The 288,358-nt window shown below is 47.4% G+C and overlaps 2 protein-coding genes across 8 annotated transcripts; one reads left to right on the top strand and one right to left on the bottom strand.

Moving 5' to 3' along the window:
• Positions 1 to 53,703: 53,703 nt before the first annotated feature.
• On the top strand, positions 53,704 to 56,627 carry LOC119952386 (G-protein coupled receptor 12-like). The gene is made up of 2 exons (XM_038776093.1): positions 53,704 to 54,588; positions 55,343 to 56,627. The coding sequence occupies exon 2, from the start codon at positions 55,346 to 55,348 to the stop codon at positions 56,342 to 56,344; it is 999 nt and encodes a 332-aa protein (XP_038632021.1). The 5' UTR covers positions 53,704 to 54,588; positions 55,343 to 55,345; the 3' UTR covers positions 56,345 to 56,627.
• Positions 56,628 to 122,338: 65,711 nt separating this feature from the next.
• On the bottom strand, positions 122,339 to 237,769 carry LOC119952059 (wiskott-Aldrich syndrome protein family member 3-like). Of its 7 annotated transcripts, none has more exons than XM_038775568.1 (11): positions 237,631 to 237,769; positions 233,264 to 233,335; positions 185,835 to 185,958; positions 185,336 to 185,494; positions 174,958 to 175,092; positions 171,357 to 171,510; positions 162,838 to 162,955; positions 140,823 to 140,998; positions 136,165 to 136,428; positions 128,717 to 129,099; positions 122,339 to 126,163 (listed from the first exon to the last, which is right to left on the bottom strand). In XM_038775568.1, exons 4-11 carry the CDS (start codon positions 185,466 to 185,468, stop codon positions 126,006 to 126,008), a joined length of 1,521 nt encoding a protein of 506 aa, XP_038631496.1. In that variant the 5' UTR covers positions 185,469 to 185,494; positions 185,835 to 185,958; positions 233,264 to 233,335; positions 237,631 to 237,769; the 3' UTR covers positions 122,339 to 126,005. The 7 variants fall into 7 exon arrangements, with proteins under 7 accessions (XP_038631496.1, XP_038631497.1, XP_038631498.1 ...); XM_038775569.1 differs by having other exon boundaries at positions 237,568 to 237,734; XM_038775570.1 differs by having other exon boundaries at positions 237,625 to 237,731.
• Between the last annotated feature and the right edge of the window lie 50,589 nt (positions 237,770 to 288,358).

The raw sequence follows: 288,358 nt of genomic DNA, 5'->3' as shown, positions 1-288,358 counted from the left end.
CCAATGTTGTTCCTTTGTTTAAGAAGGGTAGCAAGGATAATCCAGGGAACTACAGGCCAGTGAGCCTTACGTCAGTGGTAGGGAAATTACTGGAGAGAATTCTTCAAGACAGGATCTACTCCCACTTGGAAGCAAATGGACGTATTAGTGAAAGGCAGCATGGTTTTGTGAAGGGGAGATCGTGTCTCACTAACTTGATAGAGTTTTTCGAAGAGGTCACAAAGATGATTGAAATGAAAGGGAAAATGCTGGAAAATCTCAGCAAGTCTGGCAGCATCTGTAGGGAGAGAAAAGAGCTAACGTTTTGAGTCCGATTACTCTTTGTCAAAGCTGATTGATGCAGGTAGGGCAGTGGATGTTGTCTATATGGACTTCAGTAAGGCCTTTGACAAGGTCCCTCATGACTGGTACAAAAGGTGAAGTCACATGGGATCAGGGGTGAGCTGGCAAGATGGATACAGGACTGGATAGGTCATAGAAGGCAGAGAGTAGCAATGGAAGGGTGCTTTTCTAATTGGAGGGCTGTGACTAGGGTGTTCCGCAGGGATCAGTGCTGGGACCTTTGCTGTTCGTAGTATATATAAATGATTGGAGGAAAATGTAACTGGTCTGATTAGTAAGTTTGCAGACGACACAAAGGTTGGTGGAATTGCGGATAGTGATGAGGACTGTCAGAGGATACAACAGGATTTAGATCGTTTGGAGACTTGGGTGGAGAGGTGGCAGATGGAGTTTAATCCGGACAAATGTGAGGTAATGCATTTTGGAAAATCTAATGCAGGTAGGGAATATACAGTGAATGGTAGAACTCTAAAGAGTATTTACAGTCAGAGAGATCTAGGTGTACAGGTCCACAGGTTACTGAAAGGGTCAACACAGGTGGAGAAGGTGGTGAAGAAGGCATACGGTATGCTTGCCTTCATTGGCCGGGGCATTGAGTATAAGAATTGGCAAGTCATGTTGCAAATGTATAGAACCTCAGTTAGGCCACACTTGTAGCATCGTGTTCAATTCTGGGCACCACACTACCAGAAGGATGTGGAGGATTTAGAGAGGGTGCAGAAGAGATTTACCAGGATGTTTCCTGGTATGGAGGGCATTGGCTATGAGGAGCGGTTGAGTAAACTCGGTTTGTTCTCACTGGAATGACGGAGGTTGAGGGGCGACCTGATAGAGGTCTACAAAATTATGAGGGGCAGAGACAGAGTCGATCGTCAGAGGCTTTTCCCCAGGTAGAGGGGTCAATTACTAGGGGGCATAGGTTTAAGATGCGAGGGGCAAGGTTTAGAGTAGATGTACGAGGCAAGTTTTTTACACAGAGGGTAGTGGGTGCCTGGAACTCGCTGCCGGAGGAGGTGGTGGAAGCAGGGACGATAGTGACATTTAAGGGGCATCTTGATAAATACATGAATAGGATGGGAATAGAGGGATACGGACCCAGGAAGCGTAGAAGATTGTAGTTTAGTCGGGCTGCATGGGCTTGGAGGGCCGAAGGACCTGTTCCTGTGCTGTACTTTTCTTTGTTCTTTGTTCTTTGTACTGAATTCCACAGATAAAGGAGACGGTTTCCCATCTTCCCTTTTACGTTATGAGGGCATGGCAAGAGAAGGGTGACTTAATAACTTTAAGTACATTTGTTAGCTCAACAAATGCATTAACGTAACATATTCAGATTAAGAGGGGGATTCTCCAGGGGTGCTAACCAGAGGCAGGAGTCACGATGGCCAGCTGAATCACAATGGCAATAAAGAAATTCCCACTGGGCATTAAACCCGATGAGGTGCCCACTGGCCCCAATGAGGTCCTCGCCCAGAGCGGGCCACAATGTGCTCGTAGCTATATACATTCACCAGGTGGAGGGGCAGCACTCAGGCAGAGCACCTGGTCTTTCTAGGAAGTGCTTCAGATAAAGGAGTCAGTTTCTTTCAAAACTGCAGTTAGAAAGAACACTTACTCAATCACATATGACAATCAAGAGGCTTGTAAAAGGAAATGGACTGTGAAATTGACTGTCAACAATGCAGTTCAGGCTTTTAGGCTTCTAAGCATACACAGAGGCTTGTAAAGGTGAAAGGGCAATGGATATTGACTGTGATAAATGCACTTCAAAGGTTTCCACCACAGTAAAGAGAAGACTTTTATCTCCTTTTACAGATCATTGATATTGACATGCTGGAAGATTATAACACATCAGGGGGAAGATTATAAACTGAGAGTTGGCATGCTGAAGGACAGTTTGATGATTTTCAAGGCTACAGCTGGAAGACCAGCCAAATGACCTCCATTCCAGGAAAGACCCCCAACTTGAGCTCCTCCGGCGCAGCCCAGGCACCCATCCCGACCCCACATCCTCTGAAGGACCCCCCTTGGCACTCTGGAGGTAAGTGTACAAAGGGTACTCACCCTTTGCTCCACCCTCTGAGTGCAAGTTGGCAGGTAGGCACTGCCAAGGAGTGGGGCCTGAATGAAGGACTGAGGGGAACCTGAAAGGGGCGACTGAAGGTAGGCATTTGACGATTCTATAATGGGGAGGGGGGTCACTCACTTTTGGGGAGCTTTCAGCAATTGGAGGAGGCCTCTTGCCACTGAGTGAGGACCCTTGCCCCCAATTAATGGAGGGTGGGCCTTGCTAGCAATTGTGGGGATTGCAGGGTGGGGGGGGGGGGGGGGGGGGTGTGGTGCAACATTATTCTGATATCAGGGTGTCCTTTAAAAATATTGCCCCATCTCTAGGGAGCAGGACCCGTCAGCAAGTTTTGGTCCCGCCCCCCTGAAGTCCAACATAAAACCCGATCCTGTCAAAATAATTTTCCAAGTGCCCCTGAATGGCACGCCAGCATCACTCCCGTGCCAGCGGGAAACTTCCACGATTCTCCACTGGCGGGAGTACTAAGACTCAGAACAGGAAAATTGTGCCCTCACTATCTCAAGTAGAAAAAGTATGTGTTGCAGATCACCATCTGTGACGTGTTACGCAGTTAACTGATGTGTTCAGTCCAGAAGTGCACAAAGAAAGAAGCTTGAAAACTTTACTGCATACCCAATTTATTATTTTGAGGCGTTAATATGGAGGGTACTCATTTTGAAGGACATCACCAAGTTTGAAAAGAGAAGACAAAATAAATCAGGAAGGCTTTCAGCTTCGAGTTTTCTCAATAGTTCCCAATGATATTTCAGTAACCATACTCCATGCACAATTTTTTAATAGCTATTGGCATTCCAATATTGAATCAGACATATAAATGCACAAAATTATATTAGCCATTACACTCATTGTTATTTTTCACAACTTGTGTTATTCAACGCTGTAGTTAATTCTAATCTGCTGTAGCTGAAGTAAGCAACTGAATAGTTTTTTTTCACAAGATTAGCTCCTGAGAATTTTCACAGCTATAATAAATGCTGCAAAGCACATCCTTTACTACAAAATTGTGATTTATATTTTCCAAACTGAATTTAGTCATAAATTTCCTCATGTGCTACACAAATTATATAACAAGCATGTTTCAGTAATATTAGAAACAGGGTAGATTGCACTTAGCTGGATTTCAGTATATAATTAGACAGCACCTTAGAAGGCACCTTCAAAACCCACACCCACTACCATTGAGATGAACAAGGGGAGCAGATACATGGGAACATTGTCACCTGCATGCAAGTTCCCCTCCAAGTCACTCACCATCCTGACTTGGAACTGTGTCACCGTTCCTTTACCGCCAATGGGTCAAAATCCTGGAACTTCCTCCCTAACAGCACTATGGGTGTTCCTACACAACAGGGAGTGCAATGATCAAGAAGGCAGCTTACCACCGCTTTCTCAAGGGCATTTGGTGATGGGCAATGAAGGGCACCACGGTGGCGCAGTGGTTAACACTGCTGCCTATGGCGCCGCAGTCCCGAGGATCAATCCCGGCCCCGGGTCACTGCCCGTGTACCGTTTGCACATTCTTCCAATGTCTGCGTGGGTCTCACCCTCACAACCCGAAGCTGAATTGGCCACGCTAAATTGTCCTTTAATTGGAAAAAAGGAATTGGCTGCGGTAAATTTTTTAAAAAGGGATGGGCAATGAATAGCCATCGAAGTTCACACCCTTTGAATGAATAAAATGTTCTGTTTCATCCATCAGCCTATACCATCAAAGCAGACTGACTGGTCATTTATCTTGCTACTGTTTGTGAGATCTTGCTATAAGCAGATTGCCCACAAAGATTAAGGGCAGCACGGTAGCATGGTGGTTAGCATAAATGCTTCAAAGCTCCAGGGTCCCAGGTTCGATTCCTGGCTGGGTCATTGTCTGTGTGGAGTCTGCACGTCCTCGCCGTGTGTGCGTGGGTTTCCTCCGGGTGCTCCGGTTTCCTCCCACAGTCCAAAGATGTGCGGGTTAGGTGGATTGGCCATGCTAAGTTGCCTGTAGTGTCCTAAAAAGTAAGGTTAAGGGGGGGGTTGTTGGGTTTCGGGTATAGGGTGGATACGTTGGTTTGAGTAGGGTGATCATTGCTCGGCACAACATCGAGGGCCGAAGGGCCTGTTCTGTGCTGTACTGTTCTATGTTCTATGTTCTATGTAAAACAACACTGCTTACACTTTAAATCTATTAACCGTGAAACTTGACACATCCAAAGGACATGAAATGTGTCGGGATAATCAACATTATTAGGCCTCTGGTGTTTTCCTTTAGATATTTAGTGAAAACTTAATTTGGTTTAGCACAGGGCTAAATAGCTGGCTTGTAAAGCAGACCAAGACAGGCCAGCAGCGCGGTTCAATTCCCGTACCAGCCTCCCTGAATAGGCGCCGGAATATGGCAACTAGGGGCTTTTTACAGTAACTTTATTTGAAGCCTACTTGTAACAATAAGCGATTTTAATTTCATTTCATTTTCATTTCATATTTCAATCTGAATGTACAATGTCATGCTAGGGCAGTGGTTAGCACTGTTGCTTCACAGCACCAGGGACCTGGGTTTTATTCCCGACTTGGGTTACTGTCTGTGCGGTGTCAGCACGCTCTCCCCGTGTCTGTGTGGGTTTCCTCCGGGTGCTCCGGTTTCCTCCCACAGTCCAAAGGTATGCAGCTTAGGTGGATTGGCCATGCAAAATTGCCCTTAGTGTCCCGAAACATTAGGTGGGGTCACTGAGTTACGGGGATGTTGTGGAGGGTGGGGTGCTCTTTCCAACGGCTGGTGCAGACTCAATGGGCTGAATGCCTCCTTCTGCACTGTAAATTCTATGATTCTACGATTCTATGATTAACATTAAGATAGAATGCTGCAGTGAGTAGAATCCAATACTTATCAGCCTCTGGTTTTATGGTAATGAGTCTGATTTCCAATACAATTTCCCAGTTTGCTGCTTCAGGATTTTCTGTTTCACCTTTGTAAAATCATTTTCTCCAAACAAAATACCTTTGCACTTGATAAGAAAAATCTCCACTCGTCACATTTGGGTCATTAAATGTTGATAGCTCACTTTAAGACTGTCTTTCTCCCCATGTGGTAAGTCCCACAAATAGCAGTGAGATAAATGGCTAGTCAGTCAGGGTGATGGCTGATGGATGAATGCAGAATACCAGGAGAATTCTCCTGCTTTTCATCAGAACTTTCTCAGCCATCTGTTTTGCAGATAGAGCTTCCGTTTATCATTACATCTGAAAGCCAAGGGTTAGAACATTGCAGCATCTCCCTCAGCACTCATACCTTGTTCAGTGAAATTCTCTGCCCAGTTCCCTCCTTTTAATAACCTCCCATAAACCATATTCTTCAAGCATATTTTAAGTTCACCATCTTTAACCCACCATTTTACGCCCCTTTCCCATGCTGAGTGTCCATCAGATCCACTTCCTCCTTGCTGTAAAGTTGTCTCTAGTAGGCAGAGTACCAAATAAATTATACGTGCTTTTGTTATTTATAATCAATAATACCATTTAACTAAAGGTTATGTTACTTGAAAATGACATCTGAATATGTCATGCACTGATTATGGATGAACACAATTTGATCGATGGCCAAGAGGACAGAGAGAATAATGTAATGTAAGAAGTAAATTGAGGGAAACAAACACAGAATCCATATTTGAGAAGTGATTGCTTTCATTACATCCGAATGCTAGATCATTTACAGCAAGATTCTTGAGTTAGAGGAATGGAAGGGTTGTAGCAGCATAGTGGGTGTACCTACACCTCAAGGACTGCAGCGGCTCAAGAAGGCAACTCACCCCTAGCTTCTCAAGGGCAACTAGGGATGGGCAATAAATGCTGGTTTAGCCAATAATGGCCACATCCCGTAAATTAATTTTAAAAAGGATGATGGTATTGAGAATGTAGAAAGATAGCTCAACCCAGAATTTGTCAATGCCCAAGAGGATACTGCCCAGGACTTAGACTGTGGCATGTTGAAGCACTTCCCCTTCTGTCCACTGCCGATGTCCAATCTGGCGCAACATTAAGGGGCAGCACGGTAGCATAGTGGTTAGCATCAATGCTTCACAGCTCCAGGGTCCCAGGTTCGGTTCCCGGCTGGGTCACTGTCTGTGCGGAGTCTGCACGTCCTCCCCGTGTGTGCGTGGGTTTCCTCCGGGTGCTCCGGTTTCCTCCCACAGTCCAAAGATGTGCGGGTTAGGTGGATTGGCCATGCTAAATTGCCCGTAGTGTTCTAAAAAGTAAGGCTAAGGGGGAGTTGTTGGGTTACGGGTATAGGGTGGATACGTGAATTTACACTACTTTACCTTCAACTAGCTGTTTCAGCCTGCCTTTGTCAAATCACATTTCAGCTTAGTAAAATTGGCTTTCCCCGATTTAAAACGTTTACTCTTGGTCTATCTTTATTTAACTTTTCCATAACTAAGCTAAATCTAACTGAATTATGATCATTGAAACTTATTCCTCACCCAGAGTCACAAAACCAGTGCACAGAATGGACAGTGCAAACCTTTAATCCATCGCTTTGCTTGCTGCAAAAACCAATTCAAATTCAAATTGAATCCAACTCATGGTTCCCACAAACAGACAAGAGCCAAGGTGACAAGAACAGGCATTACACCTCATCTCACGCTTGATTGTAGCCAAAACACCAAACAGCAAAATATTCTCCCACTGATAGCCCTGCTACTCTCCAGCTTCATTTCCTCAACTAAGTCCAGAACTGCCCTTGTTGTTTTTGGGCTTGCTATGTACAGGAGAAAAAAACTTTTGCTGAATGCATTTTAAGAATTCTGCTCTGACTTCCGGTTGCGGCTATGTGGAGCTAAGCCGCACTTTCAGCAGCTCCCGCCAGGAACGGACTTTTGGGCTCTTTTAAGGGCCCCCAGCGGTACTTGCTCGACGGTTCCCGATGTGGGAAGGTGTCTGCAGCGGATCCCCAGTGGTCTATGGTCTTGACCAGGAGTGGGGCCAGCAGAATAGCGGTGGCAGCGCCTAAGAAAAAGCGGGGGAAGAGAATCAAGATGGCGGCTGGCGGAGGCCTCGAGGAATGGAGTCAGTGGGTGCAGGTGCAGCAGGAGACTCTCCAGCGCTGTTTTCAGGAGCTAAAAGTGGAGCTGCTGGACTCGCTGAAGGCGAATACGGACAAGCTGCTGGCGACGCAGGCAGCCCAGGGGGTGGAGATCCGGGAGCTCCGACAACAAGCCTCCGAAAGAGAGGATGAGGCCGCGGCCCTCGCGGTAAAAGTGGAGATGCATGAGGCGCTCCATAAGAAGTGGCAGGAGCGGTTCGAGGAGATGGAGAACCGGTCGAGGCGGAAAAATTTGCGGATCCTGGGCCTCACGGAGGGGCTGGAGGGGTCAGACCTGGGGTCCTATGTGGTCGTTTTGTTGAACTCGCTGTTGGGAGCTGGGTCCTTTCAGGGGCCCCTGGCACCTGGAGGGGGCCCACAGAATACTGGCCAGGAGGCCCAAGCCGAATGAGCCGCCACGGGCGGTGCTGGTGCGGTTCCACCGGTTCGCTGACTGAGAGTGCGTGCTTAGGTGGGCCAAGAATGAGCGGAGCAGCAAGTGGGAGAACACGGTAGTGCGGATCTACCAGGACTGGAGTGCGGAGGTGGCTAAGCGAAAGACCGGGTACTACCGGACGAAGGCGGTGCTCCACAGAAAGAGTGTGAAGTTTGGCATGTTACAGCCGGCGCGTCTGTGGGTCACTTACAAGGACCGGCACTTTTATTTTGAGTCCCCGGAGGAGGCGTGGGCCTTTGTGCAGGCCGAGAAGTTGGACTCTGACTGAGGGTCGGGGGTTTGTAAATAACTGTGTTAACCTTTGGTGGGAAGGGTCTCTGTTTTATGCTGATTCATGCTGTTTTAAGCTGGTTGTGTGTTGTTTCTGGGGCGGGTAGGGTGCTGTCTTTTTTGCGTGGGCGGGGTCGCGCAGAGGGAAAGCGCAGGCTTTCTGTTTCCCGTGCTGAGGGTGGATGGGGGCGAGGTCGGAGCTGAGAAGCGCGGGCTTCTTTTCTGCACGAGAGTGGGAGGGGGAGGAGGAGGGTCTGCTGATGGGTCTGGCGGAGGAGAAGTAGCCCCACGTTGGGAGGGGTCGGAGGTGTGGCGGGAGCTGCCAGGGTCAGCAGAAGTTAGCTGGCTCATGGGAGTGCTATGGAGGGAGTAATGCGGCTGGGAGGGGTCCTAGCCTGGGAGGGGGGAGGGGGGGATGGGGGGGGATTGGGAGGGTACCGGGTTGCCGCTGAAATGGCCAGGAAGGAGCTGGAGAATACAGGTGGGGCTGGGGTGGGGGTGTGCTGCCGTGGGGAATGGGCCGAGCGGGGGGCGCTGGCCTGGGGCGGGCAGGGGACGGGTTATGGCTAGTCGGCAGGGGAAGGGGGCAGGGATCCCTCTGATCCGGCTGATAACTTGGAATGTGAGGGGGCTGAATGGGCCGGTCAAATGGGCCCGGGTGTTTACGCACCTGAAGGGGCTGAAGGCGGACGTGGCTATGCTCCAGGAGACGCACCTAAAGGTGGCGGACCAGGTTAGACTGAGGAAGGGCTGGGTAGGCCAGGTGTTTCATTCGGGGCTGGATGCAAAAAATCGGGGGCTGGCGATTCTGGTGGGGAAAAGGGTGACGTTTGAGGCGCCAAAGGTGGTGGCGGATAGTGGCGGGAGGTATGTGATGGTGAGCGGCAAGCTGCAAGGGGAGCGGGTCGTGCTGGTGAATGTCTATGCCCCAAATTGGGACAATGCGGGTTTTATGCGGCGCATGTTGGGCCGCATTCCGGGTCTAGAGACGGGGGGTCCTGATACTGGGGGGGACTTTACCACAGTGCTGGATCCCCCATTGGATCGATCCATGTCCAGGACGGGCAGGAGGCCCGTGGCGGCTAAGGTATTGAGGGGGTTTATGGACCAGATGGGAGGGGTGGATCCTTGGAGGTTCGCGAGGCCGAGGGCCAGGGAGTATTCATTTTTTTCCCACGTGCATAAAGCCTATTCCTGGATCGATTTTTTTGTCCTGAGCAGGGGGCTGATTTCGAGGGTGGAGGATGCCGAGTATTCGGCCATAGTCATTTCAGACCATGCCCCGTGGATACGAAGGTGGGCGGGCGGGTTCGGGGGTGTATCAAGAGGTACTTAGAGGCCAATGATAATGGGAAGGTCCGGGTGGGGACGGTTTGGGAGGCATTGAAGGCGGTGATTAGAGGGGAGTTGATTTCCATCCGAGCCCATCAGGAGAGGGGAGAGCAAAGAGAGAGGGAGAGGTTGGTGGGGGAGATGGTGAGGGTGGACAGGAGATACGCGGAGGCTCCGGAGGAGGGACTGTTGAGGGAGCGACGTAACCTTCAGGCCAAGTTCGACTTGCTGACCACCGGAAAGGCGGAAGCTCAGTGGAGGAAGGCACAGGGAGCAGTGTACAAATATGGGGAGAAGGCGAGTAGGATGCTGGCACATCAGCTCCGTAAGCGAGACGCGGCCAGGGAGATAGGTGGAGTGACGGATAGGGGAGGCAATGTGGTGCGAATGGGGGTGGACATTAATGGGGTCTTCAGGGACTTTTATGGGGAATTGTACAAGTCCAAGCCCTCGATGGAGGATGGGGGGGGGGGGGGGGGGGGGGGGGAATGGGGCACTTTTTGGACAGGCTGAGATTTCCGAAGGTGGAGGAGGGACAGGTGGAGGGGCTGGGGGTGCCGATTGAGCTGGAGGAGCTGTCCACTGGGATAGGCAGCATGCAGTCGGGGAAGGTGCCGGGGCCGGATAGGTTCCCGGTCGAATTTTACAAAATGTATGCAAACCTGCTGGGCCCCCTGTTGGTCAGGACCTTTAATGAGGCAAGGGGGGGGGTGGGGGGGGGGGGGGGGGGGGCTTTGCCCCCCGACTATGTCACGGGTGCTGATTTCCTTGATCCTTAAGCGGGACAAGGACCCCCTGCAGTGTGGATCATATAGGCCGATCTCGTTGTTAAATGTGGATGCCAAGCTGTTGGCAAAGATCTTGGCCACAAGGATAGACTGTGTGCCGGGGGTCATTCATGAGGACCAGACAGGGTTTGTGAAGGGAAGGCAGCTGAACACCAATATACGTAGGCTTCTGAATGTTATAATGATGCCGGCGGTAGATGGGGAGGCGGAAATAGTGGTAGCATTAGACGCGGAGAAGGCCTTTGATAGGGTTGAGTTGGGATTCTTGTGGGAGGTGCTGGAAAGGTTTGGGTTTCGGGGAGGGGTTTGTCAGTTGGGTGAGGCTGCTATATGAGGCCCCGATGGCGAGTGTAGCCACGAATAGGAGGAGATCGGAGTACTTTCGGTTGCACTGGGGGATGAGGCAGGGGTGTCCCCTGTCTCTGTTGCTCTTTGCGTTGGCAATTGAGCCCCTGGCCATGGCGTTGAGGGAGTCGAGGAATTGGAGGGGTCTGGTGCGGAGTGGGGCGAGTGTCATTATACGCAGATGACTTGTTGCTATATGTGGCGGACCCAGTTGGGGGGAATGCCGGAGGTGATGAAGATCCTTAGGGAATTTGGGGGCTTTTCTGGGTATAAGCTCAACCTGGGTAAGAGTGAGCTGTTCGTCGTGCACCTGGGGGATCAGGAGGAGGGGATGGGTAGGTTCCCGCTGAAAAGGGCAGGGAGGAGCTTTCGGTACCTGGGAATCCAGGTGGCTAGGAGCTGGGGGGCCCTTCACAAACTTAACCTCACTAGGCTGGTGGAGCAAATGGAGGAGGAGTTTAAAAGATGGAACATGTTGCCGCTGTCGCTGGCGGGCAGAGTGCAGTCCGTCAAGATGATTGTGCTCCCGAGGTTTTTGTTCCTGTTCCAGTGGCTCCCCATCCTTATCCCGAAGGCCTTTTTTAGGAGAGTCAACAGGAGTATTACGGGATTTGTATGGGCGCATGGGACTCCTAGGGTGAGAAGGGTGTTTTTGGAGCGGGGCAGGGACAGGGGGGGGCTGGCGCTGCCCAACCTCTGTGGGTACTATTAGGCTGTCAACGCAGCGATGGTGAGTAAGTGGGTAATGGACGGGGCAGGGGCAGCATTGAAGAGGATGGAGATGGCATCCTGCGTGGACATGAGTCTGGAGGCGCTGGTAACGGCGCCGTTGCCGCTCCCTCCAACGAGGTATGCCACGAGCCCGGTGGTGGCGGCTACCCTCAAAATTTGGAGGCAATGAAGATGGCATAGTGGGGAGGTGGGGGGCTCGATGGAGTCCCCGATACAGGGGAACCACTGGTTTGTTCCAGGGAGCATCGATGGCGGGTTTCTGGGCTGGCACAGGGTGGGTATTAGGAGGTTGAGGGACCTGTTTGTGGATGGGAGGTTTGCGAGCCTGGGTGAGTTAGAGGGGAAGTTTGAGCTCCCCCCGGGGAACATGTTTAGGTACATGCAGGTTAGGGCGTTTGCCAGGCGGCAGGTGGAAGGGTTCCCTCTGCTGCCCCCACGTAGGGTACGAGACAGGGTGCCCTCGGGGGTGTGGGTTGGAGGGGGAAGATTTCGGACGTGAACCACGTCATGCAGGAGGTGGATGAGGCCTCGGTGGAGGAGCTGAAGGGTAAATGGGAAGAGGAGCTGGGTGAGGAGATTGAGGAGGGGACGTGGGCGGATGCCCTGGAAAGAGTGAATTCTTCCTCTTCCTGTGTGAGGCTTAGCCTCATACAGTTCAAGGTGCTGCATAGGGCCCACATGACCGGGACGAGGATGAGTAGGTTTTTTGGGGGCGAAGACAGGTGTGCTAGGTGCTCGGGGAGCCCAGTGAACCACGCCCATATGTTTTGGGCGTGCCCAGCGCTGGGGGAGTTTTGGAAGGGGGTAGCAAGGACGGTGTCGAGTGTGGTAGGATCCAGGGTCAAGCCAGCCTGGGACTCGCAATTTTTGGGGTTGCAGTGGAGCTTGGAGTGCAGGAGGCGAAAGAGGCCGGTGTTCTGGCCTTTGCGTCCCTAGTAGCCCGGCGGAGGATTTTGCTTCAATGGAAGGATGCGAGGCCCCCAAGCGTGGAGGCCTGGATCAATTATATGGCGGGGTTCATCAAATTGGAGAGGGTGAAATTTGCCCTGAGGGGATCAGTACAGGGGTTCTTTAGGCGGTGGCAGCCTTTCCTGGACTTCCTGGCTGAACGGTAGGAAAATAGGCCGGTAGCAGCAGCAACCCAGGGGGGGTGGGGGGGGGGGGGGGGGGGGGGGGAGAGGAGTGGGGGGGTTTGTTTCGGGGGAAGGGAGAAATGTGTATGTGTTTATTGAATATGCCGGGTGCTTATCTATTTCTTCTTTTTGTAGTTACGGGGGGGTTTGGTTTTGGGGGTTATTGTGTTTTTCTTTTTGTTGTTGTTAATACTGTTTTCGTGTTGTTATTTTCTGTTTTTGATATGTTTTTGAAAATCTCAATGAAAATTATTTTTTTTAAAAAGAATTCTGCTCTCTCCAAATCCTTTACATTCATTCTATCTCAGTTAATATTAGGGTAATTGAAATCCCCTACTATTACTGCCCTATTATTTTACTGTTTATTGGAAATTTGCAGACATATTTGTTCTCCTCTCTCTGTCCCATCAGTGTGATTGCCCCCTTTTTTGTTCTTTAGTTCAACCCATGTGGCCTCATTTGGTGATCCTTCTTGCATATAATCTCTTCTCACAGCTCTAATTGCTCTTTTAACCAATATTACAACTCTCTTCCCCTTTAACCCTTCCTCTATCACATCTGAAAGCATCAGAAGGGAAAGCATTGGATCCAGGCTGGTTGACCTGTCATTCCTGTCCTTTAAACTATGTATCAATAATAGCTACATTATCATACTTCCAAGTGTCTTCATGGACCTTCAGCTCACTTGCCTTTTCATTAGATTCCTTACATTGAAGGATATATCATTTAGCACTGATGAATGCCTTTATTGTCTAGTTTTAACCATTGTTTCCTTTACCTTCCACTTGCTCACTAATCTTCTGTCTTCCATTTCTGGTCTTGCTTCTCTCCCTTGTGAACCATATTCCTGTTCTCTTGCTAACACCCCCCCCCCCCCCCCCCCATCCAACCCTCCCCAATCCTCCCAACAACATTATTAACCTTCCCAACCCCCAAGATGATATTGGTCCCAGGCTTGTTGATATGCAAACCATCCAGCTTGTACAGGTCCAACCATTCCCAGAACTGGCCCCAAAGCTCCAGGAATCTAATGCCCTCCTTCCTGTACAATTTCTCCAGTGATGTATTCATCTGCATTAAGATTCTATTTCCATTCTCACTAGTGCATGGGACCAGATGTTATTATCTTTGAGGTCCTGCTTATTAGTTGATTTCTTAGCTCCCTAATCTCTGCCCACAGAACTTGGTTTCTTTTTCCAGCTATGTCATTGGACAAAATGGATTATGACCTCTGGTTGATCAGCCTCCCCCTTCAGAATGCTCAGTGACATTGTTCATCCTGGCACAAGGGGGGCAACATACTATCTTGGTATCACATCTGTAGCCACAGAAATGTCTGTTCCTTTTCCTAACTATTGAATCCCCTACTGCTGCTCCTTTTCTGACCTTCTTCCCGTGGTACCATGGGCTTGATTCTGGTTGGATTTTCCAGAAGAGCCTTTGTCCTCCCTAATATTCAGAACTGAATGGCAATTAGAAAGCAAGATGGACTCCAGGGCCTCTTGCACAGCCTGCCTAGTCCCCCACGACTTTCTGGTGATCATGCATTCCCTCCCTGTTTGCACACAGGGGTGACTATCTGCTGAAGCATGTTATCCATATGGTTCTTGGCTTCGAGGATGCATTTCAGTGGTGCCAGCAACTGTTCAAGGTCTGAAATCCAGAACTTGAACTCCACCAGCTGACACCATTTCATGCGCATGTGGTTATCCAGTTCACAAGACTCATCTGAACTCACCAGAAATAAATGTGAGACTTGACAAAAAGAACAGTGACTCACCAAGCAACTTTTTCCCTTGAGCTGACTCTAGATTATTTTACCTCTTTCCTTGATACTTGTAATTTCCTCATCTCTCAATCTATATTTATTTGTAGATGCTTTTTAGCTTTTATGTTATTTAACTGTTTAGCTAACAGCAAAACAGAAATGCTATCTCTAAAAACACTAAGCAATCAGCTTATCTGCATAAAATAAAAACAGAAAATGCTGGAAACACTCTGAAGGTCAGGCAGCTGCTGTGAAGAGAGAAGAGTTCACATTTCAGGGTGATGAATTGGAAAATGTTGGAGATGTGATAGATTTGAGGAAGTACAGAGGCAGAGAAAGTGTGATGTGAAGGAAGAACAATAGGAAAGGTTTGGAGTTGGGTGGAAGGTTGGTGGGACAGTGGGATGGGAGGAGATGAAAAAGCAGGGGTTGCTTCCTCTACACTTGTGTGAGAAGGTTCCATTGGAAGGGGTGGGAGTGATTGAAGAGTGGCCTCTGATGTCACACAGGGAATGATCCCTTTGAATGCTGAAAAGGGGAGGGGAGAGCAGGGTGTGTGGTAATAGATGGCATGGATGGTCCATTGAATGTGGCAGCTAATGCGTTGTAAGGTGAGGGCAAGGGGAATCCTGCTGTGTTTCTGGGAGGATGGAAAAGAGTGTGGACAGAGCTGCAAAAAATCAGACTGACACAGCTCGTGGTCATCTGAGCCAATGTGGAGACGTATCTTTGTTTGAGGAAAAAGGAAGCATTGTTGTGGATGTGTTTAATTTGTAGGTACCGCCCCATAAGATCATATTTGACATTGTGATCTGAAGCTGTATGTGTCTGAAAATCGTTCCTCTCTTTATGATTGACAGTGCTCTCTTCAAAGTAATTGAAAGATACGTGACATCAGAATTTTTCAGTGACTATTGCTGATGAGACAGCTAAATTTGGCATTCAGATTTTTATTGATTGGTATCAGCAATTTGTGTTCATGTATTTCATCAGTAAATTATCATTCCACTTCATACAATACTATAGTGGGTATCATTTACGAAGGAATCAGAGAAGATGGGTTTATTTCTATCAGGGAGATTGTTCAACTCCAGGATTCTGTAACGAAAGCTGAAAACCTTATTCTCTGAATGCTCGCCCGAAACCTCAGACGATCAAATGCTCGGAAAAGGTTAAGGATCAAAAATTAGCTTCCTCCTGTTTTCAGGGTCTGCCTATGTTGATAAAGCCAGCATGCAAACTTTGTGCGACCTCCTCAATTGCCTGAATGTAGTGTTCAGCTCTCTATGGCCTGTGCTGCTGGTTGGCTGAGCACTCAATCGGAAGCCCAATAGTGTGCACGGCTAACATGCTCCAGCGAGTCTCTATGAGTGGCGAGGTAGCCTGCACCTTGTGGAGGGGAGTAGAAGGACGTTACTGTTCGCTGCCAGTATGACAACTGACTGCAAGTAGAAACTGAATAAACGGAGCACCAGGGAAATAGAGGGCTCTGAGGTTTGCGGATTCTGTGATGAAGACATTAGTGAAGGGGGTTGACAGGAGGAAAGAATCTCTACGTCACCATGAATGGCCAGGATGCCCTGAAAGAACACCCTCCTAAGTCAAAGGGAGTAGGTGACCAGGGAAATCAAACCCGAGCCTGGCCCAAGAAAATGGCAAAGGGGCTTCAAGATGTTTAATGACCACACGCAAATAGTTAAAGTCATTGAATGCATCATTACATGACATTTAATACTCACGGCACAAGCAACCTCTCAGCTGCTCAATGTATCACTGACCCATCAGCAATCCATGGGCCTCAGGACTCAGCTCTAACATTTTATTTGTTTGTTTGTTTTGTTTTATTTTATTTTATTGTCATGTGTACCAAGTACAATGAAAAGTATTGATCTCCGTATAGTCCAGACAGATCATTCCTTACATGAAGCAAACATAGAACATACATAAATACTTTATCAAAAAATTCATATACTAAATATTCCTCTCAAACACCTGCTAATGATGCCAACATTACACCCACCTCTCCCTATCTCTGGCTATTCAGAACAGCAGGAACACCACCCAAACACAGGGCGGCATTCTCCCCTACCCGGCGTGACGGAGGGTGCCGGCGTAGGGGAGTAGCGCCAACCACTCAGGGGTCGGGCCTCCCCAAAGGTGGGGAAATCTCCCCACCTTTGGGGGCCAGCCCCGCGCCGGAGCGGTTTGCACCAGAAGACTGGCGGAAAAAACCGGCGCCCCCGGCAGCGGGGCTGGCCAAAAGGCTTTCACCGGTCGGCAGCCTGCCGTTGACGTCTCTGCCGGCGCATGCGCGATGTGGGGTTCTCTTCTTCGCCATGGCGGCTGCGGAAGAAAATAGTGCACCCAGGGCACTGGCCCGGAGTCTGAGCGGGGGGCCCCGATCGCGGGCCAGGCCACCATGGGGGCACCCCCCGGGGTTCGATCGCCCCCCCCCCCCCAGGACCCGGGGGCCCACTCGTGCCGCTGATCCCGCCGTTCCAGAGGTGGTTCAAACCTCGGCGGCGGGAGAGGCCTCCCAGCGGCCGGAGAATCACCGCAGGGCCCTCTCCGATCGGAGTGGCGAGATTCAGCCGCCGCCACTTCCCGGATGGCGGAGAATCTCTGCCCCAGGCGATTCTCCGACCCTGCTGGGGGTCGGAGAATTTCGCCCTCAGTTTTTAAAAAAATAATTTACGGGATGTGGGAATCGCTGGTTAGGCCAACATTTATTGCCCATCCCTATTTGGCCTTCAGAAGGTGGTGGTGAACCTTCTTGAACCGCTGCAGTCCTTGAGGCGTAGGTACATTCACTGCGCTGTTAGAGAGGGAGTTCCAGGATTTTGCCCGAGCGACAGTGAAGGAACAGCGATATGCTTCCGACTCAGGGTGGTGAGTGACTTGGAGGGGAACCTCCAGGTGGTGGGGTTCCCAGGTATTTGTTGCTCTTGTCCTTCTAGATGGCAGTGATCGTGGTTTTGGAAGGTGCTGTCTAAGGAAAGTGGTGAGTTACTGCAGTGCATCTTGTAGATGGTACACACGGCTGCCACTTTTCAGCGGTGGGGGAGGGTTTGAAAGTTTTTGGAAGAAGGAGAAATCAAGTGGGCTGCTTTGTCCTGGATGGTGTTGAGCTTCTTGAGTGTTGTTGGAGCTGCACTCCTCCAGGCAAGTGGACTGTATTCATTGTACTCATGACTTGTGACTTGTAGATGGACAGGCTTTGGCGGGCCAGGAGGTGAGTTACTCGCCATAGGATTCTAGACTTGGACCTGCCCTGGTAACCACAGTATTAGTATGGCTAGTCCAGTTCAGTTTCTGATCAATGGTAACCCCCAGCGATTCAGCAATCGTAATTCCATTAAATGTCAAGGAGAAATAGTTAGATCCTCTCTTGTGTGAGATGGTCATAGCCTGGCACTTGTGTAGCGCAAATGTAACTTGCCACTTGTCAGTCCAAGCCTGGATATTGTCCAGGTCTTGCTGCATTTGGACATGGACTGCTTCATTATCTGAGGAGTTGTGAGTGGTGCTGAACATTGTGCAGTCATCCGCAAACATCCCCTCTTCTGACTTTATGATGGAAGGCAGGTGATTGATGAAGCAGCTGAAGATGGTTTGGCCTCGGACACTACCCTGAGGAACGTCTGCAGTGATGTCCTGGAGCTGAGATGATTGACTTCCAACCAAGGACAAAGGAGCTGAATGCCAGAGTGAGGTGAGAGTGACTGTCCTTGACATCAAGGCAGCATTTGACCAGGTATGGCATCAAGGAGCCCTAGCTAAACTGGAGTCAAACCACCAACCACCACAACCATCTTCCTTTGTGCCAGCTATGACTCCAACCAGCGGAGCATTTTCCCCGATTCCCAATGACTCCAGTTTAGCTAGGGCTCCTTGATGCCATACTTGGTCAAATGCTGCCTTGATGTCAAGGGCAGTCACTCTCACCTCACCTCTGGCATTCAGCTCTTTTGTCCTTGTTTGAACCAAGGCTGTAATGAGGTTAGGAGCTGTGTGACCCTGGCGGAATTTAAACTGAGGGTCTGTGAACAGGTTATTGCTGAGTAAGTGCCGCTGGATAGCACTGTTGATGACGCCTTGCATCACTTTGCTGATGTTGGAGAGTAGACTGATAGGACGTTAATTGGCTGGGTTGCATTTATCCTGTTTCTTGTGCAAAGGACACACCTGAGCAATTTCCCACATTACCGGGTAATAATTATATAATAATATACCTTAATTATCACAAGTATGAAGTTACTGCGAAAAGCCCCGAGTCTCCACATTCCAGCGCCTGTTTGGGTAAGCTGGTATGGGAATTGAACCCCTGCTGCTGACCTTGTTCTGCATCACAAACCAGCTGTCTAGCCCACTGAGCTAAACCGGCCTATACTGGTAGATGCCAGTATTGTAGCTGTACTGTAACAGCTTGTCTAGGGATGGGGAAAGTTCTGCAGCACTAGTCTTCAGTACAATTCCGGAATATTGTCAGGGCCCATAGCCTTTGCAGTGTCCAGTGCCTTCAGCCGTTCCTTGGTTTCACATGGCGTAAATCATATTGGCTGAAGCTGACATCTGTGATGCTGGAGACCACCGGAGGAGACCGAGATGGATCATCCACTCGGCACTACTGGCTGAAGATTGTTGTGTATGCCATAGCCTTGTTTTTTGCACATATGTGCTGGGCTCCACCATCATTGAGGATGGGGATATTGCTGGAGCCTCCTCCTGCAGAGAGTCAACCACCATTCACGGCTGGAGGTGGCAGGACTGCAGAGATTAGATTTGATGCATTTATTGTGGAATCGCTTAGCTCTGTCTGTTACTTGCTACTTATGCTGTTTGGCACACAAGTTGGCCTGTGTCCTAGCTTCACCAGGTTAACACCTAATTTTTCTGTATGCCTGATGTTGCTCCTGCACTCTTCATTGAACCAGCGTTGATCCCCTGGCTTTGTGGTAATAATAATAATCGCTTATTGTCACAAGTAAGTTTCAATTAAGTTACTGTGAAAAGTCCCTAGTTGCCACATTCCGGCGCCTGTTTGGGGAGGCTGGTACAGGATTTGAACCTGAGCCTTGTTCTGCATTACAAGCCAGCAGTTTAGCCCACTGCGCTAAACCAGCCCCGCTAAATGGGAGAGACTTTGAACAGATCCAGCAACTCAAGACTGGACATCCAAGAGGCGCTGAGGGCCATGAGCAGCAGCAGAATTGTATTTAACCACAATCTGCAATCTTATAGCCCAATCTTATAGCCCAGCATATCCCCCTTTCTACCATTACCAGGCGTGGTAATCAGCAAGAGGTTTCTGTGCCCATGTTTAACCTGAAGCCATGAGACTTCATGGGATCCAGATTGGATGTTGAGGACTCGACTGCATACCACAGTGCCGCCGCCACCTCTGCTCGGTCTCTCCTGCCGTTTAGACAGGACATACCCAGGAATGGTGAGAATGGTGTCTGGGACATTGCGTGTAAGGTATGATTCTGTAAGTATGACTATGTCAGGCTGCTGCTTAACTAGTCTGTGGGACAGCTGTCCTAACTTTGGCACAAGCCCCCAGATGTTAGTAAGGAGGACTTTGCAGGGTCGATGGGGCTGGGTCTGCCATTGTCGTTTCTGGTGCCAGGTTCGATTCCAGCTGGTCCATCCAGTTTTGTTTAGTTCCTTTTTTGTGTTTTCGTAGCAGTTGAATAGAACTGAGTGTCTAGTAGGCCATTTCAGAGGGCATTTAAGAGTCAACCACATTGCTGCGGGTCTGGAGTCACATGTAGGCCAGACCAGGTTAGGCTGGCAGATTTCCTTCCCTAAACCAGATGGATTTTTATGACAATTGTTTCATGATTATCATTAGAATTTTAATTCCAGATATTTCATTGGAATTGGAATAGTTTATTGTCACGTGTACCGAGGTACAGTTAAAAGTATTTTTCTCCATGCAGCTCAAATAGATCATTTAGTACATGAAAAGAAAAAATGTATAGGGCAACACAAGGTACACAATATAAATACATAGACACTGGCATTGATTGATTGCTGCAAGTGTCTCATATGTCTTTTTCACCTCCTATTAACCTACTCTCCTGCCTTCAGAGATCTATGGACAAACACTCCAAGGTCCCTTTCTGCCTTGGAACTTCCCAGTGTCATGCCATTCATTGAATACTTCCTTGTCACATTACTCTTTCCAAAGTGTATCACCTCACACTTTTCAGGTTGCACTCTCTCAAACCGGCTGCGAGCGGAAGGTGCAAGTTTCAGCTTCTGCCCACTTTTTGAAGCTGTCATTTAGGAGACTTCGACCTGACATATCATCTGGGTCAGATGATATACATCCTGGAGTTCTTAAATAGTCAAAACAGGAAATTGGAGAACCACTATCATCTTGGGGAGTAATTTGCAGCCGGTGATGTGTATACTGTACTTAGCAGGGACAATAAAGTCGACCGGAGAACTAAAAGCTCTAACACAATCGGAATGTGATGGAAACTATTCTAAGGGCTGAGGGAATACCCATTTATAAATAACATGTTGGGAAACTGACACAATTCCTCAAATGTTTTCATAAATATGATTCAGGGAACACCCTGTGATGCAGTTTGTCTGGACACCCAGCACATTTTTGACTTTGTTACATTGAAAAAAATTAGTAATTAAACTAGAAGTCCTTTAAAGCTTCCAAGAGAAGCTGGCTTGATCAGAGGCTGCATTCTCGGTTCTGGAGACTAAGTGCTGTCACCAGTGGAGAATTGTGGGAACTGAGTGCTCCCACTGGGCAGGAGAAATTCAGGTCATACAAATGGAGCCAGCACGCAGTCCACATGCAGCCCGCACGATTCCCGGCCCCTCTGGTGCCTGATTCGCTGGGATCGGAATTCTCGTTCAGAGCCTGACAGGCTGGTACAGCTTTTAAGCACTCTACTCAACACAATCTGACACTCCAGCCAAGAAGATGTCAGCTAAGAGACCTGCTCCAAGGTTCTTGGAGCCGGAGATTGACGAGATGCTGGATGCTATTGAGGAGGGGAAGGAAACATTCTTCCCCAGGGTGTGGAGATTAGAGCCCACCTTTCTGAACAAGGTCTGGGATAAGGTGGTAGAGGTTGTGAGTGCTTGCAACCTCACCAAGAGGACCAGCCAGCAATTCCATAAGAAGATGAGTGATCCCGGGTGAGTAACTGCCTCTGGGCACCTGATATCATGTCCGTCCCTCAATCCTTACATCGACAATCAATCCCATAGAAGCCAAAAACATCCCACCTGCCTGCATCTCCCTTACAACCCACCCTCCACAAACTCTCAACACAAGTATTGCCCTCTTTGGCCAGGGGCTTGGCACACACATGCCAACAGCTACAAATCCCACATAAAACTCACATCCCAGTGTCTCACTTTGTCCTTTCTGTCTCCCAAAGGATAGAGCGGTCCATAATCGCCAGGAGTGCCAGAAGACGGGAGTGGGCATCCCACATATCATGATCTACATTCTCTGTGAGGAAAGGCCCTTGCAACTTACAGGGAAGTCGAGGAGAGGGCAATGGCTGTGATGGAGTTCAGCATGTGCCAAAGAAGTGAGAGTCCAATGCAAAGCAGATATCCCTGTAGCAAGTGATTCACCCCTCTCCCACAGACCAGTTCTTCCAGGATCTCACCCCTTGTCTTTTGTCTTGCAGGATCACCATCAGACGAGGCTTGTCCATCTGATGTCATCGACCCTCAGAACTCCTGGGGCATGATCCCAGGGAAGACATTGACGTCTCAGCACTGCCGTAACCTGCACCATCCACCATCACAGAAACTATCACCTCGGTGCATAATGCTAGCGATCAGGCTCCTGGGTTACCCTCTGATGCAGCACATCAGGTGGAGGCAGAGACTCCTGCGGTCAGAGGGCTTCCCAATCCCAGGGAACAGCTGGCTCCCAGACAGATGTTACACTTCTGGAAAAGTTGATTCCACCACTGGTGTGGATACAGAAGCAGAGTCAGAGGGAGGTGTCAGCAACTTTGCAGTGCCTGAAAAAAAACCCAGCCGCAGGAGATGGTGTTGACAATGCATGGCACCCAGGCCTACACTATAAGGGTGGCATCCACAGTGGCAGGCCTGGGACAAGACGGCAGGGCCATGTGTCAGGATGCCAAAGTCTTGGGGTACACTGCTGTCCATGGTTGAGATGCAGGACAGGAGAGCCCAGGCACAGACAGGTATGTCTTGGGCGCAGATGAACATTGCTGCGGCATTCCAGAGCTTGGCCCACTCACAAAGGGTCACAGCTGAGGTCTGACTGACCTTAGCCCATCACAGAGGGAAATGTTACAAGCAAAGGCTGGAGAATCGGGCTTCCAGCCCGTTAATCAGAAGCAAATGGGTGCAAATTACCAATTTGCACCTTCCCATCAACATGTAACTCTCTGCCGTTGACAGACGGGAACATCAGACAGTCAATGTTACATTTTCCGTTGGAACAAGAAACCCGCTACCAATGTCAGGCAATGGAGAATCCAGCCCAAGACTCAGAACAGGACTGAAGGTTATAAGAAAAAAAATTGATAATCAGAGACTCTGAAAAATGATAATTATGCCATCAGTAGATTTTAACTGGGCAATGTTGGATTAATATTCTGGAGTTCTTATTCCATGGCCATCAGGAATCAGAGAGAACTTCATCAACTTGGAAGGGATGGAGTCTGTGACAGTGTGAAATGTTTGTGGTTTGCTGAAAAGAGTGCCTCAATGGCCTAAATGTTCTCTCATTCTGTGCTTCATGTTCTTCCATGTTTGCTTTGTTCACAGACAGAATTTTGCAATGTGGTGGTTCCTGCGACCCACATCACAAATTGTTAACACAACAAGAACACAGTGAGCCAAATCTGGCTGGAAGGACGATAAATATTTTAGTGTTTACATTACAAATCTAATGAGCATTAAAATATTGGGCAGCACGGTAGCATGGTGGTTAGCATCAATGCTTCACAGCTCCAGGGTCCCAGGTTCGATTCCCGGCTGGGTCACTGTCTGTGTGGAGTCTGCACGTCCTCCCCGTGTGTGCGTGGGTTTCCTCCGGGTGCTCCGGTTTCCTCCCACAGTACAAAGATGTGCGGGTTAGGTGGATTGGCCATGCTAAATTGCCCGTAGTGTCCTAAAAAGTAAGGTTAAGGGTGCGGGGTTGTTGGGTTACAGGTATAGGGTGGATACGTGGGTTTGAGTAGGGTGATCATTGCTCGGCACAGCATCGAGGGCCGAAGGGCCTGTTCTGTGCTGTACTGTTCTATGTTCTATGTTCTATAACTAATAAATGTTATATTGTATTTTCCTGGAATGTAAAGAAGTACACATTTACAATCACACTTTCAGGGAATATGACAGTATAAATATTTACTGCCCAAACTAAAGTTACTTTAAATACAATATTGTCACAGATGGGCGGCCCTTTGTTTTAATCTTATATTTAAAAAATTGTAACATGTGCAAGATATTGCCCATGCGAAAAGTTTGTTTCCATACTTGCTTTGTATTGTAAAATTGATGCTGACACTCACAGTCAAAATGTTTGGCATTGTGTTCCACCACAATGGTAAAACTCTTATCTGTGGGTGTGTGAGTGAAGTGTACAGCCATAAGCAAATATTAAAATTAATATCTCACATGGACAAAACATAGACAAAAAAATTAATTCACCGACAAATAGGTACAATAATCAGAACTTGATTTAAATTCATCCTACTGGGTTTTCATTAGAAAAACAAACAGAACGACCATTATGCCTGTGGTAAAATTATACTGTTCAATGATCTTGATTGAACTATCTTGTATATCACACTGCAAAAAATAAACCTCAGAATATCCTAGTATCTCCCATATGACGATAAGTCTGAGAAGTTGATTCTATCACAATGTGATAAACATTTTGAATTACATTTTTCGCCTTGTTCTTTCACTGATCTCGATTTTCTGAATTTCTTTCTCTCTTTGATTCCCTCCCTAGTTACCCAGGTAGTAAATAAAGTATTTATAATTGTGATTTATTCACCACTGCACAGAAAGAATACAATTGGAATGCTGCATGTGAATTGAATAGCAGTCTTTGGAGGCTCAGTTTGCTTCCATTCACTAACTTTATAAGAATGGGAATTATCAGTATAAACCACATTTCATGATGGCCTACTACTTCGCCAAAAATAGATCAAGGAATATTATCAGCGTGTGAGAGGAGAGGGTGACTGCCCTTGACCAATTTTGGCATCAAGCAACCCTAGCAAAATTGGAATCAATTGAACCGGGGGTGGGGGGAACTCTCCACTAGTTGAAGTCATACCTAGAACAAAGGAAGATCATTGTGTTAGTTGGAGGCCAAACATCTCAACCCCAGAACATCACTGCAGGGAAGTGTCCAAGACACCCATATATATTCAGCTCTTCATTAATCCCTTTCTCTCCATTAAAAGGTCAGAAGGGGGCCTCACGGTAGCATGGTGGTTAGCATCAATGCTTCACAGCTCCAGGGTCCCAGGTTCGATTCCCGGCTGGGTCACTGTCTGTGTAGAGTCTGCACGTCCTCCCTGTGTGTGCGTGGGTTTCCTCCGGGTGCTCCGGTTTCCTCCCACAGTCCAAAGATGTGCTGGTTAGGTGGATTGGCCATGCTAAATTGCCCGTAGTGTAAGGTTAATGGGGGGATTGTTGGGATATGGGTTACGTGGGTTTAAGTGGGGTGATCATTGCTCGGCACAACATTGAGGGCCGAAGGGCCTGTTCTGTACTGTTCTATTCTATTCTAGAAGTCAGAATGCTCACTAGTGATTTCATTGTGTTCTATACCATTCATAACTGCTCAACTGAAGCAGTTTGTGTCCAATACAGCAAGACCCGGACAACATTCAGACATAGGCTGCTAAGTGGCAACATTCACAGCATTCAAGTGACATGCAATGGCCATCTCCAACAACAGAGCATCTAACCATCTCCCCTTAACGCTCAACAGCATTATCAGCACTGGATCCATCAACAACCTTTGATCAGGAACTTACCTAGAGCAGCCGCATAAATAGTGTTGCTTCAAGAGCAGGTAAGAGGCTGATCAGCTGCAGTGAGTAACTCTCCGTCTGACTCCCCAAAACCTGTCCAAGGCATAAGCCAGGACTCTGATGACTCCACTTGCTTGAATGAAAGCAGCTCCAACCAAATAAAGCAGCCTACATGATCAGCACCCCATCTGCCATCTTAAGCATTTACCAACACCACCAGAAACGCTATAGCAATTCACCAGGCCTCTTATGACAGCACTTTGTAAACCTGCGACCACGATCACCTCGAAGGACAAGGGCAGCAGAGGCATGGGAACACCAGCAACTATCTGATAACTATACACTATCCTGACTTGGAACTATATCACCTTTCCTTCGCTGTCACTGGGTAAAATTCCTGTCACTCCCTACCCTAAAGTTGGATCTACAACATCTCGTTGCAGCGATTCCAGACGGCAGCTCACCACCATCTTCTCAAGGGCAATTAGGGATGGGTAATAAATGCTGGGCCAGCCATATCTCATGAACTAAAAGAAAAAAAACATTAAATTGTTAAGGTCAATAAGGAACTTTTGAACTTTCAATTGTGCAATCAATTTGATAATGAGTGTTTTATCCCAGATTAGCCCGTGGTGGGATGATTTTAATCTAACTCGAAAGATGGACCTTCTTGGGATTGAGTGGAACGTTTGTTTTATCCTCAACCATTGACTTCAATGGAGAGCGAAATGAGCTGGAGTGTAAAAGCAGAACGTACATCGTCCTGTCAGTTCCCCACAGAAGGAGCCCCCAGTGAGTTAAATGTTTGGAGAAAGTTTGTATTGGACAGGCCAGTCATTTCTTGCATAGTTGACTGTATGGGTGGGTTACACACTCAAATGTCTCATCACCAGAAAAATAATGGAACACACAGCCATTTATTTGTATATGCTAGCATGAAAAGAAACACTTTCCATCATGACCAGAATTACTTAGCAGCACAGGAGATATTAGCGTCATCTTATTTTCGTTATCCAAAAGAGGGTGGACTACATTGCAAGTAAATGCAGAAATGTTTAGTGGTTTATGTAACAGATTTCTTAGCCAACTCCTTAAAAATTTAAACTAATATTAAATATAATAGGGGGTCGAGTAAGTAGCGACACTGGATAAGAAATGTCTTCAGTGCCCTATCCACCCCCAACCCCCTTCAGCCCCCCATCACCCCTCCCCACCGACACACAAAATAAATACTCTTTTATTTTATTTGAATCATCAGTGCTTTGGGAAACGCTGATCAGTGCTTTGGGAAACGCTGATCAGTACTTTTATCATCGGACTAAATTCCAGTCCTTCATTTAGTCTTGGAACAAACTCTCTCTGATTCCCTCCATGAAACAGTCACAGCAAGAAAACATACTTGGAAAAGAAAAATAATACAGATTACATTTGCACGGAAGAAAAATGTGAGCAATTATGGCTAAAAATAGAAAACCTGAGGTGCAAAGACATAACAAAATGGGCAGGTTTGTTCGTTTGCTGTAACCATCGCCTTAGTGGGGCCATTGGAATCATATTACTTTTTCTCCGGCATCCTTCAAGCCTCCTTCAGTCCACTTCTCAATGTTATCCACTCACCCAATTTTTCTTCTTTCTCTCTATGTTTACCCTCAATTTCTCCTTCAACTATTGCCAGGACAAGGTATGGGGTCTTTGTTTCCAATGTCCTCCTTGGCTAATTCTCTCACTCTAACTGTACTTACAAACCCATTGATTCTTGAACTTTTGTTCATGATCTAAACCACTCATTTGTCTTTCTGTCTATCGTGCGGATTCTGAGAATCCTCCATCATACAAATATTTCAAAAGCTGTTATCCTCCTTTCATTCTCTTTCTTCAGAGACCAACTCTTCCAGACCTGGGGCGAAATTCGCCCGGGGCCGGCGAAAATCCCGCCCCCGCCGTGGCAGAAATTCTCCGCCACCCGGGAATTGGCGGGGGCGGGAATCGCACCATGTAGAGCGGCAAGCCCCCTGCGGCGATTCTCCGGGCGCGATGGGCCGAAGTCCCGCTGCTGGGAGGCCTCTCCCGCCGCCGAGGTTTAAAACCACCTCTTGTGGTGGCGGGATCGGCGGCGTGAGCGGGCCCCCGGGGTCCTGGGGGGGGCGCGGGGCGATCGGACCCCAGGGGGTATCCCCACGGTGGCCAGGCCCGTGATTGGGTTCACCAATCGGCGGGCGGGCCAGTGCCGTCGGGGCACTCTTTCCCTTCCGCCGCCGCCACGGCCTCCACCATGGCAGACGCAGAAGAGAATCCCCCAGCGCGCATGCGCCGATGGTGGCGGCAGCTGCCACTGACGTCACCACCGGCGCATGCGCAAACCGGCGAAGGCCTTTCGGCCATCCCCGGCGCTGGGCGGCGGGGTGCCAACTGCTCCGGCGCAGGCCTAGCCCCTCAATGTGAGGGCTTAGCCCCCAAAGGTGCGGACCTTTGGGGAGGCCCGACGCCGGAGTGGTTGGCGCCACTCCGCTACGCCAGGACACCCCGCCCCGCTGGGTAGGGGAGAATCCCGCCCCTGGAATGGTCTTCCCCATTGACGGGATCCACCACTTCGCTTGCAGCATACTCACGCCTGCGGATTTCCCGACGGTGTGGGGTGGCCACAATGGGAAACCCCATTGGTTGGCTGCCGGGATGAAGGATCCCACTGCCGGTGAGGGCACACCTTTTTAGATCGTTTGGAGACTTAGGCGGAGAGATGGCAGATGGAGTTTAATCCGGACAAATGTGATGTAATGCATTTTGAAGGTCTAATACAGGTAGAGAATATACAGAAAAATGTAGAACCGTCAAGAGTATTGACAGTCAGAGAGATCTTGGTGTACAGGTCCACAGGTCACTGAAAGGGGCAACACAGGTGGAAAAGGTAGTCAAGAAGGCATTTGGCATGCTTGCTTTCATTGGTCGGGGCATTGAGTATAAAAATTGGCAAGTCATGTTGCAGCTGTATAGAACCTTAGTTAGGCCACACTTGGAGTATAATGTTCAATTCTGGTCGCCACACTACCAGAAGGATGTGGTGGCTTTAGAGAGAGTGCAGAAGAGATTTACCAGGATGTTTCCTGGTATGGAGGGCATTAGCTATGAGGAGAGGTTGAATAAACTCGGTTTGCCCTCACTGGAACGACGGAGGTTGAGGGGCGACCTGATAGAGGTCGACAAAATTATGAGGGGCATAGATAGAGTGGATAGTCAGAGACTGTTTCCCCGGGTAGAGAGGGTCAATTACTAGGGTACATAGGTTTAAGGTGCGAGGGGCAAGGTTTAGAGGAGATGTACGAGGCAAGTTTTTTACACAGAGGGTAGTGGGTGCCTGGAACTCGCTGCCAGAGGAGGTGGTGAAAGCAGGGACGATAGTGATGTTTAAAGGGTATCTTGACATATACATGAATAGGATGGGAATAGAGGGATACGGACCCCGGACGTGTAGAAGATTTTGGCTGAGACGGGCAGCATGTTCGGCACAGGCTTGGAGGGCCAAAGGGCCTGTTCCTGTGCTGTACTTTTCTTTGTTCTTTGTTTGTTCTTGCCAGAAAACTGGTCTGGCGCAATGGAGAATCCCACCCCTCGTCTTTCTAGGAAGCTCTTCAGATAAACGGGACTTCCTCTTTAGAAAACCTGCAGTTAGAAGGAACACCTGCTCAAAAGAGGAAGCACTTCAGTATTAATGGACTCCAGCAGAGCTATAAAAAGAAACAATGGTAAACCCTCCTTTGAAATTACCTGGACTTGTCAATCAAGAGGCTTGTAAAAATTAAAGGGCTATGAAATTGTATGTAAACAATGGCATTCAAAGCTTTTAGGCTTCTAATCGTGCGCAAAGGCTTGAAAAAGCTAAAGGGGATTGAAATTGACTGTGAAAAAGCACTCCAAAGATTTACAACACATTAAAAGGAAGCATTTTACCTTCTTCTGACAGGTCATTGATATTGACATGCTGGGAGAGACAGAAAAGAGTTCCAAAACATCAGAGGGAAGGCTTTAAACTAAAACTTGACATTTTGTGAGGCAGTTCAACATATTTCAAAGTTACAGAAGGGAGACCCGCCACCCTGGGAGAGGCACTCAACCTCAGCCCCTCTAGCCCATCCCAAGCCCCACCTGACCCCCACCTCATCTGAAGTAGGCTCTCGCCACCCTAGAGGCAAGTGTAGAGAGGGTACTCAGCCCTTGCCCCTCCCCCCTCAGACGGCAAGGTGTGAGGCCCTGCTTGTCAGGTCTTGCATCCATTCAGGACCGCCTGACTCCTAGCTGGAAGACCTGGAGAATCTTAGGACTTGGTGAGTCAGGATTTCTGCCTGATAATATTGAAATTAAGTCAAGTTAGGATTCTATTTATTCTATGACTCTATGATCAGCAAAGACAGCCATTTGGAGTGACACCAATTGATTCTTATTTAGAAATGCCAACTATATTGATAGAGTTCACTCCACATTAACGTACAGTTCATTGTTGCAATGAATTTCCAACCAATCCCCTTTCTGATCAAAGATCTCATCCCCAGCATTTTGCTGTTGTTGCCAGATCTGGGTGCTGCTTTAACTGCACTCAGTGCCACTGATCCGCAGATGAATTTTTAAACAGTTTAATCAGAAAGCCTTTGCTAATAGTGGCTGCATTTTTGGATCCTTTGTGCTGACTCATTAGCATATTACAACCATGCAACATCAAAGAAAGCAGCAGGGAGGATTGAACATGCCACAGTTCTTTTTAAAAAATATTCAAAGGAATCAGTGTCAGAACCTCCATCTAAATAATATTCAGCATAATGCTACTTATATAACTCATGTGGGAGGGTTGTTCGTGAACACATTTGGGTTATTCTATGGTCTCTTATTTTGTTTAATATATTCAATACTGTGGGACTGTGACTAATTTGCTGCTCCACTCAATTTTCAGAAATGTTTCAGTTAACCTCCCCCAAAATGGTATGTTTTAGTGAGCTGGTGAAAGCCAGTTAGAATTTCTAATGCCATATTTTAGCAGCATTGTAAATATGCATACAATCTTGAAAATTGTGGACCGGAAGAGAAGTGAACCAGGGTGTGTGTCTCTTTTCACGGCAGACACCAGCAAGACATCCACAGAACCATAGAATCCATACAGTGCAGAAGGAACCCATTCGGCCCATCAAGTCTGCACTGACCATCCGAAAGAACACCCTACCTAGGTCCACTCCGTCGCCCCATCCCCGTAACCCGACCTAACCGGCACACCTTTGTGCACCAAGGAGCACTTTTTAAAAAATGTTTTTACATTTTATACACTGTACATGAAATGGAAATCGCTTATTGTCACAAGTAGGCTTCAAATGAAGTTACTGTGAAAAGCCCCTAGTCGCCACATTCCGGCACCTGTTCGGGAATTGAACCGTGCTGCTGGCTTGCCTTGGTCTGCTTTCAAAGCCAGCGATTTAGCCCAATGAGCTAAACAGCTCCTGTTTGGTAAGGATAATGTGTTGGTTACAATGTACACGTCATTTTGGGTGGCATGGTAGCACAGTGGGTAGCACTGTTGCTTCAGAGCGCCAGGGTTCCAGGTTTGATTCCTAGCTTGGGTCACTGTATGTGCAGAGTCTGCATGTTCTCCCCGTGTCTGCATGGGTTTCCTCCGGGTGCTCTGGTTTCTTGGCACATGTCCCAAAAGATGTGCTATTAGGTCATTTGGACATTCTGAATTCTCCCTCTGTGTAACCGAACAGGCGCCGGAATGTGGCGACTAGGGGCTTTTCACAGTAATTTAATTGAAGTGTTGATGTAAGCAGACTTGTGACAATAAAGATTTTTTTTTCTGTGCCAATCTGCCCTCCCCACCCCCCTTGCAGCACCCCCCCTCCCCCCGGCCTCCTTCATTCATTGTATCAGGGTCCTTTCCTGTGTCCCTTACTGTACAATGGGCAGCTGTGTGCTATTTACATGTGAGCGGTGCCCTCCCCTTCCCTTCCTCCCCGCTTTGTCCTTTGGCCTCCAGCCCCTTTCTTCTCCCCTCCCCTGTACGGCTCCACCCTCAACCCCACAACCTTGGACATTGAAGGAGTCTGTCCAAAACCTGACAAGTCTGGGGCATGCCCAAAACATGTGGGCGTGGTTGGCTGGGCCTCCCTGGCACCGTTCATATTTGTCCTCCACCTCCGGGATGAACCTGCTCATTTGGGTTCTTGTCAGGTATGCTCTGTGCACCATTTTGAGCTGCATGAGGCTTAGCCTTGTGCATGAGAAGGTGGAAGCCCTGCTTCACTCCAGAGACCCCACCCTATATCCGTCCCTTGCTCTTCCTCCCATTTTTCCCGCGATCGTCCAGTGGGAAGCGTGTACTTTCTAAGAGTCGTCCGTACAGGTCCCCGCAGTTTGCCCCCTGCAAACTGTCCACGTCCAGTAACTCCTCGAGCATTGTGCTTCTCGGGGTCCGTGGGTACACTGTCGTCTCCTTACAGAGAACGTTTTTCACCTGTAGATGTCAGAGTTCATTCCCATTTGGTAGTTTTAGTCTCTCCGTCAGTTCCTCCAAGGTCTTCCATGTAAAAGTCCCGAACCATCAGTGTTCCCTGTCCTGTCCCCACCTATTAAAGATGGCGTCATGCATGGCTGGTGCGAACCTATGGCTGCCACGATGGACATTTTAGTCAGGCCGAAGTGTTGCCTCATCTTGTTCCATGTTCTCAGGGTAGCTACCCCCACTGGGCTTGTTCAGTGTTTTGCTGGTGGGGTTGGGAGTGCTGGCATGGCGAGGGCCCAGAGGATTGTTCCTGAATAGGAGGCCTCCTCCATCCTCACCCATCCCCTCACTCTTTGAGCCGTGGTTGCCCAGTGGTAGTATAATATGTTCCAGAGGGCCTGGCCCTTCATGTTTCTTCTTCTTTGTAGTACTCTTTTGGGGATTCTTGAATTTTTCCACACCCCGCACCCACCCCGCAACAAACACACACACACACACACACACACACACAAACGTCATGATCATCTTGTCTATTGAATGGAAAAGGGCCGTGGCGATGTAGATCGGTATGGACCTGAACAGGAAGAGGAATCTGGGCAGTACTTTCATCTTAATTGTCTGTACCCTCCCCACCATGGAGAGCGGGAGTGTCTCCCATCTCTGTAGGTCCTTTTTTACTTCCTCCGCCAGACTGGTCAGGTTCCACTTGTGGATCCGTACCCAGTCGAGGGCTGCCTGGATCCCCAGGTACCGGAATTTGCTTTCGGCTAGTTTGAATGGTAGTGCCTCCAACTCTGTCCCTTCCCCTCTCGGGTTCACAGGGAAGATTTCACTATTGCTCAGGTAGAGTTTGTAGCCCGAGAAGGCTCCAAACTCTCTCAGGAGCTTCATGATTCCTTTCATGCTGCTTTGCGGGTCCGAGATGTAGAGGAGCAGGTCATCCACATGGAATGAGACTCTGTGCTCTCTGTCTCCTCTTCGAATTCCCTTCCAGCCTCTCGCCGCTTTAAGGGTGTGCGCCAGCAGTTCGATTGCCAGGTCAACCAAGAACGGGGACAGCGGGCATCCCTGCCTTGTGCCTCTGTGCAGCTGGAAGTATTCAGAGCTGGTGACGCTGGGGGGCATTGAACAGGATTTTCGCGCATGAGGTGAACCTTGTCCCAAGCTCAAACCACTCTAGTACCTCAATGAGGTATTTCCACTCAACTCTGTCAAAGGTCTTTTCTGCAGCCAGGGAAATGATCACCTGTGGTGTTTTCTTCATGGATGGGATCATTATCATGTTCAGCAGTCGTCTGATATTCACAGTTAGCTGTCTACCCTTAACAAAGCCCATCCAGATGTCTATGACCACCACTGGCACGTAGTTCTCCAGACACTTAGACAGGACTTTTGCGAGTATTTTCGCGTCTGCATTGAGCAGCAAAATGGGTCTGTATGATCCGGTCTCCATTAGGTCTTTGTCCTTTTTGGGTGTCAGCGACATGATGGGCTGTGTTAGCGTTGGAGGCATGGTGCTCCTCATTAGCGAGTCCACAAACATTTCCCGCAGGTGTGGGGCCAGTGCCTTCACAAATTATTTGTAGAAGTCCATCGGGAACCCATCATGTCCCGGGGCCTTCCCCGCCTACATGGAGTTGATACTCTCCATGATCTCTCCCAGTCCTAGGGGTGCTTCCAGCTCGCTCTGGCTGTCGTCTCTTACAACTGGCATGTCAAGTCCATCGCAAAATTGTTTCATCCCCGAGTCCCCGTCAGGAGGTTTGGAGGTGTACAATCCCCACTATGCCTCAAATGCCTTGTTAACCTTTTTTGGTTTGGCTATAAGTCTGTCGCTGTTATACTTTACCTGGGTTATTTCCCTAGTGGCTGCCTGCTTTCTCAGCTGGTGAGCCAGTAGGCGGCTAGCCTCGTCTCCATGCTCGTAAAAGGTCCCCAGTATCTTGTGGAATTGGTGCATAGCCCCGGTGAGGGCGGCGGATGTGCGGGAGTAAGGTGAGACACTGAAGGAAGTGGAAGAGGCATTATCGCAGCACAGTGATCGACTCACCTCGATGGGGAAGGAGTTGCGCAAGGTGATAGAGACCAACAAGGGTCTGCGAGCCAAAATGGAAGACCTGGAAAACAGATCCAGGTGGCAGAATCTGAGGATCGTGGGCCTGCCCGAAGGGGTAAAAGGCCCAAAGCCAGCGGAGTATTTTGCTATGATGTTGGCAAAGCTATTGGGGAAGGGGGATGATCCCTCTCGATACGAACTGGATCGGGCTCATCGGTCATGGAGGCCTATACCAACGGCGAGTGAGCCACCAAGAGTAATGACTGTTTGTTTCCGTAGGTACAGCCTGAAGGAGAAGGTCCTGTGCTGGGCAAAGCAAAAGTGGGTGGTGCAGTGGGCTGGAGCTGGTATACGCATATACCAGGGCTTTACGGTGGAGCTAGCGAGGAGGCGGGCGGCCTTCAGCCGGGTGAAGAAGGCACTGTACATCAGCAAGGTGCAGGGCGGCATAGTATACCCAGCTAAGCTGAGGGTAACCTACAAATCCAAGTACTTTTATTTTGGGACGGCGGAAGCGGCAGAGGAGTTTGCGAAGACAGACGGACTTTGGCAGAATTGAGAAATGGGACTGAGAGCGGGTCGTGTACCAATGTAGCTTCATATAACTTTATTTTTTGACTGCGTGTTGGTGTATGTACTAAATGAGTCAACGCTGTATATTTGGACAAGGGAAGAGTTGGGACTTTCATTTGCAATGATGGTTCTTTGGGGCTTGGGTGTGTATGCTGGGGTTGTGTGCTAAAGGGGATTTCTTGGTTTTCCTTAGACAGGGCAAGGGGGAAGGAGACCCGGGCGGGGGCCTCCATGCTGGCCGGTTTAAGCCGGCCAGTGAATGGGAGTGAGGTGGGGGGAGGGGCAGCGGCCATCGGAGCCTGGTAGAACAGGTTTCACTGAGTCCAGCCGGGGTGAAAAGTTGGGGGAAGAAACCGAGGTTGGGGGGAGCAGTTTACAAGAGGAAGTGGAGGGAGGAGTCTGGGAGAGGGGGTGGGGGGGTGTCTACAATTCATGGGTGTCATTCAGGGTACTCTTTCGGGGATTGGAAGCGTTGAATATTAGGGGATTGGTGGTTGGGAGGTGGACTATATATGTCAATGGTGACCATAGGCGATTCCTGATTCCCTTTTCTTTTTTCCTTTTTTCTTCCTTGGGAGGTTTTGTCTTATTTTTTTTTTTTAAATTTAGAGTACCCAATTATTTTTTCCAATTAAGGGGCAATTTAGTGTGGCCAATCTACCTATCCTGCACATCTTTGGGTTGTGGGGGTGAAACCCACGCAGACACGGGGAGAATGTGCAAACTCCACACGGACAGTGACCCGGGGCCGGGATTCGAACCCAGGTCCTCAGCGCCGTAGGCAGCAATGCTAACCACTGTGCCACCGTGCTGCCCCGGTTTTGTCTTATTTGATGCTTACATTGTCAGGTGGGCCATTGTTTGGGGGGGTGGTGGGAGGATGGAATTGTTGTTGTTGGTAGGGGGATTGACATTGTATTCATTACCGTTTACTGTTTGTTGGTGGGGGGTAAATTCTGAAGACAATGGAGTGAAAATGGAGAATAAAAATATCATTTTTAAAAAAGTCTATTTGTAGCTTTTTCCTCTCCGCCAGAAGCTCCACAGTTGGGCCTCGCAGTACCGTCTGCCAACCTCTAGAATGGAGTCAGTCAGCTGTTGCCTGGCAACCCTCTCTTTCCAAGGGGCAATTTAGCATGGCCAATCCACCTAACCTGCACATCTTTGGACTGTGGGAAGAAATATGAGCGCCCTGAGGAAACCCACAGGAGGGAAGCTCAAACTCCACACAATCACCCAAGGCCGGTTAGTACTGTTGCTTCACAACGCCAGGGACCTGAGTTCGATTCCCGGCTTAGGTAACTGTCTGTGTGGAGTCTGCACATTCTCCCTGTGTCTGCGTGGGTTTCCTCCCGGTGCTCCGGTTTCCTCCCACAAGTGCCGAAAGACGTGCTTGTTAGGTGAATTGGAAATTCTGAATTCTCCCTCAGTGTACCCAAACAGACGCCGCAGTGTGGCGACTCAGGGATTTTCACAGTAACTTCATGTGTTAATGTAAGCCTACTTGTGAGACTAATAAAGATTATTATTATTGAACCCGGGACACTGGGTCATCTGGTGGCAAGTGCTAACTGCTGTGCCACCATGCCACCACCCATATGGTTCCAGCATTAATGGTCAACTAAATATTTAAACCCTACAAAATTGTAAGCCTTATACCTGCTTGATAAATAGTTTAAAAGCTCCTAAGTAAAACTTTGCATACGTGCACACAGAGGCTGGTTTAGCTCAGTGGGCTAAACAGCTGGTTTGTAATGCAGAAAAAGGCCAGCAGCGCGGGTTCAATTCCCGTACCAGCTGAGAGTTCTGAATTCTCCCTTTGTCTACCCTATCAGGCGCCGGAATGTGCCAACTAGGAGCTTTTCACAGTAACTTCATTGCACTGTTAATGTAAGCCTACTTGTGACAATAAAGTTTATTTATTATTTACTTTTTTTCCTCATTTTTGCCACCAAAATGAATTACTCCACACTTATCTGAATTAAATTTCACCTGCCACTTGTCCAAACTTTCCACCAATCTGTATTTGTCCTTTTGAGGTTCCGCACTGTCTCCCTCATTGCCCACAATGCTTCCAAGTTTCCTGTCATCTGAAATGTTTTAAACTGCGCTTTGTCCACCAAGATCTCGGTCATTAATACATATATATCAGGAAGAGCAAAATCATTTGCGTATTCCTTCTTGATATTACCGCTTGATTTCCATACCCCTGCCAAGTTAGTCTCAACAAGTTAGGAAGGGTCAAACTTTCTTAGGCTTTTATCCATTTTATATTTGAAATAGTAAAACATCAAAACAAGTCCAATTCACATTGCTGGTGCAGCTGTAAAACCCATCGGGGCTTTGAAATGAAGTTCAACAGCAACAGCAGGAAGAGGAGCATCTGGATCCAGGGGATAAATCTCAACCTGCAGCACCCAAACATAGAACTGGTAAATAGTCAAGAGCCAAAGAATCCCAAAACAGAGGGTGAAAAAGTAATTGCTATACCAGTCAAACATTGACACCATACAACTCATTAAAAGAGGAAATGCAAGTCCAAAGCCCATAGCGAGAGCTTCTGAAGAGCACCACCTACTGAGTTTTTAAAAATCAGGAAATACATGGTTCATAATTGCACCACAGCATCTAAAGCAAAGGTCAGTTAGTCTTCACTGTGTTTTGTTTGTGATTACTGTGCCAGATGCATTTTCATAGCTAAGACTAACCAGCTGCTAATATTTCAGATCATTCAAGGTTTGGATTTGGATTTGGATTTTGTTTATTGTCCCGTGTACCGAGGTACAGTGAAAAGTATTTTTCTGCGAGCAGCTCAACAGATCATTAAGTACATGAAAATAAAAGAAAATAAAAGAAAATACATAATAGGGCAAACACACGGTACACAATGTAACTACATAACACCGGCATCGAGTGAAGCATACAGGGGTGTCGTGTTAATGAGGTCAGTCCATAAGAGAGCCGTTTGAGAGTCTGGTAACAACAGGGAAGAAGCTGCTTTTGAATCTGTTTGTGCGTGTCCTCAGACTTCTGTATCTCCTGCCCGATGGAAGAAGTTGGAAGAGTGAATAAGGGCAGGTGGGCGAGGTCTTTCATTATGCTGTCTGCTTTCCCCAGGCAGCGGGAGGTGTAGATAGAGTCAATGGATGGGACGCAGGTTTGTGTGATGGACTGGGCTGTGCTCACGACTCTCTGAAGTTTACTGCGGTTTTGGGCCGAGCAGTTGCCATACCAGGCTGTAATGTAGCCAGATAAGATTCTTTCTATGGTGCATCTGTAAAAGTTGATAAGAGTCAGTGTGGACATGCCAAATTTCCTTAGTTTCCTGAGGAAGTATAGCTTGGGGGAGGAGGTGGACATGAGGGTTGTCCTCTATCTACAGAAGGCCCTCCAGAATGATATTGGAAAGGCAGTGGGACCAGATATTGGTTATGATCGATGCCACAAAGTCTGTCCCTGAGGACCTGGATACAGTGCTGGAAGAAATTGAATGACCACACATAAGTTGTGTAAAGTTTGTAACTGCATCTTCAAGTGAAATATCCTGCAAACTCTGGGGTGGGTGAACAGCCAGAGGTCATGATCAATGTGGTACCAATGACTTAGATAGGAAGGGATCACAGATGTGATCCTGCAGTCAGAATTTAGAGAGTTAGGCAAAACATTGGCAAAAGTAGTGATCTCCGGATTACTCACAGTGTCACATGCAAATCCAAATGTGTGCAGGTTAGGTGGATTGACCATGCTAAATTGACCCTTAGCATCTAAAGGTTAGGTGGGGTTATGGGGATAGGGCGAGGGAGTGGGCCCATGTAGGGTGCTCTTTCAGAGGGACGATGCAGACTCGATGGGCCGAATGGCCTCCTTCTGCACTGTAGGGATTCTATGATTGTAAGTGAGTACAGAAATAAGACGATAGGCGGATGAATCTGTGGCTGGAAAGATGGTGCAGGGGGAGGACCTTAGTTTCCTGGGACACTGGGACTGCCTTTACTGAAGATGGCACCTGTAAAGCTGGATGGGTTGGACTGGATCAGAGTCAGGACTGAGTTATTTGCGAGGCGTTTTGCTAGTGCTGTTGGGAGAGCTTTTAACTGACTCAACAGGCAAGTGGGAACAAAGAGAGAATATTAAAGAGGAATTCCCCTACCTGTTGGTGTAACATTTACAACAGATCTGGACCAAGGGGACCTGGCAATGAGAACCCGCCGTGGGCACACAGATAAGTACAGTCCCCTGGGGGAGACGGTCATGCCCGGGCTGTCGGCTGACAGTGCTCCATGGTGCTGCCATGGGGGGCTTCCATTCGGGAGGTCCTGGGTGAGGGGGCAGGCATGCATGGTTACCTATGGAGGCTTCCAGGGTGTGAGGGTTCCATTTCCTTGGGACGGGGGGGGGGGGAGGGGGGGGGGGGGACGGGGGGGGGGGGGGGGGACGGGGGGGGGGGGGGGGGGGGGGAGAGGATCATTTTTATTTTGAAAAAGAGCAGCCTGGTCTGAGGGGTGGGGGGAGGGGGGGGGAGGGTAATTGCAAGAAACGCCATAGGGCCGATGTCCCAACATAATCCCATCTCCTTCCGTCTTTCCTGGGCAAATAGGGAATGAAGTTGGGAACTGGCAAGGCTGATATGGTAAAGGAATTAATGCTGTTTAACAGGCAATTAAACAGGTAGTTGTGCATAAGTTTCCTCTTTCTAACAGTCCCATACTGTGTCTCCAATCCCACGGGTTGGAGAAGGCATGAGCACAGTAGCAGGGCCTTTCTCAATGTAACTAACAAGTAAAGGCTTGTATCAGTTGCATTGAAGAGTTGCAGACACGGCCAAGGGACAGCGTCCTTTACAAAGCACACTGTCTCTCAGAGAGTGACAGGTGATTGCCAGCCCCTGAGAGGCATTAAACCTGACCAGTACCTCAAAGTGTCACTGGAACAGTTTATGCAGTTCCACCATCCACTGGCGATGGCCTATATCAGGGGGCTTTCTACTGCAATATACTCCAGCTGAATCAGAGGCAACATCAGCTGCCTTCCCCTCATCCACATTCCCCTCCACAGGGCAGAGTGGATGGCCAGCAGGATCCAGCTGGAAGGAGGCGAGAACGTCAACCAGGCCACAGGCACAGGGCCAGCTATCCAAACATATGTGAACAGCAGTGTCTCAAGAGGCTCTTGTGGCACATGAATCTTCTTCCCACTGGACTTGGTGGGCATTCATTTCTAGTGGCCTCCAAGGTGCCCAGCATTCGCAGGCCCACCCTCTCCTGGCTCCTCCAGCCGTGCATCTCTTCCTCTGACCAGGTTGTGTGCTCTTCTGTCCTGTAAGGGGAGGAAGCAGGGAGGGTGAATGGTTGCAATGGCCTGTGTGCTGAGGAGTGAAGGTGACTATTTGTGGGGTGGCTGTGAAATATGGTTGCATGAGGGCAATAAGCTGAGGGTAAATGTGAGTGCCAGCTGTTCAGATGGTGACGTTTGGTGCCAACTGGGAAAGCAGTGGGTGGAGCTGCAAGTTCCTGTGTTGATCTGGTAGTGCTGTGCAGGAGAATACTGTGCAAGTGTGGGACTTGACACTTAAGTCATGCAAACCTGAGGTCCTAGATTCTCTTAATAACAATTTTGCTGGATGGAACACCATATTGTTCCTCAGTTCTTCAGCCATCTCCACCCAAGCAAGATTGGTTGCAGAGGTTTTCTTTTCCTCCCATCATTGGGATAGCTCACCTCGCTAAATTTCCTCAGCTCCCTCAACTGTTGGATAGACTTGCAGGGCAGTCTTCTCAGGTCTCCTCTCCATTCTGTGCATGCTCCAGCCTCTCAAAAAACAACTGCTGGTGAACTGCTCTGTGACATGCCATGGTTGCTTTCAGCAGAATCATTCCTCTGGCAAAATGGGCGCATCATCCTGCCCATCCTCTCAAATTGGTTGTGAAGCCCGGTGGTGGGCTCTTAATGGGTTGCCTCGCAGAAAGGGCAACTGGAAGGTTGGCTATTCCTGTGTTCAAGTTCCCTATTGAAAATGGTTCCGACGCACTATTGAAAACTAAAGTGGTAAAATTGTGCCTTTCTCTGTTCAGAAATCCATGTACTCAGACATTGGTAGAAGAGAAAGATGTGGGAGAGCAAGAAGGCAGTGATGAAGAAGAAACACCATCACTCACTGTCAGTCACTGCCACCAGCTTAGATACTATTACTGCACACAATTTAGAGACCAGCAAAGTGGCAGGATCTGCATGTGATGGTGAGTCAGCCAGGGTGATGCCACACAGGAGTTCCAGTTACAGCACATATCAGAGTTGATGAGAGGCTCATAGCGCAGCCTGTGTGTGAGTCAGTGGTACCTTGCACCATGAGAAGAATGCAACACATTCCACCTGCTCATTTCACCTGCTTCTCTCCGGCAGAGGGTATAAAATGCATTTAGTTCTCACGGCATAGTCAGCGTCAGTTTATGCAACTGTGGACAACAAACTGGGAAATGTTGCAAATATCATCTACCCCAGCCAGAAAGGAGGCAGATGGATAAAAGGTTGAACCCATGGCCACCGCTAATGCCCCCTTTGCCCCATTCTGAAGTGGCAGTTGTCGTTGGGTCAGATGGCAGATTTCAATGAGCACCTCCGAGGTGAAGCAGAGATATCAGACACACTGTTCCTCTCCAAGGCTGAGGTCAGGGAACGGTTCTCTAAACATTCTGGGCAGATATGGCCTCCTGCTCAAAGCCTTCCTCCCCCTCCCCCTTCCTGCATCTCGTCCTGTTCTGTGTCACCTCTGCTCATTTTCCCTGTTATGCCGTGGTCCAAGAGTAATGCAAACTACTTGACCCATATCTGAGATAATATATATTGTACAGAAGCACTGAATTGAAAACCAAGTCCTTCCTCATCTGCCACGCCACTCCCTGTAGACGTCAACTATTTTAAATAACAGTACATACCATTAGACAATTTGAAAATTGCAGCAAGTGGCATTAGAAATCAATCAACAACTAACTAGTTGATAACCTCTTTAAATAGCGCAGTTGGTTGAGGAGTCCTTCCTGCTACTGACCACATGTTAGATGTAGCATAAAGCCCCAAAATGGCTGCTCTGGCATCAAATCAACATTACAACTGACTGTTGTCATGAACTACCCACTCTGCATGTTTCCTGCACATGTTCCCTGTGCCCACATTAAAACCTTGCCCAAGGTGGCATCTTACATAGCTCACACCATAGATACCATTTTGGAATTAAAATGACACCCATAGTGCCAAAGGAAAAACAGGTGCTGCACAACTGAGTTTTTGAACAATTGAATAACTTTTGGGACAATGTGGGACAGAGTGGACAGAACAAACTGCTTCCAATGACTGACACTGTGAGCTACCTGAACCAGTCAATGATACTGAAATGTTTTTCAAGGCAACTTGGAATAATACTTGAATTATACTCGTTGATTGCTCCACAACCATTCAGCCCCATTAATCCTTCAAGCTAATCTTCCAGTAATATCAACACCGTTCAGTATTTTAAAATCTTCCCAATTTCACCAAAATAAGATTCTCTTAATCTTACTTAAAACCTATAAAACCATAATAAGAGGTTTTAAAGTTTGAAGTTGTATTGATTGTGAGATTCTGGCTCAGAATTTCCTGGCGAATTGCTCCATTGTAACGGTGCATCTGTATCATTGATCTTATGGTGCAAAGGTCCCAGCAAATCGTGGTGTGAATGACTGATATCTCAGCACAAAATCCTGTTATTTTTCCAACCTCTCTGCCATTTCCCTTGCCGAAACAGTCTTGGTATTCAAAATGGAATCAGATCATTATCTGCAAAAGAAAGATTTACAGGGCTGCAGGAAGAAGGTAGGTTGTGACACAGGACGAGTTGCTCTTGCAGAGCCAATACAGATACAATGAGCTGTTGTCTGTAAATTATCAGACACATCAACCAGTTTATTAGTAAAACATTTAGCCAGGTGCCCTTATTTGCGAGATGAACAAAGGAAAGACACGGGTTCATGATTCAACCCAAATTTATTTTTAATCACAACCAACAGTTATTCTGCCAAATAATCCTAACTATAATAGATCCACGATTGTAATACTAACCGTGCCGATGAACTTGATCAAACTGCTGGTCCAATCCTCTGAGCTTCAGTTCTCTCTGGGCTCTCACCTGCAAAGGTGGATCTCGTATGTCTCTTCCGGCCATTCTCTGGTTTGTCGGCGAGTCTTCTCCATTGCCTCTGCGTCGTGTCTTTGATGGGGAGTGTCCCTGGTGTCTGTTCTTATCCCGCTCTTTGCGCCCTTCCAGAAGTTTCTCTGGTCCTCAGCCAATGAAGTCGCTGGACAGAAGTTGCAACAGCCAATGGAGTTGCCGCAACTCTGTAGGACACCAGGAACCCCCGCCAGGGGTCTACACTCATTGTCTGGACATAATCTTATTCCATATTGATGTACCATCGATTCACTACAAGACGATGAGAGCGAGTGAACATAGGCTTTATTATCCAAGAACTTGCCTGCCTGTGACTGCTGTAACAATGAGCGCGCCCACAGGCGGCAGGTCTATATACCGCCCGGGGGGGGGGGGGGGGGGGGGGGGGGGAAGCCAGAGGCGGAGCCCACCAGGGTTCCAGTACAATACATGGAAGGTGATCATATTACCATTCCTTGGCCATAGGCCACAGTACTATACAGACACCGCACATAAAAGGTTACGGAGGGAAATCTAGTTGCCAGAAAGTCTGGCTTCATCTAGGAAATCCACAAGAATCAATCCATTTGAATGAGGCTGATTGTCTTCCAATCTCCTGTTTACAGGACAGGCCCAGACTTGCTCCATCCAGACTCCGGATGTTTGTCGCTGTCCAGCATATTCAAACTTGGCTGCTTGAATTCCCATCAGGCCTGTCTGACTGGTTTTAATTTAAAGTGTCAAATTCTTAATTTAAAGTATCCAATTGTATATTGGGCCTAAGATTCAGGCCGTTGGCCATTTTACCGCAGAGCCAAATGGCCTCTTCTGTGCTTTAACCATTCTATGATTCGAGGATATAACCATAGCTCTGCCCTCTGTTAAGAAGTCAAGGGCAAATTTGCTGAATTGACAGTACTTTGATTGTGGCTGGTACTTAGCTCAATGCAGAATGGTGCTGGGCTCAGTCTGTCTGGTAGAATCACAGTAATTCTCATGTTTGATGTTCTGGATTGATGTCAAATACACATGTAGAGGTAGCAAATTGTGACTTTTATTAATGGGAAAATGATTCTTACACACATATTCTGGTAGCAGTAATTGTGTTCAGTGTTTATTCAGGACATTTGTGATTTGTTTGCTGTTTAACACAAGGTTCTCAATAACATTGCAAATCGCTTCTTAGGTTCCTGGGCATAATTGAAGAAATTAGAAAGCACAGCCTATCAGGTCACAGTTAAAGGCAAGAGCCAAAACAGGGAACACAAAACTTCACTGTGAACCTCCTGCTTTATTTTAATATCGATCATGTGTTCAATGAATAACATGGCAAGAAATACTATGCATAACTCAGGATAATAGCTGGTTAATGATCTGACCTAAACTCTCCCAATAGCTTTTCTACTGATGCTTAATAATGATTAACAAGTGATGTGAATAATACTAAAAATAAAATCAATCACTATTACAACAGTAATTTGACAACTTTATTATTCTAAAGAGATCTCATAATCACATCCTCTCCTGTCATCACATCTATCTGCCTGTCCCTGTGTTTCGAGAAGATTTTGTCACATCAATTTTTTTAACCCAAGCAATCAATTTAATTGGAAAAATTAACAAAGTAAAGCAAGAGTACAATATTCAATACAGTGATCTGCTATGTTCGTGTCGCGGATAAATCTTCAATGGCTGATATCCTGAATAATTTGTTGTGTGGTTTCCACGATATGAAAACTGGATCAACATTTCAAATAATATTTGCAATTGCAGGAGATGGATTGATGATGAGTTATTTTACTGAAGTGACAATTAAAGAGAGATGAGGCCACCTCCATTTTACCATATCACACTACCAGAGTTGACCATTGACTGTGTTGCTTATGATTTACCATTATGCTCGCTACCACGTGTTCCAACAAACATTTAAATGCGCCACTGAGGATTAGTTGAATAGCTGTCTAACGTATGCCATTCGTCACCAATTTCACTGTAGCAGGATATTCCAGATCTCTCTCTTTGACTCAAAACTACACGCAGAATTTAAGCAATGTTAACTGTTGAAATCATAGAATTGCAAAGCATGGCATGAGGTTATTCAGCCCATCCTGCCGGTGTCAGCTGTTTAAAAGAGTCCCACTGCCCTGCTCTTCGCAGTTGCTCTATAAGCATTTCCTTTCAAATTATTTATACAATTCCCTTATGAATGTGACTGTCTGAATGTGTTTCCAACACCCTTTCATGCAGTCAATTCCAAACCATAACAATTTGCTCCATCAGATAGATTCTCCTCGTGGCCCCTCTTTTTTGGGTTGTCTGATGGTAAGCATGTGCCAGTGTTTTTGGCAGCATGGATGAAGGCATCTGTAATGGCATGGGAACCCATAGCCAATTGAAGATGATAAGACCTCTCACTGACCCCACAGACTTCAGTCAGGTCAACAATAGAGCGCACTGCGAGGTAGGACCCCAGCCTTCCACTAACTTATTGTGGACAATGGCATTGACATTATGGCCTTGACAGAGATATTTCCCCTTTCCACTAACATGCTGGAGTTTTTTTGGAGATAACAGAAAGGGCTAATAATGATCATGAATTTCCAAAAGGCATTTGATACAGTGCAGCACAGCAGACTTGTGAGAAAGTTTATAGCTCAGAATAAAAGGGAGAGTAGCAACATGGATATAACCTTTGCTGAGTGGTAGGGAACAGAGAGTTGGGTTAATGGATGACTTTTGGAGTGGAGGAAGGTTTGCAGTAAAGTTTTCCATGGATCAGTGTTGGGACCCTTGCATTTCCTGATATATATATATTAATGATCTAGACCTTGGTTTACAGGGTACAATTCCAAACTTTGCAGAAACTTGGAAGCATTGTGAATGGTGAGGAGGATAGTGCAGAACTTCATAGACAAGTTGGTGGAATGGGAGGACAGGTGGCAGATGAGGTTCGATGAAGAGAAATGTGAAGTGATTCATTTTGATAGGAAGAACATGGAGAGATAATAGAAAATAAAGGTTACATATCTGAAGGGAGTGCAGGAACAGGGGGGCCTAGACGTATATGTGCAGAAATCATTGAAGATTGAACGAACGGTTAATAAAGCATACAGTATCCTAGACTTTATGAATAGGGACATAAAATACAAGAGCAAGGAGGTTATGGTAAACTTGTATAAGTCACTAATTTGACCTCAGCTGGACTATTGAATCATGCTCTGAGTATCACACTTTAGGAAAGGTGCGAAGAGAGAATGCAAAAAAAACATTCACAAGAATAGTTCCAGGGTTGAGGAAATTGAGTTATGAAGATAGATTAGAGAAGTTTGAATTGTTTTCCTTGGAGGAAAGAAGGTTGAGAGGAGATTTAAGAGAGGCGTTCAAAATCATGAAGGGTCTGGTTAGAGTAGATGGAGAGGAGCTGTTCCCACTTGTGAATTGATCGAGAGTGGGAGAGCAGAGATTTAAGTAACTGGCAAAAGAAGCAAAAGCGACATGAGGAAAAGCCTTTACACGTGTGGGCTCTGGAATGCTGTCTGAGAGTGGTGGGGACAGATCCAATCGAGGCATTAAAAAGGAAGAATGTGCAGGGTTATAGGGAGAAGTCAGGGGAAATGGCATCAATTGAATTGCTCAGATGAGAGTCACTGCAACGCGATGAACTGAATGGCTTCCTTCTGCAATGTAACAATTCTGTGAAACTTCCTCACCTCATTGTACTTTCCACCATTTACCCCACTGAAACTACTGTGGTGGTGGCATAGTCCTTACCTCTAAATCATACCTTAGTCTGTATCCATACTCCTCTGGAAACTTTTCCTCCTGTGAGCATCTCACCTTGTTCTTCCCTCAACACCTCTCATTTTAAATTCTTGTTCTATACCACCCACCTAGATTTCACTCCAAATTTCTCACTGAGATATCTTTTCTAATTTTCTTCCTCTGTTTTTGCACAGAGAACCTTCTCATCCTTGATCATTTCAGCCTTTAATTCTCCTTTTCCTTTCTACTCTGTGTTTACTCCCCAAATCTCCTTCCATATAAACTCTTCTAACCACAGACATGGCCACCCCTCTTGCCATCACATGCAGCCTTGCTACCCCAATTATAACTATCACTAATATGACAATCGTTGATCATTTCCTTGTATCTTACTCTATCTTAATCCCTCCACCGCCCCATCCCCCAAAGCCCACTCCCTTATGTGCCCGAGCCTAGAAAAGATTATTCCACAAGTCAAGATCCACTGCACTTTGAAATTGCCAACTATCTTGTCTTTAGCCTTTAATTCGTCAGCTCAACTTAACAGTTTTTATTTTGCGAAATCATATCTTCTCATGCCATTCAAGTCCTTGTCCCCAATAGGATTGTTATTCTTTCCCACACTAATCATTGCCCAGGTATAGCGCTCATCTCCACTCCTTTAAGTCCAAATGACACAGATTGTAAAACATTTGTGAATAATTGGTTTAATCATTCATTGCACGATTTGGATCACCCACATAAAGAATTATAGGGCAATGCTCTCCATCACTTAGACCTTCCATCATTTAAAGGTCATCCAGAAAGGCAACGATCACACCCAATGTTTCTTCGCCACTACCAACCCTCTTAAACTACTCTGCCCTACCTCCTCCATCCTTTTCTTCAACAATAGGTTTGATGAGCTTATCGACTATTCCATTACAAAAGTCAAAACAATCTGCCCTGCTGCGTCTGCTGCTTCCCCCCCCCCCCCCCCCCCCCTTCCATTAGACCACCGGGCCTAACTACTTTCAAGATCCCCTTTTGCCCTAATCCTGAACTTGCATCTTCCTCTACTTTCTCTCCCATCTCTCCTAATGTCACATCCAAGTTCATCTTGCTGATGAGACCCTATTCCCACTAAACTACTCAACGCTCCCAGGTTAGCTGACATTATTAATACTGTCTCTCCAGGGGCGGCGGTGGCACAGTGATTAGTACAGCTGTCTCACGGCACCGAGAACTTGGGTTCAACCCCGATCCTAGTTCACTGTCCATGTGGAGTTTGCACATTCTCCCTGTGCCTGCATGGGTCTCGCCCCCACAACCCAAAGATGTGCAGGGTAGGTGGATTGGTCACACCAAATTGCCCCTTAATTGGAAATAAAAGAATTGGGCACTTTAAAAAGATTTTAAACAGAACACTGTCTCTCCTCAGATTCCGTCCCTCTCCTTCAACCAGCCATCAATGTCCCTCACCTCAAATGAACAATCCTTAACATCTCCGTCCTTATAAATTACTGTCCCATCTTGAACAGTCCTTGCCCCCCAAACTCCTTGAAAGTGTTGTTATTTCCCAAATTCTTGCCGATCTTTCTCAGAACTTCCTCTTTGGATCCCTACAATCTGATTTCCACACAGTGCCAAATGGCTCTTACCAAAGTCACAAATGACATCCTAGTTGAGTGTGACAAAGTTAAACAATCTCAGTTCATTCCTTGCCCCTGGATGCAACTTCTGTCATGGTGGACAATAAAATTCTTCTCCAACATCTCTCTATCATTGTCCAGCTGGATGGGACTGCACTTGCCTGGTTCCATTCTTCCTATCAGAGCCAGATCTGCAATGCTTTCTCTTCTTGTTTCCACGCCATTCTCTTTGGAATTCCCAAGGATCTATCCTTGGCCCATTCTTTTTCTCTTCTATTTGTTCGCCCTTGGAAACACCATCCAAAATCACCCACATGAATGCTGATGGACTGCTTGTCTGACATCCATTATGATGAGCAGAAATGCTCTGGAATTAAGCATTCGAAAAACAGAAACCATTATTTTCATCCTTGTGACAAACCACCCTTGCCATCGACTCTATTCCTCTCCTTGCCAACCATCCGAGACTCAACCAGGTTGTTCTTTGGCATTATATTTGCTCCTGAGGTGAGGTACGCACCTGCATCCTCACCAAGCCAATTACTATATTTGGTTAATCAGTCACAAATTAGAGAAGAAAAATCTCCATTTTATTTCTTTTAAAATGATTGTTGAGGTGTAACTGAGAATATTTTCCCTGACCTTTGGCCATATATTTAACCTAGAATTAAATCTGTCCTCACTCAAACTATTCAAATGAAAATCATGATTAAAAGAAATGTTTTCATTCTTATTTTTAATATTGCATAAGTTGGGGGTTATCAGTTCTGCAACATTTACACATTTAGCTGTCCTCCTACAATAAAAGCAAAATACTGCAGATGCTGGAAATCTGAAATAATCCTGGTCATCATAGATCATAGAATTTACAGTACTGAAGGAGGCCATTCGACCCATCCAGTCTGCACCGGCCCATGGAAAGATCACCCTATCTAAGCCCACATCTCCACCTTATCCCCGTAACCCGGTAACCCCATTTTTGGACACGAAGGGCAATTTAACATGGCCACTCCACCTAACCTGCACATCTTTGGACTGTGGGAGGAAACCGGAGTACTCGGAGGAAACCCACACAGACAGGGGGAGAAAGTGCAGACTCCGCACAGACAATGACCCAAGCCAGGAATCGAACCTGGGACCCTGGAGCTGTGAAGCAACTGTGCTAACCACTGTGCTACCATGCCACCCCACCTCCCCCCCCTCCCCCCAGTCATCAACAGCAACAACTTGTATTTATATAGCACCTTTAACATAACAAAATGTCCCAAAGTACTTTTGGAGAAGTATTATGGAACACAATTTGACACTGAGCCACATGGATAGGGATGACAGCAGATATCGAAAAGCTTGGCCAAAGACAGAAGGAGCATGTTAAAGGAGGAGGGAGAAGTAGTGAGAGAGAGAAATACAAGGAGGGAGAGAGATAAAGAGTTTAGGGCTCAGGCTATTGAAGCTGGATAAACTCAGCAGGTCTGGCAGCATCTGTGGAGACAGCAACAGAGTTAACATTTTGAGTCCGTATGATTCTTCAACTACTCCTAAATCAGTTACAATCTGATCAAACAGTATGCCCAAGTTGAGATTCTCACTCCCTGACTGGCTGTGATAGAGAGGTCTTAAACCTATAATCACTCAAAGGCAACCATTTGGCTTTAAGTAACATTTTAAATTTTCTATTTTCTCTGAATTCTCACCTCCTGATAGCAGATCCTAAGCTGTAAATATGTTATACATACACTTTTCTCGACTCCAATGTTGCAATTAAGGGAGATTCTGCATAGATTCAAATTTTGCATCACTTTTTCTCATATTTTACCTCTGTGCGGATCTTACATATTTTGTTCCTGCTGCTTTCACTTTAACGTTGTTTCTGATTCAGTCTCGATTTTCCACTCTTTGTTTCAGCGACACAACAGAAATACATATAGGAGGCTGACTTGGTAAGGTGGGACAACCTCCCTCGGTCGTTGGTGGGCCGGCTGCAGGTGATTAAAACGCATGTGCTACCACGATTTTTGTTTCAGTGTCTGCCGGATTTTCTACCCAAATCTTTTTTTAAGGATGTGAACAAGGCGGTCACCTCGTTCATTTGGGGGGGGGAAAGGTAGTCAGGGTTAGGAAGGCGGTCCTGCAGAGAGGCCGGCAGGCAGGGAGGCTGGGCCTCCCAAATTTATTATATAACTATTGGGCGGCGAACGTGGAAAAGGTGCTGGGGTTGGGTCATGGGGGGAAGTCCCCATGGATTAGGATGGAGAAAGGTTTGTGCAGGGGCTGAGAGCGCTGGCAACGGCGCCGCTCCCGATGATACCGAGCAAGTACCCTGAGAGTCCGGTGGTGATGGCAACGTTGAAGATCTGGAGCCAGTTGAGACAGCACTTTAAGTTGGGTGCTGGGTCAGGGGAGATGCCAATTAGGGGGAATCATAAGTTTGAGCCGGGGAGGCTGGATGGGAGGTTTTGGAGATGGGGGAGCAGGGCATCAAGGCAATAAAAGATCTGTTTCTGGGGGTACATTTTGCGAGGTTGGTGGAGTTGGGGGAGAAGTATGAATTGGCGCAAGAGGGTTAAGGTACCTGCAAGTCCGAGGCTTTGTAAGGAAATGTTTCCGAGCTTCCCGATAGCGCCGGCTCCCTTATTGTTGGAGCAGGTGCTTTTGGCAGGGGGTTGGAGAAGGGGGTGATGTTGGCGATTTATGGGAAGATTTTGGAGGAGGATAGTGTGTCCATGGAAGGAATTAAGGCCAAATGGGAAGAAGAGTTGGGGGAGGTAATGGAATGCGGTCTGTGGTGTGAGGTGCTCCGGAGGGTGAACGCCTCAACCTCACCCGCAAGATTGGGGCTGATACAACTGAAGGTCATGTATAGGGCGCACCTCGCAAAACCGAGGATGAGCCGTCTCTTGGGGGGGTGGAGGATGTCTGCGAGCAATGTGGGAGGGGCCCCACAAACCATATACATATGTTTTGTTCCTGCCTGAAGCTGGAATGGCATTGGTTTGATTGTGATTTGATTTATTTATTGTCATATGTACCGAAGTACAGTGAAAAGTAAATTTCTGCTGCCAAGGAAACGTACACAGTACATACACAGTAGACAAAAAAGGGTGTTTTTAATATCATCTAGGAGTGTTACATGTGGACTTGGAACTGAATCGTCTAGAGGCTGTTTTCGGGGTGTCGGACCGGTGTTGCAGGCGGGTGCAGGGGCAGATGTATTAGCCTTTGCCTCGCTGATTGCTTGGCGGCGGGTCCTGTTGGGGTGGAGGTCAGCTTCTCCACTCTGTGCCTCAGTGTGGCGAGGAGACCTACTGGAAGTCTTGACCCTGGAGAAGGTTAAACTTGAGTTAAGGGGGGGGGGGGGGGGGGGGGGATGGAGGAGTTTTACAATTCATGAGGTTTGTTTATCATGCACTTTTGGGAACTTGTTGCCATTGTACACTATGGGGGGAAGGGGGGGTTTGGTTAGATTTTTCTGTTTTAAACTTATTTTTGGAATGTACGAGTCGATGTTTCAGACTGTATTTTGATGGGGTTGTTTTTGGTGGTTGTTGCTTTCTTTGTTTTTGTTTTGTTGTTTGTATGATGAAAATGTGGAGAATAAAAAGAATTAAAAAAAAAAATAAAAATAGGAAAAGGGACAAGTGTTTCTACTGTCAGTTGATTTGCTATACAGTAACTTTCTATTTCTGTTTCTCTGCTCATTTTTTCTACCTAACTTCCCTTCTTTTCGTGGCCAGATGTTTTTTTAAAAAGCAGATGTCTCTCCAGTATTTGGCCATTTCTAGTTCTACTGTCAAGGGTTGCCCTGAAGCGATGCTCCAGGTGTACTTTCTCTATGTCACCTAACAGAAAAAGGGGGAGAGAATTGTGCATTCCTGACAAAACACTGGGATTACCATCTGAGTTTGTGCGCCTAATAGCCGCAGGAATACGCATGAACCAAAGAATCTGGTAAAATAATACTTGCAGAGCATAAAGGCAGCCTGCAATATAAGTCAATGGAACAAAGGAATATGGTTTAAAAAAAAAACAAATAATGTTAAATCAAAATAATTTTATCCCAAAATTATAATACAATGTTAAAGCAAGATTGACAAAAATTAACAGAACATGCTGAGAATTAACTTTGAAACAGGGGAATGTTATAGCCAACCATATTATATAAAACCTCATATTCTGACTCAGCTAAGGTACAGCCTTGCTGATAACTACCAGATCATTAAAAAAAATGCTGGTTAACATTTACAAAGAAAAGATGCAGTGTTGTGTATTGTATATTATGTCAATTTTTTGATACAGAATGTACAGAATATTACTCTGGGGTCAATAATAATATCCCTTATGAATTAAGACTGACATCAAAGATAGAGTCACAAAGGAAGAGAGGCAAAGTCAAACAGGAGAAGAATTAAAAGAGAAAGAGGCAAAGAATGGAAAATATATGGTGCGGCTGGAGGATAACAAAGGATGTGTTAGGAGAAATAAGAGGAACGCAAAGAAAAACACGATTGGGGCGAAGGGAGAAAGGAGGACGGGAAGAGTAAGGAGGAGGAATAAAATAAGCAGAAACAACGGGAAAAGCAAGAGGAATGAAAAAGAGTGGCTAGGAAAAAGTGGAATGAAAACGCAGAGCAAGGTGTCCAGAATAAACACAAATAACATAAAGGGAGACAAAGAACAAGGGTAGAGAAATCAGTGAGAAACCCGGAGAAAAACAGGAAGAGGTGATAAAACAAGCAGGGATGCCGAGGAATAAATAAGAGGGGGTGGAAGTGAGATTCAGAGTTAAAGCAACTCGGAATGAAAAGGCGCAGCAGGGGAAAGGCGGAGAAAGGATCGGCTCAACGGAAGCAAATAGTTTGCAAAATTATTCAAGAGAAATAGCAAGTGATTGGCTCGGAGGATTTTGCTTCAGTGAGAAGGACGATATCGGTTGAATGATTTCAGAAATGATCGGAAAAAAAATTCAGGTGCAGGGGTAAAAGTGTGGCGTCGATCATTTGGGAGCATTGTTAATATTTCAGCAATATTTCTCGGAGATACTGTCATATCCGCTGGTCATTGAAGTCAGTTGGTCCTTCGCCAATGAAGGAAATTGCAGGCAGCGTTTGTAAGAATCTGCTACTTTACTGGTATAATGAATGGAAACAAGCATAGTGTGCAGCTCTCTATCCGCACACAGCGTCCACTCTATGGGAGGGATGAACCTTGAAATAGTTTCAGCCCTTCTCCCAATTCTTTCTCTCCAGATGTGACTTAAAAAATAAGTTTTTTTTAAAAACCAAAGTTAGTTAATCTGCATCGCCTTGGTTGCGGGAAACGCTCAAGCCATTCTTGTCCTACTCTGAAAGTAATCAGCTCAGCATTCACAATCAGCACCCGGTCCTTCTCCCGAATTGAAGATCCCCTTCTAGTGTCCACATCTTACTTGCTAACCTCCATCCCGGACTATTTCCCAGTCCTCAGTGTCATATCTGTCCAGGACGCTTTAACTATCGGCTCTGCCCCCATCAAGCGACGTTTGCTGCCCTCTCCCCTTGAACTAGAAGCCGATCTGCGGACCCATGTCTCTGGAAAATAGTCATCCCTGGAGGAAATTCCTCCTCTGTCTGCAGGGGGAGTTGGGGGGGAGGGGGGGGGGGGGGCTCGCATCGCTTTCTGGAGGATTCCATAGTCCTGTAGACATGCATTGGGATGATTGAGTGTGGTTTAATCCCATTGCTCGAAGGCACCCTGTCCAGTTAGACTGGCCCACCATATTTTTTTCGCATACAGGTTTTATTTTGGATATTGTCTGTGCTGTACTGCAAAGAGGCACGGGCTCCGGGTTGCGGTGGCTCTGGCCGAATCGCTCCCACGGTGGGAGGTGCATTACAGGAAAGGAGCAGCATCCTAAACTGGGGTTAAACCGCCAAGGGGGAAGTAGCCGGGTTTCACCCTGCACTACAATAACATTGCCTCCCTCTGATCCAGCATTCCAGTTTGCTAACTTCCAAATTCAATGCGTTGTTTTTTGAAAACAAAAACACAATTCACAGCAAAGGGCTCCGAATCAGCTTGATAAGCACGTCCCTTTAAACCGTACTCTCGAATTATGTGTAACACCCTGTGTTTTAAATTGTGTGTATTTATCTTTTAACAAAAGACACACACTGCTGTGAACTGGTTCCCCCTGTATTCTGTGCGGGAGCTATTCCTGGAGATGATGTATTTGGTACCTGACTGGTTTCAATGACCTTGGGAGATGTCTGCAGAGGATGGGCGTCTGGTTAGAAATCTTGTGAATGAAGCTCGTGTGTGTGTGTGTGTGTGTGTGAGAGAGAGAGAGATCTGTTTGATATTCACATCACACAGCCTGTGATTCAGCCAGGGTGCTGATCACAGTAAGTGTACATTTTTGACGTCAGAGCTGAGATTTATCAGCACCCCATCGGGGCATCGCGTTAACCGCATTCCATTCAGCAAAATCCAGCCTCTGATCAGCGAGGCTGGCCACTGAATAAACCTGCAATCCCGGAGCAAAGAACCTCACTTCGGAGTAAAACCCAGTCGACCAGCAGCGAGAAAGGAGCACGAGAGGCGGTAAGTCTCTTAGTCCGGTTACTGTCCGTGTTACATTGTTATTAATATTGGGTAATCCTGGGGAAGCTGCACAGAGGGGGAAGTGTCACATTGCAAACACCAGAGCATTAGATTTCATTCACTCAATGTCCATTCTGAGGTCACATTAAGACAAGGGCATTATTAGTCCTATGATTCACGATTCAATCTTTCACAGTCAAGATGTTAGCAAACCCTATCAGTTCTCTCTTAAACATGAAGTATCGGTATATGTATTACGTATTTCTGATGATCTGTACACGGGTCTGTACTTTAGTGATATGCTATCCTTACAATAATGTAATATCCATATAAACTAGGTGAGGCCATTTATCTGTCTGTTTAATTGAGTTTTGTTCTCTGGATTTGAGCATGTATTGCTTTTCAAACTGTCCGGCTAAATCTGGACTTAATGCGAGCATTTAGTAAAAACTCGGGTCATTTGGTTATATCTTCCCCACGATACACAGAATCTCGTTCACATGGATGTGGGTCTACCTCACTCCCACTGCAGCCAGTGTTTCCAAGTGAGTTCGTCCCATTTACAGCAACCGGTTGTTGTGTAATTGTTCACTATTTTAAAGGGACATTAGTGCGTGCGGGGAAGAGTGCACCCAATGTTTGACACTTCGCACCTGCCCCGCAGCCTGGGATTGTTTGGGAAGGAGAGGGAATCTGCAATGTTTGGTTTACTTTTGTCTTTGAACTTTCCTCTTGTCCTCCTCCTCCCTCCCAGATAATGATTTCCATGCCTCCAGCGATGAACCAGCAGCAGGGCCCCAACACCTCAAAGCTGTCCCTCAACTGGCTCTCCCCGGACACCAGCAACTCCTCGGTCACAAGCTGGGACCTGGCGGCGGAGACGGTCAATCCCTGGGACATCGCCCTGTGTGTGGTGGGGACTGTCATCTCCTGCGAGAATGCCATCGTGGTGGCCGTCATCTTCTACACGCCTACACTCAGGACTCCAATGTTCATCCTGATCGGGAGCTTGGCTTTGGCCGATCTGCTCGGAGGGCTGGGCTTGATCCTCAATTTTATCTTCCTCTACTTGCTCGACTTCGAAGCCTCCCGGCTGGTGTCGGCCGCGCTCCTGATCGCCTCCTTCTCGGCGTCGGTCTGCAACCTGCTGGCCATCACTATGGACCGCTACCTGTCCCTCTACAACGCCCTGACATACCACACGGAGAGAAGCACCACCTTCACCTACCTGATGCTGCTGGCCATTTGGGTCACATGTATCAGCCTGGGATCGCTGCCCATCGCGGGCTGGAACTGCCTGGAGGACGAGGCGTCCTGCAGCGTTGTCAGACCCATTACCAGAAACAACGCGGCCGTCCTCTCCGTCTCCTTCTTGCTCATCTTCGCCCTCATGCTGCAGCTTTACCTCCAAATCTGCAAAATCGCCTTCAGGCACGCCCAGCAGATCGCCGTCCAGTACCACTTCATGGCCACCTCCAACACCTCGACCAGGAAAGGCATCTCCACTTTATCTGTCATCCTGGGTACCTTCGCTGCTTGCTGGATCCCCTTTGCGATCTACTGCCTGATTGCAGATTCCAGCTACCCACTAATCTACACCTATGTCACCGTCCTACCAGCCACTTGCAATTCAGTCATTAACCCCATCATTTACGCGTACCGGAACCCTGACATCCAGAAATCGCTCTGGGTGGCTTGCTGTGGCTGTATCCCATCGAACTTTTCATTTAGACCAAGGTCGTCCAGTGACGTATAGTGCATTGTGTCTTGTGAGATTGAAAAACAAAAATATTATTTGTAATTTTTATTTTTTTACTGGGGGCGAGGGGCGAGAGAGGGGGGGGGGGGGGGGATTTGCTCGCTATTTAAAACATTTTCACTGGGGGAAAGCGGACTTTTATGAGAGCTGCTTTATCTCAACATCAGGTAGATTAACACGGTTTGCGCCCCCCAGCGGTTTCCCGCAGAATCAAGGTCACAAACTCCAGAAACACAATGGAAGCTGCAGTGTGTCAGTGGGCGGGGGGGGGGGGGGGGGGGGGAAACAGGCGAAAATGTATCAATGTATAGAGACAGATCCTCGTGTGGATATGGGAGGAGATGTGGAACTTAAGAGATGCGGGCGATCCAGACATGCCAGAGGTTGTTGGGATGTCCCAAAGGATCCATTTGGCCATTCTGCAGGAGAGCCGGTGGCGACTTTTGGAGCACTCTTCAACATGTGATGCACTTTAAGCTACCGGAGTAGAATCCAGAACGTCTTTAAAGGTCCAGCTATTGTCTATTGTAATAATAAAATGAATTATTTATGTAGCATCTATCTATCCATCTGACAATCGGTCAAACATGTGTCGATGTCTGTAATGTATCATTAGTTGAAAGCTCGGATGAAATTTAAACGGTGACTGAATTGAGCTCCTGACGCTGTACTGCGGATTTAACCTTTCGAAACCGGTACAAATATTGCACAGGGTGGCGTTAGCGGCTCCGAATGATTTCATTGTGATGGCCAATTGATCCGTGGGTCTGATGTGAGCAGTTACTATGAATGCAGACACTTGCTCTGCTCAAACCAGCACAGCTATGATTGAAAGCACACGTCAGTCCTTTACCAGCCCATTCCACGGGGTGGAATACATCCCTATTTTTTTCAGACCAAAACCTCAAATTGTGAGTTTACATACAAAAAAGTCCGAACAATCTTTTGCCGTTTGATTGCTGCATCAGAATTTTAAAAAACAGCCCGCTCGCTGGCAGGAGCTCCTTTGCCAGGAGCTACCTCTCAGTACTGGGGACCACAGTGAAAGGACTTTGCCAATACCCGTCCCTCTTACTGAAGAGCACCCCAATTCCGCCAGCATTTCCTGGGGTTAGAAACGGTGTGAAGAGAATTATTGGGACAAACTTTCCCCCCCCCCCCCCCCCCCCGCCTCATCCATCCTTAAAATTGCACTTTATCATAAACGAGAGAATTGTTTCGGTGTGAAAAGAATGCCATTTCCTGCACTGTCTAATAGCCTATTTATGTGCTGAGATCGATTTATTTTGATACGGTTACCTACTGCTGTAAACAACGTTGCCAACCTTTTTATTTTGCAAAGGATAAATTGGATGAAAATAAACAGTATTTTAGGAATCAGCATTGTGCCCTGTTTGCTCAGTTCTCTTCGTTCTGTTCCATGGGCGGCTTGTCTGCATCTTTGGAGTCTGCGCATTGTCTGGCTGCTAACAAGCTGCAATGCTGATGTATCCAGCCCGACTCCACCACCCCCCCCCCCCCCCCCCCAACAGCTCCACCCCTCCCCCCTACCCTCCATCCCCCCACCCCACCCCACCCCCTCCATCCCCCCCACCCCCTTCCCCCTACCACCCCCTCCCCTGCATCTCCCCACCCCCCACCTCCCCCCTACCACCCCCTCCCCTGCATCTCCCCACCCCCACCTCCCCCCTACCACCCCCTCCCCTGTATCACCCCGCCTCCCCCACCCCTCTCCCCTACCACCCTCTCCCCTCCATCCCCCACCTCCATCTCCCCTCCCCTCCTCCCCTCCATCCCCCACCTGCCTCCGCACCCCCCTCCTTCTCCCACCTCCCACTCCCTACATGCCCCCACCTCCCCATCCCCACTTCCCTCTTCCTACCCCCCCCCCCATTGCTTCCCCTTCTCCCCTCTACCCCCACCTCCCCGCTCCCACCCTCCCATCCCATTCCCTCCCCCGACCTCCCCCCTCTCCCACCCACCACTCCCCCCCACCCCCCTCCTCCATCCCCCAACCTGCCTCCCCTGCATCCCCCCACTTCCTCCCCTCCCACCCCCTCCCCTCCTCCACTCCACACCCCCACCTCCTCCCCTCCCCACACCTCCTCCTATCCCCTCACCTCCCCACCTCCTACCCCCCTCACCTGCCTACCGTCTTCCCCTCCATCCCCCAGCCCCCCTCCCATGCCCACCCCCTCCCCTCCTCCCACTCTCTCCCCCCCCCCCCCCCCCCCACCCCCCGAGCCCTCAGACCCTCAAATCACTCCTCACCTCTCGGCTCCCCCTGCAGACCCCGCGAGTGGGTCAGGTTAATGCCAGGCTGCCAGGGGAAGCACATCTGCTCAGCCAGCCAGCAGTACGGAACATGGGGAAGGGAAAGGTGGACAGTTTTTGCGCAGTCAGTTCCCAATTTAGAAATATCCCGATTTGAAACGGTCTCTCGGTGTGTAACCGCCCGGGACGCTAACGTCAATTAAAGCGGGGGGGGGGGGGGGGGGGGGCTGTTTGCAACGCCGGCAGACTCCAGATGTGAAGCTGCATCAGTGAGCCGGCTCCTTGCATCGTTTGTGCGCTGGGGGACATCGGCTGTGCCTCACCCAGGAACCTCCAATAACCCCCCCGAACCCCTAATAACCACCACCCCGAACCCCCAATAACCCCCTGCCCGAACCTCCAATAACCCCCCCTCCCCCCGAACCCCCAATAACCTCCCCAGAACCTCCAATAACCCCTCCCCCGAACCTCCAATAACCCCCCCTGAACCTCGAATAACCCCCTCCCCCCGAACCTCCAATAACCCCCTGCCCGAACTTCCAATAACCCCCCCTCCCCCCGAACCCCCAATAACCTCCCCAGAACCTCCAATAACCCCCTCCCCCGAACCTCCAATAACCCCCCCCGAACCTCCAATAACCCCCCTGAACCTCCAATAACCCTGCCGAACCTTTCAATAACCCCCCCTCCGAACCTCCAATAACCCCCCCTCCGAACCTCCAATAACCCCCCCTGAACCTCCAATAACCCCCCCTGAACCTCCAATAACCCTCCCCCCCCGAACCTCCAATAACCCTCCCGAACCTTTCAATAACCCCCCCTCTGAACCTCCAATAACCCCCCCGAACCTCCAATAACCCTCCCCCCGAACCTCCAATAACCCCCCCGAACCTCCAATAACCCTCCCCCCGAAACTCCAATAACCCCCCCCTGAATCTCCAATAACCCCCTCCCCGAACCTTTCAATAACCCCCTCCCCGAACCTCCAATAACCCTCCCCGAACCTCCAATAACCCTCCCCCCGAAACTCCAATAACCCCCCTCTGAACCTCCAATAACCCCCTCCCCGAACCTCCAATAAACCCCCCCCCGAACCTCCAACAAACCCCCCCGAACCTCCAATAAACGCCCCCCCCGAACGTCCAATAACCCCCCCCCGAACCTCCAATAACCCCCCTCCCCGAACCTCCAATAACCCCCCAAACCTCCAATAACCCCCCAAACTTTCAATAACCCCCTCCCCAAACCTCCAATAACCCCCTCCCCGAACCTCCAATAACTCCCCTCCCCAAACTCCAATAACCCCCCTCCCCAACCTCCAATATCCCCCCCGAACCTCCAATAACCCCCCCGAACCTCCAATAACCCCCCCAGAACCTCCAATAACCCCCCCCGAACCTTTCAATAACCCCCTCCCCGAACCTCCAATAACCCCCCCCGAACCTCCAATAACCGTCCCCCGAACCTCCAATAACCCCCCCCCCGAACCTCCAATAACCCCCCCCGAACCTCCAATAACCCCCCCTCCCCGAACCTCCAATAACCACCCCGAACCTCCAATAACCCCCCCCCCGGACCTGCAATAACCCCCCCCCCCGAACCTCCATAACCCCCTCCCCGAACCTCCAATAACCCCCCCCGAACCTCCAATAACCCCCGAAACCTCCAATAACCCCCCCGAACTTCCAATAACCTCCTCCCCGAACCTCCAATAACCCCCCTCGAACCTCCAATAACCCCCCCGAACTTCCAATAACGTCCTCCCCGAACCTCCAATAACCCCCCTCGAACCTCCAATAACCCCCTCCCCGAACCTCCAATAACCCCCCGAACCTCCAATAACCCCCCCGAACCTCCAATAACCCCCCTCCCCGAACCTCCAATAACCTCCCCCCGAACCTCCAATAACCCCCCCGAACCTCCAATAACCCCCCTCCCCGAACCTCCAATAACCCCTCCCCAGAACCTCCAATAACCCCCCTCCCCGAACCTTCAATAACCCCCCCCAGAACCTCCAATAACCCCTCCATGAACCTCCAATAACCCCCCCCGAACCTCCAATAACCCCTCCCCCAGAACCTCCAATACCCCCCTCCCCGAACCTTCAATAACCCCCCCCAGAACCTCCAATAACCCCTCCATAAACCTCCAATAACCCCCCCCCCGAACCTCCAATAACACCCCCCCCGAACCTCCAATAACCCCTCCATGAACCTCCAATAACCCCCCCCCCTCCCAGGAACCTCCAATACCCCCCCAGAACCTCCAAAAACCCTCCTTAATCTCCAATAAAACTCCACCCTGGAACCTCCAATAACCCCCCCAGAAACTCCAATAACCCCCCCCCCCCCCCCCCCCCCCCCCCACCCCTCCTTGGTTCAGTTGCCCATCACTAAGCTGCTTGTTCTCGGCCCTTTCATGTCCAGTCCCCGGGCTCAGTTGGAGGGTTCTTTCCTGTGGGTGTTCCACTTTCAACCACGCAAAGGAATCACCAATGGTTACGTAACGGACAGTGCGGCTTTCCACTCAGTTCCTTAATCTTAACGAATGCCAACAAAGTTTATGTAGAGTGATTGTGACGAGGGAACAAACTTTTGTTTCAAAACCAGGGTGTCAGTTCGACAACCCATTTTCAGTTTTCAAACGCTTCCTTTTCACACAAACAAGGAATTTGGCGACACAAAAAATTGTAATACGTGCAATTTAATGGCAAAGGGGCAGTTTCTAAATGAACATATTACTTTTTTTTTAAAATTTAGATTAGCCAATTATTTTTCCAATTAAGGGGCAATTTAGCGTGGCCAATTCACCTACTCTGCACATTTTTGGGTTGTGGGGGCGAAACCCACGCAGACACAGGGAGAACGTGCAAACTCCACACGGACAGTGACCCAGAGCCGGGATCGAACCTGGGACCTCAGCGCCGTGAGGCGGTTGTGCTAACCACTAGGCCACCGTGCTGCCCTAAATGAACATATTACTAATTATAAATATGAATTGTATGTCCGTGCGATTGTTGTGCTGAAAACTAATCTCAATGAGATGGTTGGGTGTAGGTTGCCAGAATTATCCTCAGCACCCAGGTTACAGCAGGAAGATGGGGCAGCAGGGTAGCATGGTGGTTAGCATTTTTCACAGCTCCAGGGTCCCAGGTTCGATTCCCGGCTGGGTCACTGTCTGTGTGGAGTCTGCACGTCCTCCCCCTGTGTGCGTGGGTTTCCTCCGGGTGCTCCGGTTTCCTCCCACAGTCCAAAGATGTGCGGGTTAGGTGGATTGGCCATGATAAATTGCCCGTAGCGTCCTAATGAAAGTAAGGTTAAGGGGGGGGGGGGGGTGGTTGTTGGGTTACGGGTATGGGGTGGATACGTGGGTTTGAGTAGGGTGATCATGGCTTGGCACAACATTGAGGGCCGAAGGGCTTGTTCTGTGCTGTACTGTTCTATGTTCTATGTCTAAGATACTTCTGATCATTATTCAGTGATCCCTGTTGGGAATGTGTGTGTGGATTGGGCATGGCGGGGAGCATGAGAGAGAATGATTGAAAACAGGTACAGGTTGACCAGAAGTGACTCAATGTGTCAGTGCTCAATGTCTACGGACACACGGGAAAATTTGAATACATTAAATAAGCATGGCTAACATGCTTGGAATTGGATCCAAATGAGAGATCAACATTCTCATGAGGGAAAATTGAAGATCACAGGAGGGGTTTAATCCGACACTATTTATCCCATTTTCTACATTCTAAATATGAGCAAAATGTTTTACAAAAAATATTACACTTTTCTACGTTAGCACTGATTAATATTTTTGTATGGTTCAGTTAATTAAAATCATTATTAGTACATCGAAAAACAAGTACAAAACTAGAGGCTTCATTAACAGATGAGAGACTCAAAACTGCAGCCTTCATGTGAATCTTTACCCTCTAAATCTTTCAGAAAAAAAAATCAAATCCCATTGGGCTGCTTTGTAACTGGGTCATTTTTCTCCAGGCGGGGAAAAGATCTAGCATGTCTCCACATTCACAAATATAACTTCTTGCTGAGGATGGTAAATGTATTTAACAAGTGACCAGAGAGGTAGCAAGAGAAGGAGATATTATGAATTTTAAGACAATGGCAGATACTTTTTTTGGTAAACAGGGATACCAAGGGACATCTGAGTTCAGAAGTGGGCGGACGGCACGGTGGCAAAGCGGTTAGCACAGCTGCCTCATAGCACTAGTAAGAAGTCTTTTTTTAATATAAATTTAGATTACCCAATTACTTTTTCCAGTTAAGGGGCAATTTAGCGTGGCCAACTATTCTGCACATTTTTGGGCTGTGGGGGTGAAACCCACGCAGACACGGGGAGAATGTGCAAACTCCACACGGACAGTGACCCAGAGCCGAGATCGAACCTGGGACCTCAGCGCCATGAGGCAGCTGTGCTAACCACTAGGCCACCGTGCTGCCCTCCCAGTAAGAAGTTTTACAACACAGGTTTAACTCCAACATGTTTGTTTCAAACACTAGCTTTCGGAGCACTGCTCCTTGCTCAGGTGAAGGAGCAGTTCTCCGAAAGCTAGTGTTTGAAACAAACATGTGCTCACCCCAGTCCAACGCCGGCATCGCCACATCATCACAGCACCAGGCTTCAATTCTGGCCTCGGGTGACTGTCTGATGTTTACATGTTCTCTCCATGTCTGCATGAGTTTCCTCTGAGTGCTCCGGTTTCCTCCCACAGTCCAAAGATGTGCGTGTTAGGTGGATTGGCCATGCTAAATTGCCTTAGTGTCCAAAGATGGGGAGTGGGCCGAAGTGTAGTGTTCTTTCAGAGGGTCGGTGCAGACCTGATGGGACAAATGGCCTCCTTCTGCACTGTAGCACTTCTATGGTTTTAAAAGGTATTTGACCTTTTGACAAGGCTGTTGTGGAAAGATGGTTGTCCTTGGTTCTGGATTTCTAAGAAACATCATAGAATCATCGAATTTACAGTGCAGAAGGAGGCCATTCGGCCATCGAGTCTGCACCGGTCCTTGGAAAGAGCACCCCATTTAAGCCCACACCTCCAACCCATCCCCGTAACCCCACCTGACCTTTTTGGATACTAAGGGCAATTTAGCATGGCCAATACATCTAACCTGCACATCTTTAGACTGTGGGTGGAAGCCGGAGGAAACCTACGCAGACACGGGGAGAACATGCAGACTCCACACAGGCAGTGACCCAAGCCGGGAATCGAACCTGGGACCTTGGAGCTGTGAAGCAACTGTGCTGACCACTGTGCTACCCTGCTGCCCACGAAGGAAGACACTAGATTGGGAGGTTAGCTAAGTAAGCATAGCGATGTGCTATTGATATTCTTGATCTCCTCGAGATTGCAAATTATCTTAAAGAATGGGTTAGGAATTTCTGAGAGCTTTTCACAAAACCTTTGACCACAGTTTGTAATGGTCTATCCAGGAGTTAGCGTGAATGGTGCACGAGGATGAGGCTCAGCATTGTTGGATCTTTTCTTATCCCCTGCTTTTTACATACCAGAAATATTGAGCACATATTTCATCAACCACACTCACTTTGAAAAAAATCAAACATGAGTAACAATTGGCATTTCCCTTTTCTATTTTCAATGTTTGATTTTGCTTCATTTTTGTTTAAACAATGAAGACTGGTATTATGATCAGGAGAGGAATCGTAGGAGGAATTATCGAACCTGTAAAAGTCAAAAGACTGAATTGACATCAGCAGAGAGAATAATTGGATTCGCAGGTTCATAAAGGGTGGCTCATCGAAGGTTATGTTAGCCAAAAGGTAAAAACAGGCACTAAATGGGTGCAGTGCTATTCAGACAGTTTGAAAGTTAGAATTTAGAGATGTCCTGCACCTTGTAGTGGAGAAGGATACCACGTCCTATGAAATGTTCAATCTGGTTAGTAACTTGCTCTTTTTTTGGTGAGATCTGCAAAAACAATGCTGGAATAAATGTTGAAGTCTAAACAAACTATCTCAGGATATCTCCCAACATGTTTTTGAGTTATCTTCAAAGTTCCATCAGCAAATAAACATGAAATAGTGAGTATCCCTTAAGTGGTGTATCCCTTTTAGTGGCATTGAAATCATCATCAATGCCATGTTAACCACCAAGCAGCGGTTTGGAGTGGGCATTAGTTAAAGCCACCAAAGGACCACCCACGACGCTAAATTAGCCAACGTGAGTACCTAAAGTATAGAGGAAATCCTCTATTCCACCAATAACTGTCGAAAAAAATCTTATCAACTTTTTTCATTCACCTGGTCGCATTCTCATCCATCCAATTGTGGCCTGAGAATCAGTCACACTAGTTTCTCCCCCTGGTCCTGTAACATTATCTCTGATGATGGGTCCCCTCCTACTTCTGAACTACCTGCTTCCTCCTTGATACCATCCAAAAACGCAACTTTGATTTCATATATACACTGATGGTATTCTTCAATATCTCACCATTCCTTCTATTAATCCCTCCACTAACTCTCAATTCTCAGGTCAACATGGCCCAACATGCAGTCTTGGATGAGTTGAAATTTCCTCCAATCAAAGATTAGGTAGGCCAAAGCCATCGTCTTCAGTCCTCTTGACAAATTCCAATTCGCTCGTCACCAATTCCAATCCTCTCCCTGGCAACTGTTTAAGACTGAACCAGACTGTTCATAACCTTGGTATTATATTTGACCCTGAGTTGAGATTTCAACCACATATCTCCCATCACTAAGACGGCTTTTCCCAGCTATGTAGCAATGCCCAACTCTGCCCTATCCTTGATCCATCTACTGCTGAAACCCTCATCCATTCGGTATCTCTGGAGTTGACTATTCCAACACACTCATGCCTGGGTTTCCACCCTCCACAAACTTTTCATCTAAACCTATACTGGCTATATCCTAACTAGTACCAAGTCCCATACACTCTTCACATTGGCATTCACTGCCCTACATTGACTCCCAGTTAAGAAACACCTTGATGTTCACATTTTTGCTCTTGTTATAAATCCCTCCATGGTCTCCAGCCTCCCTATCTCTGTAACATCCTGCAGCCTCACAAAGATCCAATATATCAGTGCTCCTCCATTGGGCCCCTAATTTTCATTATTTCACTTAGAGTCATAGAGATCTACAGCACAGAAAAGGCCCTTTGGCCCATCGGGTCTGCGCCGGTCAAAAAATATACCTAATTATTTAAATCCCATTTTCCAGCATTTGGCTCATTGCCTTGAATGCCTTGGCATCGCAAGTGCACATCTAAATACTCCGGAAATGTTATGAGGGTCTCTGCCTCTGCCATGCTTTCAGACAGTGAGTTCCAGACTCCCACCATCCTCTGGGTGAAAAGGCTTTCCCTCACATCCTCTCTAAATCTCCTGCCGCTTACCTTAAATCTATGCTCCCTGGTCACTGATACCTCCACCAAGGGGAAAGTCATGACCTCCCTCAGTTTCCTCTGCTCCAAGGAAAACAACCCCAGTCTAACAAATCTCTCTTCATAGCTAAAACTCACCACCAGGCAACATCCTGTTGAATCTCCTCTGCACGCTTTCAAGTGCTATCACATCCCTCCATAATGCAGATTGCAGAACAACACTCAATAATCTAGCTGTGGCCTAGCCAACATTTTATACAGTTCCAGCAGAATCTTCCGGCTCTTAAACTCTATACCTCGGCTAATAAAGGCAATATGCCTTCTTAACCACTGTATCCACCTACCCTACTACCTTAAGAGACTGGTGTACATGCTCACCCTCTGATCCACCATTCATCAGGTATTCCCTTACCTTGTTTTTCCTGCCCAAGTGCATCACCTCACACTTATCCGGATTGAATTCCATTTGCCACTGATTAGCCCATCTGACCAGCTCGTCTCTATCCTCAAGATTATCTTCCTCACTATTTACCACCCCACCCATTTTCATATCATCCGTGAACTTACTGATCAACCTTCCTACATTCATGTCTAAGTCATTTATATAAACCACAAACAGCAAGGCCCCAACACTGATCTCTGTGGGATCCCACTTAACATTATCTTGGTTTATCCCTTCCTCCCATTCTTTAATAATGGTACCACATTGGCTATGTGAGCATCTGGAACGTGCTGTCAGAGGCAGTGCTAGAGGCGGGTATAATTTTTCCCTTTAAATAGCTTTTATACAGTTACATGGGCAGAGTGGGTGTAGAGGGGCAAGGGCCAAATGCGGGCAAGTGGGACTAGCTTAGTGACAGAAATTGGGCGGCAAGGACATGCTGGGCCAAAGGGCCTGTTTCCATGCTGTAAGCATCTGTGACTCTACTCTATAACACTGGACACAGGTTTCCAGTCAGAAAAACACCGTCAACCATCACCCTCTGCTACCTGCCACTCAGCCAACTCTGGATCCAATTTGTCAGATGTCCTTGGATCCCATAGCTCTTACCTTCACTATCAGTCTCCCATGTGAGACCTTATCAATAGCCTTCCTAAAGTCTAAATAGACAACGTCTAATGCATTGCCTTCATCTACATACCTGGTCACCTCTTTGAAAAATTCAATCACGTTGGTCAGACATGACCTCCCCTTAACAAAATTATACTGACTGTTCTTGATTAATCCCTGCCTCTACAAAGCAGATTAATTCTGTCTCTTAGAATTGCTTCCAGGTTGCCCCACCACTGAGGCTAGACTCACTGGTTGTAATTTCCTGGTTTAACCCTTCTTCTCTTCTTGAATAATGGTATCACATTGGCTATTCTCAAGACATCTGGCATCTCTCCTGTGGCCAGAGAGGAATTGAAAACTATTTCCAGCAGCCCTGCTATTTTCTGCCTTGCCTGACTCAAAAGCCTGGAATTCATTTCATTTGGCCCTGTAGACTTGCCTACTTTTAAGCCTGCCAGACAACTCAGCACTCCTCTCTGTCTATGGTTCTAAGCTTCGGAATTCACTCTCTAAGCCTCTTGACCTCCCTGTAATCCTTTAAAATGCTCCTTCAAATTGACCTCTTTGGCCAAGCTTTTGGTGACCTAATATCACACTATGTGGTTCAATGACAAATCTCGTTTGATAACCCTCCAGTAAAGCACCTTGATTTACTTCATTAGAGATGCAATATAAATGTAAGTTGTTGATAGAAATGTTCAATAATTATATTGGAAGTTAGCTATGTAAACTTGTCACACAGTAATTGCACAGAATCAGTTATTCACCTCAACACATATTAAACATAGTGTTAAATATAAAATGTTGAGTATGTTTATACGGTTAACTTATAACCTCAAAAGAAAGAGACAGGTGAAGATCAGGGAGGATGATTTCCTCGAGTGCAGGATTTTTCATAGTGCAGGTCACGACCCACGGGTGGGTTGTGTGCAGATGTTGGAAGGGTTGCAGACCAATCGGGCATGCCATTTCTGCGGTGGTTCTGTTCGCGGGCGATGTGTCTGATGGCCACTCCTGGCTTTTAAAATGAGAATTTAAGTGAATAGAAATGAGACTGCATGCAGTCTTCTGGCCAGGCGTGGCAGAGTGAGCAGGTCACATGCCCTTGATGTCATGCAGTGCAGGAAGTCGCCAAGGCTTCTCGGGCAGAACCTTCCAAACCCACAGCCACTACCATTTAGAAGGACAAGAGCAGCAGATCCCTGGAAACCCCACCACCTGAAGGTTCCCCTCCAAGGCACTCATCACCTTGACGTGGAAATATATCGCCGTTCATTCGCTATCGCTGGGTCAAAATCCTGGAACTCCCCCGTAAACAGCTCTGAGGGTGTACCTATACCTCAGGGACAGCAGCAGTTCAAGAAGGCAACTCACCATGAGGACGAGTTGGTCGTATTGGCCCTTAAGGTTGAGGCGCAGGATGACCTCCACAAGAAGTGGCAGGAGAGGCTGGAGGACCTAGAAAACAGGTCCAGGAGACAGAACTTGAGAATGTGGGCCTCTCCGAAGGTGTGGAGGGGTCGGATGCGGGAGCATTTGTGTCCAAGATGCTGGAGATGCCGATAGGGATGGGGGTATTCCCTCGACCCCTGGAGCTGGACGACCAGAGCCCTCGCAAGGAAGCCCAAAGCGAATGAACCGCCGAGGGCCATGGTGGTGAGATTTCATCGCTTCTCGGACAAGGAACTTGTCTTGCGGTGGGCAAAAAAATAACGGAGCAGCAGGTGGGAGAACAGCGTGATACACATCTACCAGGACCTGGGTGCGGAGCTGGTCAAGAGGCATGCTGGATTCAACCGGGTGAAGGCGACCCTCTTCAGCAAGGGCGTGAAATTTGGGATGCTACACCCAGCGAGGCTATGGGTCACATACAAGGAACGGCATCACTATTTTGAGATGCCAGACGAGGCGTGGTCATTCGTCAAACAAGAAAAGCTGGACTCGAATTAAAGGACAGTTAAGCTTTGGTGGAATGCGGCAGTGGGGCTGGGTAACGCGGTACCGTTTCTAATATAAGATTGTATACAATTGTTGGGTGCGTGTAAGGGCTGTGGTGGTGGCTGGAGGGTGCAGTGTTTTCGGCAAAGTTGAGATACGGGGGGGGGGAGGGGGCCTGTACTTCGTGCGAATTTTCGGGAAGTTGGAGCCTTGGTTTAACATTGGTGGGTGTAAATTCGGGAGAAAATGTGAAAAAGGAGGAGAATAAAAATATATATTTTTTTAAAGTGTCTTCTCACGGGGCAATGTTAGTGTCTTCTGTTTATTTTTCATTTCGTATTACTATTTACTCACTGGGGCTGGAGAGGTAGTTTAATTGGTTTATTCATGTCGGGAGAAGATTCCGGACAATGAGGCGACAGTCTGATCGGCGCCAGGGACGGGAGCTGCCGGGATCAGCATGGGTCAGCTGACTCTCGGGAGCATAGTGGGGGGTGAGCAAGTGCCCAGCTGGTGCTTGGCAGGGGTTTTTGGGTCGTGGGGCTGTTGAGGTGGGGGGGGGGGAGTGGGGGATGCTGCTTTGCTGACAGAGGAGGTATCAATTTCAGGGAACCAATTGAGGGTCGGGGCGGCGGTTTCCTGTGGGGAAGCGAAGGGCGTGGGCTCGAGGTTGGCCAAGAAAGGGCGATGGCTAGTCGGCAGGGGGAGGGGGGAGGGTGGTTAGCCCCCCGTCCAGGCTGATCACTTGGAATGTGAGAGGTTTGAATGGGCCTGTCAAAAGAGTGTGCGTGTTCGCGCATCTAAAGGGGTTAAAGGCAGACGTAGCAATGCTTCAGGAGACACATTTAAAACTCGCAGATCACACGAGATTGAGAAAGGGATGGATAGGCCAGGTGTTCCATTCAGGGCTGGATTCGAAGACCAGGGGAGTAGCAATTCTGATCCGTAAGGGTGTGGCATTCGAGGCTGGGAGAATTGTGGCAGATAAGGGGGGCAGGTATATAATGGTGAGTGGAAAGTGGGAGGGGGTCCGGGTGGTGTTTGTGAATGTTGATGCTCCGAATTGGGATGATGTGGAATTTATGAGACGCATGCTAGGCAAAATCCCGGACTTGGAGTTACTTAACCTGATCATGGGGGGAGACTTCAACACAGTCACTGACCCCGAGCTGGACCGGTCGAAGTCCAGGACAGGGAAGCGACCGGCAGTGGCTAATGAACTGAAGGGTTTTATGGAGCAGATGGGGGGGGGGGGGCGGGGGGGTAGATCCCTGGAGGTTCGTGCGGCCGAGAGCGAAGGAGTTCTCTTTTTTCTCCCACGTTCATAAGGGTTATTCCCGCAGAGACTTCTTTGTCTTGAGCAGGGCGTTAATCCCAAAGGTGGCAGGGACAGAATACTCAGCGATCACAGTCTCGGAACATGCCTCGCACTGGATGGACCTGCGGCTTAGTGAGGACAGAGGGCAGCGCGCACTCTGGAGACTGGGTGTGGGGCTGCAGGCGGATGAAGAGGTTTGCGGGCGGATTAACAGGAACATCCAGGATTACCAGGAAATAAACGCTACGGGTGAGGTAGCAGTGGCAATGATCTGGGAGGCTCTGAAGGCTGTTGTCAGAGGGGAACTCATCTCAATTCAATCCCATAGGGAAATGAGAGAAAGAGCGGAGAGGGAGAGACTGGTGGTGGAGATACTCCGCATGGCCAGGAGATACGCGGAGGCCCCGATACGGGGCTACTGAGCGAGCGGTGGAGTCTGCAGGCAGAGTTTGAACTGCTGACCACAGGGAAAGCGGTAGCACAGCTGAGGAATGCAAGGGAGGCAGTCTATGAGTATGGGGAGAAAGCGAGTAGAATGCTGGCACACCAACTGTGAAAGAGGGAGGCAGCCAGGGAAATCGGGGGAGTAAAGAATCAGGAGGGTAACACGGTCTTGGATCCGGAGAGGGGGGGGGGGGGGAGGGAGACGGAGTCTTTAAGGAATTCTATAGTAAAGTTTACGAGTCGGAGCCCCTGACGGGAGCGGAAGGAATGAGGCAATTTTTGGACCAGTTGAGGTTTCCAAAGGTGGATGAGGCCATGGTGGAGGGGCTGGGGCCCCCGATTGAATTGGAGGAGATTGTCAAGGGTATAGAGTGTATGCAATCGGGTAAAGCCCCGGGGCCGGATGTTTACCAGGTAGAATTCTATAAGAAATTTTCGGAAATATTGAGCCCACTCATGATGAGGACCTTCAATGAGGCTAGAGAGAAAGGAACCCTCCCCCAACAATGTCACAGGCTTTGATCTCACTCATTCTTAAACAAGGGAAGGACCCGGAACATTGCGGGTCATACAGGCCCATTTCGCTTTTAAACGTGGATGCCAAATTGCTAGCTAAGGATCTGGCCACAAGAATTGAGCATTGTGTCCCAGGGGTGATAGAGGAAGACCAGACTGGGTTTGTTAAAGGCAGACAACTCAATACCAATGTCCGGAGACTTTTGAATATTATTATGATGCCCTCAGAGGGAGGGGAGGTGGAGGTGGTAACAGCGATGGACGCAGAGAAAGCCTTTGACCGGGTGGAGGGGGAGTATCTGTGGGAACGCTGGGGAGGTTCGGGTTTGGTGAGGGCTTTATTGGCTGGGTTACATTGCTGTACCAGGTGCCTGTAGCAAGTGTATGTTCAAACCGGCTGAGGGCGGGGTACTTCGAGCTTCACCGGGGAACGAGGCAGGGGTGTCCCCTCTCCCTGTTACTATTTGCCCTAGCTATAGAACCGTTAGCTATGACGCTGAGAGCCTCGAGGAACTGGTGGGGACGGTTCGGGGGGTGGAACATCGGGTCTCGCTATAGGCGGATGATTTGCTCCTGTACATTTTGGACCCTGTGGAGGGGATGGGGAGGTTCTGCAGTTCCTGAGGGAATTTCGTAGTTTTTCAGGGTATAAACTGAACATGGGAAAGAGCGAGTTGTTTGTGATCCAGGCCAAGGGGCAGCGGGAGAGATTGAAAGAGCTGTCACTCAGGATGGAAGAGAAAAGTTTTCGTTACCTGGGTATACAGGTGGCCAGGAAATGGGATGCCCTGCACAGGCTCAACCTGACCCGGTTGGTGGAGCAAATGGAAGGGGACTTTAAAAGGTGGGACATGTTCCCGCTGTCACTGACCGGGAAACTGTCCTCCCAGATTTTTGGTTGTCATTCAGTGCCACCCCATCTTCATCCCTAAGGCCTTTTTTAAGCGGGTGAGTCGGATCATTCCGGGCTTTGCGTGGGCGAATAAGACCCCGCGAGTAAGGAGATCGCTGTTGGAGCGTAGTCGGGGGGGGGGTTGGCGCTGCCGAACTTTCGCAACTACTACTGGGCGGCCAATATAGCTATGATTAGGAAGTGGCCGATGGGGAGAGAGGGGGTGGGGGGTGGTCGGCGTGGGAGCAGCTGGAGGCAGCATCATGTAAAGGTACTAGTCTGGGAGCTTTGATAACGGCTCCTTTGCCATTCTCGCCAACCCGTTACTCTACAAGTCCGGTGGCGACACTGCGGATCTGGGGACAGTGGAGGAGGTACAAGAAGGAGGAGGGAGCGTCTGGACCCCGATATGCAACAGCCACAGGTTTGTCCCGGGTAGGATGGATGGTGGGTTCCAGAACTGGCAGAGGGCAGGCATCAGAAGGATGGGAGATCTATTCATAGACGGAAGCTTTCCCAGTTTGAAGGCGCTAGAGGACAAATTTAATCTGCCGCCAGGAAACACCTTTAAATATCTGCAAGTACGAGCCTTCCTGAAAAAATAGGTAGTGGCCTTTCCGACGCTGTTGCCACTGAGGATACAGGACAGGGTGGTCTCCGCCACCTGGGTGGGGGAGGGGAGGGTGTCGGATATCTATCAGGAACTATAAGAGGCGGAGGAAACCCCAGTGGAGGAGCTCAAGGGCAAGTGGGAGGAGGAGCTAGGTGAGGAGTTGGAAGCGGGTCTGTGGGCAGAGGTCCTGGGCAAGGTTAATTCCTCCTCATCATGTGCCAGGCTCAGGCTAATTCAATTTAAGGTGGTCCACCGGGCACACATGATGGCAGCGAGAATGAGCAAGTTTTTTGTGGTAGAAGACAGTTGTATGAGGTGCAAGCACAGCCTTGCAAACCATGTCCACATGTTTTGGGCATGCCCGGAGCTCAGAGTGTTCTGGCAAGGGTTCGCGAGGGCAATGTCCAAGGTGCTTAACACACGGGTGGTGCCGAGTCCAGCGATAGCGATCTTTGGAGTGTCAGAAGACCCGGGAGTTCAGGGGGCGAAAGAGGCTGACGTCTTGGCCTTTGCCTCCCTAGTAGCTGTGAGACGGATTTTATTAATGTGGAGGGACTCAAAGCCCCTGAGTGTAGAGACTTGGGTTCACGACATGGCTGGGTTTCTCAGCCTCGAGAAAATGAAGTTTGCCTTAAGAGAGTCTACGCTAGGGTTCTCTCGGAGGTGGCAGCCGTTCGTTGACTTTCTCGGGGAAAATTAAAATGTCAGCAGCAGCAATCCGTGGGGGGGTGAGTGCTTCATTGGGATGGTGTGGGAACATTGGGTCACGTGGGTAATGTCTATTTAATTGTTATTGTATATTCTCTTTTTGCACTATGTTAATGTTAACTCTAGTTTGTTTTGTTATTATGGTTACTACTGTTTTATTATGAAAAATTCTGCAAAACCATAATAAAAATACAAAAGAAGACAACTTACCACCACCTTCATATGGGCAACTAGGGATGGGCAATAAATGCCACCCTAACCAGCGACGGACACATCCCGTAAAAATTGTTTTAAAATCCCCTTTTTGTATGTGCTTTTGGCGGCAAATGTCGGAGCAGAGCTACTTTTATTTTCTAGTTGCCGGCAAGAAAGGCAAGAGGACTGTGAAGATGGATTGTTTTCTGACAAGAGAAGGCCAGAGACGTAATGTACGTACTGGACAGGATCTCACAACAGGATCTCTGCTGCAGAGAGCTGCACAGGAGAGTGCAGGGCAGGACAGAGCAGTGCTGGTGTTAGCTCTGTACAGAGCCCCAGGGCCTCTGGTTAACAGCTTACAAAGAAGAAACTTAATTCAGAAACAAGGCAGTATAAAGATTTATTGAGGTATTGTCTTATCAAATAAGGAGACAAAGCTCATGTGTGTTATATGCAGAAAAGGACTGGCCAATGAGAGAAGAAGTTTCAGATTTTGAAAGAGAATTGGCTCCCCTTTCACATTAAAGGAAAGCAAATGTGCCATGTGTTGTGAGGGTCATCCAGCGTGGGTCGCAAAATCTTCCATTGTGGCTCCCGAAGGTCAGCTGGTCGGCAAAAGTGGTTCCCGGAAAATAGATTTGAAAAACGCTATTCAATGAAAATACATTTATGATTTCACTGGAAATATTGAGCAGAAGGAGTATTTCTGAATTAGCTTATGATGTGGCATCACAAAACAATTTGATACAACCATTCCCACAGAATATTAAAGAGGAATGGGAAACATAAAGTCAATCAAGTGATGGTTGAAGAAATCTATTCGCAAGACTATTCTTGAACATATTGAAAAAATAGAAATTATATGAAAGTGAGGGAATAGTGCATAAATTGTCATTCCACTATTAACATAATATTTATAATTCTTCTGATGAAAGTAAACTAAAAAGTAGCACATATTAAATGAAAATGAAAGGAAGGTTTGTGGTGCAGTATGTCGCCATCTGGGATGGCCACTTCCAGAATACAAAATGGATGTTTGCAAAGACTATAGGGAACTATGGACATTGCAAAGAAAGCAGGCGGCACAGAGCCTGTATTGGAATCTCAGCCCCCAGACGAGACTGAAACTGTAAAGCAATTAGCATATTGATGGCCCATCTCCGGGAACAAAGGAATGACATTCAAGTAACCGATACTATAGCAGACACCCCAGTGCCAGAAAGACACAAAGCAAGGCCAACGGCCACCTAGGACATGCCCAGCCATCAGGGCACCCACCCCTTTATTGGTCAAGATCTGGATACGGCTCAATTAATCGGGGCCAAGTGCAAGGCCCACCCAAAGCGCGCGAAGCCCCTTTGGGTATAAGAAGCCCCCGAGAAAGAATCGCTCTCTTGGACTCGGCTCTCGAAGCGGAGAGACCCATCCACCAGCTGCACCAGAAGCAAGTAGGTCCAAGGTCAACGCTCGCCATTAGATGGACGACCTTAGCTGTTCTCCTGTTACACCTTCGTACCCAACAGCCTCAGATCCGAACAACGGCCATTGTTCCTCTGACTGAGTGGGCACCCGAAGTTAAGTATAGGCGTTAGCGTTAGAGATAGTTTAGTTTGTGGTGTTTTGTGCATGAGTAGATATTACTGTGTGTAAATAAATAGTATTGACTTTGAACTAACTGGTGCATTGGTTCTTTGATCAGTATTCGGGTTTGAACCTTGTGGCGGTATCGAAAGATACCTGGCGACTCTAGAGCAAACATAATTAGGATCAAGGAAAGCAACCATATTGACCGCTGTATTTGTAACCAGATAAATATAGCAACAAGGAGTAGCATCCATACTGCTGGAGCAGACGCTCCAGGTTCAAAACAAATGCTAATACGTGTTGGCCACGGAAGGAGCGTTCAATGGGTTCCACAAAAATCCTTCCACCACTCCCCCCCCCTCCCCCCCCCCCCACTAACCCCAAAGGTAAATAAAACAGAAGGTACGGGGGAAAAAATGGAAATAATGAAAAACAGGCAAGCTAATGAATGTTCCCTTACCCATGACCTGACTGCCCTGCCCCTTGGGCTCTGCCTGGACTATCAACAACTTATATAGCATGTTTATCATAATTAGCTGTATGAAAGAGCTTTACAGGAGCAATATAAAGCAAAATATGACATGAAGCCTCATATGGAGATATTTGGTCAGATGACTAAGCGCTCGGTGAAAGGTAGGATTTGAGGAGTCCCAATGGTGCTGGAGGGTTGTGGTGTTGGGGGAGATTACAGAGATAGGGAGAGGTGAGGGCATGGAGGGATTGGAAAATGAGGATGAGAATTTAAAAATCAAGATGTAACTTGTCCAGGAATGATGAGCACAGAGGTGACAGGGAAAAAAAGGACATAGTGTGAGTTAGGACACTTTCTGCAGAGTTTGGGATGACCTCAAATTTACTGGGGGTGGTAAAATGTAGGAGACCTGCCTGAAGTATGTTGGAATAATTGAGTGAATGAGGCTATCAGGGCAGATGAACTGAGACAGGGACAATAGGCGGAATCTTGTCCCCTTTAAAAAAAATAATCACGTGGACGGACCGTTTTCCAGTCTTGACCCCACACTTGCTGTCAGGGCATCTGCCAGGGTAACTTCCCTAAGACCGCCACTTAAGAGTCTGGGCCAGTGGTAGAACTGAATATTTCTGACTCTGCAGCTCCAATCAGAGGACCTGTAAGCCTTTGCTGGATGGCAAAGCCACCAGAGGTGGACATTGCCGCTGCAGGAGGGGCTCCACTGCGGCACTTCTATCTTGGAAGTGTCCTCTGAGCAGTTATTTACTTTTATTAAATTAATGTTGGGGGAATCCCCTCCTAGGATGTCTGCCCTCCACAGCCGTGGCCTGCTGAACAGTGCTATCCCAGTGTGGAGAGTGTGAGAACAGGAGCCATTACCCTACCCTAGTCAGCCACCGGCAAGCTGCTTCCAGCCGCCTGCTAGGTTTGATCCTCAGCGGGAATCCCACCACCGAGAAAATGCTGGTGGTGTCCCCAATCAGCACACAATTGGGCAGTTCAGTGCTCAGGTTGGCTACCCAATGTATTCCGGCTGGTCGCCTCTTTTGGCAGATGGCCGGAACGGGGGCAGAAACGCAGTGATCACTCATCTGTCACCAGGATATCAGAATTCTTCCCGGTCCCACTTTCAAAATCGTGAATATTCTGCCCACGTGGCCCGAACAATGACATCAGGGACATATTAGTATGAATTTCTGGGCATCATTATATGGAGAGGGCATTATTACTCTTTGTTCTACATTGTCTGATTATTTCGTAGCACAGTGGTTAGCACAATTGCTTCTCATTTCCAGGATCCCAGGATTCCCGGCTTGGGTCACTGTCTATGCAAAGTCTGCACGTTCACCTCGTGTCTGCATGGGTTTCCTCCCGGGTGCTCCGGTTTCCTCCCCCAGTCCAAAGATATGCAGCTTCGGTGGATTGGCCGTGCCATATTGTTCTTAATGTCCAAAGAAAAAGTTAGGTGAGGTTATGGGTTATGCGGCTAGGGTGGAGGTGTGGGCTTAGGTAGGGTGCTCTTTCTAAGGGCTGGTGCAGACTCGATGGGTTGAATGGCCTCCTTCTACACTGTAAATTCTGTGATTTATGTGTTTATCAGGAGCAACTTTTCGTGTTTATTTTCAGGTGAGCTTGTGCTGTGTGGAACAGTGCAAATCTGGGAGACCAGTTTTGTCTTTTATACTCAACCTGGGGTGTCCCTTTAATTGAAACTAATCCAGGAGGAAGGTGAGTTGCCTTGGCATAAATGCAGCAAACTACAGGTTGAAAATAAATTACCAGAGGGAAAAAGTGAAACATTGCCACTGTGTGGTCAGAATCTGTCATAGCCGTTTGCTCTAAAATGCCTGTTCAACAATAGTACAGAACCAAAAAATTAACCATTAAATCTAACATGTCAATCAGGACTGTTTTTATATTAACCAGTGGGGATAAGTGCTGGTTTTAGTTTCAAGTGCAGCCCTAAAATATCGAGCATCCAGATTCAGGTGACCATCTGCCAATGTGCAATTGTCCCTGACTGCTAGAAATACTGTCAGTCATTAGAGTTTTACAGCAGAGGCCCTTCAGCCCATTGTGTCCATGCCAGCCAGCAAGCACCTAGCTATTCTAATCCCATTTTACAGCACTTGGTTCCTGTACACGTTATCAAGTGCTCATCTAAATGCTTCTTAACTTTTGTGAGGGTTCCAGCCCCTACCACCCTTTCAGGCAGCAAGTTCTTGATTCCCACCACCCTCTGAGTGAAAAAGATTTTCCTCAAATCCCCTCCAAATCCCCTGCTCCTATCTTAAATCTATGCTCCCTGGTTATTGACCCCTCAACTAAAGGGCAAAGTTCCTTCCTAATCAACCCATCTACATCCCTCAATTTTGTGCGCCTTGACCAGGTTCCTCCTTCAGCCTTCTCTGATCTGAGGAAAATAAACTCAGCTTCTCTTCATAGCTGAAATGTTCCAGCCCAGGCAACATCCTGGTGAATCTCCTTTGCACCCACTCCAGTGCAATCACATCCCTCCTATAGTGTGGCGACCAGAACTGCATACAGTGCTCTAGATGTGGGCAGGGCAGTAGCATAGTGGTTAGCACAATTGCTTCATAGCTCCAGGGTCCCAGGTTGGATTCCAGGCTTGGGTCACTGTCTGTGCGGAGTCTGCACGTTCCCCCCGTGTCTGCTCAGTCCAAAGATGTGCAGGTTAGGTGGATTGGCCATTCTAAATTGCCCTTAGTGTCCAAATTGGCCTTAGGGGTTACTGGGTTATGGGAATAGGGTGGAGGTGTGTGCTTGGATAGGGTGCTCTTTCCATGACTCGGTGCAGAGTCGATGGGCTGAATGGGCTCCTTCTGCACTGTAAATTCTATGGTTCTATGAACAGGCATTTTATACAGCTCCATCATAACCTCCCTGCTCTTATACAAATGGTTGCGGCTCAGTTGGTAGCGCTTGTTTTCTCTAAGTCAGAGAGTTGTGTGTTCAGTTCCCGTTCCAGGAACTGGAGGACAGTATCCGCGATTGAGGTTGTGAATGCTGCTATTGAATAGACATCTGTTAATCAAGAACATGAATGGGTGATTGGGACACTTTATGGGTGGCACGGGAGCACAGTGGTTAGCACTGTTACTTCACAGCGCCAGGGTCCCAGGTTCGATTCCCACCTTGGGTCCCTGTCTGTGCGGAATCTGCATGTTCTCCCCGTGTCTGCGTGGGTTTCCTCCGGGTGTTCTGGTTTCCTCCCACAAGTCCTGAAAGACGTGCTGTTAGGTAATTTGGACATTCTGAATTCTCCCTCCATGTACCCAAACTGGCGCCAGAATGTGGCAACTAGGGGTTTTTCATGGTAACTTTGTGCCGTGTTAATGTAAGCCTAATTGTGACAATATTTTAATTATTATTCTATACCTTGCCTAATAAAAGGTAAGTATTCTATATGCCTTCTTAACCACCTTATCCACATGTCTTCAGGGACACTTGGACATGCACCTCAAGGCCCCACTATTTCTCTGTACCTCCGAGCGGAACCTTTCCTACCACATTCCTCCTAAATCATCAGGCAATAGTGAAGTATATCCACTGACACTGATGCAAATTAGTAACTCCCTCTCCTCATACACAAACACATGCAGACAATTACCCCCCTGCCACCAGCCCCCTCCCCACCACCTATCTAAGTGGTAGATTATACAGATTTGGGTGCTTCTGCTAAAGAAAGCTTGGCAAGTTGTTGCAATGCAACTTGTCGATTTCACACATTGCAGCCACAGTGTGCCCGTGGAGGAGAGGGTGAAGGATTGAGATGGAGGACATGGTGCTAATCAAACAGGCTGCTTTGTCCTGGATGATTTTAAGGTTTGAATGTTGGAGCTGCTCTCACCCAGGCAAGTGGAGTGTTCTATAGCATTCCTGCCTTTATACATATAATTGAGTTTTCATCTGGCAAAGCCCAATTTCAAGGCTTTAAAAATTATCTATCATAATTTGCTTCCCATTTATTTTTCAAGTCACACATTGACACAAGCATATAATCCCCGAGTTATGAAATTATATGTATGAATACTGAAATTATTTGCCATTTTACAGTATTTTCCAAATTGTATTTCACATTTATATTTGTCCTGTGGTTGTTTTGTGAACTTATAAATAATTTCTTCCTATTATTTCCTTGTGGTGGGCAGTTAGTCTTACCTCTCCTTCCACCCACACAAAACTAGATGATGAATTTAGCAAAAGATATTGGGCGGGATTCCCCCGCCGGATACGGGAGAGTCCCGCCCATTGTGACAAATAGCTTCATCCCATATTCTCCCACTTAGTGTTTGTGATTTCTCAGGTTTGTCATTGGGATCCAAATACTAGGGACCAAATACCTCATGTTGAGCTCAGGGATATTTTTTAGCATCCAGTGGGATTTTGTTTTTTGCCGAGGAACATAGTAACAATCAACAACACTGTACAGGAAGCAACTCAGCTCAATAAATCTCATCCTTTCAGCATTTTAGAAAACATATAAAAATGCAGGAAATACATAGTAAGTGGCTATGAATAGATGAGTGCGTACACATCACACTAAAATATTATTTTTTTAAAAAATAATTTTTATTGAGCTTTTCAAAAACATATCAAAAACAGAAAATAACAACAAGAAAACAATATTAACAACAACAAAAGAAAATCACACTACCCCCAAAACCAACCCCCCCCCCCCAGTAACTACAAGAAGAAGAAATAGATAAACACCCAGCATATTCAATAAACACATATACACATTCCTCCTTCCCCCGAAACAAACCCCCCCCTCTCCCTCCCTACTCCCCCCCCCCCCCCCCAGGTTGCTGCTGCCGCCGGCCTATTTTCCTACCATTCCAGGAAGTCCAGGAAAGGCTGCCACCGCCTAAAGAACCCCTGTACTGATCCCCTCAGGGCAAATTTCACCTTCTCCAATTTGATGAACCCCGCCATATCATTGATCCAGGCCTCCACACTTGGGAGCCTCGCATCCTTCCATTGAAGCAAGATCCTCCGCCGGGCTACTAGGGACGCAAAGGCCAGAACACCGGCCTCTTTCGCCTCCTGCACTCCCGGCTCCACTGCAACCCCAAAAATTGTGAATCGCCAGCCTGGCTCGACACTGGATCCTACCACACTCGACACCGTCCTTGCTACCCCCTTCCAAAACTCCCGCAGCGCTGGGCATGCCCAGAACATATGGGCGTGGTTCGCCGGGCTCCCCGAGCACCTAGCACACCGGTCTTCGCCCCCAAAAAACCTACTCATCCTCGTCCCAGTCATGTGGACCCTGTGCAGCACCTTGAACTGTATGAGGCTGAGCCTCGCATAGGAAGAGGAGGAATTCACTCTTTCCAGGGCATCCGCCCACGTCCCCTCCTCAATCTCCTCACCCAGCTCCTCCTCCCATTTACCCTTCTGCTCCTCCACCGAGGCCTCATCCACCTCCTGTATAACGTGGTACACGTACAAAATCCTCCCCCCTCCAACCCACAACCCCGAGAGCACCCTGTCCCACACCCCACGTGGGGGCAGCAGAGGGAACCCCTCCACCTGCCGCCTGGCAAACGCCCTAACCTGCATGTACCTAAACATGTTTCCCGGGGGGAGCCCAAACCTCCCCTCTAACTCACCCAGGCTTGCAAACCTCCCATCCACAAACAGGTCCCTCAACCTCCTAATACCCACCCTGTGCCAGCCCAGAAACCCGCCATCGATGCTCCCGGGAACAAACCGGTGGTTCCCCCGTTTCGGGGACTACATCGAGCCCCCCACCTCCCCCTATGCCATCTCCATTGCCCCCAAATTTTGAGGGCAGCCGCCACCACCGGGCTCGTGGTATACCTCGTTGGAGGGAGTGGCAACGGCGCCGTTACCAGCACCTCCAGACTCGTGTCCACGCAGGACGCCATCTCCATCCTCTTCCATGCTGCCCCTGCCCCGTCCATTACCCACTTACTCACCATCGCTGCGTTGACAGCCCAATAGTACCCACAGAGGTTGGGCAACGCCAGCCCCCCCTATCCCTGCCCCGCTCCAAAAACACCCTTATCACCCTCGGAGTCCCATGCGCCCATACAAATCCCGTAATACTCCTGTTGACCCTCCTAAAAAAGGCCTTCGGGATAAGGATGGGGAGGCACTAGAACAGGAACAAAAACCTTGGGAGCACCGTCATCTTGACGGACTGCACCCTGTCCGCCAGCGACAGCGGCAACATGTCCCATCTTTTAAACTCCTCCTCCATTTGCTCCACCAGCCTAGTGAGGTTAAGCTTGTGAAGGGCCCCCCAGCTCCTAGCCACCTGGACTCCCAGGTACCGAAAGCTCCTCCCCGCCCTTTTCAGCGGGAGCCTACCAATCCCCTCCTCTTGATCCCCCGGGTGCACGACGAACAGCTCACTCTTACCCAGGTTGAGCTTGTACCCAGAAAAGCCCCCAAATTCCCTAAGGATCTGTATCATCTCCGGCATTCCCCCCACTGGGTCCGCCACATAAAGCAACAAGTCATCTGCATATAATGACACTCGGTGCTCCTTCCCATCCCGCACCAGACCCCTCCAATTTCTCGACCCCCTCAACGCCATGGCCAGGGGCACAATTGCCAATGCAAAGAGCAACAGAGACAGGGGACACCCCTGCCTCGTCCCCCGGTACAACCGAAGGTACTCCGATCTCCTCCTATTCGTGGCTACGCTCGCCATCGGGGCCTCAGATAGCAGCCTCACCCAACTAACAAGCCCCTCCCCGAACCCAAACCTTTCCAGCACCTCCCACAAGTACCCCCACTCAACCCTATCAAAGGCCTTCTCCGCGTCTAATGCCACTACTATCTCCGCCTCCCCTTCTATCGCCGGCATCATTATAACATTCAGAAGCCTACGTATATTGGTGTTCAGCTGCCTTCCCTTCACAAACCCTCTCTGGACCTCATGAATGACCCCCGGCACACAATCCTCTATCCTTGTGGCCAAGATCTTCGCCAACAGCTTGGCATCCACATTTAAAAACGAGATTGGCCTATATTATCCACACTGTAGGGGGTCCTTGTCCCGTTTAAGGATCAAGGAAATCAGCGCCCGTGATATAGTCGGGGGCAAAGCCCCCCCCCCCCCCCCCCCCCCCCCCCCTCCCTTGCCTCGTTAAAGGTCCTAACCAACAGGGGGCCCAACAGGTCTGCATACATTTTGTAAAATTCGACCGGAAACCCATCCGGCCCCGGCGCCTTCCCCGACTGCATGCTGCCTATCCCTTTGACCAGCTCCTCCAGCTCAATCGGCGCCCCCAGCCCCTCCACCTGTCCCTCCTTCACCTTCGGAAATGTCAGCCTATCCAAAAAGCGCCCATTCCCCCCCCCCCCCCCCCCCCCCCCTCCACCGGGGGCTCGGACTGGTACAATTCCCCATTAAAAGTCCCTGAAGACCCCATTAATGTCCACCCCCCTTCGCACCACATTGCCTCCACTATCCATCACTCCACCAATCTCCCTGGCTGCGTCTCGCTTACGTAGCTGATGCGCCAGCATCCTACTCGCCTTCTCCCCATATTTGTACACCGCTCCCTGTGTCTTCCTCCACTGAGTTTCCGCCTTTCTGGTGGTCAGCAAGTCGAACCTGGCCTGAAGGTTACATCACTCCCCTAACAGTCCCTCCTCCGGAGCCTCCGCTATCTCCTGTCCACCCTCACCATCTCCCCCACCAACCTCTCCCTCTCTCTTTGCTCTCCCCTCTCCCTTTGGGCTCGAATGGAAATCAACTCCCCTCTAATCACCGCCTTCAATGCCTCCCAAACCGTCTCCACCCGGACCTCCCCATTATCATTGACCTCTAACTACCTCTTGATACAGTCCCGAACCCGCCCGCCCACCTTCTCATCCGCCAGCAGTCCCACCTCCAGGCGCCATAGCGGGCGTTGGTCCTTCTCCTCCCCCAGCTCAAGGTCTACTCAGTGGGGGGCATGGTCCGAAATGACTATGGGCAAATACTCGGCATTCTTCACCCTCAAAATCAGCCCCCTGCTCAGGACAAAAAAAATCGATCCGGGAATAGGCTTTATGCACGTAGGAAGTAATGAATACTCCCTGGCCCTCGGCCTCACGAACCTCCAAGGATCCACCCCTCCCATCTGGTCCATAAACCCCCTCAACACCTTAGCCGCCGTGGGCCTCCTGCCCGTCCTGGACATGGATCGATCCAATGGGGGATCCAGCACCGTGTTAAAGTCCCCCCCCCCAGTATCAGGCCCCCCGTCTCTAGATCCGGAATGCGGCCCAGCATGCGCCACATAAAACCCACATCGTCCCAATTTGGGGCATAGACAATCACCAGCACCACCCGCTCCCTTTGCAACTTGCCGCTCACCATCACATACCTCCCTCCACTGTCAGCCACCACCTTTGATGCCTCAAACGTCACCCTTTTTCCCACCAGAATCGCCACCCCTCGATTTTTTGCATCCAGCCCCGAATGAAACACCTGGCCTACCCAGCCCTTCCTCAGTCTAACCTGGTCCGCCACCTTCAGGTGCGTCTCCTGGAGCATAGCCAGGTCCGCCTGCAGCCCCTTCAGCTGCGGAAACACCCGGGCCCGTTTGACCAGCACTTTCAGCCCCCTCACATTCCAAGTCATCGGCAGGGGAGGGGGGCAGGGAGCCCACTAGCCATATCACGTACCCAGCCCGCCCCAGGCCAGCGCCCCCCGCTCGGCCTGTTCCCCACGGCGGCAAACCGCCACCCCGGCCCCCCCTGCATACTCCAGCTCCTTCCTGGCCATTTCAGCAGCAACCTGGTACCCCCCCCCCCCCCCATCCCCCCCCCCCCCCCCCCCCCCCCATGTTCGGACCCCTCCCAGCCGCGTTACTCCCTCCGTAGCACTCCCGTCAGGCAGCTAACTTCTGCTGACCCCGGCGACTCCCGACACACCTCCGACACCCCCAACGTGGGGCTACCTCTCCTCCGCCAGACCCATCAGCAGACCCTCCTCCTCCCTCTCCCGCTCTCATAGAACATAGAACATAGAACAGTACAGCACAGAACAGGCCCTTCGGCCCTCAATGTTGTGCCGAGCCATGATCACCCTACTCAAACCCACGTATCCACCCTATACCCGTAACCCAACAACCCCCCCCCTTTAACCTTACTTTTATTAGGACACTACGGGCAATTTAGCATGGCCAATCCACCTAACCCGCACATCTTTGGACTGTGGGAGGAAACCGGAGCACCCGGAGGAAACCCACGCACACAGGAAGAGGACGTGCAGACTCCACACAGACAGTGACCCAGCCGGGAATCGAACCTGGGACCCTGGAGCTGTGAAGCATTTATGCTAACCACCATGCTACCCTGCTGCCCTAAGCACGGGAAAAAAGCCCGCGCTTCTCGGCTCCAACCCCGCCCCCATCCACCCTCAGCGCGGGAAACAGAAGAAAAGCCCGCGCTTTCCCTCTACCTGACCCCGCCCACGCAAAAAAGACAGCACCCTACCCGCCCCAGAAACAACACACAACCAGCTTAAAACAGCATAAAACAACATGAAACAGAGACCCTTCCCACCAAAAGTTAACACAGTTATTTACAAACCCCCGACCCTCAGTCAGAGTCCAACTTCTCGGCCTGCACAAAGGCCCACGCCTCCTCCGGGGACTCAAAATAAAAGTGCCGGTCCTTGTAAGTGACCCACAGACGCGCCGGCTGTAACATGCCAAACTTCACACTCTTTCTGTGGAGCACCGCCTTCGTCCGGTAGTACCCGGTCCTCCGCTTAGCCACCTCCGCACTCCATCCTGGTAGATCCGCACTACCGTGTTCTCCCACTTGCTGCTCCGCTCCTTCTTGGCCCACCTAAGCACGCACTCTCGGTCAGCGAACCGGTGGAACCGCACCAGCACCGCCCATGGGGCGGCTGATTCAGCTTGGGCCTTCTGGCCAGTATTCTGTGGGCCCCCTCCTGCTCCAGGGGCCCCTGGAAGGACCCAACTCCCATCAGCGAGTTCAACAAAACGACCACATAGGCCCCCAGGTCTGACCCCTCCAGCCCCTCCGTGAGGCCCAGGATCCACAAATGTTTCCGCCTCGACCGGTTCTCCATCTCCTCGAACCGCTCCTGCCACTTCCTATGGAGCGCCCCATGCATCTCCATCTTTACCGCGAGGGCCGAGGCCTCATCCTCTCTTTCGGAGGCTTGTTGTCGGAGCTCCCGGATCTCCATCCCCTGGGCTGCCTGCGTCGCCAGCAGCTTGTCTGCATTCGCCTTCAGCGAGTCTAGCAGCTCCACTTTTAGCTCCTGAAAACAGCGCTGGAGAGTCTCCTGCTGCACCTGCGCCCACTGCCTCCATTCCTCGAGGCCTCCTCCGGCCGCCATCTTGATTCTCTTCCCCTGCTTTTTCTTAGGCGCTGCCACCGCTATTTTGCTGGCCCCACTCCTGGTCAAGACCATAGACCACTGGGGATCCACTGCCGACACCTTCCCACGTTGGGAACCGTTGAGCAAGTACCTCTGGGGGCCCTTAAAAGAGCCCAAAAGTCCGTTCCTGGCGGGAGCTGCCGAACGTGCGGCTTAGCTCCGCATAGCCGCAACCGGAAGTCCCACTAAAATATAATTAACAATTCCTTCTCTTCCTCAGCTTGGGAAGCTAAAGGGCCTGCTCCTGTTCCTATCTCCCTAAACCCTACCATTCATAATGTCACATTCAATTTATCTCCCAATAGTTGCTGCTCAGAAATGTAGGCTCCGGTCTTTGCTCTTGGGTTGTATAACGCAGAGTCGGGAAATTTTCCAACTCCGGAAACCCTACATGGGAGAAATTGATTCACCTGCAGAGTGTCATTCTGTGGGGCTGGCTGCTAACTGGAATGAGGGCCACCGACGCAGAAATGGTGCAGAGGCAGTCACGGGCTGCCAATGCTGACTGACCTGTTGCGTAATTCCAGCTATGTCTGTTTTTACTTTCAATTTCAGGCATTTGGTGTTTTTACTTCTCTCAAGTACATTAACTCTCCCTTCGTGGCATCTAGTGAATTGTCCCAATGATTTTGCCTATCAGGCTTTTTATTGGGGATCTTTCTAATCTTTCCATTTGTGCCCTATGGAGTTTGCATGCTTTGAAGTAAGTCTCTTCAATCATGTTTCTGTTTCTGTCACAACACCAAATGTGATCTGATCAAAGTAAAAAAATTACATCCCATTTGACTATGACAATCAGAAACCAGAAATCAGCCTCATCTTTCTCGATTTCTCTGTAGCTGTTGACGTACATCACAGAAGCCTACAGTGTAGAAGGAAACCATTCGGCTCATCGAGTCTGCACCGACCCTTGGAAAGAGCACCCTACCTAGGCCCACACCCCCACCCTGTCCCTATAACCCAGTAACCCCACCTAACCTTTTTGGACACTAAGGGGCAATTTAGCATGGCCAATCCACCTAACCTGCACATCTTTGGACTCTGGGAGGAGACTGGAGCACCTGAAGGAAACCCACGCAGACACGGGGAGAACGTGCAGACTCCGCACAGACACAGACCCGAGGCCGGGATTGGACCCAGGTCCCTGGCGCTATGAAGCAGCAGTGCTAACCACTGTGCCGCCCAATGCGCACACCAGCTCTTAATTCTTCTCTGAACTCAAATAGTTTAATTCTTATCTATCTCCTCACAGCAAAAGAATCAACTGCCATTGTAAAAAATCTTTTGTGGACTACGACCCTCACTGGAAAGGACTTGTTACCCTTTATTAGAATTTCTTTTTAAATTTAGAGTATCCAATTATTTTTTTTTCCAATTAAGGGGGCAATTTAGCATGGTCAATTCTCCTAGCCTGCACATCTTTGGGTTGTGTGGGTGAAACCCAAGCAGACACGGGGAGAATGTGCAAACTCCACATGGACAGTGACCCAGGGCCAGGATTCAAACCCGAGACCTCAGCGCCGTAGGCAGCAGTGCTAACCATTGTGCCACCATGCTGCCCCTGCCCATTATGAGAATAGTGGGAACCACCCTCCTAAACCACTGCAACCCAACTGGTGTAAGTACACCTGCCATGCTGTTACAAAGTGTTACAAAACCCTGGGCAAGTGTACAGTCAACCCTAGCCCCAATCATCCCCAGAGTCACAACACAAGTGAATTAACCAATACGAAAGAGAAAATGCTGCAAAATCTCAGCAAGTCTGACAGCATCTGTAGGGAGAGAAAAGAGCTAACGTTTCAAGTCCGATGACTCTTTGTCAAAGCTAACAGACAGGGAAAGTGGGAAATATTTATACTGTGGAGTGAGAATTGAAGATGAGTCATAGCCTCAGAAACCCAGGGAAACCGGATGCTAATGGCCACAGAAACCAAGGGGAAAGAGTGCTAGTGGCAGTCCCCAGAGAGGACAAAAGATGTGGAAGGTCAAACAGCAGGGAAAATTTTATCCAGTGAATTAACCAATAATTCTTGTAAAAATACCTGGGGCGGGATTCTCCCCTACCCGGCGGGGCGGGGGGCACCGGCGGGATGGAGTGGCGTGAACCACTCCGGCGTCGGGCCGCCCCAAAGGTGCGGAAGTCTCCGCACCTTTAGGGGCCAAGCCCTAACCTTGAGCAGTGGTTGGCGCCCCGCCGGCCGGCGGGAATGGCCTTTGGTGCCACGCCAGCCGGGGCCGAAGGGACTTCGCCGGCCGGTGGACCTCCGCGCATGCGCCAGAGTGTCAGCGGCTGCTGCGTCAACCCCGCGCATGCGCAGGGGAGGGGGTCACTTCCGCGTCTGCCATCATGAAGACTATGGCGAACGCGGAAGGAAAAGAGTGCCGATCGGTGGGCCACGATCGTGGGCCAAGCTACCGTGGGGGCACCCCCCGGGGCCAGATTACCCCCCCCCCCCCCCAGGACCCCGGAGCCCGTCCGCGCCACCGGTAAGGTAGGTGGTTTGTTTCACGCCGGCGGGACCGGCATGACAGCAGCGGGACTTCGGCCCATCACGGGCCGGAGAATCGCTGGGGGGGGGTAATCTCTGGTGCCGGAGACTTCGGGAGACGGCCAGGGAGGGATTCACACCGGCCTCCGGCGATTCTCCGACCCGGCGTCTGACGTCTTTGGCCCTTGGCTGCCCAATAATTACAGTCACCAGGTTTGTAAATTTAAACACAATTACTGTTTATTTATAACAAGACCTATAATGAAATACACAGCAGATACAGTTGGTTAACTATTAACTAACTTAACACCCACTTTAACCTTCTACTCCCCACCCTCTACACACACAAAAGGCAGACAAATACCGAGAGGTGGAAAGGAGTTTTAAAAAAGTAAGTGAAAAAGAGTCTTTGCTTTAGATGATGGTCCTTAGCATGCTTTCTTCACAGTAAGCTTGTGTGTTCCAGTCTTTTGAGGGCTGTACTGATTTTTCCTGCAGTTTTAAAATACTATACTCACAACTTTCCTGGAGAGGCAGTCTTTTTTCATCAAACTTTGCTTTCAGTTTATGGTCTGTCTTCAGGCCTCTGTCGCTCCAGGACCATGACATCCACAGGCTTTCTGGAGACAGGGAAACTCCCCCCACAGCAACTTTCTGTGGAGGATTAACAACAGCTTTCCAGAGAGATTAGATCGGTCAGTTAACCGTGCTGCCAGAATCAAAACTGAAACCTCCTTAAGTTTCTGAATGACTTTGATGCAATAAGATCCTATCAACAATTGTTACCGGGCAAAGTATGGCCTTTTGGGCCTATTCATTGGCCACTAGCAAAATCAATCAAACCAAGTCCAAACCTGTCTCTGGCATTCACGCTGGCCAGTCTACAGCTCCAGTTTAAACCAGCACAAGCTTCTGTTTGAATTAAAGACACATGTCCCAATCATTCATGGATGAAAAACATAAAGGCAAAAAAAAAGTGGAAATAAGGGAATAAACAGGAAGGACCATTACAAAAGTAAGTTCCAAGATTTGACCCAGCAATACTGAAGGAACGGTGCTACAGTTCCTAGTCAACATGGTATATGATTTGCAGCTGAATCTGCAGCCCTTGTCCTTCTAGGTGGTTGAGAGTGCAGGTTGGAAGGTGCTGTCTAAGGACCTTTGTTGTGTTCCTTCAATACATCTTTATGATACATACTGCTAATACTCTGCCTCTTCTCTTCTCCCTTCCATACTGTTACCTATGTTGCTCCCAAGTCTCTATTCTTGGCCCCCATTTATCTCACATCATTTATCTCACATCAGCCAGTGCAAAGCATTTGGCAACTAAGTCAAGAGTGGTTGATTATACATTTCATCGTGCTGGTGTTGGGTGCAGTTCTTTCTTCTGCTCAATGCATGTCCAGCTGTGCAAGATTAAGGCAAAACTGTTGAAACTTATGAAACTGTTGAGGATGGAAATTGCATCTGTCGAGTTAAATCAGCATTACACACTGACTGACATTACGATCTACCTACTTTGAACACTTCCTGTGATCATTCCTCATGCTGTCATTACCAACCTACCCAAAATGTCACCCAGAGTGGTGTGAACGCCATTTAAGGAATGGCACCCTTGGTGCCAAAAGGATGGGTATCTCAGAGCTGAATTTTGTGCCATTTATGTTTGAACCAACCGACTAATGAAATGAATGAGGTTGTAGTGCAATGGTTGACTTGTACCTAAATACTTAGGAAGCAAAACACACACTTAAAGCAAGGAAAAGCATTCCAATGCAACACAGAGATTAGTACAGAGCGTATCTTTATTTCCATTTTTAAGACAATGTACAGAAAAAAAATCACTCTGGTTTACATCATCATTAACCATCTCATGAAATATAATAATACACAATACTGTAAAAACTCCAATGATAAGCTATTTATGTGATGATGTAAACTGAAGCAATGATGCATCCTGTCCAAATATGTACAAAACAATGGGTAAATCTACGGAGTCATTTTGTCATACAGTACTTCATGTTGGAGTAAATAAAGTGATAGTGAACCTTATCATGGCAAGTATAGATTCTGCTTCAACACTCTGATATTGGAAATTTACCAACATACAAACTTTTATGCAGGGAGCTTAGAGCCAATTTTGCACACTTTATTTTTTGATCCCTAACTTAAGTTTCAATTTGTAAGATTACGGAACAACCATTTACATTGGATGCATTTTGCAGCTTATAATTAGATGGGAAAATAAAAATATGAAAATAACAAGTTTTTTTTAAGCAGGCATTGCCAAAATTCCACTTTGAGATACTCAATGACATTGGTGAGCAAAATAAAAAGGCTCGTATTTGTTTAGGAAATGCAAATTTCATACCTCTCACCTCAAATATAGTGACTAAATAAAAATCAAAACACAATAAATTGCCAAAGTTATCTTAATGAAGGAAATCCATTTGTAAATAAACCCCAGATTTGGCCACAAACTGTCCAGCAAAAATAGCCAGGGCAGAGTTGGGTATCTCTGTCAAAAGGACACTGGATAACTATCTGGCTGTATGCGCAAATAGAGATTATACGGGTAAGTATTGATTGAGGGGGTCAAATACTTTGTGGGACAATCCTCTGCTGTTGAAGTTAGGCATGATGTGGAGATGCCGGCGTTGGACTGGGGTGGGCACAGTGAGAAATCTTGCAACACCAGGTTAAAGCCCCTTAAAGTGAAGAGGTAGATTACACCTACCTGTTTGTGCAACCTACCTCTTCACTCACCTGATGAAGGAGCTACGCTCTGAAAGCTCGTGATTCCAAATAAACCTGTTGGACTTTGACCTTCTGTTGAAGACAGGTCGTTGGGAGAATGCTAATTGTACGTTGCAGCAAAGCAGGACTAAATTATGAATGAATGTACATTCTGGGGTCTGCTTGGTTTCCCTTTGCCCCTTCTCCTTGACCTGTGTCCTTGCTAGTCTTTCCCTGAATATATGTTAACTTCTGCTCTTCCCTTGGCTCCCTATACTGGAAGAGTAACTGGCATGGCTTCATTTAACTCCTTCTGCTCCTCTTCTCTCCCCTAGAGCCCAAAGCATCAGCTTTCTGGGTCATATAACATGGTTAGCGATTTGTTCAACTTTAGAAGTTATGGAGAAGTCCACAAACTGTTTCTCTGGATAATAATGTAAGGAAACTATGCAGTTCTGAAAAAAAAGTTGGGACTGGGAAAGCAAAATCAGTCTGGCACTGACAGATTGGATCTAGATCATAAGATGTAATTGTCTAATTACTGCAGTTTATAACAGCTTTCCTGGTGGTGGCTAGTAGAAATCCACATTGCAAATATTTGGCTGCAAGAAATACGTGCACAACTGGATGATTCTATGATCAGAGGCAAACAGAGACTAACATTTTAAAATTTTCACAAGTCAAATAGCGCATTGGTATGAAAATTGTGCACAAATAGGAATGATGATAACAGTACGGGTAAGGTGCTGATTATTAATTTTTAAAATAAATCTTTCAACCTTTATGTTGTCACCATTATATTTGTATTAACCTCACTTTATTTCACTATATTTATGATAAGGAAAATATCAAATTACTGCAAAATAATTGAGGATTTTTTCCTTCAACTTGCATTTAAATGTTGGACATCAAACACAATAGCAAAGCTTTTAAGTATTTTTTTGATTGCTCACCATGTTGCTTATGGAAATGTTCAAAGACTAATTACCGTGCTCTACTGCAAGTATAATTTGACAGTGATACTGGTACCTATTTTACGGCAGTGTGAGGAGCTATTATGAAATCACTTTACCAGACCTGGGTCTCGCTCTGGTCTGGTAAAGTAGGGCTCTGTACCTGCATGCTTCTACAGAAAGACAAAGATCGGCTCATTCGTATATAATGCCAGTTGCATTCTTTATTTTAATGCACACACGATGGACAGTTGGCTCTTTACTCAACCCCCCCCCCCCAAAAAAAATTAAAAGAAGCTTAAAAGTTCATTTTGCATTGGCCAGATATACTAATGATGAAATGGTTCCATGTCAGAGTCAAAGCTTATTAAACATATGGCAGCATTTTCCGGTTGTTCCTGCCAGCGGTTCTTCTGATCCATATGACGATGACCCCCTGCCACTGGTTCCCTGGCGGCACAGGGTGCGAACAACGGGAAACCCCATTGGCGCTGGCCAGTGGCAGGCCACCTCAAGATACACCACAGGTGGGGGTTGGGGGGGTTGGGGGGGGGGGGGGGGGGAGGGGGTTGGAGGCGAAATCCCGCAAAATGAAATAGAATTTCCTTTTGGGCACCATTGCCAATCTGGTTAGAAATTGCACTTGTTTTCCCAAAGGGAAGTTATGGTTCATGTTTTTGCACAAACTAATTTGCAGAATTACAAATGTAAAATCTTGCATGTACTGCACAATTCTAATTTTTTATTTTATTTTGTTTGAATTAAAAATACTCCTTGATATATTTAAGAGTGGCAACCTGGTACTGTTTTATTAATAATTGTTGGAAATACACAACCACTACATGATTTAAATAAATGAAAATAACATTGAACAACTATAATTTGTATGTATTAGTTTCTTAGTAAGTTCAATATTCTTAAATGTCTGTACCTTTAAATAAGCTCAACTTGAAGAGGCTCCTGGAACAGTCACAAATGCTAATGAATCCAATTTGGGGGTGGCCAATTATAAGGTGAGAGCCAGGTTCCAGCACAATGGCTGGGATTCTCCATTGTGAGTCTGTATCGCTACCACTGTCAGTGAGAACGGAGAATCTGCCACTTAGCCAAATCTCCATTCACTGCAGCGGGACCGAGAATCGCACCGGCGAGAAGGAATGGAGAACTCTGCCCAATGATTTTAAAATCAGCATGAGAGAGAACAAAAATTTAATTTACACATGAGTAGCTTGCACTCAAAACTCCACAATCCTTTACATTAGTTTGCGCTGGTTCAAATGAACCACTCATGAATGACCCTTAACCGACAAAAGAAAAATGCCAGCAAATTTAAACAAAAATAGAATTGCACCCCACAAATGGCTCCACAAATCGCCACCATGAACAAATTCCTACCAGCTCTTGCTACTTAGCTGTCAGCCTTGACTCACTGGGTCGCACTCTCACCTCTGAGTTCTGGGGTCAGGTTCTACTCCAAAGACTTGCACATAATTTAGGCTGAGTGAGTTTTGCACTGTTGGAGATGCTGTCTTTCAAACGTGATGCTCATGTGAGGGCCATCTGCTCCCTCAGCTGGACATCAAAGATTCCACAATACTAATCAAAAATTTAGCAGGACAGGGGAGTCCTCCTGGTGACCTGGCCAACATTTATTCCCCCAAACACCTTCTAAATCAGATGATCTGGTCATTTTGTTCATTGCTGTTTGTGGGACCTCGCTGTGATCAAATTAGTTTCCATGTTTGCTACTTTGCACTGACTACACTTCAAAAATAACTTAACTGACAATAAAGCACTTTTGGGTTATCCTGAGGTCAAGAAAGGCGCCACATAAATGCAGTTTTTTTTTCTTTTTACATTTCATATTGCGCAGTTCAGCTGATCAAGCCCTGCCAAGCTCAGTCTGTCAATGTATTCCATGTTGTTCTCAGGAGAAACCCAGCTACCATAATACGATTGAAAAAACATTACTGCATAGGATCTAGAAACAACGTTATAAAAGTATGACTGAACAACAATACCATGTTTGCAAGCATTCTGCAGTGAAGTGAGGATAAGCCGAGCAACAGGGAAAACCTGACTTGCTGTCTAATACTTTAATCAATTGTTTGAATAACACACTAACATACAAAATCACTTGCAACACAACAATTAATGTCCATTGTCCAATTGCTTCAGGCCATTGATTTTGATCACTGGCGAAAGGTTAATTATTTGCCACAGGGATCCATTATTTACACCAAAACATTATACAAATTACAGGCTATAAAAATAGAGCTTTATTAATAATTTCAACATCTCAAAATGCCTTGCTTTCAAAGAGTAAATGATGTGTGATTCAAAGTGACAAATTTCCACTTCAGCACCGCATTATGTTGGTGTAATTATGTATACAGAATTACAGCAAGATGACATACTGGAGGTTAAATGTGAATACCAGTAGTAAATCCAATTGCATTATCTCTGGCTGCAACATTGGCAATCCTTTGACTTCCTGTAATTATCTTCGAACACAAGGTAGGTGGGGAGCATTCAAATTGTGAGGTAGTGCTTTTTCACCTTAATATTTTTCTGAGGCCTTTAATTAATCTAAAATGCCACCACACTAGTTCTCAGACATCATGAAAGCCTGTTATTCAAATCATCAGTTGGTTGAAATAACAATTATGCTTTAGTTTGTGTGCATTCACCACTCGCACTAGAAACTGACTTGCTTAATTTGCTTCTTTGCTGCTTCTAAGATATGCATTCCCACTCTATACTGTGACGTTTGGAGGATTTTAGGAATATTGGTTTCTAAATATTGGGTCAATTTAAGGGTTAACAGCCTGGGGTTAGTGTGTGTTTGGTTACAGTCGTCATGTTTTTTTTAAAAGAAAGAACTTGGTTTCCAGAGCCTGGGAGTTTTTTAGCAGCCAGAAGTTAAATTGACACAGGAGTGTGTTTATCAGTCTGGGCTACTGTACAGTGGTTTGACTGGGGAAGTCTCTGGGGAGTTAATGTGCTTTCACAGCCCTAATGATAAGGTGTTTTTCAGCTTAGGGAGATGAGGCCATTGCTGGTGGAGCTCAGAAAGGTAGAGAGGCAATGACTTTGGAGAAGCTTTGGGAGAGAGAGGAGCTGAGTTCTGATCTGCCTGACTCTGAGTCCACAATTCTTTCCATAGTAGGATAGTTAAAAAAAGAGTAATAATATTTTAAAAGCAAAGAAGTCTTTTCTGAAGAGGCTGAAACAACCTAGTTGAAGCAGCTATTTGAATATATTCAGCCAGAGTCTGAAGGAGTTCCAATCGGAGCCAAATTTGTTTTATAAAGCAAGTATTACTCTATTCCGTGCTAATTTTAAAATGGATTAAGTGCTGCATATTTCTTTTTTTGTTGTTTCATGGGAAATTGTATAGTTGTGTTAAGGGGTAATTATAAGCTGTCCTTTTTGGGTGTGAAGTTAATATTGTATTCATAATTAAGTTTTGTTTTCGAAATACCAAAGGCCTATTTTCATGCAGTCACTCCTGGTATGAATCATTCTTTTCGCACAGTCTTACAAAAATCTAAAATATGGGGTTTCGTCTCGTCTCCTAGCTACTGTTGGGGTTTGGTCTGGGATCGTAATAATACCGGGATAACCACCTAAGACCAATAAATGGAGAAGTGCATCAAATTTAAAATTCTGTAAAGTACCATACGCAAATTTCAGATGCACAACTAACACACTAAAGAATTGTCTATTCTGTGTAGAAGTTGATCAGGACTTAATGACTTTCAACCTTCATAATGGGCTGAATCATACACACCTCAGCAGTGGGAAGGACTCAGTTGTTTGCTAAACCCTCACCCCACCCTTGAAAGATGTCAAATAATTTGTCTATCAGAGAATTAATAGCCATCGGGCACAGAACCATCCAACAGCTTCAGGGGATGGGGACAATACGTCAGAGATGGATTTACAGCTCGGATCCTGCGTTCACCTTCGTTTTTGCCCCCCCCCCCCCCAACCCCACTAAACCTCAATCACACCACCACCCCCACCGGCAGAATACAAAGGCAGAAGCCACAAAAATGCACCTATTGATCACTGCTTCTTCACGTAAAAACATGCCTCTAAGAATAATTGCTTTGCTGAAATCAAAGCTTATCTCTTGTGATTCTCTTTGGCGCCAGCTCCGGTCCCAGTGGTTAGAACACCCGCTGGGCCGGGAATTGCTCTAAATTCGCAGCGACAGAGTGCTGGCTCATTTGCCTGTCCTGGCTTGCTTATCAAATAGCACCAAGAGGAAGGTGAATCGCTCCCAAATGGAATCCTGCCCACTGGCTCCTGGAATAGGAAGCAGCACTATACCCTAACGCTCAGCTATGCTTGTGTTTCGATAAGACTTGTTGATATTTTTGCCATTATGTTTTGATAAGAGGCCATATAATCTTGGAATTTGCAGTGCAGACGGAGGCCATTCGGCCCATCGAGTCTGCACCGGCTCTTGGAAAGAGCAGCACACTTAAACCCATACCTTCAACCTATTCCCGTAATCCCACCTAACCCAAGGGTAATTTAGCATGGCCAATCCACCTAACCTGGACATCTTTGGACTCTGGGAGGAAACCGGAGCACCCGTAGGAAACCCACACAGATACCGCACATTGAGCCAAGCCAGGAATCGAACCTGGGACCCTGGAGCTGTGAAACCACTGTGCTAACTACCATGCCACCGAATGATGTGATCATTCATCTGGCAGTAAGAAAGATTCTAATTTTAAAATGTTACATTTGAAAAGGCCAATTACTTTACATTTTATTAATGTTGCTTTCCATGTATATAAGACCTTAAAAAGGATGAAAATATTTTTCTGAACAAAGGAACGACTTTGAATTTAATTCAGAATAGTGACCATTCAGGAGTACCCAATTCTTTTATTTTCCAATTAAGGGGCAATTTAGCATGGCCAATCCACCTACCCCACACATCTTTTTGGGTTGTGGGGGTGAGACCCACGCAGACACAGGGAGAATGTGCAAACTCCACACAGACAGTGACCTGAGGCCGAGATCAAACCCAGGTCCTCAGCACTGTGAGGCAGCAATACTAACCACTGCACCACCGTGACGCCCTTGACCATTCAGAGATAGGCTTACCATATGGAGGGCTGCATATGCACGTCAGTAATACAAAATACATCGAGAGAAATTAAAATATGTAACAAATAACTATATGGAAATGTGTCACTGTGCCCTTGGAATTGATAACAATTGTGAGATTGCAACATGACCATTTGGTTATCGTGCTAGTTCTGAGGATGGAACGTGACACAAATACCACTGTCCTAAACCCAACTCTGAACGGTACAAGGTTTGGGGAAAGCGAAAGCCAATAGTGAGGTCAGCTGGCACATCCTAGGCATCCAAAAGACAACTTTGCGCCATGGTGATCCGTCTCTCCCTCCTGTACGGGTGCGATCTACCCAAATAAGAATAGAGTTCCACAGTGCCAGTGATTAACTGAGTGTTTCCCAGTGCTTGGAGCACCTAGAAACAGCCGCTATCGAATGGCCATTTGTGTAGATCAGGAGATTCAGTGGGAAATGGGTGGCAGAGGCCACACTGAGTTCCGTTTTCTGCACTGAGGAGCTCTGCTCAACGGAACCCCTCAGTGCAGGGAGTGATCAGTGTGCCATTTAACCCTCTCCCAGCCCCAACTCACCTATAACGTGGTCCTCCCCCCCCCCCCCCCCCCCAAGCGCTCGATCCCCGTCGCGTGGAAAGTGACGGCTTGGCACCTTGGCAGTACTTCTGCCAGCCAGAAGTGCCATCTAAGAACCTTGGCAGTGCCAGGCTGACACCCAGGGTGTAGTTCTGGTCAATGGGCAAGCACTTGGGGGCCTCTGATCTCCGAGGAGACCACCACGAGTGCCATTCCATCTGGTCCCAGTTTGTGGAGACCATCACTGAACAGCGCACGCCTGAAGTCTCTAATGTGAGGGGGTTAGATCACACACTTGGATTAGATATTGGGAATGCGTATTGGAGCGTTACTAGCTGTCTCAAATGAATAGTCAGATTTGCCAGAATGTGATCATGCCCACAACGGGCAGGATGCACAGGACTCACGAGATCGCGTTAAATCTTGCGAGGCGTGGCGAGCCGGATAGATCCCAGAAGAGGGATCCCCCAGCACCTACTGGCCATGATGCCGCTTTTCGGGCATAACATGGCCGGTAGCTCTCGCCCTACATTTTTTAGCTAATAAATTCCTTAAAATTCAATTCGAGCAGTTCAAACAGCTGCTCCTATTTTTGTTCATTATATTTCATCTTCCTCTGAGCAGGAAATTAGTTAATTATTTTGTTAAGTATTTAAAAGATGTTTTTGCAACTTCAGATGTGCATATACAAAATTCAAGTGAATTCATATTTTTGTGCTCATCAACCATGGGCACAAATGCCTGCATCAAATATTCTCAGCACAGTACACTAAGGCAGGCTATAGCCTACGACTTCATTCTAACAATATACATTTAGTGTGGAGGCAGTGGCATAGTCGCTGGACTAGTAATCCAGAGACTCAGGGTAATAATCTGGGGACCTGGGTTAGAATTACATAATAAAGTAATATTGTGAGATTAAAATAAAAGATATTGGCTTGACTCAGGAGTACTCATCCCTGGGTTTAAAAAAATGGGCTGGGTTTTACAGGCAACCTGCAAGCGGGAAGGCAGACGGGTGGATGGGTAAAATAAGATGCACTGCCATCGGCAATGGCAGGCTCAGCACTGCCTTGGCTACCATCACAATTTTACAAGGGCAGGGGAGGCATCAAGCGGGCTGCCAGCCCATGGCCCAGATAGGCATAGCGTCATAGTGTTTTATGGCCTCCGGCCTATCATGTCTGTACCGGTCATCAAGCACCTATCTATTCGTAGCATTTTATGCTGTGGCTTTTCAAATGCTCATCTAAATGCTCCTTCAATACTGTGAGGGTTCCCGCCTCCACCACCCTTTCAGGCAGCGAGTTTCAGATTCCCACCACCCTCTGGGTGAAAAAGCCTTTGCTCAAATCCCCTCTAAATCTCCTACCTCTTACATTAAATCTATACCCCCTGGTTATTGATCCCCTTACTAAGGGGAAAACAGCTTCCTATTTACCCTATCCATGTCCCAGGTCGAGGCTTTTTTGTTTATTCGTTCATGGAAATTGAACGTCGCTGGCTAGACCAGCATTTATTGAGTGGCCATTTCAGAGGACCATTAAGAGTCAGCACATTGCTGTTGAGACAATTGAGGGCCTCATCCCACCATCAACAACATTTAATCGATAGTGAGAGAAGCCCACACCCAAACTGCAACCTGACAGTTTGATCTTATGGGCTGCTGGCGAGTGATGGGAGTGGGAGTGGGGTGGGGGGTGTGTGTGTTCGAGGTGTGTCCTTTCCAGGTCCTCAATGCCAATTGGGAGGCCTCCACTATAGCTTTCCCTCCTCTCATCCACTCGTCCTTCCCCCACCCTGTCCAACATTCTCTCTTGCCAGCGCCTGTCAGCCTGGCCTTGGTGAGATCTGGACTTATCTAAAAGTTGGCCCATCATTGGACGCCTCTTCAATGTACTTGGTGGAACTGCAGAACCGTCTACCTTTGATTGGCCAATAGCTTTATGAGGTGGGACTTCCTTCTGGAAAGGGGCAGAAGTTTCACCTCATAGTAATTAAAGACCAGTCTTAAAAATTAATGCTGACAGGAAGCCACCCTCAGCATTAAATCCAGCCCAAAGATTCAAACCACAAATTATGGTTTAAAATTGTAAAGTTGGTTAGCTGGCAGTTACTCTGCTGCAATAGGACAAATGCTTACGAGGTTAAGACTAATGTTTTTTAAAATCCGTTCACGGGATGTGGGATTCGCTGGCTTGGCCCAGCATTTATTGCCCATCCCTGAGGGTATTTAAGAGTCAAATACATTGCTGCAGGTCTGGAGTCACATGTAGGCCAGACCAGGTGAGGACAACAGGTTTCCTTCCCTGAAGGACATTAGTGAACCAGATGGGTTTTACAACAATCGGCAATGGTTTCATGGTGATCATTAGACTTAATTCCAGATTTTTATTGAATTCAAATTCCACCATCTGGAATGCGTGTCTTAAATTTTAAGAGATTAAAATAAAAGATATTGGCTTGATTTTACTAAATTTGACTAATTTGCTGACAGTGTAATTTTAGTCCCTGTTTAGTTATAATATTACTTGATCTTGAAAATGTCTTAAATTTTTAATTAATTTAAGACATTTTCAAGATCAAGTAATATCATAACTAAACAGGGACTAAAATTACACTGTCAGCAAATTAGTAAAATTTTCCTGAGAAATTCTTGAACCATCATTTTCAACCATTAAAAAAAATGGTTACTCAACTGAACCTTATTTTATATTCCTTATATACCAGAAATGATTCTGGATCCATTTGGAGCTGATAAAAGAAATGAAATTGTTGAACATATGCTTCTAGCTATGATAGAAATCATTTGTAAACAGCAATGAATTCTGTTCCATCATTACTAGTCTGTTAACTTCTTTAAAAAAAGGCGAAAATGCAAGTGAATAGGTATTTACTCAGAATTGCTTACACTAAAATATTTATAACATAAATCACTAAAGATAAAACACAGGGCGCAATTAAACCACTGGCGTGAATCTGGGCACACCATAGCGGGAAAGGCCAAAATCAAGATTCGCGCCGGGCACCAATTAGTTTTGCTATCTAAGCACAGGAACAAGCACAAAGCACTGGGGAGAGTGAAAGGTGTCAGCCAGTGTTTGTAGGGGGCAGGATTGGGAGTTTGAGGGGTGGCAGGTGGAACCGATGCCAGACGAAAGGTGGTAACGTACCCTTGCAGCTCGGTGGAGATCATTGGTCTTCTTTTGACATTGATCCTCGCGGTCATGCAGCCCGCACTGACAGCCACTGCCCCTGCCTCCCAGGCGGAATTGGTGACCCTTTACAGGAACTGGATGTCCAGTCACTCATCAGCGGTGTCGAGAAGCCTGGCCAGGTTGACATCCCCAAAGTGAGGAGTGGATATGTGCGGTGCAATGCTTGTGTGTTGACTGGGAGTGAGTGCTGAGGGTGCGTTTAAAAGCGTGAGGCGTAAGTCTGGTGAATCAGACGTCGAGACAACCAGTCATGGTGAGAAGCTCGTGGAGGCTCATTTCTGGAGCTAAGTGCTGTTAAATATGGGCCGTGATCTCGCCAACGTGGCCTCTGAGAAAAACCCCGCCAATCACACCCAAAATGACACTTAGAAATGCTTCCATTAAATCATGCCCACAGATCAAGAAACCTAATTACTGACACAATGGCCTTTCTTCCATCATAAGGTCAGAAAGTGGGGATGTTCGCTGAAGATTGGACAATGTTCAGCCCATTCGCAACTCATCAGATACTGGAGCAGTCCATGTCTATATGTAGTAGGCCTGGACAACATTCAGGCCTCGGCTGATAAATAACAAGTTACATTTGTGCTACACAAGGCCCAGGCAATAAGCAACTCCAAGAAGCAAGAATCCAACCATCTCACTTGACATTCAATTGTATTACCATAACTCATTCCCCCACTATCAAAATCCCTGGGGTTACCATTGCCCAGAAACTGAACTGGATTTGTGATATAAATACTGTGGCTACAACAGCAGGTCATAAGCTGAGAACTCTGTGGTGCATAACTCACCGCCTGGTCCTCCCAAAGTCTGCCAACATCCACAAGGTGCAAGTCAAGAGTGTGATGGAATACTCTCCACTTGTTTGGATGAGTGCAGCTCCAACAACTCTCAAGAAGCCCGACACCATCCAGGACAAAGCAGCTTGCTTGATTTGCACTCCATCCACCATCTTCAACATTCTCACCCTCCATCAACCGATGCACAGTTGCAGAAAACTGCACTGCAGCAACTCACCAAATTTCTTTCGACAGCACTTTCTCAACAACAAGACCTCTACCACCGTGAAGAACAAGGGCAGAAGATGCATGAGAAGACCACCATCTGCAAGTTCCCCTTCACACCACACACCATTCCGACTCGGAACTATACACATTCACTCATACTGGATCAAAATCCTAGAACTCCCTCTCTAACAGATCTATGGGTGTACCTACATCACATGGACTCTGGCAGTTCAAGAAGGCAGCTCACTACCAACTTCTCAAGAGGAATTAGGGGTGGGCAATAAATGCTGGCCTAGCCAGCGATGCCCACATCCCATGAATGAATAACAAAAAAGCCTTCTACTAGTTTTAAATACCAAGATATAGGTCTGTTTTATGCAATCCCTACAGACTCATAGAATCTCTAGAGTGCAGAAGGAGGCCATTCAGCCCATCGAGTCTGCACCAACCCTATGAAACAGCATCTTATATAGGCACATGCCCCCACCCTATTCCCATAACCTAGGAACTCTACTAACCTTTTAGACACAGAGGGGCAATTTTATCATGGCTACTCCACCTAACCTGCACATCTTTGGACTGTGGGAGGAAACCGGAGCACCCGGAGGAAACCCATGCACACACGGGGAGAAAGTGCAAACTCCACACCGTCAATCACCTGAGTCGGGAATTGAACCCAGGACCCTGGCACCATGAAGCAGCAGGGCTAACCTCTGTGCCACCCTGAGTTTTTTTATTGAAACCATCAACTTGAAAGAAATAAAACTCCCAGGATGTTTTTGTTCGAAGTATCTTGAATGTCCCAACAACAAGCCATTTGGTGAAAGCTTCAATTGTGATACAATTGGTGTCAACAGCTTAGGCTATGAACGGAGAAAAGTCAGCATTTCTGATCACTATCTTGTCTTTTTTGCAGAAAGGTGCAGGGGTGGATATGACGAGAATTGGCCTAGTTTTTAACATTCTTTGTGGTCACATAGCCCGAGAACGCTGATTATGCAGGCTCACCAATGAAAAATAAAACTTGTAGGTTTCCGCTGAGCTGCAGTTTGATGTTTATCTGTGTCCCAGGAAGAATATAGCACCTTCAGCAAAACAACAGGAATTTTTTAAAAAGCAGATACAAAGCATTCCTAGAGAAGCCCTCAAACCTGCCTAAAGTAGAAATTATTGTTAGCTCCTTTCAGTTTTACTGAAATTAATTCAAATTGGAAATGAAATGATACAGACAGGCACTGGAGTCTGCTCTTTTCACTACTACCAACATCTTGCATGAATTTGTTAGAGTAAAAGATGGAGAAGACAGCATCAGGCCATTCTGCACCTGGCCTATTAAAATACCTGATTAAAAAGATTCTATTAAACCTGAATGAAATAAGGAGAGCTTCCAGAGATCAGGTATTAATCCGTCCTGAATCATACATCGTAGCTATTTTAATGCTTTCCGTTTCTACTGCTTTTAATTGGTGTCATGTGGTATGAAAAATAGGTGATAAATAATGTGCAAATGACTATTATTTGTTGTCAGTTTTTAATTACTAACTATACTGCACAAAGATTCTAGAGTTTCAGTTATGTAAATAGATAAAGTGTGCACTGACATTGGCATTTTTATTACTTCCACATAGTAACAGGGATAAACGGGCACTTTTCTTCCATTAAAAAAAACCACATTGGGTATGGTCAATGCCCAGGGTGTGAGGAAACTGGGGCGGGTTTCTCCTACCCCCCGCCGGGTCGGAGAATCGGCAAGGGTCGCGTGAATCCCGCCCCCGCCGTCCTCCAAAATCTCCGAGCCCCAGAATTCCCGTGTGAATCGCGCCGGCCGCCTCGGAGAATGGCGGGGATCGGCGCGACGCTATGGGCCCCGGGGCGGGCCGAATTCTCCTGGCCGGATGGGCCGACGTCCCGCCGAGGTGACCATGGGTCACACTGGCGTAAATTAAAACACCTATATAACCCCGTCAACTAGTGCTGATGGTGACGCCGGACAGCGCTGAGGTAGGTCACAGCGTGGGGTGGCCGCAGGAGAAGTGATGGCGCGGCCGCAGTCGGTGTGGAGGGAGGGGGATGTGTGTGTGTGTGGGGCGGGGGGGGGGGGGGGGGGGGGGGGGGGTGTGAGGGGAGGGTGTGGAGAGGTAGAGAGGGGAGGGTGAGTGCCGGGGAGGGGGGCGAGGGTGAGTGCCAGCGAGGGGGGAGGGGGTGAGTGCCAGGGAGGGGGGAGGGGGTGAGTGCCGGGGAGAGGGGAGAGGAGGAGTGCCGGCGAGGGGGGAGAGGGTGAGTGCCAGGGAGGGGGAGGGGGTGAGTGCCGGGGTGAGGGGGCGAATGCCAGGGCGGGGGGAGAGGGCTGTGGAGGGGGGAGAGGGTGAGTGCCGGCGAGGGGGGAGAGGGCGAGTGCCAGGGAGGGGGGAGGGGGTGAGTGCCGGGGTGAGGGGGCGAATGCCAGGGAGGGGGGAGAGGGCTATGGAGGGGGGAGAGGACGAGGGAGGTCGTCCGCCTGGCCAGGTTCCAGCTTCCAACAGACGCGACCATGCAGCCCATTACACCTGGCTGTGGAGGAGGGGGGGGGGGGCGGATAAGGGAAATGCTGACATGTCATCGTTCCCCCCCACCCCTCACCCCCTGCAGGCCGTTATGTTTGCTGATCAGCCAGCGATGTTGGCCGCCGTGGCGGCAGTCGCACTTCTACATGTTGCCCTGGGCGAGCAGGAGGAGGAGCGTGCCAGGGAGGCGGCGGAGGCTGCCGCAGAGAAGCGTGCGGCAGAGAGGCAGGTGGCAGCCGCCCAAGCTGGAGGGCCGCCCGCCCAACACGACGAGGAGGAAGAGGAGCATGAGGAGGAGGAGCAGGGGGAGGAGGAGGTGTGGCGCCATGGCGATTGAAACGCCCGAGGAGGCCCCGTGTGTACCGGCCCCGCCCGTCGTACCAGGCTCTCACGGGCGGGGCATGCAGGAGGAGACTCCGGATGAGCCGGGAAACCGTGGCACACATCTGCCACCTGAGGGCACCGTGTGGCACTGGGGACGGACACCCTCTCCTCATGTCCGTCAAGGTTACGGTGGCTCTGAACTTTTATGCCACGGGGTCATTCCAGGCGCCGAGTGGGGACCTGTCTGGCATCTCGGAGGCATCGGTGCACTGGTGCATCCGGGCAGTAACCGACGCCCTTTGTGCCATTGCGGACTGCTACATCCAGTTCCCTGTGGACCTGGCCAGCCAGGATGCCCGGGCAGTGGGCTTCGCTGACGTGGCCGGGTTTCCCATTGTCCAAGGCGCTCGATGGGATGCACGTTGTCGTGCGGCCACCTGCGGATAACAGGGCCGTGCTCACCAATAGGAAGGGGACCTAGTCCATGAACATTCAGGTGGTCTGCGACCACCGCACGATGATCCTGCACATCTGGGTCCGGTGCCCGGGCAGTGTGCATGACTCATTCGTTTTGGCGCGGTCTTACATCCCCGGCATGATCGAGGGATTCTCCCCCCCCCCCCCCCCCCCCCCCCCCACCCCCCCGGCTGAGGGGCTGGTTGCTGGGCGACAGGCGTTACCCATTGTGGCTGATGACGCCTATACAGAGGCCACAGAGTGACGCAGAGAACAGCTACAACGATGTCCATGCAGCGACCAGGGGTCTGATAGAGAGGTGCTTTGGGCTGCTAGAAATGCGTTTCAGGTGCCTGGACCGCTCTGGAGGGGCCCTCCAGTACCCGCCAGATAGGGTCGGCTGCATCATTGTGGTCTGCTGCGTCCTGCACAACATAGCCCAGCAGAGGGGCGATGTGCCGCAGGCAGAGGAGGGGGGGAGTGGAGGAGCAGCAGGACGAGGCGCAGTCTTCCCCAGATGAGGAGGATGGGGGGCAATGGTCAGGTCAGAATGGCTGGATATGGGCGGGAGGCTGCCCACCATTACCGGCTGGGCCAGCGGGCACGGGATAGGCTGATAGCCGCCCGGTTCACTGACTGGGAGGGGGGGGACACGGAAATTGCCGAGTATGGGCACAGACTGCACACCACGGCACCAGCTGACCACCCTCACCCCCCCCCACCCACCACCAACCACACACCCCCGACCCACCCACCACCAACCACACTTACCCACCCCACCCACCCACCACCAACCACACTCACCCCCCACCCACCCACCACCAACCACACTCACCCCCCACCCACCCACCACCAACCACACTCACCCCCCACCCACGCACCACCAACCACACTCACATCCCACCCACCCACCACCAACCACACTCACATCCCACCCACCCACCACCAACCACACTCACATCCCACCCACCCACCACCAACCACACACACCCCCCACCCACCCACCACCAACCACACCCACCCCGCTACCCACCCACTACCAACCACACTCACATCCCACCCACCCACCACCAACCATAGTCACACCTCACCCACCCACCACCAACCACACTCACCCCCCCACCACCAACCACACCCACCACCAACCACACTCACATCCCACCCACACTCACATCTCACCCACCCACCACCAACCACTCACCCCCCCACCCACCCACCACCAACCACACTCACATCCCACCCACCCACCACCAACCATACTCACATCCCACCCACCCACCACCAACCACACTCACATCCCACCCACCCACCACCAACCACACTCACATCCCACCCACCCACCACCAACCACACTCACCCCCCTACCCACCCACCACCAACCACACTCACCCCCCCACCCACCCACCACCAACCACACTCACCGCCCCACCCACCCACCACCAACCACACTCACCCCCCCACCCACCCACCACCAACCACACTCACCCCCCTGCCCACCCACCACCAACCACACTCACATCCCACCCACCCACCACCAACCACACTCACATCCCACCCACCCAATACCAATCACCCCCACCCCACCCGCATGCACTCCTCCATTGCACATCCACCTGCAGCACATGGGCCGGGCTCACACGGTTGCCGGTGGAAGCGTGTCGATTGTAGGCCATGGAGGATGATGACGACCCGCTCTGCGATGAGCTCCTGGCTCTACATCGTTGGACAATGTGAAAAAATGAAAATCGCTTATTGTCACGAGTAGGCTTCAAATGAAGTTACTGTGAAAAGCCCCTAATCACCACATTCCGGCGCCTGTTCGGGGAGGCTGGTACGGGAATTGAACCGTGCTGCTGGCCTGCTTGGTCTGCTTTCAAAGCCAGCGATTTAGCCCTGTGCTAAACAGCCCCTTGGTGTCTGACCCATGGCCACAGTACCACCCGCTAACCGGACCATCCCTGCATGCGGCCGTGACACTGCAGCGCGCGCGGTCCCGTCCTCTACCCGGGGGGGCTGGCGAGGGCGACCTGGTGTGGGAGGGTACACTCACCTGGGGCCGACGTAATTCCACCCTTCACACACTGGCGCTCACCGCACACCACACCCCCACAAACTTCGGACAGAGCACAAAGACAGCTTCTGTTGGTGTGAAAGTGATTTTAATAACAAACAGTCCATACACGTGCCCTAGTCCCTATCTGTGCCCTGCACCCATGCCAACTTACTCAGTGTCTAATTTTTTTGCCTTACGGGCCCTATGACTAAGTCTAGGTGGTTACCCAGATAATACAGCAGAACTGGAGGCGGACTCCTGTGATTCCTGCCCTTTGACTTGGGATCCCTTTGGCGGCGGTTTCCTGGGGCGGCCAGGCCTAGATGGCCAAGGCTGCGGCTCGGGCGACTGGGATGGCGAGCTGCCAGCCTGTCCTGCCGCTGCCCACCAGATGCACCTGGGCTGGAAAGGGGGGGGTATCTACAAGGGTTTGCAGGTTTGCAGCCATGGAGCTCAGGGAGTTGGCCATCCCTGTCTGTGACTGGGCGACGCCGGCCAGCATATGGGCAATGGCGCCGATGCCCTCAGCGATGGCCTGCAGAGACTGGGCCATGGCCTGCAGAGACTGCGCCATGGCCTGCAGACACTGCGCCATGGACTGCTGAGACAGGGTCACAGCGTTGAGCGCCTCTGCCATCTGCCGCTGGCTCATGGCTTCCTGTGGGAGGGCAGCCATGTCCTGGGCTACCGACGCCGCCTGCACGGAAAGCCCCAGGCCTTCATTCTGGTCCCCATGTCTGACACCGTCGCACCCATTGCCTCCACCATGGACGCCACCCGTGCGGTTTCGGCCTGGGTGGCACACATGACCGGCACCACTCCCAGCTCCTGGACGCGGGTGGACTCCTCCACCTGCGTCTGCAACCGCCCCCTTCGATCGCACCTGGTTCGGTGACTGCATCGGGTCTATGGGTGGGTGTGGTAACTCCAGGAACCCGTGACCCGCCTGGGCGGCAGATGGCTGCTTGCACCAGGATGCCCTCCAACCTCTCGGCCCCTAAGCTGCTCCTACCTTTACCTGCTGTATCGGTACGGCTGTGTTGTGTGCACCAGTGAGTGTACCAGAAGCCTCATCGCTAAAGTGCCCAACCGAGGTGAGTGTCTCTGCGATGATGGAGGGTGTTGGAGATAGCAGTGGTGTTGTGTCGTGATCATCGTCCGACCCATAGGCTTCCTGGGGGCATCGCATGCCGGAGGTGCCAGGCCGCTCCCTGTCTCGTGGCCGCCCTGGATCGGCCTAGGGGCGGTCGACATCCGCGGGGATCGGTGCCTCGACGTTTGGTCCTGCAATACACAAGACAGCATACATGGTTCGACACACAGGCGGTGATCGGGGGATATGGAAGAGGGAGAGGATATGGGGGAAGGGGGACGGGCCGTGGGGGGTCTCGCTTGGTGGTGCACCCCGACCTCTGCATCGGCAACCTCCCGGTCCTCATGTCCGCCTGCCAGTTCCAGGGCCCTCTCCTCATGTACAGTGAGTGGTCTCTCATCAGCTGGGCCCCCTCCGGTCCTCTCAAGTTCCCTATTGTTGTGTGCGTGCTTCTCCTGTGGGGGGCGTGCAGGTGGGTGGCAAGAATAAAGGGCAGGGATATACATGCAGGCCAGCAGTTGTGCGTATATTGGCAGAGGTGCGCAGCACATTAGGGTTAGGGTTACAGTTAGGGCTAGAGTTAGGGGTAGGTTTAGGGTTAAGATTAGGGTTAGTTGCACCTGGGGATGTGCCGCACATGGGGGGTGGGGCGGGGGTGAGGGTTAGGTTAGGGTTAGGGGGGTTAGGGCTAGGGGTGGGGTTAGGATTAGTTGCACCTGGGTGTGTGCCGCACCGGGGGGGGGGTTAGGGTTAGCTGCTGTCACAAGGTCATTCACCCTCTTGTGGCACTGGGCGCCTGTCCTTGATGTTACAGCCACATCACTGACGGCCTCTGCCTCCTCCCTCCACAGGCGCTGGCTGAGGCGTGGGGCGACCCTGCAGCCGTGTCCGGGGTACAGGGCACGTCCGCGGCGGGTGACACCTTCGCAAATGGCGTCACGCCGCTTCTAGCCCATTCCGGGCCGGAGACTTTACGCCGTTTGGGGTACAGAGCACAAAGAAAATTACAGCACAGGAACAGGCCCTTCGGCCCTCCCAGCCTGCGCCGATCCAGATCCTTTATCTGATCCGCGCCATTTTTGTCACCGGGTTCCAGCGATCGCGCCGATTATGGGAGAATCCCGCCCCTGGTTTCTGCTCATTTTCCTAATTTGGTGTCAGTTTACTGCTTCTTCAAAGAGCCTGTGCATCAATCATGTAGAGGATAAATACTGAAATTGGAAGATAAAAGCTTCTCGGGCACTCCTCGAATGGCATTGAATTAGCTATGGGTGAATTTGATATGAAATTAAGGGATGATACTAAGTTTCCTGCTTCATGAGTTACCTTTTCATTGTAGCTGGGTCAAAATCCTAGACCATTTCACATAATAGCACTGTGGGCGGTCCTTCACAACACGGACTGCAGCAGCTCAGGAAGGCGGTCTGCCACCATCTCCTGAAGAACAATTTACAATGGGTGATACATGCTGGCTTTGCCAGGAACATCCACATCCCAAGAACGCAGGGCAGCACGGTGGCACTGTGGTTAGCCCTGCTGCCTCACAGCGCCAGGGACCCAGGTTCGATTCCGACATTAGGTCACTATCTGTGTGGAGTTTGTACATTCTCCCCGTGTCTGCATGGGTTTCCCTCGGGTGCTCATTCCAAAGATGTGGTTAGGTGGATTAGCCACACTAAATTGCCCCTTAGTGTCCAAAAAGGTTAGATGGGGTTACGGGAATAGGGCAGGGGCGTGGGCCTGGGTGGAGTCCACCTTTGGAGGGTTGGTGTAGACTCGATCGACCGAATGGCCTCCTTCTACACAGTTGGGATTCTATGATATACAGGCAAGGGAGACTAATCATCCATCCATAGGGAATAAAGCGTAGTCTCCCATCACCCCATCCAATTGCAAGGTAAATCTTCACCAAACCAAACTATTCCAAGTCATAGCTCTTTACACATTTTCCTGGCATTATTCTTAAATTAGTTTTTCTGTCAGTTTTACCAAGTGGTTTCATGCTTTACCATCCTGTCGTATTTAAAGTGGTATGCTACATTCCCCATTCCCCACAGCATTCAATGTCTGCGTAATTCGCTAAGAATTCTTCTGCAACACTACTTTCCAGACCTAAAAAGCCCCAGCTTCTCTAATATTTTTGCATAAAGCATCTCTGATGCTACAATTAAACTTCTCTACATTGCCTCCATATTTTGAATATTTCCTGTGTAAATAAAATTTAAGCACGTGCATACGGACTAGAATATCACATTAAATACCTTCTGTGTTATAATCTACTGACTAACTGCCGATCAATGTTCCTTGTACAAGGAACGCAGAAGGTTAGCATGCAAGTACAGCAAACATTTCGGAAGGCAAATGGCATGTTGGCCTTTATTGTAAGGGGATTGGAGAACAAGATTAAAAGTCTTGATACAGTTGTACAGGGTTTTAGTAAGACCACATCTGGAATACTTTGTGCAGTTTTGGTCTCCACGTTTAAGAAAATATATAAATGCATTGGAGGTGGTACAGCGAAGATTCAATAGATTGATCCCTGTGGTGAGGGTGTTCTCCAATGATGAGAGATGAAGTAAGTTGGGCTTACATTCTCTGGAGTTTAGAAGAATGAGAGATGATCTCGTTGAGCACTACAACATTTTGAAAGGGCTTGATAAGTGGGACGCTGAGAGATTGTTTCCGCTGGTCAGGAAGTCCAAAACACCAGGGCACAGGCTGGGGCTAAGGGGTCAATCACTTAGGACTGAGATGAGGAGAAATTACTTCACTCAAATGGTTGTGAATCTTAAGAATTCTGTACCCCAGAAGGTTGTGGATGCTCCATTGTTGAGTGGATCTAAGGCTGGGATAGATAGATTTTTGGTCCCTCTGGGAATCAAGGAATATGGGGAGTAGGTGGAAAAATGGAGTTGAAGCCTACAGTCAGTCATGATCATATTGAATGATGGAGCAAGTTCAGTGGGCTATATTGTCTACTTTTGCTCTTTTTTCTTGTGTACTTACCACCATTTTATTGACTTTGTTTAGTGCAGCCCTAGTCATTTTGGTCGCTAGCTGCATCACTTTCACCCCTACTGTCATCTCCAGTTTGAATTATTCTGAACCATCTATTATATGCTTATGATGAGTATGCAATGTCCAAAGTACAATATCTTACATTTATCTGTTCAATCTGCAAGTGTTCCACTTATTTAGAGGTGCATCCAATTTTTGTGCTTTATGTTTGTTTTGTGTCCTTGTACCCACCACCTACAATTTGTGTCAGAGTCTTGCATAAAAAATACTTTTGGAAGACTTTGATGAAAATCTACATCTTGCCCCGTGATTTTTCATTTGAGATGGCATTTCTTCAAAACCAAATTAGAGATTAGCTGGGTAAAATCTCTTTCTCTTCTAAAGTAGAATTGGCAACTATCTTCTAGGTTATCACACATGTAATCTTGTTTTTGATTATCAATGTGATTAAAATTTAAGCATTTTGTTGGTTTAATTTTGGCATGATCCCTTTAAATTCAGTCACAATATATAACATAGAACATCCAATGCAGAAGGAGCCCTCACTTCCACCCTATTCCCGCCTAACCTCTTTTGGTCACTAAGGGAAATTTATCATGGCCAATCCACCTAACCTGCACGTCTTTGGACTGTGGGAGGAAATCGGAGCACCCGGAGGAAACCCACGCAGACACAGGGAGGACGTGCAAACTCCGCACATATAGTGACCCAGCGGGGAATCGAATCTGCAACCCTGCGCTGTGAAGCCACAGTGCTAATCACTTGTGCTACCATGCTGCCCAATAAGCCAGCTGCGGGCAGAATCGTCCCTCGTGCCCACCTTAATTTAAACGCTTCACTCAGCTTCCTGTAAAGCAGAGGGGGGAAAAAGCAAAGTAAAAGCAAAATAACTGAGGATGAGAAAGGATTCATTTTCAGCTCTTTCAATTTAGTCTACTGTATTAGCTCCTCACAATGCGCTCTCCTCTAAATTGGGGAGACTTGACGCTGACTACATGACTGCTTTCGCTCAGGCCTGCTTACTCAGGTTGCTTGCCATCTCAATTCACCATCTTGTTCTCATGCCCACATTTCCAGCCTTGGCCTGCTGCAATGTTCCAGTGACGTCCAACAGAAACTGAAGGAACAGCACCTGGATGAGGCACTTTATTCTGGACTTAGCATTCATATATTCATAGAACGTACAGTGCAGAAGGAGGCCATTCGGCCCATCGAGTCTGCACCGACCCACTTAAGCCCTCACGTCCACCCTATCCCCGTAGCCCAATAACCCCTCCTAACCTTTTTGGACACTAAGGGCAATGTAGCATGGTCAATCCACCTAACCTGCACTTCTTTGGACTGTGAGAGGAAACCGGAGCACCTGGAGGAAACCCACGCAGACACGGGGAGCACTTGAAGACTCCGCATAGGCAGCGACCCAGCGGGAAATCAAACTTGGGACCCTGCCACTGCAAAGCCACAGCGCTAGCCACTGTTGCTACCGTGCTGTCTTTGAGTTCAACAACTTGAGTTCAACAACTTCAGAACTCTGAACTCTGTCTTCCATTTGATGATTTTTTAAAATAATATTTTTCCCAACACCTCCCTCACCCATCAACATGGCGCCGGAATGTGGCGACTAGGGGCTTTTCACAGTAACTTCATTGAAGCCTACTCGTGACAATAAGCGGATTTTCATTTCATTTCATTTCACACATCTGTTATGTTTTGCTTTCAGAGAGTACTGACTCTTGTTCCCCTATTTGCACATTCTGCTATCTGATCTTTATGCCACCATTTGCATGTTCCTTGATCTTTAGCATTATCTTCACCATTAATTTTGTCTTGTGTTCCAGGAGATCGTTGTCAAATCATTCCTGAGCTTCCACCTATCCCTGACCTTCCCCTTTGCTCCCCCTGCTCCGCCCCCTCTCTTCAACGGTAGAAACGCCATCACTTTTCTCCCTCTCTTTAGCTCTGAAGAAGAGTCCAATGGACTCAAAACATTAACTCTGTTTCTCTCTCCGCAGATGGTGCCAGATCTGCTGAGTTTTCCCAATATTTTCTGTTTATCATTTTATATTTTTAAAAAAGCAAGCCATTTTCAAACGAAGATGATAAAAGTCATCTTCACAAAAGATGATAAAACGAAGATGAGCTGTTCAGGATGTGTATGGCAGTCAAATGTGGTCAGTAGTTCCTCAGATACAGGAGGTGCTAGTATTTGGTTTGGGTATCGTTAAAGAGCTGTAGCTGTTTGAATTATTGACACAGTTTGAAATTCTCCAGAGAACAGACCAAGCTAATTTATTTCCTCCGGCAGTAAGAAGTATCAAGAAACACTGCATAAAATAAAATATATTAGAAAAAATACAGCTTAGTAGTAACTTACAGATTTATATATATATTTTTAAAGAAGCAACATAGGCAGACTTTAACCTGGTTACTTTAATTTTTTAGGAATTGCCTTGCCAGCAATGCCCGCGTTCCATAAAAGAATAAAGGAAAAAAAAATCATATTTTCTTGTAAAACAAAATAGTTTAATAACATGAAACGGTTGAGCTGACGGTTGAGCTCCACTGCCTATTAAAGACAAAAGAGCAATTCTTTGGAAACATAGAGGGCGGGATTCTCCCATTCGGCGGCGAGTGTCCACGCCGTCGGAAACGCCGTGGTGAAGGGGCCGCTGGGAGTACCGATTCTGGCCCCTACAGGGGGCCAGCACTGCCCTGGAGCGGTTCACGCCGCTCCAGCCTCCCATCCCTGCACGAACTGTGCGCCGCGGGATCCGCGCAGGCGCAGTGGCACCGGTGCCAACCCGCGCATGCGTGGTGGCCTCCCTCAACATGCAGGCCCCGACGCAACATAGCGCTGGTTTCAGGGGCGGCGCGGAAGAAAATAGGCCCGGGGAGAGAGAGGCCGGCCAGCCGATCGGTGGGCCCCGATCGTAGGCCAGCCCCCATGGGAGGTCCCCCCCCCGGGTCGGAGCCCCCCTCCCCCCCACACAGGCCTCCCCCCCGACCCTGCACGCAGAGTTCCCGCCGGCTGCGACCAGGCGTGGACAGCGCCGGCGGGACTCTACCTTTTTAGAGTGGCTGCTCGGCCCATCCGGGCCGGAGAATCGGCGGCCCGCCCGCGTACAGCGGCCCGCGACAGGTGCCGCGGCAAACGCGCCAGCACCAATGGCGCCGATTCTCCGTGGCGTGCTGGCATCGGGGTGGCGTGGCCCGGTTGCGGGGATTCTATGGCCCGGCCACGGGCCAGAGAATCCCGCCCAGGATTATTTTGGTTGCTAAAACAGAAATCAACAAAAATGTTGCTTGGTGGGCAGGACGGTGGTGCAGCTGTATGTGTGGAGGTTGCACATTCTCCCCGTGTCTGCGTGAGTTTCACCCCCACAACCCAAAAATGTGCAGGTTAGCTGAATTGTAAAATTGCCCCTTAATTGAAAAAAAATAATTGGGTACGCAAAATTTATTTAAAAAAAAGAAATGTTGCTCAGTTTGTTGTGGAGCACATTATTTAAATCCTACCAAAATAAAGTTTTGTCTAGGCTCTTTCAAAAGCACAAGAAATTTAGACTCATCCGTATGAGTGATATAAAATTCAGGGCCAGAAAAGCAGTGGGGAGACACTGAAGACAACTGCATTCATTCTTATTTCGAGCTTCAGTGCTGTGGACCTGTAGGCCCAAGGGGGTTGTTTCGCTTAAGCCAATGTGGTGGCCAAATTACAGCACTTATGTTACTTAAATAAGTTTATGTCCCCTTTCAACAGGATGGCGTCACCATGTTCCACCATGGCAACTGACACTGACACTGTATTCAGGGTGCAGAATCACCAGTGTCTGTGTGACAAATTTCGAAGGAGCCAAACCAATAGCTTGCAAGGAGTGAAACTAGCGTTTACAAAGAGATCTGCAACAATATTGACTCTTCTTTCACAGCAGGCAGCAGTGCCAAGCAGGCAATGGCATCCAGAGTGGAGCAGCAACAACAAACTGGTGAGTGAAACCAAGCAACTTTACCATGTATAAAGGCCCAGGGGATTTTGGCTTTGGAAGTGTGATTTGCTACCGAATATGTTTTGGGGGTTTAAATCTTGGTAATGCTGAAATTCTGGTGGAAGCACAGTACTATTTCATGGGATCCTTCTGAGCAAGTGAAGTGCAACTTGCCGTCGAACTTTTTTTAAAAATAGGACTGTGAGCTACCCTGAAAGTATCGATATAAACAGCTGTCAGTGCACTTGAACATACAAATTAGGCACAGGAGTGGGCCAACCGGACCCTTGAGCCTTCTCCGCCATTCAATAAGATCATGGCTGATCTCATTTTAACCTGAGCTTCACATTCATGCCTAGCCCAATAACCTTTCACCCCCCCATCGCTTATCAAGAATCTAAGTATACTTTAATTTGACCACTATTACCATGATAGACAGTAGCTGTGTTGTACTCTTATTGTTGAGCGCACTCCTGGGCCTTTCCGACACTGCAAGCAGAATACAGCCTCTAGATGTCACTCTAATAAATCTCAATCTGTACATTTAAAATGACCTGAAATCTAATTGCTCTTGTCAGATAACATTTTCTTCTTCTTGTTCGTGCTTTGGAAAATTGGCTACTCCTTACTTCGGTATACCTGCTACTCCCATTTTGTTGATCTGAAGTCTGAATAAGCTTGGATTAGTCTCCTCAAGTGAATTCTCGATTGAAATGATTTTGAGTGCATTAACTATGGCCGGGACTCTCGCTGTCTGGTGGGGATTCCCTGTCAATGGAAATTCCCATTGGAACCATCCCATGCTGCTGGGAGACCCACAGGCGGATGTGCGCTGCGACCAGGATCAGAGAATCCCGCCATCAGCGAATGGCCGGAGAAGTCCAACCTATGTTCCTTCTTATTTTAATCTCTTATTCACATTCTTTAAGGTTCTCCTCTTTCTCGATGTGTCCAGCTTGCTACTATTGTACCGGAAATGGCCCAGCAGCCACTCAGTTGTGACAAGCTGTTATAGAAAAATAAAAAAACAATAAAAATGTATGGACTATGAAGCGTTGCCCTAGACACCGGGAACGACAATAGCAAAGCCAGCCCTGTTGACCCAGTGCAGAAGGAGGCTATTCGGCCCATCGAGTCTGCACCGATCCTCTGATAGAGCACTCTAGCTAGTCTTGAACCCCTGTCATATACCCGTAAGCCCATAATCCCACCTAACCTACAGATCTTTGGACACTAAGGGGCAATTTAGTATGGCCAATCCACCTAACCTGGACTTACCTGGACTATGAGAGGAAACCAGAGCACCGGGAAGAAACCCAGGCAGACACGGGGAGAAAGTGCAAACTCCACACTGGCAGTCACCAAGACCCAAATTGAACCCAGATCTCTGGCGTTGTGAGGCAACAGTGCTAACCACTGTGACCACCGTGCCACCCATCTAGGGGCTTTTATCTGTCTCACAAACTAGTCAATAACAGCTTGACATAGTCATGCCTACCAAAGCATACATTAAAGACAATATCCCAGACACGACTATCACCATCCCTGGCAATGTCATGTTCTGCCGGAAGCACGGATCCAACAGAGGTGACAGCACACTGGTATACAGTCGTACGGAGGTTGTCCTGTGAGTCCTCAATATTGACTATGGACCCCATAAAATCTCATGCCATCAGGTCAAACATGGATAAGGAAACCTCCTTTTGATTACTACCTACTGCCCTCCCTCAGCTGATGAACCAGTACTCCTCCATCTTGAACATTATTTGGAAAAATCATGGAGTGTGGTAAAGGTACATAATGTACTCTGCGTGGCGGACCTCAATGTCCAACACCAAATGTTGCTCAGTAACAGCATTACTGACCAAGCTGGCAAAGTCCTGAAGGACTTACCTGCCAGTCAGGGCAAGCAGCAGGTGCTGAGCAAACCAACAAGAGGGAAAAACCAACTTGACCTTATCCTCACCAAACTATCTGTTGCAGGTGTTTCTGTCTGTGACAGTATTGATAGGAGTGAGCACCATACATTCCTTGTGGAGATGAAGTCCCAGCTTTATACTGAGGATGCTCTCCATCATGTTGTGTGATACTACCACTGTGCTAAATGGGCAAGATTCAGGACAGGTTCAGCAATTTAAAAACTGGGCATCTCTGAGGCGCTGTGAGCCATCGTCAGCAGCAGAATCATATTCAAAATACAATCTGTAACCTCATGGCCTGGGCATATCACTCCCTTTACCATTACCATAAAGCTAAGGAATCAACCCTGGTTTAATGAAGAGTGCAGAAGAGTATGCGAGGAGCAGCACCACAAATCAGGTGTCAATATGTTGAAGCTACAACACACGAATACTTGCATGTCAAACAGCAGAAGCAGCATGTGATAGACAGAGCTAAGCAATTGCACAACCAACACATAAGATCAAAACTCTACAGTCCCGCTCTATCCATAATTGTCCAGTGGTAGACAATTAATCAATGATCTGGTGGAAGCAGCTTCGCAAATATCCCCATCCTCAATGATGGGGGTACCCAGCATATCTGTGCCAAGGATATCTATCCACATTAACAAGGCACGAGCCTGATGCAATATGCTCCACTTGCCTGTTTAAGTGCAGCTCCAAAACCACTCAAGAAACTCAACACCAACCATGACAAAGCAGTTCACTTGATCGGCACCATATCTACTCATTAAACATTCACTCCCTCCAGCACCAACACACAGTAGCAGCAGTCCACCAGCAGTGCACCATCAGCAAGATGCACTGCAACAATCCATTAAGCCTTCTTCAACCACGCTTTCCACCCCGTGACTTCTGCCACTGTGATGGGAGCAACACCAAGCTCTTCTGCAATCCACAAACTATCCTTGACTTTCGTTGGTCAGAATCCTGGAACTTCCTCCCTAACAGCACTGTGAGTATACCTACACCACATGGACTGCAGCAGTTTTACATCAACCTCACCTTCTCCTGGACAATTAGGGATGGGCAACAAATGCAAGCCTGCCCGACAGTACCTGCATCACATGAATAGAATTTTAAAAACTTTCTTAGTGTCAGCTGACACATTAATTTCATTCAACCTCTTGTCCTTTGGCTCTGTTTTGAAGTGCGTTTGGATGTTTCTGTATTCTTCCAAGCAGAACACACTCCCACTCGCCTTCCTCGCTGTGGACTTAGTGGTTAATTTTCCCCTCTTGCTTCAGCTTGGATTGTCTTGTTAACTCATTTAAAATGTTCTGAACACCTGTATTTATCATCCTACATATTCCCAGTACATGACTGAATACATTCGATTTGTCTTAAATTGAGGTATAAATAAGCAAATCCTCCCAAATCAATCTCTTTAAGTCCTTTGCATACTGAGTCTTGTGGTTGGATTTTCATGGTTCCAAACAGGGCCTATATAGAGGCGGATGCAGCACAAAACGATAGCAATGTCCCAGATTCAGAAGTCCCACCTCCATTCCCAGTGCCAACTATTTTCACTGGCACATGAAAGGGGCAGGTTGTGACCATCCCTCTTCCATCCCGCCCTTGTTTAAAGTTGCTGCCCCTGATTTAAAGACAGCCAGTTCAGATTTCCCAATGATGTTTCTGCAGGCAGCTATATTGGGAAGACCAGCTGATTTATTACTCACAACTGAGGTCATGAACTGTGACTTGAAGGCAGGAGGAAGATTTCCTGCTTTACAATTCATCAGGGAATCTGCAATCTGAGTTATATTTATGTCACCCACAATCACAACTAGCAGGGTCTTGGGATGAGAGAGTGATTTTTTTTCAATGGCTTATTCACCTATATATTTTTTCCTATTTGACAGTACTATCGACATTTGTAGGTATTGCTGGTATTGGTATAGGGCCAAAAGTGAACATTTAGGCAAATATATGAGAGCAAGTGAAGATGGATAGGGGGTGAGATGAACATAAGACGCATCTGCATTGCTTTATTTATTGTTTCAAGCAACCAATGTTCTCATTCTCTGGCCTGTCTCTAGAGGCGGTGGGCCCATCTTCATCCACATCCAACTCCCCAACACAAAAATAGGGCAGTCGGACTCCTCCAAAATGGAAATTGAATCGTGGGGACAGGAAAATTCCCAGCTCTCAATACCAGTCTCAACCACGAAAGTCTAGGGCCTGAATCTCATATAATGGTCCAGGGTGAAAGATTCTGTTCTATGCATACGTTTTGGGTAACCTACTATTACCTAGTCAAGCTGATAACTGCCTATTGTGCCCTCCCCACCATTCCCATTCCTGGTATCATTACACAATTAAGCATTCACCCAGTGCCTGCAGTGGTAATGACTGCAAAACGGTGAGCATTTACTGTCATCCACTGAAATTGCCACCAACATTGGGGGTCCACACATGTACCAAATAACCTGGAATTCCAACAGCTGCTATCAATAATCCTGTTTTTCTCCAGTGCACGAAATGTTGAAGCACTCACAGACTGCAAGCAATCTTTGCATTGACACGAACTTCCATTCCTAGCCTGTTAATCTTATTTAAAAGCCTTTGGAAAAGTTGTATCTTATTCAATGAGATAGAGCTCGGTTTGTAAATGGTACGTTAGCTTCATTATTCATGCCAAACACCCTCTCTGGCCTTGAAAAGCTCATTTTATATTTGTGGTATGTCAAATTTCTCCACTAAGATCAACAAGTTCACATATTTTTAAAGTATATACTTTTAAAGTTTAGCTTTATTTTAGTTTCTGGGCGCAATTCTCCCAAAGATTTTTACATTTTGTTTCCTGCCGGGTGAGTCGGTGCAATCCAAACAGCAATCCACCCAACACTTGGACAGTTTTTTTGAGGTTGGGGTGGTTTGCGGCATGAATGAGGTATGCGGGACCTAAAGACGCCGGCAAAGCTGGCTCCTCAAGAGATTAGGGCGCATGGATTTCAACGTTAAGTCCCTGTTATCCTCTCCCATGGACATTGCGACTCCCCGCAGACCAGGGAAACACGCCCAACCCGTGATCACGGAGGGTCAACCTCCCCCCACCACTAAATGCTTGGGTCACCTCCCCACTCCCATACCACACATGCATCAGTGTGACTCCCCTCCCCCCACCCCACCCAAGGATCGCTGACCCTCTCAATGTTTCCCTATAAGCCCTGGGATCTCCCGGTTGGCGCTTTCAGTGTGCTGGGCAATGAGATCGCCCTCCGACCATCCGGGGGTAACAATGGCCTCCGAGCCCAAAGCATGGTCATTGCGTCTAGTCTGTTTGTGGAGACCAGTACTAATCCGTGCCCGCGCGAATTGCAGGAGCCGGGTGAATTTGACTTAATACCGATCCTGCATAATTAAATGAGAATTTTAATATGCTAATCTGGTTCACGGCCAGATTATGTCTTCATGGAGAGCCCGGGAGCATCGGAAACTGTTTGGTGCAAGTCCTGTTTCATTCATCCTCCCTCGGAATTCTCCAGACAAAGCAGAATTGTTTTGCTATCTTTCTTTTAATTTAACATTTAAGGAATTCAGTGCTTGTAACTTCCCTGATTGCTGTCTACATTAATACTTCAATGTGAAATGGCTGTCACCCAATCAGGCCTGTAGTCCTCTTAATTTAGCGTCCGATTGAAACTGCAGTCATGAAAGGGGAAATGTGTGTCACAGAAAATGCTGGATCCTTATGAGTTGTCAACCCTCCAGAATTGCCCTCAAGTCTCCAGGAATGAACAGACTAATATCGAGGGCAGTGCTACAAGCAAACCAGAAAGCAAATCAAGGAGGCATTAAAAAAAAGTAATATATTTTCAATTAGGATGGAGCAACCTTGGATCTTGCCTTAAGTGGCTGAGATTGAACAAACTCCCATTTGTTCTGTAGTTTAGCTCCACTCCAGCAGGGAGTTTGTTAAAGGCGAGATGGAGCATTGCAGCAAGGAAGATGGCGAGGAGTGTTAGAGCGATTTTGCAGCCTTGCTTGACCCCATTCCAAAACGTTTGTGGTGAATCCATTGGTCAGGGTCATGTCATTGTGGAGCAGGCAGAGGATGGTGACAAGCTTATGGGGCAGCCTAAACAGAGGAGGATGCTACATAATCCCTTGCACCTGACAGTGTTGAAGGCCTTTGTGAGATCAAAGAAGGCCAGCCACCTACAAGCGTTGGGTGCCGCTCCCTGCATTTCTCTCGCAGCTGTCACGGCATGAAAATCATGTATGCTATGGGCGGAATCCGCATTGCAGCTCTGGATGGAGCTCTTCAGCCACAGGGAGAGGGCCTCAGGAATTAAGCAGTGTTCTTCCCAGGGGCCAACAGCAGTTACTGAAGTCGAACTTGTCAACTTTCTTGAAGATGGTCATGATTACTGCATCTCTGAGATCTCCTGCATGTTCTCCTCCATCCAGAAATAGGAACATATCAGGCAACAACCAAGATCTTAGCCCAGGCTTGGCCCTCATCTATACTATATTCTTCTGCAACATCAGCACTTCTGTATCTGTGCCTTCTTGACTAATTGATCTCTACGTGCCTTCTCATATTCGTCCTCGCTCTGGAAAGTCGGATCACCCTGCGACAGTTTCAGGCTGCTAATTTCTGAATGATGACACCATTGGGTTTTTTTACTCTGGATTCACGTGAAACCATAATTCTTATTTTTTGTCTGTGGCCTTGGCCCTGAACCTTCTTCTTTCCTCCCTTATCCCTCTTTTGTTGTACAACTGCAAATGTGCGGATGCTGCGAACCTACTTCCCACATTTTTAAGTGTGTGTAAAATAAACCAACCCTCTGATTTTACCCTTTCTCAAATTTTCTGCGTTATAGAGGATTGGATCACTCCTAAACTGAAGGGTTGGGGGGAAACACGCCACCACTATCCAGGGGGAAATCACACAAAACAAATAAAGAATACCTTTCTGTTTATGGACGGGCAGTGAGTGGGTAAATCAGGGCTGTTCTAAATTAACCACACTTTCTAAAACACATTCTATACCCTTTATCAGATAGTCTTAGATTTGCCCAGCAACAGCAGAAAAACAAATTTAACGAAGCATTATTGGACGTGACCTGCCCAGCAACAGTTAGAAATCTGCCTAGAAACAGCAGTAGCCAGTATTCAAAAGGCTGGATGAAATCCGCCTCTCCCAATGATTTGAAGCCGATTTAGATAAGAATCAGATGTGAATAGATTATGAGTGGAAACAGTTTACCTAGCCAACTGGGAAGACCAATGAGGTAAACATATGATAATGTCGAGAGTCAAGAAGTTGATTGGGGCAAACAGCCAAATACACAGGCTGAATGAAAGTGGAACAAAGGTATAATTGGCCAGACACTCAGAAAAAAGAGGCCAGTTAGCCCCTGGCAGGCAGAAGCAGATAAGCCAGTTTCTAATAAACAGCCTCTAAACCTTGAAGCCAAGGCAATGCAGAAAAATAATTGTTACATGACAACAGGGCTGTTTATTTTCACTGGGGTTTCACTTGTCTCCTCACATCAAAACAAACCTGTACACCCATGATCCAATGCTTCAAGTTGGGATATCCTCACAGATAACATCAGCATGCTTTGTGACTAGATATATTCATCTCCATCTCCTGAGCTATGTCAGGCTTCTGTCATATCATTAGCTCCCACTGCTACAACATTCTCTAGTTCACAAATGAGTTATAAATGCATTTAGCCTTTCTGTGCCCCTAATGAAGATTTGCTTTCTCTTTTCTCCTTGCTGTGTTGCCTGTTGCTGGGCGTTGCAACCATTATAACTCTTGGGTTGTTAATTTCTAGCATCAAGTCTTCTCAGTTTAAAATGGCATCTAGCCCTACCTTCCTTTAATCTCATTTAAATTCTTCACTGTTCCTTCTGGCCCCATGGTTCCCATTTTATTCGGATGCAACGCGTTCCTTCTGACCTATTTTCTCATTCTGGAACCAATCGCAGTTACGGATAAAGGTTGCATCGTTATCGTTGCGGTATTTTGCCAGCCATTTGCTTAGGCCATTTCTTTATCTTTTGATTTAATATGCTCAGTCAATAAAGAGCAGCAATCAACAATGCAAACTGAACACTGCTAAATGAGCAGACTATACATAAGTGATGTCACGCTTAAAGGTTTACCAGTTTAAGTCCAACAACTTGTTTTGGGAATTGAAACAAAAGGGAATTACAAAGTGACGAGATATCAGACTGATTTCAAGAGTCAGGTTACTGATTTAAATGGAAGCAATTAATAAATTTGGGCTCTTTGGCCCTGAAAGTTAATGAAAAGGTTGCATAGTGCACACAGTTAAAGGACAAATTTAGAATTGATTGGCGCGTTTTAATGGAAATGAAACAGAATCCCATGTCGGGCATGATTAGCCGGGTGTTTCCCCACCAAGGTCACACTTAGTCCCATTTGCAAGAAGAGATCGCCATTTTTAAATGGTGCCCAATCTCTGAACCCCTCACCAAGGCCTCCCAATGCCGTAACTTACCAATGAGAGGATCCTCCAGCCCCTCTCACCTCACCTCATACGGACAGGGCACCCCCGGACCCCGGCAAGGACAAGATGTCACTCGGGCACATTGGCATTGCCAGCCTGGCCCCACCCCTGCCAGCCTAACAGTGCCAACTGGGCACTCTGGCAGTGTCAGGGTGGCACTCAGATGGCATAGCCAGGCTGCCCAAGTGGCATCAGGGGTGCCAGGGTACCATCCTGTCCAGAACACAACCACCCCCGGTCGCCTGGGAGCCCCTCCCTAAGTGCCGGAATGCCTGGTCCACGTTGGTGGAGGCCAGTACTAAATTGCGCTCGCTCTGGTCTTTGTGGCACCTGTGTTAGATCCTGAACCTTGGGTAACTCCAGTGCGAACATATTCAAGTGAGCCTTACTGCGTGCTTGAACATGCAATTCTGGATCCCGCCCAGGCGCTCGAGATCTCGTCAGATCTCGCAAGGCATAACAAGACCATTAAATCTCACAAGGGGCCTCTCGTGAAATCTGATGGCCTTGGTGCATCCCGGGCGCAACAAGGCCAGCAAATCACGGCCGGTGTTGGAAAGTTCTTTATCTAAAGAGTGATTAACAGTTGAAGAGGTATGATAGTGGCAAATACTTCTGAATCAGTGAAGATGCTTCAATCGAGAAATGTAGGTTTTCGAGAGAAGAGCTCAGCTAGGTATACTGGCATTCCTCATTTGAATAATGTTCCTGTGAATTTGGGAAGAATAGAAATGGAAATCTAGACCAAATTTTATATTTAGCCCTGCAGAAATATGCTACTCTGCCCCCATTTGCAAACCTGACTTCAGTTTAACAGGAGACTAATCCCAAACATCACACTATGCAGGCAATACTATTTTCACTGGCCTGTGTGTACTGCCCTCTTAAATGATCAGCATTGATGTGTCAATTTGAAGGGCTACCTCCTTAAGAGTTAATTATCTGGGATCTTGTCTTAAAACACAGACACTTTGGTGTTCTTCAAACATTTACTCTCAACCAGCATTTTATCAAATATACCAACAATTACACATATAAATATCTCTGTAACTGCAAGGCAGTTACTAGACCACAACGCAAGTGATTCACATCAATTATCTGACCCCATTGATGGATTATTCTCAAAATTAATTGAACAGCATCAGGTATTACTCATTTTCATACAATGAAATGCAAAGTGAAGTTACCTCTCGATTGTCAATGCCGATAATGTTGTTGACCTATAACCTCAGAAGATAGCAATCTTGGAATGTAGAACATCAATTAATACCATCAGCACCAAGGAATACTGATTTATAGATTAGAATCTCTAACATTTACCAATTATTTTTAAAGTCAAACGACAGAAAAATGCCTTTCATGTTTATATTATAAATGTACTCTTTAAGGAGGAGGCAAAATATTGATAATCAATGTCTGAAATACAGAGGGGTCTCACTTTTTTGGTATGACATAGATCTTAGATAAACCAAAAGGAATCCTAAACACTGACTGTGGCCAGTGATTAGATGTAGACATTTCTCTCAAATATACTAAATACCATTGGATGTGTATGGTCATTTAAAATACACAACCCTATGACCTGTTCACAGAAGCACAGTCTAAATCATGGAGAAGGACCAAAGCCATGCTCATAGAAACATGTGGCATCTTACACCAGGTGGACAACATGATGTATTTTACATACTTCTACGTGTGCTTTGCTTGGGTGTCGTTGAGCTGATGCATCAACTAAAACCATGTAAATGCAACTGCAGTTACCAACCACTCCATGAAAGACAAACAAATAACCTTGTGGGCTGGGTCATTCCATAGAACGTTACTGAATTAACTTATTAATCAGACCACTCGTTCTCATCCAGTTCTGAGTCATCATCAGACTCGCTGTACTCCACTGCAATCCGACGGGACAGGATGGTTGCCACATCATTCCCAACGGGTTCCTTCTTTGCTTCTTGCTCTCGTTGTTCTTGCACTTTTCGAAGCTGAATTCCTGCAACGGACAATGAGTTCTGATTACACGGCTTCTGTCTACAATTCATACTCTCGTCACTTTAACGTGGGACATTTTGCAGGAAACACATTTTTTAAAAAGCAATATGGAAAGGCAACAACTGAAAAACAATTGGTAATTGTAATATGGCAGGAGTGAAGATGATTGCGGATTTAAATTATGAGCAAATATTGAGGAAGGTGGGTTTGTTTAGTTTGGAAAACAGAATTCAGATTACTCATTTCAGGTTTTCAAGGCTATGAAAGGAATTTACAAATTTAGTTCAGGCAAACTATTCACGGAGGTGAAGGGTCCAAATGCCAAGAAAAAAAAATATAAAAATAAAGGGCTGGATTCTACGATTTTGGGGGAGGATCCGTAGCGTTTTACATGGGAAAAATCAGCAAGGCCCCAGCACCAATGCTCCGACCGATGAGGGACTAGCAGCCACACCATGTAAAACGCACAGCATTCCCGATATAAATGCCTGGGGAATTGGCAGTTCCATGGCCACGATGCGCACGGCGACGACCTGGAGCAGTCGTGCTGTACAGGATGCCGTCGGCCACATGCGGCCCCGACCTGTCAGATAATGCCCCCCCCCCCCCGACATCACCTCGCCACCCTCGGGCCAGCTCCCACCCAGTACCCCCCATTCCTCGCTGAAGCCACCACCCCCCCCCCCCCCCCCCCCCCCCCCTCCGCAGCACGGCTCCCGCCCGACTGTTGGCGGTGCTGGGCACATTCCGCAGCCGCCACGCCGGGTTCCCGACCGCTTGAGACCATGAGTCAACAGCGTGCTAGGGATCTCGGCCCATCGGGAGAGGGCCTTCCGGTAAAGGCGTGTGCCTTGCTCCTCGATGATCGGCGGAGTATCCAAAACAGGCGGTACCGCCGATTCCATCGTAAAAAGGGATTCTCTGCCCAATCGCCGATTACAAAATTGGCATCGGGGAACGGAGAATCCTGCCCAAAGAATTTAGGAATAAAAAGGGAGGTTGGGGCTGCTCTTTATATCAAGAGCTGTTGGATCACACTCAACATCTCTTTTTTGGGCCCTGGAGAGTTTCTCACCAGTTTAGCCCACACTTGAAAATATTTTTAACACTGGGGAGCTGAACTCCAAGAATGGGCTGCCATTTTGAAAGGGTGCCTCGACCTCTAAGTGAACTTGTACCTCACCCACGGGCAATGTCACCCTCCCCCCACCCACACACACACACAATGGGCACTACCCCACACTTGCCCAAGTGAGGACACTCCGCTATGGGGTGCCTGGGGGCTCCCCTCTTTTTCAGACCCCCTTAAGCTCCCTTACAGCACCCCTTCCCCTCCAGTACCCCCACCCACCTCAACCTCCCAGAGGGCCCTACTTACCTGCCCTGCACACCCCCACCCTTCAAACTCCTCCTCCAATCTCCTTTCATGGGCATGGCCTCCAGCCCTGACCCTTGGCATTGCCCCGTGGCACCTGGGCACCCTTGCATTGCCACCCTGTCAGTGCTCCTTCCACCTGGGCACCTTGGCAGTGCCAGGGTGGCAGTACCAAGGTGCCTGCTAGTAGTGCCAATGTGCCCAAGTTCCAGGGGGAGGGCCAGGGAGCCGGAGGGCCAGGGAGCCAGCCAGCCCGCCCCCCCCCATCCCATCCTGAGTGCCGTTCCACCTGGTCCACATTCTTGTGGACCAGCACTGATCGGCGGCTGGCTGCACCCTCGATGGGGAGGCTGGAAGATCAAAGGTAGACAGGCCTTAAGTAGGTTTAAGACCTACTTTAGCAAGTGCCGTTTGGTCCCACCCTTTTTTGGGCGGGGTTCCCATTCCAACGACTCGCATAGTTAGATTGATCCCATGAGGAGAGAAGGCTGCCGAGAGGCCAGCGGGAGGCTTCACCCAGGATTTACCGGCCATGTTGTGCTCTCACCCGAGTGCACGGCCATTAATTCATGACCTTTCAACTCAGATGACAACATGTGGCAAACTCAGTTGAAACAGACTACGGCTTTAATCAGTGAGGATCTAATCTATAAGAATGGAAATTGGCATTTTTTTTCTCCTGTTGCAGATTGGTTTGAAGCTGCTTATCGCTAATACAGAGCCAGAAAGATAAAATGGGAAAACTGCTTTCAAAATAGATGGCCTCACTGGTACAGCTCGCCAGGAAGAAATGCCCAACAGTTCAAATGAAATCAATTGCTCGGATGTCCTGGGGTGAAGGAGACCATCCATGAGTGTTGGTGTAGAAGAGCCAAGTTGTCAGATTCAGTAACTCCAAAGTGTTCTTTGATAATACAGTCCAAACTCATTAATTTGAACTAAAATTTTAAAATTGAAGCAAAAACAAAGCAAAGAATGTCAATTTTAATAATTATATTGGACTGCGATTTTTAAAAAGAGATGCAAAAAACGATCTAATTTGAGTAAAAACACCAAAAAGTGTGCTGCCCTGCACTTTCGCTACGTCCTAGAGGAAGAAGGGGCGTGACCTGGCTCTTGACAAACGTCTATCTGAGTCTTCTGAACTTTAAAAATTAGCTAAAATTAATCACAACTCACCTCTCCGAATAGCAGCAAGTAGGTCACTTCGAGCATCACTAATTGGCATCAGAGTTGCTTGGGCTTTCTTTATTTCAACTGCAGTGGGTGGTAAGGCAGAGTGCAGTGGGGATGGGACCAAAAGGGGTGGGCCAGGTGGAGGAGGAGGGGGTGCAGCAGGAGGACCAGGAGGGGGAGGGGTATAAGATAATGGGGGTGCAGGTGGGGGTGGTGAGGGGGTATATGTGCGGCCTACAGCTGCCACTGAACTGAGTGCTAGAGGGGGAGGTGCGGAAATAGGACTGTCAAATGCAGTTTGGGCAGATGGAATGAGGGGAGGGGGTGGAGGAGGAGGAGCAGGGGCAGGTGGAGGATAATATTCTGCCAACTGCACTGGCTGTGCGCTGTAAAAAACATTAGAAATATTAGTCAACACTTACTTGCTAGCCAAATATCACAGCACAGTGGGCTACAGTGGAAAAACCAGATAAAATTACAAGAAAGAAACAAAAGAACTAAAAAGGTCCTGTTTGCAAAAATATTGGGCGGGATTCTCCAATCCCGCGGCAGAGTGCCCATGCCGTCGTAAACGCCGTCGCATTTTACGACGGCGTGAACGGGCCGCTCCCAGGACTAATTCTGGCCCCTACAGGAGGCCACCCTGGCGCTGGAGCGGTTTGTGCCACTCCAGCTGCTGATCCCGGCGCGAACTGTGCGCGCAGGATCTGCACATGCACAGTGGAGCCAACGTGCGCATGGGCAATAGCCTCCTTCAACATGCCGGCCCCAACGCAACATGATGCAGGACTACAGGGGACAGCGCATAGGAAAGGAGGCCCCCCAGCCACATAGGGCGCCCCGCCGATTGGTGGACCCCGATCGCCGGCCAGGCCACATCGGAGCCCCCCCCCCACCAGGGTCGGACCACCCCTCCCCCCCCACAGGCCACCACCTGACCCTTCAATGCCAAGGTCCCGCCGGCTCAGAGCAGGTTAGAACGGCGTCGGCGGGACTCAGTTCTTTTCTTACGGCTGCTCGACCCATCTGGGCCGGAGAATCAGCCGGCCGGCCGCGTAGAGCGCTCTGCGGAGGCATCGTGTGCCGGCGTCTGGGTGGCGTGGCCCATTTGCGGGGTCTCCGGATCGGCTTTGGGCTGGGAGAATTCCGCCCCTTATTGTTTATCAAATGAAGTTTAACTATTTTGAAACCATTTCACATTTCATGAGCTACATGGAGGAACCTTAAAACCAAAATAAGTAAATCAATCCAAATGGCTCCCAAATGAAGAAATAACTGATATTTCACTTTTTGTAACTTTTATTTTAGCACAAATCAGAACCATTCAAATTAAATATTAATTAACGGGCAATTTTATTTTAAGCAGTTGATACAATAAAGATATGCCCTATACAACCACAAGCACCCGCTTACAATTATGGAATCATAGAATTTACAGTGCATGAGGAGGCCACTCGGCCCATCGATGCTGCACCGGCTCTTGGAAAGAGGACCCCACTTCAGCCCACACCTCCATCCTATCCCGTAACCCAGTAATCCCACCTAACCCAAGGGCAATTTAGCCTGGCTAATCCACCTAACCTGCATATCTTTGCACTGTGGGAGGAAGCACGTGCACCCGGAGGAAACCCACGTAGACATGGGGAGAGCATGCAGACTCCACACAGACAGTGACCCAAGCCAGGAATCGAACCTGGGACCCTGGAGCTATGAAGCAATTGTGCTAACTACTGGGCTGCTGTGCCTCCCTAAACCTCTTATGAGGTTTATAAGATTATAATACTTTGGGACTGTAGCTTTATGTTTAGGGTACATAGGGGCTTTTCACAGTAACTTCACTGCAGTGTTAATGTAAGCCTACTTGTGACAATAAAGCTTATTATCACGATTATATTATGAAGGTGGTTATGTGACCTAGTCTGCAGTCTTCTTGATAGTAAGCCTGGTTACTTTGATTGTCAGGGATCAATGGAAGGCATGGATTGTTTTACTGAGAAGATATTTACTGATATTTTACTGAGAAGACAATAGCAGCAGTCTCTGAGTATACCACGAGTAAACCCGGAACCTCTCAAAACCCTAGAAAAGTCTTAGAGGCATTGGATTACAATATGTTGTGCAGGGATTGTCCAATTAATTCTAAGAGAAAGGGGAGTTGGGATCAAAAATGACTAATTAGCAATTTTACCGACTGTATATACAAGGCTAATGTGTTTCACATTCCCATGGGGATGAGGGCAATGTAAGCCATTTTTAGAATCAGAAAATATGTTTCCCGACAAGATCAATGAATACATCACAGACAGCAGTCTGTTTTTGAGTGGTCTGTAGCCATTTGAGAGGCAGAGAGCAAGAGATGGAGGCAGCCAATCCTGCATCTGAAACAGAGAAAATGCTGACTCTATTATTCACCATGCAGAACATGGGTGGGAATTTGTGCGAGATTGAGTTTCAGAATTCATGAGAATTTACAGAAGGCTGGAAGATTTGCCTAGCTTGTGCTCAAGAAAAAGTATCTCCACTAATATCTACCCTCATAGTAAATGTCAATTCTACAATCAGAGGTTACTTAGCTGGGGAAGTCAGAAATAAGTCTGCAGGAGCTGAGAATTTTAGACTGGTTCCTGGAAAATGAAACATCCACTGAAGGAATAGTGAAATGTATAAACATTGGTTTGTAGTACTGCCATAAGTTAAACAGGGACCCTTTTTTCTATAGTTTGAATTTCTCTTCAAAAGTTATCAGTTTCTAACGAGGTTATAACAACCTACATCCCTGCCCTCAGACATGTGGCATCATGTGCAGTTCCAAAGTTCTCTCATGCAGCCTCTGTTATAAAGAACAAAGAACAATACAGCACAGGAACAGACCCTCCGGCCCTCCAAGCCTGCGCCGATCACGTGTCCTATCTAGACCAACCGCCTGTATCCTTCTATACCCCGTCTGTTCATGAGCCTATTCGGATCAGTCTTAAATTATATAAAGGATCTCTTATTTTCCTACTCAATCGATTCAGACCACAAATTAGGTTCACCACTAGCTGTATCCCATAAAGGTCCCCAGAGACTGTCTTCACCCAAATGGCACATTCCTGCAGAAATTTCACAGCTAGGTCATGATGGTCTTGAAGGCAATGATTCCCCAGAGGCTCTTTTATAATATACCTTAAATAAACCCTGTCAAGTGGTCTGGTCAGCTCTGGAAAAACAACAGCAGTAAAATTGTCCAATTCACAGTCTCTGCTCTAACCCAGTCTTCAGTTTTCTGTCCTGTTTAACTGCTTTACAGATATACAGCTCCTTATAAATGTGCCTTTTGTGCTCCCCTTTGTGCCAATCACATGGCATTTGTATGCTAACTCCTTTCCAGGTTAAGGGTAGCCAGTATTTCTTATCCATAGAATAGAATCCCTACCATGCAGGAGGCCATTCCACCCATCAAGTCTCCATGAACAGAGCGCTCTACCTAGGTCCACTCCCCGGCTATGTCCCTATAAATCCGTGCACTGATCATGGCAATTCACCTGACCCACACATCTTTGGACTATGGGAGGAAACCGGAGCACCTGAAGGAAACCCACGCAGACATGGGAAGAATGCACAAACGTCCCTCTGTCACCCAATGCCGGAATTGAACCTGGGTTCCTGGCACTGTGAGGCAGGAGTGCTAACCACTGTGCCACCTTGACACCACTATTGTTCAAGAAAATTACAATTGGTCCCTTTAAAATTGATGCAAACTCTTAAAGTCATTTTCAGACCTTCTTAGAAACAATTACAGAATACCACAGACATTTAAAAGAAATTTCAAATGTTCATTACTGTACTGCTTCTGGGTCAAAAGTCATCACACAAATCTCTCTTTTTCCTTAGTTGGAAAGCAGTCTCCAAGAGAAGCCAGGGAACAACAGATGCTCCAAACAAAGGAGAGGGTCATTTGGCCCAGTGTATTTGTGATGGGTTCTTGTTAAAACAATCCAAAAATATTCTCATTGCCCTATTCTCTCCCTATAGCTTTGAATTTTTCTCTGCTTCAAATGTTTATCCAATTTTCTCCTGAAAGATGTAATGGTCTCTGTCTCATTCGCGTTTTGTGACAAAGCATGACAAATACCAACAACTCTGAGAATAAATGCTTCCTCCAAAAATTTGTCAAATGAAGATACTTTTTAAAAGAAATTAACATATAACACTCTCCACCAGTGGGTGGTAGGATACAGGTTTACCCCAGTATTCTCTGTGACATGAGATCTGAAGCTCAGGCGTGTTATCACAGGATTAACATCAAGCAGTGTGGAGTCTAATGCCCGAAGGAAGGGAGAAAAGTCAGCTAGCCGATTCAGTCTGCCACATTCCTGTGTACCCGTAGTGACGACCCGAGACTGGCAGAGGCAAAGGTGTGATTACACTTTGTCTACTTTCAGCTCAGACCCAGAGTGTAGGGAACAGCACGTTATCAGAAAAAGAAACAAAGAAAGACTCTCTAACAAATCCTCCATGTCACCTGATGCACAGTGCTTGATCTCACAGAGGCTACTTTCAGCACCAAGGTCAGCGACTAATATTCAGGGCAATTCGAAGCATGTTGCAAAATACGAATCTGAAATTGTGCACTGGATTACTCTCCCTCAACATTAAATTTGACCCTGCATTCACTTGGGTTTTGTGCCTATTTGCATCATGCTATCATGCCTGAACAACATTCGATTACTGATAAGATAAAAGGCTTCAGATTTCTAAGATAAACTATTTTTCAGAATAAGATTTTGCTGCCTAAATAATAATAATCTTTTATTAATAACATCAGTCTTAAAAATGGAATGCATTACCAGGAAGGGCCACTGAAACAGAGTACATGAAATACTTAAAGGGGCAATTCTGGAGAGACGGGATTGAGGGGCATAATAAGAGAGCAGTTAATGGGATTCATTGATGTGAAACCCATAGGGTCTATTTGAGCCAAAGAAATCTGGGTCTAGAAATTCTGATGCACCCATTTTTGAGCAGGGGGAGAGGGGGAGTATAGAGATCAATCGCCATACTAACTAGTGCAGCACAGTGGTTAGCACTGTTGCTTCACAGCGCCAGGTTCCCAGGTTCGATTCCCGCTTGGGTCACTGTCTGTGCAGTCTGCACGCTCTCCTGTGTCTGCGTGGGTTTCCGCCAGGTGCTCCGGTTTCCTCCCGCAAGTGCCGAAAGACATGCTTGCTAGGTGAATTAACATTCTGAATTCTCCCTCAGTGTACCCGAGCAGGAGCCGAAGTGTGGCAACTAGGGGCTTTTCACAGTAACTTCATTGCAGCATTAATTTCAGCCTACTTGTGACAATAATAAAGATTATTATATTATTATTATTAGTGAGGGCCAGGTAGCTAAGTGGTTGACTGAGTCACTGTTGTCTTCTCAGCTGGTCTCAGGTTAAGTGAGGAAGGGGGCGACTGGGAAAAGGGACTGCAGTCAACTCAGGTGGGCAAAGGGCTGTGATTGGGAAGATGGATATCACTTGTGATCAATAGAAATGCTGGCCTAGCCAGCGACACCCACAAAGAATCCCATAGAATTTCTACCATTAGGAGGAAGCCCTTCGGCCCATCGAGTTTGCACTGACCCTGTGACAGAACACTCGACATGGGCCCACTCCCCTACCCTGTACTGGTAACCCCACACATTGATCATGGCCAATTCACATAACCTGAACATCTTTGGACTGTGGTAAGAAACTGGAGCACCTGGAGAAATCCCACACTGCACAGGGAAAAAGTTCAAACTACACCCAGAGAATCACACAATCCCTATAGTGCAGAAGGAGGCCATTTGGCCCATTGAGTCTGCACCGACCCTCTGAAAGAGCACTCCACCCAAACCCATTTCTCCACCCTATTCCTATAACCCCTTAACCTAACCAACACATCCCTGGACGCTAAGGGGCAATTAAGCATGGCAAATCCATCTAACCTACATTGTGGGAGGAAACCAGAGCACCCGGAGGAAACCAACGCAGACACGGGGAGAATGTGCAAACTCCACACAGACCGGCACCAAAGCTGAAATCGAACCTGGGTCCCTGGTTCTGTGAGGTAGCAGTGTTAACCACTGTGCCACCGTGCCCACCCCATGAAAGCCAAAAAAAAATAAACTTGGTGACAATCAGGATGGGGGGTGGGTGTGGAAAATCAATGTCAATGAGTGCAATCGAGGTCCATTTGGGATGAGTGTCTGGAGTCAGGAGAAAATCGATGTCCATTGGAACATGCAGGGGGTCTGGGGAGCAGTGAACTATGTGTTTTGAAGATGGGGCCACAAAAAGTACCGTGGTGTGGGCACTTCTTTTGGCCTCTTAGCACATGGGGCGGGATTCTCTCAGCCCGGAGCCGGGCCGGAGAATCGCCGCGACCGGCGCAAATCGCGAAATGTCGCCCCACCGCCAGGATGTGATTCCCCGCAGAGCGGAGAATCGGCACCGCGTGGTCGGGGGCCGCTCTACGCGGCCCCCCCTCCCCGCCGATTCTCGGCCCAGGATGGGCCGAGCGGCCATAACAAAAACCTGAGTCCCGCTGGCGCCGTTCTAACCTGCTCATAGCTGGCGGGACCTCGGCCTGGAACGGTCCAGGGCCTGTGTGTGTGTGGGGGGGGGGGGGGGGGGGGGGGGGGGGGGGGGTGCCTCCGTTGTAGCCTGGCCTGTGATCAGGGGCCCACCAATCGGCGGGCCGGCCTCTCGTGCTGGGTGCCTCCTTTCTTCCGCGCCGGCCCCTGTGGCCCATGCCATGTTGGCACGGAGAAGGGAGCCACTGCACATGCGCGCGTTGGCGCCGGTGCCACTGCGCATGCGCGGACCCTGCGGCACCCAATTGGTACCGGGATCAGCAGCTGGAGTGGCATGGGTTGCTCCAGTGCTGTGTTGCCCCCTGTAGGGGCCAGAATTTCTGATCCTGAGGCCATGTTGACGCCGTCGGGAAACGCAACGGTGTTTCCGACGGCGTCAACACTTAGCCTCAGGATCAGAGAATCCCGCGCACGATGAGTATACGTTTCCTGCCTGCCATACTGCAGGGTCAGGAGAACATTTATTGCCCAGAAAAAAACAAGTACTGCCTGCTTGAGCTTTTACAACATGATTTCTATGTTTTGGCACAATGTAAAGTGCACCAACAGCAGGGTTCTTTAAAAATATTAAGCTTCTCTCTGACTGATCTGACTAAATATATTCCCCTGCAATGTGCCCATGTTTAACTAGGCTGGATGCCTCATAGTTTGGAAAATGCACTTTAATCTAGGCATCACCTTCTCAGCATCTCTTCCTGACTTGCTAAATAGTATAAGGCTATCAGGTTGTCTAAAAGTGATAATCCTCATCAAAAGGGAAGTAATCCTTCCTTTCAACTAGCTCTTAGCTATTCACATTTTTCTAGTATTAATTCTTACAGTCCAATAGTCAGCAGAGTCTTGCTTACCTGTAGTCTTTAACAAGTTGGGGTCGTGGGCCATTGAGAGTAGCTTCAACAGGTTGCGTAAGGTGGGGCTGCTGTGTTCTGGTAAGTGAGGTTTGCCTAACATTTGTGGCAGGCAGTCTGTATGCACGATCCTGTGCTTGGGTTACAGCTGATAAGAGCTCTTTGTTATCGGGTACTACATAGGAAATGGAGACTGCTGACTGTTGAACTGGATGGTTGGGACTAGCAGGATATGAAAGTTCCCCCACATCAGATATGTAGGACCTGTCAAAAAAAAACAAGAAATTTCCGTTTATCTTGAGAACTATTGTTGAATTAAAAAATGGGCTAAAGTTTTGTTGCTCTGGTGTTTGAGTGCGGGGCGTCCTCCTCACAAACTTATCCACATTCATGCAGGTCAATGTGAGAACCATAGAACTTTCACACAGCCACTTCATCTGCATGACTGTAGCTTTGGCTCAAGTTGCTTCTGCGCTGTTGTTGTTCCTCCAAGTTGCCCGTGGCCTTTGCGCACAGCAGAGGGTACAGCAGTGTTATTTATCAATCACATGTTACTTCCAGCCTGCTCACTTTAAAGGCAGGCTGTACAATAAAGAGAGGCTGCACATGAATATTCCTCAATGTAAATAGTTACAACTTGAATGCCAGTGGAGACAGAGTTTTCTAGATTGATGGATATAGCATTGAAGGATATAGTGATTCTGGTGGGCAGGAGCAGAGATTTAATGGTTCCACAATGGTCCAGAAGGCCTGTTGGACCACATTCGGAAGGGAGTCGGAATAGGTGACCAGGAAGCTAACTCTCCGAGTCTAGCCTTGACGAGTTGGAAACAGTGCCACACAAACTCTAATGACCTCACACAGGTGTTCAAAGGTCATCAATGCATCTTCACATGACATCTCAAAGGCAATTAAGGGTGGGCAAAAAATGTTGGATAGCCAGCAATGCCCACATCCTATGAATGAATAATTCTCCCCATACCACACCATCAACCTTGCTCCCTACTCAATGCGCCACACAGCATTCATTCACCCAGCAGCACTCACTGTGGCTCAGAACTCATGCCTAACAATTAGATACTCCACCTCACCCGCCCACCTACTAATGCTGCCAGTCTCACACTCATCTATCGCTGCCTCCACGTGCCTTCAGCTGTTCTGCTCTGGCAGGCTCTTCATCTAAACAATGCTGCACCATCACTAACATTTTGCTCTCTTGCTTGCAGGAAAAGGTGGTACATAAGAGAAGGAAGGGACAAGGATGCCTGCATCTCCAGAGCCCCAACAAACAATATGGCCGCCCACTCATGAGCTGGCTATGACAGGGCCCTCGGCATCCAACATCATTCAGAACATTGAGGTCTTACAGCCGTTCCCAATCTCAGCTCACCCTCTTCCAGGTATCTGGCGTGATGAGCATGATGTTCATGGTGTGACAATGGATCTCTTGCTTCCCAACCCAACCCTGTTATCTCACAACAACCTTTGCTTAACAAATTTCGGCTTTAATACACCCGAAAATTTCTGCCTGTCCAAATATAATAACCCCAGGTGGGTGAAGAGAGAGCAACAGCACAGCACTGATGAAGAGACCCTGTCATTTTTTCTGACACTCACAGCCACCAGCTCTGGCATTGCGGAAACCTTGCAGTCTAATGAAGAGTTAGGGTCGCACAATGGCAGGCGAGGAGTAATGGATGGTTCCATTGCCAACTCACTGGTGGGCAAAGTGACATACAAGTATTGCTCCAGAGGACTCGGGTGAGGACCTTGATGGGGCAGCTTTCAGAACAATGCTGGTTGGGCATGCACAAAGAGGTGCCGTGTGCATTGGCTGACTTGCTCCAGCTTGAGGTTGGCACAGGGCAGGCCGTCTCCATGTCCTCTATTCCATCTCTCTGTCATGCTGCAGATCGGAAGCACTGTCCCTCCCTATCTGTTACTGCCTGTGTGTGAACAGTGCTGATCAGAAGCACTGCCCCCCATCGGTTACTGCCTTTCTGTGTAGAGATCACCTACTCCACTGCACTTGCTCCCACCTCAACCCTCCACCCCACCCCACCCCAGCCTGAGGATGTACCAACACCTCCGCCAAATCTAAGGACTCACCAAAACACTTCCTGCAACAGCCCAAAATACTTCCAGACATTTTACAATAAAAGATGTTCCAAAAACAATGACCTTACTTGTAACTTGGGTCCTGGATCCTTGAAATAACTCTTGTGCAAGGCCTGTTTTGCAACTTAACACTTCTTGTTTGCAAAATGATATAGAAATACATTGCCTCCAAATGCATTCTCCAAATCAGGAACGCTGGTGCCACATCAGCCAGTTGGACTTGCGAAGTTAGCATAGCATCCATTCACAGCTTCCCAGCACACACAAATGGCAGGGTCCATGCACCCTTCTCTTACCAAAATGGCAACATGCCAACACTGGGATCATACGCATGATGCATGACCTCCGTTACAGTGCTAAAAGCTGCACAATTTGAGGGAATTTATTGCCCAATTTTCTTCCAGGTTTCTTCCTGCCACACATCCTGATCTTCTCACTATCTAGATGATCAGAAATCTATATTCTGGGACATCATCTTCTCCATGATCACTGGCAAAATAAGGCAAAATCCAGCTGAACTATTTATTTATTTATTTTTTTAAAATTTAGATTACCCAATTATTTTTTCCAATTAAGGGGCAATTTAGCATGGCCAATCCACCTACTCTGCACATTTTTGGGTTGTGGGGGCGAAACCCACGCAGACACGGGGAGAATGTGCAAACTCCACACGGACAGTGACCCAGAGCCGGGATCGAACCTGGGACCTCAGCGCCGTGAGGCGGTTGTGCTAACCACTAGGCCACCGTGCTGCCCATGCAGCTGAACTATTTAAATGATCTTCGGTATTCCCCCCTAGAAATATCTGACCATAAGACAAATATGACTTGTTGATGTTTCTGCACTTTTGTTGCATCTCCTGTGCTGTTGCGACTGCTAATTTGCTTGTCATTCTGTCCTATTCCTTATGGTTCAAATTACCTTGGTCTTTCTCTCAGTCTTTACTTTTATTTTTCTCCCAGCATAATAATCTTGCTTCGATACTCTCCCTTTTCATAGCTATGCGTATATAGTAATGGGAAATTGCTCTCACAGTTGTTATCGTTTTAAATACCCAATCATTGCCCCTCCATGGAATTCTGTGGATCATTTCAATTCATATCGCAAAGCAACGTAATGTTGTCTGCATGTAGTTTTCAATGTCCATACTTGACATTTCTAGAGAACGGCTGGTCATATAAATGCCAATGTTCCAATCTGTATATTGAAGCAGCAGGACTGCAGCATGGTTAAGTACGATCTTAAACGTTGGTCTTGACAAGGTTACAATGATCCAATCATGAGATCGATCTCACTAAATATCCATAGCGAGTTCTTGACTTAAGTACCTGTCAAGCAGGTGGCCTCTGTCAGTAAGGAACTGGGAAATATCTCTCAGTAGCCCTCAACAATAATATCCAGAAGCCTGTTCAAGTTATAATTTTATCCTTCCAACTATCATTTACCATTCTTGCCAGTCTTGAGCTCACCTCTTTTGAATGCGGTGTGACTCAGTATCCCTAAAAGGAAAATATGTTTGATGGATCCTCTCTAAATTTATTTATACAGTTGTGTCTACTGATTGATTTCTATTTACTCTTGATTTTATTTCTTTAGAATTTTTTTTCATTCCAGACAGGTGCTTCCAACAGCCTGTCTGTCCACTGCTTTCCTCTCATTTTCAGCTATGGGTACTACATCTGCATACTTCAGGTTATTAAACTCACAATCTCTGACTTCCATCTTTTCTTAACAGTCTATTTGGGAATGTCATGCCAATCATCTTGAATAAGCCGAGGAAGTAAATGTATCCTTGTGAGATGAAACCAGTTTTCACACTGGAAAACTCTCTTTTTATCTCACGCTCAGTTCCATTTCTGATAAATGCTACCAGCATGGTGCTGCTATGTAACGGTGCTACAAAGCTATAGGCAGTATCCCATTCTTTGGCGTTGATGCATGCACTTTTTCCAACTGAGGGGCCATTCTCCAATTTCATGTACGATCTTGCAGAGATTGGTGCACTCGTCATTTCATTTCTTCTAAATGTTATCAGCTTATCAGTGGCATTGTGGGCCAGCCAACCTCCTCAACCTCAAGCAACTGAAAACTTAGAGGAATTGTGATATTTTCCATTACATTATGCATCCCGATTTCAAACCTTCTTTTGTTGAAGTGCCACATAAAAGACGATGAGTTAAACTCAAGAGTTGTGGAAATTCGGGATGAACCTTGGGAAAGGATAAGAGCCTGGCTGAAGAGTAGGAAATATCAAGTTCTCAGTGAGGATTAAATCCAGGAAGAGTGGTGAGGGCAAAATCCTGGGATCTTTACTGTTTCTGATTTATATAAACTCAAAAATCAAACGATCCAATTTGTTGATGGCACCAAACTAGGAGCAAATTCAGCACAAACATTTACTTGGCTGTCCAAATTAGAAACTGTAATACGCTGAAGTTAACATAATTCTGTGGTTAGTAACATCTGCCGAAGGAATTCATCAAACATAATCCAGGGATAATAGTTACTTTTCTGCAATGTTTAAGCTGGGAGAGTTGTACCTTGTATCTGGTGACACTGATCCTTCAGAAGATGCTGCGTGGTAGGGTGATGGGGAAAACCTGTGATCAGCTCTAAACTCTTTATCGCGTCCCATCACATCCCACTCTGGTCGTCGGGTTCGAGCTTTACGGACTTTCTTCACCTCACGAGTGGCATCTTCCACCAGTTTCTGTTCCTACGGGAGGAGAAGTTTATGTTCAGGAAATGTTACACAGTTCAGTCTCAGCACTAGTTACCAGGTGAGCATTTCACCTTTCCCAAGTTGGATTTGACTAAAATGGGGGGGGGAGACACAGGTGGGAGTGGGAAGGAAAATGACAGGAACAACCCTTCTAACCTAAAGAAAACTTTATTAGGGTGAAAACTTAGCCAAGTTAGGGTATATAAGATGTGCCTAAATTCATTGGGAATTTGAGCACTGCTGTCAGCTCTTGGGAACTTCCAGTTGCATGAGTATATCTTTTGTTTTGTTTGGAATAAAAAATAGTGGTGATTTATTCAGAAATGAATGTTTACTTTATGGTGCATTATATGCTGCATGTGTGCTGCAGGCGCACTTTCATAGCTTGTTTGCAGTACTCCAGTTATCCAGCAGATGGCAGACAAAAATATGGCACCTTCATATTTCTACTGCAACTGCAAGATGCCATAAAATACAAAGGTCCAAGACGTCAAATTTAACAGTGTTATAGTATTAATAATAAAATGCTGTTCCAAAAAAAAATTTTTGCATCATTATTTTTTGTGTACGTAGCTTTCTCTGCAAATTGCACTAATATTTTTGGCTATTCCCCATACTCAAGAAAACTGTCTAGTCATTTGTGATTATTAACTTTCCCACTGAGTAAGGTATCATCATTCATCCTACAGTTGCTGATTTCTGATTAATAGTGTCAAATTATCAGCTGCAAGCACAGGTCAGTAGCTTGCAAAGGCAACACCAACAACTTTCTGCATTTGCTAAAATCACAAGCTTTCTCCACACTGACTCTCCCACATCAGTTCGTGCAGACCCTCCAGTAATTGATTGTGTGATTCACACTTGCAGCTGTTCTACACCATTCAGTCTTTTCTGCTAATAAATATATTGACTCTGCTGCCTGGATAAGCAAGACAATTTCACATTAGACAGAACCTGGAACCAAACACATGAGAAAAAACCTTCAGGAAATCATATTATTTTTGGAAAGTAAATGTTACCAGGAATTCTCAGGTTCAATCCATGCGCTATACTGAGTAAGCTGGTTTTAATCAGCTTGCGAGTGTGGTGTCCTCACAGCTGGCCCAGAGCTAGGCAGGGAAATAAAATCAACCACGGTTCCAGCTCCTCAGGCGCAGCAGGCCACCAAGGAAGAGGAAACATTGGGAGAAACGGGTCACGGCGGAAAAAAAAATTTCTTCAGAGGGTGGAATCCAGGAAGGTCGGGTAATAGTTGGGTGCATACATCAGCCAATCAGTTACTCTGCAACCATCACCTGTAAGAGACTTTTTCTTAAATTGGTCAAAATTGAAAAAGAATTCTGAGGTTTTGTCCATTTAAATCTTCTGCTTAGAAACAGAAATTCAACAGAGAATTGGATAATTATCTGAAGAGAAAAATTTGCAGTGGTAAATGGGGAAAAGGCAAGCGAGTGGTCTAGACGAGTTGTTCTTGGAGAGAGCCAGCATGGGCACAACGGGCCAAATGGCCTACATCTGTACTGTAACCATTCTATGATTCTTTAGTAAGAACAAATTTAGAAATACGGAGATCATAGGGCTTTAGTGGCCAACATAAGAAGATTGTTCAAGACAAAAACATTTTAAGGTTTCTGTAACATTCTTTTCGTAAAGGCAGCTTAAGACCATAAGACCATAAGACATAGGAGTGGAAGTAAGGCCATTCGGCCCATCGAGTCCACTCCGCCATTCAATCATGGCTGATGGGCATTTCAACTCCACCTACCAGCATTCTCCCCGTAGCCCTTAATCCCTCGCGACATCAAGAATTTATCTATCTCTGCCTTGAAGCCATTTAGGGTCCCGGCCTCCACTGCACTCCGCGGCAATGAATTCCACAGGCCCACCACTCTCTGGCTGAAGAAATGTCTCCGCATTTCTGTTCTGAATTTACCCCCTCTAATTCTAAGGCTGTGCCCACGGGTCCTTGTCTCCTCACCTAACGGAAACAGTTTCTTTGCGGTCCACCCTTTCTAAGCCATGTATTATCTTGTAGTTTCTATTAGATCTCCCCTTAACCTTCTAAACTCCAATGAATACAATCCAGGATCCTCAGCCGTTCATCATATGTTAGACCCGCCATTCCAGAGATCATCCGTGGGAATTCTCCGCTGGACTCGCTCCAGTGCCAGTATGTCCTTCCTGAGATGTGGAGCCCAAAACTGGACACAGTACTCCAAATGGGGCCTAACCAGAGCCTTATAAAGGCTCAGTAGCACATCGCTGCTTTTATATTCCAACCCTCTTAAGATAAATGACAACATTGCATTCGCTTTCTTAATCACAGATTCAACCTGCATGTTTATCTTTAGGGAATCCTCGACTAGCACTCCCAGATCCCTTTGTACTTTGGCATTATGAATTTTCTCACCGTTTAGAAAGTAGTCTATGCTTGGATTCTTTTTTCCAAAGTGCAAGACCTCACATTTTCTCACGTTGAATTGCATCAGCCATTTCCTGCACCACTCTCCCAAACTGTCTAGATCCTTCTGCAGCCTCCCCACTTCCTCAGCACTACCTGCCTGACCACCTAACTTCGTATCATCGGCAAACTTCACTAGAATGCCCCCAGTCCCTTCATCCAGATCATTAATATATATGGTGAACAGCTGTGGCCCCAACACTGAACCCTGTGGGACACCGCTGGTCACCGGCTGCCATTCCGAAAAAGAACCTTTTATCCCAACTCTCTGCCTTCTGTCAGACAGCCAATCCTCAACCCATGCCAGTAGCTCACCTCGAACACCATGGGCCCTCACCTTACTCAGCAGCCTCCTGTGTGGCACCTTATCAAAGGCCTTTTGGAAATCCAGATAGACCACATCCACTGGCTTTCCCTGGTCTAACCTACTTGTCACCTCCTCAAAGAATTCTAACAGGTTCGTCAGGCACGACCTCCCCTTACTAAATCCATGTTGACTTGTTCTAATCCGACGCTGCTCTTCCAAGAATTTAGAAATCTCATCCTTAACGATCGATTCTAGAATTTTACCAACAACCGAGGTTAGGCTAATTGGCCTATAATTTTCCATCTTTTGTCTTGATCCTTTCTTGAACAAGAGGGTTACAACAGCGATCTTGCAATCGTCCGGGACTTTCCCTGACTCCAGTGATTTTTGAAAGATCTCAACCAACGCTTCCGCTATTTCTTCAGCCACCTCTCTCAGAACTCTAGGGTGTAGCCCATCGGGGCTAGGAGATTTGTCAATTTTAAGACCTTTTAGCTTTTTTTAGCACCATCTCTTTTGTAATGGCAACCATACTCAACTCAGCCCCCTGACCCTCTATAATTTTTGGGATATTACTCAGTCTTCCACTGTGAAGACAGACGCAAAGTACTTATTAAGTTCTCCAGCCATTTCCTCGTCTCCCATCACTAGCCTTCCGGAATCAGTTTGAATTGGCCCAATGTCTACTTTGGCCTGTCGTTTGTTTCTTATGTATTGAAAGAAACTTTTACTATCATTCTTATGTTACTGGCTAGCCTGCCTTCATATTTGATCCTCTTCTTCCTTATTTGTCTCTTTGTTAACCTCTGTTTGTTTTTGTAGCCTTCCCAATCTTCTGATTTCCCAGTGCTTTTGGCCACTTTATAGGATCTCTCTTTTTCTTTGATACATTTCCTGACCTCCTTTGTCAGCCATGGCTGTCTAATCCCTCCCCGGATAATCTTTCTTTTCTTGGGGATGAACCTCTTTTGTAATGGCAACCATACTCAACTCAGCCCCCTGACCCTCTATAATTTTTGGGATATTACTCAGTCTTCCACTGTGAAGACAGACGCAAAGTACTTATTAAGTTCTCCAGCCATTTCCTCGTCTCCCATCACTAGCCTTCCGGAATCAGTTTGAATTGGCCCAATGTCCTCAATTATACATACAAACTCCTGCCATTTTTGCTCTGCTGTCTTCCCCACTAGGGTCTGCTTCCAGTCGATTTTCGCCAGTTCCTCTTCTGACGAAAGATCCTAAAAAGGATCAGCCAAAGAACAATAGTGTCTAGTCAGTAAGCAGCTGCTAATAGACTCAAGAGGGTTGAAAGAATTGGGATCAACTGCAGGAGAACCGTCCCAGTAAGGCCTTCAAAGGAGTGCTTCCACATGCACTAGGACACTGGCAACATGGTGGCTCAGGGGATCTTGTTATGCAATACTCAAAACAAGACTGCATGAATCGGACTTTGGGTTCAGTGTGATGAGCCCTCCAAAAGTGATTGCAAAATATATCATGGAGTTTACAAATATTTAAAGATGTTAAGAGAGGCAACCGGGTTATTTGTGGGGTTGGGGTTTGGGGAGGGTGTAAAGAGGGGATTATCAGTCGCTCAAGTCAAGTTTATTATTAAGTTTGTGATTGTTTAGTGACTTTAAAAATGTTACAAATGTTAATGTTGAAAAGAAAAGAAGTCTTGCATTTATTTAGAATCTCCACACACAGAAGGAAGCCATTCGGCCCATTGAGTCTGCACCGACCTATGGAAAGAGTACTCTCCCTAGACCCACGCCCGACCCTATCCCCGTAACCCCACCTAAACTTTTTGGTCACTAAGGGGTAATTCAGCGTGGCCAATCCACCGAACCAGCATATTTCTGGACTGTGGGAGGAAACCGGAGCACCTGGAGGAAACCCACACAGACAAGGGGAGAAAGTGAAAACTCCACACAGTCACCCAAGGCCGATTTGAACCCGGAATTGGCACTGCCACTCCAGTGGCTTTCATGACCCCAGGTCACCTCTCTGCACTTTCCAGCTTTTTAAAGGTGTTCACTTCTGTAATGTAGAACGGTGGAAGCCAATTTTCACCCAGCAAGCTCGAACAAACAATAAAATGGTAACAACCAAGTAATGATGCTGATTGAGGAATAAATATTGGCTCGGACAGCAGGGTTAACTCCCCTGCTCTTCTTAAAAATAGTCCCGTCAGATCTTTTACATAAACCTGAGGAAGCAGGTTTAATGCTGATCTGAAAGCCAACTCCTCCAAACAGTGCAGCGTTCCTCTCTATCAGATCTGAATGGAGTGTCAGCTTAGATTTGTATGATTAGGGCTCTAGAATGGAAAGTGAATCCACAATCTTCAGATCTGGAGGTGAGGGTCCTCCAACTGAGCCATGGCTGATAGATAGTAGCATGTGTTAGCAATTGTGATAAGAGACATCAGAACATTTTGCTTGAATTAAAATCAAATTAGAGAATGTCAAAACGTAAAGACTAAGGGTGAGATTTACCCACCGCCCCACCGCATTAGGCAGTCCTCCAGCAGGATCTACCACCCCCACGGGCATCAATGGGATTTCCCGGTGCCAGCAATCCTTGTCGCCGGGAAGCCCGTGCACTGGCCTCTGACCAGAATATTCCCCCCCGGCATGAACAGCCGGTAAATCCCACCCTAAGCATTTGGAAGAACAAGCATTTAATCAAAAAGAAAATGATTGACGGATTACAGACTTAAAGTGCACGAGAGCAGATTATATAAAGAGCAAATGATGATGGCCTCTTATTTTTATTGTCTCCATTGAGAACTAATACTCGTGTGTTATTTCTCAGTAAATAAATGTTAGGAATGGGGGATCATCATCATCATTTTTTAAAAAATCACAATGCTGCGTAAAATTCTGATTCACCCTGACATCCTTCTGTGCTTTTTTTCTATTTAAAGCATATTACATATTTCCCAATCTATTCCCATTTGTTCCATTAATTGCATATAGTCCTATTATGGCTCATTACACAACTTCTGACTGCGTCTGTCAGCTGTAATGAAAATTAACCAGTGGCAGGCAAAGGCAATACCCAAACTGTGAAACTTATTAAAAGAAATTCAATGCAAAGCCTCAGGAGACCTTTCCTCCATACATAAGCTCGGGAAGGTGCAGACCTTTTTTTTAAAAAATGGGACACTGCTACTTCCAAAAAGACTTTCACGGTAGCTTCCTAACCAGAAGTGAGTTTAATAATCTTCCCAAAGATGTAACAGCATCATTTTGGGTGGGATTTTCCCGCCCTTCCCACCAACATGATCTCTTTGAAGTGGTTGATGTTCATAAATTTTGTGGTTAGAGCACTTGAGAGTTACTCAACTGTGAAAAAAGATGAGACATGGCTGACAGCTGTGTGTACATTGATGCTGTCAATCACAACCTAGTAAGGGAAATGAATGAATGGGTGCAACTCATGGATCTGAGGGGTTTAAACACAGCTGCCTGGATTATCTTTCTAGGAATTGACCCGTGGTGCCTCCTCTGTCTGAGCCAGCAGGTGTATGCCCAGGTGAATGCTACAACAGTATTTGTTTTCACTGCCTGTGTCTGAACTGCTCTCTAGCTTCCAGACCGGGGCTCTTTTTTCAAGGGTCTCGGGAGGTATCTTTATTTAGGGTGACTCGGGGGGGGGGGGGGGGGGGTGAGCAGGTCTTACATTATAGAGGGGGTGGGAGGCTGGCCCTCACATGGACTTTGAGGGAAATCCCCCCCCCCCCCCCCCCAAGGAGTTACCCCCCTTGGCCCACCACGTGTTCCACTACATCAGGGTCATGTTTGCCCAGACCCATAGTTATCCTCGTTCACAAGATACCCGGCCTAGAGTACCAGAGAACCATGCAGGCCTGAAGAATACGCTAGCGAGTAGGTGTGAACCTCAATCAGCGGGGAGCTGGAGTATTGAAAATGGGTCAGCCTCAGGCACCGATCCCGATTTCTCCTCGACTTTGGATTCTTTACCACATCGGGAACTCCGCTACCGACGGCAGGTGGCGGAGAATCCAGCCCAGTATTAAACTGAAAGAGAAAACCTACAATGTGGCAAAGATTAGTGGCAAGCTAGACAATTGGAAAAGTTTTGAAAATGAACAACAGATGACCAAAAAATTAATTAAGAGGGAGTAGATAAATTAGGAGGATAAACTAGTAAGCAATATAAAAATGGACAGTAAGAGCATCTTCAAATATATAAAAGGAAAAGAGAAGCCAAAGTGAACATAGGCCCCATAGAGAATGTGATTGGGGAAATAATAATGGGGAACCAGGAAATGGCAGAGGAGTTAAATAAATACTCTGACTGAATGGCAAGTGTTGAGGTGGGACTTCCCTGCCCTGAGAGCAGGAAGCCTGAACCAAATTTTATCTGGGTGCAAAGTCGAATGGCCACATTTAGATTTTTTTGTTGCACAGAATCCAATTTTCCTCTGGCCTTTTTGCAGATTGAGAATGCTTACAAAATGGACAACCGTCCCCACTGTCAGTGGGTTCCCCGTTTTAAATGGAGGACAAAATTTGGATTTACTCTCGCACACCACATTTGCCTAGTGGACGGTCAGTAAATGTGTGCCAGGTTTGAGAGTTCATGAAGAAAATGGAAAGTTTGTTGAGGCGTTACAAGTATTCTCGATGGTAATCATAAAGTGTTTTGACCCCTTCAAGTGTCACTATTAGATGATAATTTTAATGTAGATGTATTTACAGCGCAGTGCATCATCATGGGGGTCTGTCCTGCAACATTAGGTTGATCCGCATTCTGTTATTGTTCACATGCATTACAGTACTTTTCCAATGGAGAAACTACCATAACATATAAGAAAATAATTCAAAAATGTCCTCTGCTGTCATGTTTTTATGATCTATTTAATTGAGCTAGCTGTTTAAAGAAAGCCCTTCTGACTGTCGAACAAATGGTCCACACCTTCTCCCTTCCATTGACCGCCAGATTTAAATAGATTTCTGTTCTGTCACTGGGGCTGGAAGCTTTCATTATGACAGCCGTTTCATTATCAATATTTGGCTGGGTTTCAAAAGCTTCAACTCAGCAGGTGGTCTTATTACTCCTAAAACTATTGAAACTTTGACAAGCCTATAATAACAGAACATTTCTGATGTGGTTTTTGTTTGTTTGCAAATTTAATAGGCATTTAAAAGATTTGTTTTCCTCAAGTCTTTTGATCCAGTACCAATGATAGTGAGTTTAAATCCAAGATTTTCTTAAGTTATTTGCAATTGCATGGCTCCTGATAACTGCATACTGGGCAGTAGCTTTGGAAGATACATGGGGACATAAAGTGGCACAACGTATCTCATGGGAGAACGTGAGGCAAGCATGCGACAATGTCAAGTGGTGCCAGATAGCATGGGGTGGGACAGGGGGTGTGTGTGGGAGGACGGTTGAGTTTGGAAGCTGGGCTGCTGTATTAGAGAATCAAGATGAGCCTTCTAACCAGCCCACCTCTGCACCCACACTCCTCATCCACTCTGTTGCGACTTGCAAAATGCACAATGTGAAAAGATGAAATTCCCTCATAAAGTCATATGTGGGTAGGGTGTACATTTTGTTAGCCGCAAAAGTGCTCAGGTTAATTTTTTTAAGCTCAGACGAAATATTGGGCCCCTACCTCCAGTCTGTTAATGTAGCTGTCGGACGGCCAGTATTCCCCTTAGTGTGCTAACCCTGGCCTTTTAACCGGGGGAGGTGGAATCTGGCACCACATATAATTTAGCCCACTGAATAGTGCTACTGGAATCGATTGCTGCAAAGTGTGAATGATTTTCTTTAACATGATGGATGAATCTGGTACAAATCTATTCAAGTGTTTACTCTAATTAAATAATTTGGAATATCAGAGCCTTCACCTTTTTGAATCTACTGTAAGCTACTCTTAATGAACTTGTTTGCACCTTGGAGTTTTGTCTGATGTAAGCAGTGGCTTGATTTATCCCTCAGGACACAGTTGTAGTTTGCAGGCAAGAAGAGACCTTGAAAATTAAAGCCACATATCACCTTACAATAACAGCTAACACCATATTTAATCCTAAATTTTAAATTATAACTTAAGTCTTCCCTCAGGTTTCTAATTACTGTAGCAGGGCTGGAGCACTGTTCATCAGCTGAGGGAGAGCTTTATCAGCATTCAGGATCACCAGATTCCCCAGCATCCATTCAAGATCACCAGATCTCCCCCCACCCTCCCGGCCAGCCATTCAGGTCTCTTGTCCATTATAGGCATTCCGATTAGGATAGCCCCAGTTCCGTTTCCCAGCCGCCCCACAACCTCTCCCAACACCATCAGTCTTTCCCCCAGATCAGCTCAGTTCTTACTGATTGATCAGCAACCATCCCAGTCAGCATCATACCAGTCATGTGACCAGCCAGACCTTTCACTACTCTCTCAGGAGCAAGCAAATCATTTGCAAAGTTCGACATTAAAAATTAAACCGGCAACTATATTTTGAACACGTTTATCACTGTTCAGATCCAATGATAAAATCTCGGGCGCGATTCTCCGCACCCCACGTCGGGGGGAGAATCGCGGGAGGGCCGGGCGAATCACGACACACTGTCCTGGCACCCCCCGCGATTCTCCCACCCCCCCCCCCACCCAAAATGGTGTGTCGCATTTTTCGACAGGCCGCTCGGAGAATCGGCGCTCGCCGTTTCTCACAGCGACCAGCGATTCTCCGGCCCGGATGGGCCAAGCGGCCTGCCGAACCCGACCGGTTCACGCCGGCGCCAACCACACCTGGTAGCTGCCAGCGTGATCAGCGCGCGACCTCTGTGTTTGGGGCTTGTGGGGGGGCGGAGGGAGGATCGAGCACCACGGGCGTGCTCAGGAGATGTCTGGCCCGCGATCGGTGCTCACCGATCATCGGGCCAGCGTCTCTAAAAGACGCACTCTTTTCCCCGCAAGATCAAGCCGCCATGTCTTGCAGGGCAGCAGAGGGGAAGACGGCAACCACGCATGCGCGGGTTGGCGCCGGCCAACCTGCGCATGTGCGGCTGACGTCACTTAGGTGCCGCCGGCCGCGTCATTCCCGGCGCGCCGCTTTGACGCAAGCGTCAAGGCCCGGCGCCCGAGATTCACGTTCCACCGCTCCTAGCCCCCCCGGGGGGGGGGGGGGGTAATAGGGGGTGAGGAGCAGCCTCCGACGCCGGAGTGAAACACTCCGGGTTTCACTCCGGCGTCGGCTGTTTGTCTCCCTTTGGGAGAATTCCGCCACTCATCTTACGACATGTGATGTTTGATATATTTCATCTCTCCCAAGGTTCCTTGCTTGCCTGTCGCACACCTCCACCCCCTTGCAGCCGTATGGCATGAGCTAACTGTTCTGTTTGAATTGTTGCATGCATGGATTAAAATTCTGATAGAGGGAGTCTCTGGGTATTGAAACCATGAAGGAAGAAACACAGAGCTTGTAGCCAGTTGAAATGTTTGGATGGGAACTATTTAGGGATCCAGTCAGCAGCCGAAGGTCGCCTTGGGAGACAAGGAAGCAGATGATTGGTCAATCCTGTAGACTCGATCCCTCTAAAGAAAAGTCTGACAAAAGCAGGACCCAAAAACAATCAGAAAAGCAAAGGAAGCTTTGGCTGGTAGCTATGGGCTGGGGAGAGTAAGCCATGTTGATTCTGTCATGTCTTAGTATTTCCTGAAATTCAAACTAAATTTTTACATTTTAACTGACTACAAATGGTTACAGAAATCAAGCCACCCTAGGATCGCCCAACTTCACTTATGGATTGAAACACTATCTGACCTCAATGAGGAAGAAACATGAGTCATCCGGACTGATGTTGACTCAATGCCTTTTCCTGAAAATAATTCTAAAGGGTAATTTCAAATTGAATGGTTCATTCAGATACAAAGACACTGCTTGCCTCAAACTCTCAAGGTGTGAATTCCATACCTCAGGATGTGAAATCAACCTAAACGCCCACTATATTTGGAAAGGGACTTTGAAATCATAAAAGGTCATGTCATGAGACATCCATCCATGCATTCAACAAAAAGCAGAGTTCCATCAGAAAGCCATCCACCCACGGTAATATAGCAATACATTGAAAGTGGGAGAAGGACTCCTCCCAATCTTTACCACTTTTTATTTCGCCTGAGGACCAACCTCCCAGAAATTCAACTACAAGATGCCTTGAAGCTTACCTAGACTCTACTGTTTTAAAAGACCTTCATTCTGACTAAAGCACCAACTCATCTAATAAACTACAGGCCAGCCACAAAAGAGACTGAAATGATCATAAATTGTAATCTGATTGTTTTACTTTCATCTGCATCTACTATTTGCAAGTGTGATAGTGTGAGTCAAGTCACAAAGACATTGCATTATAAGCCTCCAGGATAAATAGGTTATAATAAATAATAATCTTCTTCATTTCTAAAACTTGTACAAAGCTTGCTGTTGGGATTATTTAAATTAGGACAATCGCTATGAGATTAAGAAAACACACACCTTTTGCATATCAACATATTGAACACAGGCAATAGAAAGGAACACAAAAGTCTGTCCATGACAATTCTTTGTAAAGAATATGCTTGTGAGTAGAGTTGCTATAAACTAACAGATATATGTAGAGAGGTGTGACCAGAACAGCACACAGAATCAGTTTCAGAGGAGAAACACTGGACCATTTAGTCAAACTAAAGAAAAGGAAGTAAAATGGTGAATAATTATACTAAACATGCTCCTGAACTGGAGGGCGGTTAGGAACGTTGGTGGTCCTGTCGAGCTGTGAGATTGGTTAAATAATGCTGCTTTAAGCACAGGTATGGGGGTCTGCAGCTTCATACTGTTGGATAGGGACAGCAGAGACCAGATTCAATAGGAGTTTTCAAAAGGAAATTGGTCAAATTCCTGAAGGAGAAGAAAAGCTGCATAGATATGGGGAAAGAAGCAGGGAATGTGACGAGCTGGAGCAGGCATTGTCAAAGTATGGGGTGCGACCCAAGGGTGGGTCGCGGGCAGGTGTCGGGAGGGTTGTGGAGCCGTCCATTGCGGCGCTCCTGATCGCGCAAATCCGCACGCAACAGCCGGATATTAATAATGCCGGCTGCAAGCGGCCTTCAAAGTGGCCACGAACATACAAGAAAAATGCACCCGTACTGCGCATGTGTGTATCCATCATCGGTGCGCATGTGCAAAACAGCCGGCGTTATTAATAGCCTGCTGCTGTGGCTGTTGCGCGTGGATTCGCGCGATTGTAGACGCAGATTTTTTTTAAATTCTACATAATCTTCCTGCCTGAAGGGGGGCAGAGAGCAGATCACCGACCCCCCCCCCCCCCCCCCAATAGCACAGTGGCTCGCCGAATTTGTGATATTGCTCAGAATTTAGAAGCCCAGCTTATTTCTCATTTAAAATCAGTACAGACATTTCAGATTGTGCAACCTTGCTAGTTTACGTTACGTATGTTTGACACAATGAATTGGTTGAAGATTTGCTGTGCTACCTGACTTTAGCAACCCATACGACTGGCACAGAAGTTTTTGAAGCTTTGAATAGTTTTGTGGTTGGTAAGTGTGGGCTCGACTGGGTTCATTGCAGAAGAATCACAAGTGATGGAGCAGCCAACATGACTGGGAAAAACAGCAGAGTTATAGTAAGGATTAAGGAGGCAGCTGGTCAGGACATTGTTTGGAATCATTGTTTTATTCACCGTGAGGCACTGGCAGCAAAAGGCATTCCATCTGATCTTCAAGTGGTGTTGAAAGGAATAGTGAACGTTGTGAATTTCATTAAACGCAGCCCACTCAATACCAGACTTTTTGACACTGTGTTTCGATATTGGGGCTGAGCACACATATTTATTGTTCCACAAAAGTATGTTGGCTGTCAAAGGGTCGGGTGCTACTCAGAGTTTACGAACTGAGGTACGAAATCCACGCTTTCCTCCTCAAGAAATTGTCCCCTCTGGCTGATTCGTTTGCTGATGAAACTTGGATGCGAACAATATCTTACCTTGCAGACACCTTTTCAATTCTAAATGAACTGATCCTCAAATTGCAAGGGATGTACGATGATTGCTTTCGGCACTGTGAAGAAATCAAAGCTTTCCAAAAGATATTGAAAGTTTGGCAATTGCGAGTGCAAAGCCAGAAATACTACATGTTTCCCACACTGCTTCAACACATCGAAGAAAACAGCATTAGTAAGGAAACTGTAAATGGACTGGCAAGCCTTATTCAGTTGCATCTGGCTGCCCTGATCAACAATTTTGGTCACTATTTTCAAGAGGAGAAGATTAAGATTTTGAGAGAGAAGAGGTGGGTGAGAAATCCCTTTTGAGTTTGAGACCCCAGAATCAGTTCTTAACTTGCAGCGGACTCCAAATGAAGAAATTGAGCTTCTTCGCCTCAGCTGTGACAGCACATTAAAAACATGGCACAAGTTCATGAAGCTGTCAGCATTCTGGAGTAGCGTCTCTGAGGAGTATCTGGAGCTGAGTAAAACAAGTATTTTGTTGCTCTTGCCCTTCACAACGACCGACATGTGCGAGGTTGGATTTTCTGTCCTCACAAAGATGAAGACGGCACAAAGGAACCAGCTGAACCTGTGAACCTGATTGGAGTGAGATCGTGAGGACCAAGCAGGCTCACCTTTCGCATTAATGGTAAGAGAAAATGGTGGGTCACGAAGGCTGCCCGGCGTGGGTCCCGAAGGTTGGCCGGCATGGGTCCCGAAGGTTGGCCAGTTGGTAAAAATGGGGCCCCGGAAAAAAAGTTCGAAAAACACTGAGCTGGAGTACTCTTCAGAAGAGTTGGCACATTACGAAAGGATCAATAGCCGCCTTCAGTTCTTCACTATTGTGTTAGAGACAGTGAGGGTGCTGGGCACTGGAGAAAGTGAGCAGGACAGGCACTGGAGAGAGCGAGGGCTCCAGAGTAAGCACTCCAATGAATATGGCATTGCTTCTTCTGCAGCACTAAGACTGGTGAACCCATTTAGTGCAACATATGTGAAACTGTTTTAATGAAAAGGAAGGAACAGGCCAGGATGAGCATTGACCATGTGAAATGAAAAAAATGAAATGAAAATCACTTATTGTCACGAGTAGGCTTCAATGAAGTTACTGTGAAAAGCCCCTAGTCGCCACATTCCGGCGCCTGTCCGGGGAGGCTGGTTCGGGAATTGAACCGTGCTGCTGGCCTGCTTGGTCTGCTTTAAAAGCCAGCGATTTAGCTCAGTGAGCTAAACCAGCCCCATGTGTGTGCTTGTCAAAGATACCTTTATGTTTTGACAGAATTGTTACTCAGCGTCAGCAATAAGTTTCACAGTAAGTAAAACATAGATAACTAAATATGCTTAATTGTATAAGTAATTCACATACAAAAAATATAGCTGTGCTATACATACAAACATATAACTTAGGAGCAGGGGTAGGCCCTCTTGGCCCCTCGAGCCTATTCCGCCATTTAATAGGATCATAGCTGATCTGTTTGTAACTTTAGCTCCACATTCCTTACCCCTGAGAACCTTTCAGCCCCTTGTTTATCAACAATCTATCTAGCCCCTTGCTTATCAATAATCTATCTATCTCTGCCTTGAAAATATCCAAAGAGCCTGCTCTACTGCCTTTTGAGGAAAAGAGTTCCAAAAAATCACGACACTCCGAGACAAGAACATTCTCATTTCTGTCTGAAATGGTGACCCCTTATTTTTAAATCAGTGACCCTTAGTTCTGGATTCTCCCACAAGAGGAAACATCCTCTTCACATCCACCTTGTCATGACCCCTCCAAGATCTTATGCCTCAATCAGATCGCCCACTCTTCTTCCAGACTCCAGCAGATATAAGCCTATCCTGTCCAACCTTCCCTCATTAGACAACCCGCCTATTCAAGCTCATCATCTAGCAAACCTTCTCTGAGCTGCTTCAAACATTTACAAAGATCAAAGAAAAGTACAGCACAGGAACAGGCCCTTGGGCCCTCCAAGTATGTGCCGACCATGCTGCCTGTCTAACTTGAAAGCTTCTACATTTCCAGGGTCTATATCATTCTGACACCCCTTAAACGTCACTATCGTTCCTCTTTTCACCATCTCCTCCGGTAGCAAGTTCCAGGCACCCACTACCCTCAGTGCAAAAAACATCGTTCACACATCTCTAAACTTTGCCCCCACCCTCCCCCCCCCCCCCCCCCCCCCCCCACCTGAACCTATGTCCGCCAGTAATTGACTCTTCCACCTGGGAAAAAGCTTTTGACTATCCACTCTGTCCATGCCTCTCATAATTTTGTAGACTTTTATCAGGTCGCCCCTCAACCTCCGTCGTTCAAGTGAGAACAAATTGAGTTTATCCAACCTCTCCCCATAGCTATTGCCCTCCATACCAGGCAACATCCTGGTAAACCTCTTCTGCACCCTCTCCAAAGCCACCACATCCTTCTGGTAGTGTGGCAACCAGAATTGAACACTATACTCCAAGCGTGGCCTAACTTAGGTTCTATACAGCTGCAGTGTGACTTGCCAATTTTTATACGCAAAGCCCTGCCTGATGAAGGCTAGCATGCCGTATGCCTTCTTGACTACCTTTTCCACCTGCAATGCCACTTTCAGTGACCTGTGGACCTGTGCACCCAGATCCCTCTGCCTGTCAATACTCGAGGGTTCTGCCACATACTGTATATTTCCCACTTGTTTTAGACCTTCCAAAATGCATTACCTCATATTTGTCCAGATTAAACTTCATCTGCCACATCTTAGCCCAAGTCTCCAACTGATCTATGTCCTGCTGAATCCTCTGACAATCTTCATTGCTATCCGCAATTCCACCAACCTTTGTGTCATCCACAAACTGACTAACCAGACCAGTTACATTTTCCTCCAAATCATTTATATATTACAAACAGAAAAGGTCCCAGCACTGATCCCTGTGGAACACTACTAGTCAAAGCCCTCCATTCAGAAAAGCACTGCTACCCTCAGTCTTTTATGACCAAGCCAGTTCTGTATCCATGTTGCCAATTCACCTCTGATCCTGTGTGACTTCACCTTCTGTATCAGTCGGCCATGAGGGACCTTGTCAAAGGCCTGACTGAAGACCACTGCCCAACCTTCATAAATCATCTTCGTCACTTCCTCGATAAACTCGATCAAGTTAGTGAGACACAACCTCCCCTTCACAAAACCATACTGCTTCTCGCTAATACGTCCACTTGCTTCCTAATGGGAATAGATTCTGTCTCAGAACAATCCTCTCCAATAATTTCCCTATTACTGACGTAAGGCTCACTGGCCAGACATTTCTTGGATTATCCTATCTACCCTTCTTAAACAAAGAAACAACTTTAGCTATTCTCCAGTCCTCTGGGACCTCACCTGTAGCCAGTGAAGGATACAAAGATTTCTGTCAAGGCCCCAGCCATTTCCTCCCTTGCCTCCCTCAGTATTCTGGGGTAGATACTATCAGACCCTGGGGACTTAACTACCTTAAATGTTTTTCAAGACGCTCAATGCCTCCTCCTTTTTGATCTGAATTGTCCACCCCTGTCCTTGAGTGGGCCAACCCTTTATTTGGCCAACTTTTTGCTCTTTATATACATAAAGCCGTGGGATTTTCCTTAATCCTGTTTGCCAATGACTCTTTGTGACTCCTTTTAGCCCTCCTGATTCCTTGCTTAAGTTCCTTCCTACATTCCATATATTCCTTACGCGCTTTGTCTGTTTCCAGCCTTCTAGCCCATACAAATGCTTCCTTTTGCTTTTGGACTATATCAATATAACAATATCCCTCGTTATCCAAGGTTTCAGAAATTTGCCATACTTATCCGTCTTCCTTACAGGAACATGCCGGTTCTGAATTCCTATCAACTGACATTTGAAAGCCTCCCACATGCCAGATGTTGATTTACCCTCAAACATCCATCCTTGTTAAATTAAAAAAAAAATTAAAATCGCTTATTGTCACGAGTAGACTTCAATGAAGTTACTGTGAAAAGCCCCTAGTCGCCCCATTCCGGCGCCTGTTCGGGGAGGCTGTTACGGGAATCGAACCGTGCTGCTGGCCTGCTTGGTCTGCTTTCAAAGCCAGCGATTTAGCCCAGTGTGCTAAACAGCCCCTCTATTCTAGACTGTTCAATTCCTGCCTAATGTTGTTATAATTAGCCTTTCCCCAATTTAGCACCTTCACCTGAGGACTACTCTTATCTTTTTTAACAGTACCTTGAAACTTACTGAATTATGGTCACTGTTCCCAAAATGCCCCCCTACTGAAACTTCGACCATCTGGCCAAGCTCATTCCCTAATACCAGGTCCAGTACAGCCCCTTCCCTAGTTGGACTATCTACATATTGCTTCAACAAATCCTCCTGGATGCTCCTTACAAACTCTGCCCATCTTGGGACTTGAACAGCATCTCCTTGGCTTGCACAAATGATTTCTCACATTGATCCTCCCACTTACACTTTTTAGTTTGACACAGTAGATAAGGCAAGTGTTTTAGAATAGTCGCCAGATTGGGGGAAAACCTTCCGTAGTAATTTAGTGAACATAAGAAAGATCAACGTTTTTTTTAAAATTTAGAGTACCCAATTATTTTTCCAATTAAGGGGCAATTTAGCATGGCCAATCTACCTATCCTGCACATCTTTGGGTTGTGGGGGTGAAACCCACACAGATATGGGGAGAATGTGCAAACTCCACACGGACAGTGACCCGGGGCCGGGATTCGAACCTGGGTCCTCAGCGCCGTAGGCAGCAATGCTAATCACTGTGCCACCGTGCTGCCCCAAGAAAGATCAAAGTTGGTTAACATTCTGAAGTGTGGATGCCTTGATAATAGCTTTGACCTTCGAAGGTTTGAACAAAATAGTCGAATTGGCCTGTATACAAGATGCATCTCTGTATTTTCATCAAACAGCCCCGCGGTGTCAGAAATGCCTGCCATTTTTCTCTATGGAAGGACCTGCGTGTGCACATTATGGCAAAAGTTTTGCTTGCTTCCTTTTTCCGAAAACAAGACACAACCTGAGCTCAGCCTGTTTCTCTTTGTGTTTAAAACACCCTCAGCTCTAAATGTGCTGTTGCAGAGTTTGTTTCGGCTGGAGCACTTGGAGAGCTTCTCTCCAAAGTTATTTTCTTCCAGTTTTCGGTGTTTTTCAAAATTCCTCCGGGTGGCTGAAACCGTTCCTCCTCTCCCTCGTCATCAGTTTTTGTGTGGCAATGATTTTTTTTTAAGTGGCTGCAAGTGTTGTCTGGCTTCCTCATCGCCAGCTTTTTGGGTGGTGTTCACTGGATTGACTTTCGGATGCCGTGGAAGCTCAACAAAAACTAAGAGCTTTATTCAGAAGGTGCTAACACTATAGGCTGGGATGTTACACTGCACAGTCACTCATGCAAACGGCCCGCCAATATTCTCTTAAAGTGCCTGTGTTCAGCTGCATGGCTGCTGGTAAGGAATGACTGAAAATCCTATCAATACACAACACTAACATTTTCCCCATGACAGATTTAAGCTAACTAGCCTGTTGTTTCCTGCTTTCTGTCTCCCTCGCTTTTTGAATAAAGGAGTTATATTCGCTATTCTCAAAACTAATGGAACCTTCCCTGAATCTGGGGAATTTAAAAAAATTTAATCCAACGCCATCAACCATCTCCCTAGCCAAAGCCAGGATTCTCACCTACCCGGCGGGGCGCGGGATCCCGGCGTGTCGGAGTGGCATGAACCACTCCGCCGTCGGGCCGCCCCAAAGGTGCGGAATTCTCCACACCTTTAGGGGCCAAGCCCTCACATTGAGGGGGCTAGGCCCGCGCCGGAGTGGATCCCACTCCGCCGGCTGGCGTGAACGGCCTTTGGCGTCACGCCAGCCAGGGCCGAAAGGACTTCGCCAGCCAGCGTAAGTCCGTGCATGCACCGGGGCGTAAGCGGCTGCTGACGTCATACCGGTGCATGCGCAGGGAAGGGGGGTCACTTCCGCTTCTGCCATGGTGAAGACATGGCAAAGGCGGAAGAAAAAGAGTGCCCCCACGGCACAGGCCCGCCGGCCGATCGGTGGGTCCCGATTGCAGGCCAGGCCACTGTGGGAGCACCCCCCAGGGTCAGATCGCCCCACGCCCCCACCCCTCAGGACCCCGGAGCCCGCCCGTGCCACCAATCCCGCCAGTCAGGTAGGTGGTTTAAGCCACGCCGGCGGGAGAGGCCTGTCAGCGGCGGGACTGCAGCCCATTGCGGGCCGGAGAATCGGCACGGGGGGGGCCCGCCAACCGGCGCGTCGCGATTCCTGCCCCCGCCGAATCTCGGGGGGGCGGAGAATTCGGGACACTGCGAAGGTGGGATTGACGCCGGCCCAGGGCGATTCCCCCCCTGGTCGGAGGGCAGTGGTGCCTTATTGGTGGCCAGTAATTGCTTGTGCGGGCGGAGTGGGTCGTGCGTGCGGCCGATCGGGGATTTCTTTTTTGGGTCCTACTCCACGGTCTGAGTCCGCCATGGAGCGCGCGCGGCCACTTGAGACTGCCGCCGTGCACATGTGCGGCCTCTGACCCGGAAGTGCGGGGGCCGGTATCTGCAGCAAAAGCTGCAAGATTTATGCCGGGTCCCTGCTAGCCCCCTGCAGGGCTGAGAGTTTGTGGTCCTTTCATGCCAGGTTTTTTTCATAGATTATCGTACAATTTACAGTGCAGAAGGCCATTCGGCCCATCGAGTCTGCACCGGCTCTTGGAAAGAGCACCCTACCTAAGGTCAACACCTCCACCCTATCCCCATAACCCAGTAACCTCACCCCTACACTAAGGGCAATTTTGGACACTAAGGGCAATTTATCATGGCCAATCCACCTAACCTGCACATCTTTGGACTGTGGGAGGAAATCGGAGCACCCGGAGGAAACCCACGCACACAAGGGGAGGATGTGCAGATTCCGCACAGACAGAAGCCGGAATCGAAACTGGGACCCTGGAGCTGTGAAGCAATTGTGCTATCCACGCTACCGTGCTGCCCACTAGAATGGAACTCCGTTGTGACACCGCCGTGGGGACATAGTCCCAATAATGGAGAATCCAGCCCTGTCTTTATATTTCTAACTAACTTTCATTCGTACTCTGATCTTCCCTTCGTTATCCATCTTTTAATTATTCCTTACTGTTCTTTATATTCTGTCCTACCTTCCAGCCTGCCACAATGATAAGCCTGTTTTTAACTTTTTTAGTTCACCACAAATGGTGGGGGCCCTCCCCTTGGAATGTTTCTTTCTCGTTGAAATGTATCTATTCTGTGTATTCTGAAATATCCCCTTAAATGGCTACCACTGCATTTCTATGGACCTCTGCCTTAACCTAATTTGCCACAATTCACTTTGGCTAGTTCTGCTTTCAAACCCTCAATTGCCCTTTGTAATAACCCCAAGGGGCCCACGGGGAGACCCTGATTGATGTCTTCGTGGGGCATGTGGAGTCTGGGCTTCCCAGCCGAGGCTCAGAAGAACTTAGTGTAAAGGCCAGCCCGGACAGGGACCGGCACGTTGGTTGTCCCAATAGGACTGTACTCTGTAAATATATTTGCTGCCGCGGGAAGACTCTTTGCGATCATCAGTAAATTGACATTCAGCTTACCACTTGGCTTCCTGGGTCTTAATACCCTTATTTAATTTTAAAATACTACCTTAGATCCACTCTTCTCTCCCTCAAACTGAATGTAAAACTCAATCATATTATGATCGCCGCTGCCTAGAGTTTCTTTCACTATAGTTCATTAATTAATCCAATCTCATCGCACAATATCAGATATAGTATTGCCTGTTCTCTTGTTAACACCAGAACAAACTATCCCGAATTTCTGCTCTATGCTACCTTTGCCACCTGATTTTTCCACTCTATATGTATATTAACATCATCTATGATTATCACCATATCTTTCAGACAAAACTCCATTATTTCCTCCTTTCTGTCCTGTTCTACCACATGGTTATGTTCAGGGTGCCTGTACATCACTCCCCCTCCCTTTATCATTTTTCATGTTTTGTTGCAGGGGGCTATGACATTTTTATAACACAGGAGTGAGGACCTCAGAATCAAAAACGTTGTGAATCCTTCAACTGCAGCTCATCACCACCTCAATCCTCCACTTCCTTCTTGTAAACTGGGAGGGCTGGATTTTACCTCCGACTTCGAGACTCACCAACAATGGGACTAAATGTTAGTCCTGAGCACATATTTACCAGTAGCATGCCAGTCACTGCGATATTCCCAAAGACGTTCTCCTCATCGACCTCTTCCAGGTTCACCAACCTTAGGTGGGCTCCTGATGCTGTAAGCCGAAGCAGAGGCCTGGCAACTCTGCAACATGAGCAGCTCCACCTGGACTGGGTCCAATGTGGGCTCCGCAACATGGCAGCATCTTCAGAAGCATTCATAAATTTAGAAACCGAAGAGGATCAAAACCGGTAAGGGTTATTGGAGTGAAAAAGAAGCCCCACAGGAGGACTTGTTTAGGCCATGCATGCAGTCTTTTCAGCATTCAGCTCCGTTATTGAGGCATGAAGATTCTGGCCTGCTGCAGGGGGGGTGGTGAGATAAGAGCCTCCAAATGGGGCGGGGAGCTGGGATAATCTGCTGATCCAAAATGCCATTGTCCCACAGAATTGCCTGTAATGGGGGCCTTAATCATCATAACAGTCTGCCCACCTCTGTGATACAGGCAACCAATCTGGTTCCCTGCCGCCGCCTGGACAATTTCCCCGATGGCGGGAATTTGATGGGTAGTCATCCCATCACAGCTCCTATCTATTTTCCCAGCTTCCTCTACCACTCTCCACACCCCCATTCCCACCTCCAAATCCTGTCTGAAGAACCTAAAGTTGATCCCAAGTTCAATCTTGGGTACCCACCAAAATCAGCTGCTTACATTGGGTGCTATCTGTCTTTACTGTACATTTACTGCCAAGTTCCACAGATTTGGTTTGGAAGTTGAGGTTTTATCCATTATAAGTGGTTGCCCACCACATCTGATTCTGCCCTGGAGTGAGTGAAAGGGGCTGTATGGGATACTATATGTGCGTATTTGTTTCGCAAAATCTCTTTGCAATACCTTTTGTCTTCGTTTTTCCTTCCTTTTATCCTCTGTTGCCTGCAGCATCTTTTCTTTCCATAAATTGAAGAAATAGGAGGAATCTGTGTAAAATTTCAGCCCATCTTTTCTATCGTCCCTGCAACATAAAATGCAAAAAGCAAAAGTGGAGACTCTTTCTACAAAACAGAATGATAATACACCAAGGAATACATTTCCCCTGATATTCAGCCAGCCCTTCACAGAGCATGAACCTGTTCAGAATATAAAATATCACGCAAGAGTGTGCAGCAGAAAACAAATTATTACACTGCAGATCCTTCACACGATCGCAATTACCCTTCAAATCAAAAGTCAGCACAAGTAACTGCACTTCCTGCCAGGTTATTAATCTTTCTACCTGTCCTCTGGCAGAACCGACAACTTCATTCCTCTCGCCAATTCTCCTATGACACTTTTATGCAATCTTGCAACTGCCTCGGATTCTCGTCAAATTTGTGAAATGTTGTCAGCTTTGGAAAACACTACCTGGGCCATTTAAAAAAAATTATACTTGGTCAGCTCCATGTTCTTAATGTTCCCAATTTCTGTTCTAATGTACTCACTTGTGGGTCTCATTCTGTTTGCCTGCATTAAATTGTTGGTATACATTGCAGCCTTCTAACAAACTCCAGGACATGTTTGATCAAGTGCAAATCACCCCCCCAAATCTAACAACATTGATTTACTCCATTTTACTCCATTTATCTTTAAACAGAGGGTTCCTTCCATTTAATCAATGAATAAATTATCCCTCATTTAATATTTCATCATCCACTCCCCTGCTGTCAAATAGTGCATGCAGCATCACCTCCACATAAGATGTTTAGATCTATAAAGAACTGCATAGAAAATAATCTGTGCATCTACAAAAAACAGAAAGTGCTAGAAATACTGAAAAGAAAACTACAAAATTAGTTTAGATTTTTGCATTCAATTAGTTGCATAGCAACATAGAAAATAGGAGCAGGAGGTAGTCATTCGGCCCTTCGAGCCTGCCCTGCCATTCATTATGATCATGGCTGATCATCCAACTAATCCCGCTTTCTTCCCATCTCCCCAAGTCCAATATCTAACTTCTTCTTGAAAACATTTGGCAACAAATTCAACAGGTCGACCACTCTCTGGGTGAAGAAATTTCTCCTCTTTTCTGTCCTAAATGGTCTACCCCCATATCCTCAGACTGTGAGCCCTGGTTCTGGACACGCCCACCACCAGGAACATCCATTTTGCATCTACCCTGTTAGAATTTTATAGGTTTCTATGAGATCCCCCCTCATTCTTCTGAACTCCATCAAATACAATCCTAACTGATTCAATATCTCCTCATACGTCAATCCCGCCATCCAAGGAATCAATCTGGTAAACCTGCGCTGTACTCTCTCTAGAGCAGGGGTGGGCAAACTACGGCCCGCGGGCCGCATGCGGCCCGCCAAAGGTATTTCTGCGGCCCACCAAGTCATTAAAAAAAAAAAAAAAAAAAATTTTTTTTTTAAAAATTAAAAAAAAAAAAAATTTTTTTTTAAGGTTAATGGGGGGGGGGGGGGGGGAGAGCTGTTGGGTTACTTACTGGTATAGGGTGGATACGTTGACTTGAGTAGGGTGATCATTGCTCGGCACAACGTCGAGGGCCGAAGGGCCTGTTCTGTGCTGTACTGTTCTATGTTCTATATGAGGCGCCCAGAATCATAACCGGGTGAAGTAATTATTTTACTTAATATACTATGCGGCCCTTTGTGAATTGTGAATTTCTGAATGTGGCCCTTGCACGGAAAAGTTTGCCCACCCCTGCTCTAGAGCAAGAAAATCCTTCATAGAATTTACAGTGCAGAAGGAGGCCCTTTGGCCCATCGAGTCTGCACCGGCCCTTGGAAAGAGCACCCCACTTAAGCCGATCCCATCTCCGTAACCCAGTAACCCCACCTAACCTTTTTTGAATACTAAGGGCAATTTATCATGGCCAATCTACCTAATATGCACATCTTTGGACTGTGGGGGGAAACCGGAGCACCCAGAGAAAACCCACGCAGACATGGGGAGAACGTGCAGACTCCGCACAGACAGTGACCCAAGCCGGGAATCGAACCAGAGACCCTGGAGCTGTGAAGCAACTGTGCTAGCCACTTGTGCTACCGTGCTGTCCTCAGATAAGGAGACTAAAACTACATACAATATTCCAGGTGTGCCCTCACAAAGGCCCTGTATAATAGCAGCAAGGCTTTGCTGCTCCTGTACTCAAATACTCTCGCTATGAAGGCCAACATACCATTTGCCTTCTTTATCGCCTACTGTACCGACACGCTTACTTTCAGTGACTGGTGTATAAGGACACCTAGGTCTCATTGCACATTTCCCTCTCCTAATTTATGGCCATTCAGATAATAGTCTGCCTTTTTGTTTTTGCGACCAAAATGGATATCCTCGCATTTATCCAAATTATACTGCATCTGCCATTCATTTGCCCACTCACTCAACTTAATTAAATCACGCTGAAGGATCTCTGCCTACTCCTCACAGCTCATCCTCCCACCCAACTTCGTGTCATCTGCAAATTTGGAGATGTTACATTTTGTTCCCTCATCAAAATCATTAATATATACAGTGAATATGCGGGGTCCTAGCACCGATCCCCACTAGTCACTGCTGCCAAATTGAAAAAGACCCGTTAATTCTTACTGGGCCGGTTTAGCACAGTGGACTAAACAGCTGGCGTGTCATGCAGAACTAGGCCAGCAGCGCGGGTTCAATTCCCGTACCGGCCTCCCCGAAAAGGCGCCGGAATGTGGCGACTAGGGGCTTTTCACACAGTAACTTAAATGAAGCCTACTTGTGACAATAAGCGATTATTATTATTGTTTGCCAACCAGTTTTCTACCCATCCTAATACACTATCCCGAATCCCATGCGCTTTAATTTTACACACTAATCTCATTAGTGTGTAAAAGTAAAAATTCCAAAAGTCAAAATATACCACATCCACCGGCTCCCCCTCATCAACCCTACTAGTTACATCCTCGAAGAATTCCAGTAGATTTGTCAAACATGATTTCCCCTTTATAAATCCATGTTGACTCTGTCTGATCCTTCCACTATTTTCTAAGTGCTCTGTTATAAAATCTTTGATAATGAATTCTCAAATTTTTCCCTCTATAAAGCATGTTGGGCGTGTTACGACACCCTTGGCTAGAACTTGGCCAATTCCAGAGTCCCGACACAAGTCAGGCTGACTGGTCTATAATCCCCCATTTCCTCTTTTTCAAATAGTGGAGTTACATTAGCTACCTTCCAATCTGCAGGAACTGCTCCAGAGTCTATAAAATCCTGGAAGATGACCACTTCTTTTCAGAGCCACTTCCTTAAGTACCCTGGAATGTAGATTATCAGGCCCTTGGGATTTATCAGCCTTCAATCACATCAATTTCCCCAACACCATTTCTCTATTGTACTGATCTCCTTTAGTTCCTCACTCTCACAAAACCTTGCGTACCCGGACATTTCTGGTATCTGATTTGTGTCCTCATTTGTGAAGACAGAACCATAGTATTTGTTTAGTTGCTCAGCCATTTCTATGTTCCCTATTATACATTCCCCTGTTTCTGACTGTAAGGGACCTACATTTGTCTTCACCAATCTTTTTCTCTTCACGTACCAAGAAACGTTTACAGTCAATTTTTAGGTTCCCTGCTAGCTTACTCTCGTACTCTATTTTCCTCTTTTTAATCAATCCCTTGGTTCTTCTTTGCTGAATTAGAAACTGCTCCCAATCGTTAGACATGTTGTTTTTCTTGGTCAATTTGTAAGCAGATTACAAGTTTAAAAAAAATCTTTTTATTGGCATTTCCCATATTATAAACAGTTTACATAGAATTTACAGTGCAGAAGGAGGCCATTCGGCCCATCGAGTCTGCACCGGCTCCTGGAAAGAGCACCCTACCCAAGGTTAACACCTCCACCCTATCCCCATAACCCAGTAACCCCACCCAACACTAAGGGCAATTTTGGACACTAAGGGCAATTTATCATGGCCAATCCACCTAACCTGCACATCTTTGGACTGTGGGAGGAAACCGGAGCACCCGGAGGAAACCCACGCACATACGGGGAGGATGAGCAGACTCCGCACAGACAGTGACCCAAGCCGGAATCGAACCTGGGACCCTGGAGCTGTGAAGCAATTGTGCTATCCACAATGCTACCGTGCTGCCCCTAGTTGTTTATATACACATCATATTTTTCTCGCCCGCGCTAATTTCCTTTATTACACAGAGAGATTTAGCTTGTCATTCGTTTAACTGACCCTACATGCATTGTGTTGCCCTCTGGATCGGTCTATGGCTCCCTCCCCCCCCCCCCCCCCACCCCCCCCCCCCCCCGGCTTCGGCTGTGCTTTCCTTTTATTTTCCGGACAGAATGGGAAAAAAGAAAAAAAAAGGGGGGGGATAGCCCCACCCCCCTAATCTCTAGTGGTTTCCCCACCTTCCTGCCGCCTCCCTCCCCCTCCGCCCCCCCACCCCACACCCGCCCCAGGTTGCGTAATCTTTTGGTACTTCATCTACCTTGGTGGTTTTTAAAAAATTCTTATTAGGTTACCCCTTGTTGCTGGCCTCAAACAGGTTTTGGAACAGGCCGACAAACTGCCCCCAAGTATCCAGGAAGCCTTCCTCTGACCCTCAGGTGACGTACTTGATCTTCTCCAGGTGGAGAAATTCCGAGAGGTCAGCGAGACAGTCTGCAGCTTTGGGCGGTGCTGCTGATTGCCAGTCGAGCAGGATTCTCCAGCGTGCGATTAGGGAAGCGAAAGCGAGGGCGTTGGCCCCCTTCCCCATGTGTAATTCTGGCTGCTCCGATTCCCTGAAGATTGCCACTATTGGGCATGGCTTCACCCTCACCCCCACAGCCCCGGACATTGCCTCGGAGAAGGCTGTCCAGAACCCGGAAAGTTTGGGCCAAGCCCAAAACATGTGGGTTTGGTTGGCCGGCCCCTCTGGCACCGCTCACATTTGTCCTCCACCTCCGGGAAGAACCTGCTCATTCGGGTTCTGGTCAGGTGCGCTCTGTGCACCACTTTGAGCTGCATTAGGCTTAGCCTTGCGCAGGAGGAAGTGGAGTTCACCCTGCTCAGTGCTTCGCTCCAGAGTCTCCATCCTACCTCTGTCCCCAGTTCGTCCTCACATTTGTGTCTGGTCTCATCCAGTGGAGTCCGGGCTCTGTCCAGTAGCTGTCCGTATATTTTCCCACGTAGGCACAAGCAACAAGAAGGTCGGGGGGGGGGGACTATCAGGTCCTCTAGTAGTGTGGCTTCTGGGGCCCCGGGGTACCCGACTGTTTCTTTGTGGAGGAAGTGTTTTATTTGGAGGTTTCTCATTTCCTGTCCTTTTACTAGCCTCCACTTCCTCGTCAGTTCATCTAGTGTCACCAGTCTGTGCCCTATGTAGACTTTCCCGACCATCAATGTGCCCCCATCCCGCCTCCATCTTTTGAAGGTGGTATCCAGCATGGCTGGGGGGGGGGGATCTGTGATTGCTGCATATAGGAGCCATGGGGGCCATTTTGGCTATCCCGAAGTGTTGTCCCAGCTGGGTCCACGTTCTCAGTGTGGCCGCTACCACTGGGCTTGTTGTGTATCTTGTTGAGGAGGATGGGAGTGCTGCTGTGGCCAGGGCCTGGAGGGTTGTTCCTTTACAGGATGCCTCCTCCATTGGTACCCAATCTTTGTCGGGTTCTTTTACCCATCCCCTCACTCTTTCTGCCGTTGCTGCCCAGTGGTAGTATTGTAGGCTTGGTAAGGCCAAGCCCGCTTTGCTTTTCCTTGTTTGCAGTGTCTGTGTGAGAATTCTCGGGTTCTCCCCACCCCCCCACCCCACACACACACACACAAACGCCATGATTAGACTGTCTACATTTTGGAAAAAGGCCTTGGGGATAAAGATGGGAATGGATCTAATCAGGAAGATGAACCTTGGCAGTACGTTCATCTTGATCGTCTGCACTCTCCCCGCCAGAGAGTGTGGGAGTGATCCCCAACTTTGAAGATCTCTTCTTACTTCCTCCACCAGGCTGGTCAGATTCCACTTGTGGATCTGTGTCCAGTCTCTGGCCATCTGGATCCCCAGGTAGCGGAATCTGTTCTGGGCTGTTTTGAATGGGAGCCCTTCCAGCTCTCTCCCTCCCCTGTTTGGGTTCACAGAGAATGCCTCGCATTGCCCAGGTTATGTTTGTAGCCCAAGAAGGTTCCAAACTCTTTCAGTATTTGCAGTATTGCCATCAGTCCCTCCTGTGGCTTCAAGACATAGACGAGCAGGTCATCTGCATAGAGTGAGACTTTATGCTCTCTGTCTACTCTCCGGATGCCCTTCCAGCTTTTCTGTCCCTCAGGGCTATCGCCAGGGGTTCAATCGCTAGCGCGAACAAGAGTGGGGACAGGGTCTTGTTCCTCTCTACAGCTGGAAGTATTCAGAGCTGGTGGTGTTAGTTCAGACGCTCGCTTTGGGAGCGTTGTACAGGCGCCTCACCCAGGCGGGGAACCCCACTCCTAGCCCAAACCATTTCAGTACCTCGAGGAGGTATTTCTATTCGACTCCGTCGGAGGCCTTTTCTGCGTCCAGGGAGACGATCACCTCTGGTGTTCTCTCCCCAGAGGGGGTTATTATTACGTTCAGCAGCCGCCTGATGTTCACTGTGAGCTGCCTACCCTTGGAAAGAGTTGGAGTAAGCTTTGAGTTTTCTCTATCCCTGAAAGAGGGGTAAACCTCTCTGTCTACAGTCAGATTGACCGGCAAGAGAGTTCAGTCCAGCATCAGCCGCAGGCAAGCCAGTGATTTAAAGAACCCTCTTTGAAACCTCTCTGTTCTTATCGTGGCAAAGCTGTTAGACATTCTGGGGAAGTTGGCAACAAATGAGAATTACACAGGCCCGGAGCTGTTCGTTTGGTTGAAGGCTCAGGTTAATAAAATGAAGGCGGGCTTTGCCCGGTGCTCCGGTTTCCTCCTACAAGTCCCGAAAGACGTGCTGTTAAGTGAATTAGACATTCTGAATTCTCCCTCTGTGAACTCGAACAGGCGCTGGGAATGTGGCGACTCGGGGCTTTTCACAGTAACCTCATTGCAACGTTAATGTAAGCCGACTTGTGAAAATAAAGATTATTATTATTATCCCTATTATTTTACTCCTTTCCTCTGTGTCTGTCTTGTGTGTGTTTGAGTAGAGTGTGGAATGATAAAAAAGGGGGAGTAATAGGTTAGCTAACCAATATTCTATTATTATTATTGCATGTCTTATCTCTCTTGTTATAAATAAAGTATTATTGGGTTTCATTTACTATTCTGTTGCCTGTACATCCTTGGAGCAGTCAAGGGTGAAAGATCTCAGAAACTATATACAAATTATTGGTTAATTCACTTGTATTGGGAATCTGGGGCCAGTGGAGCTGGAATTGATCGAGTTCTAGCCCAGGGCGTGGTAACACTCCCAGCATGCTTTATAGTGTGAGAATACAACAATGTGGGTGTATCTACACCAAGTAGACTGCAGTCTGAAAGACAGCAGCTCTGACAATACAGCACTCCCTCAGCACTGCAGCAGAACGTCAGCCTAGTTTGTACTTTCAAGTCTTGCAGCGAGGCTTGAACCCACAGCCTCATGACTCAGCAGTGAGAGTACTACCAATTGGGACCCAGCTGACAAACAATATGTTAACAAGGCTCTGCATCTCAGATTTTGGCAGACATTTTATTTAACGGCCGCAGTCCAGGTTTCCCAGGGCTCAAGATACCAAGATTTCCAGGGCTCAGAAGAACATTCCATTAAAGGAGAGTGAGAACTAACAAATGCAGCAGTTAAGTGATTCTGTTATCCTATGCCAACACACCAGGATCCAATCCCTGCAATCTGATCCCACCTCCAACAATCTGACGTGATCCACCATCTCCCAGCTCAGTCTGACCTCCCATGATCCAATCTCTGGACCCCCCATGATCCAACAAACCACAATCTGAGGCCGATGACCCCCTGCATTCCTCCCCCATCTGTTATACTTTCCTTGGAGCCCCCCCCCACCATAAATCAATAACCCCCACAATCAGACCAACCCATGATATTTCCATCCCCCCCCCCCCCCCCCCCCCCCTCCCACACCACTCACTCTCTCCACTCCAGCTCCGAGCTACAGTTTTCTACCAATGGTTTTCCCATGTGAAAGCTAGCCAAATTCCTAACTTGGTCAGCTGTTGGATGGGAAACAGAGAAAGACTCAACTGGACCTCATGATCTCCTATCTCTAGATTAACTTGCCGCTAAAAACAACTCATCCTTCCGTAAGTAATGGGTCATTATGTGGCCGAGAGTTTTGCTTTATACCATATCTCAGCTGTACCTAACTTGACCACACTAAGTGCCGATAACATCAGCTTGACGGATGTACAAAAAATAATCAAAACGTCTTGAGGAAGGAATTAATGTATTGTCCGGATTTGTGCATTTTCGAGTACCAAGTAACCTCTTACCTGTATGGTGTCAAGATGTTGAGAGGTGGTGGCTTATCGCATTGCTGGAACATTTCCAACACTGGATTTGGAATAGTATTCCGTGAAACCACCTGCTGATCTTGTGTTGTCGAACTCTTAAACGCTTTCCTCATGTTGATGTCCTGAAGTGAGACTGCAAACCAAAACGAACAGATAGCTATAAAAATATTACCTCCACTTTTATTCACTACAGCAACAATTAATTACCTGTATTGATCAGAAAAGAGAAACATAACTTTTAACCTCAATTCCTTCTTGCACAAATGGCCCTATTAAACACTCTCTCACACGATTTTTGCACCAATTTCAAATTGTTAAAATTTGTGGGGTGTCACAAGGTCAGCCCATCCCTAGCTGCCCTTGCATTGAATGGCTTGGCATATGATCCCTCACCCTAGCCCCACAACCCCATCCTAACCCTGCATATCCTTGGACACTAAGTGGCAATTTGATCATGGCTAATCCATCTAACCTGCACATCTTTGGAATGTGAGAGGAAACCAGAGCACCCGGAGGAAACCCACGCAGACACACGGAGAAAGTGAAAACTCTACACAGTTACCCAAGGCCGGAATTGAACCCAGTTCTCTGGCGCTGTGAGGCAGCAGTGTTAACCACTGTGCCACCCTTATGTAATCGGATTTTGTGGTTTGTGGGGGGGGGGGGGGGGGGGGGGGGGGGAGCACGGTGCAGGGAGGCCCTGTAGTGAGCAACAAACACAACAAAGTTGGGCAGCAGCGCCTCATTTAAATATCATCTATATAAATATAGCAATAACCAAGCACACCATGTTTACATTAATACAGCAAAGTCTATAGGGTTAAAATGCATGTTGATATAGTGAGTTAATTAGTAAACCCCCGTGTAGAGGATTAAGATTTAGGTTAATGGCGACAGAATCATCGCTTTCGTCCTTACACATGGTTAATTTTATTACTGTTCTTTTTCGCTGAAGATCAAATCCTTTTCATATCTTAAGTTAGCAATCTGTGGGGGAGTGTGTGTCAGCATAAATGATTCTTCAAGCTGACGAATAAGGGTAGAGAGAGACCTACAGGGTATTACTCATTACGAACAACTGTGTATATTTGGTGGGGGCGGGGGAGGAAACATTGCTAAGAGCAAATTCACTTTCACAGTCACTGGAGGAGGCCCGGTTGGCTGGAGAGGATTGCTTTGAACTGACAAACCAAGATAACAAGCCAGGATGAAAAGCCAAGCCCTGCAGTGCAGGACATCTGTGGCTCACCCCTCTCTGATGCAACATGTTGCAGCTACCCACAGAGTGCCGCCCGGGCAAATGTGCCCTTCAGCAAAGTGTCTGCAAAACACCTGCTGCACCATTTAAAATCGTAGAATTCCTACAGTGCAGAAGAGAAATATTTGGCCCATCAAATCTGCACCAATCCTTTGAAAGAGCACCCTACCTAGGCTCACTCCCCTTAACCCTATAACCCCACGTAACCTATGGACACAAAGGAGAAATTTAGCATGCCAATCCACCTAACCTGCATATCTTTTGGACTGCAGGAGAAAACCGGAACACCCAGAGGAAACCCTATGCCGAGAAAGGGAAAACTTCACACAGACACTCAAGGTTGGAATCAAACCGGTTCCTGGCGCTGTGAGGCAGCAGTGCTAACGAATCTGCCACCATGCCACCCTAAATAAGTCAGTAAGATTGTGGAGTAAATATTACCAGTTCACTATCATATAACAATGTAGCAACATAGGTAGAAGAGTAAGGCATTGTGCCCCTCAAGCCTATTTCATCATTTGTATCTCAACCCGCCTTTCATCCATATCTCTTGATACGATACCAAACAAAAAGCTATCGTTAGCTCCCTTCTCTCTCCACAGATGCTGTCAGACCCACTGAGATTGTCCAGTATTTTCTGTTTTTGTTTCAGATTCTAGCATCCGCAATAATTTGCTTTCATATTAAAAAGCTATCAATGTCAGTCCTGAAAGGTTCAGTTCTTCCCAACATCCACAGACTTTTTGGGAGAGAGGTTAATATTTCTACCATTTTTCTGCATGAAGAAGGACACCCTAATTTTACTCCAGCAATCGTTTCTGCATGTATGCTGATAACACCGAGCTCTCTCTATCACCTCTCTTGACTCACGCACTATGTTTGTGCTGACTAACAGTTTTGCAACAGTCATTCTTAGATGTCACACAATCGCCTCCTGTGGGGAGACTGGATCCATCATCCTTGGCCCCTGGCACAAAGTCCATAGCCGTGACACTGATTCCATCCTTCACCCCAGCAACTCAGGTGAATGAGACGATTTGCATCCCCAGCATCTTTTGCAACCTGTTGGTGGACATTTGACCCCCATGTGCACATCATCATAAAATACACCTATTTCCATCTCCGTCGCATCACCTGCCCCCACTTCTGCATCTGCCCATATGCTGCTGGACTGGACCAGTAATCTCTAAACCTAACTATTCTGATATTCTCCAAGTCTGTCGCCCATTCTCCATGAGTCATAAACTTCACAGTCCAAAATTGCTACATATATCTATTCCTGCACCAAGTCTCTTTCGTCCATTATCCTTGTCGCTGCTGGACTCCTTTGGCTCCCTGGAGCCCAATTTATAATTCTCACCGACACGTTAAACCCTTCATGACTTTACCCCCTTCTATCCCCATTACCTCCTCAAGCCTTAAAATGCCGTTAGAATTCTGTGTTCTCTTCAGAATCTGGCCTCGATGTATCACCTTTCCTTACATCTACCATATTGGCCATATTGTCAGATGTGTAGGCCCCAAGCCTTTCCGCCTCTTTACTTCCTTCTCCTAAAACCCTCCCTTCTTTTCTTTGACTTGGTACAATTCAATTGATTCAGGGTGGGATTCTCTGGCCTCCCAGCGGCGGGAGGCGGTGCCTCATTCGCTGGCAGGGGGGATTCTCTGCTCCAACTGCTGTCAATGGGAATTCCCATTGCCACCAGTGAACGGCTGGAGAATTCTGGCTTCAGTCTCTTTTAATTTTGTTTTTCATTAAAATGCTATTGAAATGCACATTGCTCCTTATTCTAAAGTAGGAAACCTTGAAACAGCGTTTAACTCCATTTTTGTCTGATTATAACTCTGCATTGCACCTTGCTGCATTATAACTCGGTACGGGTGCTCCAGAGATTGAGACGCCATTTAGAAATGCATCCCGATCTCTTGCTACATTGAGGAGTTCCGACGAGCAGAGCTCCTCAGTGTACAAAACAGGGCTATGTGAGACCTCGGCCGCACGTTCCCCACTGAGACCTCCTATCCAACCCGGGTTCCATTTTATAATCGCTGTGTTTCTCGGCGCTGCGAGATCCAGGAATCATGCGGCTAAACGCGCTCGCTATGTGGCTTTGTTCCCATTTTGTGAAATTCCGCCCATTATCTATTCAGAGGTCCTTTTGTTTCTCATCATGCTGTTTAGTTGTGCGTGATCTATCTGGCTAATTCCTCTTCTGCAATACATACAAACACACTACATTGAAGAAAATCCACGCGGCGCAATACAATGCAATTGCTTAACGGTTTGCCCTGATCTGCAAACCTCTTGCCCACTTCACTGACCTTCTTCTACAGTGGAGTCCAGTTGGGTGACTTTAATCGCCAGGCAGTCAATTCTCTCTTGGAGAGAATTAACTCGCATACAGAAATTGTTAGCTTCATTAAAAAGCTCCCCAAATATATCTTCAGCATGTCTACCTGTGAGGAAGAAGGCAAGTGTGTCAGTTAGAACCACTGTCCATTTTAACTGTTCTTAGTTTAATGAAAAATCAGACAACTGAAAAGGTTAATTGCAGAGAATAAACTGAAGGTGACAAAGATATTGTTTTTGTCGCTGCCAGTAAGATACCAGTGCAGTTTACAAGGCAAGATTTCATGGACAATTGTTTAAATTCGTAGGATGAGAAAACAATAACAAGTTCCTGAGGAGGGAGGAGTCTGACTCATCGGGCGGGATTCTCCAACCCCCCCCGCCAGATCAGAGAATCGCCGGGGGTTGGCGTGAATCCTGCCGTCCTCCAAATTCTCCGGCCCCCCAAATATCGGCCCGGCGTGAATCGCGCCACCCGCCTCGGAGAATGGCGGGGACCGGCGTGACTCAATGGGCCCCGGGGCTGCCCAAATTCTCCGGCCCGGGATGGGCCGAAGTTCCCCCCGTTTTTTGCCAGTCCCGCCGGGATAGATTAGACTAGGTCCCTTACCGGCGGGACCTGACGGCGTGGGTGGGCTCTGGGTTCCTGGGCGATCTGGCCCTGGGGGTGCCCCCACAGTGGCCTGGCCCACGATCGGGGCCCACCGATCTGCGGGCGGGCCTGTGCCGTGGGGACACTCTTTTCCTACGTGCCGGCCGTGTCAGCCACCGCGATGGCCGACGAGTAGGTGAACGCCCCCCTGCGCATGCATGGGGATGACGTCAGAGGCTGCTGACGCTCCCGCGCGTGCGCGGACTCTCGCCGGCCGGCAGAGTCCCTTCGGCCCTGGCTGGCATGGCACCAAAGGCCTTCCACGCCAGCCAGCGGGGCGCAAACCACTCCGGCGCTGTCCTAGTCCCTCAAGGTGCGGAGGATTCCGCACCTTTGGGGCGGGCCGACACCACAGTGGTTCACGCCACTCCGTCCCACCGGGACCCCCCACCCCGCCGGGTACGGGAGAATCCCGCCCATCCCCTCTCATTTTATTTCAGGTTCATGCCCAGTACATGAGTTACCACCATATCATTGTCCATCTCTGCATTGGACTTCTGTTGCTGAAACCCTTTAGCATGCCTTTGTTCCCTCCAGACTTGACTACTCTAAGGCACTGCTGGTGACCTCTAAGAAGCTACCCTAAATAAATTTGAACTCGTTCCAAACTCTTCGTCCGAGTCTTAACTCAACTAAATTCTGTTCACCCTTCACCCTGTCCTCAGTGACCTATATTGGCCCCCAGTTTAAAATCACCTTGCCTTTGAAATTCTCATCCTCGTTTTCAAATCCCTTCTTGGCCTCACTCCTCTGAAATCTCCCCCAGCTCCACAATACTCCAGGGCATTAGTGCGCCTCTAACTCCGGCCTCTTGAGCATCCCCGAATTTCAGCGCCATTGCTGGCCATACTTTCAGCAACCTGGTTCCGGAGCTTGTGAATTCCCTCCCTAAACCTCTCCACGTCTCCAACTCACTTTCCTTCTTCAGGATACTCCTTAAAACCTATATTTTTGACCTAATATCTCTTTATAAGGCTCAGCGTCATATTTTGTTTTATAATGCTTCTATGAAGCATCTAGGGGCATTTTATTATGCAGATTGCTGCCACTTTCGTTTTGTTAACAACCACTATAAGGAAAGTTGGTAATATCAAGCAAAAATGTGAAAAGTGCTTTGGCTTTAAGATTAACAAATTCCTTCCTCAGCTGCCCCTGCATTTAGAGCAAAGCTGCGGCCATATTAACCCACATCTGAAAACTCCATTCAAGTTGCTCTACCACTGAGGGTGGGGGAGGGATGCCCGAAGAGCATTTTTAAAAAAACGATTCTTTCATGGGATGTGAGCATCACTGACAAGGCCAGCATTTATAATAATAATAATAATAATCTTTTATTGTCACAAATATGAAGTTACTGTGAAAAGCCCCTAGTCGCCACATTCCGGCGCCTGTTCGGGGAGGCCAGTACGGGAATTGAACCCGCGCTGCTGGCCTTGTTCTGCATTACAAACAAGCTGTCTAGCCCACTGAGCGCATTTCTTCCCATCCTTGATTCCCCTTGAGAAGGTAGTGGTGTGCCACCTTCTTGAACCGCGGCAACAATCTAGTGCAGGCACATCTATATTTCTGTTAGGGAGTTCCAGGATTTTGACCCAGTAACAGTGAGGGAACTGCAAAATAGTTCCAAGTCAGGATGGTGCATGGTTTAGAAGGGAACTTGCACTGGTGGTGTTTCCACTTGTCTGCTGCCCTTGTCCTCCTAGGTCAGTGTTTTTCAAACTTTTTTGCCCGGGGCCCATTTTTACCAACCAGCCATCCTTTGGGACCCATGCCTGGAAACCATTGCAACCCATGCCGGCCAACCTTTGCGACCGTAGCCATCTGGGATGGCCATGTCCCGATTACAAAATGGACACTTTGCAAAGAATGCAGGGAAAATGGACAATACTGAGAAAGCAAGCAGGTGCAAGGTTTGTCTGTTGATTGGAGCTGTAGCTCCCAGACAAGACCGATACTGCAAAGCCATTACCAAACTAATGAGCCATCTCCGGGGACAAGAGTAACATTTAGGTAAACGATACTAAGGCAGACAACCCGGCGCCAGAGGAGACTAGAACAAAGCAGCTAGGACATGCCCAGGGCACCCACCCCTTTGATGAACCATCAATCGATCACGAGACGAGTTGCTGTACAAAAGTTAGGCTTTAATAAGCTAGAAGTTAGCCCTGCGGTCGACTACAGTAAATGGACGACCGCCGGGCGTTCTGGGTATTCATACCTCGCTCTGGAGGCGGGGTTAACCCAGCCTCTCAACCAATCGGGGAGCCGTCACATGACTGGTCTCAACCAATCGGTCGAGAGGCACATGACCGACCAGGGCCAATGGTAAGCCAGTGTTCTGCACCAATGTCAGACAGCTATGCAAATCATACTACTACATTCACCCCTTGCGGAGAAAGAAGCCGGGGCGGGGGGGGGGGAGTGAACTGGTGGTATGAGTAGCAGCCAGAGAAGGGAGAGAAAAAATGTTGGCTTCCCACTGGCCCAGACAATTAACAATAGTACATATTGTCCATACAAGGTCCATGGAGTTGTTGAAAATTAAATAGACTCGATTAGCCTTTCCGTTGCCCGTGACGTCCTGGCAGACCGCCGCAGTGGAGTTGGTGACGTTGGTTCAGCCGATGGTGGTGGTTCCGCTGATGTCCTGGAGTCCGGGAGCAATGGTCCTTGAACAGTCTCCGTCACCCGGGCTGGTGATGGAGACGCCATGGATGGGGAAGGGGTGGCCTGGGTGGGGCACTGGGGGAAAAAAAACAGGGGGGTGTCTGTGGTGAAGGGGGGGAGGGCCGCACGCTGGCGGGTGCCAGGTCCCGGAGGGAGACCATGTCTTGCCGACCGTCGGGGTACTCCACGTACGCATGCTGCGGAGTAACTGGACTTGTTCCACCAACGGGTCAGACTTGTGCACCCGCACATGCTTCCGGAGCAAGATGGGTTCGGGCGCGGCCAGCCACGTCGGGAGAGGGGATCCGGAGGACGACTTCCTGGGGTGTCTGATTTGTTGTGGTACAGAGGAGTGAGCGGATAGAATGTAGGGCATCGGGGATAACCTCTTGCCATCGGGAAATAGGGAGATCTCTGGACCGGAGGGCCAGTAGTATGGTCTTCCAGATGGTACCATTCTCCCGCTCGACCTGTCCGTTACCCCTAGAGTTATAGCTGGTCGTCCTGCTAGAGGCAATGCCCCATGTTGAGCAGGAATTGACGCAGCTCGTCGCTCATAAATGAGGACCCCCGATCGCTATGTATGGATGCGGGGTAGCCGAACAGGGAGAAGATGGAGAGGAGGGCCTTAATGACGGTTGATGTGGTCATGTCGGGGCAGGGAATGGCGAAGGGGAAACGGGAGTATTCGTCGATTACCGCCAGGAAGTAAATATTGCGGTTGTTAGAGGGAAGGGGCCCCTTGAAGTCAATGCTGAGACGTTCGAAGGGGCGGGATGCTTTGATCAGATGTGCGCGCTCGGGGCGGTAGAAGTGCGGTTTTCACTCTGCGCAGATGTGGCAGTCACAGATGTGGCAGTCACGGGTTGCTGTCCTGACTTCCTCGATGGAGGAAGGTTGCGGGCCTTAATGAAATGGTAGAAACGGGTCACCCCTGGATGGCAGAGGTCCGCGTGGAGGGAGCGGAGGCGGTCCATCTGCGCGCTGGCGCAGGTACCGCGGGACAGGGCATCAGGAGGCTCATTGAGCTTCCCAGGACGATACAAGATCTCATAGTTGTACATGGACAACTCGATCCGCCACCGTAAGATCTTGTCATTCTTAATCTTGCCCCTTTGTGCATTATCAAACATGAAGGCCACTGACCGTTGATCTGTGAGGAGGGTAAACTTCCTGCCAGCCAAATAGTGCCTCCAATGTCGCACAGCTTCGACTATGGCCTGGGCTTCCTTTTCCACAGAGGAGTGGCGGAGTTCGGAAGCCTGGAGGGTTCTGGAGAAGAAGGCCACGGGTCTGCCCGCTTGGTTCAGGGTGGCCGCCAGAGCTACTTCTGATGCATCGCTCTCGACCTGGAAGGGGAGGGACTCGTCGATGGCGCGCATCGTGGCCTTTGCGATGTCCGCTTTGATGCGGCTAAAGGCCTGGCAGGCCTCTGTCGAAGGCGGGAAGGTTGTGGTTTGTATGAGGGGACGGGCCTTGTCAGCGTAATTGGGAACCCATTGGGCGTAGTAAGCGAAGAAACCCAGGCAGCGTTTGAGGGATTTGAGGGTATTGGGGAGAGGGAGTTCCATCAGGGGGCGCATGCGTTCGGGGTCGAGGCCTATCACTCCGTTACGCACTACGTAGCCGAGGATGGCTAGACGGTCGGTGCTAAACACGCACTTATCCTTATTGTAAGTGAGGTTAACGAGTTTTGCGGTTTGGAGAAATTTCCGGAGGTTGGCGTCATGGTCCTGCTGGTCGTGGCCGCAGATGGTGACATTATCGAGATACAGGAAGGTAGCCCGTAATCCGTACTTGTCGACCATTCGGTCCATCTCCCGTTGGAAGACAGAGACCCCATTTGTGACACCGAATGGAACCCTAAGGAAGTGGTAGAGGCGCCAATCAGCCTCGAACACGGTGTACTTGCGGTCACTCGCGCGGATAGGGAGCTGGTGATAAGCGGACTTAAGGTCCACAGTTGAGAAGACTTTGTATTTCGCGATATCGTTTACCATGACGGAAATACGGGGGAGAGGATAGGCGTCCAGTTGCGTAAACCGGTTGATGGTCTGGCTATAGTCGATGACCATCCGGTTTTTCTCCCCAGCACTTGGGCTCGCCAGGGACTGTTGCTGGCCTCGATGACCCCTTCCTTCAGCAACCTCTGGACCTCGGACCTGATGAAGGTCCGGTCCTGGGTGCTGTACCGTCTGCTCCGTGTCACGACGGGTTTGCAATCGGGGGTGAGATTAGCAAACAAGGAGGGGGGGTCCACTTTGAGGGACACGAGGCTGCAGACAGTGAGGGGGGTATAGGGCCGCCGAATTGGAAGGTCAAGCTCTGCAGGTTGCACTGGAAGTCCAGTCCTAGGAGTGCCGGTGCACAAAGGTCAGTGAGGACAAGGAGTTTGTAATTTTTAAAAACCTTCCCTTGGACCGTGAGGTCCGCAATGCAGCAGCCGGTGATGCGGAGGGAGTGCGAACCTGAGGCTAACCCGATTTTGTGTTTTACAGCATGGACAGAGAGCGCGCAGCGTCTTAATGTGGCAGGGTGAACAAAACTTTCCATGCTCCCGAAATCCAGCAGGCAGCCCGTCTCGTGGCCGTTGAGGTGGATCAGCGTCATTGTTTTGGCGAGCGTGCGTGGCCGTGACTGGTCGAATTGAATGGCTGCGAGCCGTGGAGAAGAACCATCGTCGTAATCATCATCGGCCGAATAGTTGCTGGCAGAACCTTGCGTGCCAGTCCAGGATGGTGGTGCCCAGGATCCGCACGTGGAGTTGGGGTCCCAAGATGGCGGCGCCCAGGACCCGCACGTGGAGTCGGGGCCCCAAGATGGCGGCGCCCAGGACCCGCGCGTGGAGTCGGGGCCCCAAGATGGCGGCGCCCAGGACCCGCACGTGGAGTCAGCGCCCCAAGATGGCGGCGCACAGGACCCGCACGTGGCGTCCGGTGCCCAAGATGGCGGCACCCGCGAGACCCTCGTGGTTGGTGGGGGCGGGGTTAGCGGTGCCGGTGGGCCGATCAGAGCGGCTGAGAGCGGGAGCAGAGAGGCGCGCAGGCCGGACGCAGGGGCCCGGGGTGGGGGGGGAAAGATTTGCGCGGTGCGCTGGAAGGGCCCGGAGGAGAGGGGGAGGCGCGCAGGCCGGGTGCAGGGGCCCGGGGACGGCGAGGAGAGAGTTGCGCGGTGCGCTGGAAGGGCCCAGAAGGGCCCGGAGGAGAGGGGGAGGCGCGCAGGCCGGGCGCAGGGGCCCGGGGGCGCTGAGGAGAGAGTTGTGCGGTGCGCTGCCCGGAGAGGGGGAGGCACGCAGGGCGGGCGCAGGGGCCCGGGGGCGGGGGGGGGGGTAGAGAGATTGGCGCGGTGTACTGGAAGGGCCTGGAGGAGAGGGGGAGGCGCACAGGCCGGGCGCAGGGGCCCGGGGGCCGGGGGGGGGGATTGGCGCGGTGTACTGGAAGGGCCTGCAAGGGCCCGGAGGGGGGGATCCCCGGTCGCTGCGCGGTACAGCAGCGACCGATTTGGCCTAGCAGACGGATGAAGCGTGCCAGGAGGCCCAGGGTGCTGCAGCGCGGCTGGGGACATAGGCGCGGGCGTTTAAATCGGTGACCTCCAGGGAGGTGGAGAGAGTCCGTGCCTCAGTTAGGCTGAGGTCGTCTTTCTCCAGCATCCGCTGGCGGATAGCGGCAGACTGCATCCCAGCCACGTAAGCATCTCTGATCAGAAGTTCCATTTGCTCCGTGGCTGAAACCTGGAGGCAGGAGCAATTCCTTCCCAGGACAGCGAGGGCCTGGTAAAAATCGTCTAATGACTCACCGGGGAGCTGTTGTCTGGTGGCCAGCAGATGTCGGGCGAATACTCTGTTTACCGGTTTAAGAAACTGTCCATTCAGCTTAAGCATGGCCGCATCATAATCTTTTTCCTCCGCAATCATTGCATAGGCCGCCGTGCCCACGCTGGAGTGGAGGATGTGAAGTTTCTGTGCCATGGTGGGGGGGCTGTTTGCGGACGCCAGGTATCCATCGAGACATGCCAGCCAATGTTTAAAGATTTCTGAAGCGTTCTGAGTTTGCGGGCTGATGCGGAGGCATTCGGGCTTGATCCGGAGCTCCATCTTCAAAATTCTAGCTTATTAAATTGATGAACCATCAATCGGTCGCAAGACGAGTTGCTGTACAAAAGTTAGGCTTTAATAAGCTAGAAGTTAGCCCTGCGGTCGACTACAGTAAATGGACGACCGCCGGGCGTTCTGGGTATTTCTACCTCGCTCTGGAGGCGGGGTTAACTCAGCCTCTCGACCAATCGGGGAGCCGTCACATGACTGGTCTCAACCAATCGGTCGAGAGGCACATGACCGACCAGGGCCAATGATAAGCCAGTGTTCTGCACCAATGGCAGACAGCTATGCAAATCATACCACCACACCCTTTATTGGAGGAAATCGATAGGAATGATCAAGATGCGGTCCAATTAATTGGGGCCAAGTTCAAGGCCCATCCAAAAGCGCACGAAGCCCCCTTTGGGTATAAGAAGAAGCCCCCAAGAGGGAATCTATCTCTGGGCCTCGGCTCTCAGCGAGGAGAGACCTACCTAGCTGCTGCACCAGAACAAGTAAATCCAAAGTCAACGCACGCTACGAGACAGACACTCTTATCTGCTATTCCGTACCAGTTCGACCCCAGCAGCCTCAGAACCGGACAACGGCCATTGTTCCTCTGACTGAGTGGGTACCTGAAGCTAAGTGTAGGCTTATACTTAGTAGTAGTGATAGTTTAGTTGGTACAGTTTGTGCATGAGTATATTTGACTGTATGTGTAAATAAATGAGCATTGATTTTGAACTTACTAACTGGTGTATCGAGTCTTTGATCAGTATTCGGTTTTGAACCTTGTGGCGGTATCAAAAGATACCTGGCGACTCTTCAGCAAAGGTAATTAGAATTAAGGAAGGCGATCATATTAACCGCCATAAACAGAGCCAATTAAAGAGAGAACACAACGAGCAACACGACCCACACTAGCCGACCTTTGCAACCCACTATTTTCACCTTTAATGTGACAGGTGAGCCTGCTTGGTCCGCACAATCTCACTTGCTTTGTTATTCAATGTTACATTTCAGATAATGATTTCAGCTGATGATTTAAGATCTCATCCGTTGAATAGAAATTAAGAGATTTGTCCTCAAACTCGCCATGTTTATTCTTCAAATGTCTTTGAGGGTTTTAAACTTTCATTTGCCAGTGCTTCCCTGCATAAGACGCACATGAACTTTGAATCCCGATTTACAGTGGCACAATTAAGAACCCACACCTTAAGTAATCATCTTTCTGCTGCTTTGTTCCTGTTTTCAGCTTCTTCTTCATGGGTTGTTCACCATAGGCCATGGAGTGCACCCCACCACTGCTGGCAGCTACAAAATGGAGGAATCTCTCTCGCTCCCAGAACACGTGACATCAGCACACAGGGGATGTAACCTGCTCTCTGCCGCCGCTTCCGATGGGAGAACTTTGTTGTTTGCTGAAGAAAACTGGCCCTGGACAGCACGCTGACATCAGGAGGAGGCGGTCCACCCTGCTGGGCTCCTTGATCTGGCATGCATAAGTGGGATGGCCGACAATCTCAAAAGTCCGTCACTGCCGGCATTTTTAAAAGCCAATTGTGGCCGTTTGTCGGTCCTCCCACGATGGGGAATTCCGCGACCGATCATGCCGCAACTCTCCCGAAACCTGCCTGCGACCCACCCGTGGGTCGCGACCTTGAGTTTGAAACAGATTATTCTGGTAGCAGAGGTCACAGGTTTGGTAGATGCTGTTGAAGGAGAGTTGGCAGATTTCTTCATTGTATCTTGTAGATGGTACACACTGCTGCCACTGTGCCTTGTTAGTGGGGCAGTTAATGTTTAAGGTGATGATTGAGGTGCTGATCAAGCAGACTGCTTTGACGAGCTTCTTGAGTGTTTTTGGAGCCACACTCATTTGGGCAAGGAGAAAGTATTCCATCACACTCCTGACTTGTGTCTAGCAGATGGTGGAAAGGCTTTGGGGAGTCAGGAGGTGGGTTACTTGCCACAGAATTTCCAGCCTTTGTTTTGCTCTTATAGCCAATGGGCAGAATTGTTCCATGCCCCCAATGGTGGGTTCAATGGCAGGCAGGGGGACTGGGATTCAGCAGGAATCTGATCAGTTTTATGGCAGCGTGAATTTTCCGCAGGATCGTCCGCTGGTGTTTACCATGATGGATCAGGAAAACAACTAGCTTGAAACGGATTTGCAGCCCACTAATGGAATGCAGGTGAAGGTCTCCCCACACCTGAGTCTCTGTGACGCCAGCAGGAAAACACGTTGGCTGAGAACACGTTTGGAATACCATGGCGTATCTATGGCGGTATTGATTTCCTGAAGAATGCCTGGGACTGCTTCCAGGATTCAGGATGGAGGCCACCAGTGATTGTAGACCCTGGAGCACCACAGCAGTGTGTGGGGAGCATCTATCAAGTGGATCTTCCACCCTTAGAATGTTCTTTCTTCAGGAGGTCCAGTGATGTTGGATGCCTTTTAAATATGGCACCAGGTACGATGTGGGACGCATGCTACTAAATCCACCCTGTCATGGAATATGGCACTAAAGCCCCAGATTCTTAATTAATGAGGTCAGGACCAGAATATATGGCATGTTTTTAAATCGACCACCACAACGGGAAACACTTCCCATCCCTGCCCCCGCGACGGAACTTATTACCAGATGAAAGAATTCCACCCATTGTACTTATATGGTGAAATTTCTACCATACTCTTCCAACGACATGCCTTAACTTCAACTTTAGAAGAGAACATGCTACTGCATCAATATGGTATTTCCAGTTCCTATACAATGTGCTATGAGCCCATGCACACTAGGAAATGAGTTCGAGTTACCCAAACCTATGGGATTTAAGCCCTTTGCAACCACCAGGGAATGAATGGTTTCCATCACCAGAAATACATTTTTTTAAGTATGAATGATAAATCTTGGCAAGAATCCGAAACGAAAACAGATTACACGTGGTTACGTACTGAGACTGCCAAGCTGCTTTATAATGGCAGCTAACGTGCTGTTTGTCACACATTCCAGCTCGCTGGTGACACCCTCTGGTAAAGCCCCGCGGCACAGATGCCGGGGTTCAATTATCCTCTTGATGAGCGGCATCTTTATTTCAGATCGACATCAAATCCCTGAAACAGAATATATTACATAAGAAAATTAGGCATGGCAAGGATTTTGTAGAAGTAGTCGCTTTTTAAACTAACAATATCTCTCTCACAGTTGTTAACCTTTTTGCTATTACAGGAATGGTAGTGTAGTAATTATGATACCGGACTCGTAATCAGAAACTCAGACTAATGATCCGGAGTTCAAATCTCTGGTGCCAACAGGACGTTTTAGATTCAATCGACAGATAAGTCTGGAACAAAATACTAGTATCTGTAATGTTGACTAAGAAACTACTACATTGTTGTAAAAGCCCATTTGGTTCACTAATGTCTTTTAGGAAAGGAAAGCTGCTGCCCTTACCTGATCTGCCTGAAAGTGACTCCGGACTCACTGCAGTGTGCCCTCTAAAATGGTTTGGTAAGCCACTCAGGTAAGATACTAGAGATGGGCAGTAAATGCTACTCTTGCCTGCATTGTCCACATCCTGCAAATTAATAAATAAAACTTCCAATTGATATCAGTGAATTAATCGTGCTTTTAGCCAGTGAATTAGCCAAACTGTCATGATCAATATTTTTTTAGATCAGGAGAATTCCCAAATTTGTGAACCCAATGCCTGAAGAACTGTGGTAGACAGACATAGAACAGTACAGCACAGAACAGGCCCTTCAGCCCTCGATGTTGAGCCAAGCTTTGTCCAAAACCAAGATCAAGCTATCCCACCTCTGACATCCCTCCTATATCTCCCATCCCGAACCTTATAGGTATGCCCCCTTGTAACAGCTACATCCACCCGAGGAAATAGTCTCTGAACGTCCACTCTATCTACCCCCCCCCCCTCATCATCTTATAAACCTCCATAAAGTCGCCCCTCATCCTCCTTTGCTCCAATGAGAAAAGCCCTAGCTCCCTCAACCTTTCCTCATAAGACCCACCCTCCAATCCAGGCAGCACCCTGGTAAATCTCCTTTGCACCCTTTCCAAGGCTTCCACATCCTTCCTATAATGAGGTGACCAGAACTGCACACAATACTCCAAATGTGGCCTCACCAGGGTCCTGTACAGTTGCAGCATAACCCCATGGCTCTGAAACTCAAGCCCCCTGTTAATAAATGCTTACACATTATAGGCTTTCTTCATGGCTCTATCCACTTGAGTGGCAACCTTCAGAGATCTGTGGACATAAACCCCAAGACCTCTCTGTTCCTCCACATTCTTCAAAACCCTGCCATTGACCCTTTAATCCGCATTCAAATTTGTCCCACCAAAATGAATAAATGAATGGCATATGTTAGCTCAAGGGGTGAGGGGTAGGGGGTACTGGGACTCAGGCCCGCCACCTGCCGGGTGTGGAGATGGGCTGGTGGGCTGGGTGAAAGGCACATCAATGATCCGGCTCTTCATCCTACCTGCAAAGAAAACATAAACAAAAAACAGCCCTCTATTCCTCACCCCATCAACCAGTCCCGTTCCCCCCCCCCTCCCACATTTCCCATGCCCCATCCATGCCACTCAATTCCCCCCATGGTCCATTACACCTTCCGTGCCAACCTATGCCCTGACCCAACTCACATGACTCTTTATAGCCCCAATGCCAACAGTGCCAACTCATGCCAATCCATGCTTCCTACCTACCAACCTTTATCCTTACGCCCTCACGCAGTACCTACCATGGGCAGACCTCAGGGCCCAAGCACGTTAATTGGGAAAAACCCATTCACTACATTTAAATTCCTTTATCCATTTAATCCCTTATAACTACAAGCATTTTAATTCATAGTGCCACTTCAAAGGCGTTATCAGCACTTAGAGCTGTCATACAAATCATGAACTGACAGGCACCCCACCATAGTAAGGATTTGAAATCAGTCATTCAGCACTAATACTATAATTGTTGATCCCCAGGGTTTAATTCAATGGACTGAATGAAATAGCAAGCACTGATTTTTTTTTAAGTTGCAGAAAGCTTTTAAAACATTTAAAGGGCAGGATAATTAAACACCTTGACAACTCCCAGAAAATTCCAATGCGCTTGACAGTTCTAATGAGTTTATCCACTACTTCTTTCAATAATCCCAAAGGACACTTTGCCTCTCCCAAAGGTGTCCCAAGGTCATATCAAAATGGGTACTCTATCTCTCCAAAGAACCCCTACTTGATAGGTATGAAATGCACAAGTCATGCTTTGGACACAGCATTAACTAAAATTGGATCTGACTGAACACTAACATATGTAGTTGCCTCCATAAACCACAAATATACAACTATAACCGCCCCATTCCCGCTCCTGCAAAAAAGGTGGGGGGCGGATTCTGGGCCACGATTTCTGGAGTCCAGCCTCTGAGCCTCTCCATCTGCATGAACCATCAGACCAAAGTCTCAAATTGCAATGGTGGGATTGTGTGTTAATTAAGGTGTGGGTCGAGATCTTTAGATTACCAGTCCAGTAGCATAACCACTGCCATAAAAAATGTAATTCTCAGGATGGCAGACTGGTACTAGTACAGTACCACAAAGATCTGTGCTAGATCCACAGCTGTTCATAATCTATATGAATGATTTGGATGTGGGAACTGTCATGTTAAGCACAGTAAGATAGCACGGCTGCAACTGGATGCAGCTTTACCGGAGAGATATTCCATGCCTTGAAGTTAGTTCAATATGATTTATTGAACCTGTCACACAGTTAACTCAATCCTCTGTGGGTTCGACTCTCTGCTAACCTAGTGTGATTAATCTGTCTGAACCAGACTACTCTCAGCCACGTGCTGGAGGAGTTACATGATATGTACACCCTGCCTCACACTGTAGATGGCACCAGTGAAAAGAGTGTGAGTGCCTTGTGCCTTTTATAGTGGGAAACCACCCCCAAGTGTTCTGCCTGCTGATTGGTTATGTCTTGTTCTCTGTATTCATTAGCTGCCTGTTTGGATCTCATTATGTGCATGTCTGCACATCATGACAGGGACCAAATGTAATTGTTCCAAATTTGCTGATGACACAAAACTAGGTGGGAATGTGAATTGGATGAGGGATGAAAAGAGGCTGCAAGGGGATTATGGACAAAGTGAATGGGCAAGAACACGGCAAATGGAATATAATGTGAACAAGTGTGAAGTCAACCACTTTGGTAGCAAAAATAGAAAGGCAGAATATTAAATAGTGAGAGGTTGGGAAGCTTTGATATCCAAAGGGACCTGGGTGCCCTTGTTCCTGCGTCATTAAAAGCTAACATGCAGGTGTAGCAAGCAATTCAGAATTCAAATGGTATATTGGCCTTCGTCGCTAAGGGATTTGAGTACAGGAGTAAAGATGTTTTGTTGCAATTGGATAGAGCCTTGGGTGAGACTGCAGCTGGAGTATCATGTACAGTTTTCATCTCCTTATCTAAGAAAGGATGTACTTGCCACAGAGGGAGTGCAATGGAAGTTCACCAGACTAATCCCTGGGATGGCAGCATTGTTCCATGAGGAGCTATTGAAGCAATTGGGTCTGTATTCTCTAGACTTTCAAAGAATGAGAGGCAAACTCATTGAAATTTACAAAATTCTTACAGGGAATGACAGGGTAGATGTGGATAGGATGCTTCCCCTGGCTGGTGAGTCTAGAACCAGGGGACACAGTCTCAGAATAAGGGGCAATTTAAGACTGAGGTGAAGAGGAATTTCTTCCCTCAAGAGGGTGGTGAGTCTTTGGAATTCTCTACCTCAGAAGGCTGTGGAAGCTCAATCATTGAGCATGTTCAATGCAGAAAATGATAGACTTCCGGATACTGATAATATTAAGGCTGGGGACAGTGTAGGTAAATGGCATGTAGGTGGAAGATCGACTGTGATCTGAATGGCAGAGCAGGCTTGACAGGCTGAATGGTCTACTCCTGCCCCCATTTTCTACATCTCTAACTTCCGATCAATGGAATTAGAATAGATAAGTGCTTGACAGCCAGCTCAGACACGATTGGCCGAAGGGCCTCTTTTTTTTTACTGTAAAAGTCTATAACACTGAGGTTCAACAGATGAGTTAATATCTCTTGAATAAATCTCTTAAATAAATTTAGAGTACCCAATTCATTTCTTCCCAATTAAGGGGCAATTTAGTGTGGCCAAACCACCTACCCTGCACATCTTTTGGGTTGTGGGGGCGACACCCACGCAAACACGGGGTGAATGTGCAAACTCCACACGGTCAATGACCCAGAGCCGGGGTCGAACCTGGGACCTTGGCGCCGTGAGGCAGTAGGGCTAACTGACAAAACCTGCCCCCAGGTTTTGGGTATTATAGATCATAGAACATAGAACATAGAACATTACAGCGCAGTACGGGCCCTTCGGCCCTCGATGTTGTGCCGACCTGTGAAACCATCTGAAGCCTATCTGACCTACACTATTCCATTTTCATCCATATGTCTATCCAGTGACCATTTAAATGCCCTTAAAGTTGGCGAGTCTACTACTGTTGCAGGCAGGGCGTTCCACACCCCTACTACTCTCTGAGTAAAGAAACTGCCTCTGACATCTGTCCTATATCTACTACCCCTCAATTTAAAGCTATGTCCCCTCATGTTGGTCATCACCATCCGAGGAAAGAGACTCTCACTGTCCACCCTATCTAACCCTCTGACTATCTTATATGTCTCTATTAAGTCACCTCTCAGCCTTCTCCTCTCTAACGAAAACAACCTCAAGTCCCTGAGCCTTTCCTCGTAAGACCTTCCATCCATACCAGGTAACATACTAGTAAATCTCCTCTGAACCCTTTCCAAAGCTTCCACATCCTTCCTATAATGTGGTGACCAGAACTGCACGCAGTACTCCAGGAGCGGCCGCACCAGAGTTATGTACAGCTGCAGCATGACCTTGTGGCTCCGAAACTCAATCCCCCTACTGATAAAGGCTAGCACAGTAGGGGGATTGAGTCATTAAAGAAACTGTTTAAATGTTATTAGAAATAGCAAAACTTTCACCATAATGATGAAAATTCACACCACACCTAACAAGAGGAATTACTGTGGGGCAGGATGACGAGACCTTTACATCTGCCGTCTGTATATCTGAGGACCGTTCTCATAATGCCAAGGGCCCAGATTTTCCTGGGTTGCTGGAAGAGAGATCAGTAGCTTCTTTCTTTCAATTGCACCTCCAACAGCACCCAATGATATACTGGTACAATAAAAAGTGAGATCAGCATTTGATGGTCACAGATATCCCACTAAACATCCCTCTCCAGAGCCCCAACCTGACTCTGTAGAAGAAAGGTTGGTCGGAAAGCGACTAGCTTTAACAGAAGGCTGCCCCACAGCGATATTACGCTGCAGGTGGCTGAGGGTCAGACTTCTGTTCTCAACAGCGTGAACATCAGCAATTCTCAGCCACCCTCTCGGGGCCTGTTATTGAACAGCATTTCAAGTGTTGTCAACTTCATCTTACGCACAAGGTGAAAAGACCATTTACATATGCAACAATGCCCCCCGACACACAATGCATGAATACATGTCATCACAGTTACATATCTTGTGAATATGCGCACATTTGTTCCTTTGTGTCACAAAGGAACATTAAATGGAGTTGAATGGATCTCAAAATTGCATGCATATATTTATCACTTAAACCGTGTGCATCATAGAGATCAAATTTTTTTCTCTGACAAGGCTTGAGCAGTGGAAATGTCCTATTCCCTCCAGGTCTTTGTGCATATCTTTTTAGGTCAAAAGGAAATGGGAATTACTCAATAAGTGAATTCCAGTATTTACACAGCCTTCAGCCACCACAGTTGTTTTGCGAGGTTCTCCCCTTATCCCAAGGGCTGTTCCAATATAACTACTGCGCCAAACAACAAACAGCTGCATGTCATCATAATTTTTAATATTTTCATATTTTTTTAATGTGATTCAATAGAAGTAGCAATCAATTATTTTGACTAAAAATATAATTTTGTTTTTGAATGCTCGTCACTCATAATCTAATCACAGCCCTTTTTGTTCAAATGTGTTGGCAATCTGACTCTCTGCAATCACAGATTTAATTTGTAAATGTTTATCTTTCCTCAGAGCCCTGCACATGCTCCTGATGTTGTGTAGAGGGAGGATCACAATTCACCACGTGTGAAGGCTGCACACAGATATCACACACTTCAGTGGTTGTACACAATTCCGCATCCACTAGGAGCTGAAGGACTCTGCATCTCCAATGGAGCGTGCACAATTAGGGCGGTGAGCAGCTGCTGCTACAACACAACATCTGCCCCAGTTACTGACTCTCCACAGCAAACACAGAATACCATCTTTCTCATCTGAGTGCACCGTAACCATCATAAGGAATCAACATTATGACTTTGAGCCACAGATACATAAAACTCTAGGAATTCCGCCATAGTTTGAGCTCTATCATTGCAGCTGCTAAGACAGACAGAAATTGGTGCCACACTCGCCGATGTTTGAGTGACTTCATTCAGTGAGTAGCTGCAGCATTGAGATCAGGCAATCACTGGGTTTGACTACCAGTCTGCTGAGAGTTAGCTGGGCCAATGACGGGGTCATCACAACTCACCTTAGCATCACCGAGTTAAGGAGGAGAAAATCATCATGGGTTCCTTCTTTTCATCTCAGGTAACCACGATTTATGTGGACATGGAAGTGAGGGGACGACATAATCAGACTCAGCAGTTCATCAGTGGCAGAGCTTAGTCTTCTCCCTGTACCAGTGGGCACAGTAACAGTGTGCACAGTGCACAGCACACCCTCAGATTCCTAAGTCACATACAGGAAGCTGAGCAAGGTTCCATGAGGAAGACACCCAATACAGCTAGTGAGATGTGGCACTTTGTGGAAGCATTCATTCATTAGAAGTATTTTATTTCTCTTCCTGAAATTATTTTTCTTATTAAACCCAACGTTTTTTGATAGCAAACATTCAGCTTTTATTATTGACCAAAAAAGCATACTCATTTGCAAGTGATTGCACCTTTCTTTATCCCAAATTTAAGACAGTAGATAGAACTTGAAAATTTATTACATCATTAACAGTAATTCTACCATCAACATTGGCTATAAACTCTTTTTCCTTAACTGGAAGAATATAGTACTGGATTTTACCTTCTCCATTACAATTATACCAGTGGCGAGTTGGTGTTGGGTAGCCCACCCAGCAGCAGGCCAATTATTTCCCTTAAGCTGGGATTTAACCAGCGGTGGAGTAGCCCACACCAAACGACCTGCCTGGTAGACGTCTGTCACGGGCTGGTAGTGGCAGTGTGAGGGGGCCCTCTTTAACGGACCTCTGAGACCATTGGAGGGCCGACCCCACCTCCACCAAAAGTGTTACAGCCACTCAGATTCCCCTCCCCCACCGGCCTCTAAAACCTCAGCTGGGGTCTGCGAGCAGCATGGCAGCTTGCAAAACCCCCCAACATTGCCCAAAATCCTGATCCAACCCTGCACACCACGGTCCCAAAAATGCTGGAGGACTGTCAAACTGTGATTGGTCAACAGCACTCTGAAGTGGGATTTCCTGATCCAAAAGTGTGTAATTCCCGGCTCCAATCTATTAGCGGCCAATGGCTGAAGGGCAGCTGGTGTTCCGCTTGGCAGGTTCCATTCACCCACTTTTTAGTTGGGGGGGGGAAATCTGGTGCCTCATATAGTTCAACCAACAGAAACTAAACAACTAGTACCGTCATTCCTACTCAGTAAAATATGGATGCATTTAGTGACACCATGGGGCAATTTTGCCACCCCCTCACAATGGACAGGAGATGGTTGTTGGGGGATTGGGGGGGGGGGGGGGGGGGGGGGGGGGTATAGGTAATTCAGAAAACATGTGAAATGCACCTTCATCCATTTTAACTGAAGCGGGATTGGGGATATCCCAGTAACCCACTTTGGAGAGATGGACCTTTGATACATCAGGTCCCCTGGAATACAGGACACAATTTCAAGATTTGAGTGTGATATGAAAGTATTGTGATTTGTGAGGAGGATAGTGCAGAACTTTGAAAGGACATGGACAAGTGGACGGAATGTGTGGACAAGTGGCAGATGAATCTCAATGCAGAGAAATGTGAAGTGATTAATTTTGATGGGAAGATGTTGGAAAGATAATATAAAATAAAGGTTACAATTCTCAAGGAGGTCCAGGAGCAGAGGGCCCTGGGCTTATATGTGCAGACATCATTGAAGGTGTCAGGTCAGGTTGAGGGAGTGGTTAACAGCACCCTCGACTTTATGAATATGGACACAGAGTACAACAAGATTGTTGTTTGCTAAGTAAGTAGACTTTGCTGCTATGGTAGTCGGTATTAGAGGTATTATGGTACCCAGGTTGAGGCTGTAAGATCATTTATGTGGGAGGTACCTGAGACAGTAAGATCATTGGTGAAGCCTGCCTGCTGGTTCCGCCCAGTAAGGCGGAATATAAGAGTCTGTGTCTCCCTAGCTGCGGCATTCTGTACCTGCGCTGCTGGGGAAACATCTAGTCCAATAAAGCCTTTAATTGTACTCCAATCTCGCTTCGAGAGTTATTGATCGTGCATCAGCTGCAAAGCTTTAAGTGCTTCAAATGTTGCCAAAAGTCCCATCCTCCTCCATCTCAGTGACTGATAGAGTGGCATCAATTCTCATTTTGGTGAAAGAGACACAGATTAATGGATGGCTGCAGTAATCCAGCTTGTGGTGTGTCAAATTGGGAAAGCAATTTGTAAGCATCAACTGAATACCGAGCTCAAAATATTGCTTTCAAGTGACCCAAGGCTAAAAGGAAAATTCAAGTCAAAATTTTGGGGACTAAATGGATAATGAACTGGCTGGGTTAGACTGGAAATGAGGACTTTATCTCGGAAGATATGGGAAGTTACTGAGTGGGTGACTTCAGAATTAATTGGTGGGGTGTGGTGCGACTTTGTGATCAGCAAGGATGATGATGCAGCAGAGAGAGGGAGAATTAATGATGAATTCTCTTCAGCCCTCTCAGAAGAGAAGCCATAATTCAGCTCTGGGTACGAGAATGGGTGGTGGGGAGCCAAATTTTCTTGTCCTCATTCGTTATGAGATGGATGCCCTCGAGATGGAATAGCACTGCAGAGCTCGCTTCACCGGTTGTGGAGAGGCAGACATAGCGGAGGAGGATCGGAATGCAGTGCACAGAAGGGGCTGGTTTAGCTCACTCAGCTAAATCGCTGGCTTTTAAAGCAGACCAAGCAGGCCAGCAGCACGGTTCGATTCCTGTACCAGCCTCCCCGGACAGGCGCCGGAATGTGGCGACTAGGGGCTTTTCACAGTAACTTCATTGAAGCCTACTCGTGACAATAAGCGATTTTCATTTTTTTCATTTTCAGATGTGAGACTAGCAGTGAGTGTAAACAGTATGGTGTTGTGTCATCCAAAATGAAATTGTCAAAGCAAGACTGTCCATCAATTCTCCAATCACAATAGTACCATGATGCAGTCCTCCATCGTCTCACCCAGCCCGCCAAGCATGTGAATTGGCCATGTAATAATGGAATGTACTGATATATTGCATTCCTCCCTCAGGTGTGACATCCTCAAGAGGCTCCTTACACTCTGAAAACCCCACCCTTTATCACCTGAGGAGCACACACCTGTATCAAGCAGGTCGGTGGGTATCATTTCATCGGTTCCTATGGTAATGCACAGTGAGTAGATCATGTCACACTCGGGTGAGGAATTGGCGGACGCAAGAGTGCCCAAGGGCCCCAGCAATTGGAGGACTGCTGGAGACCAGGACCATGCTGAAGATGAGCCTCTGGAGTCGTCAGAAGGCAGAAGATGGGGGAACCACATGATGTGGGCATGGGAATAGCTGCTTTTCAGTGAGCTCTGGCGCCATCCAGTTATAAACTTTCATTTATCTTGATTGCCCTTTCTTTCCTTCTCCTTGAATTAATATCAATATTAGTTGTTATGTCCCTGGAAGGCTTTGGGATTAGTATTAGAACATAGAACATAGAACATAGAACAGTACAGCACAGAACAGGCCCTTCGGGGCCTCAATGTTGTGCCGAGCCATGATCACCCTACTCAAACCCACGTATCCACCCTATACCCGTAACCCAACAACACCCCCTTTAACCTTACTTTCATTAGGACACTACGGGCAATTTAGCATGGCCAATCCACCTAACCCGCACATCTTTGGACTGTGGGAGGAAACCGGAGCACCCGGAGGAAACCCACGCACACAGGGGGAGGACGTGCAGACTCCACACAGACAGTGACCCAGCCGGGAATCGAACCTGGGACCCTGGAGCTGTGAAGCATTTATGCTAACCACCATGCTACCCTGCTGCCCTTTTCACAGTAACTTCATTGAAGCCTACTCGTGACAATAAGCGATTTTCATTTTTTTCATTTTCAGATGTGAGACTAGCAGTGAGTGTAAACAGTATGGTGTTGTGTCATCCAAAATGAAATTGTCAAAGCAAGACTGTCCATCAATTCTCCAATCACAATAGTACCATGATGCAGTCCTCCATCGTCTCACCCAGCCCGCCAAGCTAATATTGGTAAAACTGTTCTGAAAAACGCAAGAAAGCCATTGGTAAAAGATTCCAGCCGGATTCCGTGAGGGCGCAGCCGTCCTTTGAATATGGTGACCTGAACCTCAGGAGGTCTCTAGGCCCACACCCTCTTGGAGTGGTAACAATGATGACTACCGGCATCATCCAAGTTATTGACCAAACGCTTGGTGCGTTGACACAAACTCTATTTACTCTCTATGGACGGCACGGTAGCACGATGGGTGGAGCCTCCTTCGCAGTGGGCCTTGGACATGTTGAGATACTTGGAACACTGAATGTACTCTGGCGTCTCCTGCAGACCCTTCCGCCTTGCACTCCCTGCTGGCTCTGCATTCCCTGTGCCTGCACCGCTCCTCCATTAGGTCATTCTCTGGGATGCTGCCTGCTGTCACGTGGCCTCCTCTCCCTCCTGACCCTCTCTTCCTCCTCAGAGCATGGCCCACCGGCTCAGGAGACGATGCCCATGATCAGAAATGCAAAAGGCACTGTCTCACATAATCTACGGAAATCTTCAGACAAAGATGGCAAAAAAAAGTATTCCAAAACACAGCTATCCATGCATGATATGCATCAAAAATGACAAGTTAATCTCTCAAATCAAATAAACTTCACAGCAATAAGCTCTACCAAAAGAGCCAAAGCTTTTCTCCAGGGGCATTTTATCCCGACTCTGGATGAGAACCTTTTCCTTTGTAAAACATTCTATTGAAGGCATTTTCAATATATACATAACCAAGCATAAGAAAGAAGTACAAAAGCCAACCGCGGCAACAGGAAACAAATCCCTCCCTCCATACACGACATCAGCCCCCCCCCCAGCAAACAGCCCCCCACTCACCCCGCTGCAATCCCTGCGTCTGCCCCTTTTTCCAATTTTTCACCTCAAACAGAAAATAAAAATACCCCCCCCCCCCCCCCCCCCCCCCCCCCATGACTCAATGCTCCTTAAAGAAGTCAATGAACAGCTTCCACCTCAAGGTGAACCCTGTCATAATATCCACTCATCTATATAATGAGATGCAGACAGGCAGTGATTGACACATAGGATGACCAGTAAGCATACACAGTACAGCTCATCACCAGCCAATCACCAGACAGGACACTCCCACTGTACAGCCAGAGGGCACTAGGTTTCCCGCTCTCTCGGGACCCAGCTACTGAGACAGTCAGAGTCCACGGGCTAGCAAGTGCAAACACCATGCAGTAGCTAGTAAGTCTGGTCAGGCTACTACAAGGTCACCAGTCAGATCAGTATAGTGTCGACCCACAGCTGAATATGTATAGCAGTTCTATAGTTGAAAAAAACAGTGTTGGATCTTCTCCAGTGTTAGACGTCTGTTTCTAACTTCCCTGCATCGAGTGCAGTCCACATCGAACCAATCTGCCTGACACATCAAACCCCTCCTCAAAACCTCGAATGGCGAACTTGATTTTTTTTCCAAGTGCAGGAACTCTGCCAAATCGCCATCCCATACCCCTGCCTTCAGTGACTCCGAGTCGTGCCAGCACAACACAATCCGTCTCCAGGCTATCTGAGAGGCAAAGGCTAACACGTCGGCCTCTCCCCCCACTTGCATTCCTGGATCCTCCGACATTCCGAATATCGCCACCTCTGGCCTCGGAGCTACCGCTACCCCCAAGAGTTTTGATATTACGGCGGAAAATCCCTTCTAAATCCCCCTCAACCTCGGACACGCCCAAAACATATGCACATGATTCGCCGCATCCCCGCACATCGCTCACACCTATCCTCCATCCCTGGAAAGAACCGACTCATCCTGGGCACCTTTGTTGGGCCCTGTGCACCACCTTAAACTGGATAACGCAAAGTCTTGCACACGACGAGGCCACATTCACCCACTGCAGAGCTTCACTCCATACTCCGGGCCCCAACGACCCATCCAACTCCTGCTCCCACTTCCATCTAACCTGCTCCACTGGAGCACTCTCCCTATGCAACAGCTGCCCATATATATCCGCAACTTTGCCCTCCCCGATCTAATCCTCGGACAGAAGCTTATCCAGCAGTACTGGGACGGCAGTATTGGAAACAACCTGCAGATATCTGAACCCATTTCCCTTCAGCAGCTGATATGTCCCCTCCAACTCCTCCAGGCCTGCAAACTTCTCTCCCACAAACAAAACCCTAAAATATTCTATCCCTACCTTCCTCCACCCCCCGAACCTCGCATCCAACCCCACTGGAGCAAACCTATGATTATCGCAAATTGGCGCTGATGGACCCATCAATTCACCAGACACGTGTTTCCGATATCAATCTAGGCTTTAATCGACTGACTTCAGAGCCAGCCTGTTACCCGTTGATGAACTCTTAGTGAACTCAGGCTGACTCTGGACATGGGTATTTATACAGCAGCACTAGTGGGAGGAGTCGTGGGCGGAACCAAGGGTGGAGCCCAGTACAAGTTCCTGAGTACTCCCAGAGCTACTCCCCTTAGTGGTAGGATAGCGCTACTGCGCTTACAAAGACAGTGTGAATTATCATATATATATTACATTCACCACATTCACCCCCTGCAAAAAAAAATCAAGTCCAGCGGGGGTGGTGGCCTACAACGTCAGTCTGTCCGGTGGTCGAATCGTCCGCTGTGATCTGCAGAGCACCGGGGTTGCAGCCTCTTGCGGTGGCTGGATGGGTGTTGTGTGCTGGGGTACGATGGCGGACTCCAGGGAGGGTTGTATCCGAGCTTCATACTCTCCTGGTTTGACCGGGGACTGGGGGCGCTGGGGGCTGGCTGGCGCGGGTACGCGGAACTGGTGGAGCGAGCTCGTGGGCTCGGGAGCGCGAGGGGGCGGCAGTATGGGGTGTAGAGCGAGAGGTCCTTCTGTGGGGGTAGAGGGGGCGCTGGATCCGGCGGGTGCCAGATCCCGGAGGGATACCGTGTCCTGACGGCCGTCGGGGAACTCGATGAATGCGTACTGGGGGTTAGAGTGGAGCAGGCGCACCTTTTCAACAAGGGGGTCGGTTTTGTGCGCCCTGACGTGTTTCCTCAGAAGTACGGGGCCCGGCGTCCTCAGCCATGCCGGAAGTGAGACCCCCGTGGTAGTGCCCCTGGAAAAAATGAAGAACCTCTCGTGAGGGGTCTGATTGGTCGCCGTGCACAAAAGGGACCTAATAGTGTGGTGCGTGTCTGGGAGGACTTCCTGCCACTGGGAGACTTGGAGCTTTCTAGACCGGATGGTCAGTAGGACGGTCTTCCAGACCATCGCGTTCTCCCTTTCCACCTGCCCGTTCCCCCTGGGGTTGTAGCTGGTAGTCCTGCTCGAGGCAATGCCCTTGTCGAGCAGGTACTGACGCAGCTCGTCGCTCATGAAGGACGAACCCCGGTCGCTGTGTACGTAGCTGGGGAAACCAAACAGGGTGAAGATGCTATGCATGGCCCTAATGACTGTGTGGGAGGTCATGTCGGGGCACGGGATAGCGAATGGGAAATGGGAGAACCCGTCTACGATGTTTAAAAAGTAAACGTTCTTGTTAGTTGAGGGGAGTGGCCCTTTGAAATCAATCGCGAGGCATTCAAAGGGCCTAGAAGCCTTGACCAGGTGGGCCCTGTCTGGTCTATAGAAGAGCGGTTTGCACTCCGCACAGATCGGGCAGTCCCTGGTGACCGCTTTTACCTCCTCGTTGGAGAAAGGCAGGTTTCGGGCCCTGATGTAGTGGGCGAGCCGGGTGACCCCCGGATGGCAGAGGTCATTGTGGATGACTTTTAATCGGTCGATCTGCGCGCTGACGCATGTCCCGCGGGATAGGGCATCCGGAGGCTCGTTGAGCTTCCCGGGTCGATATTTAATATCGTAATTGTAGGTGGAGAGTTCGATCCTCCACCTCAGAATTTTGTCGTTTTTAATTTTGCCCCTTTGCAAGTGGTCAGTGATGAGGGTGAACCTCCTACCTGCGAGGTAGTGCCTCCAGTGACGGATAGCCTCCACAATGGCCTGTGCTTCTTTCTCGACTGAAGAGTGTCGGAGTTCTGAAGCGGAGAGGGTACGGGAGAAAAATGCGACTAGTCTCCCTGCCTGATTTAACGTGGCTGCAAGAGCTACCTCTGAGGCGTCGCTCTCTACCTGAAATGGAGTGGATTCATCCACCGCCCGCATGGCCACTTTGGTGATGTCCTCCTTGATGCCGTCGAAGGCCTGGCGTGCCTCAGCTGACAGGAGAAATCGTGTGGCCTTAAAGAGTGGGCGGGCTTTGTCCGCATATTGAGGGACCCACTGGGCATAGTAGGAAAAGAAGCCCAAGCACCATTTGAGGGCCTTGGGGCAATGGGGGAGGGGGAGTTCTAAGAGGGGGCGCATACGGTCCGGGTCTGGGCCCAGGACTCCGTTTTCCACGACATAGCCGAGGATGGCTAGTCTGTTTGTGCGGAAAACGCATTTCTCCTTGTTGTACGTGAGATTCAGTTTCTGTGCCGTCTGGAGAAAACGGTGGAGGTTGGCTGCATGGTCCTGCTGGTCATAGCCGCAGATGGTGACATTGTCCATGTACGGAAACATGGCCCGCAGCCCGTACTGGTCCACCATTCAGTCCATTGCTCGTTGGAACACCAAGACCCCATTAGTGATGCCGAAAGGGACCCGGAGGAAATGGAAGAGGCGGCCATCGGCCTTGAATGCCGTGTAGTGGCGGTCCTCCGGGCGGATTGGGAGCTGGTGGTATGCAGACTTCAGATCCACCGTGGAAAAGAGCCAGTACTGGGCGATCTGGTTTACCATGTCTGCAATCCTGGGGAGGGGATACGCGTCGAGGAGCGTAAATCTATTTATGGTCTGACTAGTCAACCACCATACGGAATTTTTCCCCGGTCTTAACGACCACCACCTGAGCTCTCCAGGGACTATTGCTGGCCTCTATAACCCCCTCACTGAGTAGCCGTCAGACCTCTGCTCTGACAAATACCCTATCCTGCAGGCTATACCACCTGTTACAAGTGGCTACGGGTTTACAGTCCTTTGTGAGATTGTCGAAGAGAGGAGGGGGGGGGATTCGCAGCGTAGCGAGGCTGCAGATCGTGAGTGGGGGCAGGAGCCCTCCGAAGCTGAGGGTGAGGCTCTTGAGGTTACATTGGAAGTCTAGGCCTAATAAGAGTGGCGCGCAGAGTTCGGGCAAAACGTAGAGTTTGAATTTTGAGTAGCTAGCGCCTCGGATTGAGTGTCGCGGCGGTGCGCCCCTGGATCTGGACCGAATGGGAGCCTGAAGCGAGCGAGATAGTTTGCTGCACGGGGAAAACGGGGAGCGAACAGCGTCTTACCAGGTCTGGATGTATGAAGCTCTCAGTGCTCCTGGAGTCAAAGAGGCATGGCGTTCTGTACCCGTTGATATGGACCTCTGCCATCGAGTTTCGTAGATTCTTTGGTCATGATTGGTCCAGGGTGACCGCGCTGAGTTGCGGTAGTCAGCGGCCCGATCAGCTGTGCTGGAGTGGCCCCGTGATGACTGCCCTCTTGAGTTCATATTCGTATTCTTCCGCTGAGTTGTCCGAGCGCAGAGATGCCGAACTGGCCCGTGGATCGCATGTGGCGGGCGGCGAGGAAGATGGCGTCCAAGATGGCGGCCCCCATGAGTCACACGTGGCCGGCCGCGTGATGGAGGTTTTCCAAGATGGCGGCCCCCATGGATTGCACGTGGCTGGAGGGGGCGGAGTCGGGGCATAGGCCGCAGCGTTTCGGGCCCGGGCCTGCGAGTGAGGGGAGCGATTACTTCGAGTCGCTGGGGAGTTGGAAGCTGGGGCCCTTTTAGCGAGGCACACTCTTGCGTAAGGGCCTTTTCGCCCGCAGCTGCTGCAGGTCGCATTGCGGGCCGGGCAGTGCTGCCGCGGGTGCTGGTTCTGGCCACAGAAATGGCAGGCTGGAGCAGCATAGTGGCAGGCTGGAGCGCATAGTGGCTGGCTGGGGCAGCATGGTGGCTGGGCGACCTCGTAGCACAGGCCTGGGGGAGTCGCTGGTCGGGGGCCCATGATTGGGTCGCGGGGTCGGCGGGGAACGTGTTAAGGCTGCGGAAGGAGACCTCCATCGTGGTAGCAGCTTCCACAGTCGTTTCTAAGTCCTGGGCCCCCTTTTCCAGCAGTCGTTGGCGCACATAGTTAGACCTGAGGCCCGCTACAAAAACATCACGTACAGCAAGTTCCCTGTGTTCAGCCGTGGTAACCGCTTGATAATTACAGTCATTGGACAAATTATTGAGTTCCCTTAGAAATTCGGCGAGTGATTCTGTAGGCCGCTGGCGGCGAATCGTGAACACATGGCGAGCGTAAACTTCATTAATAGGCCTTACATAAATTTTATCGAGAACTGCTAGCGCCGCAGTATATGAACGGGCCGAGTTTAGTTGCGTAGAGATTCTGTGGCTCACCCTTGTGTGCAGTAGACTTAGCTTCTGATCCTCTGTCATTTCGTCTGTGCTCGCTTCTACCAGGTAGGGCTTGAAGCACCGCATCCAGTGGGAGAAGATTTCTTTAGCCTCTGCATCCTGCGGGTCGAGTTCCAGGCGTCCACGCTTGAGGGCCGATTCCATAATCGATCTTTACTGTTCTTAAGTCGATTAAATTGATGGAACCATCAATTCACCAGACACGTGTTTCCGATATGAATCTAGGCTTTAATCGACTTACTTCAGAGCCAGCCTGTTACCCGTTGATGAACTCGTAGTGAACTCAGGCCGACTCTGGACATGGGTATTTATACAGCAGCACTAGGGGGAGGAGTCGTGGGTGGAGCCAAGGGTGGAGCCCAGTACAAGTTCCTGAGTACCCCCAGAGCTACTCCCCCTAGTGGTAGGATAGCGCCACTGCGCTTACAAAGACGGTGTGAATTATCATATATATATATATATTACATTCACCACAGGCGCCCACAAAGACATGCCTTCCAATCCAAAGTGCTGCTGACACTTGTTCCAAACCCTCAGTGCCGATACCACCACCGGGCTAGGGGAGTTCCTGACTGGCAAGGAAGGGTGGGGTATCAACCGTGCCCTAAGGCTGGTCCCCTTACACAAGGCCCTTTCCATCTGCCACAAACCGACAGCTTCTCCACCGCCCATTTCCTAACCATTGCAATATTTGCTGCCCAGTAGCAGTTCAACAAGCTTGGCACTTCAACCACGCCCCCACCCCACCGCCCAATCCCTCTCCAAAAACACCCTCCTAACCCACGAAGCCTTCCCTGCCCACACAAACCTCAAGATCATCCCATTAACCTTCCTTAAAATGGACTTGGGCAAAAAATAAGGAAGTTTTGGAATACAAACAAAAACTTTGGCAACGCCGTCATCTCTACCGTCTGAACCCGATCAGCCAACAGCAACAAAGTCCTACCTTTTAAAGTCCGTCTTCATTCCCTCCACCAGCCGCACCAAGTTCAACTTGTGCAGCTGAGCCCACGCAGCGCCATCTGTATCCCAATATAGTGAAAGCTCCCACTAACTGAAGCGGCAGTTCCCCCAACCTCTTCTCCAGCTCCCGTGCATTAATTGGGAATACTTCACTTTTCCCCGAAAAGGGGCTATACTCCACCAAAATCTCCAGGATCCTATCAAAACTCCCGACTGGGTCCAAAATATACAGCAGGAACCCCACCCTTCCAATACCCCTCCATTCCCTCGAACCCCTAATCGCCATTTCTCGTGGCTCAATCACCAGGGCAAAGAGCAGCAGAGAGAACGGACACCCCTGCCTTGTCCCCTGCTGCAACCCAAAATAATCCAAACTGACCTTGTTCTTCCGAAAACTTGCCTTAGGTCCCTTATACAACAACCAAATCCAGTACACAAACCCCTGCCAAAACCTGAACCGCCCCAACACCTCTAACAAATACGCCCACCATTTGAAGCATATACATTCACTAGCACGACCGGCGTCCCCTCCAGCTTCCCATTCACCATCACAAACCTATCCCCAGAGCTATTTCCAGTACATCCCACCTCAAAAGCCACCCTCCTATTGATCAGCACCGTCACCCCCTCGTCTTCATATCCAACCCCGAATGCAACATCTGTTCCACCCAGCCCTTCCTCAGCCTTATCTGGTCCCCCAACTTTAGGTGCATCCCCCGAAGAAACAGAACGTTTGCCTTCAAACCCCTTAAATGCGTGAAAACGCAAGACCTTTTAACCAGGCCGTATATTCCACATAACCAACCGGGTCAGGCGGCTCTTCGTCCACCCCCTCCCTCCTCACCGATCAGCCATCGCCTCTCTTTAACCAACTCCCCAGGTCCACGCCTCGCTCACTCTCGGGCCCGTGCCAAAATGTTCGCTGCCATCTCCAGTTAACCAACTGCACCACACAGCCACACCAACTCCACCCATGTGAGCGTCCCCCTCCCCACAATGAACAAAGAAAAAGAAAACCCAACAAGCCCCCCCCCCCACCAACTCCTTCCATAGATCAACACCTCACTTCACTCCTATTAAGTAGCCAACCAGCTAGCATGGTTGCCCCCACGCGGGACCGCCGGCTACCCCTTCCCCCGAGCCGCCCTTCACCCACATTTCCCCGAAAACAGTAAAGCACACTTACCCACTCCACACCCAGACACATTAAATACCCCGAGCCACGCGGCGTGCAGACCCAAATTAACATCTCCAGAGTTCAATGTCCTCACACACCTCCCAGTCCATGATCTCTCATAAGTTGATACACCTCCTCCGGCATATCAAAAAATAACTCTTGATTCTGGTGCGTGACTCAGAGACAAGCAGGATACAACACTCCAAACTTCACTCCTTCCTTGTGGAGGGCAGCCTTGATCCGATTGAAGCCAGCCCGCCGCTTGGCCAACTCCGAACCCAAGTCCTGACAGATCCTCAGCAAGTTTCCTTCCCAGGTGCACTTTTTCATTTAGTTCACCCACCTCAATATCTTCTAATTGCAGCCACACCACCATCGCCCTCGGCGGCTCCACCGCCTTCAAGCTCCTCGTCAATGCCCTGTGTGCTCAATCCACCTCAGCTGCTGCCTCTTACTCGTTACACACCTCGTCTGGTAAACCATAAACCACCCCATTGATGGAGCACGACTATTTCTTTGTGCTCTTGCACCTCACAGCAGCAAACACCCCTTAAATTGGGTGAAATACGAACAAACAATTCCACATCGAGCAAGAGCCACTAAACATGTGGCCAATTGCTCCATGGCTGCCACTGGAAGTCCCCTGGATGAGAACTTAAGGTAAACATGTTAGTCACATTCCCACATTGCCTGTGCGACGGCTGCAAAATTGCACGGAAAATTTAGCATTGCTTTCAACTGGTAAATTAGTGGCTTTAACTGATCCGGGCAGCACAGTAAGACAGTGGTTAGCACTGCTGCCTCACAGCTCCAGGGACCCGGGTTCACTTCCGGTGACTTGTGTGTGGAGTTTGCACTTCTTCCCGTGTCTGCGTGGTTTTTCTCCAGGTGCTCCGGTTTCCTCCCAAGTGCAAAAATGTGCAGATTAGGTGGATTGGCCATGCTAAAACTGCCCCGTGTCAAAAGTTAGGTTGGGTTACGTGGATAGGGTGGGGGCGTGGGCTTATGTAGGGTGCCCTTTCCGAGGGCCAGCGCAGATTCGATGGGCCGAATGGTCTCCTTCTGCACTGTTAGTTCTGTGAATACATGACCCTTTAAGTGTCAGCTTCCAATTCACATGCGAGTCCACCGACTGTAATATCGCCCATGTGTGCGATGGTGTTGGGACGCACGCTCAACATCTTCTCCTTGGATTTCACTAAGTTCGGGTTGGGTGTATTGCCGCTATAATCATGTACGATTCTGGCCCATAAAATTGCTTTTGGGCATATACGAGCAGGTCGCTCTGTTACAAAATACGTTTTAACTGAATAGGTTTAGACAAAAGAAGGGAAAAGGAGGAATAAAAACTGGTGGTGAGGGTTGCCGGGGATATAGAGTAACAGGTAGCTTGAGAAGTGTAGTATAAGGAACAGTTTCTTAAGGATTTAACCATTGCCCTTTAGTTTGGTAACTGGTGGAAACATGTTCCCACATACCGTATTATTATATAGATTTTTATGTTCCAATATGGCTTTCACCAACTATATTCCTCTTATTAATCTATAATCTATATCATTATCAACTGCAGCAATCAGCAATTTAGAATTCTGATGGACTTTGCAAAGCATCTGCTGTTGTTCCCCTATTCAAACCACTCAAAGTAATGTTTAACTTCAATGAATAAATTGAAAACTGCAGAGTGATTTCTTTAAGTTGACTGTACCAAGGCAATTGCATTGGGCTAGGTTTTGCACACACCCCTCCACTCCCCCCTCTTTCTGGGCACATAGCATATGAAAGATGGGAGTCCACTGTATTCCCAGTCTCCACAAAACATTGGCGGGTGAATTGACTGGAATATTCTGTTCTCTTCCATAATGCGGTTTGCAGGGGCAGGTGTGCAGGGATGGACACATAGTTGTTTTCACCCAACTGTGATGTGTGAACAACTGATTAACAATTTCTGTAATGTTCTGGACTACGGTTCACAACAAGATGAAGGAGACCCAGTTTCAACGGAAGCAGGTGTACACCCTCCAGATGTGCCCTCCCCAAGTTGAGAACCACCTTTGTGCCTCCCTGCATGGCCTTCAAAGTATCCTCCCCCCTCCCCAACCCCCTAAGGTGCCGATTTGTAATGACTTACACCAGGCCTTTGAGATTGGCCAATTGGAATATGAGTTCCCTGATTAGTGTCCCAATCAGGGAACCTCTTCTTTGTATGTAACCGAGTGTCAGATCCTCTGCGCTCCCAGTGTAAATAGCAAGCTGAATGTACATGGTCATACTGCTGCTGGTTTTGTTAATAAAAGGGTGAAGGGAGATCCGCCTACCTGGACTTATTACACTATTCCATTACCATCCTAAAAGCTTAGTCCAGGATCCATTTCTCCTCTTCCCTGGACCTGCTGGAGACCTGGCAGCACAGACTACTGATTCTTGGTGCAGCTGGGACTGCTGGATGTGCTGGCCAATCAGATTAGCTGGAAGTTCTCGGGGACTTCCTCGTACTAAGGGGTGGAGGTTTCACTATCTGCTCATTTATGCCACTCCCAACGTATTACTGCTGTGAGGCAGTCTTTGTTTTAAGTCAGTTGGTTTGAAAACAACTTCTGTAATTGGGCAGGGAGAGGAGGGGCATATATATATATATATATATATAAAATCTATATCATTGTATACTTAAAACCTGTATCATCGAGCCAAAATAAGTTAAATGGCTTTCCCTTCATTTTTCTTTGTCACATTTTAGTTCACACCCCAGTCACCTTTAGCAAAAGCTGGAAAAAGTTGCAGAGCCTTCTCAGACCTTGGAGATTGTAAGGATTTTTGTTCTCTCTATTAACGCCTTCAAATTCTAACTACATACAACTTGCTATTCTCAGTATCAATGTACTCTTTGCACAGTCCAAATCTGCACCTGAAGCTATGCGTACATATGAAAATAAATAAACCACAGATAATGAACGCATGCAACAGCTTTCACCAGGTTAACCAAATAACTGTTGAAATGAAATGAAAATCGCTTATTGTCACAAGTAGGCTTCAAATGAAGATACTGTGAAAAGCCCCTAGTCGCCACATTCCGGCGCCTGTTCGGGGAGACTGGTACGGGAATTGAACTGTGCTGCTGGCCTGCCTTGGTCTGCTTTCAAAGCCAGCGATTTAGCCCAGTGCTAAACCAGCCCCATGTATTCATGTTAAAAATGCACTAAACTCCGTCCATATCGGAAAGGCTGTGCTCATTTGTGCTTGAATACTAGGGGTGAGGACTTTCTGAACATGCACAGTGTCAGGGTATCAGCTGGCTGCATTAAAACAAATAAGTTGATTTGACATAGACCAACAATGAAGTTCAAGCTACCTATTTCTAGGTCTGCGCAGTCCTTAACCAATGGCAAGTTCAATAGTCTGCCTAATATTTATAAACTGTTCCAATGTAAATCATGGCTCTGATGATTCAGCAAGTCATGTATAAAGTTTAGTAAATGAGATTAATGAACTCAGAAACCATGGAGAATTGATTGCAATTTGTTTCAGTAAAAATCAATAAAAATGTAATTTGAATCAAATATTTAAATCCATTACCTCAAGTAGAATTCAAAAACAATGACCCTAGGATTAAGAGTCCCATTATCGATCAATTGAGCAATGATGCTCCCTTGGCAAATCCTTAACATACTGGGGAGAAAATAGCATAGATGAACCAATTATTTTGTGAATTATTATGGATCGTAGAGAGTTCATTTGTGTCTTGTGTGTGGATTTAACCCCACTGGCGATGCAATGGTTTCTCTTTCAAAGCATCTGGGTGTCTTTTTTAAGCCCAGAGTGGAATGGGTGCAAGGTGTCAAGTGTCAATTCAATTTCAGTTCCTGATTAAATTGGCTCAAAATTGATTAGCCAGGAAATTTAGCAAAATCTCTGCTGAAGGGAATAGCATCAGGAAATGTGTGCGCAACGGCTCCTGGTGCCTTTCCAGTCTGTATCAGAAAATCTAGACCAGGGGTGGGCAAACTTTTCCGTGCAAGGGCCACATTCAGAAATTCACAATTTTAAAGGGCCGCATAGTATATTAAGTAAAATAATTAATATTTAAAATAGCCAAAATAAAAGGTTTTTAAAGAAAAAAAAGCAATTAATTTTTATTAATTAATATTTTAAAGTAGAAACTTTACATGAAACACATTTATTTGAAAAACAAAGTAACTCAGTTTAAAGAAAAAAAAGCAATTAATTTTTATTAATTAATATTTTAAAGTAGAAACTTCACATGAAACACATGTTGTGCCGAGCAATGATCACCCTACTCAAGTCAACGTATCCACCCTATACCAGTAACCCAACAGCCCCCCCCCCCATTAACCTTATTTAAAAAAATAATTTAAAATTTTTTATTTAAAAAATTTTTTTTTTTAATGACTTGATCTTGGTGGGCCGCACAAAGACCTTTGGCAGGCCGCTTGCGGCCCACGGGCCGTAGTTTGCCCACCCCTGATCTAGACTATCTTCTGTAATGTGACATATATCCCTGCTATGCACCGACAGAAAAATTACTTCAGATTGTTTATTATAACATCTTTATTGTCCTTTATCCAGGTCCCACTGTCCCTTAAATGACAAATTACTCATACACTTTCTAGTGGTAAGGTTGGCAGGAGGAGAGATGCATTTTACAAAGAATTGCACAGATTTATCTCAATAAATAAATAAATAAATAATCTTTATTGTCACAAGTAGGCTTACATTTACACTGCAATGAAGTTACTGTGAAAAGCCCCTGGTCGCCACGTTCCGCCCCTGTTCGGGTACAGAGAGGGACAATTCAGAATTCACAGTTGGTACCGGAACTGAAGCCACGCTGCTGGCCTTGTTCTGCATCACAAATTAGCTGTCTAGCCCACTGAGCTAAACCAGCCCTTCACTATGTTTATCCTGGCTGAGATCATAAGAACATAAGAACTAGGAGCAGGAGCAGGCCATCTGGCCCCTCGAGCCTGCTCCGCCATTCAATGAGATCATGGCTGATCTTTTGTGGACTCAGCTCCACTTTCCGGCCTGAACACCATAACCCTTAATCCCTTTATTCTTCAAAAAACTATCTATCTTTACCTTAAAACATTTAATGAAGGTGCCTCAACTGCTACACTGGGCAAGGAATTCCATAGATTCACAACCCTTTGGGTGAAGAAGTTCATCCAACTCAGTCCTAAATTTACTTCCCCTTATTTTGAGGCTATGCCCCCTAGTTCTGCTTTCACCCGCCAGTGGAAACAACCTGCCCGCATCTATCCTATCTATTCCCTTCATAGTTGTAAATGTTTCTATAAGATCCCCCCTCATCATTCTAAATCCCAAGGAGTACAGTCCCAGTCTACTCAACCTCTCCTCATAATCCAACTCCTTCAGCTCTGGGATTAACCTAGTGAATGTCCTCTGCACATCCTCCAGTGCCAGTACGTCCTTTCTCAAGTAAGGAGACCAAAACTGAACACAATACTCCAGGTGTGGCCTCACTAACACCTTATATAATTGCGACATAACCTCCCTAGTCTTAAACTCCATCCCTCTAGCAATGAAGGACAAAATTCCATTTGCCTTCTTAATCACCTGTTGCACTTGTAAACCAACTTTCCGTGACTCATGCAGTAGCACACCCAGGTCTCTCTGCACAGCGGTATGCTTTAATATTTTATAGTTTAAATAATAATAATCCCGTTTGCTGTTATGCCCAATTAGGGCAGTGTTCTTCAAACTTGGGGGCGTGACCCGCGGGTGGGTGTCGGGAGGGTCGCGGAGCCGTCCTTCGCGGTGCTCCCGATCACGCAAATCCCCGTGCAGCAGCCGGCTGTTAATAACGCCGGTTACAAGCGGCCATTAAAATGGCGCGAACACGTTAAAAAAAAATTCGGCCACATTGCGCATGCACGCACGATCATCGGAGCGCATGAGCAAAACTAGGCGCATGTGCGCCCTTTTGCGCACAGCGATGATCGTGTGCACATGCGCTGTGCGGCCGCTATTTATTTTTGGTGGGGGTCTCAGTGTGAGGGTCTCTCCATCCCTCCCTGGTGGAAGCATGATGTTGGCGGGGTTTGGAGCGGGGAAGCTGCCTGGGGAGCGGGGCCCGGGCTGGGGCTCCGGCTGCAGTTTGTGGTGAGCGAAGCCTCTGTGCTAAATTGTTTTGGGTTTGTCCCGGGCCCGGGGGTGCCTCATCCCGGGGCCGCACTGCTGAGTGACAGGCAGCCCCACAGCTCCCCCACCCCTGCCTCAAACGCACCGGCCTCTCGGCGGGGCTGCTCCCCCTCTCTGCTCGGATCAGCCGCCCGGCCCGGGTGGAATTAAGGACTGCCCCCAGCCCCAGTGTGCCCTCTCTCCCCATCCCCAATGTGCCCCCCACCCCCAGTGTGCCCCCCACCCGTGCGCCCCCTCCCCCAGTGTACCCCTCTCGCCCCCATCCTGCCCTCTCCCCCCACCCCCCACCGCCATCCTGCCCTCTCCCCCACCCCATGCTGCCCTCTCCCCCCCATCCCCAGTGCCCCCTGCCCCCCACCCCCAGTGTGCCCCTCCCCCAGTGTGCCCTGTCTCCCCCCCACTCCCATCCTGCTCTGTCCCCCCCACTCCCATCCTGCCCTCTCCCCCATCCCCATCCTGCCCTCTCCCCCTCTCCCCATCCCCAGTGTGCCCTCTCCCCTACCCAGTGTGTGCCCTCCCCCCGGGGTGTCCATTCCGGTGCCCGGCTCCCTCCCTCTCTCTGTGACTCTGGCCCCTCCCGCGCCGCTATTTTTTTAAACAGTCGCAGCTTTTTGTTTTACAAGTTCAGGAGGGTTTTATTCATTTATTTTATTCATTTAATTTTTATTTTTTCAGTTTATTTTTAATTTTTTTTACAAGTTCGGAGGGGGTGGGTTTATTTGATAAAATTTTACAGCAAAAAAATGCACAACTTTGGGCAGATGGAGGCTCCATACTTTCCAACACCGGAAGGCTTCACCTTCATCCAACAGGTTCCATTGGAGGAGCGTGTACGAGGGCCAAAGGGACCAAAACCATTTCCTCCATTTTTATCAGCAACAAACAAGGTAAGAGAAAATGGTGGGTCGCTCAGGTCGGCAGGCGTGGGTCCCAAAGGTTGACCGGTTGGTAAAAATGGGTCCCCGGAAAAAAAGTTTGAAGAACACTGAATTAGGAAATGAATCTTCTGTATGGGCAAGGTACATGTCGCCTTTTCTAGCTGAGGAGAACTCAACTTTGCTGAGTTCTTCTCATTTCAAGAAATAACAACGAAGAGGGTGGCATATGGCGCAGTAGTTAGCATTGGGACTGCGGCGCTGTGAACCCGGTTTTGAATCCCGGCCCTGGGTCACCGTCCGTGTGGAGTTTGCACATTCTCTCCATGTCTGCGTGGATTTCACCCCCACTACCCAAATATGTGCAGGTTAGGTGGATTGGCCATGCTAAATTGCCCCTTAATTGGAAAAAAAACTCTAAATTTATTTTAAAAAAGAAATAACAATGAAGGAACGGCATCTGGCAATGCAGTCTAAGAGTTTAATAGTACTGCCAGTGAAATTTATATCAACAACCTACAGATTGTACTTCAATATGAAAAAGCTTTCCATGATAAAGAATGATAAAATTATGAACAGGCATTCTGTTTGCTTCAAGACACTGCCCAGGCAATTTTAACATGTAGGAGCATGTGGGTTCGGATGCAGATGAGAAATTAAAACCGGCAAAAATACCAGCAGGGGAGGAAGCCAGCTCCAAGCCACCATTTAACACTAATGTATTTGGCAGCTTATTCACAATGCCCTAGTAGGCGCTCAATTGGAATCTGTTTCAACACATTTGTACGTTGAAAATTGTGGCCACAGGTTTTGCCGATTTTGCTGGAACTCAACAGCAATTGAGCGAGGTCATTAACGCAGGTGAAAATCCTGCGCTCAGTACTCACAGTTACTGAGCCAATCGTGGGAAAGCGTTTCCTCACAGTACTTTTGCTGAGAGCTTACTGTCAACACTTCCAGTTGGTTTTCTGAACTACATCACCATGGATGGCACCTCGGCTAGCCTTAAACCAGACATCAGAAGCGGAGAAATGACCAGCAGCAGCAGTCTGCTGTTGAGAGGCTGGCAGCTGGACATCAGAGAGGGGACCATCATCATCAGCAGCAGCAGCAGCCGCCTGAGGTGGAGCTGTAGAAAGGGGAGCAGCAGAGGAGGGCAGCTTAAAAGAGGCGCAAAGTGTACAGGCAGAGGATCCGCTTTTTGGCGACCTGTTCCTTCCAGGGCTCTGCCGCAGACATTTGCCGGATCACCCAGTCGGCAGCTTGCCAGGGCTGGCAAATATGTGAACTTGGCCTGTGATGATTCCAGTCAGAATAAGCAGGAGCTTGGCTTTGCATCTTGGAATGGTTTCCCACTGGCACATGGTGTAATTGACTGCACACATTGGACAATTTAAAGCACCTATAGCCAAACAGTAGTGTTGCAGGTGTCAACATTCTATTTTGCCAAATATCAAACTGCCCTCTTAAAGATGGGCGGCACAGCGACACAGTGGTTAGCACTGCTGCCTCACGGTGCTGTGGGCCTGGGATCGACCCCGGCCCCGGGTCACTGTTTCTGATGAGTTTGCACATTCTCCCCGTGTCTGCGTGGGTCTCACCCCCACAACCCAACCATATGCAGTGTAAGTGGATTGGCCACGTCTTTTTATTAAAACAGTAAAAAATTTATACAATATATATAAACAGTACAAACACTAATTTTGCATTGGAGAAACAGGCAACCCTCCCCTTAGTACCAATGTACGGGGAGAGTGTATGATACTTTGGTTATTAAAACAGTAACCATCACATTTGTACAAGGCCAAATGGTACAAACACTAATTTTGTGTTGGAGAAACAGTGTACCCTCCCCTCAGTACCAAAGTACGGGGAGAGGGGTAGGATACTCTGATTAGTAAAACAGTTCACAACACAGTTGTAAAAAAAACAAATGGTACAAGCACTAAACTTTGTACTGGAGAGACCAATACCCTCACCTCTGTACCAACAGAAGGGGAAGGAAGGAGGGTGGTGAGGAGAGAGGGGAAAGGAGGGTGGTGGGGAGGAAGAGAGTTGAGGTGTTGGTGGGTGGGGTGGGGTGGGGGGGGGGAGTGTGCAATTGGGCACTGCCTGAACTATCTATGGAGGCAGAATAACAAAAGAACCTTCAATTATGGGGCAGCACGGTGGCATTGTGGATAGCACAATTGCTTCACAGCTCCAGGGTCCCAGGTTCGATTCCCGGCTTGGGTCACTGTCTGTGCGGAGTCTGCACATTCTCCCCGTGTGTGCATGGGTTTCCTCCAGGTGCTCCGGTTAGGTGGATTGGTCATGCTAAATTGCCCATAGTGTCCAAAATTGCCCTTAGTGTTGGGTGGGGTTACTGGTTTATGGGGATAGGGTGGAGGTGCAGACCTTGGGTAGGGTGCTCTTTCCAAGAGCCGGTGCGGACTCGATGGGCCGAATGGCCACCTTCTGCACTGTAAATTCTATGTCTATGTCTATTATGATATGTCGGATTCCGGGAGTCCCCCAGAGGGGGTGAGGGGCGACACAGTGTCAGGCATGAATGAGCCCTGCACCCCACTGTAGAGAGCCTCACGTGCACCCTCCGCTCCCGACACTGCTCGGCTGATAGCCTTCGGATGGTCGCCCTGCTAAATTGCCCCTGAATTGAAAAAAAATTGCGTACTCTCAATATAAAAAAAATTCTGGGCAGAGTTCATCATGGTTTTTATATTCCCTTATTCACTATAAATGAATTGTGATAGGTGAGTGATATATTTAAAAGCAGACTCTTATGTTCAATATTTGTTGTTGCACATCCAGGGAATATTCTAAACCCAAGCACTCCAGCAGGAAACTGACAGCATTTGACACCGTTCCATTTCACTCTCAATTGAAATAATTGGAGTGTAAAATTAGGCAGGCTGTCTGACCGGTTAGGTTAAAATCACCCCTCTAATGTCTGTACTGTGTAACATATATTTTATTTCAGCCACACCAGCTGTCAAAGGTATTCAACAGAAGCTGGCATTACTTCACAGAAAGGAGAGGCCAACCCAAATTATAATTACATAATGCGTTTTTTATAATGAACCATCCCAAAGTACTTCAGAGGAGTATTATCAAGTAAAATCTGACACTGAGCGACATAAGGAAATATCAGGACATATGACCTAAAGTTTGGTCAAAGGGGGAGGTATTAAGGGGGGTCTCAAAGGAGGAAAGAGATGTAGAATGTAAGCAAGGAATTCTAATGCATAGGACCTTGGCAGTTGAAGACACAACCACCAATGGTGGAGCAAATTAAAATTAGGGATGTTCAAGAAGCCAGGATTAGAGGAATGCAGATAGCCCAGAAGGTTGTGGAGCTGGAGAAGAATAGAGATGAGAGGATGAGGCCATGGAGGGATTTGAGAATCTTAAAATGGAGGCCCTGTTTGACCAGAAGCTAACCTTGGTCACTTGGTGTGAGTAAGGCCTTTTGCAACAGAGTTCTGGATAATATCAGGTTTACGCAGGGTTGGGAGGCACGGTGGCACAGTGGTTAGCTCTGCTGCCTCACGGCGCCGAAGACCCGGGTTCGATCCCCGTCCTGGGTCACTGTTTTTGTGGAGTGTGCACATTCTCCCGTGTCTGCGTGGGTCTCACCCCCACAACCCAAAACTGTGCAGGCTAGGTGGATTAGCCACGCTAAATTGCCCCTTAAAACTAAAACAAAAGGTTTACGCAGGGTAAATTGCAGGACGCCGGTCAGGAATGCAACAAAATAGTAGACACTAGAAGTAACAACGGCAAGAATGAGGGATTCAGCAATAGATGAGCTGAGGCAGGGACAAAGTCAAGAAATGTTAAGAGTTACAAAAAGGCAGTTTTGGTGATGGCATGGATATGAAGTTGGCAGTTCTTCTTCAAGTCAAATATGACACCAAGGTTCTGAACAATCCCATTCAGCTTTCAGCCAGCAAGGGAGCTGAACTTGTGGTTAAGGACACAGTTTGTAGCGAGGATCAAAGGCAAAAGCTTCAGTCTTCCCAATATTTAATTGGAGGAAATTTCCACTCATCCAGTACTTGATATTAGATAATCATTCTGACAATTTAGCAAGAGTGGAGGAACATGGTAATGGTGAAGCACAGGTCGATATCTTTACTGTACATATGAAAACTAGTGCTGTGTTTCAAGTGATGTCGTTGAGGGATAGCATGTGGACAGGAAATAGAAAGGAAACAAAAACAGACCAATGGGGACATTTACAGTAACTGTTGGAGCTGGGAGCAGGGAGAGAACCCATTGGAAATGTTTAAGCAGACAAGAATGGAATCAAATGAATGCAGTTCCAGCCAACTGGATGGCAGTGAAGTGTTGGAGGAAGATCATGTGGTCAACCATGTCAAAGGCTGCAGATTGAAAAAGGATGAGATAGTTTACCTTTGTCACAGTCACATGGAATGCCATTTGTGATCTTGATAAGAGCCATTTTAGCACTGTGACAGAGGTGGAAACCTAACCGAATGGATTCACACAGAGTATGGGAAAACCAGGTACAGATTTGGGAGGCAACAGCATGTTGAAGAACTTTAGAGATGAAAAGGGTGATATGGTGTGCAAGGACAGGCAGGTAAAAGGGTCTTTTTCTTTTTGAGGACAGGGTTGAAGATGGCAGATTTTAGGCAGGGAAGAAAAGTGCCTGAAGAGAGAGAATTATGAACAACATCATGTGGGAACTCATGTGGGAACCAGGAAGAGATGCTGGGTGGTCAGCAGATGATGAGATGGTCTCAAATTTAAGAGACAAAGAAGTTCACGTCTTCCTCATACTTGTTTCATGTCAGGACAGAAAGATGGAGAGAGGGGTTTAAGAAGACTGCTTGCAATAGACAAACAAAGCCAGGCATTACCTTTGTATTCCAAGATGATCTTGGCTTTACATGGTCCAACTAGATCTGGCGGTGAATGGTTCGCCATTTCAATTCAAATCTGTGCCCTTCGGACGCAAGAGAGCAGGGACATAAGAGAGCCTTACCAGGGAAATAAGAAAAATAATCTTTATTAGTGTCGCAAGTGGGTCTACATCAACACTGCAATGAAGTTACAGTGAAAATCCCCTAGTCGCCACACTCTGGCGCCTGTTCGGGTACACTGAGAGAATTCAGAATGTCGAATTCACCTAACAAGCACGTCTTTCGGGACTTGTGGGAGGAAACCGGAGCGCTGGTGGCAACCCACGCTGACACTGGGAGAATACGCAGACTCCGCACAGAAAGTGACCCAAGCGGGAATCGAACCTGGGACCCAATTTTGTTACCCAATCTTTTATGTGACACTGTAACTGCATTTCTACTCTTTGCTGTTCCCTATGTGCTGTCCATTGTCCATTTCCATAGTCTGGAATCGGACTACACTCCCTCTACCTGTCACTCCCAGCAGTCTCGAATACTGAGTGCTGGTTTGAGACTGGCACACACCCCGAAGACTCCTGCACTTCCTGCCTCTTCTTACCCATCCAGCTGGCTTACGTCCCTGAACTCTCTCTACCTGTGGGGTGACCACCACCTGAAACATCAAATCCAGGCGACTTATGCTCTGATGCTCTGCAGTCATTCCAACTGCTCCTCAAGCTTAAAAACCCTGAGGTCGAACTAAAGCAGCAGGAAACGCTCCCAATACACCTGGTTCCCCAAGACACAAATGTGTCCTAAAGGTCATACATGGTGCAGTAATGTCTCAGCTCCCGGCCACAGCCAAAAAAAAAATCTACTCCTACTTTTTGGATTTCAGATAGTACTGATTTTAATTAATAATTCTACATCTCAGAGCTCATTCGGAGCTGGGAAAACAAGAATAAAGGAATAAGTTGCTCATTTGATTACCAGCACTTCAGATACAGATACCTCTTTAAAATGAGTTGAGTATTTCAGCCTTAACCACCGGCCTAAGGAGGAATTCGAAATACCCACCACCTACCGGGTGAAAAAGCATTTCCTCTTAATGTCCCCTATAATCCTCTACCAATCAATTTAAACTGCGAATTGACCCCCCAGTTAGGGCTAACAAGCCTTTCCTATCTACTCTGTCTAGGCCCCTCATAATTTTGTACATCAGTGGTTCCCCACTCCCTCTTATTCCCCTCCTTACATTTTGTTAAAAATACAACAGCACCGTTTCCCTCACTGCACAATATTCACTCATTTACCAAATACCATGTTTAGTGCTCTGTAGGAGTATGCCGTGTCACTTGCTCCTTACATTAGCAAAAGTTTCCTGATATGTTTTATATATATATAATATATTTTAAAATTCTAAAAACTTGCACCATCCAATCGTGAATCAAAAATATAAACAGAATGCATTCAAAATGTGTAAAGCCTTTCAGGCCAAAGTTTGGAATCCATAAACCACTTTACAATCCTTTCACCTTTGTCACAGGTTTAGTCAATGTATCCAACACATGAAGAAAGTACAGTAATATTTTACCCCACAAATGTCTCCTAATTGAACTATATTTCTTGCAAGTTATTACTGTGCACGTTACATGCTAACACAGGCACAAGAATTATGCAAATAGCAACTGCAGTTAAGATGTAGAGTATGAACTATTGACCTGCATGCATTAGAGATGACGAAGTGTATTATAATGGCCACAGTCTGCTGTTATATTTGTTTCAATGATCTCGGGCCAACAGTTCAGCTTATTATAGCCTGAAAACACGAAGTGTTGGCTCATTATTTTTTTCAAAGAAATGCACCAAAAATTATTTCCACGCAGCAAATCACAATTACTGTTTCATTAAATTTATATTATGCATGCACATATTTAACATACATCAACAATTACATTGTTAAATGTTCTTAACCTCCTATCTTCTTCGTATACATTCCAAATCGCATGGACAAGAAAATGCCTGCAATTCATTTCAACGGTTTTCATTTATGCGTTAAATTTTTCTGAAAAATTGGCATAGAAACCTCACATTTCAAAGCAGCTTTAGAAAAAAAATCAACTTTGCACCATTTTTCAGCGCATTTAGGCTAATGTTACGAGGAGATTGTTTCCGAGACACTTCGATAGGCATTGCAGGACTTCATTAATAATACCATTGTTAACTCAGGGTGGAAATGTGATATTATGGAACTGTATTGACTAAATTAAGCATCTTACACGTGTTATGATTACAGCCATAAATCTGACATATCTCTATGGCAGTCAAAGCACTGTGCCTTACATCCCATTAAACTGGAGCTTTGACTTGAGCTGCCGTCTCATTCTAACTTCCCTGCAGTAATAGCTAAGATCACCTACCTTACTGGACAGCATGGCATTATTTTTGAAAGGTATCAAACGATGCATGGTGTTAAAGGTAATCAACTGGAAGTTATTTCTTGATAAATTGGCAACAATGTCACAATCCTTAATCCATTAGGGAAAATGTAACTGGGTACTAAGGGCATGCAGGAGGCCAAATACTGACTGGAAACATAGATCATAGAACTTACAGTGCAGAAGGAGGCCATTCGGCCCATCGAGCAGAATGAACTGCTCCAGTCATCTAAATCAAAATAATTTAATTTGTTTTCCCGAAATCATTCCAACTTTTCCTCAAAGCAAGGACTTATGCTAAGATACAGTTTAATGGTTCCCAACAACCTCATTAGAGTTGCTTGTTCATTTGTGAAGTTAGATGGTGAGTGCTGGTGGGCTATTCAACTGGGAGAGGTTTTTGGGTGGATCCCACTCATGCCTGTTGTGCACTTTCTAGCTGTTCTGCGTAGCTCAATATCACATATCTTGTGGCTGGATTTAGATTGGACCATCAGGGGAGCCGATGAAAACCAGTTATATTGTAAATGTTAACAGATATCAGTAATAATCATGTGGTGATTTATGCCATTTCTCTTGGATTTCCAGATACATACTGCACAAAATTGTAACAGATGATTGGAAGAACCTCTGAAAATTCCACCTCTATGTCTTTCCTGTTTAACTTTATTGGGGCATGTGAAATGCCCTGAAGTAGATTTGCTGTCACCCCCATACCTTCACACAAAATTCCCAGAAGCCTTGCTTAATTCATGTACAATATTTTGAACCTAATCCACTTGCATTATATTAAACATTGCAGATTCATTGTACATCACAAGTTTATCTCATTACTTTACAAACATTCTAAATAACCTTAATTACATACGAGAACAAACTTTCAAACAAGTCAAGAAATACAGAGCAGGATTCGATATAGATTTTATTCTTGTTATATTTTCTTTCGGTTATATATTTCTGGGCCTGAATTTTAGGCCTGGTGGGGGAGCGTCACTGGTGGGAGTGCCTGCGATCGGCTTCCAACATCAAATTTATGCTGGCTGGCCCATTAACTGCTGGCCAGCATGAAACGTGCACTGAGAGAAGGATAGTGCTGCCAGCAGGGGAAGGATGTCAGCAGGCACCGGGATGTATAAGGGTGCAGGTGGGACTTTTAAATGAAGCTACCAGAAGGCTGCCAATCATTGCTCAACAATGATGGATAAGGCACATAATGACTGTTAACATCCGTCCATCTATAGTGCGCAAGGAGGTTCAAACCAATCTTATGTGGGCGTATGACCTGCGGCTGCATGTATGAGGCAGCACGGTAGCACAGTGAGTAGCACTGTTGCTTCACAGAGCCAGGCACCCGGGCTCGATTCCCGGCTTGGGTCACTGCCTGTGTGGAGTCTGCACGTTCTCCATGTCTGCGTGGATTTCCTCCAGGTGCTCCGGTTTCTTCCCACAAGTACCAAAATATGTACTTGTTAGGTGAATTGGGCATTCTGAAATCTCCCTCACTGTACCCGAACAGGTGCCAGAATGTGACGACTAGGGGATTTTCACAGTAACTTCATTGCAGTGTTAATGTAAGCCTACTGTGACACTAATAAAGATTATTATTATTATCTTGAGCCTCAGGGCATTCCTGATAATGGCAGCAGATCTTCTCCCCCACTGCCAGTGACTGCCGCATCTGACGAGTGGAGCGCCATGACACGGGACTCTCCTGCCCAGACGGGGTCTGCAGAGGATTGCCACCAAGGTCATCAAGGCCGATGGGGCAATAGAGTCAGCAGCCTTCCTCCAATTAAGCTGCCAGCAAGAGGGAAGCATCAAGGAGTAGCACTCACAAGCGCAAATTTCAGTCACTAGGATTACATAAGAGATCCTGGGGTGATTATTTTTTCATTGCCATGTTTGATATGCTGCATGTATATCTCTCTCTTCAATTTTAAAATGTTAGGTAATCTTCAATGGCCTTAGTGTGCTTAATGCAATTGGTAGGGGAGAGGCCTAGGAATCGTGTGACACACACATAACGGGTTGCAACATTTATTTGAAAGGTAGGGACATGAGTGGAGGAGTGCCTCATCAGTATTGATCAATAAGGTGGCATTTCACTTGCAATCATTTTGACTTCTTGTTTTATGTCTTATCTGATAGTCCTCTGAATCAAGGCCTACCTGGTTCTCCTGCCAACCATAAGCTCCTCAATTTGAGATCTTGCTGCTCATCCTGAGGCCAGTCAGGCTCGTCCTCAAATGCAGAAATGGAGTTGTCCTCTGCAGCCTCTGGAACAGCATCATGTCTTCACCCTCCAATGGTACCCTTCCTGAGAGGGGTAAAATGTGTAGGCTGCAGCAGACGGCAACGATAAGGGAGGCGCATTCAAAAAATATTGCAGTGCTCTCTGAGCAGTCCAGGCAGCGAACGTTTATTGTGAGTAGGCCTATGGTCCTTTCAATTCTTGCCCTTGTGAGGGCATGACAGTGGTTGTAGCTTTCCTCACGGGCATTCCTTGGATATCTCAGCGACGTCATGTCAACTTTTCAGCAGATAGCCTTTGTGCCCAAGTAACCATCCACCCATCCATCCATGCTTAGCAATGACCAGTCTTGGCAGCTGGGAGTGACTAAGGATGTTAGCTTCTTGGTTACTAGGCACAAATCTGCAATATGTCACTCGTGGTCACACGCCATCTGGATATTTCGAGAGTGGGAGCCCTTTCTACTGACAAAAGCAACTGGCTCCCCCACTGGTGTCATTATGGGCACATACGTGCAGTCACTGCATCCCTGAATTCTGGGAAATACTGCAATTGCAATAACGGCTCTGGTTTGCTTTGTCTGGCTGGCCTCATCTGTCCTGAAGTGAATGAAGGTGTTGTCCCTTTGGAACAGAGCATCTGTAACCAGCTTAATGCAGCTGTGGGCAGTGCAAGACTCCACAGAGATCTCCCACTGACCACTGAAACGAGTCGGGGGCATAAAACTACAGGTGTCCTGTCACCTTCAGAGCCATTGGCATAGCGTGGCATCCTATACAATTGGAGGCTATTTCCTGGCTAATTAGTTATTTAAATTTAAAGTACCCAATACATTTTTTTTCCAATTAAGGGACAATTTAGCATGCCCAATCCATCTGCCCTGCACATCTTTGGGTTGCGGGGTGAGACCCACACAGAAATGAGGAGAATGTGCAAGCTCCACACAGACAGTCCTTGGATATGTCCGTGATCAAACCCAGGTTCTCAGCACTGTGAGGCAGCAATGTTAATCACTACCCCCTTACTGGCGAATCATATCGCAGATAGAAGTGACAGCGCCCCTGGAGAGGCAGAGCCTTCTTCGGCACTAAATCTCTGTCATGTCCAGCATAGCATAGTCATTGTCTGTACGTTCCACCTGCTGGGTATTGGGACCTTCGCCAGACCCTTCTGCCTTGCAAATAGTGCTGGTCTGCCACTCCCTTCTGGCTGTGCATGTTGGTCCAGAGAGCAGACTCTGGGATGGTGCCGGTGGACAACAGGCCTCCTCTTACTTCTGGCCTCTACTCCTCCTCTGAGGTTGCCCTCCAGCTAAGGAGCCGACGGTAGCAGAGTGGTTAGCACTGTTGGTTCACAGCGCCAGGGTCCCAGGTTCGATCCCCAGCTTGGGTCACTGTGCGGGGTCTGCACGCTCTCCCTGTGTCTGCGTGGGTTTCCTCCGGGTGCTCCGGTTTCCTCCCAATAGTCCCAAAAGACGTATTTTTAGGTGAATTGGACATTCTGAATTCTCCCTCTGCGTACCCGAACAGGTGCTGGAATGTGGCAACTAGGGGCTTTTCCCAATAACTTCATTGCAGTGTAAATGTAAGCCTACTTGTGACAATAAAGATTATTATTATTACTACATGTATGGCCTGATGGTTGCACCGGTTTCTGCACCAAAGGGGCCTTTCTGCTGAAAGCCTCTGCAAATGTTTCCCAATCCAAAAATTATCGAAAGTAACCAAAAAATGTCAGAAATATTCTCTGACAACATAAATTCACAGTAAAACTCCTAACTCCTCACCCTACCAACATCGTCTGGGCCTTTTATCCTACCCTGAATGTCGTACGAATGAAAAACATGAAGGCCACCTGGCTGATTGGACCGTGCCCAAAATTGGTGACACGGTGGCACAGTGGTTAGCACTGCTACCTCACAGCACCAGGGACCTGGGTTCAATTCCAGCCTTGGATGACTCGGTGTGGAGTTTCCACATTCTCCCAGTGTCTGCGTGGTTTGCCTCTGGGTGCTCCGGTTTCCTCACACAGTCGAAAGATGTACCGGTTAGGTGGATTGGCCATGATCAATATGTGGGTGTACGGGATTCGGGCGAGGGAGTGGGTTTACATTGTGTACCTTGTGTTGTCCTATTATGTATTTTCTTTTCATGTGCTAAATGATCTGTCTGAGCTGCATGCAGAAAAATACTTTTCACTATACCTCAGTACACGTGACAATAAAAAAATCCAAATCCTAGTTAAAGTGTTATATAGTTATATTAGTGTTCTTTCAGAGGATCGGTTAAGACCCGATGGGACAAATGGCCTCCTTCTGCAGTGTAGGGATTCTATGGACATAAAAGCCCAAGGGCCAATCAAAATTGCTATCAATTAGTATTTTAATTGGCCCTTTAACTGTTAGTGAGGGACGTCTGACTTCTGCTTGCATCCAGCGACCGAGATATTGCGAGATGGCGCGACGATATCAAGACGCCCTCCTGACATCATCACGCCCCATTTCACGAACGTTCATGTTCAATGCACGTCCGCTCGGCAAATGAAAAATTCTGGCCCTGATTTCTGTTTCATCTCTAGCGTGCAGCCCACTGAAAATCCTACCAGTAAATCCAATAGAATTAAAAGAAGTTGGGTTTGGTGGGAGGATGGGGTCATTGTTATTGATATGGGGATTGACATTATATTTGTTACTGATTATTGTTGGTGGGTGCAAATTTGGGATAAAATGTGAAAAAGGAGAATAAAAATATTTTTTAAAAAAGAATTAAAAGCTCAGATGCATTGATAATGAAACAACACTGCATAATATTGCATCTCTGAAGTTTTGTATATTTCCCCTCTGTAAAATCAAGTTCTTTATTCACATCTAACTAAAGGCCATCATGCTGTTATAATTTCTTGACTTATTGCAATGCTTTATCATTATTTTCATTCATTCGACAACGTAAAACCTGTCATTAATTTTGCCTTCTGCAAAAGCCCGAGCCAAAATTTATTTTTCAGCGTGACTGGTCCCAATTCTGTCTGTATAGGCGATTCTGGTACGGATTTCAAAGTCAGAGGCTCAGAATTAAAATACTGATTTTTCATCAAGGCTATATGGATTATGCCCTTATAAATTTTGCTTGGTGTTTTGCTCTGATTTCTTTTCAAGCTCTCTTCTCTTTTCTCCTACAGTCCTATTTATTCTCGTCTTCCAACTGAACAAGGAAGCATGCCTATAGGGGTGGGGGTGGGATAGGGGCTGGTGATGTGGGCAATGGGAAACACAGAAACATTACTACACCTGAAACTTGAAAAACTAACCCGTCTGTTGTCTTAGCATGGCGGTGCAGTATTTCTCAGGGGTTGTCTGTTATTGCGTGTCTGATAAACTCTCGCTACACTTTCTTCGCACCATCTTCCACTCATGCCTTCCCCTAAATAGTTTATCTTTTTGTCAGTCACTGAGTGTGTAAACTTGATCCAACTCCTTCTTTGCCACACAAGAATTATGCTCTAGCTGTTATATTTCCTTTTGAATAGTTGCAGCAGTGCCCAGTCATGAAAAAGATGAAGGGCGAAAAATTGGAGCTGTTTACAGGCACGGGGACCACTTTTTTCTGCCATTTGCCCGTACACACTACCTTAGTCAAAGACAGCAAGCAAAATGCATGCTACATTGTCATTTATTTGATATCAGCATGTAGACTAGCTTAATTCATACTGCTAGCTGGCTACACACTCAACAAGGGGCAAAGCAGCATGTGAGTCGAGCAGATACAGCAGATAATCTTCAGCTCTTAAAGGCAATCTGTCCCCCTTAAAGGGAAGCTATAATGAATCAAAGGATTGGTGACTGCAGCATTTGGAGACCAGGCAACTAAAAATAGCAAAGCAGAGATCTGCACAGTTTACAGATGTTTGCTGAGTCCCTTGGTCATGGAGATTTACAGGAGGAAACACACCACTTCCGCACAGAGCTAGTGACCTTCAAAGAATGTCCTCTAAAGGCAAAGGAGCGGGTGGACAGGGAGATCAATGCAAGGGGTCTGTCCATGAGGATATGGCAACAGTGCTGCAAGATGTTTAATGATCTCAGGCCAGTGGTTACAGTCAGTGAATGCATCCTTGCATGACATCTCCTATCCACTGCACCACCAACCTCTCACACTGCTCAATACGCCACACCCTGTTCATTTACAGCAGCACCCTTAGCACTCAGAATCCATGCCTAACGTTCAGACATTCCACCTCACTCACTTTCCAATGATGCCAGCTGCACATCTATCTCTTCCAGCTACCACACACTCTCAGGTATCCAGCTGTGGCAGACGTAACCTCAAACACTTTGCCGCACAATCACTGACGTTCTTACCACTTGAAACGGTAATGTAGCTCACAATAACAGGGAGCAAAGAACCAAAAGGGCAAGGCCCTCATTCCCTGAGCCTGAGGAAATAGTGATTCATATTTAAGCACCAACAGTGACAGAGCCCGTAGCATCTAATATCAACAAGAAGATTTAGGGTGACAATATGTTATTGCCTTCTCCTGTTAGCTGTCATGATGAGTTAGCTGCAGATGATGTGACCATAGGCTTCATGTTTTCCACCCTAACCCTCTCCTTCTGATCTTATGCCTATAGATACACAAGAACTGTCACATAACTATCTTCATGATCCGCTGAAGGAAGAGCGAGAGGAAGTCAACAGAAGAGATGAAGCAGTGGGATTACGTGTCCTGACACTTAGCACAGTGGTTAGCACGGTTGCCTCACAGCTCCAGGGTCCCAGGTTCAATTCCCGGCTTGGGTCACTGTCTGTGCGGAGCCTGCACGATCTCCCCGTGTCTGCGTGGGTATCCTCCGGGTACTCCTGTTTCCTCCTACAGTCCTAAGATGTGCAGGTTAGATGGATTGGTCATGATAAATTGCCATTAGTATCCAAAACGGTTAGGTGGGGTTACTGGGTTATGGGGATAGGATGGAGGCGTGGGCATAGGTAGGGTGCTCTTTCCAAGGACCAGTGCAGACTCTATGGGCCTAATGGCCTCCTTCTGCACTGTAAATTCTATGACTCTATGACATAATGAACCACAATACTGGCACTGGGTGTACCCTAGAGGCTAGTACGGAGTTGGAATCTGCGCACAGTGAGTCTGCAATCAGGCTGGGGAAAAGAATAGCTCATGTGTCAGATCTGCTTCAGGGACACAGGCAACCTCCTTCCACAGTTACAGAACATGGTGGAACGTACTCGCAGGGCATCGTTCAGAGTTTGGAGTCCATTCTTTCCAATGTGTAAGTGGTGGCCAACTACAAGACAGCATTATTGGACCTACCCATGATGTAATATTTAGTAGCCACTATCAGCTTTACCTGCAGTACTGATGAAAGTCTCCGTAATGCAGCGGGAGCTCAGGCAGAAGTCATAAGATCGATGTTTGTGGCCATGCAAGCTCAGACGAATGCCATTATTGTTGCCAATATGAGTGAGGTTTCAGGTTAGCACAGAGGTCCAGCAATCTGGCTTACAGCAGGATTGATGAGGCGCAAGCCCCAAATAAATGGCAGCGGCTCCATGGAGCACAGACCTACTAGCTTTTCTCAGAGTGAATGCATTTGTGCTCCCTCCATTGCCACTCCACTCGTGCCCTTGCTGTTACCAAGCAACCCAAATTGCTGCCACACATGCCAAGGTGGTGCAGTCTGAAGCCAGGCATTCAGGGCCCAGAGCTGCTCGAAGGCATCTGCAAGACAATTCTCCCCCAGTGAAAGTCAGCAGTCATTCCTGTAACATGTATAATTGGGCACTCTAAATTTAAACAAAAAAACATGAACAAATAGCTTGCAGCTATTGGATTTGAGGGGTTGAAACACAGGTCACAGCTCTCCTTCCAGAAATGGCCAGGTGGAGCTTCCAGGTAAGTGATACATGTTGCAGTCACAGGGGTAGCACTGTGTGGAAGCACCAGAGAAGAAGGGCAGGGACTAAATGAACGTACAGGGAGGAGTGTTCAGTTTTGCTTGTTTAATGGGATGTGTTATTGGATAAAGATGTAAATGAAAAGGTTTTGGTTAATGCCTTATATTTTCAGATATTGGCCAAGGGGGTGCTGTGGTGGAGTGTCTCAGGACAATGTTACACTGGGGAATGGTGAACTCATAATGGAACGGAGAAACTGTCCTATGGGAACCAGTTTATGAGCATGTGCTCCCCGACAGCCCATCAAGAGTGAAGGGGACCAGGTTACATCCACGCTCCCACCTCTTCTTCTTCCTCCTCCTCCCCTCAACTTGCAAATTCCTGGTGATAACGGCTGTGCATCAAGGTGGCCATGCTATGGAAGATGCAGCTGATCACAGTGAATTTGGACCCCCACACTAGCATGCAGAGGTGGGTAACCCATAGGTGGCCTAGGTAGCAGAAGCTGACTGCCCACGGTGTTCATGATGGCTCTGTAGCTTTCATTATGGGTGAGATACTCCGTTTGGGAGATTATTTGTTCTCCCGCCAGAGGAGAATGGCAATAGATTTGCACTTATGAGTGTAAATCACTCAAAGTAGTGTTCATAGAATCATAGAATTTACAGTGCAGGAGGAGGTCATTGATTGAAATGTAATTGATGCTCTTTGATGTGGTTGGTGTTTGTAACCAGTGGGGTTTCAGCACTTAAGAGTCATTCATCCATGAAGGGAAATGAATGAATCAAGGCTTTAGCTGTTTTGTGGGAGTTGTCAATCACAGTCCACTACGAGAAATTAATAAATGAGGGTGGCATGGCGGCACAGTGGTTAGTACTGCTGCCTCACGACACTGGGGTCGAAGGTTCGATCCCGGCCCCGGGTCACTGCCTGTGTGGAGTTTGCACATTCTCCCCGTGTCTGCGTGGGTCTCACCCCCACAAACCCAAAAGATGTGCAGGGTAGGTGGATTGGCCACACTAAATTGCCCCCTAATTGGAAAAAAATTATTGAGCACTCTAAATTTAAACAAAAAACATGAACAAATGCCTTGCAGCTATTGGATTTGAGGGGTTGACACACAGGTCATGCTGTTCTCCTTCCAGGAATGGCCAGGTGGAGCTTCCAGGTAGTGTTACAGCTGTAATTGTTTTCACAACCCCTGTCTGGACTGCTTTCTAACTTCCAGACAGTGGTCTCTTTTCTGGGGGAGGAGGAATCTGTGGAGGAGCATCCCTTCAATCAGTGGGTCCCTCTGGGAGGCCCCTGGGTGGGGGGAGTCTGGTAGTGCATTGTGGGGGGGAGGGGTTAGTCCTCAGATGGACTTTGGGGGCAACTCCCTTAAGGGGTCACCACCTTAGCCACCGCGAGGACCATCACGTCAAACTCACGTTTGGTGTAACCTGTAGTAATCCCCGCCCATGTGATTCCCGGCCAAGGGGACCAGAGTATCACGGGGGACCTGAGATTAGAGTGCCGGTCTGCTAAACGGATGCAAACAGATCATTAAGACCCATTTGCATTCATTCATATCCTCAGCTGGCGCATGGGTGTGAACCTCGATCCCACCGCCAGCAGGGGGTCGGAGCATCATTTTTGGATCAGCCCCTGCCGACGCCCAGTCCCAATCCCGATTTTTCGATTCTCCGTCATGTTGCAAAATGTGCTTTTGTCCTCCCTGGGCGGAAAATTCACCCTATGTGTGTTGTCCTCATGTGGTCAGGTAGCCATTAGCCACCAAACAGCCACTCCTGTTGGAGGCTCAAAGATGATGTAAACAGCAGGCTGCCTCAGATCAAAGGCATTTTCCAGCTGCCAGAATAGCGGGCATTTTCACACTCCAACTGCAAATTAATTGAGTAAAAACCATTGCAGTGATTCTTTCTCTCCTCACTCACAATGGGGGCCTGTGGTGCCAGTATCCTGCTATCTTCACAAAAGCCACATGTCATTTCATCCTGCTTTTCCTAGCTGCAGGAGAATGCAATCTATTTACCTCTCCAGGCATAAACGGCTTCGGTCATCTCCCAGGCGCATCAATGCATGGTGTACATATAGATGGAGGATATCTCATCCACTTCTGCCTGGAAAGATCTGTTGAAAAGAAGTTCAATGCCTATCGTGTATTTTGTAGTCATTAGTAAAGTCTGCACTCTGCTGCAAGGCTTCAGATTGTATGAAAAGTACGATTCACCTCCTTGTTGAACCTGAATCACCTCTGAAACTACTCCTAACTTAAAGATAGAAGATGTATTCTCAAAAAAGACAAGGTGGGTAGGGCCTTTTGTGCAGTGTCCTCCTCCTTCTCCAACCACTTTGAAGAGATTCCATTTCTGTAGACTTTAATCCATTTCTTAGTCATTTTGCAGATAGCTGAGACTCTACAACCACATCACCTGATACCTCATGCACAGCTGGGTGATTAAATCCTCTGGCCATCATGATTATTAGTAGCAGCTCAACACAAAACCTCCAAAGTGAAGTTATAGCACTTCCACTAGCTTTGCCACAACAGAAGTAAATCAGCAAGTTGAATGCCTTGCTCTTTAAATATGCTGGTAGGAGGTTCCTCATGTTGCTCAGCGGACGTTCAGCTGACCAGCCCAAGGGGTAATGCATACACCAGGTTTGAAAGATACGGGCTTATTATGTCTGATTTATGTCGCAAGTGGAGCTCTCCTTACTATACCGATACATGCATGGTATGCCTGCACTAGCACGCTGCCCTCTGTGGCTTAGAGGGTTCCGTAGCACAGACAGCAATGATGCTGCAGAACCCAAAATCACAGCATGAATTACTATCCGTTAAAAAGAGTGCACGTAGATCTAAGCTTAATATCTACTCTCTTTATGAAATGCTGAGTCATTATAACTGCCCATTTAAACATCATTGTGTTAAGACCAATTATTAATAGACATGTAGGCAGACAGCCGATAACTTTAGTAAGGAGTCTTCAACTTAAAATACTTGTTAAACAAAAAAGGGTTGTCAGAAAAAAAAGAAATGGACTTGTCTTAAACACAATCATTTATATACCCCACTGAAACAACTGTCAGCTTTCTCACAATGCTCAAGGACACTGATAACAGAAGGAAAATTTACAAAAGAGTTGAAAAATGGCTTGCTCTCATATCAATTGCTGGTTCAATTAATGATTCCCTCATCTCATCATCGCATTGTCTCCGGGTCCTGTGATGACAAACCATTTAACATTTCTTAACTTTCTCTAACTTGCAAATTCAAAGAATTATCTGTTCTAGCCTTGCTTCTGCACTCCTGTACAGAATACCAGAAGATCCTTCTTATCTGTTAGGCAATCCTTCTCATTGCTAGACTCCAGTCTCTCATCCATTAGAATATTTAGTGATAGACATTGCCCGCTGAATGTTCAGCTCCAATTCTCTAGCCATCCTTATTACAATACATAATTTTACATTTGTGCTGTGTTAAACTGAAAACAAACTGCATTGAAATTAAGACGTTTCACACTTTTCATCCTACTTTATCTAATAATGTCCCAGAACGTTAACATCTTAAACTCCATAGCTACTTTAGTTTTACCTTACCCTATAACATATCTGTTTAAACAACCCAGCTTGGGATCATCAAAGCACTGTGATTTAAATTGTCTTTATCTACCATTTTGACTTCAGTGGTTTCACACACAATGTTCTTGACTTCAATCTAGGCTTTGCAACCACATAAAAGTCTGCAAAAAAAAAAATCATACTTCCGTTTAATGTAGAATTCTTGAAAGCTTTCTGTATTCTTCTAAATATTAGCTTTCGATGTGCATTTCTGTACATTCTTTACATATGTTTCTATGAAGCAAATCCTCCCCTATTTTTCCTTTATTTCGCCCCTGAAGCCCTTTCATTTTGCTGCTTCAGTCCTGGGAAAAAATTAAAATCCTTTTGGAATCAGACACGGAAATGCTAACATGAATGGAAGTAATGTACTATTCTGGAACAAAATATGCTAACAAATAATGATGGGGAAAATGCAACAGTCAAATGGTCCAACAGTATGCCTGTGGTAACTAGTAAAAATTCTTTCAACAAGGTGGGCAGGGTTTGAATCACACATTTACTTAACATGCAAGATTGTTGATGTTTTGTTGCTTGGTATCAATTCTCGAAATAGTAAGCTACAGTAATAGCGTACTACAGTAAGGTACAGTGAAAATTCTAGAAACACACGTAATCCAAATGGATGTGACGGATAACAAAAAACAATGATGGTCTTCACTATCATACCTTCTCATCCACAGCAATCAGCTCATGTGGGCCAACAGAATGGATGATAACCTCAAGACAAAGGTCAGGTGGCCAATAGGCCTTTAATATACTGAAAATAAGGGCAACCCTAAAGGTCATTACATAAATTGAACTCAACTCTCCGCTGTTCTCAGAAACTGTGCACAGTATTTTCTTGGTTTTGGAAGATGGTGACATCGCCTGACTTGTAAATTATAAAGGAAGACTTGCATATTTGGAGCCATAAGTAATCTTTTAAATGGCTCAGCTCAAACAACTTAAAGGAAAACATTTGGTCAATTTAAGTGTTGCAGCACATTTCCAATACCTTAGGGTTGTCATTGATCAAAAATATTTAGTGATAGACACTGCCCGCTTAATGTTCAGCTCCAATTCTCTATCAATCATTAATCAAAAATAAAATACACCAATCCCACAATTATACAAAATGCAGCAGCCAATTTTCCCCACAGCAAGGTCCCTCAAATAGCAACGTGTTCATGATCAGATAATCTGTGTTCAGTGGTATTGGTTGAGGGATAAACATTGGCCACGACGCCAGGGAGAAGCCCCCAGCGCTTCTTCAAAATAGTGCCAAGGGCGTAGTACATCCACCTGAGAAGGCAGGCAGGGCTTTGATTTAACATCTCATCTGAAACACAACGGAGCGGGACTCTCCGGTCTTGTCCATGGTGGGACCTGTTGCATGTGAGAACGGAAGATTTGGCATTCCAGCCAAACCTCCATTCACTTCAGTGACATCGGAAAATCCCAGCCACTAAAAAGGACGGAGGATTTCAACCAACACTTCAGATGGTGCAGTGTCCACCTAACATTTGGCCTCAAAGCCCAGAATTGGGACTTGAACCTATAATCTTCTAATTCAGAGTATAATAAAAGTAAAGTCACTACAGTCCCAGCTGACCATTTGCTGCTTTCCCTTTGAGAGGGGCAAGGTCGAGAGGGTGGGCCTTCACAAAGAATGCTACTAAAATGAGCCATAGCTGACACTACAACGACAAGCTTACCTCTGATATGTTACAGGTCTTCAGGATATCACACTCAAATATCACTCATGTGTTGTATGAACCACTAGCTATACTTTACTGGTGTTACAATACAGGGAATATTTATTGAAGGAACCCTAATCACTAAATGAACAGATAACTCAACAAAGCTTTAGTCTTTTTACTTGCATAGGGTTGCAGGAACAATATTAAATTCCTGCAAGTGCCACTATTATTTATCAACAGTAAAATGAAGGAGTGACAAAATGCTACTTTTCACCAGTAAAATAAGGTTTGCATGCATCTTTGGGTTCATTTTGCTTTCAACTGAAGAAATTATGACAAGGTGAGCCAGCTCTATATTAAAGTCTCTCAAAGAATTCAAAAGACAATGAAAAAACAGCTCTCTACATTTTCATAAACAATTTACATGACTACACACAGTCGACAGGATATATTACATAATACCAAGATTGATAGCCAACTCTTTGCCAGTTCAGGATCTCAATTTACCCTATGCCCTGAAAGAAGGTTGCTCAAATGGATACCAAGCATTAGCAATCAATTCCTCAAAGACAGGGGTTATTTAGTTCGAAGTGCATTCATATTTCTCCATTTTATATTATTTGAATTTTGAGGACTGGAACTTCAGAAAAGACTGATTGGTAGATAAGTCAGATATATAAGTCAGAACACCAAGATCAATTACATGGAATTACACAGAAATTGCAATCGATAAATAGCACAAACAATTTCAAATACCAGTATATCAATGAGAACATGGTTTAAAAATTTATGAGTGGCCCCTAATGTTCCATTAACCGTACCTACAAAGGCAAGTCTGGACACCCAGTCCTAAAACATGTGATCTACAATGAATTAGTATTTTCCCATCATGAGTCTTACCCACCTCGGAAATTGTGTTATTCAAGGCTTACAGTTTCTCCACTTTCTTCTGTAGTTTGAAACTTCTCTCTTCTTACTGTATTAAAAAAGTCAAAATGTTCAATTAATCTAATGCTTTCAGAAAGCAAGATTTGAACCTTTTTGCTCATTTTCAATGGAACAAATAGTCGACTATTTTCTTATTCAAATAAGTAATGTGGTATACGAATTTCAGTGCCAGTGTGATGTCAGGTATATAGAGGCTAAATGTTGCAATGATTGGTGTATCCTATCAAACAGCACATCCCATCGCTGTTTGCAACAGGCAAGGGGCCAACCATACACAACCAGCCTGTACTTAAAAACTCAAAACTTAGTGCTCAACCTTAGATAGTGATTCTGTGATTAGACAACACTTGCTAAACAATCCTGATTGTGCTGTGAATTGCACTGACAATAATACAAGATTATTGTCAGGCTCAGAGTGTGACTCACTTACACATGCTAGAGGATATATCTAGTCACATGCAGGACCCTATTCTTTGCAAACAGAAGGAAAATGTTCACCCTTTTCAACTGAAGAAAAGCTTGGGGACAGCCATTCACTACTTCATTCCCCATGGCATTGCCTTGACCAAGCAGAGTTGACATTTGAATTTAAAAAGATGCTTGGCAGTTAACTGTTCTCCAAGACAATGCTTCTACCAATTAGAGTCCACTTGCCAGCCAATCTCTCCCTATTTTTCATGCAGTATAAGTTGTGGTTCCTTTTGAGATTTGGTATTCTTGCGAATCTGACCTGATGAGTGCAAGATGAAAAGCTTCAACAGCATGTCATTTTCAGCCACTCAACCTCTGTACTGTCAACTGACCAAAACTGCACATAAATTATATTATACAAGTTACAGCCTCCAGTAAAACTCATTTTAGCATCATTAACCAACTCATTATGTTTGCCATCAAGATAAAATAATGGAACATTTTTGACTCTAGTTTTACTGTCAAACACTCCCAGATTAGGTGCAGGAGAGGCAAATACAGGATAATGAGAAACCAGCAGGGCAATGGGATTCGTTTTATATTTCTATGCCAAAGCAGTTACACATTATAGCTGAAAGATCTCCTTCTGTGCCATGAACCTTTATGATGACAAGGCCAAACACTCAATAAAATTTAAATAATGAAATGTATGTGATTATTGCCCTCAGCTGGAGGCTCTACCTTGTACAATTTCTATTGATGTGCAGAAATGATTAATCAACAGGGTTAATTGATCAGGGTTCAAATCAATTATCAAAAACTATCATATCAACAGAAATTTAAATAATCAATAAAATGACTTGCCACTGAAACACACGTCAGTTAGTCAATCTGATCTTGTTGCTAAGATACATTGCATATTGAGATAAAGCATTGATGAAATGTTCGAACCCCTCACAAAATTCCTCTTCCTCTGTACTTTTCGCACCCAAAATATCTTTCTATCGTCACCTTTTTTTTCTCCTGTACAATTTCCTATTTTCTTCTCCATGCTATAATGTGCTCTAAACACGGGAAGTGCTTTGGAAATTAGGTGGTAATATGTTTTATATTTACTGACAGGGAAATTGCCATTATATATGGGCCTAAACATTATATGCTAAAGCTTGGATGCATTAAAAATAGCATTAACATGCAACTCTAGTTAGGCAGCTTTGTACTTTATCTTGCTTGAACGTATTTAATTACATTCTCTCTCTCTCTCACTAGTCAATAAAATAAATAATTCCACAAATTGTCAATGGGCCTACTAAATTACATTGAATGATTTGGTTCTAAATAGCCGACAGAACCATAGGATTGCAGTTTAACGTGCTTTGCCTGTCATAGGAAAAGTCAAGGATGGGGGAAATCAATTCATCATAAAATGTACAACTAACCACTTTTCCCTCACAACGAGACAATACTTTCACAGTTAAACAACAAAAAGGACATTAATTATAGATACTGTTCACTGTTGGCATAGGCTTTTCTTCACAAAGATTGATTGGGGAGGTATAAGTCACAGACAATTAACTTCATCCTGTTTGTCGCTGGGCATGAATTTGTACCCGACAACAACTTCTATTTATATAGCACCTTTAATGGAATGAAATGTCCCAATGAGCTTCACAGGTGGATAACATAAGGCGACATAAGATCAAATGATCAAAGCTTGGTCAATGAGGTAGGCTTTAAGGAGTATCTTAAGAAGATAGTGAGGCAGAAATGTGAAGGTAAATATTCCAGAGCTTTGGGTCGAGGAAACTGAAGACACAGCCTCCAATGGTGGAACAATTAAAAGCAAGGATGCACAAAAGGCCAGAATTAGAGGAGTGCAGATATCTTGGAGGGTTGCAGGATGGGAGATCACAGAGAAAGGGAGGGCTAAGACCATGGAGAGATTTGAAAGCAAGGATTAGAACTTTTAAATCAAGATGTTGCTTGATCGGTAGCTAATACAGGTAAGCAAATACAGGGTGATAGAGGAAAGTGGGGCTTGCTGCAAGTTAAGACATGGTCAGCAGAGAATGGGAATTATATAAAATCTACAGAGGATAGAATGCGGAAGGCTAACCGGGAGTGCATTAGAATAGACAAGTCTAGAGATAACCAAGGTATGAATGAGTTTCCATAATATCAAAGTCACATACTGTGAGATTAGCATTACATGCTCCTGCGTATGCAAAAGCAAACTGACTAATGTCAACAGCATCCATTTAAATTGGGAAAAATGAATATTATTAAATACAAGTGCCAATGAAATAAGGAGCACAATTCAACTGCAGAAATGTTGAGTGGCAACGAGTTCAGCTGATGAACAAAAACCACTTGAGATGTAGCACTCTACAACTTGTAATATCTGAGCCCCTTTGCTGGATTATTGCTCTGCAATTTGACACCATGCACGGGGATTGCACTAATAAATCGACTACCATAAGTCACTGCACCTCTTCCAGTGTGATGCTGAAGAACAGGAGTATTAATCTGAAGATGCTGAGAAAGATAAAACAAGAATTGAGGAAAATTTAAAATAATAGTTTCTGTAAAGTATACTTTTGGAAGACTAAAGAAAATAAAAGTTGCATTTAAAACTATTGTCATTCATAGAGCTGTGAATTTTCTGCCGGAAACATTTAATTGCATCCAACAGATACGCAAGATTGCACCATTTTATACTACAAATGTTAGCTTATCATTCAATGCCCTCCTGCATTTCAGTAACAAAACTGAAGATGTTTGAGATACAGAAACGTACTGTTTCTTTCCTTCAGGGCTAGGGGAGATGCTTGGTATGTTCTATTTCTCCGTGTATTACAGATACTGAAAGCATGACCATCTTTTGCCAAGTCCAAAATGGGCAATGGAATGAAATAGGGTCTGTGCAAAGAATGGGATCATAATTCCACTGCTGACATTTTTGTTTTCGGCAAACTGAAGACAAATGAAAACCTTAATAATTCATGCTTCTACAGCAGGAGGTGACACAGTAAGCAAGAATTAACTTTTCAATGCATAATTTTAGTGCTCAACGTTCAACTTAGTCATTTCCAAAAGCAGCATGCAAATACAAAACTGGGTCAAAGTCAAATCCATGGCAATCGTTGTGATACATAGTGTTGAGTCACCCCTGACATTCCCTAAAATGGTTTAGTCTAACACAACCTTGGAGAGCATTCACCAGGGTCCCAGACTGCCATCAGGAAAATATGAACAGATCACAGGATTTTAAGGATGACTTTCAACCAAAGTCTATTCTACACCTCACTCCTCTCGCCCACCAGCGACAACTTAATTTTTAGGTACCCCTCAAATTGTGAGAAACAGCAAAAAGAAAATACTGCGAATGCATCCTCAGGTGAACTGTCACAGCCATGGAGAGTATAGAAAACGAATTCCGATGGTTAAAAAAAATGCTTCAAAGTTGGTAAAGTGCAGGACGGAATAGATCACAGAATCTATCGGTAGCCGCTCAAGTGTTCTGCTGCTAACCTGAACCTTGAGCTGTGCGGTGTAAATTCGGCCACTCTTGTTGGGAATCAAATAAATATTAAGTACCAACATATGAGAGCAGTCTTGATCATGATCTGCCTCTTGGTTTGATGAAGCTTCTCTGCATCAAATGGCTTCCCTCTGACTCCCCCTGATTGCTGCCTTCCTACGCCTTCATTCGGAAAGAGTCGGAATGGTGGGATTTGATTTTTTTTTTATTAATTCTCCCAGCCTTGGCGCAGATGGTTGCAGCCATTGTGATCACTGTTTAAGCTGACAACACTGTCGGGTGCTTTTCTCTCTCTCTCTCTCTTTTACCTGATGCACTTACTGCTCCATTGGTCTGATGGAGATGTGGGGGTGGGTTAAAGTCACCTGTACCTGGCCGATGAGGATGCTTTTTCCTGCTGGGATCTTCATCTTTTCTGAGGGTGCTGGCCCGGGGAAGTGAACTTCTCGCTGCCGCATCTGGCTCCCGGCGAGAACCAGCTCGCTGCCCGCAATGGGCAGCGCGCATGCGGCTCACAGCCTGGGACCACCACCCACTCCCACACACACATACATATATATATATATACACACACACACTGGCTTAAAAGGGCAATGCACCTCCCCGCTTGAAAAACCCTGCTGCTTGCCAAACAACTGCATCTTCGATTTGCAGGGTTTTTGTTTGTTATGGGGATAAATAAAATGGGATCAATGATATTTAGTTCGACCAATAATCAGAGAGAACAGTCAGAAAGAAATTACTGCGGATGTTGGAATCTGAAACAAAAATAGAAAATACGGGACAATCTCAGCAGGCCTGACAGCATCTGTGGGGAGAGAAGGGAGCTAACGTTTCAAGTCTGAATGACTCGTTTAAGGACCAACCAGACTCAAAACGCTTGCTCCCTACTCTCCAGACCGAACCGTGACGTTTCCTTCTTCTTCAATGGTTAGTGTGTTCAGCGGAATGTTATGTTGTTGATTTTCAAATCTTCGTTACTGTTGACCGTTTAATAAACAAAATATTCTGGCGCAGTGGTTAGGACTGGGACTGCGACGACGCTGAGGACCCAGGTTCGAATCCCTGCCTTGGGTCACTGTCCATGTGGAGTTTGCACATTCTCCCCATGTCTGTGTGGGTTCACCCCCACATCCCAAAGATGTGCAGGTTAAGTGGATTGGCCACGCTAAATTACCCCTAATCGGAAAAAAAATAATTGGGTACTCTAAATTTTTTTTTTTATAAACAAAATATTCTCTCCATAGATGCTGTCAGACCTGTTGAGATTGTCCAGTATTTTCTGCTTTTGTATTAGAGAGAACATACTTAATCTCTGAGATGCGTGGCTACAATGATCATCTCGGGCAGATTACTTTGCACACTTCACCCTGTAAGATTCCACATCTCATGGTGTCTCGTTATATTTCCCATCTCACCGTACATTTGTCTTACTTTGTTACCCATCTGTTATTTATCAGCCACTAGCCCAGTACTCATATTTCAAAGATTAAAGTAACAGCTTCACATTAAGATTAAAATGCAACAGGATTGCAATGTTTAGCTTACTTTACCAATGTTATGAATTGTGATACCATCTTTGAATTTTCATTTTAATATTTTATTTGACAACACTTATTTGTGGCACTATCAACATCCTACCATTGACCAGAAACTGAACTCTATGGGGAAATCGATTACGACTTTCAAAGTTTTGATTTTCAATGTGGTCCCCAGGAATCAATTGTGCTGTCCATCCGAGGACTGGATGTATATGAGGACACCATCACCTGAAAGTTTCTCTTCAAGTCACACACCATCCTGACTTGGAAATATATCACTGCACCTTCACTGTGACTGAGTCAAAATCCTGGAGCTCCTTCCCTAACAGCACTGTGTATGTTTCTACATCACTTGGACTGCAGTTCACCACCACTTTTCCAAGGGCAAATAGAGATGAGCAATAAATGCTGGCTTCGCCAGTGATACCAACGTCCATGGATGAATGAAAATAATCCATTCTGCTTGTAAATCAAAGAAACATGACACATATTCTGCAGGCTGATTGTGTCTTTACATACTCAGCAAGCAAAACCAAAACAAAACTGCACTCGTTATTAAAAATCTATTCTTTCATGAGATGCGGGCATCATTGGCATCATCAGAATTTGTTTTCCATCCTTAATTGCCTTTAATATGAGTGGCTTGCCAGGCCATTCCAGAAGATAGTTAAGAGTCAACAACTGTCATGTGAGAGTACCTTTAAAAATAAATGTTTAAGCAATGTACCTTTAAGAAATGGAGCAGCTCATATTACAGAAGTGATGTCAGAGGGTGGGGGGAGCTGAGCTGAACTCACTTCTGCTTTTTGGGCGTTTTAGTTTCAGTTTTGAGGAAAAGAGCTTGGGTGTGTCTGTGTTTGCAGTGAGCTGGATCTGCAGTGATCTCTGCCAGGAAAGACTATCTTTGAATCATTTGGGTGATTTAAACTCATAATAGTAATGTCTTTAACCTGATGTGTTTCTGTTTAAAGGTGTTAAGTCTTTTGGCGGTTTGAAGGAACATTTTGAGGGATTATTTAGTGTTGTATTATTTTCGGGGTTATCTTTGAAGTAAGGGGTGGTGAGTGATCCAATGTTTATTTAATAAGGTTAAGATGAATTCATGGAATAAACATTGTTTTGTGTTTAAAAACCCACGTGTCCATAATTGTAATACCACACCTGGAGACCAAGCCGTGTGCTTCAAAAGGAACAATACATTAAAGGGAGAGGTTGGTTGAACTCCATGATACATTTCGGGATTCTGAAAACGCCGCTCCCATAAAAACTGGGGGCTCGAGGGGGATAAAAGTCTATCTATTGGATTGGCTTTTGTGAACTTAAAGACAGTGAAGGATTGTTGCTTTTCCGGTGTGGTGTTTTAGTTTAAGTGGGGAGTGTGTTGTGAACAATGGCTCTTTCAGAGGCTCAGAAGTTTTTGGGGGTGGAGATTGTCACACGCAGTATCTTACGGACAGAGACTAAAAGCAGACTGTTAGATTTGGCAAAAACATTGCAGTTAGCATTACCTGACAAAATGTGAAAAGATGAGGTAATTATGGCGGTGGTTAAGCGTTTAAAATTGCCTGAGATAGAGTCTGACTCATTGGAAATGGCAAAAATTCAGTTGCAAATTAAACAAATGGAACATGAGAAAGAATTAAAGCGGCTTGAATACGAAAGAGAGAGAGAGGAAAAAGAAAGAGAGAGAGAGGAAAAAGAAAAGGAGAGAGAAGAAAGGAGAAAAGAAAGAATAGCCCAAGCAGAACAAAAAGAAAAAGAAAGGGAGATACAGATCAGGGAAAAAGATAAAGAGAGGGAGTTTGAACTTCAGAAAATGGCCATGTAACATGACAATCAGTTAAAATTGGCAGACATAAAGGGAAACGTACAGTTGGATAATAGTGATGAGGATAGTGAGAAAGAGCATCATAGTCGAAGGCTTGGTGGGAATCCATTTAAATATGTCCAAGCATTGCCAAAGTTTGAGGAGAAGGAAGTGGAAGCCTTTTTCATTTCATTTGAGAAGGTAGCCAAACAAATTAAATGGCCACAGGACATGTGGGTGTTACTGATTCAAACAAAGATGGTAGGTAGAGCTTGTGAAGTGTTTGCATCACTACCGGAGGAGGTATCTGGAATGTATGAGGATGTGAAGAAATCCATTTTAAGTGCATATGAGCTAGTGCCTGAAGCTTACAGACAATGGTTTAGAAATTTAAATAATGAATTTGGTCAAACATACATGGAGTTTGAAAGGCTCAAACAGAGTAATTTTGATAGGTGAATAAGGGCTTTGAAAATAGATCAAACGTATGAAGCTCTCAGAGAAATTGTACTTTTGGAGGAGTTTAAAAATTAAATTCCTGATGTAGTGAGAACTCATGTGGAAGAACAGAGGGTTAAAACTGTGAGATTAGCAGCAGAAATGGCAAATGATTATGAATTAGTTCATAAATCAAAGATTGGTTTCCGACATCAGTTTCAGCCAGTGAGGGATAAAAACTGGGGGCATGAGAAATACTCAAGTGGTAAAGGTAAAGATGATCTGATGGGAGACAATGAAGAGAGTGTACCTCAGATTTTAAAAATCCAGGAGGGTGGAAAAGAAATGAAAAGTTTCAAACGTTTTCACTGTAATAAACTAGACCATATAAAGTCACAGTGTTGGCGGTTGAAGAAAAGCACTGGAAAGGCTGATGTGGTAAAACAGGATAGGACAGTGGGATTTGTTAGAGTGGTAAAGGAAAGCCCAAGTGAAGCAAAGGAGGTGAAAACGATTGTACAGCCTGTTCAAGAAGTAATTGTTAAGAAGGTACCAGATGTCTTTAAAGAATTTACTTGTGTGGGTACAGTTTACTCATGTGTATCAGGAGGAGCAGGTAAAGAAGTCACAATTTTAATAGATACAGGGGCTAGTCAATCTTTAATGGTAAGAGATGAGGAATTATGTAGTTTGGGAAGAATGTTGCCAGAAAAGGTGGTGATATGTGGAATTCAGGGTGAGAGGAGTAGTGTTCCATTGTATGAGGTAAGGTTGGAAAGTCCAGTGAAGGGTGGTGAAGTGGTAGTAGGAGTATAAACTATCTTGTCCAGGAATAGTTTATATTGGGTAATGATATACCTGGAGCGCAGGTGGGAGTGACGCCTACTGTGGTTGATAAGCCAGTGGAAAATCAGACAACTGAAGTGTTGAAGGACAAATATCCTGGGATTTTTCCGGATTGTGTGGTAATCCGGTCGTAAAGTCACAGGTTAAGACAAGAGGAGAAATCAAAGAGTGAAGATGAAGTTGAAGTGCAATTATCGGAAACGATTTTTGATCAGATGGTTGAAAAAGAACAAGAACAGGTGGAGGATGAGGCGGATAGTTTTAGTTCAGGAAAATTGGCGGAGTTACAACAGAAAGATGTAGAAATAAAACAGATATATCTGAAAGCATGTAAGGAAGAGGAATCTGAGAGTATACCAGAGTGTTATTACCGTAAAAGTGATGTCCTGATGAGAAAATGGAGACCTGTGCATATGCAGGCGGATGAAAAGTGGGCAGAAGTTCATCAAGTAGTATTGCCGGTAGGGTATAGAAAGGAGGTGTTGCGAGTTGCACACGAGGTACCAGTGGGAGGTCATTTGGGAATCAGGAAAAGTCAAGCTAAAATCCAGAAATATTTTTATTGGCCTGGACTACATAAAGATGCAGTTACATTTTGTAAATCATGTCACACATGTCAAGCGATAGGGAAACCTCAAGCAGTGATAAAACCAGCATCCTTAATACACATTGCAGCATTTGAAGAACCTTTTATGAGGATCCTAATTGATTGTGTAGGACCGCTTCCTAAAACAAAAAGTGGGAATCAATCTCTTGACTATAATGGATGTGTCGACTAGGTTTCCAGAGTCCATTCCAGTACGTAATATTACAGCTAAACGGATTGTGGAGGAGTTACTTAAATTCTTTACTAGATATGGACTACCCACAGAAATTCAATCGGATCAAGGATCAAATTTTACTTCAAAGTTATTCAAAGAAGTTATGGATAGCTTAGGAATAAAACAATTTAAATCAACTGCGTATCATCCAGAATTGCAGGGTGCGTTAGAAAGGTGGCATCAGACATTAAAGACAATGTTGAGGGCATATTGTCAAGATTATCCAGAGGATTGGGATAAAGGAATTCCATTCGTATTGTTTGCAATTAGGTATGCACCTAATGAGTCTACCAAATTTAGCCCTTTTGAACTAATTTTTGTTCATTAGGTAAGAGGACTACTTAAATTGATTAAGGAAAAATTGGTGGGTGAGAAATCGGAAATTACACTATTGGATTATGTGTCAAATTTTAGGGAATGATTAAATAGAGCAGGTGAATTGGCTAGACAACATTTGAAAGTTGCACAAAATATGATGAAACGGGTAGCGGAGAGGAAATCTAAAGTTCGTAGTTTTGTCAGTGGGGATAAAGTTTTAGTGTTGTTACCAGTGGTAGGTGAGCCTTTAAAAGCTAGGTTTTGTGGAACGTATCAGATTGAAAGGAAATTAAGTGGTATTAAGTGGAAATTAAGAATTATGTGGTACAAACACCAGATAGAAGGAAGACTCACCGAGTGTGTCATGTGAATATGCTTAAAAGGTACTTTGAAAGGGAAGGAGAGATAAAGGAAGTTTTAATGATTCTAACTCAAAGTGACGAGCCAAATCCAGATGACTGTGAATTTGACATACCTCAAATTAAATTGGAAAATGAGGATGTTCTTAAAAATTGGGATGAATTGTTAAGTTACCTGCCAGAGGAAAAACAAACTGACCTGAAAGAGTTATTGATATCACACGGGCAAGTTTGTAGAGATAAATTGGGAAGTACTAAAATGGCTATACATGATGTAGATGTGGGAAATGCTGTTCCTATCAAACATCATCCATATCGACTTAATCCTTTAAAATTGGCACAGGTTAACAGAGAGATTGAGAGTATGCTGAAAAATGGCATAATTGAAGTGGGTTGCAGCCAATGGAGCTCACCCATAGTGATGGTACCTAAACCAGACAATACCCAATGGTTGTGTGTGGACTATCGAAAGGTGAATGCAGTTAGAAGAACGGACTCTTACCCTATCCCACGTTTGGAGGATTGCATTGAGAAAGTGGGACAATCCACTTTTATTTCCAAATTGAATTTACTGAAAGGTTACTGGTGCCTTTATCTGAAAGGGCGAAGGAAATTTCAGCTTTTGTGACTCCAGATGGCATATACCAGTTCAAAGTTATGCCATCTGGCATGAAAAACGCCCCAGCAACATTTCAACGGTTAACTAATACAGTTGTTTCAGGATTACCCAATTGTGCGGTATACATCGACGATCTGGTAGTGTTCAGCCAGACATGGAAAGAACATTTAAAACATCTGAGGGAGTTATTTGATCGACTTCAGGAGGCGGGTTTGGTGACAAACCGAGCCAAAAGTGAATTTGGAAAAGCCCAAGTCACTTTCATTGGCCATACAATCAATCAGACAGGGTCGACTGGTCCCACGGGATGTGAAAACGAAAGTTATTGGGGAGTTTCCGATACCCTCGACACAACGGGAAATAATGCGATTTCTTGGTATGAGTGGATTTTACTGGAAATTTGTCCCAAATTTTAGCAGTGTGGTCGCTCCACTGACGGACTTGTTCAAGAAGCGTAACAAATTCCAGTGGACAGCGGAGTGTCAACAGGCATTTGACGGCCTGAAGGCTGTGTTTACCACTGCTCCTGTGTTAGTCATCCCAAATTATACCAAACCATTCAAAGTGGCTGTTGATGCGAGTGATGTGAGCGTAGGTGAGATGCTTCTACAAGACAATGACGAAGGGCTGGAGCGGCCTGTTGGTTATTTTTCAAAGAAATTGAATTCTCACCAGAAAAAGTATTCGACGATTGAGAAGGAGACTTTGGGTTTGGTGCTGGCTTTGCAACATTTTCACATTTATGTGACCAGCAATCCATCTGACACCATTATATATACTGATCATAATCCTTTGACGTTTTTGTAGCTATTCCGGAATAACAATGCAAGGCTGTTTCGCTGAAGTTTATTGTTACAGCCATTTCATTAAAAAATAGTACATGTGGCCGGACGGGTAAATGTGATAGCCGATGCTTTGTCACGAATGCGATGAATGGAAGGATTTTGGTTGGAGGAAGAAGAACGGGAAAGATGGACTTTATTATTCTGCCTGTTTGCGTGTGTTGTTTTTTTTGTGAGACAAAAAAGTATATTTACTGTGTACATTTCTTAGTGGATGGTACAAAAGTGAAAAATGAAACCACCTTGAAGTTGATGGTTTATTTTTTTCTCTTGGGGAGAGGTGTCATGTGAGAGTACCTTTAAGAAATTAATGTTTAAGCAATGTACCTTTAAGAAATGGAGCAGCTCATATTACAGAAGTGATGTCAGAGGGTGGGGGGAGCTGAGCTGAGCTCACTTCTGCTTTTTGAGAGTTTTAGTTTCAGTTTTGAGGGAAAGAGCTCGTGTGTCTGTGTTTGCAGTGAGCTGGATCTGCAGTGATCTCTGCCAGGAAAAACTATCTCTGAATCATTTGGGTGATTTAAACTCATAATAATAATGTCTTTAACCTGATGTGTTTCTGTTTAAAGGTGTTAAGTCCTTTGGAGGTTTGAAGGAACATTTTGAGGGATTATTTAATGTTGTATTATTTTCGGGGTTATCTTTGAAGTAAGGGGTGGTAAGTGATCCAATGTTTATTTAATAAGGTTAAGTTGAATTCATGGAATAAACATTGTTTTGTGTTGTGTCCATAATTGTAATACCACACCTGGAGACCAAGCCGTGTGCTTCAAAAGCAACAATACATTAAAGGGAGAGGTTGGTTGAACTCCATGATACATTTTGGGGTTCTGAAAACACCGCTCCCATAACACAACATAGTTGTGTGCCTGGATTCACATGTCAGCCAGACCAAGTAAGAATGGCAGATTTCCCTTCTTCAAAGTGTAAGAGTGAACCAGATGGGTCTTTCGAACCATTGACAATAATTTCATCTTTATTATTAATGAGATTAGTTTTTAATTCCAGATTTTTTTTCATTAATTGAATTTAAATTCCATGGTGAGATTTAAACTCTTGTCCCCAGAACACTTGCCTGGACCTCGTGGATTACTAGGCCAATGACATTACCAGTCCACTACCATCTCCCAATAGTCATCAACAAGCAACCCCGCTTCTGGGCATTTGATTAAGGGAAGGTGTTATGTTCATTGTGTGAACACGCCACCCTTATCCTTCTCATAACTTGTACCAATGTCTAAGGTTTTACTATTTCTAATTGGTAGCCCATTAATATTAGGGGCAGCACGGTAGCATTGTGGATAGCACAACTGCTTCACAGCTCCAGGGTCCCAGGTTCGATTCCGGCTTGGGTCACTGTCTGTGCGGAGTCTGCACATCCTCCCCGTGTGTGCGTGGGTTTCCTCTGGGTACTCCGGTTTCCTCCCACAGTCCAAAGATGTGCAGGTTAGGTGGATTGGCCCTGATAAATTGCCCTTAGTGTCCAAAATTGCCCTTAGTGTTGGGTGGGGTTACTGGGTTATGGGGATAGGGTGGCGATGTTGACCGTGGGTAGGGTGCTCTTTCCAAGAGCCGGTGCAGACTCGATGGGCTGAATGGCCTCCTTCTGCCCTGTACATTCTATGAAATATATTTTTACAAAAAGTCATGTTCAGAGAAGTTCACTATTGCATATGTTAACAGGTGGTTGAAAATTTGTACTTGTCCAGAGGATCTGTGCAGAGATTACCATAGTAACTATGCCAATATGTGCTTGAGAATATGAAACAGAAATTCAGGTGGGCGATTGTGGGTTGGTGGTGACAAATCAAAGCGCTCTCTACTGTTTGTGATGATTCTCAGTAAATTAAGTGCAGCAGCATTAATATAACTCCCAATGAGCCAGCGTTCATAATGGACAATTGTTTGGAATCGGAACTGAATTGTCAATCTCATTCGGGGAAACTGTCATGGAAAATGAGATGTCGTCTTAGTGAAGGCAGAGTGTATTTTCATGAATGGGAACATTGGGACGTAGTACAGCAAATTATATTGCATCCTTTTATGATTATGGACCAGCTAGGAACCACTAACGTTCTGTTTAAAGTAGACAAAGTTTGAGATTTTAGACACTTGTTAAGACAATAAAGCTACAAGATTCCATGGGTTTTGAAAAACAAAAATAATCTTTTCTTTACAAGGTCAAAAAATAAAACAGTTTACAATATCTACTTATACTCTAACAAACTCCAAACTTTTCACTTTTGAAGATCAAGTCTCTGAATTTCCTTAAAAGTCACTCTAACTCAGGCTACCTCAACAACTGCACATGACCCAGGGTCTCATCTGCTGAAACTCTATTCCTCTGGACTTCCGAGTCAGTATTCCAGCTTCTACTTACTTGCACAATTTCAGCTCTTTAATAGCTGATTAGCTTCAAGGGCTGACACTGTCTCTGTAATTCACTAACCTCCAATTTCCCCAGACAAGCCAAGCTATTAATGGCTCCCAGGTCTTCTTCTAAGCCCTAAGCTTTGCAGCCTAGAGCCAATGACTTTTTGCCATCTGTTCAGCTCTCCGGGACTTCCGCTGAACCGTAACTATACAGATCTATCAAAAGGCTCTTGAGATTTTGCCTGAGCCCCAACTACACAGAGGAAGCTGACAGCAACACCTTTGCTGACTATAGCCTGCTTATAGCAAAGCCTTTCCCCCTTGTGAGCCAAACACTCACTCCCCCAACAACAAACACACAGATAAACTGAAACCCTAGAACCTTCTTCAGCTCCACCCAATGCACGATGAAGTAACCTTCCACAGCTCACTGAACGTTTTGATATTAATTGTAGCTTTGATTCCCAAGTCAAAACAACTCTCTGGGCTGCATTTCTATGGAAGCTGTGTCGACACCTCATCTCCAATTTCCCAGCTGAGTAAGGCCACCTACTGTTTTATGAAAATCACTTATTGTCACGAGTAGGCTTCAATGAAGTTACTGTGAAAGGCCCCTAGTCGCCACATTCCGGCACCTGTCCGGGGAGGATGGTACAGGAATTGAACCATGCTGCTGGCCTCCTTGGTCTGCTTTAAAAGCCAGCGATTTAGCCCAGTGAGCTAAACCAGCCATATGATCTTACCCTTTGAGCTATTAACCCCCTATGACAACATGACCCAACCTTTTAAGTCTATTAGTCTTCCAACTGCTTTAGTTGGACTTATCCCATTTTCTGGAGTTAAATTTTAGTCTCCTGTAAGTAAAAAATGATGGGGTGAATTCTCCGCCTCCCCAACTGCATGTTCCTTGGTGGTGTGCCGGTGCCAGCAGAAGGATTCTCCATTCCCGCAGATGCCTAATGGGATTTCCAATTGTGGTCACTCCACCCACGCCGCCAGGAAATGTGATGGATTGTTAGGCATGTTCTAGGTACAAAAGAGGATAAATGTATCCAGCCTGGATACAGTTCTATTGGTTTCATCTCCATCTTCTGCAATCATAAGATCACAAACAGAAGTAGGCCATTGGACCAATCAAGCCTGCTCTGCCATTCAATAAAATAATGGTTGACCTGAATTTGGCCTTAATTCCACTTTCCTCCATGTCCCTCTATAATCTTTAACTCCCCTGTCGATCAGAAATCTGTCTAATTCAGCCATGAACATTTTCAATGGCCCAGCCTCCACTGCTGTCTGTGGGAGAGAATACCAAAGACTACCGACACTCTGAAAATGACATTACTCCTCATCCCCATCTGAAATGGGTGACCTTCTATTTTTAAACTTTTCCCCAGTTCTGGATCCTTGAATGAGAGGAAACATCCTTCCAGAATCTACCCTGTCAAGTCCTCTCAGAATCTTATAGTTTCAATAAAATGACCTTTCATTCTTCTAAACTCTAATGAGTATAGGTCCAACCTACTTAATCTTTCCTCATAAAACAATCCCTTCACCCCAGGAATCAGCAAATTGAACCTTCTATGAACTCTTCCAATATAAGTACATCCTGTCTTAAGTGAGGAGGCCAAAACTGTAGATGGTATCCAGGTACTATTGCATGCACCAATGACCTATTTAGCTGCACCAAGACTTTCCTACTTTTATACTCCACCCCTTCAATAAAGACCAAAAGTTAATTTGCCTTTCTAATTACCTGCTGTACCTGGATACTAACATTTTATCATTCATGTGGACACCGTGATCCTTCTGTACCACAGCATTGTGCAGACTCCCACCATTTAAATAATATTCTGCTTTTCCGTTCTTCCTGTCAGTGAACAATTTCACATTGCAATCTATCTATAATCCTTTGCAGACTCCTTGCATCCTCCTCACATCTTGCTTCCCTACCTACCTTTCTATCAGCAGAAAATTTGTCCACAATACATCTCAGTCATTCATATGGGTTGTAAACTGTTGAGGCCTCAGTTCTGATCCTAGTGGCACTGCATTAGTTACAGTTTGCCAATCAGAAAATAATCCCTTTATCCCAACTCCATGGTTCCTGTTAAATAGCAAATCCCCTTTCCATGCTAATATATCACCCCCAGCTCCAAGTGTTCTTATCTTCTGCCATAATTTTTATGTTTTTGGATTCTTTTTGGGAATCTAAATATACTACATCCACTGGTTACCCTTTATCCACCCTGCTTGTTTAACTGCATTAAATTTGACAAAGAGGATTTTCCTTTCATGAAATGGTGTTGATTCTTCCTGATATTCCAATAATCCTATTACTACCTCCTTAATAATGGTTTCTAATATTTTCCAATGACCAATGTTAGACTAACTGGCCTATAATTTTGTGCTTTCTGTCTCCTTTCTTTCTTGAATAGCAGTATTACATTGTCAGTTTTCTAATCCACTAGAACATTTACAGAATTGAGGAAATTTTGGAAGATTATAACCAATACATCCATTATCTCTGCAGCCACTTCCTTTCGGCTGGCCGTCAGATCCAGGGGATTGTCAACTTTTATTCCAATTATTTTTTTCAAATACTTTTTCTCTAGTGATCCCATGTGATGGAAGAAGTAATCAATAAGGCCACCAAGCCACACTCAACTATTAGGAACTTCCCATGCATGCTGAACTCTGCTTCTGTCAGAAAAGGTTAGCTCCAGGCCTCATTATGTCTCAGATCCTGATGTGGACACAAGGGCCGGGATTATTATCTTGGTTTAGGAATTTGTGAGTTGGGCATTTTTGTGACTTCTAATAGCCGAGCTCACTTTGAGCTGTTATGCCCAGTCCTCGCCAATTAAATCCCCATGCCACTCACGCCCCCTCCATGTTTTGCATGTATCCTCCATAGGCACTCACCCAGTATCCATTATGAGGAGTCCCAAGGGTGTCTTTGAATTGGGCATTAAAAACATAACGTTCTAACAATCTAATACAGCTATCATTCAAAGACATTGCATATTGAAAGAAAATCTCATTCATAAAAGCCATTCATAAAATGAAAATTTCCTCTCGTGTTCGGTCGGTTTTAAACACAAACTCTTATCCACTAACCACATCAAAGACATACAATTCTTTAATAACCACTTCAAACTGTCAATCAAAATGTTATTGTATCATGCTGATGATAAAAGTTGTCCTGGAGCTTTTGAAACTCAGCCCACCATTCACAATAAATCCAGCAGTAATATCAATGTTAATGATTGGATGATTATTTTGTTAATGATACAGAGCTGATGGGCATTGTTTGAATAAGGAGTGTGAACACATATAAAGAGAATCAAGTTTAGTTACTTAAGTTTCATTTGAGAGTTTGTTATAGTTAGAGTGCCCCCAGGGGCTGTCGTCCCCTGTTATTTGTGTTTCATTTACTGATTTATTTTTCTTAAAAAAAAGAGTTTAAAGAGAGTCAAATCCCTTTAAGAGGCTGCCAATTGGTTACTTTGTTTATGCATTTATTTGTTTTCTCAAAAGGTCATAACAAATGTCAACTGGGACACTGAACTGGTAGTTAGGAGGCAGAGATCTGCAAAGCTGCATCCTGTGAATAAATCAACTAACAAGGAAAATATCTGTGTCGTATTCCGTATTTCACCATCTGACTTGGATCCATTTAGTATGATAGCAGGCAGTGGTTGCCCAATGGTGAGTTTTGGAAACTAAGAAGAATTTGTTTTCAGTCAGGGGATTGTAATTGGAATTATTTTTGAGAAGAATGGTTGAAACCAACTGTGAAGTATTAGTGTATGATTTTCTGCCAATGTTCTCCAACTCTGAACTTTATGCCCCATGGAAAAATGGAGTAGATTGATGGACATCGGTTACATTCTTAACAAAGTGAAAATAAGATATGCCCTTGGAACTGTTCCTTCGTTACAAAGGCAGGATCAGATGTAGCTAGAGGCTTCTCAGCTGGAAACTGAAGGAGGTTTGGATAATCTGGGCTGGATTCTCCAGTCCCCCAGCCTCGTATTTCTTGGTGGCAGGATTCTCTACTTCCTGCCGTTTGTCAATAGGATTTTCCACTTTGCGCCCGGGAAACCCACGGACGGAGGTGCGCTGATGGTGGGATCAGAGAATCCCAGCGGCCGGAGAACTCTGGCCTCTATTAAGCTTTGTGGATAAAATTTAAAAGAAAGATTATCTATTAGATGCATACAAAGCATAGTAAGCTTTTGATAAATATGGAAAAACAGATGGTTACTCCATAGAAAAATATATCGTGGAATTTACAGGCTATATACAAATACCTGCTTCAGTGCTTGCTTTCAAATTGTTGGACTGTGTTAAGTGTCACACATGGATAGGCTACTACTGGTCTTAACTGGAGTTAAGTGGACTGTGTATTGGTCTTAACAGTCATATCAGAGCCCATCTAACCAGTCATCCTCGATCCCAAGGGAATTATATAAACATTCCAGCCAACCCAACCTAATGCTTTAGCAGATGAGATGCCTGCCCCAGCCAGCTATGGCCAAAGGCAGCTGATTCTGATTCCTAATTTCCAATGTGATGTTAATGGCTCCAGCATCACCTGCTCCAAAACACAATGGGCGGGATTCTCTCATTATCGGCGCGATGGTTCGGACACGGTGCCAAAAACGGCGCCGATCACTCCGGCGTCGGACCCCCCCAAACGGTGCAAATTCTCCGGCCCAGAATGGGCTAGTAGCGGCGTGACGACACTCGCAACGGCGCCACCCGCCGTGGACGCGCGGTGTCATTGACGGCAGCCGGCGTCACAGCACAAAAGACGCTGCCCCCCCTCCCCCCCGGAGACCAGACAAGATGGTCGCCCGCTGCGCAGCCCCGAGGTTCCAGGAGCGCAACATCGAGGTGCTCCTGGATGCAGTAGAGCAGAGGAGGGAGGCCCTGCACCATGGACACGGCCACAGTGTTGCCCCACGCCTCAGCCGGCGCCTGTGGAGGGAGGTGGCAGAGGCCGTCAGCGCTGTGGCGGTAACACCAAGGACAGGCGCACAATGCCACAAGAAGGTGAATGACCTCGCCAGGGCAGCCAGGGTAAGTACCCCCCTCCCGAGGTGCGGCACCCCCCCCAGGTGCAACCAACCCTAACCCTACCCTAATGTACCTATGCCAATAAATGCGCAACTGCTGGCCTGCATGTATATACCTGCCTAACACTGTTGCCCTTTATCCCTGCCACCACCCCCCCCCACCCCCCACCCCCGCCCCGCATAGGAGAAGCATGCACACAACAACAGGGAGCATGAGAGGACCGGAGAGGGCCCAGCTGATGAGAGACCATTCACTGTACATGAGGAGAGGGCTCTGGAACTGGCAGGCGGACCCGAGGACCGGGAGGTTGCCGATGCAGAGTTCAGGGGCGCACCACCAAGTGAGACCCCCCCACGGCCTGTCCCCATTCCCCCATATCCCCACTCCCCATAACCCCCAATATCCCCCCTCCCCATATACCCCATATCCCCCCTCCCCCATATCCCCCCTTCCCAATATCCCTATCCCCATATTCCCCATATCCCCCTTCCCCATATCCTCCATATCCCGCTCCCCAATATCCCCCCTCCACCATATCCCCCAATATCCCCCTCCCCATATCCCCCATATCCACCTCCCCAATAACCCCCTTCCCCCATATCCCCCAATAACCCACATCCCCCAATATCCCCCCAACCCCATATCTCCCATATCCACCCTCCCCCATATCCCCCTCCCGAATATCCCTACCCCCCATTTCTGCCGATCACCACCTGCGTGTCTAACATGACCGCCCGCAGGACGCCCCAGGGCGGCCATGAGACAGGGACAGGCCCAGCCCCTCCGGCATGCGATGCCTGCAGGATGCCCCAGGGCAGCCACAAGGCAGGTTCAGGCCCAGAGCAACACGGAAACGACACCACCGTCTCGTGCGAATGCGGCGACGCAGGCGTGTGACACCCATCGACGAGGGGGGCAGCCACAGGCTCCTGTCGCAGCTGAGCCAGGACACCACTACCCAGGACAGTCCTACCCAGGACACCCCTACCCAGGACACCAATACCCAGGACACCACTACCCAGGACAGTCCTACCCAGGACACCCCTACCCAAGACACCAATACCCAGGACACCACTACCCAGGACAGTCCTACCCGGGACACCCCCTTCCGTCCCAGGTGCATCTGGTGGGCAACGGGCAGGACAGGCTGGCAGCTCGCCATCCCAGTCACCCGAGCCGCAGCCTGGCCCATCTAGAAACGGCCACCAAAGGGATCCCGAGTCACAGGTCAGGAATCACAGGAGTTCACCTCCAGTTCTGCTGTAATGTCTGGGGAACGACCTAGACATAAGAACATAAGAACTAGGAGCAGGAGTAGGCCATCTGGCCCCTCGATCCTGCTCCACCATTCAATGAGATCATGGCTGATCTTTTGTGGACTCAGCTCCACTTTCCGGCCTGAACACCATAACCCTTAATCCCTTTATTCTTCAACAAACTATCCTCTGCACACCCTCCAGTGCCAGTACATCCTTTCTACAAGTAAGGAGACCAAAACTGAACGCAACACTCCAGGTGTGGCATCACTAACACCTTATACAATTGCAACATAACCTCCCTAGTCTTAAACTCCATCCCTCCAGCAATGAAGGACAAAATTCCATTCGCCTTCTTAATCACCTGTTGCACCTGTAAACCTACTTTTTGCGACTCATGCACTAGCACACCAAGGTCTCTCTGAACAGCGGCATGCTTTAATATTTTATCATTTAAATAATAATCCTGTTTGCAGTTATTCCTACCAAAATGGATAACCTCACATTTGTCAACATTGTATTCCATCTGCCAGACCCTAGCCCATTCACTTAACCTATCCAAATCCCTCTGCAGACTTCCAGTATCCTCTGCACTTTTCACTTTACCACTCATCTTAGTGTCGTATGCAAACTTGGACACATTGCCCTTGATCCCCAACTCCAAATCATCTATGTAAATTGTGAACTATTGTGGGCCCAACACTGATCCCTGAGGGACACCACTAGCTACTGATTGCCAACCAGAGAAACACCCATTAATCCCCACTCTTTGCTTTCTATTAATTAACCAATCCTCTATCTATGCTACTACTTTACCCTTAATGCCATGCATCTTTATCCTATTCAGCAACCTTTTGTGTGGCACCTTGTCAAAGGCTTTCTGGAAATCCAGATATACCACATCCATTAGCTCCCGGTTATCTACTGCACTGGTAATGTCCTCAAAATATTCCACTAAATTAGTTAGGCACGACCTGCCCTTTATGAACCCATGCTGCGTCTGCCCAATGGGACAATTTCTATCCAGATGCCTCGCTATTTCTTCCTTGATGATAGATTCCAGCATCTTCCCTACTACCGAAGTTAAGCTCACTGACCTATAATTACCCGCTCTCTGCCTACCTCCTTTTTAAAACAGTGATGACACGTTTGCTAATCTCCAATCCACCGGGACCACCCCAGAGTCTAGTGAATTTTGGTAAATTATCACTAGTGCATTAGCAATTTCCCTAGCCATCTCTTTTAGCACTCTGGGATGCATTCCATCAGGGCCAGGAGACTTGTCTACCTTTAGCCCCATTAGCTTGCCCATCACTACCTCCTTAGTGATAACAATCCTCTCAAGGTCCTCACCTGTCATAGCCTCATTTCTATCAGTCACTGGTATGTTATTTGTGTCTTCCACTGTGAAGACTGACCCAAAAAACCTGTTCAGTTCCGCAGCCATTTCCTCATCTCCCATTATTAAAACTCCCTTCTCATCTTCTAAAGGACTAATATTTACCTTAGCCACTCTTTTTTGTTTTATATATTTGTAGAAACTTTTACTATCTGTTTTTATAAACTTAGTCAAAGGGCCAGTAAGGCCAAACAATTAGACACTGAGTAAGTTGGCACGGGTGCAGGGCACAGACGAGTTATAGGGCCTAGGGCACATGTATGGACTGTTTGTCATTAAAATCACTTTCACATATACTAATCTGCCTTTGTGCTCTGTCCGAAGTGTGTGGGGGTGTGGTGTGAGGTGAGCGCCAGTGTGTGTGTGAGGGGTGGTATTACGTCGGCCCCAGGTGAGTGTGCCCCCCCCCCCCCTCCCCCCGGGTCGCCCTCGCCATCCCCCCCTGGCAGAGGACGGGACCATGCGCTGGAGTGTCACAGCCGCATGCAGGGATGGTCCTGGTGGAGGGTGGTACCATGGCCATGGGTCAGATATTGTCCAACGATATAGAGCCAGGAGCTCATCACAGAGCGGGTCGACATCCTCCATGGCCTGCAATAGACACGCTTCCACCGGAGACCGTGTGATCCCGGCCCGTTGTGCCGCAGGTCGATCTGCAATGGAGGGGTGGTGTGCATGTGGGTGGGGTGGGTGTGGTTGGTGGGTGGGTGGGGGGGGGGTGAAGGTGGGTGTGGTTGGTGGGTGGGTGGGGGGTGAGGGTGGTTGGCGGGTGCCGTGGTGTGCGGTCTGTGCCCATACTCAGCGATTCCCAGGCACCCGTAGTCACGGTAATGGTGGGCAGCCTCCCGCCCATATCCAGCCATTCTGTCCTGACCATTGCCCCCATCCTCCTCATCTGGGGATGACTGCGCCTCGTCCTGCTGCTCCTCCACTGCCCCCTCCTCTGCCTGCGGCACATCGCCCCTCTGCTGGGCTATGTTGTGTAGGATGCAGCAGACCACAATGATGCGGCCGACCCTATCTGGCGGGTACTGGAGGGCCCCTCCAGAGCGGTCCAGGCACCTGAAATGCATTTTTAGCCGCCCACAGAACCTCTCTATCACTCCCCTGGTCACTGAATGAGCATTGTTGTAGCTGTTTTCCGCGTCAGTCTGTGGCCTCCGTAAAGGCGTCATCAGCCATGACCACAACGGGTAACCCCTGTAGCCCAGCAACCAGCCACTCAGCCGGGGTTGGCGTCCCTCGAACATGCTGGGGATGTAAGACCGCGACAACACGTATGAGTCATGTACACTTTCCGGGTACCGGGCACAGACTTGCAGGATCATCATGCAGTGACCACCTGAATGTTCATAGAATACATCCCCATCCTATTGGTGATCACGGCCCTGTTATCTGCAGGTGGCCGCACGGCGACGTGCATCCCATCGATCGCGCCCTAGACCATGGGAAACCCGGCCACGGCAGCGAAGCCTGACGACATGTCATCATTCATCATTGCCCATACCCCCACCACCCCCCCTCGCAGCCAGGTGCCATGGGCTGCATGGGCGCGACAGTTGGAGGCTGGCACCTGGCACCAGGCAGACGACCTCCCTCGTCCTCACCCCGGCACTCACCCCCCCCCCCCCCCCTCCCCGGCACTCGCCCTCTCCCCCTCCCCGGCACTCCCCCCCCCATGCCCGGCACTCGCCCCACCCCCCCCCCCCCTCCCTGGCACTCACCCCCCCCCCCCACCTCCCCGGCACTCGCCCCCCCCCCCCCCCCCTCCCCGGCACTCACCCTTTCCCCCATCCCCGGCACTTGCGCCCCCTTCCCGGCACTCGCCCATTCCCCCCATCCCGGCACTCGCCCCCCCCCCCCTCCTCGGCACTCGCCCTCTCCCCCCTCCCCAGCACTCGCCCTCTCCCCCCTCCCCAGCACTCGCCCACCCCCCGTCCCGGCACTTGCCCTCTCCCCCCTCCCCGGCACTCGCCAACTCCCCCCGTCCCGGCACTTGCCCTCTCCCCCCTCCCCGGCACTCGCCCACACCCCCCGCCCCGGCACTCGCCCTCCCTCCCCGGCACACGTCCTCTCCCCCCTCCCCGGCACTCGCCCACACCCCCCGCCCCGGCACTCGCCCACTCCCCCCGCCCCGCCACTCGCCCACTCCACCCGCCCCAGCACTCGCCCTCCCTCCCCGGCACTTGCCCTCTCCCCCTTCCCCGGCACTCGCCCTCTCCCCCCTCCCCAGCACTCACCCTCTGCCCCCCCACCCGGCACTTGCCCTCTCTCCCCTCCCCGGCACTCGCGCCTTCACCCCCCCCCTGCACCCCCCCCCAGACTTTTGGGGGGGTCGGAGAATTCGGAGGATGGCGGTGGTGGGATTCACACCGACCCTCCGCGATTCACCGACCCGGCGGGTGGTCGGACAATCCCGCCCGATGTGTTTCAACCAAGGGCCTCATTAGTCAGCCCAAAATCACCCTGTCTTAAGAACGAGACTTGTGTTGCCTGAATACCTTCAACTAATAAGCTGCTGGACCTTATCTTCAGTCATTATTTGACCTCCGAAGAGAAACAAAACTCCAGGCAGCAACCTGTCTCTGTCTACCATTTAGAAACTCAGAGGTAGCAGCCGAAAAACCCATGCTCAGGTTTACAATTGTCTGGCCCTCATCTACACTGTGAACTACTAGAACATTGGAACTGGCATCTTCAAGACTAATTCAACTCTATGTGCTTTCTCCCTTCATGGAAGTCCACAAAAGATGGATCATCCTACAGTCAGCCAACCACTGTCTGAAAGAATACACCACGAGGCATTTGATTCTGGACTCTGGACTCAAGTAAAATCGTAACTCATATTTTTATTTGGGTCTTGCTCTGTACCCTAGTCTTTCCCTTATCCCCCTTAATGTGTGTGTGTGTGTGTGTGTGTGTGTGTGTGTTTGCAAAAGTGCGGATATTGTGAAATGTCTTTCTTGCATTTTAGAACATACAGTGCAGAAGGAGGCCATTCGGCCCATCTAGTCTGCACTGACCCACTTATGCCCTCACTTCCATCCTATCCCCGTAAACCAATAACCTCTCCTTACGTTTTTTGGACACTAAGTGCAATTTATCATGGCCAGTCCACCTAACCTGCACGTCTTTTGACTGTGGGAGGAAACCGGCCACCCGGAGGAAACCCACACAGACAGGGTTCATGCAGATGCCGCACAGTGACCCAAGCCGGGAATTGAACCTGGGACCCTGGAGCTGCGAACCACTGTGCTACTGTGCTGCCCCGTGTGTGTGTATCAAGTAAACCAACCTTTTTATTTCACCTTATCGTGAGTTGCTGTGGGGTAATTCATCAAGGTTCAAACTGAAGGGTTGGGGAAAATACTCCACCAATTATCAAGTGGGAAATCAGATATCAAAATAACTTTCTGTTTATGGACAAACGGTGAGAGGAGAAATCAGTGCTGTTTAAATTATTCTCCTTCCTGTCCATAGCAAACAGAAAAAGAACTGAGTTCCACCACAGTTAAGGATGAAAGATCCTTGCAGCCTGTCTCTTCTGTATCATTCCTGAATGGATAATGTAAGGCTGAGGGGCTCTCCTCTGGCCCGTTGGCTTTGAGACTGCCTTAACAAGCACAATATTCACCTTAATTAATTCAGATTAACTAATTGAACAAATGAATTTTGCTGTTAGGCTCTTTTAACTTTAAGTAGGTGTAATAAATGAGCCAGCTGAAGAAAAGAATAATGATGCAAAATCCAAACTCTGTAGGCAGCATTCCTTAGCTGTGGAGTCCTTAAATACATTCACGAGTGTCTAAAGTTCATCCTGTGGCCGGCACTTTAAAGATTTAGATTTGTCTCAAAGGATGTTTCCCATGGATTTTTCTCAATTCTTGAAGATTTCCAGATAAAAAGATATTTTGGACACTTAGGAAATAAAGAGATATGCAGGTAGTGGGAGAAGTTCGAATTGTACTGGAAGGTCAACTGTGATCATGGTGAATCACAGAGCAGGCTCAAAGGGCTGAAGAACCGAATCCTGCCCCATTTCTTATGTTCTTAGGTTCTTGCATTTCAAATCAGTCAAGCACCCTCAGCTGAGTCTCTGGAGCATCCTAAACCAGTTTTTTTCTATTGTGCAATGCGAACAGATTTAACATATTATAAATTAATCTCAAGTTAATGTAATTTATTAATTTGTCAGAATTTTCTATTTATTGCAATTTCCACAATTTCCCTGAAATAGCTTTTTGATTTATTGAACTGTTTAAGGTTGTTTTCATTTCCGAAGATTTTAATCACCTTTAACTATCAAACTCAATTCCATTTTCACTTTAGCAAATTAACTTCATCACATGCAATATTTCTGTTGTATCACAATAGGTCAACGAGTCAAGTTTAGATTGTTATTTCTTCTTCGGATTGTTTTATTAACAATTTAGTTCCTGAAGATAGTCCGGGCGGGATTTTCCGTCAGCCGACGCCGAAACCGATAAACGCTATTGGATGGAGAATCAATTCTGATGCCGATATCGTGCCAGGCGGCGGTTTCACGCCAAATCACAATTCACCATCACCTCGACAGCAGCGTCAATGCGTTTCGGAACGCACGGACAGTAACGCCATTGGTATATCATGAGAGGGCCTGAGCCGGTATTCTCCAGGTCCCATGCGATTTTTCGCCTCAGGTGGGCAGAGTTCCCAACAGTACGGTTCACTTTTAAACATTGCAAAACTGCCGTTGTGGCCGATGAGTGAAAGAGAGGAGGTAGGACATGGAGATGTGCAACTGTGGGCTGCTGAGCCGGACACTGGCCGGGCTGGCTGGGTGGGGAGGGTCCCTGCCAGGGCCGGGGGGCTGGGGGAGGGTGACCATGGACGGGACGTGGGCCAGGGTGGCCCCCGCACGGGACTGGGGAGGAGTCCAGTCACGGACCGCCGTAGCCAAGGCCTGCACTGCACACATCTTGCTGTGCAGCCTGCTGACAACCCACCTTGTCTCCAGTTCTGCAGAGTGACACCGGCCGTATAGGTTCCCCCCACCGCACCCCACCCTCAGCCATACCCCCCACTACCCAACTGGCCACTACCCACTGGCGAAGCATCAGTGGCCCACTCAGAGCAATGCCCACCGTAGCCCCTATAGAGGTACCGGACATGGGTGCGGAGTGTACTCCTGGCAAGGGCAGTGCCAGCCAATGATATCCCTGGCAGCAGGGATGGGCGTCAGTGCCCCCACGGTTCCAGGCACTGATGAGGCCAGGAGTGCAGGGATGGGGGGAACATGAGGGGGCAGGGTTTGTCGTGCCAACCGGGGTCACTGTGTAGACCGGTGGACCAGGTTGGGCACGGGGATACGCACCATGCTAACATGTCAGGCCTTCACCCCCTATAGACAATGGATATTGGAATTCAACCAGCAATGGTGGTCTTCATACTGGTCACCGCAGCCCTGGTGGGTGAGCTGTGGTTGTACAGCTGGCGCTGCTCAAGCAGGAGGAAGCTGCAGCAGTTGAACCTGCCCCAGAGGAACAGGAGGCAGCCACCCAGGATGGAGAGCTGGCTGCCCTGTAGGGACAAGAGGAGGAAGTGCAAGGAATACGCAGCATGAGGCCTTGCATGTATCGGCAGCACCTGTCATTCAAGTACTTGCCGGACCTGGATGTCGTTGAAGACTCCGGCTGAGCAGGGTGACAGTGCAACATATCTGCCAGATCATGGCGCACCTGGCACTGTGGGGTAATGGGGGAGGACACCCACTTCTGGTGGCCCTCAAGGTGATGGTCACCCGGAACCTTTACATCACGGGCTCCTTCCAGGCGACGAGTGGGGACCAATCTGGAATCTCACAGAGCTCGTGCACAGGTCCGCACTGTCACGGAGGCCCTAAATTCACAGTCGGCACAATACATCCATTTCAATGTGAACTAATCCCACCAGGATGCCCAGGCAGCAGGCTTCGCGGCTATCGATAGGACCAGGGGGTGATCAACATGATGCATGTCCCCCTACGAGCACCTGCATCTGACAGGCTGTTCTACACCAACCGAAAGGGGTTCCACTTGATGAACGTGCAGCTGATATGTGACCATAAGCTGCACAGCTGATATGTGACCATGACCTGACACACTCAACAATTCCTGACATGTTTGAGACTCCCTCCCCCTTGCAGTGACCAGGGGTGTGATCGAGTGGTGCTTCGGCATCTGGAATATGCGGTTCAGATGCCTGGACCACGCTGAAGGTGCCCTCCAGTATGATGCTGAGAGGGTTGCCCGCTGCGTCCTCCACTACATCGCGCAACAGAGAGGGGCAACATACTGGAGGAGAAGGATGAAGGCCAGGCTTCGTCCAACAAGGAGGATGTGGGGGGAGGGGGGAGGATGGGCAGGACAAAGGGCCCAGGCAGGCACGGCAGGCCAATTGCACGGGATGCTCTGGTCGGCTCCAGGTTCACCGACTAGAGGGGTACTGGCCAGGGACTGGACACCGCAACCTACCCTCACACCCCCCACTCTTCCTGCCCCCCCCCCACCCCCACCCCCACCCCCTCGCCTACAACCCCCTCTGTAGTGCATACCTGCCGCTCAAAGGGTGCGGGCCGTGGATTGGCAGTAGAACCGGATCTGGTCCATGGAATGGAGGGTGATGACAACCCGCTTTGCGATGAGCTCTGGTGCTCCGCAACGTATGACAATGTCTGACTCCTGCCCACGGTAGCACTTTCTACCGTCCACTTGTGTGATCCCTGCATGCGAGCTGGCCATTCTACCACATGTCCATGTCCATGTGATGCGCAGGAGAGGGAGTCTGAGGGGGCTGTGGCGTTGCAGCACTTCCCAGTGGCCATAGAGCACAGGCAGTGGATCATTACCATCTGGGCCTGCTTCACATCACCCAGTGACTATGCACCACATTCTAGATCATTCTAATCATCTATCATACTTTGAATGAAGAATTCTACCAGTAAGGCTTCACAAGCCAAACTAAGAATAAATCTGCAAAGTAGCTAAAGGGACTGTTTGCGAAGAAGTCAAGAGGAGGGCTGATTTTATAAATGCACATTACCTACAGGGAACTTCACCCGACAGCTGTGCATTGCAAAAGATCGATTTTCCATTCATGGGAGTTGAGGACGGCACACCTGCAAGTTGTCAATTTGTGCAGCAGCTGACTTCCTACTGGAAGCATGTGTTCATAAATCAGCTGCCAGGTTTTACATCTGCCTTGTCAACAGTCCATGAGTAATAGTCATCAATCACTGCTTCAAAGTAGCTCACTGAGCTATCTTTCGGAGATGTGCTTTCAGCACACTGAATTTACTGTTTAGCAATTTTATTTCCATCATCATTTGGATTTCCTAATATTTAAGAATAAGATTGCTGCACCTGCAGTGCGCAGTGGGGAAAAGTGACTGTTTACATTTTAGGCTCTATGGTTCCTGTTTATCTCAATGTGAGTTAGGTGGGTCTGAATAGTATGGGCAGGTTAAAAGCTGGCAGTTTATGGGTGTATGTCAGTGTATGGTTTGTGAGCATCAACTCATAATAATAATCTTTATTATTGTCACAAGCAGGCTTGCAGTAACACTGCAATGAGGTTACTGTGAAAATTCCCTTGTCGCACACTCCAACGCCTGTTCAGGTACACTTGAGGGAGAAATCTGGGGCGGCATTCTCCCCTACCCGGCGTGACGGGGGGTCCCGGAGTAGGGGATTAGCGCCAACCACTCAGGGGTCGCGCCTCCCCAAAGGTGGGGAATTCTCCCCACCTTTGGGGGCCAGCCCCGCGCCGGAGTGGTTGGCACCAGAAGACTGGCGCAAAAAACCGGCGCCCCTGGCAGCGGGGCTGGCCGAAAGGCTTTCGACGGTCCGCGCATGCGCCAGCAGTGACGTCAGCGGCAGCTGGCCGCTGACGTCACTGCCGGCGCATGCGCGATGTGGGGTTCTCTTCCGCTTCCGCCATGGCGGCCGCGGAAGGAGAACTAGTGTACCCAGGGCACTGGCCCGGAGTCTGAGCGGGGGGCCCCGATCGCGGGCCAGGCCACCGTGGGGGCACCCCCTGGGGTTCGATCGCCCCCCGCCCCCCCCCCCCCCCCCCCCCCCAGGCCCCCGGGGGCCTGCTCGCACCGCTGAGCCCGCCGTTCCAGAGGTGGTTCAAACCTCGGCGGTGGGAGAGGCCTCCCAGCGGCGGGACTTCGGCCCATCCGGGCCGGAGAATCACCGCAGGGGCCTCTCCGATCGGAGTGGTGATATTCTGCCGCCGCCACTTCCCGGGTGGCGGAGAATCTCTGCCACGGCGGGGGCGGGATTTTAGGCGGCCCCAGGCGATTCTCCGACCCTGCTGGGAGTCGGAGAATTTCGCCCCAGATGTCCAATTTACATAACAAGCACATCCTTCGGGACTTGTGGGAGGAAACCGGAGCACCCAGAGGAAACCCACGCAGACCTGGGGTGAACGTGCAGACTCCAGACAGACAATGAATCAAGCCGGGAATCAAACCCAGTCCCTGGTGCTGTGAAGCAACAGTACTAACAACTGTGCTACCGTGCCGCCCTTGCATTGTCCTATAAAATAGAAATATTATAACACTACCTCAACAGAGAAGTCAAACATTGCAGCTATTATGAAGATGATGATCTTTACACCAAAGTGCACAACTGAAAGGTGAATGATATTGTTACCTTGCAAGGCAGACTTCAATGATCACACAATATATAAGTTTGGTGCCATTGTTATCTTTACAACAACTCGCACAGTGCCTTTGGTGGACATACAATCATAGAACCCCTACAGTGCAGAAGTAGGCCATTCATCCCATTGGCTCTGCATCGATCCTCTGAAAGATCACCCTACCTAGGCTCACTCCCCTGCCCTATCCCCATCACCCTACCTAACATTTGGACATTAAGGGGCAATTTTGCATGGTCAATCCATCTAACCTGCAAATCTCTGGACTGTGGGAGGAAACCGGAGGATCTGGAAGAAACCCACACAGACATGGGGAGAAGGTGCAAACTCCACACAGACAGTCACCCAAGGTTGGAATCGAACTCGAGTCGCTGGCGCTATGAGGCAGCAGTGCTCACCACTGTGCCACGGTGCTTGCCTTTTAACATACATTGATTGATTAATTTGTGAAATGCAACCTAGGGAATATTGTGGAGGTCGGAGTACCTTGGTCTATGTCATTTTTGAGGTACTGATGACCTATTTCTATGTTGTAACTTCTACATATTTCGATATGGGTGTTGGTTTAGCTCAGTTGGTTAGACAGCTGGTTCATGATGCAGAGCACGGCCAGCAGTATGCGTTCAATTCCTGTATTGGCTAAGGTTATTCATGAAGGCCCACCTTCTCTACCTTGTCCCTCACCTGAGGTGTGGTGATCCTCAGGTTAAATCGCCACCAGTCAGCCCTTTTTTCTTAATGCAGCCTGCGTCGGAGTTGCCCAAGGTGTGGGATCCAACAGCCTCACACCAAGCGTGCGCCATTTAGCACTGGTTTCCACAAGCGTGGATCAGGCCAATCGTCACTTGAAGGTGAGTCTCCCAGTCAATTGGAAACCCCAGGGTAGAAGGGTTCTGACACCCTGGCACCCTAATGCCACTCAGGCACCACAGCACTGCCAGCCTAGCAGCCTGGCAGCGCCACATAGGCATCCTGGCCAACTTGAGTGGCAACTTGGCAATGCCAGGATGCCGAGGTGGCATTGTCAGGCTGCCAGGCTCACAGTGCCAAGGTGCCCAAGTGACACCTTCTCCTTGCCAGGGATCGGGCCCGGTGGTACCCCTGCACTTATGAGGTGGGGTTCAGGGCCTCGATGACCCCCTCATTGGTAACTCCGGCGCAGACTGCTAAATTGAATATGCAAATCCAGTTAGATCTCACAAGGCGTAGAGGCGTAATGAGCATCGTTAATCTCTCGGGAGGTCTCTTGCGGGATTTACCAGCCATTTGTGGGAGTCCGGAGGCCACAGTAGGGGATCCAGAGATTGGGGCACCATTTAAAAATGGCATCCCGGTTGTAGCCACCGAAGCTGGCCACTTTCCGACATAAAATGGAACATTGAGTTGCATGCAGGGAAAATTGGACAATGACAGAGAGGCAAGCAGGTTGCAGAACCTCTCTGTGGATTCTGTCTGTGAAGAAACCAGACAGCATAGAACAGGGGTGGGCAAACTACGGCCCGCGGGCCACATGCGGCCCGCCAAAGGTATTTCTGCGGCCCACCAAGTCATTTTAAAAAAAAATATATATATTTTTTTTAAAAAAATTTTTTTTTTTTTTAAATTTTTTTTTAAAGGTTAATGGGTGGGGGGGCTGTTGGGTTACTTACTGGTATAGGGTGGATACGTTGACTTGAGTAGGGTGATCATTGCTTGGCACAACATCGAGGGCCGAAGGGCCTGTTCTGTGCTGTACTGTTCTATGTTCTATATGAGGCGCCCAGAATCATAACCGGGTGAAGTAATTATTTTACTTAATATACTATGCGGCCCTTTGTGAATTGTGAATTTCTGAATGCGGCCATTGCACGGAAAAGTTTGCCCACCCCGGCATAGAAACTAACAAGCTGCGCATATTAATTGAGCGATTCCCGGTGATTCCCAGGCACAATGGACACAATTAAGAATAACAAAGGCCAAGCTAGACTCTTCGGTGCCAGCAGGAGTCCTGGACAATAAGATACAAACAGCCGCAAGAACCGCCCAGTGATCGAGGAACAGCCCCGTTATTGGGAAATTCAAATCAGTCGATTGGGAAGAGACCCAATCGATTGCAAGTTTATAGAGGGTCCGCCCAGATGGGCGTGAAACCCAAAACAGTATAAGACAGAGACCCCGACCCCAGCTCTCTCTCTTAGCCAGCCCTCCTCGGTCTTAGCCAGCCCTCCTCGCTCTTAGCCAGCCCTCCTCGCTCTTAGCCGGCCCTCCCAGCAGAACACCTTTGCAGCAGCTCTCCAGAACTTGGATGTGAGAAGGAGAGGCCTGGCCAATTGCTACACCGACAAGTAAGTGTCATACAACGCACGCTATGAGAGTAGACACTCCTGACCCCTTTAGTCCACACCAACTGGAAGCCTGCGGATCCAGGACAAAGCAAGGGGCCATTGTTCCCTGATCCGGCAGTTCCCTTATTCCAGATAAGTATTGGCCTAGTAGTGGTAGGAACAGTTTAGTCTTAGTATTATGTGCATGAGTAGTAAATAACTGTGTAATAATAAACGTGTCTTGTTTGAACTTACTAACTGGTGTATTGAGTCATTGATCTGAACTTGAACTTGAATCTTGTGGCGGTATCATCAAGATACCTGGCGACTCTAGAGCTTAGGAATAAAACAGAGCCAATTGAGTGTAAAGCACACTCACCCAGAACGAGCAATACGGTCTCTTCCTTCACTGGTAAGCTGAGCTCACATGTGCAGAAAATGAGCCTAAGTGGGGCCTCGGCGGGGCATTCCTCGCCAAGGCCCAGAAATGAAGCAGAGTCTCATTTAATAGCTGGGCCGTTTTTGGCACTGCAAGCACCGGGAAACACTGGCTAAACGTGCCCAAAACGGGACTCTGTCTAATTTCCGTTAACTCGCGCCCTTTATACCCCATCAAAGTTGTCTTTCACTTCAGTCATGTGCAGAAAAAGAGAAAGCTTTAGAGCCAGACATATTAGGCTTTGCAAGTGATTTCACAAGGCCTCCCTCAGTAACATCTGCTGAAAAAAGTTACTGGCATACACTGGCTGTTCAAGACATTATCTTCAGTTGAACTTAAATTCTGTCAGCTGTCATGGTGGGATTTGAACTCATTGTTCCCTGAATATTTGGCTGGGTCAGTGGATTTCTAAGCCGATGACAATACCACCACACTACATATAGCCATCAATATCAGCAGGCTCCCTCCGGGTAGTGTCAGTATTGTATATCAATACGAACCCAATCAATATGTTGTATAGATTTTCCAAATAATCCAAATAGAGATGGTCATCCTTCAGTTGGTGAGAAAAGGCATGCTGGGTAATGAGTAGCCAAATCCTAGCCACAATGTTAGGTTCCCCGGCACACATGCCTACCACTGAATAGATGATTTATAAGAATATAGCTTAGCAGGGAGGCCCTTGCAAGATGCTGGCATATCGATGGCACAAAGAGAGTAAATGGTTAGCTTTAACCTCCTCCTTTCAGGCATGCTGCAGTGATGACCCATGGGGACTGGAACTTCAGGAACACGAGTAGGCCATTTTGCCCATTGAGCCTTCTCCTCCATTCAATGTAATCGTGGCTGGTCTGCACCTTCACTCCATTTACCTGCATTTGCTTCACATTCCTTGATGCCCTTATTCTAGAAAGATTTGTCTATCTCAGTTTCGGAAGCTCCAACGGGCCTCGCTTCCACATCCTTTTGGGGTAGAGAGTGTCATATTTCTACTGTATGTGAAAACTTCCTTCCTGATTTAATTTCTCAATACCCTAACTTTAACTTTAAGATCATTTACTCTTGTTCCTGATTCCCCCATCAGAAATCCTTTTACCAATTTAAACACCTCAATCAGATCGCTGGCACGATTTTCCAGCCCCCCCCCCCCCCCCCCCCCCCCACCACCACCACCACCACCACCACCATCCCTACTGCATGTTTTCCGGAGGGAGAGGAGGCAGCTCATCATTGGCAGCCAACAGGATTATCCAGTCTAACCTATAATTACAGCATTTAACATGGTCCACCCGTCCTGCTGCCGGAAATCCACTGCGGGGGGTGGCCTAGGGCGGGACCGGAAGATCCCGTTGGCAGGAAAGATCAGGAAATCCTGCCCAACCTTAAATTCACTCAATGTCTCCTCATAATTTAATCCTCTCACACCCAGTATCATTCTGGTGAATCTGCACTGCACCCTCTCCAAGACCCTAGGGGCGCGATTCTCCGCTGCCCACGACGGGTCGGAGAAAAGCGGGAGGGCGTCCCCGACATTTTTCATGCCCTCCCACTATTCTCCCCCCCCCCCCCCCCCCCCCCCCCCCCCCCACGACCGCCCCACGACACGAATCGCTGCTCGCCGTTTTTTACAGCGAACAGCGATTCTCCCCAGGCCGATGGGCCGAGTTCCCAGGCCTTTACGGCCGTTTTTACGGCAGCAAACACACCTGCTTGCTGCCGTCGTAAAAATGGCCGCAACATGCCCGTTCTGGGCACCCAGGGCCGTGCCAAGTGGGCCATGGGCCCACGATCGGTGCCCACCGATCGCGGGCAGTGCGTCCGTAATGGACGCACTCTTTCTCCCTTCGCCGCCCTGCAGGATCAGTCCACGGGGCAGCCGAGGGAGATGACGGCCCCGCGCATGCGCGGGTTGGAGCCGTCCAATCCGCGCATGCGCGGATGACGTCATCGTGCGCGTCAGTCGGCGTGACACTTGGTGCGCGGACTTAGCGACGGTCGCTAAGCCCGCGATGCCGTGCTTCACGGGGCCCCGCTGCTAGCCCCGCCCGTGGGGGAGAATTGGGTCCCGGGAGGGGGCGCGGAGGCTTCCGTGAAACATGGCCAGTTTCACGGCAGCCTTTACGACTCGCCGCATTTGCGGAGAATCGCGCCCCATCTGGCCTTTGATTAATGCTGCTAAGAATCCTTATATTTGTGGAATGTGTTGTGTGATACCAAAAGTCACTGCAGGGAATGAGCAGTCAGAGCAGGTTTGTGCAATGGTTGAAGAATACTTAATGTGGACGCTTCAAGATGTGATGAGAGATCCATGTACAAATAAAACTAACCATTCATCAGAACTTTACACCTGATCACACGAAGGCTGAGCACTTCTTAAATAAATAGGATTGGATATCACTGTCATGCCTGCATCTCTTGATAGAGACTTAAGAATTTATAAATATATTTTATACTTTTTATATATATATATATATATATAAACATGTTATAATATATATGTGTATATATTATATATATATATATTGTAAATCTACAAACTGCATCATAATTCCAATTGTTTTTCCTCTACAACGTTTTCTTTCAATTTTTGCCCTTTCCTTTCTGAAGTCACTAACTGCTCACTAGCTCTGCTTCAGAAACAGCAGCTACCTTCCGGTACTTTGCACAAATCATGGGCGCGATTCTCCATCGGGAAACGCGATTGGGCGGAGAATCGCTTTTTACGCTAAAAGCGTAGCCGTCGCCAGTTTCACGCCAAATCGCAATTCTCATGTGCTTCAACAGCGGCATCAATGCTTTCCACTCCGCACATACAACAAACGCCGTTGGCATATCATTAGTGGGACTGACCCGGTATTCCCCTGGGGCCTCCGCGATTCTCCAACCCCACTGGGGGGAATTCCCAATGGCGAGGTTCACTTGTGCTTTTAATAATCGAGGCGCCTTCGCTGCTGAGAGAGAGTGAGGAGGTAAGACATGGAGAGGCGTGGCCATGCGCTACCAGGCGGGAGACCGGGGCTGGGAGAAGTTGGTAGCGGAGGGGGGGGGGGGGGGGGGCGGAGCACTGATCAGGGGATGGACTGTGGAGCCGGGGTGACCCCTCCCACAGGACTGGGCCGGCGTCCAGGTACGGACCACCATTTCCGCGGCCTGCAAGGCAGCCACCTTGCTGCACACCCCATTGACCACCTACCTTTCCCCTGATTCTGCAGATAGACACCGGCCATATGGGTGTCCAAATCTCACCACCCCAGCCCCCACCCTCCATCCCACCACACCCCGCACCCCACCCACCGCCACACCACCCTCCCAACCAGTCGTCAACCACTGGGATATCACGCGGCCCACCCAAGAGCACCGCCCACCTTACTGGGGAACGGCAGATGGGGCCGCGGAGCATACACCGGACAGTAACCCTGGCAGCAGAGACGGGGCCAGAGGTACAGGGATGAGGGAGGGGGCACATGCAGGAGCTGGGTCTTCTGTACCAAGCGGGGCCACCGTGTAGCCTGGTTCAACTGGTTGGGCACAGGAGTATACACCATACTAACATGTCAGCCTTTCACCCCCTGCAATAATGGATATTGGAATTTAACCAGCAATGGCGGCTTTCCACCCAGTCACCGCAGCCCTGGGAGATGCCCTGTGGCTGTACGAGCTGGTGCTGCTTGAGGAGGAGGAATTTGCAACAGCGGAGTGTGCCTCAGAGGAACATGAGGCAGCCGCCCAGGATGGAGAGCCGGCTGCCCAACAAGCTGAGGAGGAAGAGGAAGTGCAAAGGAGGCGCCGCATGAGGCCTCGTGTGTAGCAGCAGCACCTGTCATTCGAAGACCTGCAGGACCAGGCATGCCCGCGAAGATTCCGGCTGAGCAGTGGGACAGTGCGTCCTATCTGCCAGATCATGGCGCACCTGGCATTGCAGGGGAATGGGACAGGACACCCGCTCCTGGTGGCCATCAAGGTGATGGTCGCCCTGAACCTCTACACCAGTGTTCTTCAAACTTTTTTTCCGGGGACCCATTTTTACCAACCAGCCAACCTTCGGGACCCAACCCGGCCGACCTTCACGCCGTGCGCCATCCGACCTTTGCAGCCCACGCAGGCCGACCTGCGCGACCCACCATTTTCTCTTAACTTGTTTGTTGCTGACAAAAATGGAGGAACTTGTTTAGCATCCCTTTGGCCCCAATGGTCCCTTTGTTCCTTTGGCCCCCCCGAAGTTGAAAAAGAAAGGCTGCAAAAAAATGCGGCCATGCCGCATGATTGGGCTCGCATGCGCATTGCAGCCGAATTATTTTTATCTGTTCCTGGCCATTTTGAAGGCCGCTCGCAGCCGGACAGCTCCGTGACCCTCCCGACACCCGTCCACAACCCACCCCCGAGTTTGACAATGCCTGCTCTACACCATGGGCTCCTTCCAGGTGCCAAGTGGGGACCTGTCGGGGATCTCACAGATCTCGGTGCACAGGGGTATCCGTGCCATCACAGAGGCCCTATATTTCCAGATGGCTCAATACATCGATTTTAATATGGACCAAGCCCACCAGAATTCTTCGGCAGCAGGGTCCACCGCCATCGGCGAGATGGCCCACATTCCGGAGGGTGATCGACTGGATGCAGGTCACCCTATGAGCACCTGCAGAAGCCAGTCTGCTCTATACAAACCGAAAGGGGTTCCACTCGATGAACATACAGCTGATGTGGGGGAGGGCAAGGATGGACAAGATATGGGGCTCGGGCAGGCGCGGGAGGATGCACAACGTGTGCGCCAGGGCCAACATGCATGGGGTGCTCTGATTATCCGCCCATTGCCCCACACCCCCCCCCACCCGCGCTCCCCCCCCCCACCCCCCCCACCCCACTGCAGCCAGCCCAGACCTCACATCCTTCTGACAGAGGAGGACGGTGTGGGGGTGAGGGTGGCGTTGGGGGTGGAGACACACGAATCACGTGGAACCGCTGGAACTCAGTGGGGTCTGACCTCCTCGCCCGTCGCTGACCTCCACCGCGATGGCTGCCCTTTCCTCGGGCCTGCCGACCACGTCCACGCCCTCTACTCTGCCGCGGTGAGGGGCCGCAGGTCCTGTGCTCCCCCTCCAGTCTTGGGTCGCCTTCTCCTGTGGGGGTTGATGCTAGGGTCTCAGTCATGCCCACTCACCCTGGCTGCCCTGAGGACGGCGTGCAGTTTTTCTGGCACTGCTGGCAGGTCCAGTTGGTGTTGCTCATGGCACTGACTGCCTCTGCCACCTGCGCCCAGGCATTGTTAACGCCAGCAGCTGACAGCCCCCTTCCCGGGCCGTGGTACAGGCTCACCTGCATTTTCTCCAGGACGTCCAGCAGCATTTCAAGCTCGGCGTTGGTGAACCTTGGTGCCACTCTCCTCACTGTCATCTTGTTGGCTGGGATGATGTGTGTGGGGAGTGAAGTGTGTATATGCGGCTGCAGCTTGTCAGCCTCCTGATTGTCAATCGCGAAACTGGCGAATCCAGCACCGTTTCATATTTGATTGTGTTCCATGTGGCTCTGGTGCTAGCCCTTTAACAGTCACTGAATCAGTCCAGGTGTGGCACTAGTTTTGCTGTCGCAGATGTCTGCGAATCCTTCCCCAGCGTCAACACTTAGTTTCAGGAACGGAGAATTCCGCCGCATATATTTGCTAACATTAAGCGCACGTATGCAGCTCATTAGTGAAGAACAGTCCATTTCCCACCCTGATGTTCACACACACATGTTTCCACAAGGTGTAATTGTATAGTGTTTAGGCACAGGAATGTTAGCCAGTTTCACTGTGGGAATCCATACCTCCACTCTGACAGTCAGCTAGTTCAACACAACCTTTGCATTGAATTTGAAATTTTCCAAACTCAAGGTGCATAATGTTGCTTTCCCAACGAGCAGATCACTCCCATTGGCGAAATACAGGTAAGTGAGCACCAGAGAACTACAGGATGAAAATTCCTTTCAGCCCCCAATAAAATATGTCCCGGTTATTTCTGCTTGGGCAGAATGCCTGAGTAAATCTGAATGGAAGCCAATTATTTATGCAGTATAATAAAAGAACCTTTGGTAGAAGTTGACATTTCGGCTGATGAAACTATCGTTTTAAGGCTTAATTAAAAGGGAAAGGAACAACATTTGCAATATTTGAAACACTCATGTTTACACAGCTGATGCATTGGGAATTTTGTTATTTTTAGCTAATATTTTTTTAATGCATATTTTGAGCTAATACATTGCCCATTATCATAATAATTTATTTACATTTTAGCTAATGTCAGAATATTAACATATACATTCTAGCTAATGCTCAGTTTATTTCCAGACCAGTGGAGGATATCTATTTAATGAAATAAATGTTGGATCATTGCTAGAACCAGCATCGCAGGGAAACTGGGCTGGATTCTCCTCTCCAGGGCAGATGTCTTCGTGGCAGGACATATGAGCATCCATCCCTCAGAATCTGCCCCAACTGGTGCATGTTTCCTCAAGAGAGTATTGATGCAAAGCAGGCTGATGGCCAGGCTTCCTCCAAAAAGAAAAAGTCCAACATGATCCACCTCAAAATCTCAATTATTCTTGCAAAAGGCAACTGAATGACCACAACGATTTGGAAATGAGCAGCCTTATCCACGTCGCCACTGTCTCCATGGCTTGAATTTTACATTTGGTGTGCGAGTGCGATCAGCAGGGCCAGAAGTGGGTGCTCTTTCCAAGAAGTGGGTGCTCTTTCCAAGGGCCGGTGCAGACTTGATGGGCTGAATGCCTCCTTCTGCACTGTAAATTCTATGATTCTATGAAGTGGATGGGATATTCTACCAACCCCCCAACAGCAATTTCACGTTGGCAGGCCAATTAACTGCCAGCCAGCATGAAACGTGCTCAGAGGTGGGGGGAAGAGGGCAGCACCAAGATATGTGAGGGTGCGGGCGCGCAGTATGGCATGAACTCTCTGAAGGCTGACAACTGCTATGAAGATGTCTCAGGGAGCTGGAGATGGAGGGGCATCAACACATCCAAAAATGCCTCAAACTATCCAAGATGACACAATAAACAAGTGACAGCAATATGCACGAATCATCAAGCCTCAAACATTTCCTGTCCTTTTATCCAACCCTGGATCGAGAATGATGAAAAAACATGAATGCCCCCTGGCCAATTAGCACCTGCGCCGAGCATAGATGCACGTGGACCACGGGAAATCTAGGACAATGGCATATTTAATGGGCATTATTACTCTTTTAATTGGCAGCAGGCGCGCTTCCCACTCCCATGCCCACCCGCCTACCATAATATTATCCGACGGCACCAGGATGTCAGGAAGCACAACTGACACTTTCTCATGCAATTTCACATGGGTTTGGGTCAGCCACGCCGCTGATTGGGTCAGTAACATTCATGGCTGCAAGTTCTGATCGTCCCAATTTACAAAGCCAAGCAGGTCATGATAAACCTTTTAAAAATATTGATTTGGGCCTCTGCTGAAGTATTGTATACAATTCTGGGCACTATACTTTAAAAGAATGCAAAGGCCTTGAGGAGGTTTACCTGGGTGACATCAGGGATGAGATGCTGCTGAAGGAGTCTTTGTGAGCTTGGGGCTGGTTGAGCACAGTGGGCTAAATAGCTGGCTTGCAATGCACAACAATACATTGCAGCACAGGTTCAATTCCCAAATCAGCCTCCCTGAACAGGAACAGAAATGTGGTGACTAGGGGCTTTTCATAGTAACTTCTTTGAAGTCTACTAGTGACAATAAGTTATTATTATTATTCAACCTGTAAATTATGCACACAAAAACTACACGCAGGGCTGTATGAGCGAGATATGGGGAATAGCTCTTTCGTGTTCGTCGGTGGTACATGAGTTCAGTAGCATATGAGCCTCTTGTTGCAGGTAGACTGGAGTTCCAGCACCTTCTATCTTTACTTCAAATTTACTACATTTGTATCTTTTCATTTTTAACTTTAACTTTACTGCTATAATCAGGAGCTACATTAAACACTGATGTGCACAATGTTGCTGGTATTGCTGTCCATTATTTAAGCAACATTTTATTTGTTCCTGAATACACCATCTACACATGGAGAGGAACGTGATTGCACTTTTCAATCAGCATCATTTTTTGAACGCGAAGTACTTTTTAAATTTCATATATATTTTCATGTATGGTCTTAACAATGTAACGGCAAAACAATTGTGTGTAAACACCTGAAAGGTAATCATGTCCAATTCAGAAACACAACCAGAGTGACAGCGATGAACTAGATGCCAAAAGTAAACCCGACCAAACTGCCATTTCCTTCATTTTGTTGCTGTAGTGATCCTCGCCTGAGTGTGTACAGAAGGGGCTGATGGGAAATGGAAGTACCACTAGGGGGCAGCACGGGGACATGTAAGAATGACGCCGAAGGCCCGCCCTCGGGCACTTTGGCTGGAGAGACAGTGGAGCAGGACAGGGACGGAAGTTGAGCTCAGGTCTGCGAGTGTGGTCAGGCCTAGTTGCAGAGCATAGAAAAGCAGTATCTTTACAAGTGCTATTCTGTAAGTAAAAGCTAACTAAGTCATTTATTGTGGAGCACAATAAACCATCCTTCAACTGCTGAACGACTTCTAGCATTCATTTAAGAAACATAACAGTTGTCTCACCCGAGAGTTATCTCTTCACACTCTAAATATTTGGAGTTCCAGTCATCAACCATTTTGTCAGGTAGTTGCACCAAGAGGAGACCTACCTGGAGTAAGCCTTTGTTTGGTTCTTATAATTTAAAATAATTATCTGAGCAAGCATTGTTACCTGCCCAGTTCTGCTTGAATCTGATTAGTAATTACTGGCATTGTTTAATCAGTGATCATTTAAAAAGGTAGTATTGTTTAAAATACCTCATTTGCAAGCATGCAGTGCCGGAGCAAAACAAATTAGTCTCTCATCAGTATTCAGTCTGGCGGAGACCTGTGAGCAGCTGTTTTCCTCTTTTAAATGGCTTTTTTTTTTAAAAAAAGGTTTGAACAGTCTAGTCTTCAGATAGAAGCTTCCTTGAAGATAATCGTGTTGCTATTGGCAACAGGGAAAACTTCTCTAGATTTTATCATTTTGTCACTCACATTTACACCGCTTATTGGTTTCAGAGCTATGCAATTGGAGAGCTTCTGTATGGTGCCATTTTGTGAAATATTGGAAAATAGCTAGAATCATTAATGGAAGATTTATTTTTCCCATCGTGGGGGTGGGGAGGAAAACACCACCCAGATTTGGCATCCGGGAAAGTTCTTGTTCTTAAGATATTGGATCTGTGATTCTAGCAACCCGGCATAAATTTAAGAAAATAAACAACTTGCATCAATAACCTTAATTGCTTTTTGGCAAGATTTTATTTTTGTTTCATTAAAATGTGTGTGCCCTGAGCATGTAAGTACAAAATGCAATTGTGTCCTTGCAACTTGTCATTTTTCTTGTATTGCCTATAATTTCCACCTCCCCCCGCCCCCGTTTTCTCTCCCAAATATCTTGATTCCTATACATACGCAGGGGCTGGTTTAGCTCACTCAGCGAAATCACTGGCTTTTAAAGCAGACCAAGCAGGCCAGAAGCACGGTTCGATTCCCGTACCAGCCTCCCCGGACAGGACAGGCGCCAAAATGTGGCGACAAGGGACTTTTCACATTAACTTCATTGAAGCCTATTCATGACAATAAGCGATTTTCATTTCATTTCATTTTCATTTCATACACATTGAAAAATCACAGAAATCATAGAAAAGAATAGAAATTTACTGCATGAAAGGAGGCCATTCAGCCCATTGTGTCAGCATTTGCCGTCTGGTGGTAGCCAGCCTTATCCCACTTTTAAGATCGTGGTCCTTAATCTTGTAGGTCATAACACTTCAAGCACACATTCAAGTACTTTCTAATGTTATGAGGGTATCTACCGCTACATCTTTTCAGGAAGTGTGTTCCAGATAATGTTACCTTATACACACTGGTTAGGAACTCTTCACCCAAGGGAAAAGGGCCTTTAAATCCACTCTGTCTCCACCCTTCGTAATTTTACAGACTTCAATTAGATATCCCCTCAGCCTCTTCTGTTTTAATTAAAACAATCCTAGCCTATCTAATCTTTCCTCAGAACCACAAATCTCCAACACAGGCAACATTCTTGTAATTCTCCTCTCCATCTTCTCACGGTAGTGCAGTGGTTTGCACTGTTGCTTCACAGCGCCAGGTTCGCTTCCTGCTTGAGTCACTGTCTGTACGGATTCTGCACATTCTCCCCATTTCTGCCTGGGTTCCTCCGGGTGCTCCGGTTTCCTCCCACAAGTCCCGAAAGACGTGCTTGTTAGATAAATTGTACATTCTGAATTCTCCCCCTGCACCCGAACAGGCCACTAAATCCCCTAGTGGCGACTAGGGGATTTTCACAGTAACTTCATTGCTGTGTTAATGTAAGCCTACTTGAGACAGTAATAAGGATTATTAAAACAAAAAAATGCTGGAAGTGCTCAGCAGGCCAGACTACATCTGTGTAAGAAATAGAGTTAACATTTCAGATCGGTATAACCTCACAACTTTTATATTATGTGTCTCAGCTAATAACCATCTACTTGTGACGTGCACTCCTGATGTGTACTCTGATGTGTTTTCTGTGTTGGTCTAACATCGACTGCAACTGGATGCAGTAAAACGAGAAACAGACTTCTGACACAGGAGATGGTCCAACACTGTTTTATTGAACCTGTTGATTGCTGTACATAATCTGCTGTGGGTTGACACTCTATTAACCTAATTGATAACCTCCTACTGGCTTGACCAGACTAGCTCTCTAGCACATGGTGATGATGTTCATTGGCCTGTGCACTGCGACTATCTCCCTGGCTGTGTCATGTGAGAGAGGGAGAGCCTCAATGCCCTGTGGGCTTTATAGTGGTGGTGTCCTGTCTGGTGATTGGTTGTTCTGTGTCGTGTGTGTTCATTGGTTATCCTGTGTGTCAATCACTGCCTGTCTGCATCTCATGATATACATGAGTGGATATTATGACATACTCCAAGTTCCATCTGTTCCTTTACACCTCATTATTCCACCATCTACTGTGCCTTTGAGATCAAAAAGGAGGAGGTATTGGGTGTCTTGAAAAACATTAAGGTAGACAAGTCCCCAGGACCTGATGGGATATACCCCAGAATACTGAGAGGGGCAAGGGAGGAAATTGTTGGGGCCATGATAGAAATCTTTGGATCCTCACTGGCTACAGGGGATGTTCCAGAGGATTGGAGAATAACCAATGCTGGTCCTTTGTTTAAGAGGGGTAGCAAGAAAATTCCAGGTAATTACAGGCTGGTGAGCCTTACGTCAGTGGTAGGGAAATTATTGGAGAGGATTCTTCGAGACAGGATTTACTCCCACTTGGAAATAAGTAGACCTATTAGCGAGAGGCAATATGGTTTTGTGAAGGGAAGGTCGTTTCTCACTAACTTGATTGAGTTTTTTGAGGATTGATGAGGGTAGGGTAGTGGATGTTGTCTACATGGACTTCAGTAAGCCCTTTGACAAGGCCCTCATGGCAGACAGGTACAGAAGGTGAAGTCGCATGGGATCAGAGGTGAGCAGGTAAGAGATACAGAACTGGCCCGGCCATAAACGACCGAGGGTAGCATTGGAAGGGTGAGTTTCTGAATGGAGGGCTGTGACTGGTGGAATACCTCAGGGATCAGTGCTGGGACCCTTGCTGGCTGTAATATATATAAATAATAATCTTTATTGTTATCACAAGTAGGCTTATATTAACACTGTATTGAAGTTACTGTGAAAATCCTTTAGTCGCCACACTCTGTCGCCTGTTTGGGTTCACTGATGGAGAATTCAGAATGTCTAATTCACCAAACAAGCCCGTCTTTCGGGACTTGTAGGAGGAAACCGGAGCACCCGGAGGAAACCCACGCAGACACAGAGAGAACGTGCAGACTCCGCACAGACAGTGACCTAAGCCGGGAATCAAACCTGGGACCCTGCCACTGTGCAGCAACAGTGATATCCACTGTGCTACCGTGCTGTCCTATTTGATTTGGAGGAAAATTAATTTGGTTTGATTCATAAGTTTGCGAACAACACAAAGGTTAGTGGAATTGCAGATTGCGATGTGGACCATCAGAGGATAAAGCAGGATGTGGATGGGTTGGAATCATACAATTTACAGTGCAGAAGGAGGTCATTCGGCCCATCGAGTCTGCACCGGCCCTTGGAAAGAACACCCTACTTAAGCCCACACGTCCACCCCCATCCCCGTAACCCCACCTAACTATTTTTTTGGACACTAAGGACAATTTAGCATGGCCAATTCACCTAACCTGCTCATCATTGGACTGCAGGAGGAAACCAGAGCACCCGGAGAAAACCCACGCAGACATGGGGAGAAAGTGCAAACTCCACAGTCACCTGATCCAGGAATTGAACCATGGTCCCTGGAGCTGTGAAGCAGCAGTGCTAATGACCACTGTTCCACCGTGCCGCCCTAAATTACATATCCTGTGCAAATTTTGTTCATGGAAAAGGATTTAGGGCCTGACTCGGTGACACAAGGCCATTAAATCTCTCTGAAGATTTGCAAAGCTCGGAAAGCTTCATGTGATCTTGCGAGACTTCGCGAGCTGCATCTTGCCCTTGCTGGGCAGAGTCCAGATTTATATATTTTGTGAGCAATTGGGCTCACATAAAAATGTCTGCACCCAATGCTCCCGAGGCACCGTTTAGTACTAGTCCACACAAACATGGACCAGGTGTCACGCACCTGGGAAAGTCTCCCAGGCCATTGGAGGTCTCGGGGTGGTCAGGCTCTGCTAGAATGGTACCCTGGCACTCCTGCTGCCACTCGAACACTTTGGCACTGCCAGCCTGGCACCTTGGCACTGACACTCGAGCACTTGACAATGCCACCCTGATACTGCCAGGGTGCCTGGGTGGCACTGCCAGGCTGGTAGGGGCACTTCCAGGGTGCCAGGCTGGCAGTGCCCAGGTGGTAGGTTGCCCATGCCAGGGATCAGGCAGAGGGGTGCCCTTGTCCTATGAGTTGGGGTGAACAAAGCACCCACAGTACTGCCTACAAGGATGTCCACTGCGGCATCCAGGTGGCAAGGTTATGAAAATTTACTTCAAACAGCAGAAACACGTCACTTTAAACTGAGCAAACCAGATGCAGAAACCAAAAACATTGAAACACCAACTCCAGACCAAAGTCAGCGCAAAGGTTAGTGGAATTGCAGATTGCGATGTGGACCGTCAGAGGATACAGCAGGATGTGGATCGGTTGGAATCATAGAATTTACAGTGCAGAAGGAGGCCGTCCGGCCCATCGAGTCTGCACCGGCCCTTGGAAAGAACACCCTACTCTCCTCTTTCTGCACTGTAGGGATTCTATGATTCGGCCAGCTTGAAAAGAACAAGGTCTGGAAGAATCTTAAAGCCTCCAGACTGTCTGAATTGTTATAATCGAGATCTGGGGGAGAAGGGGTAGCATGTAAATATTACTGTAAATACATTTAGGTAAAGACTTGGGGAGGAGGTTTAGCATTAGGATGTTTGGGACCGTAAGTGTTAATATGGGAGTGGAAAAACTGTACAGCCCATATTATGCTATAGAGTCACATGGAAGTAGTGGAGTGCAGTAGTGACTCTGGTAGAAGTCAAAATGGTGATAACACCTAGTCAGGTCTGTATCCTATATGTATGTATTTAGTTGTGTGTTTTTGAGAAATAGTTATTGCTCAACCATGTGAGAAAACATACAAACTTACAACAAATACCACTGGTGTTGATGGGCCGCATAACATTGCGATGTTAGGTGACACCTCCATTATCCTGTCAGGTTCCAGCTTCGCTGGGGGAAGGAGGTGGATCGGAGATGAAGTGCTCTCTGCTGCCAAGGAGCTTCCAATGATATAACCATGCCCCCAATGGGCATTTAATGGGCTTATTTGGCTACCCACTGCTATCTGGTATGTAACCACAGCCGCACTGACCCCCACCTCGGGCAAGAGTACTTGGAGGCCAAAACTTGGGCAGTGAATCTGAGGTTCAAAATCCCCAAATCCCTCTTGATCCCGTCTCTTAACTGGCCTCCATGGAGCTCAGAAGATTCCGCCCAATCACTGCAAAAAGGACAACGCTTGTGTTTATATAATGCTTTTAGTGTGATAAAATGTCCAAAGGCAATATCAAGGAATGTTATCAAACAAAATTTAACACTAAGCTGCATAAGGCAATCAGAGGACAGATAGCCAAAAGATTGGTGATAGATATAGGTTTTAAGTAGCAGTTTAAAGGAATGAGAGGTAGAAAGGTGGTGGGATTTAGTAAAAAAGAAAGAAAGAATGGCTTATATACCGCCTTTTAAGGCGACCAGCCAACTCAGCCAATAAAGTACAGTGAGGTTCAGGGAGCGAATTCCAGGGTTTAAGCAGCTGAAGGCAAGGCCAATAATGGTGCAATAATTCAAATACAGCTTCTTCAAGAAGCTTGAATGAAAGAAGGATGGGTACCTTGGAGGACCATGGGACTGGATAAAATCGCAGAGACAGAGGTGGGCTGGGAAGAGTTTGTAAACAAGTGTGGGAACTTGAAAAGCAAGGCATTGCTTATCTGGGAACCAATGAAGGTGAACAAGCACAGGGGTGATGGGTGAACAGAACTCGGTGTGAGTAAGCACTTGGCTGCAGAGTTTAGGATGGCCTCAAATTTACAGAGAATAAAATGTGGGTGGCCAGCCAGGAGTGTATTTGAACGGCCAGTTCTGGAGGTAACAAAGGCCCGTGTGAGGATGAATACCTGCTGAATAAATAACAATATTTTAAGAAATAAACCTTTCATTTTCAATAACCTTTTCATTTCACAACCCAAACTCCTTATGGAACACTTATTTAAAACAGCTTCATAGAAATAATTCCCATAGAGCACTCAGGGCCAAGAGGCTATCAATTCTTCAATGTGTGCCTGAATGTTGGGTTGCACCATGGAGATAATGACTGAGTTCTAAAAGTAATTGCTTCTGTAAAGTATTTCAAGATGTTTTGATGTGATAAAGTGTTATGTGATTGAAAGTATTTAATCTCTTTTTTAACAAGCCACGTAACTCTCAGTTTTGACACCTAGTCAATTCTGAGCTCTATAATCTCAGCCAAATGCTGGAGCATGAGCAAGTGGGCCCATCCTACTCAACAGTTAAACCCCTTCCGATCACCTGCACCCTGGACCCTGATCCTCCCTGCGCCACCTCCACCCAGCCCCCTCTCACAACCCTTATCAATTCTGGAGTCCTGGCCCCCATCTCGCTCTCCCCCAAATCTCTGGATCTCCCCAATCTCCAGTGCTGCATTGCCATATACGACTGGCTTGATCCTTGGCTCTGGCCCCTGGCCCTGGCCCTGACTCTGTCCTGCCTCACCTCTCTTTCCATCCAACTTGCAACTCTGGACCCACAGAACTGGGATTTGCTGCAACACTCAGTTTTTCTCTCACCCTGGGCAGCTGGTTGATGCACCACACCAGCTCCATTACAATGAGGTCTGAGGCCCAATATCAGGGGTAGCTCAGGCCTTATTGTTCTAGCATCTAAATTTCTTTGACCCTACCTTGGGATTTACATTTTCACAACAGTGTTTTGCCATTGACAAATGGGTTTTTGAACAGTTGCTTGACTGGCAAACAACAAAAGGGAATACTTAATAAACAGGAAGATATTGAGAGGAGTTGAGGAAGTGGGAGACCTTGGAATGCATGTCCACGGGCCCATGAAGATGACAGGACAGGTGGACAAAGTAGTCAAGAAAGAATATGGAATGCCTTCCTTTATTGGGCGAGGTATTGAATACAAAAGCAGGGATATAATTATGGAACTGTGTAAAATACTGGTTGGGCCATGGCTGGAATTTTGTGTATGGTTCTGGTCACCACATTATAAGAAGGATGTAATTGCTCTGGAGAGATGCAGAGAAGATTTACTAGAATATTGCCGGAGCTGGAAAATTGCAGCTATGAGGAGAGATTGGACTGGCTAAGGTTGTTTCCCTTAGAACATAGGAGGCTAAGGGGTGACCTAGTTGAGGTGTACAAAATTATGAGGGGCTTCGACAGGGTAGACAGGAAAGGCTTGTTTCCTCTTACTGAGGGGTCAATTAGCAGGGGCATAGATTTAAGCTGATTGGTAAAAGCATTAGAGGGGCCTCGTCGCTAGTTATCTGGAATTCACTGCCTAAGTTGGTGGTTGAGGCTGAAATGCTCAACCTGTTTAAAAGGTACCTGGATCTGCTTCTGAGTGCTGTGACCTGCAAAGCTACAGATCAAGTGCTGGAAAGTGGGATTCAAGGGAGCAGATAGTGGGGACAATTCTCCGCCGGTGGGATTCTTCGTTCCACCTATTAGATCTAAAGGCTGACAAGTCCCCAGGACCATATGGCCTATGGTCTGCATCCTAGGGTGGTTTAGCACAGTGGGGCTGGTTTAGCACCGTGGGATAAATAGCTGGCTTATAATGCAGAACAATGCCAGCAGCGTGGGTTCAATTCCCGTACCAGCCTCCCTGAATAGGTTCCAGAATGTGGCGACTAGGGGTTTTTCACAGTAACTTCATTGAAGCCTACTCATGACAAGCTATTATTATTATTAAGGCCTTGGCTGCGGAGATAGTTGATGAATTGGTTATTCTTAGATTCTAGAAGTGGCCCTGTGGATTCAAAACTAACTAACACAGCACCTTTATTCAGAAAAGGAGGGAGACAGAAAGCAGCAACGTACAGGCCAGTTAGCCTAACACCTGGCATAGAGAAATTGCTGGAATCCATTATTAAGCAGGTTGGAACAGGATTCTTATAAAACCATAATGTGATCAGGTAGAGTCAACATGAAAGGGAAATTGTGTTTTAACTAAGTTACTAGAGTTTTTTGAGCAGGTAACAAGCAGGATGGATGGAGGGGAACCTATGGATGTGGTGCACTTGGATTTCATGAAGGCATTTAATAGGGTGCCACATCAAAGGTTACTGCAGAAGATAAGAGAACATGGTGTCGGATGTAACATATTGGCATGAATAAAGGATTGGTTAGTTAACAGGAAAAAGAGTCGAGGGATAAATGGAGCTTTTCTGCATTGGCAAGCTGTGACAAGTGGAGTGCCAGAGGGATCAGTGCTGGGGCCTCAACTATTTACAATCTATATCAGTGATTTGGATGAAGGGACTGAATGCATGGTTGCTGGTGACACCGAGATAGGTAGGTAGGAAAGTAAGTTGTCAAGGGGAAGTGGACAGTCTACCAAGAGATATAGACTAGTTAAATGAGTGGGCAAACTTGACAGATGGAGTATAATGTGGGAAAATGTGAACTTATCCACTTTGGCAAGAACTCTGAGGTAGAGGGTGTCCTGGTACATGAATCACAAAATCACTGCAGGTACTGCGGTGGTGAGAGTACATCTGGAATACTGTGTGGTGGTTTGCTCTCTGTAATTGAAAAAAACATACAGTTGCTTTCGAAGCAATTCAGAGTTATCTTGACTCATTGCTGGGATGAAGGGCTTATCCTATGAAGAAAGGTAGACCTTTGGACCTATACCCATGGAGTTGAGAAGCATGAGGCATGATCTTATTGAAACATATAGATCCTGAGGGGACTTTATATGGTAAATGCTAGGAGGTGAGACTAGAACTACGGGACCAAGTATAAGAATAAGAAATTTCCCTTTTCAGATTGAGATGAAGAGAACTTTTTTCTCTCAGACTCATTGAACTTATTCAAGGCTGAGTTAGACAGGATTATGGAGGGGCAGACAGGAAAGTGTAATTGAGGACACAGCCAGATCAGTGATGACCTTATTAAATGGCGGAGGTTTGAAAAGCTGAATGGCCTCCCCCTGCTCCTTAGTCCTCTGTTCCTATGAGTGCCTCCACCACAGCAGCTGTCAGGATTTGTAAGTCTGGCACAGCTCCATTCATCTCCGCTCTCCCCTTCACATCATGGGCTCTTTTCTCCTGCAGGCAAAAAGAGAAAGTGTGTGCCAGACAATGATAAAATGATCTCCTCCTCAAATGACATCTCTCAGCTCTGTGATGGGTCCCCCTGGATCTCTCGTTCACACGTTGGCTCGCATGGGACTTGGAGGATGCTGGCATCAAGAATCAGATGCTTGTCCCCCACATCCAATTATTCCTCCTGAGGTAGCTGCTGCTGGAGACTACTATTCTTTCACCTGATTGGCCAATACCTCGGCACATTGAGAACCATCTTACTTTGCCCACCTGGCAGCCATTGACCACCATTCACTCAGACTCATCATGGCACTACAGAAGAAGTCATTGACTCATTTCTGGCATTGGGCCTAATTGTCAGGATCCCATGGCTGCTAAACTCCGCAGCTGCCTCCGTCCTGATTTCCTTGGTCGGGCAGGAGGATCTCTTCTTGCTGTCATTTGGGACCAAGACCTCCAGTTGTCCCCTTGCTGTCTGGAGGAGAAATTGCAGAGAGGTATTTCTGAACTGTGAGGCTTTCTTCTTTGCCCTGCGTTGATCCCCAGGAGACAGCTCTTGTTCCGCTCCCAGTGAAAACTGCAGACACTGGAGATGGAAGATTGTGGTGTGATCAATGAGGAATTCCCGTCATGCTGATGAATGCTTTTGTCATGCAGGTCAAAGTGGTGGGCTGTGTGTACGGTGGATCCTTGTAGAGGCAGCTACAACAATTTAGAAGCCTTGAAACACCATAGGCAGGACTGGCTGCCATTTTAAAATGGTTCCAATACTTGTACTGCCATCACTTAGCTCAAGGATTCTGACCTTCCTGTCGTATCCAGCACTTAAGTGGGTGGGCCTCACACCTCTAACTTGTAAATTGGCTGTCTACCTCGTGACTTGGTTTGGCCAGCTGTTTCCATCCTAATGGCAATGCCACCACTTCCAGGTTCACCGACGGATCCCCTACTGCCAACATTAAATTCTGCCCCCTTATCAGCCAGCACTTTCAAATGCAATGGGTGCAATCGTACGGCCTTGTCGCGCCCGACTCAGAATGCGATGTGGCCATTAAATCTCGCAAGAGGCCTCTCGTGAGATTTGCGATGCTTGGAATGCCTGCAAGATGTCGCAATATGGATCTCGCCCCCACTGGGCGGGACTCATTTGCACATTTAAGTTAGCAGTTAAATATGTCTACGCCTGACTCTCCCAAGGCCCAAGACAAAATGCCCACACCATGGAAGCCTCGCTTTAGCACTGGTCCGCACAAACATGGACCAAGCGCAATGGCATCTGAGAGGTTCTCACAGACCATCGGAGACCCCCGGGTGGTCGGGTTCTGGGTAGGGTGGTACATGGCACTCCTGCTGCCACTTGGGGACCTTGTGACACCTCCAGGGTGCCTGGACGGCACTGCCAAACTGGCAGGAGCACTGGCAGGCTGGGAGTGGCAAGTTGCCCGGGCAGTAGGTTGCCCATGCCAGGGGTCAGGCCTGGGGGTGCCCTGTCTTTATGAGGTAGGGTAAGTGGTGGCTCGAGGCCCCCAACACGTAATTGGGGCATTGGGGGAGTCTGGAGACCATGGTGGGGGGTTGAGAGATCGGGGCAGCATTTACAAATGGCGACACAATCTCTTCCTGTCATCAGTGCAGGAAATGAAGTTAAGTGCGGCATTGGCCGGGCAATCCTTCCCGAGGCCAGAAAAAAACTAGCAGGGTCGTTCTTGGTGCTGCAGGACAAACTCTCCCAGAACAGGACTCTGTTTCTTTCCCGCTAAATCTAAAAGTTATGAGAAACTAAACCAATATATTAACCAGACCAAAACTTAGAAAAAACATACGCATCCAGTTTGCTCACGTATTTTGTGTTCAATATGGAAGGTTTACAGCACTGGTACAAATACAATACTGTGTCAAAACACTTGTTTCAACAAATTATTTGTTGCAAACAATTCACTTTCATTTGTGATTTCACAGTGATTACTGCACTTTTGAGAAATAATTATAGTTGTCATTCATTATGCTCCCAAAGTGCGAAGGAAGTTGAACTACCATAGATACTGGTGTATAAGTTGACCGTTGAAGGTTCAAAAGGATTCCTCTAAAAATGCGGTTTGATTTATCTGCCAAAGGGAAATTCGGCCTGAATGTGGTTGGTCACCATTTTGACCATGTCATCAGCACCTGGCACAAAGAGTGGGCAATAAACTCCAGGGCATCTTTGCAACACAACTGTATTGCCTGCTTGATCCCTGATGGAACCATCAATTCTACGGACACGTGCTTGGAGGATTAGAATAGCGGTTTTAATATACTTACAACAGAGCCAGCCTGTTCGCTGTTGAACTTTCGATGAACTTTCCGGCTGGCTCTGTGACACGGATCTTTTCAGCAGCTCCAGGGGGAGGAGTTCTGGGCGGAGCCAAGGGAGGAGCCCAGTACAAACTCTCGAGTACTCCCAGAGCTACTCCCCCTGGTGGTCAAGTGCAACTGCACTTACAATATCGGTACATATATACAATGGGAACAGAGTGACATTGGTAACTTATAATACCGTGTGAATCTCATTCACCACAATCCCTTCTGCCCAGTCATGGCACCAGTAAGTAAACTATACCTTTGTGGAAAATTGAGGCTGACTACTAATGTGAGTATAGCATATCATGGCTGAAAAGGGGGTGGGGGGAGGGGTGTGGTGGTGAGCAAATATGCCAAGGAAATGCAAAAACATGATTTTTGGGGACAGAAAAATGGGTTAATCTGGATTGATTTATATACAGCAATTTACGGTCAGAGCTATATTGAAAATCTAGGAAGTGAAAAATTATTTCTTAAGGTTTCAGAAAGCTCAAGTTGAAAAATACAAAATCAGCGTTTTGAGGATGAATGGGAAGTTGAAGTGAAGCCATTGTAGCTCTCAAACATCTGCCACAAATTCACCCTAATCACTATGTAAAATTCCTGATGGATGATTGAGTAAACACACTTCTCAATGAAATGGAATCCAAAATTTAATCCACAATATGTGCTGAGTTAACTGATCTCAGTCAGACAGTCATTTGCTGGCGCTCAATTTGAGGATTATGTCTAATGAGGTTGGTACGTTTCTACCATGCATCTTTCTGAAACTGAACAGGTTGGTTCTTCGGCCCACAGATCATTGGGCACATAGGGCAAGACATTCCCACGAGGTAGTGGGATCTGGAGTGCAGGTTTTGCTTCCTTTTCTGTCTTTATCTGTCACTGCTCTGTCTCGTTATCAAGACTCAAAACGTGCTGCAGCTGGATGGACAGGTTGTCGCCATTCTGAACAATTTGTAGAAAGCTCCCCCCGGTCATTAGTGTCACTGCGCTTCAGAATGTTGCTTGTGGAGTGATGCATGATCAATTGTACAAAGACTAAGGTTGGATACAACTGTGGCTTTATTACAGTAAAATGTGTGGCCTCCCACAGCAGCTGGCGAAATGGCTGCTGAATAGAGGACACGCTCCTCCTACTGGGCGGAGCCAGCAGGCAGGGGCTACCGGAGAACCTGTAGTACAGGTCTTACCTTACATCACCTAATACAGGTGTAACAGTGGTTTACCACTTTTGTGAGGGCCACGAAGAATCCAGCACGAGTTTGCAGGATACAAAGAAATAACATTTATTTACAAATTAACATATATATACAACAGCAGCAACCTTCTCTTGCTGCCAAACTCCTCTCTCTCTGGTTCCAAACTGGCCAGCTCTATTTATGCAGGGAGTCTGCTAATGATTTCTCCGCCCCCCTCATTGGGGAAGCTCATACTCCCACAGGATTGTGGGATTGTCATTAGTCCCCAGCCAATGGTAAGCAGGCAGGTTATAACAACCACATTCACCCCCTGTTAAAAATGGGTCCGGCGGACGTGGTGGAGAACTATATACACTAGTGAATTTATGTACAGTGTTTTATCAAGGAAAAGAAAAAAAAAATGTCCTTTGAAAGTCCGGTGCCAGT

The sequence above is a fragment of the Scyliorhinus canicula genome, chromosome 17 (genome assembly GCF_902713615.1).
Source record: "Scyliorhinus canicula chromosome 17, sScyCan1.1, whole genome shotgun sequence".
NCBI lineage: Eukaryota > Metazoa > Chordata > Chondrichthyes > Carcharhiniformes > Scyliorhinidae > Scyliorhinus > Scyliorhinus canicula.
Note: the sequence above shows the minus strand (reverse complement) of the source record. Positions and strands in the feature narration are given on the sequence as shown.

Bases quoted from the DNA above. Each gene is read 5' to 3' on its own strand.
- LOC119952059 (XM_038775568.1), bottom strand. From the start codon at position 185,468: ATGCCGCTCATCAAGAGGATAATTGAACCCCGGCATCTGTGCCGCGGG. The intron at 136,429-140,822 runs GTACAACTCTCC...TTTTTTTGACAG, and splicing joins TCAGTGTCACCAGATACAAG to GTCCTACATATCTGATGTGG. The intron at 126,164-128,716 runs GTGAGTTGTGAT...TGTCCGTTGCAG, and splicing joins ACTTGCTGCTATTCGGAGAG to GAATTCAGCTTCGAAAAGTG.
- LOC119952386 (XM_038776093.1), top strand. From the start codon at position 55,346: ATGATTTCCATGCCTCCAGCGATGAACCAGCAGCAGGGCCCCAACACC.